This window comes from Lithobates pipiens, unplaced genomic scaffold (assembly GCF_037356315.1).
Source record: "Lithobates pipiens isolate NorthernLeopardFrog02 unplaced genomic scaffold, aLitPip1_a1.2 Scaffold_13, whole genome shotgun sequence".
Classification (NCBI taxonomy): Eukaryota; Metazoa; Chordata; class Amphibia; order Anura; family Ranidae; genus Lithobates; species Lithobates pipiens.
In genome coordinates this window covers 161,235,052-161,523,409 of record NW_027507718.1, presented here as the reverse complement: position 1 = coordinate 161,523,409, position 288,358 = coordinate 161,235,052, and the positions used below count along the sequence as shown (strand labels likewise).

Here is a 288,358-nt window from a genome sequence, read left to right as displayed (position 1 = left end):
GAGAGGGGAGTCAGAGAGAGAGAGGGGGGTCAGAGAGAGAGAGAGAGAGGGGGGAGTCAGAAAGAGAGAGAAAGAGAGGGGGAGTCAGAGAGAGGAGTCAGAGAGAGAGAGAGGGGAGTCAGAGAGAGAGAGGGGGAGTCAGAGAGAGGAGAGGGGGAGTCAGAGAGAGAGAGGGGGAGTCAGAGAGAGAGAGGGGGGAGTCAGAGAGAGAGAGGTTGGGTGTCAGAGAGAGAGAGGGGGTGAGTGTCAGAGAGAGAGGGGGAGTCATGGAGAGAGAGAGAGGGGGTCAGGGGAGAGAGAGAGGGGGCCAGGGAGAGATAGACAGTGGAAGAGAGATAGACAGGGGGTGACAGAGGTCAGAGAGAGAGGGGGCAGGGAGAGAGAGAGAGGGGGCAGGGAGAGAGAGAGAGGGGGGGTCAGGGAGAGAGAGAGGGGGGTCAGGGAGAGAGAGAGAGAGAGGCCAGAAGAGAGAGAGAGAGAGAAGGGTTCAGGAGAGAGAGAGACAGGGTTCAGGGAGAGAGAGGGGGGTCAGAGAGAGCGAGAGAGGGGGGTCAGAGAGAGAGAGGGGGTCAAGGAGAGAGAGGGGGTTCAGAGAGAGAGGGGGTCAGGGAGAGAGAGATAGGGGGGTCAGGGAGAGAGAGAGGGGGGTCAGGAGGGAGATTGAGAGAGGGAGAGAGAGGGGGGTCAGGGAGAGAGAGAGGGGAGAGAGAGGGGGGTAAGGGAGAAAGAGGGGGAGAGAGAGAGAGAAGGGAGCAGGGTCTGGTGAGTGAAAGTGCTCACTCACTTGGAATGGTCCAAGCACTGACATCAGCAGAGTGACATAAAGCACTAACACCAGCACTGTGAAATACAGCACTGACAGCAGCACCGTGATAGAGAACACTGACATCAGCAGCGTGACATACAGCAATGACACCTGCACCGTGATAGAGTCATCTGACAACAGCACCGTGATAGAGAGCACTGACATCAGCAGCGTGACATAAAGCACTAACACCAGCACCGTGATATACAGCACTGACAGCAGCACCGTGATAGAGAGTACTGACAGCAGCACCGTGATAGAGAGTACTGACATCAGCACCGTGATATACATCACTGACACCTGCACCGTAAGCAGCCCCAGGAGGAAGTCAGCATAGCACAGGGATGGTGGGAGCGCCTCATAATGAGCATAGCACAGGGATGGTGGGATCCCCTCTCAATGAGCATAGCACAGGGATGGTGTGAGCCCCTCATAATAAGCAGCCCCAGGAGGATGTCAGCATAGCACAGGGATGGTGGGAGCCCCTCATAATAAGCAGCCCCAGGAGGATGTCAGCATAGCACAGGGATGGTGGGAGCCCCTCATAATAAGCAGCCCCAGGAGGAAGTCAGCACAGCACAGGGATGGTGGGAGCCCCTCATAATAAGCAGCCCCAGGAGGAAGTCAGCACAGCACAGGGATGGTGGGAGCCCCTCATAATAAGCAGCCCCAGGAGGAAATCAGCACAGCACAGGGATGGTGGGAGTCCCTCATAATAGGCATAGCACAGGGATGGTGGGAGCCCCTCATAATATGCACAGCAGAGGTACAACCCCAGGAGGATGTCAGCACAGCACAGGGATGGTGGCAGCCCCTCATAATAAGCAGCCCCAGTAGAAATATGACACCGCTCAACCTCTTTAAAGAGGAGGGTACGGGCATATAGTACGGTGTGCTTTTTTTGGACAAGGAAGTGAGCCAAATGAAGAAAGAAGGTCTCTGTGCTCAATTAAAAAAATAGTTTATAGACATATACATGGTCTACTGGTCACATGTGTTGAATTCCTCCGAGATCCATGCCTCATTCATTTTTAGAAATGTGAGGTAGTTAACACTGTCGTGAGCTAGGCGAGTACACTTATCGGTCACGATCCCCCCTGCTGCACTGAACGTCCTTTCGGACAGGACACTGGATGAGGGGCAAGCCAACAGTTCGATTGCAAATTGGGCAAGCTCTGGCCAGAGGTCAAGCCTGCCCACCCAGTAGTCCAGGGTTCATCACCCCTCAGAGTGTCCACATCGGCCGTTAACCCGATGTAGTCGGACACCTGACGGTCTAGGCGTTCCCTGATGCTGGATCCGGATGACACCTGTCGATGGGTCGGCTGAAAGAATGACCTCATATCTGAAGTCACCAACACATCTTCAAACTGGCCTCTTCTTGCAGGCGCTGTTGGATTGGTACCCGCAACTCCTTCTCTGGGAGTGGGAATTGCTCCTCTGCCAGCGCACGCAAAAGCAGAATGCAGCATTTCTCGAAGCAAGGTCTGGAAGTGCTCCATTCTGCCAGCCCTCTGTGACGGCGGTAACATTTCTGCCATTTTGTGTTTGTACCGGGGGTCTAAGTACGTTGCCACCCAGTACTGGTCCTTGACCCTTATGCTTTTTATACGGGGGTCCCTATTAAAACACTGGAGCATGAAGGCCCCCATTTGCACTAAACTGGAAGCGGTGTGGTGGCCTGGCTCCTGCTCATCATCCAAGATAATGTCGTCCTCTTCATTCTCCTCTCCCCATCCATGCACAACAGGGATCCCAGAAAGGTTTAAAGCATGCTCTTCTTGCTTCTCCTCATCTGCCCTGGCACCATCCTCCTCTGACTCCTCTTCAGACTCCGGTTGTTCACTTGTCTCAGATAGAGTAGCCCCCCCTGGGAATTCATCCAGCATTGCGACTTCCTCATCTTCCCGCTCCTGCTCCTCCATAGCTTGATCAATGACACGATGCAATGCACGCTCCATAAAGAAGGCATAAGATACCATGTCACTGATGGCGCCATGGCTGCGACTGACCAGTTTGGTGATCTCCTCAAATGGGCGCAGAAGTCTGCATGCATCGCGCATGAGCAGCCACTGGTGCGGTGAAAAAAACCCCAGCTCCCCAGAACCTGTTCTGCCGCAGAGTTCATACAGGTAGACGTTAACTGCATGTTTCTGCTGGAGCAGCCTATCAAGCATATAGAAGGTTGAGTTCCATCGCGTCGGGAAATCGCAAATAAGACATCTGACCGGCAGATTGTGTCGCAGCTGAATGTCAGCAAGGCGAGCCATGGCAGTGTAAGATCTTCTGAAATGGGCCGAGATTTTCCTTGCCTGCCGCAAGATGTCCTGGACCCCAGGGTATTTGACAACGAATCGCTGCACGACCAAGTTTAACACGTGTGCCATGCATGGCACGTGCGTGATTTTGCCCTGTTTCAATGCACTAAGCAGATTGGCACCGTTGTCACACACCACTTTACCAACTGTCAAATTGAGCGGTGTTAGCCACTGATCTGCCTGTGAACGCAAAGCTGAAAGGAGTGCCGGGCCAGTGTGGCTCTTGGCTTCCAAGCACAACAGACGCAGCACGGCATGGCAACGTCTCACCTGCCATGTCGAATAGGTTCTGGGGAGCTTGGGCGATGCAGTGGAAAAGACGCTAGCAGCGGAAAAAGGAGGAGTCAACCGAGGAGGAGAGGGAGGAGGATGGAGTAGGAGGAGGAGGAGAAGAAGAGTCAGGCCTGCATGCAATCCGTGCCGGTAAAACCAAATCTACACGGGTGCCACGGGTTACATGCTTAACGGCCGTCAGAAGGTTCACCCAGTGGGCAGTAAAAGTGATATACCTTCCCTGCCCATGTTTGCTAGACCACGTGTCTGTGGTCAGATGTATCTTGGCACCGACACTGTGTGCCAGAGATACATTCACTTGCCGCTGAACATGGCCATATAGCTCTGGGATGCCCTTCTGTGAGAAATAATTCCTTCCTGGGACCTTCCATTGTGGTGTTCCAATGGCCACAAATTTGCGAAAGGCCTCTGAGTCCATCAGTTTATATGGCAGTAGTTGGCGGGCTATAAGATCTGACAAGCCAGCCGTCAACCGTTGGGCAAGAGGGTTATCCGGCGTCATCATTTTTTTATGCTCGAACATTAGGCCCACGGAAGCCTGCCTTTTTGCAGAAAAACGTGAGCTTGGCGTGATGGAAGGTGGAGTGGAGGACAATTGTAAGGAGAGAGGAGAAGGAGAAGTACAAGACGAGGCTGGACGGTGAGAGCCTGGAGTTTGGCTTTGTGTGTTCCGTTGCTCCCACTGGGCTCGGTGATGGCTGCTCATGTGCCTTCTTAAGGCGGTCGTCCCTAAGTGAGTGTTGGGCTTACCGCGACTAATGCATTGACTGCAAAGATTGCAGATGGCAATGCTATTGTCAGCAGCGGACACGTTAAAAAAAGCCCACACTGCGGAGCCATGTGCTGGTGTCCTGGGAGCGCCAGATGTGACCGTACATGGTCGATGACTCGCTCCTGATACATTTGCAGTCTGCTATGTCCCTCCTGTGCAATGTAAGTTATTCCTGCTTCTCCTCCCTATCTGCTGGTCCATATCTCCCTCTGAACTCCCCTCCTCTTCCTCTCTTGTGGGCACCCACGTGACATCACTAGACACGCCATCATCGACATCACCTTCCCACCACTATAAGTAGAGATCTCGGAGTAGGCAGCAACACCGGGGACCAACCTCCTCCTTGGGCTGATCTGGGTACTGTCGTCAGACTGCTGAGTAGCGGTTGTTGCTACCTCCTCTTCCTGATCCAATACCAAGAGTGGCTGCGCATCAGAAATGTCTTGATATGGATCGGAAAAAAATTCCTGTGACTCAAGCGGAAGGTATGTGGTGGTGTTGTTGGTGGTAGTGTCTTTGGGGGTGCACATAGCAGAGAGTGAAGAAGAGGGTGCAGATAGAGAGGATGAGGAGGGTGCAGAAGAGTAAGGCTGAGTGAGCCAACCAAGTCTGGTGCGTCCTTTAAAGTAATTGAACGCACCTTCTGCATCTTCCCACTTTGGCTCAAGCCTGTTGCTCCTGCCCTACCCCTACCACCCCTGTGGAAGGGCCTGCCTCTTCCTCCGCCTGTCATTTTTTAAATGACCCTGTGACAAAACTCTCAGTCCCTATACTGATGGACTGCTGCAGTATAGGGCAGCGGTCAGCAGTAGTGCACCTCAACCCTATGTATTGTGGACCTATACCAGTCCTTATAGAATGGCAGACTGTACCTCACTCAACCCTATGTACTGTAGTACCCTATACCTTACCAGTCCTTATAAGGATCTTTGTGGAACAAGTAGGTTTGACTGATTAGCAGACTGTACGTCAGTCCCTATCCCGATGAAGGACTGCTGCAGTATAGGGCAGCGGTCAGCAGTAGTGCACCTCAACCCTATGTATTGTGGACCTATACCAGTCCTTATAGAATGGCAGACTGTACCTCACTCAACCCTATGTACTGTAGTACCCTATACCTTACTAGTCCTTATAAGGACCTTTGTGGAACAAGTAGGTTGTGTGTGACTGATTAGCAGACTGTACGTCAGTCCCTATACCGATGAAGGACTGCTGCAGTATAGGGCAGTGGTCAGCAGTAGTGCACCTCAACCCTATGTATTGTGGACCTATACCAGTCCTTATAGAATGGCAGACTGTACCTCACTCAACCCTATGTACTATAGTACCCTATACCTTACCAGTCCTTATAAGGACCTTTGTGGAACAAGTAGGTTGTGACTGATTAGCAGACTGTACGTCAGTCCCTATCCCGATGAAGGACTGCTGCAGTATAGGGCAGCGGTCAGCAGTAGTGCACCTCAACCCTATGTATTGTGGACCTATACCAGTCCTTATAGAATGGCAGACTGTACCTCACTCAACCCTATGTACTGTAGTACCCTATACCTTACTAGTCCTTATAAGGACCTTTGTGGAACAAGTAGGTTGTGTGTGACTGATTAGCAGACTGTACGTCAGTCCCTATACCGATGAAGGACCTATACCAGTCCTTATAGAATGGCAGACTGTACCTCACTCAATGTGATATTAACGATAATAATTTCCAAGATTTTGTTCAGAAATTCCAGCAGCTCAGCGACTGTAAACGTGCACCACCACCATAAGTGAAAATTGGCTCCTTACCAGATGTTCTAAGATTGTATGCTCTAAAAGTCAGACCAGGCTGTATATACTCCTCAAACGTCCGTAGGCTCCACCCATAGGTCAAATCGTTAAACAGTCAGGTTCCAATATTTGACAATAACCGGTCAGCCATAAAGAGGAAAAAAAACTCCAAATAGTGTAAAAACGTTTTATTAAAATAATAAAAAACAGAAAATGCACTTACAAAAAGTCAAGCACAATGGGGCATGTCACAGTAGGTAGCGCCGGCCGGACACGAATCCTCCACTCCAATACCCTCACCAGTTAGTTCGTTCAGAGGCAATGAATAGCATGTCACACCGCCCGACGCGTTTCGTGAAATGTCACGTCTTCTCGGGGCTCGGGTGACACGCCATGTTGCCCCCTTTTTAAATGGTATCCCAAAGTCCGGGCCTCCCCCTCTCATGGGCGGTACAAACATCGTGGGCGGTTCAAAGGCGGTAATGGCGCCAAAAATGCGTCATAGCACATCAGCCAATCACTAACCCACTAGGTGAATCACTTGGCCTATCACCGTTGGTTCCCCGCTGGATATCAGCGGGAACCGAGCCTCGATGTCATACCTGTATCGGAGAACCCCTCTCAGCGTAAATCCGGAAGTGACGCACTGTCAGACGTCACGAACAATTGGCCATTCACCGTTGGTTCCCCGCTGAACTTCGGGCGGGGACCACGCCTCGATATCAGAACCGCGCCAGGACTCACATCTCCGCACAAATGCGGAAATGGCGTCCCGAGCGGCACAGCCTCCCCGCTGGCAGCGTGATTACGTCATACCGACGCATCGCTCCCTGCTGGTCATCATACGTGAACTCACACCCGGAAGGGAATAGAGGCGAGGCAAGGACCAGGCCTCGCTTTCAATCCCCACCCCGAATTCAAAATACACAGGGAGTGAACGGAACAAAAAGGGACAAAATCGCTATTGCCCCCCCACAGAAACGGGCAATAAGCAATCCCCCATATCCTTGTAGGTGTCCTAGTGGCAAAAACATCGGAAAAAATAATAGTAATAATAATATTTTTCACTCGCCACACAGGGAAAAATATGTATGTAGCCACTGAGGGGCAGGCCCGTATCCAAGGGGACCATGGTAAACAAAAAGCAAACATTATCAAAATAATAAACATGAATGATAAAATTACATTAAATGTATAGCGCTAGACATATGAACATCTGCCCAATCTAATTATTATAAAAATAATTACATAAAATCAAACATGTTATTAAAAATTATATTCTCTTTACAGTGGCACCATTAACATGTATATAAAATATATAAGGTGGAAGTGTAATGTTAGTGACGCAAATTATTCTCCAACAGATTTGAACAAAAATCATACAAAGACCACATCCGATATAGTCCTCCATTGTAACACTAATTATCCATAAATATTGTATAGAAGAAAGATATAATAGTCTGAGTGACATATGGCAAAGGGAAAAATTTAGGGGGGGGGGTCACCCCCTCTTACGTTAAGCGTTATTTATGAACGCATTTACGTCAATGTCGACGTTCATCCCAAAGGGGGCGTATGTTTTTAATCTATGTATCCATGACATCTCTAGACGGGAGATATCCCTTACCAGTGACCCTCCCCTCCAATGGGGTCTGTACTTATCTATTCCCATGTACAGGGTATTAGAGGGATTTCTGTCATGTACCTCATCATAGTGTCTGGAAACAGGGTGCTTGTCGAAGCCCCGCTTAATATTGCCAATATGTTCATTTAGCCTAACTTTAAGGGCTCTCTTGGTCCTCCCCACGTATTGGAGTCCGCACGGACACTGGATAAGATATACAACCGCCGTCGAGGAGCAAGTTATAAAATGCTCCACCTTGTATGATTTGAGTGTACTGGTAGAGGAGAATTCACAGATTTTGGAATTCCTATTCACATTTAATGTGCATACCTGACAGTTTTTACATTTATGAAACCCTGTTAAGTTTTGAAAAAAACACCTATTTACTTTCGGGGGGCTCTGTACACTAGGGGCAACCTTGCTGCCCAGTGTTGGTACCCCCCTGAAAATAACTCTAGGGTTTTCAGGTAAAATCGGACCCAAAACCGGATCATTGGTCAAAATATGCCAATGTTTGTATATTAATTGCTTAATTTGCCGATGTTGCATCGAATAAGTAGTCACGAAGGGTGATAATGCCTGGTTCTTGTCTCTCTCAGCGTCAGTAACTTCTGCCAGTAGGGATAACCTATCCCTATTACGTGCTGTATTCAGGGCCTCAGTCAGGGCCTCGGTCGCATACCCTTTCTCCCTAAACCTTTGGGATAATATTTCAGCTTGTTCGTCAAATGTGGTAACATTAGTACAGTTCCTCCTAAGGCGCATGTACTGTCCAAAGGGGACCGATTTTAACCATGAGGCATGGTGACAGCTACCTATAGGGATATAAGAATTTCTATCCGTTGGTTTAAAGTACGTCGATTTGACAAACATGTCGCCCGCCACTCTAACATTCAAATCCAAAAAGTTAACCGCCTCTCTACTGGACTCATAATTGAGTCTAATGCCTCTATTATTCTGGTTCAACGACTCCATATAATTGTGTAAATCCAAATCCTCCCCATCCCATAGGAGGAGGACGTCGTCGATATAACGTACCCATAACACAACTTCGGGGCGCCGTGGGGTATCGACCACGTCCTCCTCCCATTTGGCCATGAAAAGGTTGGCCAGGCTGGGGGCATATTTAGCCCCCATGGCCACACCCCTATCCTGGCGGAAATATTAGTTGTCGAACCAAAAATAATTGTGCCCTGCAGCAAATATTAACAATTCTAAAATAAAATCTATTTGGGTCTGGGCTAGACCTGAACCTCGTTCTAAAAATAATCTCACTGCCTCAAACCCCAGTTCATGGGGGATGATAGTGTACAGCGACGTGACATCAGCCGTCACGAGCCAAAGACCTTCTCTTGGTTTAATTTTACTGAGCATATTGATGATCTGCTTAGTGTCTTTTTATAACTTGCTCCTCGACGGCGGTTGTATATCTTATCCAGTGTCCGTGCGGACTCCAATACGTGGGGAGGACCAAGAGAGCCCATAAAGTTAGGCTAAATGAACATATTGGCAATATTAAGCGGGGCTTCGACAAGCACCCTGTTTCCAGACACTATGATGAGGTACATGACAGAAATCCCTCTAATACCCTGTACATGGGAATAGATAAGTACAGACCCCATTGGAGGGGAGGGTCACTGGTAAGGGATATCTCCCGTCTAGAGATGTCATGGATACATAGATTAAAAACATACGCCCCCTTTGGGATGAACGTCGACATTGACGTAAATGCGTTCATAAATAACGCTTAACGTAAGAGGGGGTGACCCCCCCCTAAATTTTTCCCTTTGCCATATGTCACTCAGACTATTATATCTTTCTTCTATACAATATTTATGGATAATTAGTGTTACAATGGAGGACTATATCGGATGTGGTCTTTGTATGATTTTTGTTCAAATCTGTTGGAGAATAATTTGCGTCACTAACATTACACTTCCACCTTATATATTTTATATACATGTTAATGGTGCCACTGTAAAGAGAATATAATTTTTAATAACATGATGTTTGATTTTATGTAATTATTTTTATAATAATTATATTGGGCAGATGTTCATATGTCTAGCGCTATACATTTAATGTAATTTTATCATTCATGTTTATTATTTTGATAATGTTTGCTTTTTGTTTACCATGGTCCCCTTGGATACGGGCCTGCCCCTCAGTGGCTACATACATATTTTTCCCTGTGTGGCGAGTGAAAAATATTATTATTACTATTATTTTTTCCGATGTTTTTGCCACTAGGACACCTACAAGGATATGGGGGATTGCTTATTGCCCGTTTCTGTGGGGGGGCAATAGCGATTTTGTCCCTTTTTGTTCCGTTCACTCCCTGTGTATTTTGAATGCGGGGTGGGGATTGAAAGCGAGGCCTGGTCCTTGCCTCGCCTCTATTCACTTCCGGGTGTGAGTTCACGTATGATGACCAGCAGGGAGCGATGCGTCGGTATGACGTAATCACGCTGCCAGCGGGGAGGCTGTGCCGCTCGGGACGCCATTTCCGCATTTGTGCGGAGATGTGAGTCCTGGCGCGGCTCTGATATCGAGGCGTGGTCCCCGCCGAAGTTCAGCGGGGAACCAACGGTGAATGGCCAATTGTTCGTGACGTCTGACAGTGCGTCACTTCCGGATTTACGCTGAGAGGGGTTCTCCGATACAGGTATGACATCGAGGCTCGGTTCCCGCTGATATCCAGCGGGGAACCAACGGTGATAGGCCAAGTGATTCACCTAGTGGGTTAGTGATTGGCTGATGTGCTATGACGCATTTTTGGCGCCATTACCGCCTTTGAACCGCCCACGATGTTTGTACCGCCCATGAGAGGGGGAGGCCCGGACTTTGGGATACCATTTAAAAAGGGGGCAACATGGCGTGTCACCCGAGCCCCGAGAAGACGTGACATTTCACGAAACGCGTCGGGCGGTGTGACACGCTATTCATTGCCTCTGAACGAACTAACTGGTGAGGGTATTGGGGTGGAGGATTCGCGTCCGGCCGGCGCTACCTACTGTGACATGCCCCATTGTGCTTGACTTTTTGTAAGTGCATTTTCTGTTTTTTATTATTTTAATAAAACGTTTTTACACTATTTGGAGTTTTTTTTCCTCTTTATGGCTGACCGGTTATTGTCAAATATTGGAACCTGACTGTTTAACGATTTGACTTATGGGTGGAGCCTACGGACGTTTGAGGAGTATATACAGCCTGGTCTGACTTTTAGAGCATACAATCTTAGAACATCTGGTAAGGAGCCAATTTTCACTTATGGTGGTGGTGCACGTTTACAGTCGCTGAGCTGCTGGAATTTCTGAACAAGATCTTGGAAATACGTTAATATCACATTTTGACACGTGGTGTTTTCATTTTTATGGACTGATTATAACTAATTGGACAATTTATGGGATTATTATTAATTTGTTAACAATTTAATATATTTTTTTCACTTAAATCAATATTTTGTTCATTACCATCTGTTAACTAAACTTATAGGGCATTCATTTATACCTATTGAGCTGTGGTTACAGACGTTACTATATACATATATTATTTCTTTTTCCTAGCACCATATTTTATTTTCTGTAGTAGTATTTACTGACACATTTTTTTCACGATTTGTGGTATTGTAATATTTGACTCTTTTATTGGGATTACATACGACCTAAGTTCACACTTAGGACAGCGCGGTTCTTTTAGTAATTTATGTGAGCAGATATATTTTTGGGTATATAGCAGGACTGCAGCAGTATTGATGTGTGCACAAAGACACATTCTTTTCGTTCTTTTCTGAATAGTAGGTAGTAGCGTGATTTTTTCACTATTTTTCTGTACCTCACTCAACCCTATGTACTATAGCACCATACACCAGGTTATTACCAGTCCTTATAAAGGACCTTTGTGGAACAAGTAGGTTGTGAATGATTAGCAGACTGCAGCAGAAGGGCAGCAGTCAAGTATAATATTCTTTCTATATTTGGAAGAAAGAATATTATACGTGTACAAGCCTATTACCATACCACTGATACCAGTCCTGAAAATAACCTTTGTGGACCTAATATAGTAACAGCTACTGATTAAACTGACCCTCACTGCCTCACACACTGCTTCCTGCCTGTCCCTATATAAACTGACAAAACAGAGGCTACTGGAACAATAACTGGAATAGCACTTTTGTGGACCTGATAGTAAAAGCTAATGACTAAATTGACTGTCCCTACAGCAGACACACCGTCCTGTCCCTTTCTCTAAACTGACAAAAGACGCTCAGGCTGCTGCAACAATCAGTAGCACAGCAAACCTATATACACCTAACACCTATACCAGTCCTGAAAATAACTTTTGTGTACCAAATAGCTAGCGATTTCTGTCACTGCAATCTCTCCCTGCTCCACACAGCAACCTCTCCCTATAGTGACAGAAGAAAGAATGTAAAATGGCCGCTGGATCGGGTGTATTTATAATTTAGGGGGAATGTCCAAGTGTCCATGTGCTGTAATGTCTCAGTTGGCTATCCTGTACCCCATGATGGATGTGTCATCATAGGTCAAAGTTCTTTTACACAGTAAATACGGAAGTCCGCCGGGCGAACGGCGGCAATAGTCCGCCGATCGGGGCGAATCGTGAACAGCCGAAATTCGCCGCGAAACGACCGCCGGGCGAACCGTTCGGCCATCACTAGTCAGAAGGACTAAGAGAACATGCTGCAACGGTTCGAATGGCTGTTTTTGTAACACTGACAAAACTAAATTTAAGTCCCAAGGGCTTAAGAGTAATTTAACTGGCGGATTAATCCGCAGCACTCCTTGCATGAAACCCTGGACTAAAGAATGCACAGCAAGCAGTCTTTGAAATAAAAATTGATAAGGCTGAGACTTGGCCCTTAATAGTACTCAGGGCCAACTTCATCTCTACGCCTAATTGTAGAAAGGTAAGAATTCTGCCTGTGATATATCTCCGAGGGTACCAACCCTTGGACTCACACCAGGAAACATAAGCTTTCCAGGCTCTATAATATATAGCTCTAGAAGCTGGCTTCCTAGCATTAATCAAAGTAGAGATAACTGCTGGAAAGCCCACATTTATTCAATAGCCAAGCCGTTAAATTTAGCGTTCGTAAAGTAGGATGGAATATTGGCCCCTGAGATAGCAGATCTGGCCTTAATGGGAAGAGCCACTGCCATCCTTAAGATCTCTGTGTACCGTGACCTTCTGGGCCATGCTGGTGCTACCAGTATTACCGATTTTTCTTTCCAGCTTGATCCTGCAAAGAACTTGAGATAGCAACTGAATCAGGGGAAAATTGCATAGATCAGTAAAAACTGATCCCACGGGGTCGCCAACACATCTGTTCCGTATGCGAGTGGGTCCCCTGTCCTGGATGCAAAGTTGACTAGCTTAGTGTTGAATCTGGACGCTAGAAGGTCTATGTCCGGAGTCCCCCATCTTTGGCAAACTGCCTGAAACACCTTGGGGTGAAGAGACGATTCTCCTGGGAATAACTGCCGGTGTCAGGAAAGGTTCCCTCCGCTGGTGATATCGATCATTTGGCGTGCAGTACTGAGATCCACCAGCAGGTGTCTCCTGGCAGTTTGGAGCTGTCAGAAGAGCTTTTCTCTGCTGGAAATATGTCATCTTTGGTCCGCAGTACTGGCGCCCACCAGTGGAGGGATCCTGGCAGTGTGGAGCAGGTATTACCTTCTGCAGCCAGGCATCACATGACTGATAGCAGCCATAGTATAAATACCCGTCAATTGCACACACACCTTGCCCTGGTATTGTCCTTGTGCCCTGACCTGCAGCCTGTTTACCTGATACCTGCATCCTAAACCTGTTGCAACCTGATCCCTTTCTCCTTGTCCCCCCATCTGCTGACCTCCTATTTATGACCCTGGTCTGGCTTGACTACGATTCTGGTACTCCCTTTTGCTGCATATGCCGGTTTATTTGTTTATCTTCACTGGTTGTTTGGTTTGTTCACTCAGTTTGTATTGGTGGTGTGTTCACATTTATATGCATTTACTTTAATAAATTTACTTTCACCCACTTACGTCTGCTTCACTCTGTCGCAGTCACACAGTTCTGGTCACATCTAGTTCATGACAGCCGGCGACTTAGATAGTCCACCTGCCAATTCTCTACTCCCAGAATGAACACTGCCGATGGGCATGGGACATTCTCTTCTGTCATTCATGACAGAATACCAGGGCCATTCCTGACCAGAAGTGGCTGCACAGGGGAACCATTTTGCTTCAGTTTGGTTGCAAACATGAATGCTGATGAGGTTATTTATTTTTCTCTGCTGGCATCTGAAAGTAGTGATTATTGCTGCCAGGCTTAGAAAGGACGGTCTAGTGACCAGTTGTTTGCAGCTATTCGTTTGGCTCACTCCCTGGTCGATCAGGGTTATATATTGTTTGGGGAGGTGCAGCCTTTGATCAAGATCTGTACTGAGCTGGCCCTGCCCTGTATCCCAGATGGCCGTGATGATTTCACTCCTCCTTTTAATATGTATCAGGTTTTATCTTTAGTATGGCTTTTTGGAGATGATCCTGCTGATTTTTGTGAACACTACTCAGCCTGTTCCCCACATGTGATTGCTGAGTGCATTGTGTCTGCTCAGTCTTTTGTTGGACAGGGAGACTTAAAACTACAGTTTATACAACCTATACTTTCAGCATGGTCTGACATGGTGCAATCAGCCCCGGCCAAACAATCCACCTCTGCCATCAGACATCAGCCTACCCAAATGTATGTTTCCCCATCAGCCATGTCAACCTCAGTTGCAGCCAAGTACACGCTGCTCCCAACCAAATACTCATATCCAGTCTCTGCTTCCTGTACTTATCCTGCATTCCACCCACCTGCCTCCTCTCCGCTGCCTACAAACTCACAAGTTCTTCCCCCAGCTACTGTTACCTCTTCTCTGCCATATCCCAGCCCTTCGTTTCAGTATGCCTCACCTCCTACCTACAGCCCTACAGCCACCTACAGATCTCCTTCAGTTAAGCCAAAGAAGAAATGAAAGTTCTTCCCCACTCACCCGATCCTACTATTAACCCAACCTGCCTCCACACCCACCAATCTGTCCCAGCCCGGAGAGCCAGAGCCAGAGTTCCAGCCCGGAGAGCCAGAGCCAGAGTTCCAGCCCGGAGAGCCAGAGCCAGAGTTCCAGCCCAGAGAGCCAGAGCCAGAGTTCCAGCCCGGAGAGCCAGAGCCAGAGTTCCAGCCCGGAGAGCCAGAGCCAGAGTTCCAGCCCGGAGAGCCAGAGCCAGAGTTCCAGCCCGGAGAGCCAGAGCCAGAGTTCCAGCCCAGAGAGCCAGAGCCAGAGTTCCAGCCCGGAGAGCCAGCTTTCCAATCTGATGTCCCGCTGCCGACCTTCCAGTCTGATGTTCCGGCCTTCCAGTCTGATGTCCCGGCCTTCCAGTCTGATGCCTTCCAGTCTGATGTCCCGGCCTTGCAGTCTGATGCCTTCCAGTCTGATGTCCCGGCCTTCCAGTCTGATGTGCCTGACGTGCCGCTGCCTGTCTTCCAGCCTGACGTGCCGCTGCCTGTCTTCCAGCCTGACGTGCCGCTGCCTGTCTTCCAGCCTGACGTGCCGCTGCCTGTCTTCCAGCCTGACGTGCCGCGGCCTGTCTTCCAGCCTGATGTGCCGCGGCCTCTCTTCCAGCCTGACGTTCCGCGGCCTGTCTTCCAGCCTGACGTGCCGCGACCTGTCTTCCAGCCTGATGTGCCGCTGCCTGCCTTCCAACCTGACGTGCCAGCTTCCCGGTCCGATGTGCTTCTGTCTGCTGTCCAGCCTGAGGTGTTCCTGTCTGCTGCCCAGCTTGATGTGCCCGCTGCCCAGCTTGATGTGCCAGCTTCCCAACCTGATGTGCCCATGCCTGCTGCCCAGCTTGATGTGCCCATGCCTGCTGCCCACCTTGAAGTGCCTGCTTTCCAACCTGATGTGCCCGTGCCTGCTGCCCAGCTTGAAGTGCCTGCTTCCCAACCTGATGTGCCCATGCTGGCCGCCCAGCTTAATGTGCCTGTTACCCAGTTCGATTTGCCTGCTACTCAGCTTGAGGTTCCTGTGCCTGCTTTCCAGCTTGACGTATGTATTACCCAACCTGATGTGACTTTGCTCATGGCCCAGCTTGACACAATGGACTTTCCCCAGCAGCCGCTAGTTGGAGCGTCCGGAGGTCACTCCTTAGAGGGGGGGTACTGTCAGGAAAGGTTCCCTCTGCTGGTGATATCGATCATTTGGCGTGCAGTACTGAGATCCACCAGCAGGTGTCTCCTGGCAGTTTGGAGCTGTCAGAAGAGCTTTTCCCTGCTGGAAAAATGTAATCTTTGGTCCGCAGTACTGGTGCCCACCAGCGGAGGGATCCTGGCAGTGTGGAGCAGGTATTACCTTCTGAAGCCAGGCATCCCATGACTGATAGCAGCCATAGTATAAATACCCGGCTAGTGCACACACACCTTGCCCTGGTATTGTCCTTGTGCCCTGACCTGCAGCCTGTTTACCTGATACCTGCATCCTAAACCTGTTGCAACCTGATCCCTTTCTCCTTGTCCCCCCATCTGCTGACCTCCTATTTATGACCCTGGTCTGGCTTGACTACGATTCTGGTACTCTCTTTTGCTACATATGCTGGTTTATTTGTTTATCTTCACTGTCTGGTTGTTTGGTTTGTTCACTTAGTTTGTATTGGTGGTGTGTTCACATTTATATGCATTTACTTTAATAAATTTACTTTCACCTATTTACGTCTGCTTCACTCTGTCACAGTCTCACAGTTCTGGTCACATCTAGTTCATGACAGCCGGCGACTTAGATAGTCCACCTGCCAATTCTCTACCCCCGGAATGAAAACTGCCGATAGGCATGGGACATTCTCTTCTGTCCAAGTTAGAATCTGGTTTACCTCTCTCTGAGCTGAGAGACTCTTGGTGACCCCTAGTGATTGATATATGCCACAGCCGTGGCATTGTCGGACTGGATCCTGGCAGGACAATTCTTTAACCTGGAGGTCCAGGTTTCTAGAGCCATATACACTTCCGGAATCTCTAGGATGTTGATGGGCAAGGCTCCTACTCCCCAGCCTGAAAGGCTGGCATCTGTCATTACTACCTTCCAGATAATTGATCTTAAGGACTTTCCCTTCAGCAGGTTCCAAGATAGTAACCTCCAACTGAGGCTTTGGGACACTCATGGGGACAGCCACATTGGCAAGTCCAAAGCTTGAATCATTTTGTTCCAAGCAGACCAAACCCCGCTTTCAGTTTCGAATGGAATTGAGCATAGGGAACTGCTTCGAATGGAGCTACCATCTTCCCTAACAACCTCATGCAAAGGCAAATTGAAGGATTTCTTTTCGACCTGATCATCCTCACCAGCTCCTGTATGGAGCTGATCCTTGCGGGAGGCAAGAACACCCCTTTTCTGGGCTGTGTCTATGATCAGGCCCAGATATTCCAGCCTTCTTAGTGGCTTTAAGGAGGATTTCTTTAGGTTGAGAATCCAACCCAAACCTTCCAGGTAACTGCTTGTGATGGCTACACCTTGCTTCAAGCAAGTCACTGACTGGTCTATTAACAATAGAACGTCTAAGTAAGCCAAGACAGTTATGCCCTTAATTTGACTAGAGGTGGGGCTAATACCTTAGTGAATACCGGAGGTGCTGTAGCAAGCCCGAAGGGCAAGGCTATTAACTGAAAATGCTTCTGTTCTACTTTGAACCGCAGAAACCTCTGGTGAGGAGGAAATATATGGACAAGCAGCTATGCATCTTTGATGTCGATGGACGCCAGAAGTTTTTCTCCTTGCATGATGGAAACGACTGACTTGATTGACTCCATGCAAATAGAACGGATTTTCAGGAACCGATTTAGATTACGTAGATCTAGACTTGGTCTGATATCCCCATTTGGCTTTGGCACTGTAATTAGGTTTGATTAAAACCTCAAACTTTGCTCTTGTTTGGTAATCTGCCTGATCATCCCTTGAGCCAATAATCGGTCTAATGCTTGCAACAGGGATTGCCTTTTCCCTGGATCCTTGGGAATGTTTGATCTCAGAAAATGAGATGGTGGAAACTCTCAAAGCTCTAGCTTGTACCTAGAGACACTGTGGAGAGAGTCCATTTGTCCTAAATCTCCCTTTGCCAGACTACTGAGTACATCAGAAGTCTTCCCCCCCACCTTGGTGAGGGGAGATGCCTCTTCATAAGGAGGTCTTGTTTTATGCTTTGCAGACTTTGTAGCCCCAGGTCTTCCTTTATGCCTGGTCAGAGGTCGAACAGTTTAAATTAAAGACGCTTCTATTTTCTTTTGACTGACAAAAGAGTACTATTTCCGCTGGAAATAGTTTGAATGTATTTATCCAAACTATCGTCAAATAATCGTTCTCCCTTAAAGGGGAAACTAATTAGAAGGTTCTTACAAGGCGTCTCAGCTGACCAACCCTTTAACCAAAGAGTCCTTCACATATACAAGTACAAATGCAAGGCGTGATGCCTGGTGAATAGAATCCTTCATAGCGTCTACAGCAAAGCAAAATGCTTTAGGTAGCTTGGCCAGTTCCTGTGCTTGTTGTGCAGGGAGCTCATCTGAGAGCATCTGTGAACTGGTCCTTTAAGGACTGACAGATGCCTATAGCTGCAATTGCAGGCTGAGCAACCGTACCTGCCAAGAAAAAAAGGATTTTAAAAGACCTTCCAACTTCTTATCTATTGGATCTTTAAGCATAAGTGCATTGTCCACTGTTTTTTTTTTTTCCACATTGGAAATCGCAGTGTCAACTGCTGGAACTTTCCATCTTTTAGCAAATCTTTCTTCCATAGGATAGAGCTTTGTGAGTCTCTTTGGAAGGGAAAAAATGCTTATCTGGATGATCCCATTCGGTATAAATAAGCTTTTTTAGTAATGTGTGGACGGGAAACGCATGCAAAGGCTGTAAAGGCTTCAAAGAACCCAAGGAAGATACCGACCCTTCAGCTAACTCTGTTAGGGGTAGCATGCAAGTAGAGCAAACCATCTTTGCAAGCCTCTGTACTTCAGATTGTGAAGTAGGGATCCTTGGGAACTTCAAGTATTGTTTCCTCCACAGAGAAATAATCGCATGTCTTTACTCCCGATCAACTGAGGGCAATACCCCATCCTGTCCCCATAATTCTCTTGGACCCTCCACTGACTGTAAAGAGTCTAAGGTGGGGGAGGGGGATCTAGGACGCTTCCTATACACTGGATGGAGGATGTGATTAAAGCCGCTAATTTCCTCTGCCGCAAGGCAGAGGAAAATGCATCTTCAGTCACCTCTACAGGGGCTGAAGTGTGTGAAGCAGTTGCACCACCGCTAGCTTCCAATGACTCACCCTGGCTTGCCATGTCTGATCTCTCCAAAGAGGAAGACCATATGGAGGCATAACTGGGATTCCCAGCGCCTGGGGGTGGGTGCTTTGGGGGAAGGGGGGGCGCCTTCCAGCCCCCCACCTCAAAGCACCTTGTCCCCATGTTGATGAGGACAAGGGCCTCTTCCCAACAACCCTGGCTGTTGGTTGTCGGGGTCTGCGGGCGGGGGGCTTATCGGAATCCGGGAGCCCCCTTTAATAAGGGGGTCCCCAGATAGCGCCCCCCCACCCTATGTGAATGAGTATGGGGTACAATGTACCCCTACCCATTCACCTGTGAAAAAAATAAATAAAAAAAACACACAACACACAAGGGTTAAAATAGTTTATTGCACCGCTCCGGGGGTCTTCTTCCGTCTTTGGGGTCTTCTCGCCGGACTCCTCCGCTATCTTCTGCTCTTTTGCTAGCTCTTTTGCTAGCGAAGGACCCCGGCTTTCTTCTTCGTAGCCGCCCTCTTCTTCCGACTTTGCGGGTCTTGTCCCCCTCTTCGGTTCTTCTTGCCGGGCCACCGCTTCTTCTTCCAGCTCTTTTATTAGCGGTGGCCCTGTCTTCTGTCGCTGCCGCCACCACCTTCCGTTCTTCTTCTTCTTCTGGAGATGTTGACTCGACACTTTGCGGCCGCAATGCCAGGGACGCGGTGTGCGGCGACTTATATAGGGACAAGGGGCGGGGTCACCGGTTGATGTCACATCAACCGGTGTGACAGCAACCAGCATCCTCCAGGACTATGACATCATAGGGGAGTCACCATGTGACATCAAGCGGTGACCCCACCCCTTGTCCCTATATAAGTCTCCGCACACCGCGTCCCTGGCATTGTGGCCGGAGAGAGCGTCGAGTCAACATCTCCAGAAGAAGAAGAACGGAAGGTGGTGGTGGCGGCGACAGAAGACCGGGCCACCGCTAGTAAAAGAGCTGGAAGAAGAAGCGGTGGCCCGGCAAGAAGAATCGAAGAGGGGGACAAGACCCCCGAAGTAAGAAGAAGAGGGCGGCGACGAAGAAGAAAGCCGCCCCCCTCCGCTAGCAAAAGAGTTATCAAAAGAGCAGAAGATAGTGGAGGAGTCCGGCAAGAAGACCCCCGAAGACAGAAGAAGACCCCCAGAGCTGTGCAATAAACTATTTTAACCCTTCTGTGTTTTTTTTTACATTTTTTTCACAGGTGAATGGGTAGGGGTACATTGTACCCCATACTCATTCACATAGGGTGGGGGGGCCACTATCTGGGGGCCCCCTTATTAAAGGGGGCTCCTGGATTCCGATAAGCCCCCCGCCCGCAGACCCCGACAACCAACGGCCAGGGATGTCGGGAAGAGGCCCTTGTCCTCATTAACATGGGGACAAGGTGCTTTGGGGTGGGGGGCCGCAGGGCGCCCCCCCTTCCCCCAAAGCACCCACCCCCCCATGTTGAGGGCACGCAGCCTGGTACGGCTCAGGAGGGGGGGCGCGCTTGCTCGTCCCCACCCCCTTTCCTGACCGGCCGGGCCGCGTGCTCGGATAGGGGTCTGGTATGGATTTTGGGGGGGGACCCCACGCCATTTTTTTTTGGCGTAGGGGATTCCCCTTAAAATCCCTACTGGACCTAAGGGCCTGGTATGCCCCCGAGAAGGCATGCAGGCTTCATTAGTATCGCCGCTCTCTCGCTCCTATAGGAAAATGACATTTTCCTATTGCAGCCAGTGCGAGAACCAGCGCAACGGGATCGCGCTGGTTAGAGAAGCCTGTCGCCGGGAACCAGCATGGCAGGATCGCGCTGGAAACACAATATCAGCGGCACCTACTGTACAGTTGTCAGATTGACACAGTTGTCAATGCAATGGCACCCTGTCTGAGGGCAGTAGCAGCAGCTGCTGAGATGCTGACTAAAACTGCAGACATCGTGCCAGGGAAACCATTAGAATTTTATGTACCCCACGTGGTCATGCAGAACCTGACCACAAAGCCCATTTTGTCAGCGTGATTGACCAGATATGAACTGGCACTTTTAACGCCCACAAATATTACCCTCAAAAGGTGTGCAAAAGTAAATCCAGCTGCATTGCTACCAGAGACATCACAAAATGAAATAGAAAGCCATGACTGCAAGTATCTGCAATCCACAATGCTGACCTCACTGTTTTTGTAGATGGATCCCACTTCCATACTGAAGAAGGGCACCCTGTTACTGGGTTTTCAGTAGGGTGAAATCCTTTTCCAAGGAAAACTACCTGGGCATCATTTCGCCCAGGTGGCAGAGCTTATGGCTCTCATGCAAGCTTGCATAGTAGGGAAAGGAAAAAAGCTCAATGTCTACACAGACTCAACATATGCTTTTGGCATATGTCACAATTTTGGCCAACTATGGAAACTAAGAGGCTTCCTGACCACCTGTGGAAATCCTATTAAACATGGTGAGCTCATTAAGAAAGTCAATGAAACACTTTGGTTCTCAGAGGAAATAGCAGTCTTAAAATGTGCAGCACACACCAAAGGCATGGATGAGGTTTCAGTTGGGAATGCTAAAGCAGATACCACTGCAAAGGCAGCTGCTGTAACTGGTACTGAGTCTGCGGAAATCTTCATGGCCACACCTTCCTCCGACAGGCCTGATCAGGTAGATTTGACTGTTTTGGAGAAATTGTAAGTGCAAACCGATTAAAAAGACAAAACAGAAGTGGCAAGACCAGGGATGTAAAGACACAGGTGCACTTTGGGCTCTTGAGGATAGAAGATACTTTAACCCTCCAGCACTGTATCCATATTTGGCTGAGGCATCACAACAATTTCAACATGTCCTAGTATGTGTAGACAGTATTTCAGGATGGGCAGAGGCTTGGCCTGTAGCCATTGTTAATGCATCAGTCACTGCAAAGAAACTATTGCAGGGAATTGTGTGCCGGTATGGCCTAATGGAGACTGTAGAATCTGATCAAGGGAGCCATTTCACAGGCCAAGTGATGGATGAGGTTATGGTAGGACTCCAAATTGGAAAAGAACAAGAACAAAAGTTCCATACTCTTCATTACCCGCAGGCATCAGGGAAGGTAACGGAATGATCAAGAATAGACTAGCCAAAATTTGTGAAAATATGCGCCTTACAAGCTCTCTCTGGTATTAAAATCCATGCAACATACTCCTACAGGTCCAGAAAAAAACTATCTCCATTCAAGATATTGTTTGGGAGACCCCCAATGACAGGATTGTTTTTCCCTCAAGAGATGACATTAATGCATTTTTCATTAAAGATTATGTGCGGGAATTACGCAAGCAGCTCACTAAGTTGCATGTCCAAGTGTTCTCTTCTATTCCAGATCCAAATTCTGACAGTAAATCTCACTCTACAGCCTGGAGATTGGGTGGTGATCAAGAAATTTCAACGAAGAGGACTGGAGCCCAGGTTTGAGGGTCTCTACTAGATATTGTTGACCACCCCCACCTCGGGTGAAGATAGAGGGGAAAATCCCATGCTTCTTATTGTAAACAAGTTCAGAAGGTGGTTTAGGGAGACGGGTGGAATGGGCACATCTCCCCTATTGTTAGGTTTACTCAGTTGATATGTTCTTGTTTCTGCTCAAGAACCACCAGTTTCTAGGAAGCAAATCCTAACAGAGCCTGTACCTCACCAGAGGAGTATAGTAAATGGGTAATAAAAACTGAGGGGTGGAGTCACATAAGGCCGAGTGCAAACAAGGACAACTACTCCCCAGATACCCAATGTACTTTCATGGGTATATACTCATTCATGCCATAGCAGGGATGGGTTTTGATGGGTCCTTCCTACAACATACCACTGGACTCGATCCCCACACTTACAGATTTCATACAGCCTTTGGGGACATTGATGCAGGCTATCTACTAGATAGGCTTTGCAGTCTTGCATACTGGAAGACCAGTCCTGATGAGCAGGGACAAATACAGCAGGTGGTGAAAGATAGCCCTGATACCATATTGTATGTAACATATCACTTAGATGAGGATGCTGCCTTGTGTGAATGAGATTGGGACCCCAAGGATATGGAATGTCTAATCCCAGGAATTTTTCCTGAAAGATCAAATGACAGTCAATCTACCAAGAGGATGTTTGTAGATCTTGAGACCTATGACATGTCCATAACAAACTTAACCAAGGGGTCAGCTTTATGGAGGATAAAATTCAAAAATAGCAAGTTATATCCCGTAGATCCCACAGGGGAGAACTATGAAGGGTGGTATATTTTTTACATCATCTTCAATCAGGGGCAAGAGGAAGAAGAACATAAGAGGTACTATTATGATTTTCCAGAACTTGTTCAAGGATCACTAGCAGACAAGTGTTTCCATCCCACTGAGGGAACCCTTGAGATTCTGATCACTAAACGTCCCACATATAATAGAAAGACACATCCACTAAACTGCCTGTCAAAGAAAAAGGTTACCTTGCAGCTGAATTGTAGTAACGCCCATCAGGCCATGTGGTATGAACGAGCAAATGTGACACACTCTGCCAAATATACACTGTAATCTTAAAAATTAGGACCAATGCTAAAAACAAACAGTATGAGGTCCTGGATTTACAACCAAGACTGTCCATACATGCCGTCATGTTGCAAGTAATGAGGGAGACTTGTGTCCCCGAAACAGAGGGTCACTATTTTATTGCCATCACTTATTGGCCCCCACATCAGTCCTTGGCTTTCAACAGTCCAAACCCATTGACGTGGGGTGTCTTATGCAATGGTGTGGATCTGTCTAGGTCCTATTACCCCAGAGAAAAGGCTTGATATCAAACCTGACACCCCCATACATCTACAAAAAAAACTTCCTCTGGGATTTGGGGCTGAGTTAAAAGCTTACAGTGGTGTGAAAAAGTGTTTGCCCCCTTCCTCATTTCCTGTTCCTTTGCATGTTTGTCACACTTAAGTGTTTCGGAACATCAAACCAATTTAAACAATAGTCAAGGACAACACAAGTAAACACAAAATGCAATTTGTAAATGAAGGTGTTTATTATTAAAGGTGAAAAAAAAATCCAAACCATCAGTCCTGGAAGGTGTTTGATGTTCCGAAACACTTAAGTGTGACAAACATGCAAAGGAACAGGAAATGAGGAAGGGGGCAAACACTTTTTCACACCACTGTAGCTATTCGATTTCAGGCAATAGGATGAAATAATGAATGTGTTAAGAGATGCTGAGAGACAAGCCACCATACAACTCACTCATGATCAAAATAGATTGATCCAAGTATCCCACACTTTAGTCACAGACACTAAGATTTCCTGGTGGGAACATTTATTTGGGCACAGTCCTAACGCTACAGCTTTCCTAAACATGTTACTCCACCCTGTTGTTGCCCTAATCTGTGCAGCCTTATTGCTTTTCCTGATGCAAGTAATAATGTACATTAGTATCAGGAGAATGAATGCCAAAGTTATGAGAATGTGTACCTCAACAAGGTATCTCCTCTTGAGGAAAAGACAGGTCACCAACTCAGGAACAAATCTCTGAAAAAGCCTTAACCATTCTAGGCCAGTACAAAGAATTTGCACATTTAAGAGAGGACCCTAGAACCATATTTTTATTTTTTGTTGTTTTAGGGATGGGCCTTTTCAATTTGTAATAATAAAGTGCAGTCAGGTTTACCTACGGTAAATTCTAAAAGTTTTAATCACTTTTTTTCGCTCTCTCTCATTTTTAATATTTGTGTACCTGACCTGCAAAATATGGCTAATTACTAGTATGGGAGAGGAGTTGTTTAAAAAAAAAATAATAATTATATATATACATATATATATATATATATATATATATATATATTTATATTATTATTTTTTTTTTTTTTTCTAGCAGTCAGCAAAAAATTTTCAGTGCAACTGATGTATTCATTTTGTTTAATACAGATTCAATGCTCTTTAACAGTCTAAAATAGAATCTAAATTAAAAATCTTGGTTGGAGCAGCATTTTTTTTTCATTATTATTTTTAATATTTTTCTTGTTCATTTTCATTACTCACCTCTCTTCCATTTCTTCTCCTTCTTTAATATTGTGCTCTAAGTTTTTCTTTTGGTTTCTATCATCTATTTCCTCAAGATAATGTAGCTAAGACATCAGTCATATACCGTAAATTTTGTTTTCACAAATTAGGAGGCGTGAGCATTCGTGGCCACCAGTACCACATTTTACACCCAGTGAAACCAAAGTATCCCTGGACATCCAGGTCTTATGTCTGAGCCCCGTGAGCAGGGACCTGGCAATAGCAGGCAGTGTTGAATATCCCTACCATCAAGGGCCATGGATGATACTGGCTGTTGCTCAGATTCTGTACCCTGTGGGGATCCCACTTTACTCATCCACATTACACCCCTTATAGGCATTTAGTCTTAATGGCCAACCTGCTGCTCCTGGCTGGCATTCCTCCATTAACTATACACTGACATTCTCCCTTTTTTTTTGTAATCGTGCACGATTGTCCGGAGGCCTGCCCAGCCACCAAGAAGCAACAACAACCAAGTCCTTTCTTAAGACAAATGTGCAATGAATAAGAGTTTCCTGAACTTTCCTTCACCATGCTCAAAAGTGCTGTCTTGCGGTCCGATCCAATCGGTGCAACCATTACACATTACGGGACTAGATAAGCCAGGATCCCAACTATCGATGTTGGAGTTCCACTCTTCCACAGCAGAGGAGCGTGGAGACATTGCAGCACAGACACTCATGGTCCGCATGTGGAGTCTCAAAGGCACCAGGATTGCTTTGCTGTCTCAAGTCTACCTTGATGGATTCCGGCGTGTTCAAGAAAGGAAGAGGAGGCCTCAGTGGTGGTGTGGAAGGGTTGGGTCTTCTGGACTGTTGTGGGTGAGTACAGGGTCATTGGGGGAGGGCATAAGTTCAAGAATGAACTTCAGGGGGAACTGATGTGGAAACTTTGAAATTAATATTTATATCAAGCAGCTTCAAAGGAACCATTGTGAAAACTTTCTAATTAAATTACCATGCCCCATTTCGTGTTTGTGTATATATATATATATATATATATATATATATATATATATATATATATATATATATATATAAAAATGAGTGTGTGTATGTATGTATATCTATATATCTATATATATATATATATATATATATATATATATATATAGATAGATATAGATATATATCTATATATATATATATATTTTATTTTATAGGGACATGTGTACTTAATATTTTTGCCTTTAATCATGAGAGGTGTGCCTAGTTACTGTTGTCTGCATAGTAAATACGTTACACTATTCTTGGGGACGAGGAGCAGACATTGTGACTCCACCTGATTATAAGTCCTTGAAATGCTAATTTAAAGATCAAAGAGATCTGACTGTTGTAAATCAAGATATAAAGCTTAACAAAGGCAATCAGGTTTTCAGACAGAGAGGCACCAAAGAGAGCCTACTGCTTATGTGGGAAGCATGATGATTAACTAATTTTCAATATAAAACAGGAGAATCTACTCAAATGTTAGCGTACATGCACCTGTCCCCAGCACTCATGAATGAGACTAAAAAATCCCAACGAGGGATAATACTTGGATCTTAAGCAGCTATTATATATATAAAGACAATAACATCACTCAATGTGGTTGACCTAATTACATCAAATCAAACACTAACAGCGCTTTTACTACTTATTTAGAGAAGTACCAATCCCCTGTTGTTCCCAACATGCAGTTAAACTTGGTTGGTTGCAATACTCCTATCTTAATGATTGCTAACAGCCAACAAGAAAATTTAAGAAAAATGAATGAATAAACCACAGTCCAGCATTAATAAGTCCAGCACAAATAAATGACAGAGTCCTTTCCAACTATCTGTGTGATAACATCATGCGACACAGAAGTGATCTTCCCGTATCTGTATCTGTGAGTGAAGACAATCCTACACCTTTACCATTTCGCACCGCTATGTGTGTCCACACAGATGGCAGCTTACCAGAAGCAGTCTGCTTAAGAGCCTATCTCCGCTGTATGAGCTCCTCCTGTCTGTTCCTGTCTCCTCTGTTAAAAATGGTGTTCGTTGTGCATAGGCATGTAAAAGATGCAAGGGGTCTGATATATAGTGTTATATCCTTTATTACTAATACTCCTCTCCCCCCTTACAGATGCACTTACTTAAAAACAATAGATTAAAAGCATGTATGCTATGTTGCTAAGCAACTAACACTAAAAGATCTAGAGGCTCTACAAGTACAGAAACAAGTGAACCCTAAGCACATTATAGAGGGCATCAAGGCATTGGAAAAGAGAAAAAACGTAGTAGTACAGCCAGCAGATAAAGGGGGAGGAGTGGTCATTTTAGACAAATTTTACTATCACTCTCAATTACAGTCCATGTTAGAAGATCAGGAAACATACATCCAACTCAAAGGTGATCCTACAAAGGAGTACCGAGATACGTTGTTTAACTTAGTGGATCATGGATACTATAAAAGAATAATCACAAAAAAAGAGAAACAATACCTTTGCCCCAGTTATAACAGGATTCCTACCATTTACACAGTGCCCAAAATACACAAAGATGCTTCTAAACCACCTGCCAGACCAATAGTAAATGGTATCGAATCCGTCACAGCAAGACTAGGTGAATACCTGGATGTCTTCCTACAAACTAGTGTTAAGACCACCAAAACATATTTGAAAGATACCACCGCCTTTATACAAAAAATTAGGCAAGACAATCTAACAACAGAGAAGGAAACATACCTAGTTACGGCGGATGTGTCGCCGTTGTACACTATAATACAACACGACGACGCTCTGCTAGCATTAAACTGGGCCCTGAGTAATAGGGATGATATTCCTTTTGAGCAGAAAATATTCCTGGGTATGATATTGGATTACTGTCTAACTCATAATTCTTTTTGGTTCAATGGCGACTTCTATAGTCAGAAGACAGGAGTCGCCATGGGAGCCAAATTCGCTCCCAGTATAGCGAATCTTTTCATGAGTCAATGGGAAGATAGGTGGATTTATCAAACTAGACGCAGGGAACTCACATTCTATAGTAGATATATAGACGATGTGTTCTTTATATGGGAGGGTACAGAGGCATCATTGGAGGAATTCATGGAATATCTAAATAGTAATCCGAACCACATTAAACTTGACTACAGCTGGAATCAGCAACAAATACATTACTTGGATGTAGAGGTAATAAAAGAAGGGAACCACCTGTATACAAAAACGTACTTTAACCACTTAAGGACCAGGCCTCTTTTTCAGACTTGGTGTTTTCATGTTTAAAACTGTTTTTTTTTGCTAGAAAATTACTTAGAACTCCCAAACATTTTATATTGTTTTTTTTCTAACACCCTAGAGAATAAAATGGCGGTCATTGAAATACTTTTTTTTACACCGTATTTGCGCAGCGGTCTTACAAGCGCACTTTTTTTTGAAAAAATGCACTTTTTTGAATAAAAAAATAAGACAACAGTAAAATTAGCCCAATTTTTTTATATTGTGAAAGATAATGGTATGCCAAGTAAATTGATACCCAACATGTCACGCTTCAAAATTGCGCCCGCTCGTGGAATGGCGTCAAACTTTTAGCCTCAAAAATCTCCATAAGCGACATTTAAAAAATTCTACAGGTTGCATTTTTTGCGTTACAGAGGAGGTCTAGGGCTAGAATTATTGCTCTCGCTCTACCGATCAAGGCGATACCTCACATGTGTGGTTTGACCACCGTTTTCATATGCGGGCGCTACTCACGTATGCGCCCGCTTCTGTGCGCAAGCTCGTCGTGACGGGGTGTTTTTAAAAAAAAAATGTTTTTTTCTTATTTATTTTAATTGATTTTATTTATTTTTACACTGTTTTAAAAAAAAAAAAATAATGGATCACTTTTATTCCTATTACAAGGAATGTAAACATCCCTTGTAATAGAAAAAAGCATGACAGGTCCTCTTAAATATGAGATCTGGGGTCAAAAAGTCCTCAGATCTCATATTTGGGCTAAAATGCAAAAAAAAAAGAAAAAAAAAAAAGAAAATCCTATGGTATAGAGACGAGTGGGGGCCATCTTAGCCTCACTTGTCTCTATGCCCAGCTAGGAAGAGGACCCGATCGCCTCCGCCGCTACCGACGGCTCCGGTAAGCGGCGGAAGGTGCGGGAGGGCGGCGGGAGGGGGGGTGGCACCTCTCCCGCCGCCGATAGCGGTGATCTCGCGGCGAATCCGCCGCGGAGACCACCGTTATCGTACAGCTGACCGCCGTCTGAAGAGATGGATATCTCGGTTGTGGCAGCAGCTGCTGCCGTTACCGAGATATCCCTCTTCAAAAAAAGGATGTACATCCCCGTGAGGCGGTCCACAAGTGGTTAAGAGCACAGACAGGAATAGTTTCATCCCTATACAGAGTGGACACCACCCAAAATGGCTGATGAACATTCCCAAAGGCCAACTCACTAGGATAAGACGTAACTGCACAACAAATGTGGATTATATCACACAAGCAAACTCTCTGAAATTACAGTTTGAAGAGAAGGGATATAAACCCATGATACTGGACAAGTTAATTACAGATGTAGGCAAAAGAACTCAGGATCAATACTTGCAACCAATGATTAAACAGAAAAATAGTTCCTTTGAATGGGGATTCATCTCCAATTATCACAAACAATATAAAGATGTAGAGGCCATTATTACAAAACATTGGCACATACTCCAGATGAACAAAGTAATGGGTAAGACCCTCCCACAAAACCACCTTTTATATATAGAAAAAATGCTACATTTGGTGACCAGGTAGTCAAAAAAGTTCTTGACCCACCCAAAAGACTTAAAATGTTCTGGGAACAAACTGGTTTCCATGCTTGCAGAAGATGCAAAGCATACAGACAAGTGACTACTCACTTTAGAGGGCTGACTAAATTTACATCTACGGCCAACAGTAAAGAATTTCTAATTAAGGAGTGTATCACATGGGGGGCGTGGCCGGATGTAGACCTAGGAGGACGTGTGGTGCTGGAGCTCCTGCCATCCTGATCATAATCCTGTGGCATCCTTCGCCTGTCTGACCTTGGGGACAGCCAAAGTATCTCTCCTGTGCTGCTGACATTCCGCTGGGCTGCGGGGAGGTGTTATTGGAGCGGAGAGCGGTGTCCCTGGAGGCCTCGAGGCTTGCGGCCTAGCTGATCTGCGGTGTCCGGCCGCCATCTTGCGGCCTGTAGAGCCTTCGGACCGGCCGCGGTGGAGTACCGAGTGCGGGAATCGGCCGCACAGGGGAGCGGAACGGAGGGGAGGAGAACCATCCTCGGGCCCCACCGCCAAAAACGGATTCCGTGACGGCCAAGATCCGTCCCGAATGGCCACGCAGCGGCGCCTGTACTGCGGGGAGGACTGTCTGCTCTGTGGAGGCCCTGTATTAACTTTGCTGGGCGGTGAGTCCTTAACTGGGGGGCATTGTTATCTGCACAGAAGCGGTGGAGAGAGGAGAGGGGGAGAGGGTAGCAGCCTTGGTGAAATTTTTTGCTGTTTTACCTGCTGAACTGATGACTTGCATGAACTGACTGTCTTAAAGGGCCATACTCCACCTTCCTAGTATATAGCAAGTCTGTCTGCATTCTGTACTGCTTTGCTTATGGCTGTGAGTGGCTAGCGGGCTACCAGAATTGTGCTGTTTGTCATCATCATCATTCTCTGCTACATCCCAGCGGTTACATATCCTTAAAGGGCCGCACCACCCTCTCTACTCACAAGTGTATTCACAGCCAGCTTGCCCGCTATCTTTTCCTCATGCCCTCCAAAGGCAAGTCTGCAGCTAAGAAAGCAGCGTTACAGCCTGCGCAGACCCCTAGTGACTTTCTAAATCAATTTAAGGCTCTCATGGCGGATATGGAGCAGGCGGCCCCACAGGAGGCTAACACATCTGCACCCACGGTACCTCCCACCAATGATACCACTGTTATTCTTGCAGCGATTGAGCAAAGCAGAACCTCTTTGTTGGTGCGTATAGATCACCTGGCGGAGGAATGCAACCTTATAAGAGCAGATTTTGATAAATTCCGGGGCAGGCTCTCGGAGACTGAATCGCGCATCTCTGCGACGGAGGACACTACTCACCGCCACGATGCGGCCATCCAAGCGCTGCAGCGCATGGTCCAGACTCTGGTGGCCAAGTCTGATGACGCTGAAAACCGTCTACGCAGAAACAATGTCAGGGTCTTGGGCCTACTGGAGGGGGCAGAGGGGGACCATCCGGCTGAATTTGCTGAAGGTTTCTTTAAATCGCTGCTTAATTTGACTGATGTCCCTCCAACGTATGTGGTCGAGAGAGCTCACAGGGTCCCGACAAGTCGGGGTCCTCCGGGGGCCCCCCCTAGACCGTTTTTGGTACGCTTTCTCAATTTTCGGGACCGGGATCGGATCCTACGTGAGGCCCGCAAACATCAGACTCTGCCTTTTGAAGACACGGTGGTGCACCTGTATCCTGATTTTTCTGCGGATCTTCAGAGACGACGCAAGACATTTACTGACGTCAGGAGGAAGCTCCGTGAGCATGAGCTGAAATATTCTATGCTTTATCCCAGCCGGCTGCGGGTGCAACATGGAGGATCGGTGAAATTCTTTGAGTCTCCCGCGGAAGCAGATCAATGGCTGCAATCACTGTAATTGGCCTGCTATGACACTCCTGCTCATCAAGTGGCGGATTGTTTGGTAGCTGCCTGCTCCTCTTTTTTCTTCTTCTTGGTTGCCATGTGTGGTTGGTGCCCCCAGTCGGGGGGGCCTGCCTCCTCTACACATATGTCCCCGGCTGGAATATCCTTGATACCTACCAAGAAGCTTGACGCACTTTGGCCAGGGTGGGGGGCGGATGGTGGCAGTCGAAGGCAGCTTCTCCCGTACATTTTTCTGCAGGTTCCCTGCCGCGGGTGGGGCGGCCTGCCATGATTGCCTGTATTATCTTTGTGTTTACCCCCACCTGGATGAACGAGTTGGTGGTGGGCACGGGGCGGCACAGGCTTTCCGGATGCTCATACCGAGGGACAGACGGGCTGTGAAGGGAGTGGGAGCTCCAGGCACATGAACACTATGTCCGTGTTATTTTGGACTTTTGACCCCCTTTTTTTCTTGGTTATAGGGGTTTTCTTACTTTTTGTCTTGTGGTCCTTTTTGACCCATCAAGACTATGCCTTCCGGGACTGTTTTTGGACTCAGTTTGGGGATAAGCTGCGTGTACATGTTTTTTTGTGTTGTTACACGGCAGCAGGGTGTTTTTGGGGTTCACGGGGTAATGGGTGTGATAGGTGCAGCCCTCCAAGGTAAATGGTTTATCTATATGTTTAATGTTATCTCTGAATTCAGTCTGCCGGTGTATGTATCACTGCTGTTGTTGGTACTGTATTCACCGTCTAACGAGTTATGTGGGGAATGATGGCGGGATCGGGGTTTAATGTAGTTTCATGGAATGTTAGAGGTCTTAATGTTAAATTCCGTAGAACTTTAATGTTTCAATATTTAAAAACGTTCAATCCTCATGTGGTGTTTTTGCAGGAGACGCATTTGGATGGGAGCAGGGTGCTGGCCTTGCGCAGAGCCTGGGTACAGAGGGCGTTACATGCTACATACTCTACCTACTCCAGGGGAGTATCAATTTTAATCAGAAAGGTGGTACCGTGCACCATCCATCATGTGATCTCGGACCCGGGTGGTAGGTTTTTGGTGCTTGTGGCGGATGTGGGTGCGTGCAAAATGGTATTGGTGAATGTGTATGTCCCACCCCCCTTTCCAGATTCAGATCCTGTATGACCTTTTGGGTAAATTGGCGCCTTACACGCATCTCCCTCTCCTTATAGCCGGGGACTTTAATGCTATCCTCTCTACTGCCTTGGACTCGTCCAATGCATCTAGGGTGGCGTCGGCCGATCTCTCTGCCTGGGTGGCGGTTGCTTCCCTGACGGAGCTCTGGCGTTGGAAAAACCCTGTCACCAGAGGTTACTCATACTTGTCAAAAACTCATAAATCCTCTTCGAGAATAGATTTAGCATTTGCAAATACTTCTATGCTGCAATTAGTGGGGGGGGGCACAATATCTAGCGGGGGGTATTTCAGACCATTCGCCCTTGTCAATCCATATTGGATCCACTGTTGGTCCTACGGGGAGGGGGTGGAGATTGAACCCGGGGTGGCTGGAGGTGGAAGGGGTGTCCTCTCATGTAGCGCCACACCTTGCACATTATTGGGAGGATAACGAGGGGTCTGCCGACGCCGCCATAGTTTGGGATGCTTTTAAGGCCTGCATGCGGGGGCACTATATTTCAGCTATTAAACAGGCCCGCAGGTCCCATAATCAGATAGATCAAGAATTGCAGGACAGGGAGAGGGTGTGTGCTATGGAGCACGCGAATAATCAGTCTGATGTTACCTATGGCGCACTGCTGGAGGCAAGGCGTGATCTGGCACTTCATTACTCTGATCTAACACACACATCTAGGACAAAAATGGCTGAAGCCATCTTTGAACAAGGGGATAAGAACGGTAAACTGTTAGGCCGCGTACACACGGGCGGACTGTTCGCCCAACCTTGTCCGCTGAACAGTGTTTGGGCGGACAGTCCGCCCGTGTGCGGGCTTTCAGCGGACAGTTTCAGCGGACAGTTGGACGGACAAAGTCTTTCGGAAATTCCGAAAAACTGTCCGCTGAAACTGTGTTTGAGCGAACAGTCCGCCCGTGTGTAGGCTACTTTCGAAATGAGCAAACTGTTCCCGCTCGGAAAGTCCGCCCATTTCGAGCGCGTGTACAGGTAGGCGGGGCCCGCGAAGGAGACGTTGCGGGCTCCGCCGCCTGGAATGGGCTTAAAGGGGAACCCCAACGCCGAAAAAAATCGGCGTGGGGGTTCCCCCAAAGTCCACACCAGACCCTTGTCCGAGCACGCTACCCGGCCGGCCAGGAAAGGGGGGCGAGCGAGCGCGCCCCCCTCCTGAGCCGTACCAGGCCGCGTGCCCTCAACATGGGGGGGTGCCTTGGGGAAGGGGGGGCCGCGCGGCCCCCCCACCCCAAAGCACCTTGTCCCCATGTTGATGAGGACAAGGGCCTCTTCCCGACAACCCTGGCCGTTGGTTGTCGGGGTCTGCGGGCGGGGGGCTTATCGGAATCCGGGAGCCCCCTTTAAGAAGGGGGCCCCCGGATACCGGCCCCCCACCCTATGTGAATGAGTATGGGGTACAATGTACCCCTACCCATTCACCTGTGAAATAAAGTACAAAAAAAAACAAAACACAGGGAAAAAATATTTTATTGCACAGCTCCGGGGGTCTTCCGTCTTCGGGGGTCTTCTCGCCGGACTCCTCCGCTATCTGTGTGTAGCTCTTTTACTAGCGGAGGAGTCCGGCTTTCTTCCTCCCCGCCGCCGGCCTCTTCTCCCGACTTCGGGGGTCTTGTCCCCCTCTTCGGTTCTTCTGCCGGGCCACCGCGCCTTCTTGTAGCTCTTTTGCAGGCGGTGGCCCGGTCTTCTGTCGCCGCTGCCTTCCGTTCTTCTGTCGCCGCCTTCGGTTCTTCTGCCGGGCCACCGCGCCTTCTTGTAGCTCTTTTACAGGCGGTGGCCCGGTCTTCTGTCGCCGCTGTCGTCGCCGCCGCCGCCGCCTTCCGTTCTTGTTCTTCTTCTTGTTCTTCTTCTTCTTCTCCTGGAGATGTTGACTCGACGAGCTCTCCGGCCGGAATGCCAGGGACACGCTCCGCTGCCACTTATATAGTGACAATGGGGCGGTGTCACATGGTATATGTCACATGGGTTGGTCACATGGTGACCCCGCCCCCTTATGATGTCATAGTCCCCATGTGACATCAACCCAATGGGTGGATTTGCCTCCTCCTTACGTGGGCGAGTCCGTTCATTTCAAAAGTTGAGCGAACTGTTTGGCAAACAGTTCGCTGAAACAGTCCGCTCGTGTGTGGGCAAGTCCGCTCATGCAAATTTTGAGCGGACTGTTTGCCGAAACTGTTTGACGGACAAGGTTGGGCAAACAGTCCGCGCGTGTGTACGCGGCCTTAGCCATGCTGGTGGCTGAGCAACGGGTACAGACTAATATCCCTTGTATCAAGAACACTCAGGGTGACCTGTTGACAACCCCGACGGACATACTGGACACATTTGTGGAGTACTACAAGACTCTATACGCACCCATTCCGACTTATGACATGGCGGAGTTGGACGGGGTGTTAGCATCGTTGCAGATCCCGAGGCTGTCTGAGGCGGATAGGGACTTTTTGGAGGCTGACATAACGACGGAAGAAATTGAAAAAGCTATTAGGTCCTTTCCTCCCCGTAAATCCCCAGGGCCCGACGGCTTCTGCATCGAGTGGTATAGACAGCATTTGGAAGAATTGGTTCCTAGACTTAAAAACCTATATGACTACTGTTTGGAACACAGGTGTCTCCCGGCTTCTTTGCTGGAGGCACAAGTGATCTTGCTGCCGAAGCCGGGCAAGGACCCCTTATTATGCTCGTCATACCGACCGATTGCACTGCTGAACCAGGACTTAAAAATTTTAACCAAGGTGCTGGCTACCCGACTCTCTCAGGTTATCACGACTCTGGTGGATATAGATCAGACGGGTTTCATACCGCAGAAATCTACTGATACTAATCTGCGCAGATTGTTTGCTCACCTACAGATTGAACACGCAGACAGGGGATCTAGAGTGGTGGTTTCCCTGGATATGGCCAAGGCCTTTGATTCAGTAGACTGGCAATACATGTTGACAGTTCTGCGGAAAATGGGCTTTGGGGAGATCTATGTGACCTGGATCTCTTTGCTTTACAGTTCTCCACAGGCGGGTATCAAGATAGCTAACTCAGTTTCACCCCAATTCGGCATTCACAGGGGCACGCGTCAGGGGTGTCCTTTGTCCCCGTTTTTATTTGCATTGGCAATAGAACCGCTGGCTATAGCCCTGAGGCTATCACCTGGGGTAGGAGCATTGGAGGTGGGGGGCATTAGGGAATGTGTGGCGCTGTATGCAGATGACATGCTTCTCTTCTTGAAGGATGCAGGGCCGTCTTTAGAGGCGGTGTTTGGGGTGCTTGACAAATTTGCTGAGTTCTCCGGGCTCCGGGTCAATTGGGAGAAATCCAACGTGCTGGCTATTGACGGGGAGGCGCGGGAGTTGGCGACCACTAGGGTCCCCATCGCCTGGGTGCAAGAATTTAAATACTTGGGAGTGAGAGTCTCACCAAGAGTGGGCGACTTTATGTCTCTGAATCTCCTTCCCTTGCTGGCCAGGTTGAAGGGGCAGCTGGAAGCTTGGAAGCATCTGCCGCTGTCCCTCATAGGTAGGGTTAATTTGCTCAAAATGAAGGTTCTGCCTGTGTTCCTTTACCTTTTACGTAATTCCCCTATTTGGGTTCCCTGCTCTTTTTTTCGGAGGGTTAATAGTCTCTTTGGATCCTTTTTATGGGCCGCTGCGCACCCCGCATAAGTCTCAGGGTTTTGCAAGAGCCATGGGGTCAAGGTGGCTTGGCATTGCCGGATCTTTTTAAATATTATTTAGCTGGGCAAATGGTGGTCGCCGGACGGTGGCTGACACGGGAGGACGGGGATGTACTGGAGGCGGCCCTTTTGGGCTCCTATGAGAGCCTGTCCTATCTGGTGTATAGGGGTTCGGGGGCTTCACTAGCTCTGACGGCCTCTATGCGGGCAACGATACGGGCCTGGGAAAAAGCGCAGACTTTGTTGAAACAGCCAGGGGGAATTGGTCTCCTGACACTCCTCTATGGTTCAATCCTAAATTGCCACATTTTGGGGACATACCAGATCCGGTGATATGGGCTAGGGTAGGCATTAAGCAACTGAAGCACGTGGTGAGAGTGGGGCAGCTCCTGACGTTTGATCAGCTTAAGGCAAATCATGATCTCCCAAATTGGTATTTTTTTAGATACTTACAGTTGCGGCACGCTTTTCTCTCTCAGTTCGGTCCTGGGGTTTTACAGGTGGAAGTCTCGCCTCGGGAGACTGTGCTGCGGACAGAGGACCTGAAAAAGCCTCTCTCCGTTGTATACAGCATGCTGTTCCCGGACAGGCCGAAGCCTGTCCAAAACTGTAGAGATGTTTGGAGTGCTCTAATACCTGACTTTGGAGGGGAGGATTGGGACGACATGTGGGGACACCCGTTTCAGACCCTAGTATCGGCCAGAGACAGACTTATCCAGTTTAAAATTCTGCATAGAGTATACTATACCCCAGCCAGACTGGCTAGGATTTACGGTACCGGCGCGGGGGGGGGTGCTGGCGCTGCACAGCTGACCGAGCTGACTTTGACCATGTGTTTTGGCAGTGCCCGCGGATTGAGGAGTTCTGGAAGGGAGTGACACAGGTTATACAATCTGTCCTTTCGGTGCCGATTCCAGTCACAGTTGCGGTATGTTTGCTCGGACTGGTGGAGGAGTTGGCACCTCGAAGGGCGCAGAGGACTCTGATTTCTCTGGCGCTGTTTTATGCACGTAAAGCTATCCTGTTGTGTTGGAAGAAACCCGAACCTCCTACGGTTTCTTATTGGAAAGGTTTAATTAATAATGCTTTGCCGTTATACAAAGCCACCTATCTTAGCAGAGGGTGCCCTAACAAATTTGAGAGGGTGTGGCGGTGCTGGCTTGATGCCGCAGATACTGTGAATTAATCGCTAGGCGAGGGGTTTTCTCCTTGAGGTTTGGGTGAGGGGCGGGGCAGGGAGGTGCTTTCCCTTGGATTGGTTATATCCTCATTCCAAGTAGTTCACTATTCAGTTACAGTACAGGCTATGTGTTTCTTATATGAGTGGTACTGTCGGTGTTTATAGACTGAACTAAGAGGAAGGATGGAGGGCTGCACAGGAGGGAGTTTGGTTGGGTGGGTTGGAAGGGAGGGGGGGGGGTTTGGGGAGGTTTTTGGGACCGTTTGGTATGTTTGTATGTTATTAATGTATTGAAAACTTTCAATAAAAATAAATTTATATAAAAAAAAAAGGAGTGTATCACATGCAGATCTACACATGTAGTATACGCATTAGAGTGTCCGTGTGGCCTTATGTATATAGGTCGCATGAAACGCATGCTTACCACATGAGTGGCGGAACATATTTATAATATCAGCATAGGATATAAAGAACACAGCGTATCACTGCACTTTAGGAATAAACATAAGAGAGACCCAAAGGGATTACAATTTTGGGGAATAGACAAACTGTACCCTAACTGGAGAGGAGCGAATATGGTAAGGGAGATTTCTCAACGCTAAACAGAATGGATTTTTTTGACGGACACACTTAGCCCTAAGGGCCTTAACATAGAATTAGATGTAAACTGCCATATTAGCAATTATTAGAAGGGGGGGGGGGGGGGGTAGGTATTTTGTGAATTGCTGAACAGGACGAGGCCTATTAGTTTAATTACTCGGATTAAGATGAAAGGGATAAGGAATTAGAGAGTAATATAAATATTAATAATACACTTAAAATATGAACACATTTCAACATAGTACTATTGTGAATACAATCATACATGACCACTGCAGTTTTTTTACATGTGATATAGAATAGTGGACTGGTGGGGATAATAATATATAATAGTATATATTTTAATAAAACACCAGTTGATAATGTTGATATTAATATTAATATTAACATTAACATCTGAGGGAAATTCAAACAGGATGGATCTACATGCCCATACTGAAATGCCACTAGAGATAACATTAGATATTGGATAATTACACTTAAACAGAGTAATTAGGAGTAAAGCGTAAACGGCATATTATGAACTATCAGTTGGTGTAGTAGAATTAATGACTGTCATGGTCGTCTCCGGAATCCAGTGGCTCATGGAAGGCCTACCCACGGAATCCCCTCGTTGAGAGTAAACAGGTATCCTTGGGCGCGCGTTGGCGCGAACGGACGCACGCGGGTGCGAGTAGGTACGAACGGGCGCACGCGGGTGCGCGATGTTGCGAACGAGTGCACGCGGGTGCGCGATCATACGAACGGGCGCACGCGGGTGCGCTGGGTCACGAACGGCTGCACGGTTTCACGCGGGCGCGCGCAGGCACGCCGTGCGACCGTTCTTGGCGCCCAAAGAGCTTCTTAAGGATTCCGTTTCAGTGCCTCGGTGCTGTCCAGTCTACAGCGTTCCAGTTACTCTGCCTCCTGCTTACCTGACTGTTCCTGTTCCTTGTTACCCGGCCTGTTCCCGACGACGCCTGTTTGCTGCCAGCCTTTGACCCTCGGACCGTTTGACCACGCTTCTGCCTTCTCCTGTGTACCGTTGTTGCCCGCCTGTTACCGACCCGGCTTGTACCTTGACCTCGCTTCTTCTGCCAGCTGTTCCAGTCTGACCATCTGTGCCTGCTGTTGTCTGCTGCCTGCCTGCCAGCTGTTCCAGTCTGACCACCTGTGCCTGCTGCTGTCTGCTGCCCGCCTGCCAGCTGTTCCAGTCTGACCACCTGTGCCTGCTGCTGTCTGCTGCCTGCCTGCCAGTTGCTCCAGTCTGACCATCCGTGCCCGCTGCCGGCTGTGCCTGCCGTTGTCTGCTGTCAGCTCCAGGGCTGGTTCTACTCTTCACCAGCTAGGCACTTGTGCCCTCTGAACTCTAGAATTCCTGTCCCCATTCCAGGGATTCTCGAGCCCGAGGCTTACGAGAGGCCGCTCCCTGCATTCCGGGCTCCCTCCACCAGGTACGTGACAGTACTGGACAGCCATGTCCGAGCCCACGCAGGGAGCCTCTCCTATGGATGAGCTTTGCCGCCATCTTGCAGGACTTACTCAAGCGGTGAAGAACCTGCAGGAGGGCTATAGCCAGTTGGAGGAACGGGTTCAGGCCTTGTCTACTTCCACACCGGCTGTTTCCGGGACTTCTGCTGCACCTTCCGTGGTGATGTTGCCCCCTGAACCTAGGGTACCCACACCCGAAAGATTCTCTGGCCACCGGGGAAGATTCCGGGCTTTTCGCAATTCCTGTGAGCTTTTCTTTGCTCTTCAACCTAGGACCTTCTCCCTTGAGTCCACCAAAGTGGGATATGTCATCTCCCTGTTGACAGGCGAACCCCAGTCCTGGGCTCATCGCCTATTGGAAAAGAAGGATCCTTCTCTCAAAACTCTGGAAATTTTCTTTCAGGCCATGTCACGGTTATATGAAGACCCACAATTAACTGCCACCGCTGCAGCGGCCTTGCACACACTACAGCAAGGCCGTCGACCCGTGGAAGACTATGTATCGGAGTTCCGACGCTGGAGTTCTGACACAGATTGGAATAATGCGGCACTACGTTATCAGTTCCGTATGGGTCTTTCGGAACCCCTGAAAGACAAGCTAGCCTGAGTGGGCACTCCTGAGACTTTAGAAGCCTTAGTGGATTTGTCTATCCAAATAGACAGACGCTTAAGAGAACGTCGTTTGGAACGGTCCACGACAACCCCTCGTCCAGTGTGGATGCTACCCCGGGTACCTAACTCCTCCCATCCAGCCTCTTCTACTTCCACCACGGTGAACCAGGACCCACCTGAACCCATGCAGCTGGGCCTACTTAGACCTTCCTTGACGCCTGAAGAACGCCAGCGCCGTCGGGCAGGAAACCTCTGTTTGTACTGCGGAGAACCAGGACATTTCGTGCGCACTTGCCCTGCCAAGCTCCGTAAGTGCCTCTCCACGTCTCCTGCCCTTACTTCTGACTTACCAAGTATTACTTCCCATCTGACTGTACCCATTCTTTTGCAGCTCCCAGGAGGGAACATCCGGGCCAACGCCATTATTGACTCAGGAGCTTGCAGTGGCTTTATAGACTTATCCTTTGTCTCAAAATATAACATTCCCCTTTGGCCCAGGGCAAAGGGACTTTCCGTACATCTGTCCGACGGTTCAACTCTCAAGTCTGGTCCAGTAACTCAGGAGACTCTGCCCTTGTTTACTACCATTGCCGGGATCCACCAGGAGTTTCTGTGTTTGGATGTCATCACATCCCCGCTATTCCCTATCATACTAGGCATGCCCTGGCTGAAGGCACACAATCCCCAGATTGACTGGTCCACTGGAAAGTTTAAATTCCTTTCACCCTACTGTCTCCAACACTGCTTGTCGGGAACCGACCAAGCTTCCTCCTCCTTGCTCTGCCTGGAGATTGACGCAGAAACCCGTCAGGCTGTACCTCCAGTCTACCACGACTTCCTGGATGTTTTTAGCAAGAAGGGTGCCGAGACTTTACCCCCTCACAGACCATACGATTGTCCAATAGAACTGCTCCCAGGTGCAGAAATTCCCTTTGGGAGAATCTTCCCACTATCAGAAACTGAGTTGGTAGCCCTGAAGGCCTATCTGGATGACAATCTAAGAAAGGGATTCATACGTCCCTCTACTTCCCCGGCAGGCGCGGGAATCTTCTTCGTGGAAAAGAAGGACCAAACCTTACGCCCCTGTGTTGACTATCGGGCACTCAACAAAATAACTATAAAGAACCGTTATCCTTTGCCGCTTGTGCCTGAACTATTTCAAAGACTGGGGTCCGCAGCAGTGTTTTCGAAACTGGATCTTCGGGGTGCCTATAATCTCGTCCACATCTGAAGTGGAGACGAGTGGAAGACCGCCTTCCGTACTCGCTTTGGGCATTTTGAGTACTTGGTCATGCCTTTTGGTTTATGTAATGCCCCTGCCATGTTTCAGCATTTCATAAACGACATTTTTAGAGACTATCTAGATCTATTTGTTATCACCTATTTAGACGACATCCTGATCTTTTCTTCTTCCCTGGCTGAACTTCGGGAACACGTCAGGAACGTGTTATCCCGACTCCGTCTTCATGGACTATACGCCAAGCCGGAAAAATTTACTTTCGAACAACGAAGTATTCAGTTTCTGGGGCTGATCATTTCCGTAGATGGCATCGAAATGGACCCTCAGAAGATTTCTGTCATTCGAGATTGGCCCGCTCCTACGGACAGGAAAGGGGTCCAACGGTTCATCGGATTCACAAACTTTTATAAAAAAATTTATTAGGGGATTTTCCACCATCATTTCTCCCATCACGAGACTAACTAAACAGGGCCTGAGGTTCCAATGGTCTCCCGAGGCTCAAAAGGCCTTCACCACTCTGAAGGACTTGTTCGTGTCGGCCTCTATTCTTAAGCACCCCGACCCAACCCTGCCATACATTCTGGAGGTCGATGCCTCCGAGATAGCGGTTGGGGCGGTACTTTCCCAAAGGCATGGACCAAGATCTCTTCTGCACCCAGTTGCGTTCTTTTCCCGCAAGCTATCCGAGGCAGAAGGCAATTATGATGTCGGAGACCGGGAACTATTAGCCATCAAGGTGGCTCTCGAAGAATGGCGTTATCTGCTGGAAGGAGCAGCGCATCCAATCCTCATTTACACGGACCATAAAAATCTGGAGTACTTGAAGTCTGCCAAGAGATTGAGACCACGTCAGGCCAGATGGGCACTTTTCTTCTCCAGATTCTCCTTCCACATAACTTATCGTCCTGGGTCAAAGAATACTAAGCCGGACTTTCTGTCTCGTATGTTTAATGAACCCGAAATCTCCTCGCATCCGGACACCATTCTGCCCTCAGGGAACTTCCTCCTGCTCCAAGGAAATCTGCTGTCCCAGATCAAGCAGGCTTCCGTTAGTGCTGTTCTTCCACCTGACGTCACTCTTCTGGCCAAGGACGAACTCTTCTGGTACAAAGACAAGATTTTCTTTCCTCAGGAAATTCGAGTTCCAGTCCTCAGTTCTTGTCATGACCCTCTGCTGGCTGGCCATTTTGGAGTCCATAAGACCTCCGAACTGGTTCAACGAACATTCTGGTGGCCGCAGTTAAAGTTGGACTGTAAGAAATATGTGGAGGCATGTGTCACCTGCATCCAGAACAAAGGCAGTAAGTCCAACAACAGGCTTCTGCAGGAGACCATGACAAGGACCCAGAAGTATAATAAAGAGGTGTTTGACAAGAAGAGAAGGGGAGAACTTAATCTCAAGGTCGGGGATCAAGTTTGGCTATCCACTCTGAACCTGAAAATGGCCTGTCAATCTAAGAAGTTGGGTCCAAGATTTGTGGGTCCCTTCCCAGTTGTGAAAAAGGTGAATGATGTGGCGTATGAACTAAAATTGCCAGAATCGTTCCGGATTCACCCTGTCTTCCACGTAGCTTTGCTCAAGCCAGCCGTTCCAGATCCCTTTGACAGCCGGAAGGTTGCTCCACCTGAACCCGTGATCATCGACGGTGAAGTCGAATATGAGGTGGAATCCATCCTGAACTGTAGGCGTAGACGCAATCAAATCCAATTTTTGGTGAAATGGAAGGGGTACGGGCCTGAAGAAAATTCTTGGGAGCCTGAGTCCAATATTCACGCCAGAAGACTGATACTTGCCTTTAAGAGGTCCCATCCGGGTAAGATGGCACAATTGGGCATCCGGAGGCTGCCCCTTGGGGGGGGGCAATGTCATGGTCGTCTCCGGAATCCAGTGGCTCATGGAAGGCCTACCCACAGAATCCCCTCGTTGAGAGTTAACAGGTATCCTTGGGCGCGCGTTGGCGCGAACGGACGCACGCGGGTGCGAGTAGGTACGAACGGGCGCACGCGGGTTGCGCGATGTTGCGAACGAGCGCACGCGGGTGCGCGATCATACGAACGGGCGCACGCGGGTGCGCGGGGTCACGAACGGCTGCACGGTTTCACGCGGGCGCGCGCAGGCATGCCGTGCGACCGTTCTTGGCGCCCAAAGGGCTTCTTAAGGAATCCGTTTCAGTGCCTCGGTGCTGTCCAGTCTACAGCGTTCCAGTTACTCTGCCTCCTGCTTACCTGACTGTTCCTGTTCCTTGTTACCCGGCCTGTTCCCGACGACGCCTGTTTGCTGCCAGCCTTTGACCCTCGGACCGTTTGACCACGCTTCTGCCTTCTCCTGTGTACCGTTGTTGCCCGCCTGTTACCGACCCGGCTTGTACCTTGACCTCGCTTCTTCTGCCGGCTGTTCCAGTCTGACCACCTGTGCCTGCTGTTGTCTGCTGCCTGCCTGCCAGCTGTTCCAGTCCGACCACCTGTGCCTGCTGCTGTCTGCTGCCCGCCTGCCAGCTGTTCCAGTCTGACCACCTGTGCCTGCTGCTGTCTGCTGCCCGCCTGCCAGCTGTTCCAGTCTGATCACCTGTGCCTGCTGCTGTCTGCTGCCTGCCTGCCAGTTGCTCCAGTCTGACCATCCGTGCCCGCTGCCGGCTGTGCCTGCCGTTGTCTGCTGTCAGCTCCAGGGCTGGTTCTACTCTTCACCAGCTCGGCACTTGTGCCCTCTGAACTCTAGAATTCCTGTCCCCACTTCCAGGGATTCTCGAGCCAGAGGCTTACGAGAGGCCGCTCCCTGCATTCCGGACTCCCTCCACCAGGTACGTGACAATGACTTTATAGTTTATACCTCTTTGTTTATTTTGTAAAAGACATTTTTAATATATTTTTATATAATGGTTTTATATTATAATTAAGTATGAGGAACGCAACAACCATGTAGGTTACATGCAATAAGAATAATAGTCATGTAAACCCCACCACATCCCCCCGCGGAGCTTACATAATCTGTACTGCGAGAGGAGTGGGTGAGACACTAGTATGCATGGCTGGGTGATTTTACACATCTGGGGACATTTGGTCCGGAAACTGGTGGTAGGAATGAGAACACCGGAAGGACATACATTGCAGACAGCCGTCCAGACTAGTGGGAGGAGGATGGGGACGAGCGGCGTCATAGAGGAAATGACGTGCCTCCCCCTGTATGAAACAGAGTATAAATAACTACAGCGTACATCGCGTGACCACGCCCTCTGAAGACGTAATCACGAAACGCGTCAGGGCGTGGTCACGCTGAGCAGTAGCAGGCGAGTACCCGGATCTCCAGAGACAGGCAGTGACGAACAAGGAAATCAGCCTGGCAGTGAGAAGCTTGATCTGTATAACTGACAGCCACTATACATGCTTTTAATCTATTGTTTTTAAGTAAGTGCATCTGTAAGGGGGGAGAGGAGTATTAGTAATAAAGGATATATCACTATATCAGACCCCTTGCATCTTTTACATGCCTATGCACAACGAGCATAATTTAAATGGAGGAGACAGGAACAGACAGGAGGAGCTCATACAGCGGAGATAGGCTCTTAAGCAGACTGCTTCTGGTAAGCTGCCATCTGTGTGGACACACATAGCGGTGTGAAATGGTGAAGGTGTAGGATTGTCTTCACTCACAGCTACAGATACGGGAAGATCACTTCTGTGTCGCATGATGTTATCACGCAGATAGTTGGAAAGGACTCTGTCATTTATTTGTGCTGGACTTATTAATGCTGGACTGTGGTTTATTCATTCATTTTTCTTAAATTTTCTTGTTGGCTGTTAGCAATCATTAAGATAGGAGTATTGCAACCAACCAAGTTTAACTGCATGTTGGGAACAACAGGGATTGGTACTTCTCTAAATAAGCAGTAAAAGCGCTGTTAGTGTTTGATTTGATGTAATTAGGTCAACCACATTGAGTGATGATGATGATTAACTAGACTTTTTTAAATTTAAAATTTTGTTTTAAATTTCAGTATTCAATTCCACTTCTGAACCAATGAGGTGAACCAGGGTTTTGATTGGTAGGAATGAGAAATTGAGGGAACATAAAAACCAAAGCCTAGGGATGCTAGCTCTCTTGGGCTCATGGTCTAGATGCAGTATGGTCACGTAAGAGCTGTCTATGTATCTATATTATCTTGTGTCTCTTTTCTTTTCTCTAACTTTTTTCTATCCTAGGATTTGCCTTAATACCTTGATAGCATGTGTATGTAAATTGCAACCTTATCTCCTTTTTGCATTGACTATCTTTGTTAACTGGCAGCAATGCATTTGTAACATCACTATACTATATATATATTTTTTTTTTTGAAAATCTGTTTATTGAGTTTTAAACCATTTAACAAAAAACAAACAACAAACATTGGTCACGACTAGAGTGGACTTTGGTATCACAGAGACATGAGAAGAGGCAAACAGTTGCGTGCATCATAACAGTGGGCCAGAGACCTCATAATGGTTTCCGCAGGTGGCATTTGTGGGCAGGATGACGTCAGTGGGCCCAGAGCATCCATCATCAAAATACAATTACATTCACAATTGCATATTCCTATTTTTTGGAGGAAAATATCTGGTTAAGAAGGGTGCAAGTCAGAGGCTGTGGAGGGATCTGCCAGCCATTTGGACCAAACCTTAACATATTTGCGGGGGCAACTCCTATTAGAGTAACAATCCTTGTACAGGGGCAGGCTATTGTTAACTAGTTGTTTCCACAAAGATAGAGGAGGAGGAGTGGGCTTACGCCAGCTAAGGGCTATGGCTTTGCGGGCATAAAAGAGGAGCAGTCCGACCAGAGTGCGGCTAGCCACAGTGGGAACTAGTTCCTCCATCAGGCCCAGTATACATATTGCCATGGAGGGTTGGAGCGATATGGTGGTGACCTGTGAGATGACCTTTAGTATCTCTTTCCAGTAGTCGACAATGGGTGGGCAGGTCCAAAAAACACTATACTATATTTGGTAATCTCAGATTATTCTAACATTTCTTTTTTTTATAGATACATTTGATTGTTATTCTTTTCACATAGTTATCATTCGTTTGTAATTCTATCTGTAATAGCTGCAACTGCATGAGTTGTTTTTTATATAGACAGAAGGTTTTAATCACTTATTTTATGTATCATTAATCATTTAAGTGAGGTAGAAACACTGCCAACACATGTGCCCGTGTGTGAGGAAGTTTAACGCTTGGGTGATTGTGATTTTGTGTGTGGAAGACAGAGCTGAAACAGGCAAGTCTAACTCCAAAAACGGTAAGCATTTTTATGTCCTTGTTCCTAGTCTGAATACCCAAACTAGCAAGCTTCTTCGAACATTGTATATATATATATATATATATATATATATATATATAAAACCTTACCTAATACATTGAGACTGATATAAACAGTATAAGTGAAATGAAATTGTACTGAGAGTGTATGAGAAGACATCCTGCACGGTTGTGCCTAAATTGCAGGAGGGTGTCAGCATGAATGATGGGTTCTGATTGGACTCTTGAAGGCAGTGAAAAGAATTAGGATCTGGACCTTTCTGCCAACAAGCGCTTCCAGTTGACCCTTGCATGAGACTAGGTCAAGACGCTTCCCAATCTTTGAGATTGAAACACATCTGTGGGCCTAGGTCACACTGATCTTGATGTGTACGATTCTGTCTTTCTTTGTAAACTACTAACTGGGGATTGTGAGCTTTGTAATTAAACCTGTAAACATGTGCTATATTGTAACTGCTACAAATCATATTGAAATTAGCTGTGTTCACTGCCTCCTGTACTACAAGCACTCATAGGGTTCTGATTATCCAAGTTTGTGCTAATCATTCTTGAGATAACAGAAAGAATAGCCTTTCTTTAAGGATTTCTTTTAAAATACTTCAGAATAGTCCACGGGGGGATTGAACCATTATTGAGTTTTGGAAGTCTCCAGACTAATGTATCATTCATTTTTAATTCTATCTGTAATGGCTGCAACTGCAGGGGTTGATTTTTATATAGACAAAAGGTTTTAATCACTTATTTTATGTATCATTAATCATTTAAGTGAGGTAGAAACATTGCCAACACAGCTCCACTAGGGTATTTCATTTGTGGTAAAAGGGCTTATACTTGAGATCCATTAAATTCAATGGGTGTTTGTTACTTTGGTACAGTTATACCTGCTACTTGGTATATGGAGGATAATACGTTTAATGAAACACAGGTACATAAGATAGGAGAGATCTGCCTATTCATCTTCCTCACTGGTCTCCTCTATGATGCCAGTGCCGGATTGAAGTGGCAGATGATGATGAGGCAGAGGTTGTTCAGTTACCCACTAACATACCAGAGAATTCCGAGACGAATGATGAATGAGAGAAGTGATGTTGCATTACACGATAGACTAATTAAACCTCTGTTCTCTATACCATGGGTAAACAGGTGTTGCATTAAGACATCCTTCAGTTTTATCATCAATTTGGCAGAAATGATGGATGCTATTACTACTTTATATGACAAAAACTATGTAGTTCTTACTACTGAACTAAAGATGATAAAAAAAGAACTTACTTCAACACCGATTGGTGTTGGACTATCTCACGGCCAGTCAGGGAGGAATGTGTGTCATAGTGGGAACAGCATGTTGCAATTACATCGGCAGTGATACAAAGGCTGAGGATGACATAATTTCCCATACAGAAAAAGTGCAACAGTTTAGGTTTTTTCGTAAAGAGCATACTGAAACCGCTTGGGTTGAAGGAACCTGAGAGAGCTGGCTCTAATGGCTCAATCCCCTCAACTGGTTTTCAGGACTTGGAGATTGGCTTTCTTTCATATTATACAGCATATTTTATATAGTTGGGTTTATTGTACGTCTAATCAAATGTGCACCAATAATGTGCAAATGTTGTTTAAAAATAATTGCAAATGCTTGTACTAATACTCATCACTCTGAGCCCTAAAGGTCACGCATGATGACTGCCTATGATGAGATGGTGACCCGTATACCTGAAGGACGATCTAAAGATACAGTGGTAGTTTAAAGACACAGAGGAAGGCTAATACCAAAGAAGAGGGACTGTTAAGATATAGAATATCTGGAGTCTGGAATTATGAAGCTTCTGGAAGACTCCTGCAGAGTTCCCCCTTATATATGCTTCTTAAGAAAAGTATAGTTTAATAATATGTTCCAACTAATAGGTATTAGGCAACTCTGTTGTTTTGAAGGAATTGCAATGTGCTACCAAGTGATGTGTGTACTAGTTGGCTGTACATTGTTCCTTTTCTGGGAAAGAGCTATTATCACAAAAAGTCCCTTTTGGGTGAACCCCTTGTGTAATCATGAGATTGATATAGTATGACAATTAAAATGACTCATAACCCAGAGGTCAAGATGACCATATGTAATGTAGAAACAATTAGTTAAGGGTGACTTGTGCTTTGAGACCAGGCCATGCATAGACAATAATTTTGTGATTTCATTATAAAAGCTGAAGTGATTTTTTATATGGGGACCACACCCCATTGAGCTGTGGACCAGTGTACGCTGTATAATCCATATGTATTATTCTTAAATAAACCTGTACTTGCAAAGAATGCTATTGGATCATTGGTGTCTTTCATTTCAAAGAACAAACCTAATGGTTAAACTTAACACTAGGTTGGGAGAACCACCACCGCACAGTGACCAAAACTTCTGCCCAATAATAGAGTAAAAATGTGGGAAGTGCCAACCCACCACCTGACATGGGGAGATAATGACTACATCTTACTACCTTTGGGAGTCGCCCAGGCAAAGGAGGTCACAACACTCTCCAGTCTTTTAAGGAAGGACCTAGGGATAGGAGTCGGGGTCTGTTTGAAAAAATGCAAAAGTTTGGGCAAGTAGATCATTTTAAGTAGATTCCCTCGCCAACCGGTGTGAGTGGGAGATTCTGTCACGTCGTACAAAGTTGAGTCAGCTGTTCCAATACTGGGTACCGCTCACACTCACTCCCAGATAAGTAAATTTGTCCACCCAGCATAACAGCATTTGTGTGTCCGTATGAGGCAACCACAGATGTAGTGGGAATAACACTGATTTGTGCAAATTTATTCTAATCCCAGAAACCAACTAAATTATTCAAAAAGGGCCAATGCAGCGTCTGCCAGGTACAATAAGGAGTCATCTGCATATAAGGATAGTTTTTATTTTAGTGGGCCCACCCGTATTCCCCAGACTTTGTGTGTGTGTGTGTGTGTGTGTGTGTGTGTGTGTGTGTGTGTGTGTGTGCAATTGCTATTTGCTTATTAGCCTTAACTTTACTCCAAGATATCTGCAATGCTTACCCCTCCCTTATCGTGAAACTGAACTGCAAAGAATTAAGAAGATTGCACCTCCTATCTGAGAGTACACCCAAGAGACAACATCAATATCTATATGGACATAAATCAGCAGAAAATGTATGCATTGTCACAAGGTCTCACTGATATTATATTGTATAAGCTATGAAAAGAGGAAACGATAAACAGAAAAGTAATTTTACACTGAACTGAGTGTCTGAGTGTGAGTTGCTTGAGTGTGCATGCTCTATATTCAATTTGACCAGGGACAGACATAGAAATTCGGACAAATTCGGTCCAGTCCAAAACAATTGGGGCCCAACGTGGGACATTGGGCTCTGTATCGAGGGATAGCCAATCCAGAGTAGACCGGGAAACCAACACAGGCAGGACAGAGACTGATCACCTCTAAGAAAATGTCAAGACACTTTTCAATATCTTGTCTACTGTTTATCCAGTACCCATGATTGGCTAGTCTCTGTGCCCATATCGGCTTCCTGCGGTCAGCAAAGGCAGGTATATATCTTGCCCAAAACCTATTGAACCTGTATTAACTATATCTGCCGCCAGTGCTTTGTATGTTCTGTTCTATTGATTGATCTTGTGTCTTGTAAAGGCTGTTGGGAATGAGAGATTGATTATATAGTCACGGATGAGCATAGTTGACGTGGTTAAACTCCTCCTGGGGGAATAAATAATTGTATTTTGTTAATAGGCACGGGTGACTAGGAGGAGACGTCAGGAATATGCCCAGCGGCATGGGGATCCCATGAGGATCTGAGCAATCCTGTATTTCACTGTGGTCACACATTTTGTTGGTAATGTCATGTCCTAAGTGTGTTTGCGGACTGTTATTTGGCATACATGAGGAAGGCTGGGGTCTGATCAAAGTAGTAGAGCCAGGATATAGAAGGGAATTTCTTGGTTACAAACCCCTACTGCCAGAGTTCACACATATATTGGTATTCAGATTAAATGTACATTACCCGGTCAAACTTGTTCCTGGCAAATCATTGAAGGTCATAGAAGCTGAAGCTAGAATAAGGGGACAAGGAGCCAAAAGGTGCCCATTGCAACCTAAACAACCAGAGGAGCTTGAAGAGGGGAAGAACAGAGTGAGAAATGTGGGCTTTGTGCTGGGACACAAAAATGACATTTAGAATTCTATCTTATTTGTTATGTTTCATAGTTAGTAAGGCTGAAAAAAGACACCAGTCCATCCAGTTCAACCTGAGTGAGTGTCTACAATTTTCCCTATCCCTGTACATTACACACTCACATTGGTCCCTACCTTCACAGAGCCCACAATCCAAGGTCCCCATTCATATACTAGGGCCAATTTTTGACAGAAGCCAATTAACCTACCTGCATGTCTTTTCTTATGTCTTGTTGAGAGTAATAAGTGGTCACATATTACTCGCCTCCCCTACTTGCAGCCACCTCAGGTGGGCAAGACCGAGACTGGTCTACGTTTTGGAAAGACACACACAAAAACTTGCATGGCAGTCGAGCATTGTAGACATTCCTTTCTCTCTCTCTCTCCATCCATTTTGTCTTTATTAAATTGAGATTGTGATATAGTCTGAACCGGTATCAGGTGACAAATAGAGGAATTGCCAGACCCTTTCAGAATCCAAGGCAACCTCATGACCTGTCTAAATCCTATCCTGAACAGACACATAAATATCCCAATCATCAAGACAGAAAAGTGATAAGGTAGCCTTATAGCCTTATATATTGGGGAGTGGTCCGAAAGAGGGGACAGGTGACAGTCAGAAGAATTGTCACACCCTTGAGTCCAATACGGCTTCATAAAACCGTAATACAAATCCTGGGGCCCGGACACATAAACCCCCCAATAGCTAACGATGTTGTTGTCGGACCATGGGCTGCTGCGAACAGCAGACGCTTGGTTCAACATTGCAAAAGCTATTCATGAAGAAGGGTGAATATGAACAGGAAAAAAATCAACATGTTTGCATTGTATATGTGTATAAAAAGCAAGAAGAGAGGTCAAAACCACCACTCTATGATGGCGCCTGGTCCTCTGGAATTGGGTACCACCCTTCATCTACTGCCCCCTCCCGAACCCCCCCACCATGCTTGACTGTAGACAAGGCACACTTGTCTTTGTACTCCTCACTTGGTTGCCGCCACACACACTTGACACAATCTGAACCACCCGCACCACCACCCCCGCTGGAACCTACACACGTATCCAGTGATAGACCAATCCTCCGGAGCATATTGCAAGGCCCAAACTGCCCCATTAATGATGGTAAATTCTCCTACTAACACCGTTTCTGGTGAGTCATCCCGGGATGAGGTGGGCCCACTAATGAGACACATGATGATCACACATTAATAGATCTTGCTGACACCCACCCTCCAACAGGCCAAGAGGTTCAGGTGACCGGCCCCTCCCCTCATAGCCCTGACCAGAGTCATGCCGCCCCAGCCATAGTACCCGGAGACAGGCCGGACCCTATCATAGAGTCCGAAGGCCCGCCTTACATCCCTACCAGAGCAACTATGATCCCACTGCGACAAAATGTTACATTCCAACCATATGACTCACAAGCTGGAGGAACAATAAAATTCCTTCTCACAAATGTTCAACAACCCATTTGCTCCATTACAATCACATTCCAATATACGGGCCCAAAAGCCACCACCCAGTAGCCCACACCACCAAGGATATGGCCCCTTCATTGATACACCCCAACTGAGAATCCACCAAGATCTTGGGCTCACACCACAAGGTGCGTGGGAACCAATACAGGCACCTGGGGTAATAGCTGTGGCACAAGGGGCTCCCCTGATGTATATAAAATTCAACCCCGGACAGGCCGCATCCCTTGTTACAAGCCTACTGGACCCTGAAAAACAGCCCATGACATTTTACAGAAGGATCACCCAAATGAAAAAGACATACGTGGCTGCATGGCACGATTTGCTGAGCCTAAGTGAAAAAAAAAGGCAGGCGATGCCTACTGGCCGGTGATGGAGAAATGCTTTGATGAATATATAGGTTAAAAGGATGATAGCTATAACTCAGGATGTGAATTTTTGGCCCAATTGAAAGCCTGGGCTCACACCGCTTGGCAGACCAGGCGACTAGTATACAAAACATTACACAAGACATGGGCGAATCTGTTGAGAGATTTCACACTAGAATCACGCAAGTATTTGCTGATTTAGGTTTCAGCATGCGGACCAAAGCACCCGTGCAAATGCTGACTGTCACATTAGTCTCAGGTCTCAAAAAAACAATCCGAAAGGGTCTACTCCTAGCACGTCCAGAATATAGAATAATGGACCTCGAGATGTTGTTATTAGTGGCAAAAGCCCTAGAATCTTCACAGAGTAACAAAAAGGTAGCCCCTCTCATGATGGCCTCTGACACACCGTATCTGCCCCCACCAATACCAACTCCGCATGTCTGCTACAACTATGGAAAACCCAGCCACTTCAAAAGGGAATGCCGAAGCCCTTGGACTTTTACCCACAATCAACCAGCCCCCAACTGTGGTCCACATGAAAATGTTCAGTATCAAATACATGACACCCCACCTCACACCTCGTCCCTCTCCAGCTTGTGTCACCTGGCCCTGCCATGATGTCTTCTGGAGACTCAGGAGGCCCTCTTGCAAAAATAACCCTCCTCATCGAGAGCCATCCTAGCACTTTCCTATGCGACACAGGCACTGCCAAATCTGTGATTAGGACAGAAGAACTACCCGATACCCTGTTCCTATCAGTCATTGATATAACATGCGTGGGGGTGGATGGAACACCCAGGAAAAAAAAAACCCTTACCCACCCTTTACAAGTTGGGAATTTTCTTGATATACTAACAAGATTTGTGGTCTCGTCCATGTGCCCATTAAATCTGTGACTGATGTCTTGTCAGACTCCAGTCTTCTATTTCTTTCTAACCCGATGGTGTTCTGTTCTCCTCACCACTAACCATCAATGATGCCTCAGCACTATGTTTTGTCCCCCTTGGATGCACAAAGTGAGGCTCAAATTAAGTTTTGGACCCAGTACTTACATGCTTGTGGTCTACAGGGCCTAAAGATCTAGGACACCCAAAAGTGCCACCAATCATGGTGCAACTGAAGCCCTTACCCAGAAAGCCACAATACCCCTTAAAGCCAGCTCAATCTGCATCCATTTCAAAGCAAGTCAAGGCCCTTTTGGCAAATGGAGCTCTGGTATCCTGCACATTCCTGTGCAACACATCACTGTTTCCGGTAAAGAAACAAACCACAAAAGGAGAGGCAGAAAAATACAGAATGGTGCAAGACCTCAGGGCCGTGAACGAAGCTACTGTACTGGAAATGCCCATCGTGCCCACACCACAAATCTTCCTGGCAGGGATACCACCCACAGTACAATACTTTACAGTGGTGGACCAAGCGAAAACGCTTTCTTCAGTGTGCCCCTCGACCCCTGTTGCCAGTCCCTTTTTTTCTTCACCCACGAGGGGCGGGGCTATACCTGGACTGTTATGCCACAAGGGGTCCAGAACTCCCCCTCCCAATTTGCCAAGGTGATGGCCCTCATTCTGGACACCTGGATGAAATTACACCCAGACATTGTACTCCTTCAGTATGTAGACGACCTCCTGCTTTGTGCAGAAAACCTTGGGGACGACTCAATCTTCTCCAAAAGTCTCCTCCACTACCTAACCAAGCAAGGAGGCAAGACCTCAAAGCAGTGTTGCAGTTCAGTGGTGCAGAGAAAAGGTGGTTTTCCTGGGGCACTGCATCTCCCAAGGCACTCAACATTTCACCGAAGAAAGAGTTGCTGCAATCAATGCAATCAAGGCCATCCCTTTGCCTCAAGGTCAAAAGCCCTTTCACACCTTTTCTAGGATTAATCTCCTACTGCCGTTCTTGGAACCCGGGAGCCTCTCTCTTGAGGCAACCTCTCTATGATGCCCTGAAATCTGATCCTTTTCTGCTTTCCCCAGAGGCTATGAACAACTTTGAAGTTCTGGCGGAGATCCTCTCTACAGCCCCTGCTTTGGGCCTCCCAGACTAGGAAAAGACTTCTAAACTGTTTATCTCAGAGAGACAAGGACATGCCACAGGAGTATTGGCTCAGACCCATTGGTTACTACTCTTGCCAACTGGACTCAGTGGCCAGGGGGAGACCCTCCTGTCCCAGAGCTGTCTTTGCAGCCCAAGCTCTTCTGACCTCATGTTGGGCCACTGTCAGGGCTGGCTTAGCCCTTCCTCCTCTGGGCTGGCCGCTCAGCTGTCGGCTAATTGCCAGCTCTCTTCTCTTTCCACAGTTACCAGCTGTTCCCGATGATGCTCGTCTGACCTGCCTATTTAAAGCCTTCCAGCTCACTCTTTCCTTTGCCTTTGCTTTGGTCACATCACTAGGAACCATCTTCTGCTGTTTGTTTCAAGACTGGCTTGCTGACATCCCTCCTGGCTTCTATCCTGCTTGCAGTTGCTCTCCTTGGATCCCTGACATTTGGACTGGCTGATTACACGATCTGGTTAATGAACTTTGGACTGGCTGACTACCTGATCTGGCTACTGGACTCTGGCTATGCTTGACTATGCTTTGTCCTAGTTACCTTTTTATTTTTATTAATAAACAAGTGTGATTTGATTGTACTTATGTCTCTGTCTGTTTCAAGGTTCCTGACAGTACGTGAAGGCCATGAATTCAGAAGATACCGTCAATCCACTTCTTGGTAATATTTTTTCCAGATTGGATGAGCAAGATCACTGCACGGATCAGTTTGCCTTGGCGTTACAAATGCTCCTGAATTGCACGGCTCACCTGGAATCCCCCATGGGGGCTGCTCCGGTACAACCTGAGTCGCAGGCCGTCCCTGCTGCTGCGCCAGTCTCTGTGCAGGCACCCGCCTCGAGTATTACCTCTATAAGAGGTATGTCTGGTTCTGCTCCGCTTCCCCAGCAATTTGGGGGTGATCCAGTTCAATGCGGAGGGTTTCTCAATCAGGTTGAGATATACTTCTAAATGCTGCCCCAGGCGTTTCCCACGGACAGAAGCAAAGTAGGTTTCGTGAAATCTTTGCTTTCTGAGAGAGCCTTGGCCTGAGCTAACCCTCTATGGGAGACGCAAAAACCTGTTTTCTTGAGCTACCCTCAGTTTGTGGCCTCCTTTAAAAGGGTTTTTGACGTTTCCGCATGCTCCGCTTCTGCTGCCAAGTGCCTCATGACCATCAGAGTACGAAAAATGTTGCCGACTACGCCATTGAATTCTGTACTCTGGCAGCAGAGGTTGCTTGGAACAATGAGGCCCTCATGGCTGCTTTTTCTCATGGCCTCTCGGATTCCATCAAGGATGAGATATCAGCACGAGATATACCCACTGAGTTGGAGAGCTTGATCTCGTTTGCCATCCTCATTGACTCCAGACTCAGAGAAAGACTTTCTCTTAACCACTTGCCGACCGCCGCACGACGATATACGTCGACAGAATGGCACGGGCAGGCATATGGGCGTACCTGTACGTCCCTGCCTTCCCGCAGGTGGGGGGCCTGATCGGGCCCCCCCAGTGCCTGCGGCAGTCGGTATTCGTTCGGGAGCGATCCGGGATGAGGGGGCGGCCATTCATTCATGGCCACCCCCTCGCGATCGCTCCCGACGAATGGAAATGCTCCGTGACATCACTTCCTCTCCTGTAATGTAAACACAGGCAGAGGAAGTGATGTAATCTCTCCTCCGTGTCGGTATTTTTCGTTCCGGCACCGAGGAGAGAGGATCGGTGAGTTGCACCAACACGACACTACACAGTAGAACATGCCAGGCACACTCACACCCCCCCTTCACCCCCCGATCACTCCCCCAATTACCCCTGCCCCCCCAGTCACAGTGAGACCAATTGCATTTATTTTTTTGCATTGGTGTCATTTGTGACTGTAATAACTGTTAGGGCAGTTAGGGTTAGCCCCCTTTAGTTCTAATGTACCCCCCTAACCCCCCCAATAAAGGTTTAACCCCGTGATCACCCCCCGTCGCCAGTGTCACTAAGGCTGGGTTCACATTGCAGCGGTTTATGAGAACGGATGTGATTCGCACCGCACTGCAGTGCAAATCACATCCGATCTCTGTGCGATTCGAGTTCAGCCATACAGATAGTATGGCTGAATTTGCGGCGCACCCGCCGCACCCGCCGCAAATTCGCACAGGACCCTTTTTTTGGTCCGCAGCAGAATCGGATCGCATGGGTGTTCACACCATGCGATCCGAGTTTGCAGATCGCACTGCGATATGCGAACTGATCTGGGGGTGTCATTAACATTTCACTGACACTCCCAGCAGTTCGCATAGGGCAGTGTGAACTGCCGCCGGGAGGCATGCGATGCGGGAACCCGCCGCGGATTCGTGGCGTTCCTGCATCGCTCCAGTGTGAACCCAGCCTAATAAGCGATCATTTTTCTGATCGCTGTATTAGTGTCACAGGTGACGCTAGTTAGGCAGGTAGGTATTTAGGTTCGCCGCAGCTTTTTATAGCGCCAGGGACCCCCATATACTACCGCATAAAGCCCCCTGATGGCCCCCTAGTTAACCCTTTCACCAGTGATCACCATATAACTGTTACAGGTGACGCTGGTTGGTTAGTTATTTTTTTATAGTTTCAGGGCACCCGCCATTTATTACCTAGTCTCACTAGTGTACCCCTAAATTTAGGGGTGTCTACTTTCCAAAATGGGGTCATTTGGGGGGGTTTGTGCCATCTTGGCATTTTATGGCCTTCAAAACTGTAACGCCCTTAGAAAGCCTGAAGGCGGTGCTTGGTTTTCGGGGCCCCGTACGCGGCTAGGCTCCCAAAAAGTCCCACATATGTGGTATCCCCGTACTCAGGAGAAGCAGCAGAACTTATTTTGGGGTGTCATTTCACATATGCCCATAGCATGTGTGAGCAATATATCATTTAGTGACAACTTTGTGAAAAAAAAATAAAAAAAAATAAAAGTTTGTAAATTTCCCGCAACTTGTGCCAAATATAAAATATTCCATGGACTCAACATGCCTCTCAGCAAATAGCTTGGGGTGTCTACTTTCTAAAATGGGGTCATTTGTGGGGGTTTTGTGCCATATTGGCATTTTATGGCCTTCAAAACTGTGATAGGTAGTGAGGAGTGAAATTACAAATGTATGCCCTTAGAAATCCTGAAGGCGGTGCTTGGCTTTCGGGGCCCCGTACGCGGCTAGGCTTCCAAAAAGTCGACCACATGTGGTATCCCCGTACTCAGGAGAAGCAGCAGAATGTATTTTGGGGTACAATTCCACATATAACCATGGCATGTGTGAGCAATATATCATTTAGTGACAACTTTGTGTAAAAAAAAAAAATATTTTTTTTTTTGTCATTATTCAATCGCTTGAGGCAAAAAAATAAAATATTCAATGGGCTCAACATGCCTCTTATCAATTTCCTTAGGGTATCTACTTTCCAAAATGGGGTCATTTGGGGGGGTTTTGTACTGCCCTGCCATTTTAGCACCTCAAGAAATGAGATAGGCAGTCATAAACTAAAAGCTGCGTAAATTCCAGAAAACGTACCTTAGTTTGTAGATGTGACAACTTTTGCGCAAACCAATAAATATACAGTTATTGACTTTTTTTTTACCAAAGACATGTGGCTGAATACATTTTGGCCTAAATGTATGACTAAAATTGAGTTTATTGGATTTTTCTAATAACAAAAAGTAGAAAATATAATTTTTTTTCAAAATTTGCGGTCTTTTTACGTTTATATCGCAAAAAATAAAAATCGCAGAGTCAGTCAAATACCTTTAAAAGAAAGCTCTATTTGTGGGAAAAAAAGGACGCAAATTTTGTTTGGGTACAACATTGCATGACCGCGCAATTACCAGTTAAAGCAGCGCAGTGCCAAATTGTAAAAAGACCTCTGGTCATTGACCAGCAAAATGGTCCGGTCTGAAAGTGGTTAAGGAGCGCTTGCGGAAGCCTCCTGTATGTTTGCCTCCAAGCTTTGTAGTCCCACCCATGCCTCCCTCACCTCCCATGCCTCCTGGTACCAAGTTGGTCAGTGAAGATGAACCCATGCACCTGGGCTTCACGCGTCTCTCTGCGGATGAGAGAGCCTTTAGGAGGAGGGAGAGACTGTGCCTTTATTGTGGCCAGGCAGGTCACTTTTTGAAGTCTTGTCCTACTCGTCCAGGGAACGCCTGAATCTTGAGGTCCTGTCATTGACAGACCTTAGGTGGCGTTGTTTCGTCCCCAGTTATCCAGAAGGATAAGCCCCTGGTTTTGGTCACCCTTTCTTGGGCTGAGTCGTCCATCGAGATACAGGCGCTAATTGACTCTGGGGCTGCAGGCCTGTTCATTAATGCTGCATTTGTTTTGCAGCACTCGATTCCGCTGCAGCTGCGTGATACTCCACTTGCCATTGAGGCTCTTGACAGGAGACCTTTACAGCCTGCCCATGTGACTCATGAGACGGTTCCATTGTCCATGGCCGTAGGGGCTCTTCACCAAGAGATAATCCAATTCCAAGTTATTTCCTCACCCAGATTTCCGCTGGTTATTGGTTATCCTTGGTTACAGAGGCACAACCCCTCTTTTGATTAGCTCCGTGCTGAGGTTCTCTCCTGGTCACCACAATGCAGTGAGACATGCTTCCTGAAGGTATCCAAGGTCCTGTGCACCGCTTCACTCCCCTCCCTGCCGGAGGAGTACCGTGATTTTGGCGATGTCTTTGATAAAGGTCAAGCCGGTAGTTTGCCTCCACACCGGCCTTATGATTGCGCAATTGACCTTCAACCTGGTGCCATACCTCCTCGTGACCGGGTTTACCCTTCGTCGGTCTTGGAGGATAAGGCCATGGAGGAGTATGTTGCTGACGCACTTTCTTGAGGTTTCATCTGCAAGTCCTCGTCTCCTGCTGGTGCTGGTTTCTTCTTTGTGAAAAAGAAGAGCGGTGAACTGAGACCTTGTATAGATTATAGGGGTCTCAATCGTGTCACGATTAAGAATGCCTACCCGGGGCGTGGCCAGGACAGGCATGTGAGAAGACGTGTGTCTCACAGCTCCTACACAGCACAGTCAATTGATCCTCTCCCAGCAGTAATCTACCGGCAAGAAACGGCTATCCAGCTGGCTACCAAGCAGGGCAACAATCCGGACCACCCACCAGCACTGTGCACCCATGGTAAAAGCAAAAAAACTGAGGTTTACATGAGCTCCAAAATCCAAGATGGCGCCAGCGCGGCTTTGGTACAGAGCACACCGCGTGGAGCAGAGAAATCCAGAGGGGATCCCAGCAAAAAGGCACCAAAGACTGCGGGTAAGGAGTACCCGAGGGACATTACTTTTTATGCACAAAAGCTGGGGGGACCCCTGGAACAGGCGGAGGCGGGGGGATCTGCGCACCCTCAGGTGGCACTACCGGGCCCAGCAGCACAGAGCTTACTGCGGCAGTCAGCGGGGGAGACAGAGGGACAGGGTGAGCAGGACTGTATGGCTGAGCTGCACCATCCCTCTCCCACAGACACTGCTGCACATGATGACACTGAGCAACCAACTCTGGCAGAGATACTTAGAGCAGTACATGTCTGCACTGCTTCAGTGAATACCCTTAAAGAGCAGTTTGGGGGTTTAAGAGAGGATGTCTCCCTACTGAGACAAGATCTGCAAAAAATTAGAGAACGTACAACTGCGGTGGAAAGCAGGGTGAGTGAAGTTGAAGACAGACTCCCCCCAATCGTTCGAGAGGCCCATGCTGCCCATCAGCTAGCCAGGGAAACTAACAGAGCAGATGACATCGAAAATCTTTAAGACGGAACAATGTGCGAATTGTAGGACTTCCTGAGAAGACTGAGGGGAGAGACTCTATCACATTTATAGAGGGATGGCTACAGGAGGTATTTGGCAAAGAAGCATTCTCTCCGTTTTTCACCGTGGAGAGGGCCCACCGCACACCGGACCACCCACCACGACCTGGTGCCCCTCCCAGGCCTATCCTTGCCAGAATTTTGCATTACAGAGACAGGGAAGCGGTACTGAGACAAGCAAGAGAGAAGGCCAATGTACAGGTGAATGGGGTCCGGGTATCTTCTACCCGGACTTTTCTGTGGAGGTGCAGGGGAGACGGGCCAAGTTGTGTGAAAAGGAGACTGAGGACATTGCAGCTACTCTATGCTATGTTGTACCCAGCTAAGCTGAGGGTTACCGCTAACCTCCAAACCCACTTTTTCGAATCAGGTCAAGATGCTGCACTGTGGCTGGATCGGAACTAACAGGCCGAGGTGAAGAGGAGGCTGGGGATTGATTTGTTGACAGTCACGGCTGGAAACCACACTGAAGAATCACCATGCTGGATGTACCGACAAGCTTTCTATGGAGTGCTCATATTTGGGTTTTTCATCTATCCCTAAGTTTCCCTTACAATTCCACCTGTCTTTGCCATGGATGGCTAGAAGACGTATTGGTCATTTTGACACCGAAGAAGTGTTTCGTCTAAGTGGGGATACTTAGACTGGCTCTGCTGGGAGACATACTACTACCATGTGAGTCTTGAGCTATCTTGTGAAGATGCAAAAAAAATGCGTTCTTTCTACGTGAGAAGTGGGAAAATAGAGCTCAAACAGTTTTGGTTTCTAGTTAGTTTAGTCTGGTCTGTCACGTTGACAGCCTGGACTGCTGTTTTTTGTTTTTTGTGTTTAACTTTTTCTACACACAGGCTTCACATGAAGGACACTAGGCTTTGGAACTGTTGCTATGCAAATATGGGTAAATTTGAGACCCCTGAACTGGGGCACATCCCCAATAATGCGGGCTGGGCACAGGCCTGGTCGCTACTGGCTTGGTCCGGCTTCTCCTTTCCCTGGACCTTGCCACACTTTACTACCAACTTGAATGTCTTTTATTTGATTAGATACACCCTGAAGTTACTTGTTTATATGAATGCAAATGGCTGAAATATATGTGGTGTCTTGGAAAGTTAGGGGGCTCAGCTACCCGCTTAAACGCATGATGATATCCACGTGCTTGAAAAAGTTTCACCCAGCCATTTTGTGTTTCCAAGAAACACATTTGACTCCGGAAACTCAGAGATGTTTGCAGTACTCTTGGGCAGGGAAGGTATACCATTCCACACACACCTCCTTTTCTAGGGGGGTGAGTGTGTTAGTGCACAATGCCATTGATTTTCAGGAGTTTGACACATGTATAGATTCTGAGGGAAGGTATATTTTCCTACACTGTCGTATTGGGTCGTTACACTGTATTTTGGCATGCATATATATTCCTCCCCCTGTTTACAGTAGGGGTGCTCTGGACTCTGCTGACCTATTTGGCGGGCCGGCCAGACCTCCCGTTGTTAATAGTTGGTGATTTTAATTGCTGGCAGAGTCCCTCGATGGACAGACACCCTAGCTTGGGGGGGCCTGCCTCGTTGAGGGAGTCGCCATTGCTAAGGTTGTTTAACGAGGTGGGGTGGATAGACATGTGGAGGCAGAGAAACCCTTTGTAGAGACAGTTTTCCTGTTTCTCCAAAACGCACGGCACACTGTCTAGGATTGACTTAGCAGTGGGTAATACTGCCATGCTCCCCTCCGTTTCAGAGATGATGTACAAACCACGCAGTGTATCTGACCACTCCCACTTGGTAATTAGCTTGATTGTGGCTCCACTGTCGGGGTTGCCCAGGGCACCCTGGAAATTGAATGCTTCTGGCTGAAACTATTTCTATCTCCTACTGAGCTGGAGTGGAACATGCAGGAATTCTTGGAGAGGGGGGAGTTTGCGGACTCCCTTTTGACTCAATGGGAGGTCTTTAAAGCTTACGTAAGGGGGCTATTAATCGCAGAAATCACAAAGGTTAAAAGACAGTCTGCGGGGCAGAGTGATGCTCTGGAGAGGCTGGTGCAGGACCTGGAGGAACGATATGTTCGGGACCCCAATGATGCTGCCAAGGAGGCATGGCAGTCGGCTCAGTCCACTTATGAACGTCTGCTGTCCTCTACGGCAGAGAGGAAAAGGTTCTTTTCAAAGGTAACATTCTTTGGGGAGGCGGAAATTATGGGTCGCCTGTTAGCTAAGATAGCAAACTCACAGCAAAGGTCCCCCGTTATCGGGGCAATTAGAACACCGGAGGGACGAATAGTGATCTCCCCTGACAAAATTTTGCAGGAACTGGCAAGGTTTTATGAGAGACTATACCTAGCAACCGGGGAGTATATCATGGAGGAACTTATGGGATACCTGCAGGGTATTAACTTCCTGCAACTTACCAAGGAGTACAGACAGGTACTGGATGCCCCACTTACAGTGGAGGAGTTGCAGGCAGCATTAGCAGAGTTCCCTAACTGTAAGGCCCCTGGATCGGATGGACTTCCTATAGAAATATACAAACAATACGCTGGAATCCTTCTTCCTAGGCTGCTAGAGGTATTTGTGGTGGCTAGGGAACAAGGAACCTTTCCCCCCCCTCGATGTCCACGGCGAATATTGTTCTTATTTTGAAACCAGGGAAGGATTCCCTCGATCCGGGATCGTACAGGCCCATCTCCTTGTTGCAGAGTGACGTTAAGCTGCTGGCTAAAGTCCTTGCACTTAGACTAAATAAGGTCATTGCAATTATGATACACCCGGACCAAGCTGGGTTTATGCCGAATAAATCCACGGCAGTAAACCTCAGGAGACTCTATCTGAATATTCAGTCTCAGGCAGATAACATGGGACAGAGGGCCTTGCTCTCATTGGATGCTATGAAGGCTTTCGATAGCATCGAATGGGAATATTTATGGGGGGTTCTTCAGAGGTTTGGGTTTGGGGAAACGTATGTTTCCTGGGTCCGTCTGCTCTACTGTCACCCACAGGCAGCAATTAGGGAGGTGGGGAGAGTATCCCATACCTTTGCGTTGGGCCGGGGCACGAGGCAGGGATGCCCGCTGTCTCCCCTGCTCTTCGCTCTAGCTATTGAGCCTTTGGCCATTGCAATTAGAGACCACCCAGGTATTACCGGCTTCCGATATGGGGACGTGCATGAGAAATTGATGCTCTATGCGGATGACACTATGATTCTGCTTGGAGACGTTGCAGGTTCCCTTCGAGTGGCCATGTCGACCATATCGGAATTCGGGGTGTATTCTGGGCTCCGGATTAACTGGACAAAATCCTCCCTGATGCTTCTGGAGGAAAATGGAGAGCCACCCGCTGATCGCTCCATACCCTTGGTTACATCCTTTAGGTATCTGGGAGTCCAGGTCTCACCCATGGTGCGGGATTATGGGGTGTTGAACATCTCCCCACTGCTGCACAAATTTAGAGACCAGATTAGGACATGGAACTCCCTCTGCCTAATGGTAGCGGGCAGGGTGAACTTGATTAAGATGATACTTATGCCCCAGCTATTATATGTACTCCACAACTCTCCAGTAGTGGTCCCACTGAAAATGTTTATAATTGTGAACTCCCTTTTCCGCTTGCTAATCTGGAAAAATCCCCCCCCCCCCCAGGATTAAACTCGAGCACTTACAGTGCCCTAAGGACGAGGGTGGGATCGCCCTGCCGAACCCATGGTTATATTATCTGGCTGCGCAACTCCAACACCTCATAGGGACTATGGAGGGGGAAGCAGATAGGCCAGGTCATGCCCGTAGTTCTTCAGAGGCTGTGATGCTGCACACAGTAAAACGAGACTCAGTGCCTGCGGCTCCAGCTTTTGGGAAACCAAATAAGAAATACCCGACCTACAATCTCATACAGAAAATTTGGAACAAAAGTAGATACCTGCAGGGAGTGACAGGGTACACAGAGTTTAGCCCAATATGGTCCAATGGAACGTACCCTGAGATAGCACAGATACAACATGGGGCACTGTGGAAGAGGTATGGAGTGGTATATATTCGGGAGATCTTCCAAAATGGGGTCCTACAGTCTTTTGAGGCTCTGCAGGACAGATTTGGCTTGCCGCCCAGTATGAGGTTTTACTATATGCAATTGAGGCACGCGGTGAAGGCGCAGAGTAGAGCCTCTGAGTGGGTTTCTTCGCCAACGCCGGTGTTTAATTTAATACTGAGGGCAGCCACTACTAAAGGCTTTATCTCTCAATGCTACAATATGCTCCTGCAGAGTCTCCTGAATAAACACCCCCTGAAAATGAAGAGTGGGTGGGACAGGGATGTAGGACCCATAGATGGAGAACAGTGGGAGGAAATATTGCAGGCAGTGCCCATGAGTTCCCTGAATGTGTCACAGAGGTTAACCCAGTTTTATCTTATTTTAAGGATCTACTATACCCCACATAAAATGCATAAAATGGGTCTTAGACCTACCCCGTTGTGTACCAGGTGCAAGAGGGATCACGGAGACCTGATCCACCTTCTGTGGAGGTGCCCGAAGCTTCACTCCTATTGGGGTAGTGTGGTGGACACCATAAATAGGGTGTTTCAGATCTCTATGCCCACCGACCCCAAACAATGCTTGTTAAATATTTTGGATTTTGGAAGTCTTTGAATGGGAGGAGGGTGTCAGAATAGCTGTTATTAGAATCTTACAGTTAGCACGAAAGATGACAATGCTCCATTGGATATCGGAGGATCTGCCCACGGTTAAGGAGTGGATTTCCGCAGTGGGGAATATGATTAGAATGGAGAAAATGGTATATCAACACAGGGGTTGCTCCCGGAGGTTTGAGAAGCTTTGGGGCCCGTGGCTGGTAGTACCGGGGCTGGTCCCGGTGGATCTGGTAATGGGCAGACTACTAGGAGGGAATGCTGGTTGAGTGAACTCATACGGAATATTGGCCACCTAGAAACATGGGGTCGGGAAATAAAACGTTAGAGAAGAGTGGGGAGTGTCTCATCTATGACGGTTTTGCAGTGATTATGTAATGCAAATGTACTGACCATGGAATGTAACTGTGAAATGTTGAAGCCTGGTTATGTTTGTTCATGTTGAACTAAATAAACTTTTCTTTGGATAAAAAAAAAAGAATGCCTACCCGATTCCATTGATTACAGAATTATTTGACCGCATCAAGGGAGCAACGGTTTTCACAAAGCTTGACCTGAGAGGGGCATACAATGTCGTGCACATTAAGGAGGGCGACGAGTGGAAAACTGCGTTTAATACCAGAACAGGCCATTATGAATACCTGGTAATGCCTTTTGGCCTTTGTAATGCCCCGGTAGTTTTCCAGGAATTTATTAACGATGTCCTCCGAGATTTGTTGCAGTTGTGTGTGGTGGTTTATCTCAATGATATCCTCATATTTTCCAAGTCCCTGGAGAGCCACCACACAGATGTCTGTCGTGTACTTCAGAAACGAAGGGAGAACAATCTCTATTGTAAACTGGAGAAGTGCCAGTTCCATCGTGAACAGGTTACATTCCTGGGCTATGTCATTTCCACTGCTGGTTTTTCGATGGACCCATAGAAACTGTCGGCAGTCCTACAGTGGCCTCGACCCGTGGGTTTATGTCCTCTTCAGCGTTTCCTGGGCTTTGCCAACTACTATCAGAAGTTTATTCGTAACTTCTCGTCTCTGGTCAAGCCTCTGATATGACCAGAAAGGACGGTAACCCACAGAGTTGGTCTCCAGAGTCCATTAAGGCCTTTGAGACTCTCAAAGCTGCCTTTGTTTCTGCTCCTATGTTGGCACATCCTGATCCTACGTTGCCTTTTATTCTAGAAGTTGATGCTTCTGAGACTGGAGTTGACGCCCTTCTGTCTCAACGTCCTAACTCTGAGAGCGCTATGCATCCGTGTGGTTACTTTTCCAAGAAATTGTCACCTGCTGAATGTAATTATGAGATTGGTGGCAGAGCTGCTGGCGATCATTTTAGCCCTGAAAGAATGGAGACAGCTCCTTGAAGGTACCACTGTGCCGGTTCTTATTCTTACTGACCATAAGAATCTTACATTCTTGTCTGAGGCTAACCGACTCTCTCCCAGAAAGGCGCAATGGGCTCTTTTCTTGTCAAGCTTTAATTACATTGTCTCATTCTTACCCGGTACTAAGAATGTAAGGGCTGATGCCTTGTCACGACAATTTTCCTCCACTTCCAAGTCGGAGTCGGTTCCGGTTATTATGATTCCTCCTGATCGTATCTTGGCTACGGTTCGCACCAGTCTTACTTCTGCTTTGGGTGACAGAATTCTTGCTGTTCAGGTCCATGCTCCTCCTGATAAACCTTGTGACCGCTGCTTTGTCCCAGAGAGTCTCCGTACTGCAGCTGGCCATCCTGGGAAGAATCAACTCATTTGGGCCATCTCCCAACAATTACGGTGGCCTAGTCTACGGGCTGATGTTACTGCCTTCGTAGCTGCCTGTCCCGTGTGTGTTTAGAGTAAGACTCCATGACACCTTCCAGTGGGCCTCCTACAACCCATACCCAATGGAGAGAGGCCCTGGACTCACCTGTCTATGGATTTCATTGTGGAATTGCCCAACTCCCAAGGCAACACTGTTATCCTTATGGTGGTTGACCGGTTCTCAAAAATGTGTCATTGTATTCCACTTAAGAAGTTGCCCACCTCTAAGGAACTGGATTCCATTTTTGCTCGGGAGATCTTTCGCTTACATGGGCTACCCAAGCTGATTGTCTCAGATAGGAGCAGTCAGTTTGTCTCCCGGTTCTGGCAAGCCTTTTGTGCACAGTTGGGAATCCAGCTTGCGTTCTCTTCTGCTTATCACCCGCAATCAGAGGCGGTTCTCTAATTAGGCAAAAAAGGCGGTCTCCTAAGGCCCCGTGCTCCCGGGGGCCTTGTGCCCGCATAATTTGCCTGATGTGCCTTTGGAAGAATGGGAAGGAATGTCCCCAGCCAGTGCCTCCAATCTGGCAGGGTGAGCGGGCCGGGATGGTAAAGCCTCACCGTCTTTAGTATACAGCGCTGCTGCATAGTGCAGAGGAATTGTAGCCGAGGCGGAGCTGCCAGGCCACTGCTAAAACCGCCAGGAGGTAGGGGCAGACTGGGCAGGGGGGCCTCGTAAAAAGGGTGCTTGCTCTGCCCGGCTGCCTGCAGACGGGCGTGACACCCGGGTGTCAGAACGGTGCGAGTATTCTATGGGTCCGTCCATCCGACGCATTTACTGCTCTGTCAGGCGAACTGATCTCCGCCCGACAGGAGCTTCCTAGTCCCGCCCCCGGCGTCATGTCCTTCATTCACAGGCCAGGAGGCGGGATGAAAAGGCAGAGGAGATTGCGGCTGCACAGACCTGCGAGGAGCCAGTGAAGCCCCATGCAAGAGTGAAAGTAAGTTTGCAGATGGTATTTGTAATATGCAGCATGGAGGGGGTTAATGCATTACTATACATTAACGACCAGGGTTAGTTAATTAACCCCTTTGTGCTGCATTAGTGGCAACAGTATCAGTGTTAATTAACCCCTATATGGTGCAGCATGAAAGGGTTCATAAACACTGATACTGTTGCCACTAATGCAGTACAAAGGGGTTAATTAACTGCCACTGGTCACTAATGCATCAGTGGTGTATTTGATACTACCCCCACCATACACTTCACACCCCTCTCATGTACATACTACCCCCACCATACACTCCGCACCCCTCTCATGTACATACTACCCCCACCATACACTCCGCACCCCTCTCATGTACACACTACCCACCATACACTCAGCACCCCTCTCATGTACATACTACCCCCACCATACACTCCGCACCCCTCTCATGTACATACTACCCCCACCATACACTCCGCACCCCTCTCATGTACATACTACCCACCATACACTCCGCACCCCTCTCATGTAGATACTACCCACCATACACTCCACACCCCCCTCATGTACATACTACCCACCATACACTCCGCACCCCTCTCATGTAGATACTACCCACCATACACTCCGCACCCCTCTCATGTACATACTACCCCCCCACCATGCACTTCGCACCCTTCTCATGTACATACTACCCACCATACACTGCACATTCCTCTCCTCTACATACTACCCACCATACACTCCACATTCCTCTCCTCTACATACTACTTGCCTCCATAGACTCCGCACCCCTCTCATGTACATATTGCCCACCGTCATACCCTCCACTTTCCTCTCCTACTCAAATTTACCGCCACTGTACAGTAGGGGCCCCTACTAGGGAGATGGTGACCCGTGGCATACAGAAAAAACTGTGAGTGTGGATAAATTATGCTACCTATTGGGCATGGCTTTTTAGTTTGATTAGAAATTTTAGTTTTTTCTTTTTTATATTCTTTACAGTTTTTTATACAATTTTTTTATTTATTTTTTTGCGTCTTTTGGTGAAAGTTTTTGGTTTCTTTGGTGAGATATCAGGGGTTTAAACAGAACCCTGAAGTCTCACTTTTGAGACAGAGAAAGGAAATGAGGAAACGCATTCCTCAGTTCCTTTCTCTATAGCGTCAGCTGCACTGCAGATGAATCCTGTTAATTCATAAACTAAAGCATAGTATGCTATGAATGAACACAGTGAGTGATCAGTTCCAATCACTCACTGTGTTCTTTTAGAAAAGGTAGGTTTACCAGCCCCTTTTCCTGGCCTCTATCCTAAAGATCCCCCCACAGCAGTCAGCTGGAGAGCAGAGGAGGGAAGTTGGCAGGGCTGGGGGGGGGGGGGGGGGCACACTGTTATTTTTTATCGCTTTAATTATTTTTTCCATTATGGTCGTGAGTGGGGCCTCATGTCTAAGTTTTGCCTAAGGCCTCACAAAGCCTAGAGCCACCTCTGCCCGCAGTCTAATGGGGCCGCAGAACGAGCCAATCAGCCCTTGGAGCAATTCCTACGTTGCTATATTTCTGACCATCTTAACAACTGGTCTGACCTATTACCTTGGGCAGAGTTTGCTCACAACAGTGCCTTGAATTCTGCCTCCCGATTGTCTCCATTTATGGCGAATTATGGTTTCCAACCTTCCATGTTGCCTGACTCATTTGTTCCGCAGAGTATTCCTGCGTTAGAGGAGCATCTCCGTGGTCTTTGTTCCACTTGGGTACAAGTCCAGGAGGCTTTGCGTCATGCTAATGATAGGTACAGACTCCATGCTGACCACTGACGCCTGCCTGCACCTTCCTACCAGGTTGGGGACAGGGTCTGGCTGTCATCTTGCAACCTCCGGCTTCGTGTTCCCTCACTGAAGTTTGCACCTCGGTTTATTGGGCCTTTCCGTATCCTTCGCAGGATAAACCCAGTAGCTTAAGCGTTGGACCTTCCTCCTAGTATGCGCATCTCAAATGCGTTTCATGTCTCCTTATTGAAACCGTTGGTCTGTAACCGATTTGCCACATCCTCACCCTATTCAGGTTGAGAACCATGAGGAGTATGAGGTACAATCCATTGTTGACTCCCGTAGGTTCCGTGGGCACATACAGTACCCGGTGCATTGGAAGGGGTACGGTCCGGAGAAACGCTCCTGGGTTTCATCCTCTGATGTACATGCCCCTGTCCTCCTCCACGAGTTCCATAGACGGTTTCCCCTCAAGCCCGGTGGCCCTCCGAGGGAGAGGGGTCATTGAGGGGGGGGTACTGTCAGGGCTGGCTTAGCCCTTCCTCCTCTAGGATGGCCGCTCAGCTGTCGGCTAATTGCCAGCTCTCTTATCTTTCTACAGTTACCAGCTGTTCCCGATGATGCTCGTCTGACCTGCCTATTTAAAGCCTTCCAGCTCACTCTTTCCTTTGCCTTCGCATTGGTCACATCACTAGGAACCATCTCCTGTTGTTTGTTTCAAGATTGGCTTGCTGACATCCCTCCTGGCTTCTATCCTGCTTGCAGTTGCTCTCCTTGAATCCCTGGTGTCTGGACTGGATGATTACCCGATCTGGTTTATGAACTTTGGACTGGCTGACTACCCGATCTGGCTACTGGACTCTGGCTATGCTTGAATACGCTTTTTCCTATTTACCTTTTTATTTTTATTAATAAACAAGTGTGATTTGATTATACTTCTGTCTCTGTCTGTTTCATGGTTCCTGACAGCCACCCTCTGATCCTCCTTGCCCCTCATGACACAACTGCCATACTGAACCAAATACAGCCTAAGCACCTGTCCTCACAAACACACATCAGACTCCAGTGTGCCTTGCTTCTCCCCGATAATATCACTCTCCTTCAATGTGATACCATTAACCCATCCACTCTGCTTCCTCTCCTCAAGGGGGGGACCTCTATGGAGAATGATCCTCATTTCGCCACTCGTGACTGCTTCAAAATGATGAAAATGGAAGCAAAACACTTACCGACAGTCAGTGAAACAGCCCTTGAGAATTGACAATTGACTTGACAATTTTTGTGGATGGTTCCAGGTATGCAGACAACACTGGACAGTACCACACACGATATGCTGTCACCAGTGGAGATACAGTTCTTCAGGCCTCAACATTACCCTCCTCCATGTCTGCCCAGGAAACAGAACTCCAGGCTCTAACTATGGCATGCAAATTGGCAGAAGGAAAAAGAGCCAACATCTATACAGATTCAAGATATGCCCTCGGTGTTGCCTGTGATTTTGGCATCATCTGGAAAACAAGAGGGTTCCTAACAGCAGCAGGTACACCTGTCAAAAACAGCTCAGCTATCAAGGACCTCATGGATGCCCTATTCTTCCCAGCATGGGTGGCTATACTTAACCCTTTCATGACTAAGCCTATTTTTGGCATTTGGTGTTTACAAGTTAAAATCCATATTTTTTGCTAGAAAATTACTTGGAACCCCCAAACATTATATATATTTTTTTAGCAGAGACTCTAGAGAATAAATTTTATGTCACACGGTATTTGCGCAGCGGTGTTTTAAATGCAACTGTTTGGGAAAAGGGACACTTTCATGAATTAAAAAAAACTAAACAGTAAAATCAGCCCATTTTTTTTGCATAATGTGAAAGATAATGTTATGCCGAGTAAATAGATACCAAACATGTCACACTTTATAATTGCACGCACTCGTAGAATGACGACAAAGTACGGTACCTAAAAATCTCAATAGGCGACGCTTTAAATTTTTTTTACGGTTACCAGGTTAGCGTTACAGAGGAGGTCTAGTGCTAGAATTATTGCTCTCGCTCTAACGATCGCGGCGATACCTCACGTGTGATTTGAACACCGTTTACATATGCGGGCGCAACTTCCGTATGCGTTTTCTTTGCTTCGCGAGCTCGCAGGGACGGCGGGCGCTTTAAAAAAAAATTTTTTATTTTATTTATTTTAAAATGACTAAATTGTTTTAAAAAAATAAAAATACATTTGATCACTTTTATTGCTGTCACAAGGAATGTAAACATCCCTTGTGACAGTAATAGGTGGTGACAGGTACGTTTTATGGAGGGATGGGGGGTCTAAAAGACCCCCCATCCCTCCTTTACACTTCAATGTATTCAGATCACTGAAAACGGCGATTCTGAATACCGTATATTTTTTTTAAACCGGCGCTATTGGCAGCCGAGTAAACGGGAAGTGACGTCATGACATCGCTTCTGTGATTACTATTTGGATACTGGAACGAAGCTGATTACGGCTTCATTCCAGTTCCTCCCCAGCAGCCGGAGGCATCGGATGTGGAATCGGTGCTCCCGATTGAGCGGGAGCAGCGGGAGCAGCGGTAACAGCGGCAGGAGGGGGGGGACGTCCCCTCCCGCTCCTCCGGCATAACAGCCGAGCGGCTTTTAGCTGCATCGGTTGTTATGGCTGGATAGCTAATCGCCCGCTGGAAAAAAACGGTCCGGGATGATGCCTGCAGGTGCGGGCATCATCCCGGTATACCCCCCGGAAGCCGAGTACACAGATCTGCGTACGCTCGGCGGGAAGGGGTTAAAGTGAAGGAACAGGGCAAACTGAATTCCCAAGAAGCACAAGGCAATCACCTGGCAGATACCACTGCAAAACATGCTGCAAATGGTATGCGGGAAGTGGTCAGCAGAGTGAATGCACCCATCCTAGGTGACCCAATGGATACCCCTGAACAAACTGTACAGACCACAAGGATTCTACAAAACCCTTCTGTGAGCAGGACCCATCTCAAAGAGCAACAAGAAGCAGCTGGCAAAGAAGAAAAAGAAGTGTGGATCAAGAAAGGAGCTACAAAAACTGAAAGGATCATGGAATTAAACAAGAGGCCGTGTCTACCACGGTCAATGTTTCCTGCAGTGGTATGCTCCATACACACGGTCGGACATTCAGACAACAAAATCCATCAGATTTTTCCGATGGAAGTTGGCTCAAACTTGTCTTGCATACACAGGGTCGTACAAAGTTGTCAGAATTTCCAATTGTCAAGAACTCAGTGACGTACAACATGTACGACAGGACTATAAAAGGGAAGTTCAGCACCACATGCGGCACTCTTTGGGCTCTTTCTGCTTATCTTGTGTTTATCGCATGTTAGTAGAAGTTTGGTTAGAGACGATTCAGGCTTTTCAGACTTGTGCTTCAGATCGTTACTGCTCTTCAGTTTGTGCTTGTGGGTTCATATCTGCTTTTCAGTGTGTGTAGTCAGTTCGCATTTGTTTGTCAGTGCATGCTATTTATAGCAGTACTGTATTTGATATCTAGTGCGTTCTTGTCCGTGCGTTGCTGATTTTCAGTTCGTTATTTCAGGCCTTGCTATTTTTCAGTGCTTTCTGTTAGTCCGTTCTAACCAGCCGACCGTTTTGAAGCCATGTTGTGTGTACATACTCTTCGTAGCATTCGTGCTGTGCAGCGGCTTGGTGTTGGGCTTTTAGCTTTGACACAAGTCCTTGAACAGGGCGAGGAGGAATTCATGGAGCAAGAATTGGTTGCTCCAGCGTGACCAATTATCGCACATGCCTTTGCTTTGTGAGATCCGGGAGAATAATCATGATGATTTCAGGAATTATCTCAAGATGATGGACCCCATTTTTCACTGTCTGTTGGCTTTGCTGACCCCTTATATCAGCAGACAGGATACCTGCATGCAGCAAGCCATCACTCCGGAGTAGAGGCTAGTTGCCAGCTTGCGGTACTTGGCAACTGGGAGAAGCCTGCAGGGCCTCAAGTTCTCAACAGGCATCTCCCCCCAGGCTCTGGGGATCATTATTCCAGAGACCTGTTCTGCCATTATTCAGGTCCTGCAGAAGGACTATATGAAGGTAAGTTTTCTCCTTTAACATTCTATGTATTTAATGTTTGCTAATGTATTGTATTTTCTTTCATCATTAAATAATTACCATGATTGTAATATGCTGTAATACGCTGTACCCCTTTGTCCTCATGCATATTGGAAGCTTTTAAAGTTCCATTTTTGTCCTTCATGCATATTTGCCTTCACTATCCTCCCCAGCATGCTCTCCTGGGCCCATATACACCTATAGCCTAGTCACTTAGCAATGTATTTTGTCAGCTCCATAGTAATGCTTTCCCCTAAACACCCCTTAAAATGTGTACAAATGTTATTTGTGTGCTTAAATTCATGCAGAGTGCCAGAGGCTTTATTTCTGGTGACCAAAACTCATTTGGAACCCCCCCCCCCAACTGCTAAGTCAGCTGATAGCAATCCTCTATCTACTGCCTTTGCCAACCCATACATGCTATACCTATCTCTTTTGTGGTCAGATTTATGGATGAATTCACCAAAGCATGTAGTGCAAGGGCCTGCCCGAATACTTTTAAATGGTAGTGTTTATTTATTTATTTATTTTCTCTCCCACTCAGTAAGATTTGTTATTGATGGATTCTAATCAGATTAACTGTCAGAATCTTTTCCTTTATTCTTAACATCATTGTGGCAAAATTTCTTTTTCATTTCCCAATCTCTTTTTTTTTTTCCCTTTTTAAGCTTATTTCAATTTAATATTTTTCCATTAAAAAGAGAAGACCATACAAATTTAGAGAAAAAGAAAAAACAAACAATAAAACTGACCTCTACTTGGTTATCATTGCCATCTTATTCTTACTACCTTATCTTATTATTTAACTCCTTATTTCATTAGATTTTACCACACCCACCCTTCCCTCTTCTCTCCCGTCTGTTGACCTTCCCCGTACCCACTACTCTTTATTCCATTAATGCTTGAGTATAATGCTTCGTCTTTTTAAATATTCTCCACTTTTCCCACGTTCTGCGGTATTTTTTCATTTTATTTTCCTCCATTTTTCTTAGGTATTCCATATTATTGATATATTCTATTCTTTGGATCCAATCTCTGATCGAGGGTTTTTTCACCTGTAACCAATTTTTTGGTATTATAGCTTTTGCGGCGTTAAGTAAAACGGGTATTAATGAGTTTTGTATTCTTCTTTTAAAATGCTTACTCGTTTTTACATCTACCCCTAAAAACAAACATTCCCCTGGGGTTAAAGGTATTTTTTGCCCTGTTATTTTCTCTATATATTCTGTTATTTTACTCCAATATTGGTTTATTACTGGGCATTCCCACCAGAAATGGAATATCGTTCCTGGTATCCTACATTCTCTCCAACATAGCTTGGAGTTGGATGGATCCATTCTATGTAATTTATCTGGTGTTAAGTGCCATCTCGTTAGGCATTTATAATTTACTTCCATTGATCTTATATCGAATACGGAATCATATACTGAGTTAATCATTTGGGTCTCATCGACTTTATAGCCCAAGTCCTTCTCCCATTTAGCTATAAATGGGATATTTCCTTGGCCTTCAATTTCCGATAAACAATCATATAGCTGTGAGACACAATGCTTAACTGCTGTTTTCTTTATACATAATTTTTCCATTGCTTTTAACCTTTTTTCATTTCTTATTGGTTTTGGGATGGAATTAACGAAGTGTTGAATCTGGAGGTATTCCCAGTCCTTTAATATTTGCCAATTATGCTTCGTCATTAAATCTTGTTTTGACATTAACTTCCCCTCCCTTATGATGTCTTTTAATTGTAAATCCCTCATTCGTTTCCCTAGTGGTGTGTCGTGACCTGGTGTAAAAAAACTCGTTCCCTCGAGAGGGATTAATGGTGAATTATATTGCCCTTTATTTTTGCCCTGTATTGTGTCCCATTTTTTCAGTGCCGTTAAAGTGATTTTGTGCGTCCTACTACTAATTGCTCTAAATTTTGGTGGAATCCATATGTTTTTTTTTAATTGTGAACCAGTCAATATCTCCTCCATTTTTACCCATTTCTTTTTCGTGTTTTGATTTGTCCATTCAACCAATCACGTAAAAATAATTGCTAAGTAATATCTGTGAATATCTGGTAGTGCCATTCCTCCCCTATTTTTTTTCCTAGTTAATAAATTAAATTTTATCCTGGGTTTTTTATTTTGCCATATGAATTTTAAAAATAATGTTCTTAATATATAAAAAAAACCTATTGGGATATTTATCGGAAGCATTTGCATTTTATATATAATTTTTGGTAATACCACCATCTTCAACACATTGATTCTTCCCATCCAAGATATTATTCCTTTATTCATCTTCATTAATAACGCTTTGACTTCGTTTATCAACGGGATATAATTAGCCTGATATAACCCCCGAATTGTCTTTGTTATTTTGATCCCTAGATATGTTATTTCTTTTTTTTCCCATGTGAAAGGGAATTTATGCCATATCTTTTCTTCTTCGTGCGGATCTAGTCCGGTATTTAGGATAACTGTTTTAATTGGGTTTATTTTAAAATTAGAAAGGGCCCCATAGTCTCTAATCTCCTTCATCATACCTGGTAAAGATGTTTGGGGGTTGATCAAATATAGGAGTATGTCGTCCGCGTATGCCGCCACTTTATGTTCTTCCCCCCCCATTCTTATTCCTTCTATGACTGGATTGTTACGAATTTTTGCTAATAAGGGTTCCAGAGCTAGCACGTATAGCAATGGCGAGAGGGGACACCCCTGTCTTGTACCATTTTGCATGTCAAAGGCGGACGACATACTCCCATTTACCCCCACTCTAGCTGATGGATACGTATATAGATTATTTACCCATTTCAGCATTTTTGGGCCAAGTCCCAATGTCTGTAATGTTTCCATTATAAAGCTCCAATCCACTCGGTCAAAAGCTTTTTCTGCATCGATCGAGACCAAAATCATTGGAGGATTGGTTTCCTTATCCTTCCCCAATAACAACAGCGTTCGCAGACTGTTATCTCGGCCCTCCCTCCCTGGTACAAATCCTGCTTGATCTCCGTTAATCAATTCTGGGAGTAGGTTTTTTATCCTCGTTGCCAACACTTTTGCATACAATTTAATATCTGTATTCAACAATGCAATTGGACGGTAATTAGAACAACTCGAACAATCTTTACCAGGTTTTGGGATTAGTATAATATTTGCTAGGAGTGATTCTTTCCTCAGGAGCTCATCCTCTGCCAGTTTATTCCAAAGTTTACATAACTGTGGGACCAACTGCTGTTTGAATTTTTTATAATACCTGATGGTGAAACCATCTGGTCCTGGGCTTTTCCCATTGGGCATGTCCTTTATTGCATGCTCAATTTCCTCTGGAGTGATCGGGTCCTCTAAGCTTTTAGACATTTCGGGGGTTATCTTTGGTAGGTCTGCCTCCCTCAGGTATTCTTGTGATTTAATTTTCCTAGTCTCCTTCTGACTTTCAGTCTCCTTGTTCCTAATTGAGTATAGGGCGCTATAATATGTTTTGAACGCGTTTGCTATTTCTGATGTTCTGTATTTTATTTCACCTTTCGCGTTTTTGATCTTTTCTATATAATTAATAGCTTTTTTATCCCTTACTACTCTGGCCAATTGTTTCCCCGGTTTATTACCCCACATGTATCTTTCTTTAGCTACGTGTTTATAGGTTTTTCTTGCTTCTTGTTCCAATCTATTGTTTAGTTGAGTACGTTTATGTATTATTTCTTTATATATGTTTTTATCGAGTTGACACTTGTGTTTTTGTTCTAATAAATAAAGTAATTTTTTTAAATCGTTTAGCTTCTTTTCACTCTCCTTTTTTACCCAGGATGCTATGGATATTAATTTCCCCCTAATTAGGGCTTTGTGGGCCTCCCAGAGTGTAGCCCTTGGGATCTCCTCTGAGTCATTGACTAAGAAATATTGTTCAATTTCGTATTTAATGGTATTTTCTGTTTCCACATTTTCCAGGAGGGACTCATTTAGTCTCCATGACCCTTTACTATATTCTCTTCCTAGATCTTTTAATTTTATTATTACAGGTGATCCGAGAGGGTTATAGATCCTATTTTAACTTCTAATATATTTTCTAATAGTTCATGATCCGAGAGGGTTATAGATCCTATTTTAACTTCTAATATATTTTCTAATAGTTCATGATCTACAAATATATAGTCCAATCTAACATACATGTCATGTACTATGGAATAGTATGTGTAATCCTTTTTCCTTAAATTGAATATTCGCCAAGTATCCATTAATTGATGCTGCAGCATCTTCTTTTTTAGGGTTCTATGTTGTTTGATTTCGTGTACCATACCCAGTGAAGTGCTATCTGTATACGGATCCATGGCAAAATTTAGATCCCCACCCAAGATTATATGGCCCTGTTTGCATGTTTCTAGTATGTTCAGAATTTTGTTTAGATATTTCTTTGGGCCTTTATTGGGACAATATATATTTACCAATGTATATCTAATTCTTTCTATTAGTCCTTTTACGAATAGAAACCTCCCCTGTGGATCCGTTTTTATTTCTTCCACTTTCCAATTTACTTTTTTAGAGATCCCAATTGCCACTCCCCTAGAGCCCCTGGTTGGGGTGTCTGCATAATCCCACGTTGGAAAATTCTGTGTATTTAACTAGTTGCTGACCGCCGGCCGTCAAATGACGGCCAGGCGGCGCACCTATTGTGGCGGGAGGCCGTCATATGACGGCCTCCCGTTTAAACAGGAAATGCGCGCGATCGAGCGCGCGCATCCCTGTTTCTTCGGTGGCGGCGTGTCACGGAGACACCGCTCGCCACCGAAGGGGGTGAACAGCCATTCGTTATGGCTGTTTACCACGTGATCGGCCGTGATGAAGTCACGGCCGATCACAGATGGTCACACCCCGAACGTGCACGGCGCATGCGCGCGATCGCGAGCGCGCTGCGTGTGCACGTCGGTGGCGGCGTGTTCCCTGGGAACACTGCTCGTCACCGACGCTGGTAAACAGCCATTGGCCGGCTGTTTACCCACGTGATCGGCTGTGATCCTTTCACAGCCGATCACAAAAATGTAAACAAACTGCGGTAACGGGATGTTACCGGGTTCTCCTCCTCACACACCGATCGTGTGTGAGGAGGAGATTGTGGTAACATCTCGTTACCGCATACAGTGTACACCAATCATACTGATTGCCCCCCCCCAATAAAGAGGACCTGTCACCACCCCTCATAGTACCTGTCAATCACAGTCCATCAGAGTACCTGTCACAGTCCATCAGAGTATTTGAGTACCTGTCACAGCACATCAGAGTACCAAAGTACCTGTCACATCCCATCAGAGTACCCGAGTACCTGTCACAGCCCATCAGAGTACCCGAGTACCTGTCACAGTTCATCTGAGTACCCGAGTACCTGTCACGGCCCATCAGAGTACCCGAGTACCTGTCACAGCCCATCAGAGTACCCGAGTACCTGTCACGGCACATCAGAGTACCCGAGTACCTGTCACGGCACATCAGAGTACCCGAGTACCTGTCACGGCACATCAGAGTACCCGAGTACCTGTCACGGCACATCAGAGTACCCGAGTACCTGTCACGGCACATCAGAGTACCCGAGTACCTGTCACGGCACATCAGGGTACCGGAGTACCTGTCACGGCACATCAGAGTACCCGAGTACCTGTCACGGCACATCAGAGTACCCGAGTACCTGTCACGGCACATCAGAGTACCCGAGTACCTGTCACGGCACATCAGAGTACCCGAGTACCTGTCACGGCCCATCAGGGTACCCGAGTACCTGTCACGGCCCATCAGGGTACCCGAGTACCTGTCACAGTCCATTAGAGTACCGAGTACCTGTCACAGTCAATCAGGGTACCCGAGTACCTGTCACAGTCCATCAGGGTACCCGAGTACCTGTCACAGTCCATTAGAGTACCGAGTACCTGTCCACAGTCCATTAGAGTACCCGAGTACCTGTCACAATCCATTAGAGTACCGAGTACCTGTCACAGTCCATTAGAGTACCGAGTACCTGTCACAGTCCCTCAGGGTACCCGAGTACCTGTCACAGCCCATCTGAGTACCCGAGTACCTGTCACAGTCCATATGAGTACCTGTCACCGCCCTTCAGAGTACCCAAATACCAGTCACCAAACCATCAGAGTACCTGTCACCAGGCAATCAGAGTACCCGAGTACCTGTCACCAGGCCATCAGAGTACCCGAGTACCTGCCACCAGGCCATCAGAGTACCCGAGTACCTGCCACCAGACCATCAGAGTACCCAAGTACCTGTCACCAGACCATCAGAGTACCCGAGTACCTGTCACCAGACCATCAGAGTACCCGAGTACCTGTCACCAGACCATCAGAGTACCCGAGTACCTGTCACCAGGCCATCAGAGTACCCGAGTACCTGTCACCAGGCCATCAGAGTACCCGAGTACCTATTTGCAGCCCATGTCTCATAGAATATACGTTGGGGTGTTTGCTTTCCAAAATGGGGTCATTTTGTGGGTAATTTCACTGTCCTGGTGGTCCAGGACCTTCAAAAGTGTGATGGGTAGGAATGAAATGAGATGTGTCATTTATGCTCCTAGAACGCCTGAACGTACTACTTCAATGTTCGGCCTCTCTATGTGGCCAGGCTGTGTAAAAGTCCTACACATGTGGTATCGCCATACTCGGGAGGAGTAGCAGAATGTATTTTGGGGTGTAATTTTTGCTATATACATGCTATGTGTTAGAAATATCTTATAAATTTACAATTTTGTGTAAAAAAAAAATGCGTTTTAATTTTTTTCCACATATTCCAAAAACTTCTGGAAAAAAATGAACCGTTCAAAAGACTCATTATGCCTCACAGATTATACGTTGGGGTGTTTGCTTTCCAAAATGGGGTCATTTTATGGGAAATTCCATTGTCCTGGTACTCCAGGGCCTTCAAAAGTGTAATAGGTGGTTGAGAAATGAGAGGCGTAATTTTTGCTCGTAGAACGTCTGAAGGTACTACATCAATGTTAGTGCTCGGTATGTGGCCAGGCTGTGTAAAAGTCCTACACATGTGGTATCGCCGTACTCGGGAAGAGTAGCAGAATGTATTTTGGGGTGTAATTTGTTGTATGCATATGCTGTGTGTGAGAAATAACCTGATAATATGACAATTTAGTAAAAAAAAAAAAAAAAAATCTTCATTTTGCAAAGAATTGTGGGAAAAAATGACAACTTAAAAAAACTCACCATGCTACTTACTTAATACCTTGGGATGTCTACTTTGTAAAAAGGGGTCATTTGGGGGGTATTTGTACTTTCCTGACTTGTTAGTGTCTCAAGAAATGAGGTACACCTGATGTACTGAAGGCCTGATCAGAAGTGATCAATTTTCAGTGATTGGCACCATAGTTTGTAGACTCTATAACTTTCACAAAGACCAAATAATATATACTAATGTGGGTTATTTTTACCAAAGATATGTAGCAGTATAAATTTTGGCCAAAATTTATGAAGAAAAATTACTAATTAGCAAAAATGTATGACAGAAACGAAGAAAAAGGCATTTTTTTCACAAAATTTACGTTTTATTTTATTTATAGCACAAAAAATAAAAAACCCACTAGTGATTAAATACCACTAAAAGAAAGCTCTATTTGTGTGGAAAAAAGGACGCAAGTTTCATATGGATACAGTGTAGGATGACTGAGTAATTGTCATTCAAACTGTAAGAGCGCTGAAAGCTGAAAATTGGTCTGGTCAGGAAGGGGGTGTAACTGCACTGTATTGAGGTGGTTAATCTAATACTTAAAGCGGGAGTCCACCGGGACTCCGCGTTTTTTTTTTTTTTTTAAAAGCCAGCAGCTACAAATACTGCAGCTGCTGACTTTTAAAATAGTGACACTTACCTGTCCAGCGCGCCCGCGATGTCGGCACCCGAAGCCGATCGCTAGGTCGTCTGTCGGGTCCTGCCGCCGCCATCTTGGGTATGGGAATCAGGAAATGGAGCCTTTCGGTTCCCTACTGCGCATGCGCGAGCCGCGCGGTGCAATCCGGACGGTCCCCGCTGCCTCTGGGAACTGTGTGTTTCCCAGCAGGCAGCGGGGCACTTGCGCAAAGGGGCGGGCAGTTGCGGAAAGGGGCGTAATCTGGATGATCCAGGTAACTGCACCCCCCTCCCCCCTGAAAGGTGCCAATTGTGGCGCCGGAGGGGGGGGGGATTCGGATGAGCGGAGGTCCATTTTAGGGTGGACCTCCGCTTTAAGTCTAGAGCCAAATGCGTTTCTTGTAATGCTGAATAACCCTCCAACTCCCTTAGTATATTGTACCTTTTTTTTGGAGAATTCATTCCTCTGACATTGTATGTTGCTATTTTGATTTCTGACATTATACATATTTAACATTTTTTCTATCATTTTTTACTAGGAGTAGTTGTTTCTTGTCAACAGATTTAACCCTCCCCCCCCTCCCTCTGCCCACCACCCTCTCCCCCTTTACTCTCCCATCCCGCCCCCCTCCCTGTCCCCCCATTAGATGTATATTTGACCAACTGGTCCGGGACCTTTTATCTGGAATGCCCTCGTTCCAGTTATCCCTTGGCCCTAGGGTGGAATTCTGCTCAATGGTGCCATCGCCCATCCCGTCTTTCTTTGGGGGGGTGGTTATTCCGCATACTAGGGGCTCCCCTACCCCCACCGCACCCTCCCTCCCCCTCTCCGACCAGAGAGGAAAACGTCCCACCCTGCTGGAAGTGGAACTCCCCCCTCTCTCTAATTTACGTCTCTATCTTTCTCGCCTCCCCCCTATCTCCACACAACAAGGGGCGGGACTAATTTTCGTCTCTACTCCCTCCCCTCCCCTCAACCCCTCCCCCCGGGACCGGGATCCCCAATTTTCCACAAAATTCTGCGGTTTCTTAGTCTTGCTGTGCGGCCATCTTTTCTCCCTATTAGACTTGCAGGAAAGCCCCAATTATATTGCACTTCGTTCTCAACCAGTACTGTCAATAACAGTTTTAGGGCTCTTCTCCTCTTCAAAGTTTCCTGTGAGATATCTTGAAATATCTGAATACCATTTCCTTCATATCTTAGTGGTGCTTTTGATCTTATGTTCTTCCATATTTGGTATTTTTCTTCTTCATTTTGGAATCGCACTATAATGTCTCGTGGCGTTTCGTGTGGGAGACCTTTAGGTTTCCTTACTCTGTGCGCCCTTTCTATTTTTATCTCATCAGTACTTTCTTTGTTCATTAAGGGATTGCAAATCTTCCTAATTATATCCGTCAGATCCTCTCGTTGTTGTGCGTCTGGGACACCACGTATTCTTAGATTTTTTCTTCTGTGTCTATTTTCTTGATTTTCGATCTTAAATGCTTGATCTTGTTGTGTCATTTTTAAACTTTGTATTTCTGCTTCCAAGTTCTTTATTGTATTCGTGTATTTTTCCACTTTTTTTTTCCACCTCTACCACCCTTTCAAATATATGTCCGAGGTTCTTATGTAGTCTTTCCATTTCAGCTTTCATGGTATTTTCCAGAGCTGCAAACATAGAGATTATCTCATTTTTAGTGGGCAATACTTGAAGGTTATCTTGTTGTGTCTGCTGGGATGTTAAAAATTCAACACTATGATCAGGTTCAGTTATTAAGCCTGTTCCTTCCTCTGATGGAACGTCAAGTAATACTTTCATATCTTGTGCGGAGATATTTTGCGTTTGAAGTTTTCTTTTCTCTTTTCTGCTCTTTTCTCTTTCCCTTTTTTCGGTGCTTTCTGTCTGTTGGGTTTTTATGTATTGGGATTGAGGTTTTTCTGCATGCTGCTTCTCTGTGACTACCGTCTGTGTAACATATTTATTCATAGCACCTGGGCTGGCCACTAAGCTCCGGCATGGGGATTTCGGGGTAGCCCCTGCTTTTGCTGTTTTTCCCTTCATCTAGCACAGCAATAGTTAAACGCCTCTATTGCTTTTGTTAAGTGTGCCTCTTCCCCCTTCTTACCCCTTTTTTTATATTTTATTTATTATCCACGGATATCAGCGATCTTCCTTAGCCACTGCGATATGGTTTTAAAGTTTCTTATTATCACTGTGTTTTTGCATTACCTTCGGTATGGCCCAAATAAACCCTTATTTCAGCCTCTACATACTCATTTTTCCACACAGTTGTTTTTTTTTTTTTTACTGATGATCTAGCGAAATCGCATGGCATCAAAAATTCCCTTTTATTAAGGTAGATCACTTAATTTTACTTTGCCGCTTTAATTGCTTGCCAATACATTTACGCCACAGAAAATGTATGTTCCTGGTTATTTGTTAACATTGGTCTAGCAGATTTTCCAAACAGACCCAATATTTGATAGAAAATATGATACGGAGTACTTTCAATACTTATATTTGTATATCCACTTACCCCGTGATTATTTGGAGTATGGCTTATCTTCCTATTTGGTTCTATCCAAGATTCAGCAGATTCAGGTTTTTTTTTTTTTTCCTTTTTCTAAGCACAATACACTCTTATATATTCAATGAGCAGTATCTTACTTTATCCAGTAGATGGCGTCCGGAGCACTAAGCAAACCTTCCGAGGTTTACCGAAGTTTACCAAGCGCAGCCCTGCACTGCCCGCAATACCAATAGACCGGCCACGCCGGTGTACGTGCGCTCCAACAATGGGATCTCCGAAGACTCTCAGGGGGGTCTAAGTCACCACCGAGGGAACCGCACAGCCCGTTGTCATGCGTCCCGGTCCGAGGGAGAGAGAGGAAGGGGGAAGGTAGGGGAGATGCTCCTAACGGAGGGGGACAGCCAGGGGGACGGGTCGGAGGGGGAAGATCAGAAGGTAACCGCAATCAGCGGCATTATCCGTGCGGTGGGGGCCATGGAACACACCAGGACGCTAGGTGCAGACACGCACCATTACAGACTCCTCCCCCGGAAGGGCTGCAAGGACTCTAAAAATGGTACTGTTTAAAGTTCGGTTCTCCTATTATTATTTTAGATAGGTAATAGCAGAATGTAAAAATGTGCTTCCATTTGTTCAGTGTGTATTTTTATTTTTTGTTATCATGACACTTCTTACCTGTCAAGTGGGCTGCCAATAGTGCAAGTAAGGATGGGGCTGGCCTAAGTTAACACACACTATTTATGCATTCAGCTCTCAATGAAGTGCACAGGGTTACCTGTCCAAAACATCTTCCCCCCCCCCCTTAAATTTTTGCAATGGGCGGAGATGGGGTGAGGAATCTGATAAGTGGACCTTATACCTTTGTCTTTAAATACTCATTTCAAAAAACGTTATACTTATGTTGGCCAAAAATGTTTGTGTCTAATCTGCTTGCAATGTTGATGTGCAAAATGAATATTTTTTTTTTTCTTGTTTGACGCCACAGTTTCCTTCAACGCCACAGGAATAGCAGACTGTGGCCTCCCACTTTGCCACCAGTTGGGACTTTCCCAATTGTGGAGGTGCAATTGATGGGAAACACGTCCGCATTGTCCCATCCCCCAACTCGGGGGATGTGATGTTAGCGGTGGTGTCAGCTACCTACGAGTTCCTGTATGTGGAGAATGTTTAAGGACTCACCTTTGTCTTTGTCGCGGGGGGGACACTGGGGGACCATCTTATGCGGCTATTCCCAATGAGGACCTTCACCCCGGACCAGAGGGTTTTTAATTACCAGCTGGCCAGAGCCAGGAGAGTAGTGGAGAACACTTTCGGGATAATGGCCAACCGGTTCCACCTATTTTTGACTCTAATCCACATGGCAGAATATAAACTGAATCATATAGTGCTTTCCTGCTGCATTTTGCACAGTTATCTAAAAAAGAACTCAACAAACTATGTGGTATCAGTTGGGCCTGAGGCAGACTTTCCTGAACTATCCAACCTGATGGCACTTGAAGCAGGCTGTCCTGGCTTGCGCCCGCAAGGTCCCATACAGATATACGAGTAATTTGCGTGTAGGAGGGCCATTGATATGCCAGACAATGTCTGAGAGGCATTTTTTTAATAAATCTATCTTTAAAACTTCAATAATATTTGTTTTCATTTACTGCTTGGGTTTCTTTTGGCTGTCTCCTAGGTTTATCTTTTGAATGTTTTTGGGCCCTTTTTTTCTTCAACAGTGCAAACCAATTTTCTTTGCGACATGAGGTGACAGTCTCTTCTTCAGATAATATTATTATTATGTTGTGGGTCTGCTACACACACCTTGTTTTTGTTGTTAATGTATGTAGTGCATTACTGACACAAATATTCCTCATTTTCAACACCATGATAGAAATGTGTGGAGTCGTGAAAATGGCGTGATTGGGGCAAATTAAAAAGCACTGTGGGTGTTATTTTACTAATGGCAAATCCACTATGCACTACAAGTGCACTGCAAAAGTGCACTTGAAACTGCACTTGGAGTGCAAAGTGGAATTTCCTTTAGTAAATAACCCCCATTGTAACAAAAAACACCAACTTTACTACAAAAAATGCTTTTGAGCATTGAAAGAAAAAGCCACACATTGTTGATTATAAGAATAATTTTTACTCAGAGCACATTCACATGTGCTTTTTATAAAAGGGTTTTACAACAAACCAACATTTTTGGTGTATATAACTATTTTTGGTAACATTAATATAACTAGCCATTTTTTATAAAACAGGCATGTTTCAAAGCATAATATACAGAACTCAGGAACTTACAAAGTTCAACTTTGAAAAAGTGAAGACAATATCAGACATTAGTATGTCCAAACTGTGTTGACATTGCCTTCAGCAGATGGAGTGTCACCCCTGTAAAAGCCAAATTTGGAAGATACACACAAATTGTGATTCAAACTGGGCACTTTCCTCCTGATCTCATGCCTAATGTCAACATGTGCTATCTCCCATCATGGGGGAATCAATGTACATGTTTTGGGGGTGCAACCCCTTCTTCTCAGCCACTTTAGTAGCGAGGAAGGGGTTGCACCCACAAAACACGCACATTGATCCCCTATGATGGGAGATAGCACGTTGACACACTGTGTGCATCTTCCAAATTTGTCTTTTTAAAAAATATAAAACAGTTTTTTTTTTTATTTCAAATCGATGCTAGCTAGTTTAGTGTGTTTCAGATTCTCCCTAAAACATCAATGATGATCTTCAATTTTGTTGAACATCATTGATGTTTTTCTTAAGAATTTCTAAATCGTGATTACACCCCATTATCTCCCCAATGAGGATCTGGGCACTTTCACTGGTAAAATGAGTTTCTTCTTCCACAACTTCCACATCACCTAAAAATAAACAAACACACCATGTATTATAAAAATGCTGGCATATCACCTGTTGTGGTGCCAATTTCAACAACCTCTCCTTCCTCCTCCTCATCTGCTTCTGGTTTCGGGATTTCCCCTTCTTTGGGAGGTGTGGTGTCCCTGGTGTCCTCAGACCTCCCGAGTCTTCTTACCCCTATGAGAATGTAAAAAAGGAATACTTAGCACACTGATATTTGAGGGAAAAAATAGGAATATAAAACATTGCTTGGAAGTGTCGTACAATTGTGTTTTTTGGCAGAGTTCAAAGCTGAAAACATTATTTTTGACACTTTCTAAAGCTGGAATACTTACCTGTTTTGTGCAAGTTTCACAGATGGAGACACCCCTATAGCATCCACTGGAGCACGTGTGTGGGACACCCTAATAAAAAGGGTGTTCTGGGGTCCCACACTAGTGCTCGTGAGTCCAGATGTGTAAACAGCTGCTGAGTGTCTTCTCCTTTACACTGAATTAAGTTTGCATTTCATTCTAGTTATAAACCCCTCTAGACAACAAACTTCCTTTGATTAGAAATAGGCCTGAACAAATGTAGTTAACTGCAACTTTCCAAAACATCATATTTTAAGTGGACGAACGAACGCTGTTTACTACAAATGATTGAACCCATGAACTTGAAAGTGCTCCCTCAGTTTCAGGTTGGACTAGCGTTTCCTCAGTTGATTCTTGGATCGTCGTACCCCAAAATTCTTTTGCAGACTCTTCACAACTTTAGCCATGATCTTGGCCTTTCTGATATTTGGGTTTCGGTAAGGTCCATACTTCCCATCATAGTTGCTTCTCTTCAATATGTCCACCATCTCCAACATGTCTACAAAAGTCATATTTGAGGTCTTAAATCTTCTCCTCCGGGATCGGGACGTTTCTGGCTCCGGGCTTTCCTCGTCCTCCTCGCTGCTGCAATTAGCACACACCTGCTGTGTCTGCACCATGGGCTCTCCCCACTGCGCCGAAAGACAAGGGGTGGGGAATAGACTAGAAAGAACATCAGGGGCGGGCGGAGTTTCACGCATGCTTTATGTATATAAAAAGTAACACATGTGCGTCATATTTACGATCTGTGAGCGGAGGAAGGATAGTGGAAGCGCCGATCGTTGAAATGAAGGTACAATTTTAACTTGGTACATCACTGGCCTATACTGCTTCTAGATTGAGGCCTATATTGGGACAAGATTTGAAGAGTTTAGCCTGACATTAGGGTTTGTCTTGTGTTGTGTCTAGCAGAGAATATGGATCCCTTCAAAGACCATGAATTTGTCCCCATCTTCATTGATTTGTTCAGGGAGCTGTCCTGCCTGTGGCAGGTGAACCACCACTTTTATAAGGACCTAAGAAAGAGGAAGGTACCGCTGGAGAAACTGCTTGCATTTGTGAAGCCGATGGTTCCCACGGTAGACATCACCTATTTGAAGGCCAAATTTGGTATCATGAGGAGTACATATCTGAGGGAGCACAATAAGGTCCAAATTTCCCTGAGATCAGGAGATGCAGATGATGTTTATGTACCCAGGCTGTGGTACTATGACAGGCTGCATTTTCTGGCAGACCAGAAGGAACCCAGGCCAGCACTCTACAGTCTTCCTTCAAGGCTTCCTTACCCCCCAGCTGAGGCTTCCGATGTCCAACCTGGGCCTTCCAGGCAGCAGCATGTGGAGGAGCCCAGCTTGATTCAGGTAGAGCATTGTTCAACCTATTTCTTATCGTAAATTTAATGATGTTAACTAGATTTTATTATTGATCAGTAAGTTCTGATTTAACAAAGTGTTTTACATATCAATAGACAGTAGTGACCAAAAATGATTGTGACAAGAATGAAAAATGCTTGCCTCAGATTCAGAATCAGAGTCTGTTCTATTTATTAACATTCAATTTGCAACAGTCATGGAAATATGGACAGCTTTAGGAGTCAGACTAGCTTTCCACACCCCCTACCATCCTCAGAGCAGTGGGAAGGTGGAAAGATTGAATGGCACAATAAAGTCTAGAATGCAAAAAATGGCTCTGGAAACAGGAATGAGTTGGCCAGATAGCCTACCCATTGCCTTATTCAGTGTTAGGTACATCCCAAGGGGAAACCATGGCCTGTCACCCTATGAAATATTATTTGGTTCAGCACCCAGATTGGGTTGTTACTTACCACAACAGTTACAGCTCCATTTTGATGTGTTGACTGATTATGTGACTGCTATAGCTCGAGAAATAACCCGTATCTATTCGCAGGTATTTTCTTCCATTCCAGATCCTGGGTTAGATACAGGAACACACAAGCTGGTCCCCGGTGGCTGGGTCCTGATAAAGAAGTTTGTGAGAAAACACACTCTTGAACCCAGATATTATGGTCCTTTCCAGGTTCTCCTAACAACCGCCACATCAGTCAAGGTGGCTGGGAAGAACTCGTGGATACACGCCTCCCACTGCAAGAAGGTCCCTGTAGCCAAGGAAGAGACCGAGGGGACCAAACCATGATTCTTTATATCTGTTTCATTGTAATTATTGCTCAAGGTCTACCTTGAACCAAGGGGGTCCCAGATGAGTTTAAGACAAGAGACCAGGTAGCCGTGGGATTTGAGTCTCTGATCCCCATCATCACTGTAAACAAGAATGTAGATTGAATAAATGACATCTACTATAACCAACAAAGGTTTGTAAACTATACCAGGAATGCTCTTCAAGGTTTAGCCGAGCAACTAGAAGCTTCTTCACAGAACCAAAACCACATGGCTTTAGATATGGTCTTGGCTGAGAAAGGGGTGAGTGTAAAATGATACCCGAGACAGGTACATGCTGTACCTATATCCCAGACAACACTGGCCCAAATGGCAAAGTGACTTTGGCCATCAGGAAACTTGAGGATTTTTCCAAGGAATTAAAAAGGATTTCAGGGCTCTCCAATCCCTGGGAACAGTACTTCACCTGGGTCAAGGGGGGATGGCAGGGAATTTTAACACAGATCAGAATAGCCATCCTAATAATTTTAGTGACCCTGGCTGTCATGGCCTGCTGTATTCTTCCCTGTCTTAAGAAGTGTGTAGGTTGAAGCTGTTGACCAATCTACTCCCACATTTGTGAACCAAGAAATACCAGATGATGATTATGTAAGACTTGATTAGAATTATGTAAGACTTTGCACTCCATTACAGGCACTCACTTACTGGGATCCAACACCATTGGGTTACAGGGATAGACAGCACCTGACTGCCCTTCCCAAGCTGTATCGAGGGAGGGGTAGTGAGTTAGTTGCTGCCCCTCTCTATATACAGTCCAAAAGAGTTGCTGCGAAGAATGGGCAAGGTGAGTAGGACTTTTCAGTATGAGGGACAGATTGAAATAGACATTTCAAGGGGGGATTGTAATGGATGTGATTAAGGTATAAAATGCCTATTTCAATATACCGTATATCTATGTGTGATTGCTATTTGCTTATAAGCCTTAACTTTACTCCAAGATATATGCAAAGCTTACCCCTCCCTTATCGTGAAACTGAACTGCAAGGAGTTAAGAAGATTTCACCTCTTATCCAAGAGTACACCCAAGAGCGAATATCAATATCTCATAAGGTAGTTACATTAATTAGCTATGGTTGATTGCTACTCCCTATATGGACATAAATCAGCAGAAAGATTATGTGTCGTCACAATATTATGTTTTACATATTCCTTGCCTTGTATGACGCAAAGTCCGGCCAAAGGTCTGAATGATTTCATATAAGCTGTGAAAAGAGGAAATAATAAAACAGAAAAGTAATTTTACACTGAACTGAGGGTCTCAACGTGAGTTGCTTGAGTGTGCACACTCTATATTAAATTTGACCAAGGGCAGACATATAAATTCAGACAAATTCGGTCTGGTCCAAAACAGTAGTGTCCATGGTAGGATTAGCAGCAGTGACACAGATTATGCACACGGTGCAGGGGAGGGCCCACCGCCAACATAGAGTACTGTAAAGTTTTTCGCTCACCTGAGCAGCAAAAGTAATGCGATGGGTAGGCAGCCGGACCCTTACATACAGGAATATGTTCTTAATGCCCCTGTATTGAATACATAGCCAGAGACTGCAAGGAAAGCACTTTCAGGCAGTTAATGTTGGCTTGTGTCATGCCATGCTGCTGCATCCCTGGGTGAGGTGAGAAGTGCACCCGTTCACCATCTTGTACTTGCAGCTTGGTGGGAAAAAGCAAGCTAAATTTTACCTCTTCTACCGAAGCATAGCCTGGACACAATCAAAGGATTTGAGCATTCTCTGTGTCTCAACAGAATAGTCAGGGAAGATGAACAATTTTGTATTGTCAAATTTCAGCTCACCTTGCCCCCCGGGCTGCTTGTAGCACCGCATCTCTGTAGTGTAGGAGCTTGTAACAGAATGTCCCATACTCCGCTTGAGTGCTTTTGTCATATACCACTTCCTCCCAGTCTGAATATAGATATCAGATATTCCAACCGCTCACAAGCACAAAACAAGACAATACTTGTTTGATTGCTGAACATGAACTCTTCTAATTAACATGAGCTAATTTAACTAATCCCTTAAAGCAGCGGATGTGACTCCATGCCCTCCTAAGCATTGTTATGATTAATCAGGATTTCACTACAGGTCAGAATTGTCACGAGCTTCACACATTAGTATAAACACATGACACCTTCTCACAATACCCCAGGACGACGTGATCTTTTCACGAAACGCGCGTGACACGCTTTCTGCCTCATTGGAAGTTGCAACTGAATAAGGATATCGTTTGGAGTTTGCGATCGGCCGACGCTTTTCCATTGACGATATGCTCTGTGTCCATTTACTTCTGTAAGTGCACTCCTTTTTATGTTCTTTTTTTAATAAATGGTGTTACACTATTTTGGATTGTTTGTTTCCTCCTTATGGTGAACATCTGCTTCTTGGTTGAAATTCGTTTGAGTCCGGCACCAGTGGTCTCTTATCCTTTGAAGATCTGAGTCTGATGCATACCTTGTCTTGACCTTTAAGATACGCACTCCTTACTGGGGCATCTGGTAAGGAGCCATTTGTTATCTACACGGTGGTGGTGCACTTTAATCTTTGCCTCACGACTACACCTGTTTTGGATTTTTGGACAAGTCACTGTGGACATTTGTTTGCTTTGAACTCACTTACCTGGACTTTTTAACGAGTTTTTATTTTTATTTATTTTTGATTTTTGATTTTTATTTAGCATTTTTTTGCACATATCTCTTTGAAGCACTAGTACCATTGAGATTTCAGTATTGATCTTAGTGCTTATTTATAACAATTGGTGTTATTTTATATGTGGTCTTACTTGTACTGCATGGGTATATGTTGCTAATGCATTTTCTATGTTGGGGTTTATGTTAATACTTTGCACAACATTGATCACACATGCACTTCATTGTTTATTCACACCTTAATTTAAATATTAAGGATTGCGCAGTTCTATTACTTCCTTTTTTCAAGTCTTTTATATAGCATTTTTGGTATATATTTTGAATTGCTGCATGACAAAAAAAAAAAAATGTTGTTTGTTTTTTCACTGTAGCGCAGATTTTCTCTTCTTTTTTAAACCTTCTCACAATAGCAGGGGCTAATTACAATTAACAATTCAAACAGTGATCTCCCCCCCTCCACAGCTTAGTAGGCAACAAACTATAGTAGGAGTAGACTGTCCAGCTTCTCCCCAGAAGCCAATGTGATCAGCTCTCTCAATTAACATCTTGAGTTCAGAATCAAACAAACCAAGAATAGTCTTTACATATATCCTGGAGATATTGTGGATAAATATCATTGTCCCATTTTAAGCAATCCAAGATATATTTTCTTAGTCCCTATTTCTATTATGGCATATACAGGGTTCCCAGAGTCTGTGTGTCTTGGGGGACCAGGGCCTGAATCTAAAGTAACACCACCTCAAGGGTCCCCAGGCTTACAGCTCACAAAGAGCACCGTTCCCCCAAATGTCAGGGCCCATAATCTGTATGCATTCAGTCCCCTCCAAAAGCCTCTGTCACAGAGCTTAAATATGAAGGTGTGTGGCGGGGCCCCTGGGGGACTCTCATGTCCGGCATGTGGTGTGCCCTTTCAATGGAGACATGCAGGGAGAATTTCCCTCAGGAAGACCCAGAACCCGCAGTTTATTACAGTAGTTATGGTTTTCTGCGTTCTCTGCCCTGGCCTCTAGGTATTTGACCTTAAGTGTCAGGGTCTTAAGTTTAAGTTTCAGGGTCTGTAGGCCTTCATGGTGATTTATCTGCACATCCTCGGTTCCAGAGACTTGTCTCTCCACTTCAGTCACCCGGTCTCGGGGTCTATCCATGTCCCTGCAGATGAGGGCTGTCCCGGGACATGCTCGATCTTGGCCGTCAGGGTGGATCAGCAGGTGGTGATTGCCAGCATTAACACGTCAAAGACAGAAGAGTCAGTTTGGGTTTCCATGTGGCAGGTAAGAAAGGAGGCAGGCCCAGACGTGGGCGGAATACTCAGTGTACGAGCTGCTCTTCTTCTGACCTAATCATTTGCCTTTGGTCATCGCCCTGTGCACCAGGGATTTGGCGGGATGAAAGTCAGCCAAAAAACAGCATTTTTACACCTAAATAATAGGAGGATAACGGTCTGGAATCGGGAGCACCTCTACTGCATGTCCACTCCCAGCACCATCTTGGACATGCCCGTCAAAACATTTCTTTAAAGAAGTAGACTGCAACAGCTACATATTCGTTAAGATCACGAGCCTTGGTTGATTAATATCTCTAAGGGGCAACTGATACGAAATTGCAAAAACAAAATGGATTATTTTAAACAAGCGAAAGAGGTAGGCCAGAGATTTTTTATATCAGATTTATTCAAGAAAAAAAACATAACTAAAGTGGGAAATTTGGAAATGAATGTCCTCATAGAAGAAAATATGGTGAATGTTTATAATATTTTAGATTAAAGTACAAAAAGGAAAGGATTTGTATAATTGACCTATAGGCTAGGGCTACATCCCAAAAATTCAGTGGAGAAGGAACTCCCCCTTATGGGACTTTAATGGCCCAAATAGTAGTACACAAAAGGTATATAAAAGGAAAATACAAAGTTTATTGAAATGCACTGTGTATGGACCGCCCTCTCAGATCTCCGTTCTCCCCTATGGGCGGGATCGGATGAACACGGACCGTATATCCGTGTTCCTCCGATCCGCTCTGCAGACTGATAGAAAAATAGGATTTTCCCCCGTCTGCAGAATTGGACCATAGCGGGGATGGATGATATCGGGTGTCAGCGGATGTTCATCCGCTGACACTCGCTATCCCATAGGGATGCATGTATGTCGGTATTTCATCCAAAAACGGGTGGATTAAATACGAACATACTGTCTGCAGGTGTGAAAGGGGCCTTAGTCTTCGGCCCAGAATTAGATACCGCCTTAGAAAAGATGGCGGATAAGAAAAAAGTTTTCCCACTTAAAAGAAAAACATTCAAAGGAGATGTTTTCGTCCTCCAAGATAACCCTCAAAAACAGAGAAGGACTTCAAACCCAAAAAGCACTGGACAGGGCAAAAAGGGAAAGGAAAAGGTGTTATACTTTTGAACCGCCCCAGTCAGAACCCTAAACCCCAGTGATCATCAGGGTCCCTGTGGGAGGAAGATTAAAGAATTTTCTCCCACAGTGGGAAAAGATGACCTCAAACGTGTTTGTTTTAAACATAATAAAACAAGGTTATGCGCTGGAATTTCACAGCAATCCATCCTCAAAATTTCTAGTGACAAAGCTTCCAAGACACTCAGAAAAGGCCAGGGCCTTACCATTACTCATAGGAAAGATGGTGGATCAAGAGGTTTTGACACCAGTCCCTATTCAGGAACAGGGGGACAGTTTTTACTCACACATCTTTGTGATCAGAAAACCATCAGGGAAGTTCAGACTAATCATGAACCTCCGACACCTGAACCTCTTCATCCGATATAAAAGATTTCAGATGGAGTCCATTTACTCAATACAGAATTGTCTCCAAAAAGAGGTGTTTATGGCTACCCTGGATTTAAGGGATGCCTATCTGCATATCCCAATAAGGAAGGAATGCCAGAAATTTCTTCGGATGGCGATTCAGATAGACACCAAAATTCATAATTTTCAGTACAGAGCACTTCCCTTCGGACTGTCGTTATCCCTGAAAATTTTTACCAAAGTTCTCAGGGAGGCACTAGTTCTGTTAACTAGTTAAGACTTCAGTCAGTCTCGACCATTCTGTATCTAGACAACTTGCTCCTCATGGCCCACTCGGAGAAACAACTTTGTCAGAATCCACAACTTAGAGTTAACACAGCACAGCCTGAATCAATTTGGGTGGATAATCAGTTTGGAAAAGTCCAAAATAACTTCAACATATATATATATATATAGAATATTCTGTATTTGGGTTACGAGATCCTGTTCGTAGATCAAAGGATAGTTTTGCCGGAAGAAAAGATATTGAAACTGAAGCAGAGAATGTCCTTTCTTCAAGCCAGCTCCAAATGTACAGTGAGAGGTGATGTCAGTGTTAGGACTTATGACAGCGGCAATTCCGCTGGGCCAGGTTCCACCAGAGAGACCTTTAGAGGTTTGTGTTGGAACAGTTAAAGGACAAGGATCTGGAAGAATATGTGTCAATCCCCACCAAAGTAAAACATTCCTTCTGGTGGTGGAAGGACACAGAAAATTTAAACAAAGGAGTACTCTGGTTCTTACCTAACACATCCACTCTGACCATGGATGCGAGCAGTTGGGGTTCGGGAGCCCATCTCAACTCATGCTGGGCCCAACGCAGGTGGACACCAGAGGAGAAACATTTCTCCTCCAATTGGAAAGAGCTAACAGCTATCCTCAGAGTCCTACTAGCCTTTCAGGACACAATACAAGTTCTGTCACGTACCTGGTCGGAGTCTGAAGTGACGAGGTCAGCCTCTCTTGTCTCTCCAACATGGGTCCTGCTGAGGATGGAGGCAGAAGGACCCAAGGGAAAGGAGAAACAAGCATGCCCTCAGATGGATCCCAAGATTCTTGAGGCAGATGATGCGACATAGGGAGTGCAGAAAGTCGCAGCAGGTCGCAGGAGCAGAGTCGCAGCAACACGGTAGACAGCTCGGAGCCAAACAGGAGACAGAAGCGGAGTCAGGGGGATAGCCGGGTTTGGAAGTCGGCAGGCAGCGAGGTACCAATTCATCAAACAGGAGCAGGGTCAGATAGGAGGCCGAGATCAGGAACCAGTAATCAGCAAAGTGGAATAATCCGAAAGCAAGGTCAAGGAAAGCCAAGGGTACGATAACGGGTTTCAATCAGGCAAAGACAAGAGTCACAGGTCACGAGTACAGGAGCAGCTGAAGATCGGTCAGCATCTGCCACAAGTCAGCATGCCCCTTAAAAAGGCCGTCTGGCGCCAAACGGTGCGTGGGTGCGCACACATCTGCGTGCACCTCGGTGCTCGCGTGTTGGCGCGGCTGTGATTGGTACAGTACCTAGTGCGCACATGCATGTGCAGCAGTAGTTCTCTTACATTGCCCCCTCCTTATGGGCAGCCTCTGGATGCCCCTCAGGGGCTTCTTCTCAGGATGGCGTTGAAAAAATGCTTGTACCTTTAGTGGAGAATTTACATTAGAAGCTGGTTCCCATGAATTGTCCTCAGGGCCATAGCCTTTCCATTTAATTAGAAACTGTGTCTGGCCATTCCTGGTTCTACAATCAAGGATAGTTTCTACTTCAAACTCCTCACTGCCCTCAATGAGCAACGGAGGAGGATTCTCCGGATCCCAGTTGGGAAAGGGATTGGGCACTGTTGTCTTCAATAACAAAATATGGAAAACAGGATGAATTTCTAGGTTCCTGGGTAAAGTTAGTTCATATGCCACAGGATTGACCCTTCTTTTTACAGGAAAGGGCCCCAGGTATTTCGGACCAAGCTTTTTGGAGGGATATTTAAGTTTCAAATTTGCAGTGGATAACCAGGCCTTGTCCCCTGGTTTCAGGTTCTTCTGTACCTACTGTTCAAGACAGATTGTGTTTATTCAACTCCAACAACAAATTTCTTCAGGACTCTATCTCTAGGGTCCAGGCAAATAACAAGAGATTCTTTCTGTCAAAGAATCTCTTGTTGTTTGCCTGGGCCCTAGAGATAGTGTCCTGAAGAAATTTGTTGTTGGAGTTGAATAAACACAATCTGTCTTGAACAGCAGGTACAGAAGATTCCACGGGTATTTCAGGCAAAAATGAAGGGTGGTACCCATAATTGGCAAAAAAGGGTGTTTGTTTGGTAGCGGAATGGATGGAATTATTGTATGCAAATTCTGCTAGCGGAAGGAGAGATGACCAGTCGTCCTGTGAGAAAGAGGAGAAACAACGCAAGTATTGTTCCATGGTCTGGTTGGTTTTCTCCGTCTGTCCATTTGTTTGAGGATGGTAAGCAGCAGTGGAGGCCCGTCCATAGGGGACGCCCGGGCACCATCGCCGATGGTACCCCCTCCACATCCACAGGGTTACTATGGTGGTCGGCAGCATACCCCAACCCCCCCACCCCCCTGCTAAACAATATTTCAAGAAAAAGTGTTATTATCGGTGGTCGGCAGCATACCCCCCAAAGAAGCTTTTAAAAAAAAGGGTTATTAATAATAACCCGTTTTTTTTAAATCTTGTCTAAGGGGGAGTATGCTGCCGACCACCGATAATAATCCTTATTTTAAAATCTTGTTTAGCGGGGGGGGGGGGGGGTTTAATGCTGCTGACCACCGATATTAACCTTTTTTTAAATCTTGGGGCAGGTATGGGGGTTAATGCTGTCAACCACCGATAATAACTCTTTTTTTTTTTTTTTTTTTTTTAACAGAAACGTTTTTATTGGTCTCAAAACGGATACATCAATACATCACAGCTTATTTTTTCAACATAAATTACAGCTTAACAAGTGTTAGCTAGAATACAAAAGGAAAACTCATAAATCAGCAGGGCAAAATCATTCAGCAGCTTGTATCGTAGAGATAAATTCAGCAGTCACATTCTGCAGAGCCCATCCTCCCCCCACCTGATCCAGTATCCAGAGGGGTCAACATTTAAGTGTGGCTGTTAGAAAGTTCCAGGCCGTGAAACCAGTCAGATATTCGGACTTCTACCCTCAAGCATAGCGAGGGGAAAGGGGGCCTCTAGAAACGGGGATCCAAAAAAAAAAAAAACTTAGGACTATTCCAGCAGGAGCGGACAGGCTGTTGCCTCACTCCTGCACCCAGCAACCCCAGATCTTAGTAAACTTCTTTGGGCATTTACGACTCATATAAGTAAGCTTATACAACGGAAGGGCAGAATCTATCAAGGCCTTCCAATGGGATATACTAGGTGGGTCCGACTTCTTCCACTGCATAAGGATAGCCTTTCAGGCGTAAAATGCTGCATAGAACACAAACAGCTGTCTATGTATGTTCGGTGCTACCCTGTCACACACACCCAATAGTAAGACCACCGGGTCCAGACCCACCGAGAGGTCCCCAACTTCGTTGATCTCCCGCACCACCCCCTCCCAAAATCGTTGTATAACCGGGCACTCCCACACCACGTGCAAAAAAGAGCCCACTGCAGTGGTACACTTCGGGCATCTATCCGAGTGTCCCGGGTATATTCTAGCCAGGCGTTGCGGGGTATAGTATGCCCTGTGAATAAATTTGAACTGTATGAACCTGTCCTTAGCTGAGATCATCAATGGCAAGTATTTTTGTATTCCCTCCTCCCAATCATCAGTCGCCAGGGTGGGGAGGTCCCCCAACCATTTCTGGAAGAGGCCAGCTCCCCCCCGGGCGACTCCGCTGAAATCCTAAGGTAAAGAGACGAGAGAACACGATCTGCATCCGGGGCCAAGAGAAATCTCTCAACATTGTTGGAGTGCAGGCTCACTCCTGCAGGAAATTGTGCTCTTAGGGCATGGCGTAATTGTATATAACGAAAAATCATTCTGGAGGGGAATTGACAGTCTTCTCTAAGCGAATCAAAGGGAATAAGTGAGCCCCCAGGCATCACCTGCTGCAGAGTAGTGACACCATATCTAGTCCATAAAGCAGGATCAGGGACCGACTGAAGATGCTTCAGTCGTGGATTCCCCCATAATGGGGTATGTGGCGACAGTGCGGCGGGCGGATTCAATCGAGCTGCAACCTGAGCCCAGACCCGAAGCGTGGTTCGCATAGGGGTAGTGACCTCAGGGCGAGCCTTCGGCCCTCTGTATACTAAGGTACTCAATTCATCATGGGAGCCCAAAACCGCCGCCTCCAAATTGACAGATGGGTTAGAGCGGATCTGCTTGAACCACCACCGCACTGTGACCAGCACCGCCGCCCAGTGGTATTCTTTTAAGCAGGGAAGGGCCAGGCCTCCAAGGGACAGGGGTAATTGGAGGGTAGCTTGCGCTATCCTTGGGGTCGCCCCAGCCCAAACGAAGGTAGACACCACCTGATCTATCTTTTTGAAAAAGGAATTTGGGATCGGAACTGGGGTATTACGAAAGACATATAGAAATTTCGGGAGAAACGTCATCTTAAGCAGATTGACCCTCCCCACCGGTGTGAGGGGCAAGGCTTTCCACACTTGGCACTTAGCCATCAGGCTCTGGAGGACTGGATAGACATTATCCGTTAGATACTCCTTGGATCCCCTCTGAACCTCTATGCCCAGGTAGCGAAATGTATCTACCGTCCGCAATGAGGTATGGGCGGATACAACCAGGGGAGCGGGGGACAGGGGGAATAGTATAGACTTGTCCCAATTGATACGCACCCCCGAAAGGGAGCCGAATTCGTCTATGAGCCTGAGGGCTGTGTCCAGCGTCGAGGAAGCATCCGGAAGATAAAGGAGAGTGTCGTCCGCATAAAGCGAAATCTTTTCACACACCGGTCCCACCCACAACTCTTTTTTTTTAAATCTTGTTTGGGGGGGTATGCTGCCGACCACCGATAATAACTTATTATTGGTGTTTGGCAGCATACCCCCAACAAGATTAAAAAAAAGGGTTATTTTCGGTGGTCGGCAGCATTAACCCCCATACCTGCCCCCCAACAAGATTTACAGGTTGTAGATATGTGCAATTTACAGGTTGTAGATCTGTGCGATTTGCAGGTTGTAGATATGTGCGATTTACAGGTTGTAGATATGTGCGATTTGCATGTTGTAGATATGTGCAATTTACAGGTTGTAGATATGTGCGATTTACAGAATGTGATTTACAGAATGTAGATATGTGCTATTTACAGGTTGTAGATATATGCGATTTGCAGGTTGTAGATATCTGCAATTTAAAGGTTGTAGATATATGCAAGTTGCAGGTTGTAGATATGTGCGATTTACAGAATGTGATTTACAGAATGCAGATATGTGCTATTTACAGGTTGTAGATATGTGAAATTTACAGGTTGTAGATATGTGCGATTTGCATGTTGTAGATATGTGCAATTTATAGGTTGTAGATATGTGCAATTTACAGGTTGTAGATATATGGGATTTGCAGGTTGTAGATATGTGCCATTTACAGAATGCGATTTACAGAATGCAGATATGTGCTATTTTCATGTTGTAGATATGTGCAATTTACAGGCTGTAGATATGTGCAATTTACAGAATGCAGATGTGTGATTTACAGAATGCAGGTATGTGCGATTTACAGAATGTGATTTACAGAATGTAGATATGTGCGATTTACATGTTGCAGAATGCCGATATGGGCAATTTACAGGTTGCAGAATGCAGATATGTGCGATTTACAGGTTGTAGATATGTGCTATTTAAAGGTTGCAGATATGTGCGATTTACAGAATGCAGATACGTGCGATTTACAGAATGCGATTTACAGAATGCAGATATGTGCTATTTACAGGTTGTAGATATGTGCAATTTACAGGTTGTAGATATGTGCGATTTGCATGTTGTAGATATGTGCGATTTGCATGTTGTAGATATGTGCAATTTACAGGTTGTAGAAATGTGCGATTTGCATGTTGTAGATATGTGCGATTTACAGAATGCAGATATGTGCTATTTACAGGTTGTAGATAAATGCGATTTGCAGGTTGTAGATATGTGCAATTTACAGAATGCGATTTACAGAATGCAGATATGTGCCATTTACAGGTTGTAGATATGTGAAATTTACAGGTTGTAGATATGTGCGATTTGCATGTTGTAGATATTTGTGATTTACAGAATGCGATTTACAGAATGCAGATATGTGCTATTTACAGGTTGTAGATGTGTGCGATTTGCATGTTTTAGATATGTGCAATTTACAGGTTGTAGATATGTGCAATTTACAGAATGCAGATGTGTGATTTACAGAATGCGGATATGTGCGATTTACAGAATGCGATTTACAGAATGTAGATATGTGCGATTTACATGTTGCAGAATGCAGATATGGGCAATTTACAGGTTGCAGAATGCAGATATGTGCGATTTGCAGGTTGCAGATATGTGCGATTTACAGAATGCAGATATGTGTGATTTACAGAATGCAATTTACAGAATGGAGATATGTGCGATTTACATGTTGCAGAATGCAGATATGGGCAATTTACAGGTTGCAGAATGCAGATAAGTGCAATTTCCAGGTTGCAGAATGCAGTTATGTGCGATTTACAGAATGCAGATATGTGCAATTTACAGAATGCAGATATGTGTGATTTACAGGTTGCGGAATGCAGATATGTGTGATTTACAGGTTGTAGAATGCAAATATGTGCTATTTACAGGTTGCAGAAAAGGTGCCAGATGTGGTTATACACAAGATAGGCATGATTCATCTGCTTTAATAGAGCCCTGTGTATAATGTGCAGCCTGGTATATGATGTGCAGAGCCCAGTGTATAATGTGCAGCCTGGTATATGATGTTGATTCGATAAGGGGTGTGGCTTGTGTGAAATGGGAGGGGCAACATATGAGGGAGCGTGGTCTTGCACCCCCCCATCCTAAAACTTCACCAGCCGCCACTGGTAAGCAGTGGACAGACGGAGCTCGATGTTCAAGGATTCACAGATGGACTTCCAAAATTTGGACGGGAACTGTACCCCGGATCAAAAGTGATATTATCGGGGATACCATGAAGCCTCACAATCTCTCGGATGAACGTGGAAGCAGTCTCTGTGGCCGAAGGGGTTCCTCGCAAGGGTACAAAGTGAGCCATCTTGGTCAGATCGACCATGACAAATATGGTGGTAAAGTTCTCAGACGGGGGGAGTTCCACAATGAAGTCCATGGATATCATGCTCCATGGCTTCTTAGGTACAGGAAGGCATTCCAATAGACCCCATGTCTTGGCTCGATCAGACTTGCAGCGTTGACAGGTTACACAAGATTTGACATATTTGTCAAGTCTGGCCACCAAAAAGAACGGGGAAATTAATTTGGTGCTCTTGAGGATCCCAAAATGGATTTTCATGGCAACGCTTCACGACGGAAGCTCTAAATTGCTCCGGAACAAAGACCTGTTCATTGTGGTAATAGAGCCTGTCCTTTAGCTGGAGGGATAAGTCTTGGGAAGGGGGATGCTCCAGCAAGTCAGCTCTTATTCGGTCATCGGGTCAGATTGGAGGAGGAGAACGTTTTTGGCCGGTAAGATGGTGTCAGATTTCGATGGACGAACAGGATCATGGAACATGCGCAACAGCGCGTCTGGTTTACCATTCTTTAAACCAGGGCGGAAGGTAATGTGAAACGTGAAGCAGGAGAAAAACAAGGCCCATCTTGCTTGCCGAGGTCTGAGTCTTTTAGCAGTTCTCAAGTACTCAAGGTTCTTGTGATCGGTAAAAATGTGATCGGTAAAAATGAGTGATTGGTAATAATGAGCACTTTCTAGCAAGTAGCGCCACTCCTCAAGGGCAGCTTTAATGGCCAGCAACTCCCGGTCCCCTACATCATAATTCTTCTCAGATGGATTAAAATTCTTGGAGAAGAACGCCACCCTGACGTTGTGATAGGATGGCTCCTACAGCGACCTCAGAGGGTCCACCTCCAGAACATAGGCCAAGGATGGATCAGGATTCTTAAGAATGGGAGCTGAGGTGAACAATAGTGATGGACGAACTTCCGACGGGACGCTTCGCGAACGCGGACCGCGAACGTGGCCGATAGTTCGCGAACCGTAACGTTCACGGCGGGCCCCATTGACTTCAATGGGAGGCAAACTTTGCAAACCTACAGGTCAAATTTACAGCCACAAAATAATTACTAGCTGTGCAAACATAGTCCCACCACATGGCCAATGACATAACACATGTATGAGGTGAATCTGGGATCGACAACTACAAGAATTCTTTTTTATATGTGAAATTGTTGTGACAATTCAGGACTGTGGAGCGCATGAAGGCAATGGAGGAGAGGGAAGGTCAGGGTAGGCAAAGAAGAGGGTGCAGGAGATGATTACCAGCAGCGTGACATACAGCAATGACACCGTGATAGAGTGATCTGACACCAGCACCGTGATAGAGAGCACTGACATCAGCAGCGTGACATAAAGCACTGACACCTGCACCATGATATACAGCACTGACACCTGCACTGTAAGCAGCCCCAGGAGGAAGTCAGCATAGCACAGGGATGGTGGGAGCCCCTCATAATGAGCATAGCACAGGGATGGTGGGAGCCCCTCATAATATGCACAGCAGAGGTACAGCCCCAGGAGGAAGTCAGCACAGCACAGGGATGGTGGGAGCCCCTCATAATGAGCATAGCACAGGGATGGTGGGAGCCCCTCATAATATGCACAGCAGAGGTACAGCCCAAGGAGTAAGTCAGCACAGCACAGGGATAGTGGGAGCCCCTCATAATAAGCAGCCCCAGGTGGAAGTCAGCACAGCACAGGGATGGTGGGAGCCCCTCATAATAAGCAGCCCCAGTAGAAATATAACACCGCACAACCTCTTCAAACAGGAGGGTACGGGCATATAGTACGGTTTGCTTTTTTTGTACAAGGAAGTGAGCCAAATGAAGAAAGAAGGTCTGTGTGCTCGATTAAAAAAATTGTTTATAGACATATACATGGTCTACTGGTCACATGTGTTGAATTCCTCCGAGATCCATGCCTCATTCATTTTTAGAAATGTGAGGTAGTTAACACTGTCGTGAGCTAGGCGAGTACGCTTATCGGTCACCATCCCCCCTGCTGCGCTGAACGTCCTTTCGGACAGGACACTGGACGAGGGGCAAGCCAACAGTTCGATTGCAAATTGGGCAAGCTCTGGCCAGAGGTCAAGCCTGCCCACCCAGTAGTCCAGGGGTTCATCACTCCTCAGAGCGCCCACATCGGCCGTTAACCCGATGTAGTCAGACACCTGACAGTCTAGGCGTTCCCTGATGCTGGATCCAGATGACACCTGTCGATGGGTCGGCTGAAAGAATGACCTCATATCCGAAGTCACCAACACATCTTCAAACCGGCCTCTTCTTGCAGGTGCTGTTGGATTGGTACCCGCAACTCCTTCTCTAGGAGTGGGAATTGCTCTTCTGCCAGCGCACGCAAAAGCAGAATGCAGCACTTCTCGAAGCAAGGCCTGGAAGTGCTCCATTCTGACAGCCCTCTGACAGCGGTAACATTTCTGCCATTTTGTGTTTGTACCGGGGATCTAAGTACGTTGCCACCCAGTACTGGTCCTTGACCCTTATGCTTTTTATACGGGGGTCCCTATTAAAATACTGGAGCATGAAGGCCCCCCATTTGCACTAAACTGGAAGCGGTGTGGTGGCCTGGCTCCTGCTTATCATCCAGGATAATGTCGTCCTCTTCATTCTCCTCTCCCCATCCACGCACAACAACAGGGATCCCAGAAAGGTTTAAAGCATGCTCTTCTTGCTCCTCCTCATCCGCCCCGACACCATCCTCCTCTGACTCCTCTTCAGACTCCTGTTGTTCACTTGTCTCAGAAAGAGTAGCCCCCCTCTGGGAATTCATCCAGCATTGTGACTTCCTCATCTTCCCGCTCCTGCTCCTCCACAGCTTGATCAATGACACGATGCAATGTACGCTCCATAAAGAAGGCATAAGGTACCATGTCACTGATGGCGTCATGGCTGCGACTGACCAGTTTGGTGATCTCCTCAAATGGGCGCAGAAGTCTGCATGCGTCGCGCATGAGCAGCCACTGGCGCGGTGAAAAAAAACCCCAGCTCCCCAGAACCTGTTCTGCCGCAGAGTTCATACAGGTAGACGTTAACTGCACGTTTCTGCTGGAGCAGCCTATCAAGCATATAGAAGGTTGAGTTCCATCGCGTCGGGCAATCGCAAATAAGACGTCTGACCGGCAGATTGTGTCGCCGCTGAATGTCAGCAAGGCGAGCCATGGCCGTGTAAGATCATCTGAAATGGGCCGAGATTTTCCTTGCCTGCCGCAAGATGTCCTGGACCCCAGGGTATTTGACAACGAATGCACGACCAAGTTTAAGACGTGTGCCATGCATGGCACGTGCGTAATTTTGCCCTGTTTCAATGCGCTAAGCAGATTGGCACCGTTGTCACACACCACTTTACCAACTGTCAATTTGAGCAGTGTTAGCCACTGATCTGCCTGTGAACGCAAAGCTGAAAGGAGTGCTGGGCCAGTGTGGCTCTTGGCTTCCAGGCACAACAGACGCAGCACGGCATGGCAACGTCTCACCTGGCATGTCGAATAGGTTCTGGGGAGCTTGGGCGGCACAGCGGAAGAGACCTAGCAGTGGAAAAGGAGGAGTCAGCCGAGGAGGAGAGGGAGGAGGATGGAGGAGGAGGAGGAGGAGGAGAAGAATTGCCTGCATGCAATCCGTGGCGGTAAAACCAAATCTACACGGGTGCCACAGGTTACATGCTTGACGGCCGTCAGGAGGTTCACCCAGTGGGCAGTAAAAGTGATATACCTTCCCTGCCCGTGTTTGCTAGACCACGTGTCTGTGGTCAGATGTATCTTGGCACCGACACTGTGTGCCAGAGATACATTCACTTGCCGCTGAACATGGCCATATAGCTCTGGGATGCCCTTCTCTGAGAAATAATTCCTTCCTGGGACCTTCCATTGTGGTGTTCCAATGGCCACAAATTTTCGAAAGACCTCCGAGTCCACCAGTTTATATGGCAGTAGTTAGCGGGCTATCAGTTCTGACAAGCCAGCCGTCAACCGTTGGGCAAGAGGGTTATCCGGCGTCATCATTTTTTTACGCTCGAACATTAGGCCCACGGAAGCCTGCCTTTTTGCAGAAAAACGTGAGCTTGGCGTGATGGAAGGTGGAGTGGAGGACAATTGTGAGGAGAGAGGAGAAGGAGAAGTAGAAGACGAGGCTAGACGGTGAGAGCCTGGAGTGTGGCTTTGTGTGTTCCGTTGCTCCCACTGGGCTCGGTGATGGCTGCTCATGTGCCTTCTTAAGGCGGTCGTCCCTAGGTGAGTGTTGGGCTTACCGCGACTAATGCGTTGACTGCAAAGATTGCAGATGGCAACGCTATTGTCAGCAGCGAACACGTTAAAAAAAGCCCACACTGCGGAGCCATGTGCCGGCATCCTGGGAGCGCCAGATGTGACCGTACATGGTCGATGACTCGCTCCTGATACATTAGCAGTCTGCTTTGTCCCTCCTGTGCAATGTAAGTTATTCCTGCTTCTCCTCCCTATCTGCTGGTCCATATCTCCCTCTGAACTCCCCTCCTCTTCCTCTCTTGTGGGCACCCACGTGACATCACTAGACACGTCATCGACGTCACCTTCCCCACCGCTATAAGTAGAGATCTCAGAGTAGGCAGCAACACTGGGGACCAACCTCCTCCTTGGGCTGATCTGGGTACTGTCGTCAGACTGCTGAGTGGCGGTTGTTGCTACCTCCTCTTCCTGATACAATGCCAAGAGTGGCTGCGCATCAGAAATGTCTTGATATGGATCGGAAAATAATTCCTGTGACTCAAGTGGAAGGTATGTGGTGGTGGTGGTGGTGGTGGTGATGGTGTTGTTGGTGGTAGTGTCTTTGGGGGTGCACATAGCAGAGAGTGAAGAAGAGGGTGCAGATCGAGAGGATGAGGAGGGTGCAGAAGAGTAAGGCTGAGTGAGCCACTCAACCAAGTCTGGTGCGTCCTTTAAAGTAATTGAACGCACCTTCTGCAACTTCCCACTTTGGCTCAAGCCTGTTGCACCTGCCCTACCCCTACCCCCCCCCCCCCCCCCCTGCGGAAGGGCCTGCCTCTTCCTCTGCCTGTCATTTTTTAAATGACCCTGTGACAAAACTCTCAGTCCCTATACTGATAAAGGACTGCTGCAGAATAGGGCAGCAGTCAGCAGTAGTGCACCTCAACCCTATATATTGTGGACCTATACCAGTCCTTAAGGAATAGCAGACTGTACCTCACTCAACCCTATGTACTGTAGTACCCTATACCTTACCAGTCCTTATAAGGACCTTTGTGGAACTAGTAGGTTGTGAATGATTAGCAGACTGTACCTCAGTCCCTATACTGATAAAGGACTGCTGCAGTATAGGGCAGCAGTCAGCAGTAGTGCACCTCAACCCTATATATTGTGGACCTATACCAGTCCTTAAGAAATAGCAGACTGTACCTCACTCAACCCTATGTACTGTAGTACCCTATACCTTACCAGTCCTTATAAGGACCTTTGTGGAACTAGTAGGTTGTGAATGATTAGCAGACTGTACCTCAGTCCCTATACTGATAAAGGACTGCTGCAGTATAGGGTAGCAGTAGTGCACCTCAACCCTATATATTGTGGACCTATACCAGTCCTTAAGGAATAGCAGACTGTACCTCACTCAACCTTATGTACTGTAGTACCCTATACCTTACCAGTCCTTATAAGGACCTTTGTGGAACTAGTAGGTTGTGAATGATTAGCAGACTGTACCTCAGTCCCTATACTGATAAAGGACTGCTGCAGTATAGGGCAGCAGTAGTGCACCTCAACCCTATATATTGTGGACCTATACCAGTCCTTAAGGAATAGCAGACTGTACCTCACTCAACCTTATGTACTGTAGTACCCTATACCTTACCAGTCCTTATAAGGACCTTTGTGGAACTAGTAGGTTGTGAATGATTAGCAGACTGTACCTCAGTCCCTATACTCATAAAGGACTACTGCAGCAGAAGGGCAGCAGTCAAGTATAATATTCTTTCTATATTTGGAAGAAAGAATATTATACGTGTACAAGCCTATTACCATACCAGTCCTGAAGAGAACCTTTGTGGACCTAATAGTAACAGCTACTGATTAAACTGACTGTCCCTCACTTCCACACACAGCTTCCTGCCTTTCCCTATTTAAACTGACAAAACACAGGCTGCTGGAACAATAACTTGAATAGCACTCAAAACTATATCCTGTACTACTTTACCATACCAGTCCTGAAAAGGACTTTTGTGGACCTAATAGTAACAGCTAACGATTAAACTGACTGTCCCTGCTGCACACAGCGTCCTGTCCCTTTCTCTACACTGACAAAAGACAGGCTGCTGCAACAATCACTAGCATAGCAGTGCCTCAAACATATATCCTGAACTACACCTAACACCTATACCATGATACCAGTCCTTAAAAGAACTTTTGTGGACCTAATAGCTAGCGATTTGGGTCACTGAAGTCTCTCCCTGCTCCACACAGCAACCTCTCCCTATAGTGACATACGAAAGAATGTAAAATTGCCGCCGGATCGGGTCTATTTATAAGTTAGGGGGAATGTCCAAGTGTCCATGTGCTGTAATGTCTCAATTGGCTGTCCTGTACCCCATGATGGATGTGTCATCAAATGTCAAAGTTCTTTTACACAGTAAACACGGAAGTCCGCTGGGCGAACGGCGGCAATAGTCCGCTGATTGGGCGGACGGCGAACAGCCGAAATTCGCCGCGAAACGACCGCCGGGCGAACCGTTCGGCCATCCCTAGTGAACAAGGCTTTCAACTGTTCGAAAAAGATTCAAGCTTCGGGACTCCAGCGGAAAGGAACATGCTGCTTGGTCAAGCATGTAATGTGAGAAATAATGCCAGAAAAGTTCTTAATAAATTTTCTATAAAAATTAGCAAACCCCACAAACCTTTGTATTGCCTTCCGGTCTGTAGGGGCTGGCCACTCCAGGACAGCGGCGACTTTTTGGGGATCCATGGAGACACCATCAGCGGAGATGACAAGTCCCAAAAACTGTATTGTTGGTTTTTCGTAGTCGCACTTTTCTGCCTTGGCATAGAGGTGGTGTTCCTGAAGTCTACTCAAAACCTTCATCACATGGGTACGGTGGGCTTCGATCGAATCAGAAAAGATGAGAATGTCATCGAGATAGACTATGATGAACAGATTAAGGAAGTTCCGAAAAACGATATTTACCAGGTGTTGAAAGGTGGCTGGGGCATTACAAAGCCCGAAGGGCATGACCAAGCATTCGTAATGACCAAAACGTGTCCTGAAGGCTGTTTTCCATTCATCTCCCTCTCTGATTCGAAACAAATTGTAGGCACCTCTCAGATCAAATATAAAAGAAAAAAGTGCAGCGCTTAACCAATAAATATTACTGTGACCAAAAAAAGTGCAAAAAAAGAATGCCAAAAAAAATTGCGAAAACGAATACACAAAAACTATTAAAGATGAATCAAAAAATAAATTCAAGTGTCCATATATAAATGAATACAAAAAATATGTAAAATATAAATTCAAGTGTCCATATATGAATTGATACAAAAAAATATATAAAATGCCCAGTGTAAGTATAGTAATAATTGAAACTTGATTGTTCAATCTGACGTCATCGGGGTACCTATGGCCGGGCTCCTTTCCTTACCAATAGGCTATAAAAAGTTTTGGCGCAATGGTACCCCTGATGACGTCAGACCTTTGATGAAACAATTGTCGGGTAGCCACGCTCACACCCATTGCGTATATGCGATCGCAATAGAAAGTGAGTGCAATGACCAGATGATGCCATTTTAGGAGAAACGCATCGGGAAGGGCTCGTTGATGCCACTGCGTTGCCAGATTTTATTTCCATGCTTGTATTTGCCTGTAATATGTGAGTACCCATTTACGCTTTTAATGTTAATAAAAGTTTTAAACGGTATTTCACTGTGAGGCTGTATTTTCTTCTTTTTGGCCTATAATATACGTGGAAGAATCTCTGTCCTCAGTCACCCCAAGAGGTAGATAGCCATTCCATCTATTTTTGGGTCATCTCTCTGTCTACTCTGGTACCCATGAGAAGTTACAAGTTTTGCCAGCTGTTTTTCCGTGTGGATTTACATCAATAAACTTGTGTGACTCACTAGGTATATACCTAACTGGGTCCATTACATCTGGTAAGCCTCCTCTCAAGTGGTGGTGGATTTCTGCAAAGTATTCACTGAAGTCACTACAACTTCTCAAGATATTGCACTTTGTCACCATATTGTTTCACTTATGGACTCTTAACACAATCACCTTGGTGGATATACGTATATCAATTTTTTTTGTATATTTGGATATAGTGTTGTCTAAAACATAGAATCATTAATAGTGTTCATTTATGCAGACTTTTTTTCACTATTAAAGTTGATTATATTATTTACACTGGTAAAAGATTATATAGATATTGTCATAATCTAAGCGCTGCACCTTTTTTATTATTTCACCATTTTGTTTGTTGCAGTAAGTCTGCGGTGCTGGCAGCTATTATTTATTTGTTGTTTGTGGATCACGCGTTTTTTTCTCACTTTATAAACATACAGGTCATTAACAACAATTATAAAAATAATAAGGACATCATTTAGATACAAGTATGTAAACACCTAGAAGGAGTATGGAGATCAACTCACCCGACAATCAATGAGAGACAGCCAAAAAGGAAAAACATATATTAACAGGTGGCAGGTACCCTATATTCCCTCTACGGTGGACATGGGGGATTGGTAAAACAGGTGCTGATAAAAAAAAGGAGATAAAGAATTTTTTTTTTTAATTTTTTGAATGGGGGGTTGGGAAACAACCCAACCTATACCCCCATTCATTGGTAGTCACTTACCAGATTTTTTAAGTTTATATATGTATTGTTTCATTGGATAATACTCTATGGTGCTTAAACGATTCCCATGGCGTACAGTTTGGGTACAACAATCATTTTTACCATAGGGAGTAAGGCATCATTACATCTAAGAGGAAAAAAAAACAAAAAAAAAACAAACACTTGTTTGAAGAAAAATTCCGCAACGTGGAATGGCCGCTGTTTTATGGGCTCTCCGACATGCGCCACGCCAGACACGTCTGCCGGCGGGAAGTCGGCGGCGTCTGACGTCACGCAGTCAGCGCCTCCACACTGCGCAGCTGCGGTGTTTCAAAGACTGCAGTGGAAGTGCGCAGGGCCAAAATGAGAAAGGAGACACCGGATTTCCGGTGTCCATCACGCTAGCCCTGCAAGCTGTAGAAGGGGGCAAATCGCCTCCCAAAGCCAGGAGGAGCACATGTCCGCCGGAGGGGGAAATTAATTTGACCGCTGTGTTTGGGCAGGTGAACGGACAGTTGCTGTAACTGGAGAACAACATTGTATCACATCAGGTAACGTGCTACCCCTAAGATTCCCCCCTGGAGATACTATTTTTATTGCCACTACGTTGCGGAATTTTTCTTTAAACAAGTGTTTGTTTGTTTTTTTGTTTTTTCCTCTTAGATGTAATGATGCCTTACTCCCTATGGTAAAAATGATTTTTGTACCCAAACTGTACACCATGGGAATCGTTTAAGCACCATAGAGTATTATCCAATGAAACAATACATATATAAACTTAAAAAATCTGGTAAGTGACTACCAATGAATGGGGTATAGGTTGGGTTGTTTCCCCCTCCCATTCAAAAAATTAAAAAAAAAAATTCTTTATCTCCTTTTTTTTATCAGCACCTGTTTCACACATCCCCTATGTCCGCCGTAGGGGGAATATAGGGTCCCTGCCACCTGTTTTCCTTTTTGGCTTTGTCTCTCATCGATTGTCGGGTGAGTTGATCTCCATACTTCTAGGTGTTTACATACTTGAATCTAAATGATGTCATTATTTTTATAATTGTTGTTAATGACCTGTATGTTAACTGTTACAATCCCTATCTAGATATCCTCCTGAAGAAGCGGTTGGTCTGCGAAACTAGTAGAGGAGACCCCCATACACCACCAGAATCAAATCCTTTTTTTCGAGTGTTTGTACATGCTATATATTCTGGGGTGTATTTTATTTTACTATTGATGTTTTTTGTCATTTTGTATTTCATTAAAAATTGATAAAAAAAAATTATTTTAAACTTATTTTTTCCTTTATTATAAAAAGTACCGGTATAGTCCAATCTATCTATTGGTCTGGGTTGGTTAATAGGAGATTAGCGTGGACAGCTGTCCCAATACCCCTACACCAAAGCCTTTTTGTATCAATTGGGGAATAGAGATTTTAGTAAGATGTGTCCCCTGCAAACAAAGGATAGCCACCTTGTATGTCTTTGCAATCAGAAGGACTGCTGCTTTTTTCTCTGTATCTCCCATTCCCCGGACATTCCATGAGCACAAAATACATTTTTTTTTTTTTTACATTTTTTATTTATAGCAGGAAATGGGTCCACATAGACCAACAGGTTACATACTTTCCACATGGTTTACAGGTAAAGAGGCATTATAGGTAATACAACATCAATTCCCTGCTAGCATTAACATCAGGAACAATAAACAGCAGCATGTGGCTTTAGAAAGTCTCATCGTCTCTTGGTCCCACTTCCCAGTTTTCTTTTTAACTAAGTAGGTATCTACGTCGATACCACTTCCAGTATGTGGAGGAGGAAGAGAAGCAAAGAAAGAGGAAAAACACAGGGGCAAAGAGAAGGAAAAGGGAATATCCAATATGGGGGGTAAGGGGGGAGGGATAGAGAGAGAAGAGAAAAAAAATGGGGGGGTGAAGGGGGGAGCCAGGTACGTTACCCAATCATGGATTGCGCGGGTGACCAATCGGAATTTCAGATATGGGGCCTCTGTCTATGGCCCCCAGACTCAACATATCATTATCACTGCATGCGGTACTACGTGGCTGTGTCAGACCCTCTCAGGGCTTGGCCTCAGGCGAGTATATGAACACATTCCAACCCTGCCAGGTTTTAGTAAAAGTCTCCTCTCTATTTTGCGCTGTGAGGATAAGATCCTCCATTTTCCTGATGTCCTCCACTTTACCAAGCCATAGGTCAACGGTCGGCGGTAGGGACGATTTCCAACGGAGTGGTATGCAGGCCTTAGCTGCATCAAGTTGGTGGCGGATCACTGATTTCTGGTACTTCCTGTCAGGGATATCGGAGGCATGTAAGAGAAAGAATGCTGGGTCGTCTGTGAGGGGCCGGGCCGTAAATTGTTGTATTGTCTCACGCACCACTTTCCAGAAGTGCGTGAGTTTCGGGCATGACCAAAAGCTATGCAGCATAGTCCCTTTATCTGCGAGACAACGCCAACATAGGTCTGATGTAGTCGGGTACAGCTGGTGGAGTTGCGAAGGGATCCTATACCACCGTGAAAGGAGATTGTAGGTCAGTGAAAGTGTGTGTGGGAGTGCACCCGTGTCCGTGCAAAGCACCTCCAGGGCTGTGAGCGTCTGGGCATCTTCCCTGGGGGGCGGGATCGTAGAGAGAAAATGTGTGAGTTGGAGTGTCCTCAGAAAGTCTAGACGGAACGGGCCTGTAGGATCTAGGAAATTCTCCATCGTTTTCCAGCGCCCCCCGGAGCTAAAGTGGGAGGCTTGGTGTAGGCCCGCCTCCCCCAGGTTCCGAAGGCTCCCATCATAAAGACCTTGAGTAAACAAGGGGTTGCCTATGGCAGGGTAAAGGGGCGAGTTCGGGGAGGAGAGGGACGTTTGCGAAATTATTCGAGCGCAGATCCTCGCCGAGTTAACAATCAGTGGGTGACGTTTTATTGCGGTTGGCAGTGCCGAGTAGCACCATGGCGCCCCCCGGAGCAGAATCACACTTTGGGATTGTTCCATCTGGGCCCACAGCTTGGTACCCTGATGGCGGCACCAATCTATGAGTCTTCCCAGATGAACAGCCTGATAGTATGCTCGGATATTCGGTAGGGCTAGCCCGCCGTTCGATTTGGGGAGCACCAGAAGTTTGTTGGCGAGTCTAGGTCTTTTTTTTCGCCCATACAAATTCTGTAAATGCAGATCTAACAATTTTAAAGAAGACGGATGGTATATGTATAGGTAGGGCCTGCATCAGGTAGAGGATTTTCGGGAGGACAGACATTTTTAAGATATTGCAGCATCCTATCCAGGAGTGCATGCCCGATTGCCATTGGGACAGAAGTGTTTTTATTTCCAATAGTAATGGGGGGCAGTTTAGCTCGTACAGTTTCGAGAGTGTATGAGGAATGTTTGTACCTAGGTACTTCAGAGCCCTGTTCGTCCACTTCAGGGTAAAGCTGGCTTGAAGGTGATTAAGCTGCACCGCCGGTGTCCCCACGCCCATAGTCTCTGACTTGGTACAGTTAATCTTTAAATTGGAGAGCGTCCCGTATATTTCAAATTCCCGCATCAAATTTGGGAGGGATACTACCGGGTTTGAGAGAGAGAACAACATCGTCCGCGTAGGCTGACACTTTGTGTTGGGTGTGTTTAACTGAAATACCCGTTATGTTTGGAGATAGTCTAATGGCATAGGAATGGTTTGAGGGATAACGTGAAAAGAAGGGGTGAAAGCGAGCAGCCCTGTCGTGTCCCGTTTGCGATCCGGAAGGGTTCGGACAGTACTCCATTGGCCCTAACCCTGGCCGACGGTGTAGTATATATTGCATGGATACATCCCAACATGTTGTTACCCAGTCCTATATGGCGTAGTGTGGCAGACATGAAATCCCAGCTCACTCTGTCAAAAGCTTTCTCCGCGTCTGTGCTGAGAAAGACACTCGGCCTGTTTTCCAAGGTGGCAGTATGCAGCAGGTTCAGGACTTTGGTGGTGTTGTCCCTAGCCTCCCTGGTTGGGACGAAGCCCATCTGATCAAGGTGTATCAGATCAGGGATGTATGACTGCAGCATTGTAGCTATGATTTTAGTAAATAGCTTAAAATCCACATTCAAAAGAGAAATTGGGCGATAGCTCCCGCACTGAGACGGGTCCTTGCCTTCTTTAGGGATCACTGCTATATGACCCTGTAACGTGGCCTCATGGAGCTTGCCCCCCTTAGTAAGACCATTGAAAAGGTGAAGGAGATGATGTCCAAGGGACAGGAGTAGGGTCTTATAATATTGTAATGTTAGGCCGTCAGGACCCGGGGCCTTCCCTTTTTTGGTATTACCTATTGCCTGTTGGATTTCGGACAGTGTTATAGGTTCCTCCAAAACGCCCCGTATTTCCGTCAGCAGAGTGGGCATATTGGAAGAGGCTATGTAGTCGGCTATGTGCATGGGGGAGGGTCGGGCAGTGTCCAGGTTGTAGAGAGTCTCGTAAAAGGATTTGAATGTATTGGTAATTTGTTGGGGCAGCGTCTCCCGTGTCCCCAAGGAGGAGAGAACATAAGGTATATAAAAAGCCGCCCGTTGGGATTTCAGCGATTGCGCAAGTAATCTACCACATTTATTACCCGATTCATAGATCCTTTTACGGGAGATCTGGAGCGCTGCCTTAGCTTTAAAGTGGAGAAGATCGTTTATCTGGGTACGTATCGTATCCAGCTCACAACATAAGGGAGTATTCGGTGTCTGTTTATGTTTAGCTTCCAAGATTTGAAGCTTACCAAATAACTCAGACAATTGGCCGGTTCGCTGTCTCTTAAGTCGTGCGCCGTGTTTTATCAGAACTCCGCGAATCACCGCCTTGTGTGCCTCCCAGACTAGGCCCGCCTCACAGTCCCCCGCGCCGTTATTATGGAAGTAATGGGATATTTCCATCGTCACGTCGGCCAGTACATCGTCGTCCTGGAGGAGACTCTCATTGAGCCTCCATGGCTTCTTCTGTCCCCTGTAAAAGTCTGTCAAAGCATAGTGTAATGTAACTGGGGCGTGGTCAGACCATGTGATAGATCCAATGGTGGATCCTTTAACTGCCTGAAGTTGGTTGTGTGGCATCAAGAAATAATCGATGCGTGAGTACCCGTGGTGCGGCCTAGAAAAAAAAGTGTAATCCTGTTCCCCGGGGTGGAAGAGGCGCCACACATCCACCAATTGTGCAGCGTGTAAGGCCGCGTGTGCAGCTCTCCTCATGCCCCGGGGGAAGGAGGATAGCCCTGTGGAGGTGTCCTCTGTGGGTATTAAGGGGATGTTTAGGTCTCCGCCTATAATCAGTTGGCCTTCTGTAAAGTTTTGAAGTAAGTTTAAGTGTCTTTTCACAAACTGATCTTGTCTGCTGTTGGGGGCGTATAAGTTAGCAATGGTAACCTTCACCCCCCCCAACCAGGCCTTTAAGGAATAAAAACCTTCCCTCTGGGTCCGTCTTTAAGTCCAGCAGAGTCCACGGTACTCTGGCTGCTATTTGAATGGAGACCCCTCTAGATTTGGCCTCCGTGTATGTGGAGTGATAGACCGTCGGGTAGTACCTATTTTTCAAGATAGGGAACTTGTTGTCCCTAAAATGTGTCTCCTGTATTAAGACAATGTCAGCGTTCTGTCGTTTCATGTCATTCAGCAGCATGCGTCTTTTCTCTGGGACGTTGAGTCCCTTCGCATTAATGGTAACAATATTAAGTACATCCATGATCGGGTCAGGGTAGAAGGAGTGGGAAGGGGGAGGAAAGAGGATAGAGGACGTGTGGGTGGGAGAAAGTGACAGTGGAGAGCAATAGTGATAGAGTAAAGGGGTCAGGAACGTATGGGGGCGTGGCTGAGAGGGAAAGGACTCCCAGTCAGCGCTGTCCAGCGGAGCTGGAGAACTAAAATGCAGCAATTGGCTGCTTCAACGCCCACCAGGTGTACCCGGGTAAAAGGCGTCAACCTAATTAAGGGAGTGTTCAGCGCGGGCCAACGGGGAGTTTCCCCAACCCCCCCGGAGCCCCAGGCCATAGATGCATGTGTAGATGTGTACATTTAAATAGGGAAGCAGGGATGAGGGGGAGCAGAGGAGGGATGGAAACAGAGGGACCCAGCCCCCACCCCACAGTCAAATACCATCCCCCCAGTCCCCAGCCGACTGCAGTACGGCACCTGCCACTTCGACCCACCCGATCCCCACACAAAAGTTCCAGGACGTCACCCCACTCCGGGCGACCTCAAAAGAAAGCCAGTCGAGAGGATCAGGTCCATGGGCCATGAGGGTCCCTGAAGTTGAAAGCTGCCCCGTTCGTCCAAGGAGCCAACAGCGCCTCTTCAAAGCACTGCAAGGGTGGCCTCATTACTCCCATAGGCGTGAGCATATATGGAGGAGCGGCCGGGGTCGCCCAGGTGCGGCGTCCCTCCGCTCATCTCGGGCATGTCGGCAGCAACCGCGGTGGCCATGGGGCGGGGGCTAAATCCAGAAGAGGGGAATGCCAAACAAGGGAGAGAAATGTTGATGAGGAATGCAAATTTCAGCCAGTGCAGTACAACATATGATGTGCGAGAGGGTACAGTCATGTATTACGCGATCCATTAACAGATGTGGACGTGCTACCGGACCGCCCTCGGGATCTCCTGGAGCGAGCTGGTAGGGCAGGTCTGCCTGACGGAGGGCCTAAGCGGCCTGCAGGGCGCTGGAGCCTTGCTAGCCAGTTCAGCATCGGGACCGGTTCTGCCCCCAGGAAAGCAAAGAGGGCCGGGAGATCTGCTGGTGTGCGTAATGTGAAGGAGCCGCTATCCGTGCGAAAGATGACTGTTAGGGGGTAGCCCCATCTGTATGTGCAGCCGTGACGTCTCGCAACTTCAAGGGCCGGTTTCAACAGGGCACGGCGCTGTAGTGTGGCCCTGGATAGGTCCGGGAGTATCTGGATCTGCGCTCCATCGAAGTCGATGACCCCATGATCCCATGCCTTCTTCAAGAGTACTTCCTTCTGTGCATATCAATGAAGGCGGCACAGAACATAGCGGGGTCTTGCCGGGTCGGTAGAACTGGGGCCCAGCGCACGGTGAACTCGATCGATTTCCAGAGAAGGGGGCGGGACTCCCAGGAGCCTGTGGAAGATAGCGGTAACAGTCTCTGCCAAATCCTCTGAGCCCGTAGCCTCCGGGAATCCCCACAGCCGCAGGTTATTACGGCGACTGCGGTCTTCCATCTCCTCCAGATGAAGCTGCATCTCCTGCGCTACCGCTGCATGGGAATCCTGCGCATGTTCCAGGGCTTGCACCCTAGTCTCCAGTGAGGTGATCTGGGTTTCCCCGGAGGAGACCCGGTCCTCTATTGCGTGCAGCTCCGTTCTCACCTCTTGTATGTCCCTGTTATGCGCTTCTTCTATCCGCAGGATTAAGGCTTCAATGTCCGCTCTCGTGGGTAAGTCATCAATGTCCGCCCTCGTAGGTAGGGCCCGCAGCATCCTGCGAAGGTCATCGTTCAGGTTTCCCTGGTCTGCGGTATTGCTGGCCATCGCAGTGCGTGACACGGTTGGAGCCCCTAAAAGGGGGTCCAAGGCGGATGCAGTGGGGAAGCTCTGTGTCTCAGTCGGGGCTGTTGCCGCGGGAGGTCTCCGAGGTGTGGCGGCGATGGCACCTGGGGAAGTGCAAGGGCTCCCTCTGAAGAAACGCTGGATACCGGGCTGTGAGGATCGGCTGTGTGTCCCGCGGGTCGCTGATCGTGTCCTGTATCGCTTGGGAGTGTTAATGCCGAGATCACATCTGATGAAGTTGTGTTGTGGCCTGTATGGTCCGGGTCAGGCAGGGGACCCCCCCAGGGCTTGTTTTCACCCCGCCATCAGCAAGTTGCAACCACCGGGGCAGGGTGTTAACATGCTAAGGGATGTAGAGACTTCTCTGTGGGCACCCTGGTCCAGAGATGTCGCCGAGGGGCAATTGGGTAAGTCTTCTGAGACCCCCAAGCCCGCCCTCCCCAGAGACAAAGCCCACCAGCAGTCTCTCACAGTGTAAGAACGTGTAGGTGAAGGTGAAGGGGGGCTCAGCTGTGTGGCTGGAGGACTGGGCCTATGGAGGCCCAGATAGAGTCCAGTGTGCGGTGTCACAGGCCTTAGCTGGTAGAGTCCTTAAGCCACAGGCTGTGGCGACACAACAGGCAGGGGCTAGGGCCCAGGAGGCTGAGTGAGCAAGCGTGGGGGGGGTGTACTAAGTCCCGAGGAGGGCCGGAGCGGCCGCAACACCATCCGGCGGGGACACCGCCCTAGGAAACAGCGGGGATGCGGAGGCTGGACTAGGCCGCGCTAGGCCTGAGCGGACCGCCGCGTCGCCGGGCCCCAGCAAGGCCTCCCGGACGGGCCCCGCCTGTCTCCGCTCAAAGATGGGGGTTTATCGAGGGTCCCCTACCTCTGTCCCAGCCGGGGCGGCTCCGGCAGGCTCCTGGGCCGCAAGATGGCGGCGGCCCAGGTGTAGTAAGATGGCGGCGGCCGCGGAGAGCCAAAAGATTCATTCCTCCGTGTGCCGCCCGTATTCTTCAGCAATATCAGCTTGGATTGCCTCAGGGGGATCCAGGGGACCGAGCAGGCCGGTTTTTGTGGTCCGATGCGGGCTTGTAGTGCCCCGATGGCATTGGATTAGCGGCGGTGGACCGGAGCTCCTCAAGGAAACGTTCGCCGTCGCCCACGTACGGACACGCCCCCCCAAAATAAATTTTTTAACCTGGGTGCGCATAACAATCAAAGTTTAATTTTTTAGTGAATCTAACCAGTGCCTTTTCAAATGTATATGGTTTTCTCATATCATTTTTTGTGACTCCATAGTGTCTCTTCTCATACCTGTGATTTAAATCAAACAAACTTTCGTGCCAGACCCACCACTCATTCCATTGCATACATCCGTACCTCCTCTCATGCCTATAATTGTGTTCACACAGTCTTTTGTACCAAGCAACCCACTTGTTCCATCTCATACACCCATGCACACCATTCACCTGCTCACTGGGCCTAGTTTGGGGCTTCCTAATGTGACCTTTACATTCATTTATCAATTTAAGTGTTATCAACTTTAAACTTGTGTTCTCACACTCTTCCCTCCCTAATAAAATAAACAAACAAGACAAGACAAACGTAACAAAACAGACAACACAAATAGAGAGAACTCTTCGCTCCACCCCTTAGAAACAGATGGAGGATCCGAACGAGATATTAGCATCAATGGGGGAGTTTCTCGATTTGAATAGAGGTACCGCCTCAGAAGGAATAGTGTGGGACACTCTGAAGGCTTTCCTAAGAGGCATAATGATCCAACAAATCTCAAAAATTCAAAAACAGACTAAGGACTGGGAGAGACTAATAGGGGAGAGGGTAACTACAGCAGAGGAACAGTATATCAATGACCCAACACCGGATAGACTTAGGAAATGGATAGAGGAACAACAAAATTATCGATTAATGACTCTTAAAAAAATAGAGAATAAACATCTCTTCCAGAAACAATTTGCCTTTGGAGTGGGGAAAAGTGCGGACGTATGCTGGCACAATTAGTCAGGGTGAACTCCCCCCCCATCCGTTATACCCACGTAACTATAGGAGATGGAAGGGTATCCTCATATACTCCAGAAATAGTGGGAAAGTTTAAAGAATATTATGAGGACTTGTATAGATCACAACAGGAGGAAATGGGGGATGAAATGGACAGCTTTTTCAGGGATCTGAATTTCCCCTGTCTTGATGAAACAGATAGAACTGAGTTAGATAGACCTATAACGAAGAAATCCCCGGGCCCAGACGGACTCCCGACCGAGATATATCGGCAGTATGGGAAGGTATTGCTTCCCGAGCTGTTGAGGGTATTGAATTGGTCATTAATGAGGGGATAGCTCCCCTCATCGATGATGGAATCCACCATAATCACCATACACAAGGAAGGTAAAGACCCACTTGATCCTGCCTCATATAGGCCTATCGCTTTATTAAACACTGACATAAAAATACTGGCAAAGGTCTTGGCGGCTAGGGTGAACAAGGTTATACTGAAACTTATCCACCCTGATCAGTCAGGTTTTATACCCGGAAGAACTACTAGCACAAATATAAGGAGGGTATACTTGAATCTTCAGGTCCCTACGGATGAGAGTGGAGAGAGGGCTATTTTGTCTTTAGATACCGCCAAGGCCTTTGATAGTCTTGAGTGGCAGTATCTCTGGAGAGTTATGGAGATGGCCCAATTTGGACCGGGTTTCATGAAATGGGTAAAAATGCTTTATAGGGCACCAGAAGCCAGAACCCAGAGTAAAGGTGAATAATGAAAAGTCCGATAAATTTAGACTGGGGAGGGGGACAAGACAAGGGTGTCCCTTGTCACCCCTCCTCTTTGCCATTGCAATTGAACCTTTGGCCATTGCCCTCCGGTCTTCTGCTCCAGTGAAGGGTCTTAGAAGGGGAGACTTGGAAGAAAAAGTGGCATTATACGCGGATGACCTACTGTTATTCCTTGGCGATACACAGGATTCCCTTCATAAAGCTATGGACATTATTAACAAATTTGGCCAAATTTACGGACTTAAGATAAATTGGGAAAAATCTAGCCTTCTGCCAGTAGATCCTCTGGGAAGCCCCTTGCCTGAGGAGGTGACCCAGATCCAAGTAGTAAGTAAATTTAAATACCTAGGAATAAACGTATCCAGAGACCCTCAACAGCACACTGCAGATAATATAATTCCGTTACTGAATAAATTTAGGAGGAAGACAAAAGTGTGGAAACGCCTGCCATTATCTGTGGCAGGTCGCTGTAATTTAATCAAAATGATATGGATGCCGCAGCTTCTCTATGTACTGCATAACTCCCCAATTTGGTTATATAAAATGTGGTTTCAAAAGATAGATATGGTGTTCAGGGAACTGATTTGGAAGGGTGGGTCGGCAAGAATTCGCTTGAGTACTCTGCAGTTACAAAAACAGGAAGGAGGAGTAGCACTCCCACACCCCATAAGCTACTTCCTCGCGTCACAACTCCAGTATATGGGGGGGGGGGTGTAATTTAGAAGGGGGAGAAGCAGGGAGAAAAATGCTCCTACAAAATACACCACATGACTCAATAGTGGAAGCTCTGGAGGCAGGATCCTTCCCATTAGGGCTCCCTACTTTGAGTTTAATGACGAGAGTGTGGGACACAGCGAAGGCCATATTAAAATACAGAGGATTTAATGAGTATACCCCCTTATGGAAGAATATTAAATTGGAAGAACTGCAGAAGATGGGGACAGTAAGAGAATGGGAGAGATGTGGAATAAAATTTATCGCTCAGCTATACTAAGATGGTGCCCTGAAAACCTTTCAGGAACTGAGAGATTATTTTGCTCTACCAAATAAATCCTTCTATAAGTATTTGCAGGTCAGGCACGCACTGGAGGAGCAGTTTAGAGGGAGGACCTTAGAATGGAGCGCAATCCCAGTTCTTCAAAAAATAATTAATGCAGAAACAGGAAAAGGTTTAATTTCGAAAATATACCCACATATAAACAAGGGAAGAATGGGAGGGATAGAGACCCCTATGTACAAGAGGAAGTGGGAAAAAGATGTGGGAGATATCTCCGAAATACAATGGAATTGAATTCTTGAACTGGCTCCGTTGGTATCACTCTCTCCCTCTCAGAGGATGTCACATCTGTTCTTATTATATAGAACCTATTATACTCCTCGTAAACTTTTTCTCAATTTGGCCGACAGACGGATGCCCGAAGTTGAGATGTCGAAGTTGATCCGCTACTGGACGGAGGTGACAGGAACCATTGATCGGATGTTTGAAACCTCCACCAGGATGGAGGCAAAGTATTGTCTCCTGGGATTAGTTGAAGGAGTTGGAAACCTGGGAAGCAGCCAGACGGCAAGGAAATTGATTGCCCTAAGATGGTGTCGCCTCCGTCCGGTAGAGAATGGATTAATAGCATGAATGTGGTAATTCTTAAAGAGAAAGCGTTATATATAAAACAAGAGACTTTAAAGAAATATGACAAGATGTGGAAACCTTGGGGAGAAGCCAGAGGGATTGATATGTGAATAATAATAGTGTGAAAAATAAATATTTTAACGATGAAAAGTGACCCAATAAGAATTAAAGTAAGAGGGCAAATGAAGAGGGTGGAAGTGTGCAAAAATGGGGATGGGAGGGAAGATTGATAGAGTGGGAATCTAGATTACATGGAACATCAGCTAGGATGGCCCTCATGATACCAATCCCCTCTTGGGTCACCCAAGATATGAATCCTTTTTTATATTTTTTATCTGAGAAGGTGATGGGAGGGGGGGGGGGACTGAGGGGATGTTAAATTTTGATGTATTTTGTAAACAAAATAAATATCTTAATAAAGAAATAAAGTTTAAAAAATAAATCCACGATATACTACAGGTACCAATTTCATGGTTTCAGGATCAGAATGGATGCTGAGGAGAGAAGCAGGAATAACAGACTTCTCCGGGTAGCAATGTCTCTGATAATAATTGGAGGGAAAAGAGATCGCAGCAACACGGCAGACAGCTCGGAGCCAAACAGGAGACAGAAGCGGAGTCACTGGGATAGCCAGGTTCGGAAGCAGGCGGGCAGCGAGATACCAATTCATCAGACAGGAGCAGGGTCAGTTAGGAGACCGAGATCAGGAACCAGTAATCAGTGGAGTAGTCCAGAAGCAAGGTCAAGGAAAGCCAAGGGTATGACAACGGGTTTCAATCAGGCAAAGACAAGAGTCACAGGTCACAGGTACAGGGGCAGCTGAAGATCGGTCAGCATCTGCCAGAAGTCAGCATGGTCCTTAAAAAGGCCATCTGTTGCCAAAGGGTGCACACTCACGAATGTGTGAGAGCACAGCGGGGCGCGTGTTAGCGCGCCTTTGATTAGTACAGTACCTAGTGTGCACATGCGTGCGCAGATGTAGTTCTCTTACAAGTTCACTATCTACAAGTCCATTGAGACAATATGATGGCAGTAGCCTATATGAACACCAGAACTCCTCGGTTAAAACACATATGGCCAAGCACATATTTCAGTGGGCAGAAGCCAATCTAGAATCTATCTCTGTAATACACCCGAAAGGGGAGCGGAATAGTACTGCAGACTTGAGTCCACAACTAGTTTGGAATCAAGAGTGGCCTCGTCACATGGAAGTTTTTGACCAGATAACAGCTTACTGGGGGAAACCAGAAGTGGACCTATTTGCAAACAAAAGGAATGCAAAATTCCCAGTTTTTGCTCGCTATGCCCAGGAGATCAACCCTTGGTGGTAGACGCCTTACAGACTCCCTGGACCTTCAACTTGGCTTACGAGTTTCCATCGCTTCACCTCATACCAAGGGTTCTAGCGAAGTTTCTAATGGAGGAAACAAGTTTAATCCTAGTAGCACCATTTTGGCCCAAAAGGCCATGGTTCACAACTTTACTACAGTTGACAGACCAACCTCCTCTGAGGCTTCCCTGCAGACAAGATCTCCTGTCACAGGGACATCGCTTACATCCGCAAGTAGCCATGCTGAACCTTTCAGCATGGTTACTGAGGAGGAAATTCTGAGTAAAGGCCTAACAGAGTGATTCAGACCTTACTACAGAGTCGAAAACCAGTCACCTGTGCTATTTGGAGTAAAGACTGGAGAAAGTTTAATAGCTGTCTGAATAGCCGATGTGAGGTAAACAAGGATACAACAAATATCCTATAGTTTGTCCAAGAAGGGATAAACAACCGACTAACTCCTAGTACCATTAAGGTTCAGATTGCGGCCTTAAGTGTATACTTAGAGAAACAGTTACAGGAAGACCCTTTCATCACTAGATTCTGTAAGGCAATTTCTAGACGCAAACCGGTCAGAGTAAACATAACTCCATCCTGGGACCTATCAATCATTCTCAGGGCCTTTTTGAGGCCACCTTTTGAACCTCAGAGGCCTCTCTAAGCCCTTGTACACACGGTCGGAGAATCCGTCAGAATGTGTCCTATCGGACCGTGTCGTCATATAATCCGACTGTGTGTGGTATGCATCGGACTGATTCCGTCTGAATATCCGTTGGACCCAATTTTCCAACATGTTGGAAATATTTCCCGACCAACTGGGCCGGTCGGACATACTCCGATCATGTGTAGAGAATTTTGATCGGACCAAGTGCCACGCATGCTCAGATCAAATTCCTACATCAAAGCTATTGGCTACTAGCCTGAATGTAGTCCCATCGTAACGAAATTACGTCATCACGTTCTGAAAGATCGGATTTTTCACCAACTTTGTCCGACCGTGTGTATGCAACAGTTTCGGACAAGATCCAACGGACAAAATCCGACGGGCAAAATCCGACGGATTTGGTTGTGGAAATCTCCGACCGTGTGTACAGGGGCTAAGACTGATAATATTCAAGACAATGCTCCTTGTGGCAATCTCTTCAGCCTGTAGGGTTAGTGAAATCCAAGCTCTCTCCATTAGAGAGCCATTCCTTAACCTCTTGAGATCTGCGCTATAGCCGAATGACGGCTACAGCACGGACCTCCTTTGCCGGGACTACGTCTATTGACGTCGTCCCGTGCACGAGTGGCCTGCGCGCCCTGTGATCGGCGAGTCAATGAGACTCGCCTGATCACCGATCCGAGCAAGGGGTCGATCCCGACCCCTTACCACGTGATCAGCTGTCAGCCAATGACAGCTGATCATGTGACAAAACAGAGCTGGTAATCGGCCATTTTTCCTCCTCGCACTGACAGCGCGAGGAGAGAAAAAGAAAGCCGATCACCGGCGGCCGCGATCGGGGCATCAGTCCCGATCACGGCCAGTGTATCAGTGCCCACCTGCCCCCTGCCAGTAACCCCCAGAGAATTAAAAAAGTGCCACCCAGCAGTGCCACCCATCAGTGCCATACATCAGTGCCCACAGTGCCATACATCAGTGCCCACAGTGCCATACATCAGTACCCACAGCCTTTCCGCACTTTATCACCCAAGTGCCTATATCATAGTTGACTATCCAGGTGTTGGTTCAACTAAGCACCCGCTGAACAGCTATTTGTGAACATTTCTTTTCCCTCTTCCCGCATTTACAGGATGGACCCTGTATTCTGTTCACTGGACCTCAGTACGGATGACCCTACCAAGTTATTTGATGACCGCTCATGGTCTTGTTCCCAGTTTCTTGTTCCCCCACCATCTTTATCAAACATGCTGTCATTTACTACTCACCTGGTCAACCATAATGACTTCCTGGACTCACTTCTAGCTCTTATCCTTGGATGGCAGCAGATAGCTCACCTACCTCGGAATGAACATTAAATTCATGTCTCACAATGTGAGAGGCCTAAATAGCCCCCACAAACGTATGGCGCTCTGGAAATCTGCTTCTGCCATGCACTGTGATATACTATGTGTGCAAGAGACTCACTTTGCCAGCGTAAATACACCAAGTTGCACACATAGGAAATTCCCACATATATTTAAGGTGAATGATCAGACGAAAAAGAATGGAGTAATGATGGCCATAAGGGACACTGTAACCTTCTCTTTATTGCAGGAACATATCGACCCTCGCGGTCGTTATATCATTCTGATTGCTGAAATTAATAATTCTGTGTATACACTGGTAAACCTCTATGCACCAAACGTGAAGTCTATACAATTTATCCGTAAAGTGGTGAATAAGGCTAAAGCTATGCAGAAAGGTTACTTAACCTCTAGAGATCCGCGCTATAGCCGAATGACGGCTACAGTGTGAACCTGCTTTGCCGGGACGACGTCTATTGACGTCGTCCCGTGCACGAGCGGCCTGCGCGGGGCGCTCTGTGATCGGCGAGTCTATGAGACTCGTCTGATCACGGATCCGAGCAAGGGGTCGATCCTGACCCCTTACCACGTGATCAGCTGTCAGCCAATGACAGCTGATTATGTGACAAAACAGAGCCGGTAATCGGCTATGTTTCCTCCTCGCGCTAACAGCGCGAGGAGAAAAAAAAAAGCCGATCACCGGCGGCCGTGATCGGGACATTAGTCCCGATCACGGCCAGATCATCAGTGCCCACCTGCCCCCTGCCAGTGCCAAGTAGGGGACAAAGTGAAACATTAGTGCAACCCATTAGTGCCCACAGTGCCACCTATCAGTGCCCACAATCTGCCTCAACAACATTGCTGCACCTCAGTGCCACATATCCGTGCCCATCAGTGTCATCTACCAGTGCTGCCCATCAGTGCCCAGCAGTGCCACCTATCAGAGCCACCTATCAGTGCCCATCAGTCCCATCTATCAGTGGTACCTATCAGTGCCCCTTAGTGCCACCCATCCATGCCACCCATCCGTGCCACCCATCCGTGCCACCTATCAGTGCCCATCAGTGCTGCCTTATCTGTGCCTATCGGTGCCACCTTATCGGTGCCTATTAGTGTCGCCTTAACTGTGCCTATCAGTGCCCACCAGTGCCACCTATCAGTGCCCACCAGTGCCGCCTATCAGTGCCCACCAGTGCCGCCCATCAGTGCCCACCAGTGCCGCCTCATCAGCGCATTTCAATGAAGGAGAAAAATGACCTGTTTGCAAAATTTTATAACAAACTATTAAACATGATTTTTATTTTTTTTTTGCATCTTTTTTTGTTTGTTTAACAAAAAATAAAACTCCCAACTGTAATTAAATACCACCAAAAGAAAGCTCTATTTGTGGGAAAAAAATGATAAAAATTTCATTTGGGTACAGTGTTGTATGTCCGCGCAATTGTCATTCAAAGTGCATCAGCGCTGAAAGCTGAAAATTGGTCTGGGCAGGAGGGGGGTTTAAGGCCGCGTACACACGGGTGGACTGTTCGCCCAACTTTGTCCGCTGAACAGTGTTTCAGCGGACAGTCCGCTCGTGTGTGGGCTTTCAGCGGACAGTTTCAGCGGACAGTCTGACGAACAAAGTTTTTCGGAATTTCCGTAAAACTGTCCGCTGAAACTTGGTTTGAGCGAACAGTCCGCCCGTGTGTAGGCTTGTTCGTCAAACTAAGTTCCGCGCATACTCAGAAAGAATTTACAGGGCGGAAGCGCTCGGTCTTGTAAAACTAGTGTTCGTATTGAAGCTAGCATATTCGTCATGCTGCTAATTTTGTGGTTTTTTTTTTAATATAGCCCGTTCTTTTCTTCTTCGTAATGCAAGAAAAGTGAAGTAGCTTTGCTGCTTATATTCACACAGAGTTATACTACATGTTTTTATTCATCCTCATCCTATGATTAATCTTCCAATTATAGCAAAAATATATTCCCAATTTATATAAAAAAAAAAAAAAAAAAAACCAACCCAAAAAAAAAAAAAAAAAAAAAAAAAATATATATATATATATATATATATATATATATATATTTATTTATTTATTTCAGAGAAAAAAAAAATCTATTACTATATATTTTTGGAACTACTATTGTTTTTTTTTGTTTTTTTTTGTTTTTTTTTGGGTGGGGGGTTTGAAACAAGATGGACTTGCATTTTTTTGGGCCAAGCAGGACTATGCAAGTAGAGATAGATAGATAGATAGATAGATAGATAGATAGATAGATACCCAAACCATCATTTTAGCCTACACATGATTGCATGTTCAAAATCAGCAGAGCTTCCCCTCATTTCAAATGTTAAGCCTCAAATTTACAGCGAATGCACTTCCAAGTGCACTTGCAGTGCTTTAAAAATTGCACTTGAAGTTAGCATATTTACATGAACATGTGTTTTGTAAATAACCCCCAGAGTCTTTTGACATGTATCTGCCTACTCACAAATAAACTTTGTTTTTTTAACCCAAAATTATACAAAAATATTGATAAAAAAAAAAAAAAAAAAACATACAAGATTTTTTTGAAATAATAAATTTTTATTTTTCCTCAGAACCAAAAACCAAAAACAAAAGGGAGGCAACACTGGAGACAATTTTGACGTTTGTGAAGCCTTTTGTCCCCCAGGTACACATCAAGTGAGTGGACACCAAAATTCCGAACCTGCGTAGCATGTACATAGGGAGCACAACCAGGTCCTAGAATCCCAAAGACCAGGAACAGCAGCAGATGAGATCTATGTCCCCAGACTGTGGTACTACAACAGCCTGCGTCTTCTTTCAGAGCAGACTGAAGCCAGGCAGTCACCTGCGACTCTTCTGTCTAGCCTTCCCTCCACGCTTCGCTGGAGGCTGTGCCTCTGGTGGTGGAGTTGTGGTAGGAGGAGGAGGAGGAGGAGGAGGAGGAGGAGCAGTAGGGTCTGTTTTGTAGAGCTTCGTGGTGGGTGTGAGCTCACCCTTCAGACCCAGTTGTATGGCATCAAAGAAGATTGCCTCACACATGTTTCTTTGGGGTTTGTCCATTTCTTGGAGCTTGCTAGCCAGATAAGTGGCATAGGCCTCCTGCGGATTGGGGGGTTTGGACAAAATCTGGGTGGCTCGCTGTATCAGCACCAAGGACTCCTCCTCTGTACGGCACATCCTCCTGGGCCTTTTGCTGGCTAGGCGGAGGGGAGGGACCTGGCTCTCAGTCCTACTCCTGCTGGGCCCAGCTAGCTCCTGCGTGTGGCTGGTCCCGGCCTCCTCCTCCATACCACTGGTCCCGGCCTCCTCCTGGGTGAGCTCATCCTGTGTAAAAAAACAAAGCAATCAATAACTAAAATATGTCTATATTTAGAAATCATCAATCACTAACAATTTTACAGTTCTCACTTGCAAATACATTTGTCTTGAAATACAAAAGGCTATCATTTTGACACCATCATTTTTCCATCAGTTCATTAAGATTTGAGCCACATTTGTGTAAACTACTGTATCCTTCTATCTAATTTAATTTGTGATGAAATCCTAGATTTGGAAGCAATTCAAACATTGAACTTAACATCATTAATATTTGAGCAATCCAAACGTTAGAAACTAAAATATACCTGGCTCCAGCTGGGCGCATCAACCTCGTCCAGCAAGGAAGGGTCTGGATCTTCCAGGGATGGCTCACCTGAGGCGGAGGGAAGGGTGGAGGGACGGGTAGACGGAAGAGTCGAAAGTGACGGCCTGGCTTCTGACGTGTCATCCAGAAAACGCAGCCTGTCATAATACCACAGCCTAGGTACATAGACCTGACCTGCTGCTGATCCTGATGTTTGGGACTCTAGGATCTTTCTTTGCTCCCGCCTATACGCGCTACGCAGGTTCTGAATTTTGGCGTTCACAAAGACAGTGTCTGCCTGGGGGACTCGGGTTTTCACAAACGCCAAAACTGTCTCCAGTGTCTTCTTCCGGGCAGCACGGATTGGGTATTGGGGGTGTTTTGTATCCCACAGATTGCTGTGGGACTCCACTAGATCTATAAAGGTGGAGAGGAAGGCCTCCTCTTTAAAGGGGTCTGCAGTATACTTTTTCATTTTCTGAAAAGAAAAAACAAAAAAAAAAAAGTCAGACCAAATGCACACTATTGTGAGAATGTAGGCGAGACACACACTACTACACACGCTACCCCCCCCCCCCCCACACACACACACACACACACACACACACACACACACACACTACCCCTCCCACACACACAAACACTCCCCCCCACACACACACACACACACACACACACACACACACACACACACACACACACACACACTCCCCCCCACACACACAAACACTCCCCCCCCCACACACACACACACACACACACACACACACACACACACACACACACACGTACACACACACACACACACACTACCCCTCCCACACACACAAACACTCCCCCCCCCCCACACACACACACACACACACACACACACACACACACACACTACCCCTCCCACACACACAAACACTCCCCCCCCCCCACACACACACACACACACACACACACACTACCCCTCCCACACACACAAACACTCCCCCCCCCCCACACACACACACACACACACACACACACACACACACTACCCCTCCCACACACACAAACACTCCCCCCCCCCACACACACACACACACACACTAGCCCCACCCCCTATACACCCATCCCCACATTACCACACAAAACACCAAGCCCACTCAACCACCAACCCACATAGAAATCAATTAAACATCAATAAGAATAAAATTCAATATGGATATCCCTAACGCAGGCTTTAAATTAACCGAAAATAAAATGATAACTATCTTACCGTCGCGTGTAGCACTCGCTGCTCCCGTTCGGACAAGCGTACGGCCTCGTGGTAACGCTTTATATACGGCGCATGCGCTCAGGCTCCGCCTGCGTCGCCCGCCCCTGACGTTCCTTGCGACCGTGTTTCCCCGCCCCTTTTACCCTCCTTCCGCTGTGGGTGTATGAGAGTGGAAAATGGCGGATGCAAGTTCAATTAGCAGCGTGAGCAGCGCGGAGGAAAGCCATGGGCCCCAAGCAAGGAGGAGATATAAGGCCACCAATATAGCGTTCGAAGAGATGGTGGAGATGGTAGCTATCCTTAAGAGGGATGATTATGATGGGGAACATGGCCCTTACCCAAAACCAAATGTAAGGAAAAGCGCCATCTTGGACGAGGTGGTCACAGCCTTGGAGTCAAAATTCGGGGTACGGAGAGGAAAGGACCAGCTGCGGAAAAGATGGTCGGACATCAAGTCCAGGGAGCCGGACCAATATGACCGCATCAAAAAGGTCCTGAAAAAAAGTGAGTAAACTCCACGTTTCTCGTGACTGTCGGACATAATCGTTTGATTTGATCGTAATCGTTCGTGTAGATAGTGTATGTAAAACTGGCGGATTTGATCGTAATCGTACGTGTAGATAGTGTATGTAAAACTGGCGGATTTGATCGTAATCGTACGTGTAGATAGTGTATGTAAAACTGGCGGATTTGATCGTAATCGTTCATGTAGATAGTGACTGGAAATCTGGCGGATTTATATTAATCGTTCGTGTAGGCGGTGTAAATCTGGCGGATTAGATCGTAATCGTTCGTGTAGGTAGTTTATGAAAATATGGCGCATATGGTTGATCGTATATGTGGGCGTAAATAGCATGAATTTGTGTATGGTGTAAATTTATCTGGTGTTGGATTAGATTTTAATTAGTTATTTTTTTTTTTTTTTCATGATAAACTGAATTGTCACGCTCAGTTTATAGGATATAAATTTTTAATAAAGTTTCATAAATTTATTCAGTGCAATGTAGACTCAATTAAAAAAATTAGATAGATAGATAGATAGATAAAATGCTGGTTCAACATCTGGACTAGGAAACATTTATAAGTGTAGTTTGGGCCTTCATAGAACATTTTTGACATAATCACACACAGGTACTCCAGGCGTTGATTCGAGTGTGTCCGTCTGTGAAACTTGGACAAAAGATATACAGTATCACAGTTTGGTTAAAGGCTAGGTTCACATTGCTGCAATGTACGAGATCAAATGTGATTTGCACCGCACTGCAGTGCAAATCACATGTGATCTCTGTGTGATGCGATTTCAGCCATGCATGTAGTATGGCTGAATTTACATCGCATCCGGACCAAACTTGTACATGGCCCTTTTTTTAGTCCACAGCCAAATCGGATCACATGGGTGTTCACACCATGTGGTCCGATTCCTGTCCGAGTTTAAAGATTGCACTGTGAAATGATAACTAATTTGGAGGTGTCAATAAAACTTTACACTGATACTCCCAGCAGGTCACATAGGGCAGTGCGAACTCCGCATGCGATGCGTGAAACCACAGTAGATTTGCAGCGTTCACACATCGCAGCAGTCTGAACACAGCCTAACTAAAAAAAAGTCATTTTAAGGATGTATTAAACTAGGATCTTGTAATAACCAGCTAATAATTTTACACCACTTCAAACCAATGTTTCATATTCAAATTTCTGAACTCAAATATCACTATGCTTAAAAGTATTATTATTTTTTTTTTCATTCTCATAGGGAAACAAAGACTCAGACAAGAGGCGGAGCAGCCCAGGACCCCCCGACCTCGCCAGCCTGATTGGGCAATTAGCCCCAGCCCCAGCCCCAGCCCCGTGTCGGTGATGGAGCCATCCAGCCCTGCGCCAGTATTGGAGCTGCCCAGCCCAGTGTCCTCGAGGGAGCAGCCAAGCTCGGTATCCTCCGCTGGACCAAGCTCCGTAGCTCCACTGGATGAGCCCAGCCCAGGGCTAGATGTGGAGGAGGAAGAGCAGGTGGCGTTACACACCCCACAAAGTGAAAGTGAGTGTCTGACAACCCAGCTTAAGGTAAACAATTAATGGCTGTATATTTTAACCAATTTTTTATCTACACATGTTTTTAGGTGATGATCTGGTGGTGGTAGGAGAAGCTGCGGAGCCCTTTTCAGCGGACAGTGCTCAGAGGCTGATAGGGCAGATCATGGCCTGGAATGCCAGGATCGACTTAATGGAGAGCAACATCCAGGCCATGCAACAAGAAATCCTGGCCACGCAACAACGAATCCTGGGCATTCAACAACAGCTGGTCCCTATGAGGCAGGAAATGAAGGACATGATCGATGTTTTAGGGAGAATATAAGCCCCTTTTCCCCTAAACCACAATCGATCATGTCCTTCATTTCCTTGCCCAAAAGTTTTTAAGGTTTTTACAAGATTTTTAGAGGCCAAATTTTGAAGATGCACACGGTGTGTCAACATGTGCTATGTGCCATCAGAGGATCGCAATGGACGCATTTGGTGTTTGCAAACCCTTCCTCCTTCTAGTATGAGAGAGGAAGGGATTGCACACACCAAACACGTCCATTGATCACTCATGATGGTACATAGCACATGTTGACATTACCAATTTTTGGTGTGCATCTTCAAAATTTGGCTTCACCCCTTTTTTTATGTAAATAGTTAAAAATCTGATTTTATTATTTTAAATTTTTGTGATAATTGTATTTTTGATATATTTATATGTTTACCAAAAAAAAAAAAAAAATAATAATAATTTTTAAAAACAAAAAAAATATATATAAAAAAAAATAATTTTTAAAAACCAATTTCACAAAAAAATAAAAAAAATAAAAAAAAAAAACACAAAAAAAAAGATCTAAATAAGAGGCACTGGTTGGAACGTGCACTATTAAAAAAAAAAAAAAAAAAAAAAATGTGTGTGTCTACTTCTTTCAATACTCAATACTAGTTTGTAAAGTCATTTTGTGTTTTCTGTCACAAAGGGCCTTATTTCCTATTGTCAAAAACCACTTTGCTATACAAATGCACTAGGACAGGAATATGCAATTAGTGGAAATCCAGCTGTTGCAGAACTACAAGTCCCATGAAGCATAGCAAGACTGACAGCCACAAGCATGAGACCCAGAGGCATGATTGACTTGTAGTTTTGCACCAGCCGGAGGTTGGCCAATTGCATATCCCTGAATTAGGTCAATGTAGGATACAAGCAACGTGAAAAGCAAACAAGAACCAAACTTAAAAATTTGAACAGACAAGACATATTTCAAGAAAAATATTTTTTTTATTGGTCAGCTGGCATTGGAATAGCCCCCCTACCATTAAAATAGCTGACATAGCGGTCACGCACCTCACGTGCTGTTTGGGGGGCTAAGCCAGGAAGGGCATGATCCAGCCCTGTCAGTTCTGGAAGCCTGAGTCCGGCCTCAGGCCCAATAGGCTGCAGGTACTGGTTACCAGAAAATTTCCTTAAAAAATTGTGAAGAATGCAGCAGCACATAATAACATAGTTGAGTTTATATTCTGCCAGGTTGATGGCTGTCAGCAACAGACGGAACCGGCTGGCCATAATGCCAAAGGCACTCTCCACAACCCTTCTTGCTCTGGCCAGCCGGTAATTAAAAATCCTCCTCTCCGGGGTGAGGGTCCTTTGGGGGAAGGGTCTCATGAGATGTTCACTCAGACCAAACGCTTCATCAGCCAGAAAAACAAACGGGAGCCCCTCCACATTTTCGGCATCTGGTGGCAAGTCCAGGCCACCAGTGGTAAGACGGTGGCAGAACTCGGTCTGCCTAAAGACTCCTCCGTCAGACATCCGGCCGTTCTTCCCCACATCCACATAAAGGAAGTCACATTGTGCCGACACCACCGCCATTAGCACCACACTATGGAACCCCTTATAATTCCAATAGTAGGACCCCGAATGGGGTGGGGGCACAATCCTCACATGTTTCCCGTCGATGGCCCCTCCGCAGTTGGGGAAGTCCCAACGGGGCAGCGAACTGGGAAGCCACAGTCTGCCATTCCTGTGGCGTTGAAGGAAGCTGAAACAAAAAAAAAAAAAAAAAAATTAGTCATTAAATAAAAACAATTCATAACAAAGAAAATTCAAAAACATTTTGGAACAACAGTTAAACAGAAATCTTGCTAATTTGTTTTCTGCCAAGAAAAAAAAAGTAGGCGGACCAATTCACAGATTAATCAGCCCTCTGATGGACCAGGGGACATAAATTAGGTGGGTAAGTGGGGTGGGGGGGGACTAATTACTAAGTATACAACACATGAACCTAATTTGAGTGGGGTGGGGACTAATTACTAAGTATACAACACATGAACCTAATTTGAGTGGGGTGGGGACTAATTACTAAGTATACAACACATGAACCTAATTTGAGTGGGGTGGGGACTAATTACTAAGTATACAACACATGAACCTAATTTGAGTGGGGGGAATAATTAATGAGTTGACAATCCTTATCTCTCTCTATATATATCTCTCTATATATCTCTCTCTATATATCTCTCTCTATATATCTCTCTCTATATATCTCTCTCTCCCTCCACACAGGGTGTATACACAAAAAAGGTAAAAAGCTAAAAAAAAAAAACACATTTAAAGAAAAAAAAGGGACACAAAACAAAAAAACATTTAAAGAAAAAATAAAGACACCAAAAAAAAAAAAAAAAATAGGCGGACCAATTCACAGATTAATCAGCCCTCTGATGGACCAGAGGACATAAATTAGGTGGGTAAGTGGGGTGGGGGGGGGGGGGGGGACTAATTACCAAGTATACAACACATGAACCAAATTTGAGTGGGGGGAATAATTAAATTAATGAGTTGACAATCCATATCTCTATCTATATATCTATATCTATCTATCTCTCTCTATATATCTATCTATCTCTCTCTCTATATATCTATCTATCTCTCTCTATATATCTATATCTATATATCTATCTATCTCTCTCTATATATCTATATATCTCTCTCTCTATATCTCTCTCTCTATATCTCTCTCTCTATCTCTCTCTCTCTCTCTCTCTCTCTCTCTCTCTCTCTCTCTCTCTCTCTCTCTCTCTCTCTCCACACACAGGATGTATACACAAAAAAAGGTAAAATGCTAAAAAAATGACACAAAAAAAAAAAAAAAATACATTTAAAGAAAAAAAAAATGACACCAAAAAAAAAATATAAAAAAAAAAGTGCATGCATTCATATAAAGGGGACATTCACATCATATTCCTGTCATGGATATTAAAAGTCATGATGAAATTAATACAAACATACAATGCAATATTAAAATAACAAACTTACCTTAATATAGTCCTTCTGCAGGACCCGAATAATGGCAGAACAGGTCTCTGGAATAATGATCCCCAGAGCCTGGGGGGAGATGCCTGTCGAGAACTTGAGGTCCTGAAGGCTTCTCCCTGTCGCCAAGTAGCGCAACGTGGCGACGAGCCTCTGCTCCGGAGTGATGGCTTGCCGCATGCAGGTATCCTGCCTGCTGATATAAGGGGTCAGCAAAGCCAGCAGACGGTGAAAAACGGGGTCCGTCATCCTGAGATAATTCCTGAAATCATCAGGATTATTCTCACGGATCTCACGGAGTAAAGACATATGAGAGAATTGGTCACGCTGGCGCAACCAATTCTTTGTCCATGAACTCCTCCTCACCCTGTTCACAGACTGGGCTCGGGTCAAAGTATTAACCCCAACACCAAGCCCCCATATAGCACGAACTCGTTCCCGAGTACGTCCACACTCCATGGCTTTGAAACGGTCGGCTGGACAGACAAGCTCAACTGAACGCACTGAAGAACAGCCAGACCTATGAAGAACGACCTGAAACCCAGAAACGAGCGGACCAGAAGCGCCTAATAACAGGTACAACTGATCCACGCGTACCGAAAGACAGATACAAACCTCACAGGTAGACTGCGCCGCAGTAAACGGACAAATTAAGCTGAAGTCTGAAAAGCGCGAATCGTCTCTAACCAAACTTCTACTAACGCAAAGTCAGCAGAAGGAGCCCAAAGGGTGCTTTGCTGTGTCTTGGACCTCCTATTTCTAGTCCCGTCGTACGTGACATACGTCATCGCGCACGGTTTCAGCAAACTGTTCGTTCGTCGTGTGTGGCCATGTCCGTCCATGCTAATTTTGAGCGGACTGTTTGCTGAAACTGTGTGTACGCGGCCTAAGTGCCCAGTAAGCAAGTGGTTAAAGCCCCATACACACTATCAGCTATTCTGCTGAGTTTTTCCTTCAGATTTACCAAAACCATGTAATATAAGGTCAAACCTTAGGAGTTTCAATTTGTTTGCAATCAGGCAGGCCCTTGCACTACATGGTTTTGGTAAATCTGAAGGAAAAAATCAGCAGAAAATATGATAGTGTGTATGGGGCTTAAGATTCTAGAGGACAGAGTCATACTAAAGACAGACCCTGGGTTCTTGCCAAAGGTGGCATCTAGGTTTTATAGGTTGCAATATATTGTCCTTCCTTTATTCTGTCAGAAGGCTTCCGAGAAAGAAAAACAATTTAATTTACTAGATGTGAGGTGGTGTATCCTACAGTACCTAAAGGTAACCAGATAATTTAGAAGCACAAATTCACTTTTTATCCTCTTTTCTGGACACCATAAAGGACAAAATGCTTCTAAGGTCACCGTAGTTAGGTGGATCAGGCTAGCTTTTGCAGAATGGTATAGAACAATAAATAGAGATCCTCCTGGGGGTGTTAAGGCCCACTCTACAAGGGCACTCTCGGCATCCTGGGCAGAAAGAGCTGGTGCCACTCCGGAGCAAATATGTAAAGCAGCCACATGGTCAAGCTTTTCCACCTTTACAAGGCATTATCGACTAGACTTAATGTCCAGTCAGGATCAGGCTCTTGGGAGGAAAGTCTTTCAAGCTGTGGTCCCCCACAATCTGGTGAGTACTTGGGGATCTTCTCAAGGGCTGTCTTGGAAGACAACTGGGGAAAACCGGAGTTATAAATACCGGTAACTCCTTTTCCAGTGGTCTTCCAGGACAGAACAACCCCACCCTTGAATTAAGTTTGATGTATTAATGTTATTACTTGTAATTGTTTATATTTTTCAGTTCCATCCTTCGGTTCTTGGTAAATGACTGGCCAGGGACCTGGGGGACTGCCTTTTGAACTGTGGCAATGTGTTTCCTATGGCGATGGCAGGGACTCAATCTCTCAAGGGCTGTCCTGGAAGACCACTGGAAAAGGAGTTACCTGTAAGTCTAACTCAGTTTTTTTCCCAACCACCTGAAACAAAACCCTCCAAGAAGGGCTTGCAGTCAACTGCTTCACTTAACCCCGAAGGGGACATGGCTTGTGTAATGAGAAAATCCAGGGCGATTCTTACTTGAGTAGTTTCTTATTCCAGTCTTCCCCTCTAAGGTGGGGGGAGGGGTGGATACAATCCAGAACAAGAAACTGTATATGGGGAAATTTGCTATTACGTGCAGATATAACATGGCGTCCTCATGGAAGATCAGGATTCTTCTATTTCATGCTCAAGATGTGCCAATATGCTCTTTTCTAAAAATTGGTTTTACCCACATAAAAAGAGCCACACTCACAGATCAGGAGATATATCATGCCGATCGTTTTGTAATTTGCATAATGTCTGTGCCTAAAAATGGCACCATTATGTAAACAAATTGTTTTGGTGGTGCACATATATTGGCAATAATTGTACCCATAATGAAAAGTGCCAGGATACTTACAAGGTACTGATACTTTACATAAATCCGCTGTGTACCAATTGATCACCAACCAATTTTGCACATTTGTAAGTGATGACTGGTTTATCTGGCACAAAGGGGCCAAGGGTGGAGTCAATGGCAGTATTTTGCCATGATCCTCCTGACCTGTGGGTGCTGGCTACAATATCTGGTTATTTTTAATCATGGAAAAAAGGCGTTCAATATTTAGGGCTATATAATCTTTCGGGACTCTGGATATATATAATCCTAGGTACTTAATTGTCGCATCTCTCTGTAAGGGGAGAGTGGTCTGAGATTCTGATGGAGGAAAACTATCTAGCGGCAGTATCTGGGACTTATTCCAGTTTATTTTTAGGCTGGAGAATGGCCCAAACCGCTCAATGATTAGCAGTGCTCTACTTAGGGAGGAGTCTGAGTCAGAGAGGTACAGTAACGTGTCATCCACATAAAGACTGATTTTCTCAACGACATGTCTCACTCTCAGACCCCTAATTTCGGGGTCAGTTCTAATGGCCACGGCCAAGGGTTCCGAAGACAGAGCATATAGGAGTGGGGACAATGGACAGCTCTGCCTCGTGCACCTACCAAGGCTGAAAACCGAGCAAGGCCATCCATTTGCCACCACCCTGGCCATCAGAGCATAGTATAAAAGCTGTACCCGTTTTAGAAAATTCAGTCCAAACCCATATCTCTGCAGACATCTCCACAAATAGGGCCACTTGACTGAGTCAAACGCTTTCGCCATGTCAAGAGACACAACTACTCGCGTACCTACGTCCTCATGCCTTGTCTGTAAATTAAGAAAGAGTTTTCTGAAATTAAAGGACGTGTCCCGGCATAGAGCCTGCCTGATTAGGGTGTACAAGTGAGAGTATGACCTGGTTTAAGCGTAAGGAAAAAAAACTTTGGCTAAAATTTTAATGTCTACTTGCAGTAGCGATATGGGACGATACGATTCCGGGAATAAGGGGTCCTTCCCCGGTTTGGGTATGAGGACTATAGTGGCCTTTCTCTTGGAGGCAGGTAATTCAAGTGTCTGGAGGTGTGATGACCTCAGTGAATTGGGCATAAAATTCTATCTGCAGCCCGTCGGAGCCCGGTGCCTTGGTGCGGGCAAAGCTTGCAATAGCAGTGGCTATCTCATCTAGGGTAAGGGGAGCCTCTAGTATGTCAATTTGTTTATCCCTGAGCTGAGGAAGGTCTATCGTCTCTAGGAAACCAGTCATGGAATCGCAATCCGGGGGCACTGTGGAGGAGTATAAGTCTGAAAATAAGTCTTTAAATTTAGATGTCACTGCTAGTGGATCAGTTATCTGAGAGTCACCTGGGCCCTGCAGGGTAATAACTGGGGGTCTGTCCTCGTTACGTGCCAGGTATGATAGAAGTTTGCCTGCTCTTTCCCCGTGTTCAACGAATTTTTGTTTGAGAAAAACTGTTTCTGTTTAGCCTTTGCATATTGTATGTGATCCACTACCCTGGTTTGAAGCCTGAGTAAGTCTGCGTTAGTGGCTGAGGGATCCTGTACTAAGTTTCTCCCCTGCTATTTCTGATTCTTCTATAGACTTCTCTTTGTTTTTATTAATGCGGGATATCAGAGTGGCACGGGCGTGGAGTTTGAAGGTCTCCCAAACTATCGCGGGATTTGTTGAATGGTCATTATCAGCAAAGAATTTCCTCCATTCATCACTCATTTCCTCTCCCTCTGGCAACATAGTAAGCCAAAAAGGATTCAAACGCCATGTCTATTTTGGTTTATTTATGGGGACATTAAGGGAGATCTGGTATGAGCTATGGTCCGACAGAGAGCGTGGACCAAAGGACGCAGCTAACAGGCGTGGGGTGAGGCTTTGTGAGATAAATATATAGTCTATCCTGGACAGCGCATTATGAGAGGGGGAGAAACACGAGAAAGCTTGCTTGGTAGGAAACCTGTGTCTCCATAAGTCCACCAGGTGGAAGGAAGCAATCAACTGTGGTAAGATATTGCAGCTGATGGAGCCTGTTGTGGGGTGGGTGGAATGCAAACGATCAAACATAGTATTCATGGTAGCATTAAAGTCGCCTAACCATATCGCTGGCGTCATAGCATACTTTGTCATAAAGGAGAAGCCAGACAATATAACAGAAGCACTGAATGGTGGGGGAATATAACAGGCCAAAATGAGCAAGGGTTCACCCTAAAGTTTCACATATATAAATACATAACGGCCCTGTGGGTCCGTGACTACCTCCCCCAGTTCAATGTGAACAGTTTTGGCGATTAACACTGACACCCCCCTCGAGTGGGACGTATGGGTCGAAATGATATGCCCATCCCACCCAGGGGCGACGCAGCGCCATCTGCAGTCTCCCCTCCACGTGCGTCTCCCCCAGTACCACCACACCCACCCTACATTTCTTAAGGATCATGAAAGCTGCCGCGCGCTTAATTTGGTCTCGCAGCCCTCTCACGTTCCATGTAAGAAATTTCATTGACGCCATATCATGTAGCAGGAAAATCTTAAAATGCAGCTAAGCAGATAATAGAGTTGGGCTCCTTGGCTTTCCACGAGTACGTTAATGTTAAGCTGCCATTGGAAATATGTCTTCCGTATCAGCCCCCATTGAATTATAAAGCATGACCGACTATACTGTAAGTGGTTACATTTGCTTCGTGTTCTACAGTAAGTATACACTGTTTTTAGGGCGTGGCCGGGATGTGAAAGGGAGAAGACGTGTGACCGCTGAGCTCCGCTCCAACGTTCATCCTGCATACTTCCAGCGCCGTTTCTTTCATCGCACAGCCTCCCCCCCGACACCCTGGGGCGGAAGAAAACCTCCGGTACTCCGCGGCCCTCTCCGCAGCCCCCGGGAAGGCTCCGTTCGTCCACAGCAGGGGAGGCCCGGTCCGTGGCAGCCATCTTCCCCACGAGGCCCCTTGTTGCCACGATGTCCGTAGGGCCGATGTCCCAGGCCGCCGCTGATCCTCCTCCATCCCAGGCTGATTCCCATGCCGAGCTCCTGGCAGCGATCAAGGAGGGCAGGGATTCAGTGATGGTGAAGATTGATCATCTAGTGGCCGATGTAAGCCTGATCAGGCATGACATAGACAAATTTAGAGCCCGGTTCACAGAGGCTGAAGGCCGCATATCACAGCTAGAGGACACCACCAGATCTGACTCCCGAAACCTCCGTGCAGTGCAGTTACAGGTTAAAGCCTTGCAGGAGAAGTCCATAGATACAGAAAATAGGGTCAGAAGGAACAATATCCGTGTCATAGGCCTCCCCGAGAAAGCAAAGGGAGCACAGCCTGCTGAATTTACTGAGGCCTTCCTAAAAACGCTCCTGGAACTACCTGACATGCCTCCCACATTTGTAGTTGAAAGAGCATATAGACTCCCTCCAACTCCCCCAGTCCCGGGGGCCCCATCGCGGCCTTTTCTGCTTCGGCTGCTAAACTACAGGGACCGGGACAGGGTTTTTATGGCAGCTAGAGAAAAGCGGGATCTACTTTTCAATGGAGCCAAGATTATGTTCTTTCCAGACTACTCCCCAGAGGTGCAACATCGTCGCTGCTCCTTTACTGAGGTCAGGAAGCGCCTGCAAGATGAGGGCCTCAAATTCAGCCTACTGTATCCCAGCAAACTCCGGGTGATTGCTGATGATCGTGCACACTTTTTCATGGACCCGGAAGCAGCATTGTCCTGGCTGGATGGTCGTAGATGAGCCACACCCGACTACGGATATCCCCTGCACTTTTACACTACTTGGCAACTTGCTCTTTACTTTGATTTATGCCCACTGGATCCTTTGCCAGATGTCTGCTGTGCCTGCTGACTCCCACCTCTTATCCTGCCTGGCCACTGGGGAACCAACTGACCACTGAGTGCTGCCGCAAAATAAGTGACCGTTCTGGCACTTACACCCCCATGTCTTCTTTTTCCTCATGTGTTCACGGCTGTGCAACCATAGATGGTCTGTTGGGCACTTTTGCAGGAGCGGGCCCACTCAGCAGGCTACGGGACACACACTACTACAAGCAAGCACTACCACCGCGGCCTGATTGACGCCCCCCCACTCCCTTGGTTTTTCTTACCTTCCCCTTCCCTGTTCACTTTTGTGTTTTTCTATTTCCCCCCCCTTTTTTCCCCCCCTTTCTGGTCAGTGGCCAACGCCACCTACCCTTGTCTTGCTCCCTGGCCATATGACTTTGACCAGTGGTGCGAAGGGCGAACACTGACGGTGTAGGGTCCCAGTCGGGGGCGCTTACACCTATTTGGTTTAACTTTATTGTTTGGGGACAAACTATTCCCGGACCCCCCCCCCCCCCCCGTTTTTCTTTAGGGGGAGCAATGGGACATAGTAGGAAAGGCACTCCGTGCCTGGGAAGTTTGGAACCTGTTTGGGTCTCCACAGTTTTTTATGCACATGTTTATGTCTGTTTATGTTTTGTATTATGTCTCAGTGCTGACGGTATTACTTGCAATGCTATAGTGATCTTGCTGCTTACAGGGTACTCCTGGGAATGCCCCCTTCAATACTCCTGCTCCCCCTTTCCCTCTATGGCTAACCAGGTCTCGGATTTGTTCACCATCCTCTCCTGGAATGTTAGAGGCCTGAACTCTAAATTTAAGAGAGCTCTGCTCATCCAATATTTGAAAACTCACTCCCCCCAGCTTATTCTCCTACAGGAAACTCGTCTTTTGGGCAGCAAGGTCCTAACTCTTAAGAAACCCTGGATACAACGGGGATTGCATGCCACCTACACCAGGGGGGTATCGATCCTTATTCATAGGAATTTCCCTTGTGTTATTGAAGAGGTCCGCACGGACCCCCTGGGGAAGTTTGTGATACTAGTGTTTACTCTATGGTCTCAAAGGTACATTATTATCAATCTTTACATTCCCCCTCCGTTTTCACCCGCATTACTGTATGATGTTCTAGACAAGATCTCACCCTTTTGTCCTGGGCGGGTACTGGTGATGGGAGACTTCAATGCCACCCTGTCTCCGGACCTGGACAGGCCCACACCGGCAAGGAAGCAGTGTATGGAACTCTCCGTGTGGGCTCAGGCGGTTGGTCTGGTGGAGGTCTGGAGGTGGAGACATCCTGAAAAAAGGGCTTACTCCTGTTTTTCCGTTTCTTATAAAACGGCATCCCGGATAGATTTGGCTTTCTCCAACCCCGCACTGTTAGCGGACGTGTTGGAGGCATCCTATCTCCCCAGTGGACTGTCTGATCGTAGCCCACTGTCAGTGGTGCTCCGCTCCCCGGCCTCCCGCAACGCGGCACTTTGGCGGTTGGGTACACAATGGATCTCTCATCCTGACCTTTCCAACAAACTGCCAGACCAGCTAGCTGCCAGACCAGCTAGATGTAGCTCAATGTATCATGCATACCTAACATTGATTCATAAGGCCCCTAAGGACCCCACCTCTTGTGCTTCCTATAGGCCCATATTCTTATTAACTTCCGACTTTAAAATATTGACCAAGCTCCTGGCCCGTAGACTTTATCCCATGCTTCCCTCGGTAATAGACTCTGATCAGACAGGTTTTATGCCCCGTAGATCTACAGATATTAACCTCAGGAGGCTTTTTACTAACATTCATGCCAAACATTTAAATGTGGGAACCCGGGTGGTGGCCTCCTTGGATGTAGAAAAGGCCTTTGATACGGTTGAATGGCCTTTTTTGTGGGAAACACTACGGAAAATGGGCTTCCCTTTACTGTTTATCAATTGGCCCCAGGTGATTTATAGAAGCCCTACCTCGTCGGCGCGACTGGGGGGGGGGCCCTTTCCGCCCCTTTCAGGCTCTTCAGGGGGACCAGGCAGGGCTGCCCTCTTTCTCCGGCCTTGTTTGCCCTTGCAATCGAACCTGTGGCGGAGGCCCTGCGTGTTTCACACCACATAGCAGGATTGCGTATTGGGCTGCTGGAGGAGAGGGTGGCCCTGTACGCAGACGACATGCTGCTCTTCCTGAATGATGCTGGTCCTGAGGGGGGTGTTGGATGTACTAGATACCTATGCTGGGGTCACCGGTCTCAGGGTGAATTGGTCCAAATCCCTTCTGTTCCTGATTGATCAGGAGGCAAGGGCCACATCGCTCTCGGACAACCCCCTTGTGTGGGTTGACTCCTTTAAGTATTTGGGGGTTCAGGTATCAAACTCGGCATCCGATTACCTCACACTAAATCTTACCCCGGTACTTTTAGATGTCCAGTCCAAGCTCAAATCATGGGGCAACCTGCCACTGTCGCTTTGAAGGCGTGTAAATCTCCTTAAAATGAAGATCATGCCCAGATTTACTTACCTTTTTCATCACTCCCCACAGTGGCTGCCCAAGTCTTTTTTCAAAAAACTGAACCAGAATTTTTCCTCCTTTATTTGGGGCCCCTCGCCACCCAGATACCGCCTGACAACTTTGATGAGACCACGGGCACAGGGAGGTATGGCTTTTCCAGATTGCTACAAATACTACCTCTCCGCGCAATTGGTTACAGGGGCCTGGTGGTTGCAACCGGACCAAACAAACTCCTCCACTGTGCTGGAGGCTACTGTGGTGGCATCGCTGGAGGCCCTCCAGCTTCTCATTTATCGAGGCCCTCGGGCCCCATATCCCTTGACGCCCTCCATGCTCGCTACACTGCGAGCATGGCGGGCCGGGCTGGCCCTGGAGGAGCGCAAGCGCACTGATATATCCCCAAATGCCCCACTGTGGCTGAACCCTTGCCTACTTCACCTCTACAAGATCCCTTACCCATACGCATGGACTAGGCATAGGATTAAGCTTATGTCGCATGTTGTGGAGCAGGGCTCTCTACTCCCTTTTACCAGCCTGACCTCTCTGTATAACGTGCCGGGATACTACCTATTCAGATACCTTCAATTGGTCCACGCGTTTGCAGCACAATTCCCGCATTCCTCCTGCAATATGACACAATCGAAACTGGAACGCACACTCAGGGTCGCTGCGACAAAAAACCTACTTCCATCTTATACTCACATCTCATTAATGTGTCACTGCCGACTCTTGATAAACTTTGGACCAGATGGCAGACCGATATTATTAGGGGGGGGGGGGTTATATGTGGCGCTATCTATAGTGAAACTACCTGTGTCTACTTATAAGTCATAGATAACGCAATACAGTGCAAACAAATGTGCAAATAACACAATACAGTGCAAACAAATGTGCAAATACTGCCGAATAATAAAGTGCATAAAATATCCGTAATAAGGTGCAAAGAAATGTATATCTGTAATAAGGTGCAAAAAAATGTATATCAATATACTGAATGACATCCAAAAATCAGTCCATGCAAATGGTGCAAAGCACAGCAAAAATGAGCATACCAAAATTGAAAACAAAAGTTCAAGGAAAAACAGTTTAAAAAATAGTATATATCCAGTGAATCGGGTAAAACAAAGTCCACTCCAGTAATGTGCAATCTGTCCAAATAGCTAGTGTTAAACCGTGCAGTGTGAATGGATAAAGTGCAATCTATATCCTTCTTCCAGGCTTCAGTGCTCAACATGCACCCCTCATTTCCCGCAGCCTCACCTGGACTTGATGAACTTGTGTCTTTTTTTTTTTTCAACCTTCCCAACGATGTAACTATGTAATGCAGGCCATACAGGGTCGAATTTCGAACTAATATTCTCTATTCAAAATCAGAAAGTTTTTTTTTTTTTTGTGATCCGATGGCGCCACCATTGATTTTCAAAATCCGGCCGACCAAGCCTTCAATTTCACCTCATGTTGCTACAGAAAAGAATTTTTGTGGCCGGGAATTTTCTTTTCTCTCCGTAAATGTTCTTTTCTTGTTTCAATAGATTTTTATTGTTATAAAAAACAACAGATTACAAAACATAGAAATAATGAATTGCAGCAGGGCGAGACGCCCCCGTAGAGTCAGATACATCACGCTGGGAAAAAAAAAAACAGACCATTGTTGCAATATAGAAGGCAAAAGAATAACCCCAACCAGTCTAAGGATGAGAGCGTGCGGTAACTTCAATACAATCAAGAAAAAGGGGGCAACGGGGTCCCCCCAATTTGTGGGGACCCGGAGACCCTTCCTTAACCTCCTCCGCCCGGGGCCATATGGGCCCAGAGAAGATCGCCCAGCCGCCCCAAATGGCAGCACACTGCGACTGGGCAACTCCCCCCAGCCCCCCAGCAAAAGGGTTGGGTCAGCCACCTACGCTGTTCATGCATTTGAAGTATAACAGGTGACAACTAGGAAGTATGTAACTGGGTGAAGCCCATGTGAAATGCACACACTATCTGGCAGGAAGAACATTAAAGAACACAGTAGAACAAATGAAGATTTCCTTTTAGCGTATAGACCAAAAAATCCAGTAGGTGAAACATGAACTAACCCCAAAGGGTTTAATCAGCAAAAGGGAGCGCCCCCTACAGGGAGGGGAAGAGGATAGACAAAGAGAAACAAAAGAAAAAGGAAAAGCAAAGAGGAGGAAAATGAAAATTCGTGTAAAGGAGTGTAAAAGAAGGTAGGAGGGAGGTAGAGAAGGTCGTCCGGAGAGGTGAGCGACAGCCAGGAGTACAAATGAGTTCAGTGCGGAAGGATGATTCCAACAAAAGATGCCCAAGGTTCCCAAGTATGATAGAATTTCTCGGAGCGATCCAAGATTACACCGGCCATTTTTTCCTGATTCATGATCCAATAAATTTTTTTCTTAGCTAATCTGGATGACACCGAAGCAGAGGCGTACTAAGTAAGGGGCGGGGGGTGTACTACACACTGGGGGGGTGTCAGGCCGGCACCCCCCTCCGCGATTATAGCGGTGGCAGCGCTGTGGGATAGCACAGTGACAGGCGCAGGGAGAGGAGAGCTTGCCAAGCTTATCTATCGAGTTGTGATGCAAGGGGGAGGGGGTGTGCGGGGGGTGCAGGGTGACAGCGGTGCTCCTTCCATCCCCTCCTCTCACGGCCGCGGGCTGTCTGTCTGTGCGATCACGGATGTCACACAGGCAGGCACAGCCGAGTAGCCGCCTCCCCCTCCTCTCTGTTTATGTGTAAACAGGGGGAGGGGATCTACTGACTCAGATCCCCACCCAGTGCTGAGCATGTGCCGCCGCGCTGATCTGAAGTACTGAAAGGGGGGGGGCTGCACTGAACGGGGGGGGCTGCAGTGAACGGGGGGGCTGCACTGAACGGGGGGGCTGCACTGAACGGGGGCTGCACTGAACGGGGGGGGCTGCACTGAATGCTGAATGCTGGGGCTACACTGAAGAGGGGGGCTGCACTGAATGGGGGCTGCACTGAACGGGGGGGCTTCACTGAACGGGGGGGGCTGCACTGAACGGGGGGCTGCACTGAACGGGGGGGGCTGCACTGAACGGGGGGGGGGCTGCACTGAACGGGGGGGCTGCACTGAACAGGGGGGGCTGCACTGAACGGGGGGGGCACTGAACGGGGGGGCTGCACTGAACGGGGGGCTGCACTGAATGGGGGCTACACTGAAGAGGGGGGCTGCACTGAATGGGGGCTACACTGAAGAGGGGGGCTACACTGAATGGGGGGTCTGCACTGAAGGGGGGGTCTGGGTAACATGCAGGGGGTCCAGAGCTGCAGGGTGCTGTGTAATGTAAAGGGGTCCAGAGGATCAGGGTGTTGTGTAATGTAAAGGGGCCAAGAGGCGCAGGGGGCTGTGTAATGTAAAGGGGTCAAGAGATGCAGGGTCTTGTGTAATGTAAAGGGGTCCAGAGGGGCAGGGTCTTGTGTAATGTAAAGGAGTCCAGAGGGACAGGGTGTTGTGTAATGTAAAGGGGTCCAGAGGTACAGGGTCTTGTGTAATGTAAAGGGGTCCAGAGGGGCAGGGTGTTGTGTAATGCAAAGGGGTCCAGAGGATCAGGGTGTTGTGTAATGCAAAGGGGCCAAGAGGCGCAGGGGGCTGTGTAATGTAAAGGGGTCAAGAGATGCAGGGTCTTGTGTAATGTAAAGGGGTCCAGAGGGGCAGGGTGTTGTGTAATGTAAAGGGGTCCAGAGGTACAGGGTCTTGTGTAATGTAAAGGGGTCCAGAGGGGCAGGATGATGTGTAATGTAAAGGGGTCCAGAGGGGCAGGATGATGTGTAATGTAAAGGGGTCCAGAGCTGCAGGGTGTTGTGTAATGTAAAGGGGTCCAGAGGGGCAGGATGATGTGTAATGTAAAGGGGTCCAGAGGTTCAGGGTGCTATGTAATGTAAAGAGGTCCAGGAGGGCAGGGTGCTATGTAATGTAAAGGGGTCCCAACGTGCAGGCTGCTGTGTAATGTAAAGGGGTCCAGAGGTTCAGGGTGCTATGTAATGTAAAGGGGTCCAGAAGGGCAGGGTGCTATGTAATCTAAAGGGTCCCAGAGCTGCAGGGTGTTGTGTAATGTAAAGGGGCCCAGAGGTGCAGGGTGCTGTGTAATGTAAAGGGATCCAGAGGTGCAGTTGTGGAGAGAGGGTACGCAGTAGTGACAAAGAGAAATTGAAGGATGCAGGGGGCACAGTGGGGCATTTTTTAAATTTTAATGGGGGGGGGGGGGTGCCAGATATAGGATCCGCCCCGGGTGCCAAATGCTCCAGGTACGCCCCTGCACCGAAGGTGTCTTCCAGGCTTTTGCCAGGGTAAGTTTGGCACCCAGTAAAATAAAGTGGATGAGGCGTTGTGTAATCTTGGGTGCTCCCGTGACTGGGAAGTTGAGGAGTGCAATGAGGGGGGATGGTAAAATAGGCCGTGAGGTGATTATGCTGATCCAGGAGAAAATTTTACGCCAAAAATGACGGATCCTGGGACAGGACCACCAAACATGAAACATGTCACGCCTAAGGTTACAGCCCCTAAAACAGAGAGGAGATGCTGATGGGAAGATGTGAGCTAGTTTTGTGGGTACTAAGTACCACCTGGTAAACACTTTTATGCTCGCTTCTATGAGACCGGTATTCATGATGCCCTTGTATGAGCAGGAAAAATTCCGTTGCCAAGTCTCCAGGTTCCAAGATTGGGCTAAATCATCTTCCCAAGCCAGCATATATGAGGTTTTGGACTGTTTGCCTGAAAGTGCCCTGTAAATCAGTGAGATCCCATCCCTCTGCTCGAAGCCCTGCCCACACCATTGTTCATAAGGGGTAATTTGCGGGCCATCCGGGAAAGGTCTGCATTTTTTGTGAAGAAACGCGGAAATCTGTGAGAATCTGAAGAATTCAGATCTGGGCATATCCAGTTTACTCACGCAAAAGGCTTTCGTTAGAGGGCCTAAAGGTCTAAGAAAGTGTCCAATTCTGTAGAGCCCTTTGTCTAGCCACCACTGGAATGCTCTGATGTCTAGGCCTGGGTAGAAGTCTGGGTTGTGAAATAAGTGTTTCAAGGGTTCTAAGGGGGAGATTAGGTGAGTGTTGCCCCTGAGGGAGTCCCACAAAGTAAATGAGTGGGACAGCGTCGGCGACATAATTGGGGGTCTGGATCTTCTAGGAGGAAGTCAAGGGTATGAAGTGGGACTGTCAGTCTTTCAATGTGTATCCAGTCAGGGTGTTCCGAGCGTGAGTAGATCCTGGAGAGCTGTGAAAGTTGTGCTTCTTGGAAATACCAGAGCAGATTTGGCAGACCCAGTCCCCCCTCTGTCCTAGATCTATATACGACCGACTTGGCTAATCTACGACCGCCCTTCCCCCAAATAAATTTGATGACCCTGGCTTGGAAGTGCCCAAGGTGACTTTTGTTTATTGGTATCGGAAGGGTTCTAAAATAGTAAAGTATATGCGGGAGTAGTGTCATTTTTGATCTTTCCTAGCCAGGTCATAGGAAGCCCCGACCACTTCAGCTCCGGACCAATAAACACCTTAAGGACCAGAGGTCTTTTTCCAATTTCGCACTGCGCTGCTTTAACTGGTAATTGCGCGGTCATGCAATATTGCACCCAAACGAAATTTGCGTCCTTTTCTTCCCACAAATAGAGCTTTCTTTTGATGGTATTTGATTGCCTCTGCGATTTTTTTTTTTTGCGATATAAATGGAAAAAGAGCGAAAATTTTGAAAAAAAAAGATATTTTCTTCTTTTTGTTATAAGAAAAATCGAATAAACTAAATTTTAGTCATACATTGAGGGCAAAATGTATTCAGCCACATGTCTTTAGTAAAAAAAATGTCAATAAGCGTATATTTTTTGGTTTGAGCAAAAGTTATAGCGTCTACAAACTAGAGTACATTTTCTGGAATTTACACAACTTTTAATTTATGACTGCCTATCTCATTTATTGAGGTGCTAAAATGGCAGGGCAGTACAAACCCCCCCCCAAATGACCCCATTTTGGAAAGTAGACACCCCAAGGAAATTGCTGATGGGTATGTTGAGCCCATTGAATATTTATTTTTTTTGTCCTAAGGGATTGAATAATGACAAAAAAAAAAAATACATTTTTTTTACAAAAAGTTGTCCCTAAATGATATATTGCTCACACATGCCATGGTTATATGTGGAATTGCACCCCAAAATATATTCCGCTACTTCTGCCGAGTATGGGGATACCACATGTGTGGGACTTTTTGGGAGTCTAGTCACGCACGGCACCCCGAAAACCAATCACCACCTTCAGGATTTCTAAGGGTGCAAATTTTTGATTTAACTCCTCACTACCTATCACAGTTTCGAAGGCCATAAAATGCCAAAATAGCACAAAACCCCCCAAAATGACCCCATTTTGGAAAGAAGACACCCCAAGCTATTTACTGAGAGGCATGTTGAGTCCATGGAATATTTTATATTTTGCCACAAGTTGCGGGAATATTACAAACTTTTTTTTTTTTGCACAAAGTTGTCACTAAATGATGTATTGCTCACACATGCTATGGGCATATGTGAAATGACACCCCAAAATACATTCTGCTGCTTCTCCTGAGTACGGGGATACCACATGTGTGGGACTTTTTGGGAGCCTAGCCGCGTACGGGACCCCGAAATCCAAGCACCGCCTTCAGGATTTCTAAGGGCATACATTTTTTATTTTACTCCTCACTACCTATCACTACCTATCACAGTTTTGAAGGCCATAAAATGCCAAGATGACACAAACCCCCCCCAAATGACCCCATTTTGGAAAGTAGACACCCCAAGCTATTTGCTGAGGGCCATGTTGAGACCATTGAATATTTTTTTTTGTCCCAAGGGATTGAATAATGACAAAAAATAAAAAGACACCCCAAGCTATTTACTGAGAGGCATGTTGAGTCCATGGAATATTTTATATTTTGCCAAAAGTTGCGGGAATATTACAAACTTTTTTTTTTTTGCACAAAGTTGTCACTAAATGATATATTGCTCACACATGCTATGGGCAGAAGTCAAATTACACCCCAAAATAAATTCTGCTGCTTCTCCCGAGTACGGGGATACCACATGTGGGGGACTTTTTGGGAGCCTAGCCACGTACGGGACCCCGAAAACCAAGCACTGCCTTCCGGATTTAAATATAAAATGCTACCAAAAAAACTGTTAGCGATCGCAGGGATCAGGCCTGACTCTGCGATCGCTGCAGTTATGTGTTTAGTGTTTTGTAAGTGACAGTGATTGATCGATACTGCACTTGGGTGGGCTGGGCAGAGGGGCAAAACGCAGGTGCTAGCAGGTATCTGGGCTGATCCCGCTAACAATGCGTTTTTTTGGAACCCTGAACTGCTGGGGACGCTAGTATAGATCTGATCAGATCAGATATTGATCTGTTCAGATTCTATACCACTACGGGAGGTGTATGCTTTGCGCGTGGGTGTTAGCGGTACTGGCACTAACCTAGCGCTGCCTGGGGCGACGCAGACCCTGACCCTAAAACCTAATTGATATCACCCGCCGGGTGATCAGGGGGTTAAACCTTTATTGGGTAATAAATGGTGGGTGCCCTGATGCTATAAAAAGCAAACTAACCAGAGTCACCCGTAACACTTATACGGTGATCAGTGGTGAAAGGGTTAACTAGGGGCAATCAGGGGGTTCAAATTTTTATTAGGTAGTATATGGGGGTCCCTGGCGCTATATAAAAACCTGACGGGGAACCTAAATAACTAACTGGCTAACCAGCGTCACCAGTGACACTTATACTGTGATCGCTGGTGAAAGGGTTAACTAGGGGCAATCAGGGGGTTAAAACCATTATTGGGTAGTATATCGGGGTACCTAGCGCTATAAAAACCTGGCGGTGAACCTAAAAAAATAACTAGCTACCTAGCGACAGTAGCGACACTGATGCAGCGATCAGAAAAATTATCGCTTAGTGACACTGGCAAAAGGGGGTGAAAGGGTTAACTAGGGGCAATCAGGATGTTAAAACCATTATTGGGTAGTATATCGGGGTACCTAGCGATATAAAAACCTGGCGGTGAACCTAAAAAAATAACTAGCTACCTAACAACAGTAGCGACACTGATACAGCGATCAGAAAAATGATCGCTTAGTGACACTGGCAAAAGGGGGTGAAAGGGTTAACTAGGGGCAATCAGGATGTTAAAACCATTATTGGGTAGTATATCGGGGTACCTAGCGCTATAAAAACCTGGCGGTGAACCTAAAAAAATAACTAGCTACCTAGCGAAAGTAGCGACACTGATGCAGCGATCAGAAAAATGATCGCTTAGTGACAGTAGCAAAAGGGGGTGAAAGGGTTAACTAGGGGCAATCAGGATGTTAAAACCATTATTGGGTAGTATATCGGGGTACCTAGCGATATAAAAACCTGGCGGTGAACCTAAAAAAATAACTAGCTACCTAGCGACAGTAGCGACACTAATGCAGCGATCAGAAAAATGATCGCTTAGTGACAGTGGCAAAAGGGGGTGAAAGGGTTAACTAGGGGCAATCAGGATGTTAAAACCATTATTGGGTAGTATATCGGGGTACCTAGCGCTATAAAAACCTGGCGGTGAACCTAAAAAAATAACTAGCTACCTAGCAACACTAGCGACACTGATGCAGCGATCAGAAAAATGATCGCTTAGTGACACTGGCAAAAGGGGGTGAAAGGGTTAACTCTAGGGGCAATCAGGGGGTTAAATCTTTATTGGGGGGTGATAGGGGGCTACCCTGGACCTAACACTAACTGCCCTGACAGTTTTTACTTTTACAACTGACACTGAATGCATTGATCAGTAAAGAAATGATCAATGCAATCAGTGACACTGTGACTGGGGGGGGGGGGGCGCGGGGGGGGATCGGGGGGCGATCGGGGGGGGGTCGGGGGGGTTTGTGTACCTGTGTGTACCTACATGTCAGTGTAGTGTTGGTGCACACTTACTATTAGTCTTCGCCTCGTAGTCCGGTCAAAAAGACCGCCCCGAGGAGAATGACATCACTTCCTCCTTCCTGTGTAAACAATACACAGTGGGAGGAAGTTCGTCATTGGCCAGGAGCGATCCAGAGGGGGTGGCCAGAAACCAACGGCCATCCCCTCATCACGGATCGCTGCTGGAGGGAAACGGACCGCCGTATCTAGCGGGAGGGGGTCCGATCGGACCCCCCACCCGCTGGAAGGCAGGCACGTACATCTACGTGCTTGTGCCTGCCTGTGCCATTCTGATGACGTATAATGGCAATACGGCGGTCCCTAAGTGGTTAAGAGGTCTCTCTCTAGTTTTTTGTATAGCGGTGGATAATTCGCTTGGTAGAGGAGATCCACCCTTGGAGTCAGATTTATCCCCAGGTATGTGATAAACGAGTCGTTCCAGGAGATTTTGAAGCTCTCTCGGAGCCTAGAGATGAGCGAGCCCGTAAGATCAATGTTAAGTGCTTGAGATTTAGTGTAGTTGACCTTGAGGCCAGATACCAAGCCAAAGTCATCTAGGAGGCTACAAATGTTAGGGAGAGATGTGAGGGGAGAGGAGACAAAAAGTAAGATGTCATCCGCAAATAATGCGCATTTGTGAGTTTGGGAGCCACAAGATATGCCCTGGATATTAGGATCGTTCCTAATAGAAATTGCTAAAGATTCAATCGCTATGGCGAAAATAAGAGGGGATAAAGGACATCCTTGTCTTGTCCCCCTCAAAATGGGGAAAGATTCAGAGTAAAATCCCTGCAGGCGCACCTGGGCTGAAGGAGTTGAGTAGAGAGCCCGCAGAACATTGAGAAAAGGTTCTCCAAATCCCCAACGCTGTAAAGTCGAAAAAATGAACGGCCAGTGAATAGAGTCAAACGCCTTTTGCAGGTCCAGAGAAAGAAGGCAGCCTTGTCTAGGAGCTCCTTTATCCCAGTTGGAGTTTAGGATAGAAATCAGGTCAATGGCTCTACGCGTCTGGTCAGAACCTTGTTGACCTGGTATAAAGCCAACCTGATCTTTATGGATATATAAACTAATGAAAGAGGCCAGGTGGTCTGCAAGGATTTTAGTCAGAATCTTTAGGTCATTATTGATGAGGGAAATTGGTCTATAGTTGGAAACTGCGCTAGGGTCCTTATCTGGTTTAGGGATAACCGTTACATAGGTCATATTAGAAGAAGCTTCTAAGGGGCCCCCTCTCCTGAGCTCATTGAAAAAACGAGCAAGGTATGGGGCTAGAGTGGTGGAGAAGGATTTGTAATAGGGTATAGAGAAACCATCCGGGCCAGGAGCAGAGTGGGGCTTTAATTTTTTGATCACTGCACAGACTTCTTCCTGCGAGATAGGAGCATCTAAAATCTGGCGATGTGAAGTTTTCAAGATTGGGTTTTGTACCGTGTTGAGGAACCGATCGACCTGCGCTTGCAACGGGCAGTCCTTATTACTATATAGGGATTGGAAGAAGGAATGAAATTGTTCCATTATGCGTTGGGGGTTTTGGGAGAGGGTACTACCATTTATTTTAATTTTGGGAAGAGCAGTGTGTTTGCTTTTCGGGGAAAGTCTACGTGCTAAAAAAGTGCCTATCTGATCACCCTGGCAATAAAATCGGGATTGATTCCAGCGGGCCCATTTTTCAGCTCTAGTAGTGAGTGCCAGGTTTAGGAAAGTGCGAGCTGCATCCAGGTCCGAGATGGGAACCTCAGAGGGGTGAGCCTTATGCCTTTTGGATAGAGCTGCGAATTCCCGCTCCAATCTGACAATTTCGGATTTTTGTGCTTTGTTAATTTGAGAAGCAATTTGGATAAGGTGTCCTCTGAGAACCGCCTTATGAGCAGCCCAAAGGCATGAGGGTCCAACCTCCGGAGTGTTGTTAATTTGAAAATAAGTTTTAAGTTTGAGGTCAATCTCTGCTTTTCTGCCCGGATCGCTCAAAATAGATTCATTAAGACGCCATCTCCTACTGGGTCGAACCACTCCAGGGCGTCGGAAGGTCACTACCACCATAGAGTGGTCTGACCATACTACGTCTTTAATGAAAGCTCTGTTTGTTAACGGAATGGTATGGGAAGTGACCAATATGTTATCTATTCTCGAGAAAGATTGGTGGGGACTGGAGAAATGGGTGAAGTCCCTCAGGGATGGATTCATTTCTCTCCAGATATCAATCAGCCCATGTTGAGACATTAGTTTGGCTATACGCAGACTTTGTTTAGTGGGTCGAACAAGGCGTTTACCCGGGGGGCGTGCCTTGTCCATACCCATGTCAAAGGCCGTATTCGAATCACCCCCAAAAACTACAGTCCCCTCCAATAAAGGTGAAACGGTGTCCAGCAGAAGCTTAAAGAAGGCATATTGTCCTCTGTTGGGGGCATAATATGAAATGAATGAATAAAGATGTCCATCCAGCTCTCCAATCACTAGAATAAATCTACCTTCTGGGTCTTTAAGTTCTGACTTGAGAGAGAATTTACATCTATTGGAAAAAAATATTCCCACCCCCTTTGTTTTATCATCTGCACTAGCCAGTGAGAAATAAGGGAATTTAGAATGAATAAAGGAAGGATGGAAGCGTTTAGGGAAATGGGTTTCTTGCAGAAGTGCTACATCAACTTTTTGGGAGTGAAAATGTTGAAATATTTTCCGTCATTTAGCCGGGGAGTTTAGACCTTGGGCATTATGAGAGATTAGCTTAAGGGGTGTTTTGTCTGGGTCAGTTACCGCCATCGAGCAGAGGAGTGAGAATACCCCGATAAACAAAGGCACTTACCCTTCGTAGACTCATAGTCCAGGACAACATCAGACCGGCTTGTGACTTCAGCGTGTATGTGTGAGGACCGTACGCTCATCCTCCGGACGACTTCTAGAGGTAAGAAAGAGTAGAGAGTGAGCAAGAGAAGGGAATAGAGAGGTACAGAGAAGAGAAGAAGGGGGACAATCATGACCCCCGATGCGGGCGGAGCAAAAAACCACCCGCAAAAAATAATACAAAATCCCCCCTAATCTCAATCCCAAAGGGGGAAAGAGACAGAGAGTAATCCTGACCAGTGAAGGGTCAAAACCAAGTTCACTAGGCAGGATGGGGTGCATGAGCACCACCCTAGCAGATAGGACCATCTAAGAAATTCTAAACAAAATTAAGCTTTCAAATAAGGCCCCAGGACCTATTACATAAGTAATCGCCCAAACCTCCCCAATTTCCAGGAGAAGAGAGAGAAAAAAAAAAAAACAGGAGAGGAAAATCTCTTGAGTAGGGCAACGTAAAGAGGGAAGAAAAGGGGTGACCAGCTCCCCTCATCACAGAGGGAGACCTTGTTGACCGCCTCCACCTATAAGGTGAGATAGTTCCTAGGCGTATCACCCGCTCAAGGCCCCCGAGAGGGGACTAGTACCCCCCCTAAAGTCCCAATACTTATACACAAAACAGTTCATATTGAATCAAGGAGGGACGTTGTCCTTCGACTTCTTGTGTCTTGCAGATTTCCACATCGTGTTCAGTGGACTGGAGGGGCTGGAAGGAAGTTGCCTTTTAGCCGAGTGAGGAGAGGGCTCCTGTTGCATAGAGATTGGATCATGAGAGATGAGGCCGAGTCGCAGGAAAAGCTGTTCCCCTTCCGGAAGTGAGCTGAAGGTGTAGGGCTTGCCTTTGAAGAGCATCTTCAATTGGAACGGAAAGAGCCACCAATATTTAATTTCCTTGTTCATTAAAATTTGAAGCAGCGGCTTCAAGGTGCGTCTCTTTTGAATGGTGGAGGGAGAGATATCAGCAAAGATTTGTAATTGGTGTTCTTGAAAGGTGATCTTGGGCATGGATCTGGATTTCTTCATGATTGCTTCTTTCACTGTGAAGTGGTGAGGCTTCACTACAATATCTCGGGGCAGGCCATCTTCCCGGGGGGGCCTAAGGGCCCTGTGGGCCCTATCAAGCTCTAGATGGTGTTGTGGGATGTCAGGAAGCAGTTCTTTAATGAAGGCCTGTATTGTCTCAGGAACATCCTTGTAAGATTCAGGGAGTCCCCTGACTCTAAAGTTGCACCTTCTATTTCTATTTTCAAGGTCATCTATTTTGGCGTTGGCAGTTTCCAGCTGCTCTTGTAAAACTTGTAAGCAAGCAGAGTTTTGATTTGTTCTGGAAATCGTTGCATCCAGATTGGATTCAATAGTTTCAATGCGAGATCCGATGTTCTGGAGGTCTGCCTTAATGTCATTTGTGATTTTGGTAGCCGTATTATGTAAGCCCCTGTCCAAGAGGTCTGCAAATTTAGCAAAGAGTTCAGTCATGTTGATCGGCTGCACCAGGCCCAAATCCCCAGGCTGTGTTAGGTGTTGGGGCTGGGGGAGATTAGCCCCTAAGGGCGGAAAATCCATGTCTGGGAAGGATTGCTCCAGAAAGGACACTGTGGAGGCTGGGGATGCCATGTCAGAGCGATCGGTACCTGTCTGTCGTTGCAGGGCAGGAGAGGGAGAGACTGCCAGCTGTGTCCCGGCCGAGTAGGCCGCGTCCGAGCGGTGAGGCGCGGCCGCCATTTTCGCTTCTGCCTGAGAAGAGCGGGTTGCCTCGAAGGTGGGTTCGAGGTTTCTCCTGACAGCCCCGGAGTACATTGGGGTGATCCCTGAGGATTCCGCCACTCTGCGGAAGTGTCGCTGAGTGAATGCTGGCTCTCTGGGCGCCGTTATCAGTCCCGGTCTGCCAGGGCGGGACGGAGCTCCGGGTCTATGCGGCCATCTTCGGAGCTGCCGCGCATGCGCCTACGGTTTGTATTTTTCTATCGCACAGATCTTTAATGAGGATGGATCTTTTTTATGATATTTAGCATAGTGTCTTGAAAGACTGTGCTTATCAAAGCCATTTTTTATATTCTGAACATGCTCCCTTAACCGTTTCCACAATTCCCTTTTGGTCCTTCCCACATATTGAATACGGCATGGGCATTCCAGGAGGTATACCACACCCTCACTACGACATGTGATACAGTCATTAATAGTATATTCTTTTCCAGTGACAACTGATGAGAAATGCGATTTTTTCTTTTTATTTTCCATAGTATGTCTACATGCGTAGCATTTTTTACAGGGAAAATATCCTTTACCTTCAAAAAAGGAAAGGAACTTCTTGGGAGGATCCAATACATTCTTTGCTAAACAGTCTCTTAAAGTTGGAGGTCGCCTATAAATGAACTTGTTTTTTTTTGGCAGAATCTTACAAAGATGGCGGTCAGTTATAATGATCTCCCAATATTTGATAATAATTCTTTCAATTTGTCTGAATTGAATGTTATAATCCAGAATTAGAGGGATAAACTAATTTTCTTCTTCCTTTCTGACATTGTCCTGTATTAATTTATTCCTATCAAGTTGTAATACAGTATCAATTTTCTCTTTGATAAATTCGGTTTGATATCCCTTTTGGATAAACCGCTCACCAATCTGTTTTGCCTGTTGGAGGAATACCGAATTGTCAGAGCAATTACGCCTCAATCTTATTAGTTGCCCCCTTGGAATATTTTCTAGCCATCTAAAGTGATGACAACTGTCCAAGGGGAGATAACTGTTCCTATCAACAGATTTAAAATATGTGTGCGTTTTGAGTCCCTCTTCAGTTTTTTCAATAACTAGATCCAGAAAATTAATTTTTTCAGTGCTTAATTCCCACGTCAATTTGATATTTTTGTTATTCATATTTAGTTTAAAACAAAATTCCTCTAGGCTTTCTTTATCTCCTGCCCAAATCATAATCAAATCATCAATGAAGCGTCTGTAGAGTATTAATTGATGAGGCATATCATTATATAGGTTTTCTTCTTCCCATTTGGCCATGTATATATTGGCTACACTTGGTGCAAATTTTGCGCCCATAGCGATCCCACAAATTTGCTTATAGTAGGTATTGTTGAACCAAAAATAATTTGACTCTAATCCAAAACGCAAACACTCTATTAAAAATCTTCTTTGTTTGCGTTTCAAACTACTGAGGTTTCTCAAACCCCATTTAGTCGCTTGTATTGCTTCTTCATGGTTGATAATTGTGTACAATGAAGCAACATCTGCTGTTATCAGATATACAGGTCCTTCATTCAAGTTAATATCTTTCAATAATTGTATGAGGTGTTTTGTATCCCTCAGGTAAGCTTTTGTTTTTCTCACGACAGGCTGCAGGAAGAAATCTACATATTCGCCAAGTCTGGCACAGACTGAGTTGATCCCATTTACTATGGGTCTGCCAGGAGGTTTTTTCTCATCTTTGTGTATTTTCGGGATCGTGTATATTACTGGTATTCTGCATACATTAGGCAGCAAATATTTCGCCTCCTTCTTATTCAAAAATCCCTTTTCAGATCCCTTATGTATAATTTTAGCTAATTCTTTTTTATATCGCATCGTTGGATTGCTTAATAATTTTTGATAGGTATTCTCATCACTCAGTTGATTATTTAGTTCTTCATTGTAATCTTTCTTTGATTGTATGACAATAGCTCCTCCCTTGTCCGCCTGTCTTATCACAATATCTTTTCTAGATTCTAATTTCTTGATACCATTCTTGATGAATATGGGATCCGGCATCCTTTTTATTTATTTTTTATTTTTTTACAGTTAATTTTTTATTGCCTAAATTATTTTTCTTTTACAAAGGTTTTTATTAGTATTAATTAACAAGTTTACATTCCAATACAATAGGCTGTCATACAAATAACAGTTCAGGTGTTTCACAGTATAGTAGTAATTGAAGCAGGCTGTTGCCCAAGCGATTCCAACATTTCCTGTGTCCGGGTGAACCCGGGTTTTCACATGACTGCAACAGAAGCATGTCATACAATACATTAACAGCCCATAGTAATCATCTACTGTTAATTGGTGAGACAAAAGAAAGAAGGAGAGAAGAAGATGTATAATGAGTCAAGAGAAGATTAAAAGAGGTTGTTGAATGAGAAGCAGGGGAGGAGTAGTGAGGGTCAAAAGAGAGAAGGAAGGGGGGTCGAGGAAGCGAGAGGGGAGGGAGGGAAGAGAATGGGTTCACAGGGTGCGCACCACAATATAGCAACATCAAATCTAGGAGAATAATGATATGCAATCCAGGGCTGCCAGACACGTAGGAACTTGGCATGAGTGTCAGAAAGAACAGAAGACAATTTTTCATTGACCATAACATCATTCAGTCGGTTCTTGACTGCCTCGAAACTCAGAGCCGGGGTTCTCCATGCTCTGGCTATTGTCAACTTAGTTGCAGTAAAGAGATGTTGCGTCAATTGGCGCTCTGGGCGTAACAGCGCAGTGATTGGTTTGCCAAGGAGTGCCTCAAACGGATCCTTTTTAAGATTTACACGAAGTAGACTACGGAGCAATGCATACATCTGACCCATAGTCTGCACACCCGCGGACATGTCCACCAAATATGAGCCATAGTGCCCTCTTGGGCACATTCCCTAAAACAAAGAGGGGAACAGGTTGGGACAAAGCGAGCCAGGTGCGTCGGGGTATAATACCACCGGTATAACACCTTATATGCATTTTCCAGAATTACTACATTGCGTGAGCAGTTGGATATGGCTAGGGTCATTGCCTGCCAATCCTCCGGATCCAGCTTCTTCCCCAACTCTCTCTCCCACTGCAAATGGTAAGACCGCACTGGAGGTCTCCTCTTAGAAACCAGAGCTGAGTATATCATATATGTCAGACCAGGAGAGTGGGGCCTGGATCTGCAGATGCTCTCAAACGGTGTCAACCTGTATGGGGCGTCCTGAGATTTAATGAGACTCTGGAGGAAATGACGGATCTGTAGATACCTGAAATATTCTCGTAGAGGTATGTCATGTGACGAGTGTAAAACGTCATATGTTAAAATTTTTGTGGGAGTAAGCAAGGAGTGTACATCGCCGAAGCCATTCATGATCCACCACTTGAATTGCACTGAGTCATTAAGGCCTGGAGGGAAAAGTGGGCAACGTAAAAGTCGCAACAGCGGGAGATGGGGAGAAGCCAGCCCCGCCGAGTACTTCACCGAGTCCCAAAAAGGCCCTGTAATCTTAGGGCGATGTATAGGTGGGAGCCATGGTAATGCAGAGATTGGGACGGGGTCAGTCTCAAGCAGATCAATAGTCGCCCATAGCGGGAGTTGATACGTCTCGTGGAGGTGAGAGAGTGGAGCAATGGTAGCAGCCACATAGTAGTCTCTTATATTCGGGACCGAGAGGCCCCCATTACTTTTGTTGGCAAAAAGGATTTGTTTATTAATACGGGGGCGAGACGATCCCCAGATAAATTGCAGGATCCTACGCTGATGGGTATTGAGGACGTGGGAGGGAATTGGGATGGGGAGAACCCTAAAATAGAAAAGTAATTTTGGGAGATATGCCATCCTGATGGCCGTTATTCTCCCTAACCATGAAAGAGGTAAGGAGGACCACGCTGACAACATATCCGTTAATTTTTTGAATAATGGTGGATAATTCGCCTGATATAAAGCCTGATATGTCGATGTGAGACGGATTCCCAAATAAGGCAAAGAGGAAACCCATTGGTAAGGAAAGGCCGACTGCAAGTCCCCCAGTAACTCCACAGAGAGGTTAGTCGACAATGCCTTCGATTTAGATGAGTTAATCTGGAGTCCTGAGAGAGATGCAAAGGAGTGCAACAGCGTGTGTAAGTTTGGCAGGGAAGTTCTAGGAGAGGTGACAGAAAGGAGAATGTCATCAGCGAATAAGGAAATCTTATGGGGGCAACCTGCTATTTTTATGCCCCGGATATCTGGATGAGCTCTTATTGCCTCCGCCAGAGGTTCCAGTGCCAACAAAAAAAGAAGGGGTGACAGTGGACATCCCTGGCGGGTTCCCCTGCGGATATTAAAAATGGGGGATTCAAATCCGTAATATTTAATTTTTGCTCGGGGGGAATCATATAGGGCCGACATCCAAGTCATAAATGAAGTCCCGAATCCATAGTGCCGTAGGACAGACATGAGATAGGGCCAAGATAAGGAGTCAAAGGCCTTATTTATATTGAGGGAGAGAAGCATGGATTCCTGAGAGCGAGCTTGGGCTATATGTTGGAGTTGAACTATACGTCGAATTGCATCTCCCGCCTGTCTCTGTGGTACGAAGCCAACCTGGTCTTTTTTTATTAAACGGGGGAGAAAAGAGTTTAGTCGAGTCGCCAAAATTTTTGTCAAGAGTTTCATATCTACATTGATGAGCGAGATCGGCCTGAAATTGGCCCAAGATGAGTGGTCACGGTCCGGTTTAGGAATCATCACCACATTTGCTGTCAGAAGATCTGGGGAGAGAGGGTAGCAGTTTTTCACCGAATTGTACATTGCCACCAGGTGGGGGGCTACTACCGATGCCAACTTCCTATAATAAAGTGCGGTGTACCCATCAGGCCCAGGACGTTTTCCCACCTTAAGTTCTTTTATTGCTTGTAGAACTTCGGTGAGCTGAATATCCCTATCCATGAGGGCAACGTGAGCCCCCGTTAAGGATGGGAGCGAAAGGCTTTCCAGGAAGTCTGCCGTGCTTTGAGCCGCATTGCCCTCTGGTGCCGCGTATAGCTTCGCAAGGCGAAACCCAAATTCCTCCAGAACATGCTTCGGGTTCCCTGATAGGACATTGTTTCGATCTCGTAAGGTTATCGGGTTCAATTTAGGGGCAAAGGTTCGGAGTCTGTTAGCTAACATACGGTTTGGCTTATTTGCTCTCACATACCACCGCTGGCGGGACCGGCGTAGTATACACTCAGCACCCTCAGTGAGGCACAGGTCAAGCTCCAATCTGGCTAAGTCCAACAACTTACGGTTGCTCGGGGTGGGAAATTGTTTAAACTTCTCGGATAGTGACTCCAATCGGGACTCAAGCTCTTTTTGTTTTATCTCTCTTGCCCTCTTACGGGCCGAAGCCAGACCAATTATCCAACCCCGTAACACCGCTTTATAAGCCTCCCAAAGGACCACCGGAGACTGCACTGAGCCCAAATTTTCACTAAAAGTAGTCCTCCGAAGCCTTAACAATATCCGCTGTCACCCCTGCATGTGAAAGAAGGGAATCATTCATCACCCAGGGAGAAAATCTAGGTCTATCTAGAATAGAGTGACAGACAACTAGCACCGGGTCGTGATCCGACCAAGGAACAGCCAAGATTGAGGCCGATACCACTAACGGAAGGTGACGTCTGAGCATAAACATATGGTCTATTCTTGAGTGAACCTGATGGGGGTGAGAGTAATGGGTGTAGTCCTTGCCCTGAGGATGACACTCCCTCCACAGGTCAACTAAGTCAAGTGTTTGCAAGGAGGACATTCATTTATTAGCCCCTGCCGACTGTCCGTTTCTCTCGGGCGGCTGCTTATCTAGTTTGGGATTTAATATAAGGTTAGAGTCACCCGCAAGAAGGAGGGTGCCCTTGCAGTGGGACATAAGTAGGGCGCAGACATGGGTCAAGAAGGGCCCCGGATTTACATTCGGGGCATAGTACGTTAGTACGGTAACCTCCATGTCATGAATAGTGCCTTGGAGCAATAGGTACCACCCATCAGGGTCTGCGATCTGTTTAGTGCAACTAAATGGAACAGATTTGTGAAAAGCCACGAGAACCCCCCTTTGTTTAGTTGAAGCATTTGCAAAAAATACCTGAGGGAACTGAGCATCGAAGTACCTAGGATGGGAGGTCTCAGAAAAATGCATCTCCTGTAAACAAGCAATGTCAACTTGTCGTTTGCGCAGATATTTAAAAACCTTCACCCTCTTATGGGGAGAGTTCATGCCCTGAACATTCAGGGACAACCAGTTAATTGTCATTGGGACAGCATTGGGCGGCCATCAACCTTGAACCAGAGTACACACCCTGCAAACCCAGAGGGGTAAAAAGGGATAGAAGCAGTGAAGAGGGAGAAGGAAGAGAGAAGTATTGTATCACATCAGAAAAGGTAGTAGAATCATGCAATGCTGCGAACATATAACTCTGTAACAGTAAGATTGCCATGAGTCGTGGGTTAAACATCCCACTACCTGGTCAGATGTTGACTCGAACGTTAGTTCGGATCAAGTACCACAGCAGGAGGGTGCAGTGGTCCGTCGGAGACCACTCGGTTTAACTGAAACAATAACCATGAATATAAAAGAACATGTCAACAATTGCATATCGATATAAACCCCAAGAACAAGTGAAAAACTGAAGGAAAAAAAAAGACAAAGAGAAAAAATTTCACCATCCATATCCCCTCCCCCCCCCCAGAAAACAGGGTAGTGTATGTGGTGACCCCCTGCCCATGAATAAACAGCATGAACACAGCAACATCTAATGCCGCGTACACACAAGCGGACTGTATGGCGTACTTAGTCTGCCGAAACACATTTCAGCGGACAGTCCGCTCGTGTGTGGGCTTCAGCGGACTTTTTCAGCGTGCAGTCCGGCATACTAAGAATTTCGTTTTTTTTTTTATTCTGTCCGTCGTACTCGCATTTCGGCAGACAATCCGGCCGTGTGTATGCCAGTCCGCCGCACTTTTGAAATGAGCGGACTTTTCCCGCCCGGAGAAAAGTCCGCTCATATCGAGCGGGTCTCCAGGTAGGCGGGGCCCGCGAAGGGACTTAAAGGGGAACCCCAACGCCAAAAAAAATCGGCGTGGGGGTCCCCCCCAAAAGTCCACAACAGACCCTTGTCCGAGCACGCTACCTGGCCGGCCAGGAAAGGGGGGCGAGCGAGCGCCCCCCCTCCTGAGCCGTACCAGGCCGCGTGCCCTCAACATGGGGGGGTGCCTTGGGGAAGGGGGGGGCCGCACGGCCCCCCCACCCCAAAGCACCTTGTCCCCATGTTGATGAGGACAAGGGCCTCTTCCCGACAACCCTGGCCGTTGGTTGTCGGGGTCTGCGGGCGGGGGGCTTATCGGAATCCGGGAGCCCCCTTTAATAAGGGGGCCCCCGGATACCGGCCCCCCACCCTATGTGAATGAGTATGGGGTACAATGTACCCCTACCCATTCACCTGTAAAATAAAAGTACAAAAAAAACACAACACACGAGATAAAATACTTTATTGCACAGCTCCGGGGGTCTTCCGTCTTCGGGGGTCTTCTCGCCGGACTCCTCCACTATATTCTTGTAGCTCTTTTGCTAGTGGAGGAGTCCGGCTTTCTTCCTCGCCGCCGGCCTCTTCTCCCGACTTCGGGGGTCTTGTCCCCCTCTTCAGTTCTTCTGCCGGGCCACCGCGCCTTCTTATAGCTCTTTTACAGGCGGTGGCCCAGTGTTGGAATCAGACAGGAATTATTATTATACATCTACACCGCTGTGTGTACAGCCGAACTCAGCCATGTTGATGTTTGCATGACACATGTTTAGAATGTGTAGAGGAATGTGGCAGAACCTGCATATCAAAGGAGTTACCTTCAGCCCAAATGGTGTACACAAGCTTCAAAGAGATTGATGACAAAGACGGCCCAGGGCACGTCAGATGGGACTGGCCACAAAGCCAAATATGGCAATATTAGGGGGGCTGTCATGTGAACACTGAAAAATAAATTAAGCTTTGGCGCTAAAACCTAAATGGTGTACTAAAAATGCTAATATTCTGCAAATTACATAAAATGAAGCCCAATGTGGGAATTTCACCAATACACTGTATATGTGATATTAAAAATATATGTGAATGGGAATGTGTATCCGTTATCTTACATAACAACTATGCACAAGTGTGGTAAAAAATAATAATAACTATGCACAAGTGTGATAAATAATATGATGAAAAATACAACTAATCTATCACAACTAAAAATGTAAGTGCTTTGGTAAAAAGTGCTTTTGCTCACATAAATGAGCCAATACTTATACTCTAAAAAGTGATAATCAAAAAGGCATTGTGAAACTACCAAGTGAAAACATCAAAAAGATCATATAATGTCCAATCCAAAATATATTATAATGTCCAACTGAAAATATTTATTCAAAGTCGCATCATCTAGTTGCTGAAAAAACGCATAAGACTTTTATCAGATAGGAAGGTGAAGCAAGGTGACTGGTGAAAACAAGGGTTAAATTCCTCTCCGGTGCGCCACTCTGTGTTAGAGAAGAAATGTATATATGCGCTCACCAGACATTAAACCCCCAATGGGTTAGCCAAGCAGTCACAGTATGAGCCACTGTGCAGCTCTCTCAAGGCTCTGCCACCGCTGTGCTGTGGGGATATTTTACACTCTTCCTTCCGTGAATGGTCCGTTTAGCGTTTGTACATGAAGGGAAACAGAAGTACAGCCATGGTGCAATATTGTTGTGTAAACGTACAATGTTTATTAAAATCAGTTTTACTCACAAATTCCAAAAAAGATAGATCGCTGTGAAATATGTTCCGCCGGCGTTACTGCTTGAATAGCAGTGTAAGGTGCACGTTCTAGGCCACGCCCTACGCGTTTCGTCAGAGCGACGTCATCTGGAGCTGGATGTGAACACTGATTGGTCCAAATCAAATGGGACTGGCAGTAGGGTGTGGTATGGCTGAAGTATGTTTGACAAAAGGGGTTGTGACCTGAGCTCCCTCTCTGTCCCTCTGTATTCCATCAGGAGACCCAGTCATGAGGTGTGGCTGCGAAGGTCGGATAAGTATGGCTTAGATTGCACTGTGATTGTATGCGATGTATATTATTGTAACTTTTATTGATACTTGATGCACATTTTCCTTATTTCCTTGGGAAATAAATGAGATTTAATTGACCTTAAACGTGTGTTGATTTCATAGCCAAGGGTGATAGCATTGTGATAGTAACAATAACATGTGCTTGGCATGTTGATTGATAGCTAAACTATAGGGACTAAACAAAGGAATACATAACTGATAATAATAAGAATAGAGTGGATTGATCAGTTACTTCATTTGGCACCCCAGAAGGCGTGTAAAACGTATTTTTACACAGAATCCACAAAAATCTAAGGTATTTTTGTTTGAGTCCCTGTAAGCACAGATGCTCAAAGCCACCCAGAACTGGAAGTCATCATTAGTGTGGACAAGATTAGCGCTGGCTCGCGAATTCTGAAACCACGCTTGGATGAGCAGGAGGATTCTGGGAGATATTCCACTGGTAGAACGGACGCGTAAAACCTGGTGAGAATTGTGACTGATATATATATATATATATATATATGTACATTATTGTTGTGTTTGCTGCAGAAACTGTAACCAGAGGGCAAATTGGCGCACTGGCGAGATAAGGGACTGATCATCCCTGGTTATGTGATATAACCGCAGATTGACAGGATAAATCATACAATTTTGAGGGAAAAGTGGAAGTATTCACGTGATTGTGAAAAAAAAAAACTTTCTGCCCCAATAGAAATTCCCTATGACCTGCTATCGGGTAGAAGGACATTGAATAAGAGTGTGTTCTCCTACAGAAATTCGTGGGTAAACGGATTTGTATTTGTATTTGTTGTTGTTGTTTTTTTTTTTGGAGTGGGACTACAGGTCAAAGCTAGCTTCTAAACAGCTTCCTCTATGTCGTTGTGTGCTTGGTATCTGATTGTTTAGTGTATTGCTAATGCACAGTGTTGGTTAGAGAGTGGCAGGAATTACCATACATCTTTGAGGAAAAAGTGGAGGAAGTATAGGTTTTTATTTCTACACACGTGAGAGTGAAATAGCTCTGGTCCAATAGAAGACCAAGGCATTGATTAAGAGTGTGCCTTGTGTCTTGTATGCTGTAGAACCACAAGTCACTGGAAATTTAAACGGTTCGTATTTTTTTTTTTTTTTTTTTTTTTGTTGTCCACTTGTTATCTGATTTCTTTTGTCTAAGCAAGATTGCTCAACCAGTTGGTGTGGCTAGGCTAATTAGCATATCAATGGAAGCCATTGAAGGTTTCGTTAGCAAGCATGGTGGGATTAGATTTCAAGTTACTCACAAAGGTAAATTAACATATCAGTTTAATGAACTTTTAAAACAATGTGATACACATAACAGTCGCATATTTAATAAGTCAAAAAAAGGCAGGAAACAGAGAATGGCCAATGCCTTATGCATGTTAATGAGAATGAAAGAGATTGCGGAACAAAAAGAATTAGAATGGTTTGCTGATAGAGAAGAAGTGATGGAACAGGTAAGGGATATATCAATCAGGATTGAAAAGGCTGATGCGGATGCTAGTAGTCGGATTAAACAATTAGTGACTGAGAAATGTGTATTGCAACAGAGATTAGATGAATTAGAACAAACGTGCAAATTAAGAGAAAGTTGCATTGCCTCTTTGAATCAAAGGGAGGCTGAGAATTTGCAGGTTATCACAAGGCTTAAGGCACAAGCAGCCATAATGGAATTATCCTCCAAGTGTGCAATAGTGGAGGTACCCTCCGCACATGCTCAGTGTATAGAAAAGCCAGAAGTGAAATATGAAGAAAACCCGTATGCTATTATCACTGCAAATGATAGTAATGTGATGGGAATCGATGTGGAAGAAGCAAATAAAGGTGGGATAACTGCACTTGAAATTGACTCAGGAGTTGACACTTCGGATGACTCCTCAGACAACGAAAGTATAAAGTCTGTGCAGTCCAATCGCAGTAATATTATCCAGCAATGTGGGTTTCCAGCGCCATATGCTAAAAAAATGGCCTATGCAGGGAAACCAGAACTAAAATGTTTTTTGTGTAAAAGGGGGGGTCACATTTCAAAATATTGTCGGGCGGCGAATAATGATATCGAAAGGAAATTATACCCGAAAACGACCCCAAGGCTTCGTGTGTGTTATTCAGCCAGGTGGGGTAGCCATCCACAGCACGGAACCAATGGTAATCAAACCCATTTCCCGTGTAAAACGCAAATGCGGGGTCTAGAAACTAAAAAACAATATGTAGGACAGTTGTGTAGAGTCAAAATGGAGATAGACGCATGGTTACTCAAATATAGCACTGGGGGAAACAATGTTAGCAGAACTTAGTGAGCTGCAAGCATGGTAAGAATATTCTGGTCAATGTTTCCCGGCTATGAAAAAGGTTTGATGTAAGTTTCAAGTTCAGAATATGATAGAGGACCTGGATATAGATATACATTTTTTTTTTTTTTTTTGGTTTGTACTTTTAGGGATAAACCCCTGAATTGGTATCGTGGTTTTTCTTTTGTGTGGTTAAAAGATGTTTCTGTTATGAGTTTTTTTAATCTTGTGTTTATTTACTCTTCTCTTATTGTCAGTCTTTGTAAACTTTTCCTGAATATCCAATACTGCTGATTAACATAAGAATTGTGTGTAATCACTTGTGTGTTCCTTTTTCCAGAGACCAGGAAGGAGTTAAACTGGTTCGTATACAGACATTTGCATTTGTTTGCAGGTCTCTCAAAGTAACAACAGTGGTAAAATATAGCAGAACAGGGGTTAGGTTATTGTAAATGCATAATCGATTATCACATGGTACCATGAGCTCATTAGTTAGTAATTGTTTGCAAACAATGAAAAATAATAGTACTAAAAAGAGTTACAAATGAAGCTAAAATGTTGTGATGATACATATGCTTTGTTTTGTTTTTGTTTTCCCCATTAACTAATTGTATTTCAGATTGGAATAAGCACTCTTTGCAGGAGAAAAATCCATGGATGTTGTCAACTAAAAGTTGAGTGTTGGTCATTGTTGTATGATGGTTGTCTTGTCGTATGATGGTTGTCTTGTCATGTTGTTTGTGTGATCATGGCCGGATTTTTTAAGTTTTTTACATTTTTTTTTTAATTTATTTTTTTTGATTTTATTTTTATTTTTTTTATTTTTTTTTTTTCTTCTAAATTTTTTTTTGTTGATATTGGTTTAGTCCTCTATGGTAATTATATTTTTATTCAGGTGGAAAAGTAGTAGGTCTAATCCACCTGAAAGGGGGGGAATTGACAATGCCCTCAGTTAGAACCAGTCACCTGAAAAGGGGCAGTGCATACATCGTAAAGATACAGATAGATGCATTGTTTTTTAGTTTGTAAAATTTGAAGTTTTTGAGAAGCAACACTGACGTTCAGTTTTAAACGTTTTTTTGATCATACCATGGGGATACATTTTACAGTGGGTGTAGCCTAAAGAGGTCATGGTTGGTTGGATAGTTTGGTCAGAGTTGCAGAAGCCAGGAATACTGAGGTCCTGGGCTCCAAGGAGGGAACTATAAGTAAACATGGTAAGCGATCAGATATTGTGGATAAGAATTTGATACTGCTCTTGTTTTCACTTCCAGAATCCAAGTGGAGCGAGAATTGGAGAGGCTTCTGGAAGATGGATGACAGATGATCATCTGGTTGGCAGTTTGTCTGTGCCACACCATACCACAAATTTGTTCTGATAAACATCAGGAGAGGGAAAAAGGAAAAACTTGAAAGATTCAGAATATACTTGTTTTTTTTGGTATGGACAATTTGGTGCTAATGCTGAATCTGAAAGACTGTGCCTAGCAAGAGAACTTGTGAAATATTTTTGCTGAAGTCTCTCCTGATGAATGCAAACATGTTATTTATACATGTGCAATGGGTTGGAGGTTGGGGAAGAGTTATGACACATCCAATCCGTCAAAACATGAAAATGTAAAATATGTGGTTTTTTGTTGGAAGGAGGAATTGAAAGAAGAAAGGTTTTAATGTATTACATGTATTGGTGTAACGGAGTGAATATGGTGCAGGTACCCAGGAGGCATACTGGCGCTTATGCATAATAAGGTAGCTGTGGATCAGACTAAAGGGTGCCAGGTGACACATCAATGGGGGAAAACTTCCTCGTAGGGGTGGTGTCTCAATCCTAGCGGTCCTAGAGAGAAGCTTTCGTGTACAGGACATGCGGGACACCAGAACTAGACACGAGGAAGATACGCCCGGTTGGTGTCTCACCTGAGAGGTTGAAACCCTGCACAGATAATGCCAGTGAATACACACAGGAGCATGCTCTGTTAAAATAAAGGGAACAAACGCTGGCTACCAGGGTACCGTAGGACTTCACCACATGGTGCTGCAACATCTCATGGTGGTTGACAAAAACCTATCACCCTATATGTGCTGAGTATACACTGAATCAGGTGCGGTTATTGTACCAGTGACTTACTCCCAGAGATGAGAATGAGGTCCATGCAGGATGCTTATTTCTGAGGAGTAACCCGAAAGAGAAGGGATGTATTCAGCACTATATTGGGGGGGAACAATAGCTGGGATGGGTGTTAATGGAGGGGACATCAGCCTCCTGAGGAACAAACTCACAGCCATAGCTTCAGAGAAGGAGCGTGACTTTGTTACCCCGGGAGATTGGTGGTATCCTTGATAACATTCAATGTAATCACAGAAACACTCAGGTTAGAGTGGCTCCGGATTTTGTCAACCATGTTGAGAGGTTGGTAGGGAAGACAGAAACCTGTCATTGTCTCTGGCGCGCACTCTGTGGCAGGTGGAAATATCAGCCAACATCAAGCTGATTATACCGTCTCTGTATGAGGGGCAGTGGCCTGATGAGTTAGCGTCACCGCTCAGTAAGATTTTGCCAAAACACGTTGCTTACACTAATCCAAAATAGTGGTCGAATGCCTGTATGGGTGGTACTAAGTTGGATTGTGAAAGGAGTTATGCTGTATGTTCTCATATACAGAAGTGCAGACTTGGTCTGTATATTTGGTGGCATCAATGGGCTTACTGACTGGGGACTCTATCTTGTTGCATTTGAGGCTATATCACACATGTGATCAGAGAAGATGAACGCTGGAGGCAGGTTGATATTTCCCTTTGTCGGAAGCATGACCATGATGTCCTTTGTAGGCGAGGTCAATACATGGGGATGAACGAATAATGTTGGGAAGTTATTTCTCTCTGTATTCTGGATGGAGAGGTCATTGCTGGGAAGAAGGCACCCAGGTATTATTTAGGACATAGGCGAGTTTTTGTTTCTTTGTCCTAAAGAATACCGGTGTAGTGTTAGTCATGGGACTCGAGGGTTCCTTGAACCTAACCGTAGGTAGAGGTGCATGGTACACAATGGGCGTGATCTCTGAAATCCAGGTACAGGGGTGGAATTGTGTGGGTTTGGTAATTGTTGTAAACTTATATGTGTAGTTAAGCGATATTTATCTAGAAGGGTCTCCCAGTTGTCTATGCAAGTTGAGGGACGATTTGACAGTGAGCTCTCTGTGTACAAATTGGAGACGTTGCTGCCAAGTCAGAGCCCTGCAATGCCGCTGCGAGCAAGCCTGCCTAATCCCGACCCGTATTTACAGTAAAAGGTTATAGGAGGTTGGGAGCGGGGTGCGTAATACATATATAAGTATATATTATGGTAATAAGTTGATTTATGTTTGTGGTAGAGTATGACCTATGGGTATTGTAGGCTAGTAATATGGGCAAGAAGGCCCTCCTCAAGACTCTGGGTCTGAAAGCTGGGTGATATGTTGCTCTGAATGGGTGCTGGTGAATGGTGAATGAATGGGCACCCCTTGCCTGTACTGCCGTCTTGAAGATACCCAAGATACAGAATGGTGACATGGAAGCTGTCGCTGAAGAATGGTGGAAATGTGTCACTCAGTGGCAAAGCGGCACGTGTTGGGAAACATCACGTGGTAAAACAATTATGGACTGCTCCATAGGACCTGTTTCTGCACACGTTGAAAACACAGCGTGGTAAGACACTTGTGTACTGTTCCATAAGAGATGTCTCTGGAGCGCTCGTTGGAAACAACCACGCGTTACACAAGCTAAGGACTGTGCCACAGGTGCTGGTTCGGAAGCACATGTTGGGGAACCACACACGTTAAGACAGTTTGGACTGTTCAAAAGGAGCCGTGTCTGAAGAAGGGTGGTATGCGCCTTTTAGGCGCAAAGCGGCATATGTTGGAATCAGACAGGAATTATTATTATACATCTACACCGCTGTGTGTACAGCCGAACTCAGCCATGTTGATGTTTGCATGACACATGTTTAGAATGTGTAGAGGAATGTGGCAGAACCTGCATATCAAAGGAGTTACCTTCAGCCCAAATGGTGTACACAAGCTTCAAAGAGATTGATGACAAAGACGGCCCAGGGCACGTCAGATGGGACTGGCCACAAAGCCAAATATGGCAATATTAGGGGGGCTGTCATGTGAACACTGATTGGTCCAAATCAAATGGGACTGGCAGTAGGGTGTGGTATGGCTGAAGTATGTTTGACAAAAGGGGTTGTGACCTGAGCTCCCTCTCTGTCCCTCTGTATTCCATCAGGAGACCCAGTCATGAGGTGTGGCTGCGAAGGTCGGATAAGTATGGCTTAGATTGCACTGTGATTGTATGCGATGTATATTATTGTAACTTTTATTGATACTTGATGCACATTTTCCTTATTTCCTTGGGAAATAAATGAGATTTAATTGACCTTAAACGTGTGTTGATTTCATAGCCAAGGGTGATAGCATTGTGATAGTAACAATAACATGTGCTTGGCATGTTGATTGATAGCTAAACTATAGGGACTAAACAAAGGAATACATAACTGATAATAATAAGAATAGAGTGGATTGATCAGTTACTTCACCCAGTCTTCTGTCGCTGCCGCCGCCCCCGCCTTCCGTTCTTCTTCTTCTTCTTCTCCTTCTTCTCCAGGAGATGTTGACTCGACGATCTCTCCGGCCACAATGCCAGGGCCGCGCTGCGCGGCCACTTATATAGGGACAAGGGGCGGTGTCACATGGCTTTATGTCACATGGGTTGGTCACATGGGTTGATGTCACATGGGGACTATGACATCGTAAGGGGGCGGGATCACCATGCCAACCCATGTGACATAAAGCCATGTGACACCGCCCCTTGTCCCTATATAAGTGGCCGCACAGCGCGGCCCTGGCATTGTGGCCAGAGAGATCGTCGAGTCAACATCTCCTGGAGAAGAAGGAGAAGAAGAAGAAGAACGGAAGGCGGCGGCGGCGACAGAAGACCGGGCCACCGCCTGTAAAAGAGCTATAAGAAGGCGCGGTGGCCCGGCAGAAGAACCGAAGAGGGGGACAAGACCCCCGAAGTCGGGAGAAGAGGCCGGCGGCGAGGAAGAAAGCCGGACTCCTCCGCTAGCAAAAGAGCTACAAGAAGATAGCGGAGGAGTCCGGCGAGAAGACCCCCGAAGACCCCCGGAGCTGTGCAATAAAGTATTTTATCTCGTGTGTTGTGTTTTTTTTTGTACTTTTATTTTACAGGTGAATGGGTAGGGGTACATTGTACCCCATACTCATTCACATAGGGTGGGGGGCCGGTATCCGGGGGCCCCCTTATTAAAGGGGGCTCCCAGATTCCGATAAGCCCCCCGCCCGCAGACCCCGACAACCAACGGCCAGGGTTGTCGGGAAGAGGCCCTTGTCCTCATCAACATGGGGACAAGGTGCTTTGGGGTGGGGGGGCCGCGCGCCCCCCCTTCCCCAAGGCACCCCCCCATGTTGAGGGCACGCGGCCTGGTATGGCTCAGGAGGGGGGGCGCTCGCTCGCCCCCCTTTCCTGGCCGGCCGGGTAGCGTGCTCGGACAAGGGTCTGTTGTGGACTTGGGGGGACCCCCACGCCGATTTTTTTCGGCGTTGGGGTTCCCCTTTAAGTCCATACCAGGCGGCGGGGCCAGCGACGTCTCCTTCGCGGGCCCCGCCTACCTGGAGACCCGCTCGAAATGAGCGGACTTTCCTCCGCGTGTGTGGGCGAGTCCGTTCATTTCAAAAGTAGGGCGGATAGTACGGCGGATAGTACGGCGGACTTAGTACGCCGTATTAGTCCGCTCAAAAAGTGGTGTGTGTGGGCAAGTAGCCCGTTCGGAAAGTCCGACGGACAATCTGGCGTACTTTTCCGCCAGACTAAGTACGTCATACAGTTTGACCGTGTGTACGCGGCATAAGTGGAACCCAAAAAAACAGGTGTGCCTATTAACCGCGGGATGGGCGCAAGGCCTCACCCCATCCGGCCAATAGTAGGCAGGGGTCAAGTCCACAGTGCATATACCCACTCTTAACTCACACTATGAGAGGGGAAAAAAAATAATTGAAAAGGGTAAAAAGGAGGTGGGGAATCGAAAAAGCTTATGCAATTGGGGGGGGGGAGACGGCAGTCATTACCTGAGTGCATTAATTGTCCAAAAAAAAAAAGGTCAAGATAATTCCCCCGCCAGTCATCTGCAACCAGCAAGGTGGGCCACCACAGTCCAGGGTTGAAGACCAGCACAGTCTGACTGTAATCAAATGATGACTAGCTTACCACTCCTCAGAGTTGCGGTTCGGAGGTGTCCCGTTCTAGTCTCCTGGTGGCATTAGTTGCTGCTTGTTCAAGAGCCTGAGGCGTGCCTGCTGTGCGAAGGCAGGGAGAAAAACCCCAAAAACAAAGCACAAACAAATTAGCAAAAGGCAGAAGCAGCACTTTTCTAATGATGCCCGTCTGTAGAAACTTCTTGAAACCTCTGAGCCTTAAAGGAGAGCGGAGGGATTGGGATCCGTGCTGTGAGGATTGTGAGGATCTCGGTGGGGCCCGGGAGGGACCCGGGCGGGCCAATGCTGTTTCGGGTTGAGAAGGAGGGAGGTCAAACTGCAGCTCCTGGAATTGTTGCCTCAGATCCGGCAAAGATGAGGCATGAAACTGACGTCCCAAATGATAAAAAGAGAGTTTAAAGGGGAACCCCCACCGATAGCGGATGTTTCTGGCTTGCAAGATTTGCAGATAGGGCTTCATATTCCGCCTTTTAGCGATAGTGACCGGGGAAAGATCTGCAATCAATTGGAGGGAGTTTCCCTGGAATGTAATGTCCGGCAACTCTCTGGCCGCTTGGAGAAGCCGTTCCTTGGTTCTGTAGAAGTGAAATTTTATGATCACATCTCTAGGGGGGCCCTCAGTTGGCTTGGGAGCGAGGGACCTATGGATACGGTCGAATTCCAGGTGTTCCGTAGAAAAATCGGGTGCAAGCTCCTGGAAGAACGCTGTAGCTGTACCCTGAAGGTCTGTGATGGTTTCCGGGAGGCCGCGTATACGCAAATTACCTCTGCGAGCGCTATTTTCTGAGTCCTCAAGTTTGTCCTGGAGAGTTATAAGTTCTGCATTCAGTTTCTCCACCTCTTCCTCATGACCCTCCAGTACCGTGGTTGTTAGGTCCATCCGTTCCTCCAACTGATTAGTGCGGTGGCCTAGTTCTTTAAGACCCTTCACTAGTTCAGCAGACAGTTTGCGAGAGGCCGCGGTGATCTCGTCCCTTACTATGGTATGGAATTTTTGTAGGAAAGCTTCAGAGTTAGTGTCCACAGGGCTTGCTAGGTTAGAGGGAAACTGTGACAGGCTATCATCAGAATGCTGTGTGGTGTCATCAGGTTCCGGCGGTTCGGGCGCCATCTTGTCCTTCCCTTTTGCCTTCCCCCGGAACGGAGAGGATTTCTGTTGTGATCTGTTGTGGGGACGGTTCCGGGGCGTATTATACATACCCGCCGGTTGCCCAATAGCGCATGCAGTGGTTGGGGTAGATGAGACAAGAATCGTTAGCTGAATATGCCTTATCTGCCAAGGGAAATGGTCCGACGGCACAGTGCTAGGGAATTATGCTGTCATTTTCCCTGCGACCGCGTATGCACCTCCAGTCAAGTTATATATAATTACATGTCCATCTGTAGGCCCTCCAGGGCCACTATAGTCTGTGTGGATGGCGTGTAGTACAGGGGGGGAGCAGAATCTGTCTGCGGGAGTGTGTGAGGGGCCTGTAATGGAGGACTGGGTGTACCAAGATGGCCACCGCCTACCTCAGCCTTCCGTATGTCCTCCACAGTAACGTGTGGCCTGTTAATTCCGGTCCTCTCTGCTGAATTTCTGTCCCAGGCCTTAGGGGGGCTCCTCCGACACACTATAGATGCGTGTGCGTCGACGCTATCCGCGCGGCCCGCGGTACGCGAGCGCAGAGGCTTCAGCGGCCTTGTAGGTCGCAAGATGGCGGCCGGCGCTCGCTAGATGTAGTGGCCTCGGGCCTGATCGCGGGACACACAGCCGGAGCCGCAATACGGCAGTGGTTATGCTCCTGGGACTCGTGGTGAGCGAGTTGAGGTGCCAAAATCCTGCCTGGTAGCGGCGGATGGGTGAGGATTGTTTCTCGGCCGGCGGAGCTCAGCAGGGATGCATCCTCTCCCCAGCACATCCGGTCACGCCCCCTCCTTTTTATTTTTAATTCATGTAGATCTTTCAGGACCATTTTTTTGAAAACTTCAATATGACCATCATTTGATACGGGAGGATTAAATACTGATTTATTCTTTCAATTCCTAAATTGTATCCCCTTTGTTTCTGGGAGTTTCATTCCTCTACCCACTCCTGACTCACTTAACATATATTTCTTAATATTCATGCTTCTCACAAATTTGTTAATGTCCACATACGTGTTAAATTTATTAAAGTTTCTCTTAGGGGAAAATTTTAATCCTTTATCCAGTACCTTGATTTCATCTTGTGTGAGTGTTACTTCACTAATATTAATGATACCCTCACCTATTTTTCTCTTTTCCTTTTGCTTTTTGATTCCGGCTCTACAGCCTCTTCTCGTCTTTTGTTTCTTCTTTTTTCTGGGGATTTCTTGGGTGTTTTTTTCCTCAAATGTTCTTCTCTGTCTCTGGTCTCCTGATGTTCCTGCTTCTTTTCTCCTTCTCTCCTGGGATATCTGTTCCCTTTGGTTTCTGGGGATCTTCTGTCTACTCTCTGTGGGGAATCTCCTTGATTTCGATAATTTGGGGGATCCCAATGGCGTTGGTCTAAAAAATGTTGGTATCCTGGGCTTCTTGGATCCACCCCTCTTCTTTCCTCATCATATCTTCTTAGTTGTTCGAACCTGTTATGCACAGTTTGAGGGGCCTGGTCTAAAAAAATTTGTTATCCTGGGCTTCTTGGATCCACCCCTCTTCTTTCCTCATCATATCTTCTTAGTTGTTCGAACCTGTTATGCACAGTTTGAGGGGTACTGCATAATACTCCCTTTGTGGGGTTCTTTCTCTCCTTCCACCTGGGTGATACTGATGTGTGTACGGGGATCTATCCCTTCGATCTCTCTGGGGGTATCCATAGGGGGATCTATCTCTTCTATCTCTCTGAGAATGATCTCTGATGTATTCTACTTCTCTTCTTCCATAATCTCTTTGTGGATATCCTCTAACTCTTTCCTCAGATCTTTGGCTCTGTGGAGAGGGGGATCTTCTTCCATATTGTGTTTGTTTATATGATCTCCCTTTTAGATTATTATTGTGCCAATTCTTTCTCCAAAAGGGTTTTTTCCAATGGTTATTACCATTTCTCCTATATTTTGGATAGGGCGTATCTTGTACATTTCTCCCTGACTGAGTGAAAGGTACATCCCTTATCCTCTCTTCCTTAGGAGGATTACTGATTTCCTCTTTAGCAGGAGTGCTATTGTTTGAATTAATGGCAGGTTCCTCAGGTTTTTTCTGCCACTTAAAAACCACATCATCTTCAAAATCTTTTATATCTCGTTGATATTTTCTTCTCTTCCTTGCTGCAGTCTCATTATCTTTATGTTCCATATCTTTATATAATTGTTTGGATAATGCAATATATTCAGGTAGATCTTTTGATGGTTCTATGGATACTCTAATTTCATCCACCATTCTATCCAGCATTCTGATCTTTTTCTGTTTACGTTTTATCAGGAAATCTAATAATTCCAAACCTTTATCATTAAAGAAATGGAACCATTCATCAGTGGATTCTTTATCAAATAATCCATCATTGATAGGAATATCCCACCGTAATCTTCTCGGTACTAATTTGTCTTTTATATATTTTTCATGGGTCACCATATCCCACCATGCATTTACCTTTTTCTCCATTAGGCGACCAATTTTTCTAAACGCATTTTCTAATGTTCCTATACTATTAACTTCATGTTTTTCAAATAATTCATCTAAGTCAATAGTTCTATTTGTTAAAAAGTTAAAGGCATCCATGGTGTGCCGCACCAGAATGAGCGAGAAACAGGGCTATGTAAAAGTAAATAAATACTGTTGCGCACAACCTAGCCAAAAGGGACTAACTAAAAATTTTCTAGAAAGCTGCTCACATAACAAAGTGTTCTCTACATTCAAACGTAAAATAAGGGGGGGGGGGGGGGGGGTTATATGTGGCTCTATCTATAGTGAAACTACCTGTGTCTACTTATAAGTCATAGATAACACAATACAGTACAAACAAATGTGCAAATAACACAATACAGTGCAAATAAATGTGCAAATACTGCCGAATAATAAAGTGCATAAAATATCCGTAATAAGGTGCAAAGAAATGTATATCCGTAATAGAGGTGCAAAAAAATGTATATCAATATACTGAATGACATCCAAAAATCAGTCCATGCAAATGGTGCAAAGCACAGCAAAAATGAACATACCAAAATTGAAAACAAAAGTTCAAGGAAAAACTGTTTAAAAAATAGTATATATATCCAGTGAATCGTGTAAAACAAAGTCCACTCCAGTAATGTGCAATCCGTCCAAACAGCTAGTGTTAAACCGTGCAGTGTGAATGGATAAAGTGCAATCTATATCCTTCTTCTTTAAATAATCAACTGAGCGATGAGAATACCTATCAAAAAAAAATAAAAAATTAAGTAATCCAACGATGCGATATAAAAAAGAATTAGCTAAAATTATACATAAGGGATCTGAAAAGGGATTTTTGAATAAGAAGGAGGCGAAATATTTGCTGCCTAATGTATGCAGAATACCAGTAATATACACGATCCCGAAAATACACAAAGATGAGAAGAAACCTCCTGGCAGACCCATAGTAAATGGGATCAACTCAGTCTGTGCCAGACTTGGCGATTATGTAGATTTCTTCCTGCAGCCTGTCGTGAGAAAAACAAAAGCTTACCTGAGGGATACAAAACACCTCATACAATTATTGAAAGATATTAACTTGAATGAAGGACCTGTATATCTGATAACAGCAGATGTTGCTTCATTGTACACAATTATCAACCATAAAGAAGCAATACAAGCGACTAAATTGGGTTTGAGAAACCTCAGTAGTTTGAAATGCAAACAAAGAAGATTTTTAATAGAGTGTTTGCGTTTTGGATTAGAGTCAAATTATTTTTGGTTCAACAATACCTACTATAAGCAAATTTGTGTGATCGCTATGGGCGCAAAATTTGCACCAAGTGTAGCCAATATATACATGGCCAAATGGGAAGAAGAAACCCTATATAATGATATGCCTCATCAATTAATACTCTACAGACGCTTCATTGATGATTTGATTATGATTTGGGCAGGAGATAAAGAAAGCCTAGAGGAATTTTGTTTTAAACTAAATATGAATAACAAAAATATCAAATTGACATGGGAATTAAGCACTGAAAAAATTAATTTTCTGGATCTAGTTATTGAAAAAACTGAAGAGGGACTCAAAACGCACACATATTTTAAATCTGTTGATAGGAACAGTTATCTCCCCTTGGACAGTTGTCATCACTTTAGATGGCTAGAAAATATTCCAAGGGGGCAACTAATAAGATTGAGGCGTAATTGCTCTGACAATTCGGTATTCCTGCAACAGGCAAAACAGATTGGTGAGCGGTTTATCCAAAAGGGATATCAAACCGAATTTATCAAAGAGAAAATTGATACTGTATTACAACTTGATAGGAATAAATTAATACAGGACAATGTCAGAAAGGAAGAAGAAAATTAGTTTATCCCTCTAATTCTGGATTATAACATTCAATTCAGACAAATTGAAAGAATTATTATCAAATATTGGGAGATCATTAGAACTGACCGCCATCTTTGTAAGATTCTGCCAAAAAAACCCAAGTTCATTTATAGGCGACCTCCAACTTTAAGAGACTGTTTAGCAAAGAATGTATTGGATCCTCCCAAGAAGTTCCTTTCCTTTTTTGAAGGTAAAGGATATTTTCCCTGTAAAAAATGCTACGCATGTAGACATACTATGGAAAAGAAAAAGAAAAAATCGCATTTCTCATCAGTTGTCACTGGAAAAGAATATACTATTAATGACTGTATCACATGTTGTAGTGAGGGTGTGGTATACCTCCTGGAATGCCCATGCCGTATTCAATATGTGGGAAGGACCAAAAGGGAATTGTGGAAACGGTTAAGGGAGCATGTTCAGAATATAAAAAAGGGCTTTGATAAGCACAGTCTTTCAAGACACTATGCTAAATATCATAAAAAAGATCCATCCTCATTAAAGATCTGTGCGATAGAAAAATACAAACCCCATTGGAGGGGGGACAATAAAATTATTAAGATCAGTCAGGCAGAATCTCGGTGGATCCATGAACTATGCACCTTAACGCCATTAGGCCACAATGTTGATTTTGATTTAAATTGTTTTATCTCTCCTTTTTTAATTATTCTAATTATTTTAGTATTAGATGTTCCATAATATCTTGCTTCCTTATACTCCTTCTGGTTAAATTTAATATAGGATTATTTACTTTTTGACTATCACCATTCAGGAATCCTATATCTATCAGTGGGAATTTTGAATATTTATTGAATCAAATTGAGAATTTTAATAATAGTTTTTAATGAATATAATATTTTTTTATGTCATTTTTTATATATTTATTTTTAGTATATTTTTCCTATCCTTGATATTTAAATCGATTTTCTATATATTAATTGATTGATGAATTCATCAATTGGCCATTAGAAGGCCTTCTTAGTATGTTTTTGGCCATATGCATATTGAAGTTCATTATTACCCACAAGATGGTTATATGAATTTATCTCTTAGATGGTGAAATGCTATTCTATGCATTGATGTTGTATTCTTGATTCCATCCACAAGATGGCCACAGTGGGTTTTCTTTCTCTTTTACGATAAGGATTGGATCGTTAAAGTTTTGTTTTTGCGGATATAATGTAGCAATGAGACTATATATAAGATGTATATGTGCTATTTTTTGGAAAAAAGTCAAATTCTGAATGTAATTTGAAGGCAGAGTAATAGACCCGTCTATATGTGAGAGATGGGTCCGCGCCGCTGCCGTGTAATTAATGCGACAGCCGCGCTGACCATATATAAAGAATAGAGACACCTGACTCGCATACCCTTTGAGAAAGTCACGTGATACGTGACGCAATGCGTCAGGGAGGAGTCTAGGTGTAGATCGTCACTTCCGGTCGCGGCCGAGACCGGAAGCATCGTTGTTTACATCTGTATTTAGGTATTTTAATGTAAGTGTGGATATTTTATTAAATAAAGTGTTTTATGGTACTACACATTGGCGGCCCCTTCCCTTGCTCTTTTGTATATGAATCCGGAGTGCTGATAGTGGAAGAACGTAGTCTGGGTCCCGGAGGTATACTGATAAGAGGTGGAAGATTACCCTACCCACTACTCCTTAAGCGGCATCCGGTCCTTTAGGACCTTTTTTGAGGTGAGAGGCTGGGGGAAATGAGGGGTGCATGTTGAGCACTGAAGCCTGGAAGAAGGATATAGATTGCACTTTATCCATTCACACTGCACGGTTTAACACTAGCTGTTTGGACGGATTGCACATTACTGGAGTGGACTTTGTTTTACACGATTCACTGGATATATACTATTCTTTAAACTGTTTTTCCTTGAACTTTTGTTTTCAATTTTGGTATGCTCATTTTTGCTGTGCTTTGCACCATTTGCATGGACTGATTTTTGGATGTCATTCAGTATATTATTCTGCAGTATTTGCACATTTGTTTGCACTGTATTGTGTTATTTGCACATTTGTTTGCACTGTATTGTGTTATCTATGACTTATAAGTAGACACAGGTAGTTTCACTATAGATAGCGCCACATATAACCCCCCCCCCCCCCTTATTTTATGTTTGAGTGTAGAGAACACTTTGTTATGTGAGCAGCTTTCTAGAAAATTTTTAGTTAGTCCCTTTTGGCTAGGTTGTGCGCAACAGTATTTATTTACTTTATTATTATACAGGTTTTATATAGCGCCAACAGTTTGCTCAGCGCTTTACAACGAGGGCAGACATTACATTTACATTACAATTTGGTACAAGAGGAATCAGATGGCCCTGCTCGTTAGAGCTTACAATCTAAAAAGTAAGGGGCAATTGATATAAAAGGCAATAGCTGTGGGGGATGAGCTGATGGAGGAAGTAAAACAGTGTTAGTTAGAAGCAGGATAGGCTTCTTTGAAGAGAAGGGTTTTCAGGGATCGTCTAAAGATGGATAGATTAGGGGACAGTCGGAACAGATTGGGGTAGGGAGTTCCAAAGGATGGGAGAAGCTCTGGAGAAGAGCATGGGAGGAGGTGACAAGGGAGCTAGAGAGCAGGAGGTCTTGAGATGACCGAAGAGGGTGGTTTGGTTGGTATTTTGGGACTAGGTCAGTGATGTAGCTGGGGGCAGAGTTATGGATGGCTTTGTAAATTATTGTTAGTACTTTGAATTTTATTTGTTGGGTGAGTGGAAGCCAGTGCAGGGATTGGCAGAGAGGGGTGGAGGACACTGAATGACTGGTAAGGTGGATGAGTCTGGCAGAGGCATTCATTATGGACTGGAGGGGGGATAGTCTGTGGAAAGGTAATCCAACGAGGAGGGAGTTGCAGTAGTCGAGGTGAGAGAGGACCAGGGAGTGAATTAGAGGCTTGGTGGTGTCAGTTAAAAAGGGGCGTATTCTGGAAATGTTGCGGAGGCTAAGGCGGCATGATTCGGACAGGGCTTGTATGTGGGCCTGAAAGGACAGTTCGGAGTCTAAGGTTACCCCTAGCACCCTGGCATGTGGGGATGGACTGATAGATGTGCCATTGATCTTGACAGAGAAGTCAGGAGAAGGGGTACGTGGGGGAGGAAATATTAAGAGCTTGGTTTTAGATTAAGTTTGAGGAAGTGGTGTGACATCCAGGCTGATATGTCTGTTAGTAGATCAGCGATGCGTGAGGAGATTGATGTGGTGAGCTGAGGGGTAGAGAGATAGATTTGGGTGTCATCAGCATATAAATGGTAGTGAAAGCCATGGGAGGCTATCAGCTGACCCAGGGAGGACGTGTAGATCGAGAATAGTAGAGGTCCAAGGACAGAACCTTGGGGGACCCCAACGGAAAGGGGAGTTGGAGAAGCGGAAGTGGAGTTGTAAGTGACACTGAAGGTGCGATGAGATAGGTAAGATTCAAACCAACGGAGAGTGCAGCCATGGAGACCAAGCAAATTGAGTTTTTTGAGGAGGAGGGGGTGGTCAACTGTATCAAAGGCAGCAGAAAGGTCCAAGAGTAAGAGTATGGAATAATGACCGTTGGTTTTGGCTGTTAGTAAGTCGTTAGTGAGTTTTAGTAGGGCAGTTTCTGTGGAGTGCTGTGGGTGAAATCCAGACTGAAAAGGATCGAGAAGGTTATTTTCAATGAGGTGGTTGCTCAGTCGGTTGTAGACTAAACGTTCAAGGAGTTTGAAGGCAAAAGGGAGTAAAGAGATGGGTCTTAAGTTGTTAAGATTGGTGGGGTCTGAGGCCTTTTTTGGTATGGGAGTAACTAGTGCATGTCTTAGAGGGTTGGGGAAGATGCCAGTAGAGAGTGAGAGGTTGAAGATACGAGTTAAGGAGTGTAGGATTGAGTCAGATGGTGACCGTAGTATTTGAGAAGGAACAGGGTCCAGGAGGTTAAGTGGGCATTAGAAAAAAAAATTAGTGACTTCCTCTATAGTAGCTGGGTCAAAAGAGGAAAGTATTGATTGCGCAGGAGGACAGGGAGTGTAAGGTGAGGGAGATGTCTGTAGAGCGGAGATCTCGAGACAAATCGTCTCAATCTTATTTTTGAAGTGATAAGCAATCTCCTGGGCAGTGAGTAAGTTAGTAGGTGGGGGTAATGGAGGACTAAGTAGAGTGGTAAAGGTAGAAAAGAGTTGACGGGACTGAGTGAGAGGGTGTTAATGAGAGTGATAAAGTAGGTCTGTTTGGCAGTGTGCAGGCAGGAATGGTATTTTTGGAGGGCAGATTTATATTGGCTGAAGTCTTGCTGTGACTTAGTTTTACGCCACAGACGCTCAAGAGCACGGCTACGTTTTTTGAGGCTTCTGGTATTGTCTGTCTGCCAGGGTTGTAGTGGTCGGGGCCTGATTCTGTGCGTAGTAAGGGGGGCCAAGGTATCCAGGGTGGATGACAGTGAACTGTTGTAGACAGAAGTAGCCAAGTTGGGGCAGGACAAGGATGAGATTTTGTCGCAGAGACAATCTGTAGCAGAGAAAAGAAGAGAAGGGTTAAGATGGCAAAGGTTTCTACGGGTAATAGATTGGTAGTTGGAGGGTAAGGAGGAGGCAGACAAGGAGAGATTGAAACTAATGAGGTGGTGATCAGATAGAGGCAAAGGAATATTGGAGAGGGTGTGCGGAGTGGATAGGTAGGAGAAGATGAGGTCAAGGCAGTTGCCAACAGAGTGAGTGGAAGCACTTGTCCATTGTTTTAGATCAAAAGAGGAGCAAAGACTGACACGACCGCTCTATTTACCGGGTTAATCTGAGACCATTAGGCTCACGCTATACCCAGGACAACTCACCCTGTTCCAAGGAAAGGACCAATCGGACCCCGAATACGTCAAGCGCCAAGATGCCTTTTTCTCTTCCCTGACTTCGGATAGAACTCTTTCCGGCGCTAAGGCTGACAGCTAGGAATCACCTTCTCCCCTCTCTCCCCTCCGAAGCTTACACTCACTTTTTTTAGCCATAGCTCTGGGGGTTAGGAGACCTTTTTACATTTTTACATTTTCACCTTTTCAATTGAAATGTTTTGCGGGTTCATTAGACCACATACCCAGTAACAAGTTTGCCTTATTGTTCTTTTATGTATGGGATGGTTACTTATATGTTATCTGCCTGATTGTACCTCTGGCATAATATGTAACACATTCTGTAATTTTTTCCTATATGAAAAATAAAACTTTTATGGAAAAAAAACAAAAAACAAAAGAGGAGCTTAGGCTCAGCAGCTTAGAAGAAGCAGGAGTGTTAAGATTAACAGGGATGTTGAAGTCACCAAGAATGAGTGTTGGAATTTCAGAGGAGAGAAAGTAGGGTAGTTTGATACCGGTCCAGGGGGCCGATAGATCACAGCAATTTTCAATGAAACCGGAGAAAATAGGCGAATACAGTGAGCTTCAAATGGAGAGGGACAGAGAGGGGGGTGGATGAAGAACCTGAAAAGTGCTTTGAGGGGATAGGAGGATTCCAACACCACCTCCTTTCCATCCACTAGGCCTGGGAGAGTGAGTCCACAGGAGGCCACCATAGGAGAGAGACGCAGGAGAAGGAAGGTCAGATTCTTGAATCCAGGTCTCAGTAATATCCCCACACTAGACACGGATGATTGGGATGATGTATGGGATCTTCCTTTTAACTGCTTGGTCTCTATTCGAGACCGCCTAGTGCAATTTAAAATCGTGCACCGGGCCTACTACACCCCGTACAGACTCCATAGGATGAACCCCTCTCACTCTCCGAGCTGTTGGCAGTGTGGTGCCTCACCTGGGGACGTCTCGCACATTTTCTGGCAATGTCCGAGGGTCCAACAGTACTGGGAGTTAGTGCTGAATCTAATCGGAAAGGTCACCATGACTGCTGTGCCTTTGGCCATGGAGGTTTGCATGCTAGGACTCATTGAGCCCACGGTGCAGTCCACTGCTAAACGCACAATGATTAGTCTATTGCTTTTCTATGCTCGCAAGAATATTGCTATGCACTGGAAAAAGGCAGAACCCCCTTCCATGGTGCAATGGAAACGCCTGGTGAACAACAGTCTTCCCCTATACAAAGATACTTACCTACACCGGGGCTGACCAAAGAAATACGATAAGGTCTGGCACTCTTGGTTGGCTGACCCTGAAACAGCCTAGATGGTGGAGGGGAGCTGGGCTGCTGATAGGGATCTGTTCTCTCTCCCCCCTCCCCCCCAGGGTTTTGGGGTGTGTTCTGTTCTCTTGTGAGTCCAAACGGGGGATTGAACATAAAATGCTGGTTGAGTTGGGGCTACCAGTGCAGTACCCTTACAATTGTGGAATGTTGAAATGCTGTGTTGCAATGCATACTTCTATGTCAATCAATGACTCTTGTATACTGTAAGCACTGTTGTTATAAGTGTTGTCTGTTATGAAACTCCTATTATAAATATAAAAAAAAAAAAGTATACATCGTTTTAACAACTAAGACTGCCGTAGGTGGTAATCAGCAGTTGCTCCAGAAATGCAGCTGGATCCTTCCCCTCTGCTCCCTCCGGTAGCCCGATCAGCCGCAGGTTACAGTGTCTGAGTCTGTTCTCCATCTCATCATTCTTGGAGAACAGTTGGTGTATTTGCTGTTATAGGCCTTCAATTCCAATGTGTAATGGTGGGAGCGCGTCCTCCACAGCACTCAGGCGGTTTTCTGCTGTTTTCAGCCGGTCGTGCAACTTGTGGAAGTCCTGGCGGAGGTGGGAGATATCCACATTAACCTCCTCTATTTGTGAGGTCAACGAGGTGCGGCAGAGAGTGATGGCCTTCAGCAGTAGGGCTGTATCTCCGGCCGGTCTCCCCACCGCCATCTTCACCATGAGCTGCCAAATCTCTATGACAGAATTGAGCCAGCTTCGCCGCAGCGGATTTCTGAGATTTGGACGGCGACATAATGCCTGATGTGTGCGGTTGCCCAGAGGGTAGTTGGTAGAGGTAAATATGAGCCACAGAAAGCAGGATGCGTTGGATAGCAGGATTAATGAGCGGAGCTCTGTGGAATGCGTCCTACTCCATGCACCGTCAGGCCATGCCCCCCTCACAATATCGGGTTATTAACCCAGGTGGGGATGTCTGTCTTGCGTTTTTTGGGGGCACACAGAAGAGAATGTCTGGTAGGTATGACAGCTCTTCTATATGACTTTTTTAGGCATGTTTTAGAGTAACCTCTGACCAGCAGTCTATCTCACAGTGCATATGTCTCAATTTTAAATGCATCATCATCGGTGCAGTTTCTGCAAATGCGCAGATACTGCCCATATCGGATTGAATTCACTGGAGGTCTCGGGTGAAAGCTAGAAATATGAAGAATGCTGTTGCCTGCTGTAGGTTTATAGCAGAGGTTGCTAGAGAGTGTCCCATCAGGATCTTTAGAGATGGCGATGTCCAAAAAAGCAATTGAGCTCACATCATGGTTCATATATTTAGATTGTAAGCTCTAACGAGCAGGGCCCTCTGATTCATCTTGAACCAAATTGTAATGTAAATGTAATGTCTGCCCTCATGTTGTAAAGCGCTGAGCAAACTGTTGGCGCTATATAAAACCTGTATAATAATAATAATAATAAAAGTTAAATTGAACTCATTAGAGTTCATAATCTGCAAACAGATGGAGAGTCTCATCTCTTATCAAAAAAAATAATACGGCTTGCAAATTCAAGTAGATCATCGTGTGATAAAAAGTACTGCTCTCACTCCCCCCGGGTACAGGTTGGCATTTGAGGGTGTACACCACGTCCCCATAGCCACACCCTGCACCTGGAGGTAGTCGGAGCCCTGAAAAAGAAAGACATTGTGAGTAAAGTATAAACTCCAAAGCCTGCACTATGAACTCATTGAGTCTCCATTCTGTATGATGAGTCTGTTGAAAAAGATGTTTAATAACTGCAATGCCACTATTATACGGAATGGAGCAATATAGGGCTTCCACATCAATAGAGACTAGAAGGACATGCTCAGGAATTTAAATACCATCAATGATTTGAAGCAGATGTAGGGTATCTCTAATGTAGCTGGGAAGTGCCAAGACAAAAGGTTTTAACCACATGCCAACCAGCTGCCGCAGTTGTACTGCAGCAGCATGGCTCGGCTGCGTGTATCGCCGTTATGTTACGTCAGTAATATTAACGGCCACTAGGGGGCGCGCTGATACAGAGTATGGACAGCATTCTGTTAGTTTCCCTGCACAGTCCCATCCCCCTTCAGTTAGAACACAAAATAGGATACACATGAACCCCTCCCCTGCCCCCTAGTGTTAACCCTTTCACTGCCAGTGACATTTTTACAGTAATCAATGCAATTTTAATTGCACTGATTACTTTATTAATGCCAATGGTCCCAAAACATGTGTCAAAATTGTCTGAAGTGTCCTCCATATTGTCGCAGTCACAATAAAAATTGCTGATCGCCACCATTACTAGTAAAAAATAAAATAAAAAAATTAATAAAAATTCCATAAATCTATCCCCTATTTTGTAGGGGCTTTAACTTTTGCGCAAACCAAAAGTTTGAGATTTTTTTTTGTACTAAAAATATGTAGAAGAATGCGTATTGGCCTAAACTGAGGAAAAAATGTTTCTTTTTTGGGGATATTTATTATAGCAAAAAGTTAAAAATAATGCGTTTTTTTCAAAATTGGGCTTTTTTTGTTTATAGCGCAATTTTGTTTGGGAGCCACGACCGCACAATTGTAAGTTAAAGCGACGCAGTGCCGAATCACAAAAAGTGGTCTGGTCTTTGGCCTGCAAAATGGCCCGGGGCTTAAGTGGTTAAATATTCAACGTATAGACTGATGTTTTCCGTTAGGCAACCATTGCTCGAAATAATCATTCTGCAGGGTTGCTTTTATGGACATTGGGAAGAGCATAAAAGGTGGGGGTGACAGGGAATGTAGTTTGAATGAATTCCCAGATGTACATGGGCATTACATCGTTCAAATAGACTAGATCTACCATCTCGTAAAAGCTATCATTGCATTTTTTGATATATGTAGCAGGGATGAGGCAATACCAGTTTCAATTGCGAAGGATATTCATGCACATTCTGATATCATTGGTCATTGTCCATTATTACAAAGGGATGCCCCAGGGATTATACGGGCATGGGAGGTAAACCAGATCATACAAAAAGTATAATAAGGTAAAGCACACCATTTATTTAAATACACATAATCATAAACTTGGTACACAAAGGTAAGAATACCTATAAAAACAATGATATATGACACAGTCAATAAATGCAAAAATTTCCTGATATGCACACATGGTCTAAACATTAAGTTGACCGGAGTGTGTTTACAATATACCCGACATGTTTCGGAAAATTAGGTATGGTATTTAACCACTTAACAACCGGCCCATAGCTGATTAACGGCTACAGGGCGGTTGTTTAACTCTGAGAGGCCGTTAATTAACGGCCTCCCAGAATTCTGCTCTCACAAGCATCACGGGTCATGGTAAATGGCCGCTCATCGTGGCCGTTTACCACGTGATCGCTCCGTCAAATGACGGAGCGATCACTTGTAAACAAACCGGCGTCATGTTACGACGCCGGTTCCTCCCTCCCCTCTCTGTACCAATCGGTACAGTGGAGGGGGAAGAGATCGGTGTCAGCAGCGATGTGGGCTGCATCTGCAGTGCCCACATCGCTTCTCACCGAAATTTAACCCCTCAATTCCTTGCCAATGCTCTGCAATAACCAATACCCTGCCAATACTCTGCAATACTCTGCAATACCCGCCAATACTCTGCAATACCCAATACCCTGCCAATACTCTGCAATACTCTGCAATACCCGCCAATACTCTGCAATACCCAATACCCTGCCAATACTCTGCAATACTCTGCAATACCCTGACAATACTCTGCAATACCCAATACCCTGACAATACTCTGCAATACCCTGCCAATACTCTGCAATACCCAATACCCTGCTAATAATCTGCCATACCCAATACCCTGCCAATACTCTGCCATACCCTGCAATACCCTGCCAATACTCTGCAATACCCTGCCAATACTCTGCAATACCCAATACCCTGATAATAATCTGCCATACCCAATACCCTGCCAATACTCTGCCATACCCTGCCAATACTCTGCAATACCCTGCCAATACTCTGCAATACCCTGCCATTTTTTATTGTATTATTTTTTTATTTCAGGCTTCCCAGCCTAGAGGTGAGATGTCGGGTCTTATTGACCCCATATCTCACTGTAAAGAGGACCTGTCATGCCTATTCCTATTACAAGGGATGTTTACATTCCTTGTAATAGGAATAAAAGTGATCAAAAAATTTATTTTTGGGGAAAAAAATTTCAAACTAAAATAAATAAAAGTAAAATGAACAATAAAAAATAATTATTTTTTTTAAAGCGCCCCTGTCCCCATGTGCTCGCATGCAGAAGCGAACGCATACGTAAGTCCCGCCCACATATGAAAACGGTGTTCAAACCACACATGTGAGGTATCGCTGCAGACAGTAGAGCGAGCACAATAATTCTGGCCCTAGACCTCCTCTGTAACTCAAAACATGTAACCAGTAAAACATTTTAAAGTGTCGCCTATGGGGATTTTTAAGTAGCAACGTTTGGCGCCATTCCACGAGCATGTGCAACTTTGAAGGGTGACATGTTAGGTATCTATTTACTCAGCATAACCATCTTTCACATTATGCAAAAACATTGGGCTAACTCCACTGCTTTGTTTTTTTTGAAGCACAAAACTGTTTTTTTTTTTTTTTTAAACGCGTCTGAAAAATTGCTGTGCAAATACCGTGCGTGATAAAAAGTTGCAACGACCACCATTGTATTCTCTAGGGTCTTTGCTAAAAAAACATATAGAATGTTTTGGGGTTCTATGTAATTTTCTAGCAAATAAATGATGATTTTTACATGTAGGAGAGAAATGTCAGAATTGGCCTGGGTGCTCCAGAAAGCCTGATGGTGCTCCCTGCATGTTGGGCCTCTGTATGTGGCCACGCTGTGTAAAAGTCTCACACATGTGGTAGCGCCATACTCGGGAGTAATAGCAGAATGTGTTTTGGGGTGTAATTTGTGGTATGCATATGCTGTGTGTGAGAAATAACCCGATAATATGACAATTTTGTGAAAAAAAAAAAAAGGAAAAAAAGAAAAAAAAAATCTTGATTTTGCAAAGAATTGTAGGAAAAAATGACAACTTCAAAAAACTCATCATGCCTCTTACTAAATACCTTGCAATGTCTTCTTGCCAAAAATGGGTCATTTGGGGGGTATTTGTACTTTTATGGCATGTTAGGGTCTCAAGAAATGAGATAGGACATCAGTCCATCAGTGTTTACTTCCTCTTTAATAACCAGACCAATTTTCAGCTTTCGGTGCTTGAATGACAATTACTCAGTCATGCAACACTGTACCCATATGAAATTTTTGGCCTTTTTTTCACACAAATAGAGCTTTCTTTTGGTGGTATTTAATCACTGCTGTTTTATTTTTTATTTTTTGTGCTATAAAAGAAAAAAGACCAAAAATTCTGTAAAAAAAAAAAAAAAATAATAATAATTTTTCTTCGTTTCCGTTATAAAATTTAGCAGATTAGTAATTTTTCTTCATAAATTTTGGCCAAAATTTATACTACTACATATCTTTGGTAATAATAAGTACAAATTGGTGGATATTATTTGGTTTTTGTGAAAGTTATAGAGTCCACAAGCTATGGTGCCAATATCTGAAAATTGATCACACATGATGGGTTTACTTCCTCTTTGATTCCCTGCAAAGGTAAAGCATAATGGACTACTATGCATTGCATAGTAGTCCATTATGTGTCACTTACCTAACACAGGAGCCAGAAATGTCACCGCTGTCCCCTGTAGTCCGGAGCATCCATCTTCTCGGTGGGTCTCCTTGGGTCTCGTTGCTCCGCCGCTGTCATTCGACGAAGCCGCGATGACGTCACTCCCACGCGAGCCGCCACTTGCGGCATATCGCCGTTGACAGCGGTGCCTGTTTTTTTGGCAAATATCTCCTAAACCGTGTAGGTTTAGGAGATATTTCTTGGACCCACAGGTAAGCCTTAATCTAGGCTTACCTGTAGGTCAAAGTGGTTTGTAAGGGTTTACAACCACTTTAAGGGTGTTTAAGTGCCCAGTGGTCAAGTGGTTAATTCCTTCTTCAAGGGCTGAGTTGAAATATGTTGTTTTTTTCCTATTAACAAAAAACAAGAAAAACAGAATAATACATAATTCACAGTATATAAAGTGTGAGGGGTTAGCTCGGCAGCGGGTGTGTGTGACCCCCTGGATGGGTTCACAACACAAAGTCAGGCACAGCAGACAGCGGTGTAGGTTAAAAAAACAAAAGATCCGGTTTATTTATGCTACATGCAGTGATACATATAACAGCCAAACAAAATAAAACAAGAAAATAAATCCTGGTCAGCTTGACCTCTAACTACACACGTAGACTCCCTGTCTAACAACTGGGTGCAGCCTTGTGCTGTACCAGTCCCTGCCTTTGTTGTAAAGGTTTTGCCACACAGGCGTTAACTCACCGCACAGTACAGGTGACACACTCCCCAGTCTATACAACACAAAACTGGTTCCAGGATGGAGCATCTCCCTATGCATGCTGGGGTTTTTTGTAGAGGTCTTAATGAGCCCACTTACTACAGCTGGGCTCATTAACTCTTCCCCTCTAATTGTAAAAGTCTGCATAAAGCCTGAATCTAGGACACACAAATTTCCCATCCTGGATACAACCAGGTGATTTTACCTGCGTGCTGCCACATACCCCCCCCTCTTGTTTCAACCTTGGGGTTGTAACACAAGCAGCCAGACACGCATGTATCCGAGACAAAGCATCCACATTCCCCATTTTAACACCAGGGCGATGCTTAAAGCGGAGGTCCACCCTAAAATGGACCTCCGCTCATCGGAATCCCCCCCCCCCTCCGGCGCCACAATCGGCACCTTTCAGGGGGGAGGGGGGTGCAGTTACCTGGATAATCCAGGTAACTGCACCCACTTCCGGGCTAGCTCTCAGCGGAACGGGCGTACGTTACGCCCCCGTTCCGCAAGCGCCCGCCCCCTTCAGCAAGTGCCCCGCTGCCTGCTGGGAAACACACAGCTCCCAGAGGCAGCGGGGACCGTCCGGATTGCGCCGCGCAGCTCGCGCATGCGCAGTAGGGAACCGGGAAATGAAGCCGGAAGGCTCCATTTCCTGATTCCCATACCCAAGATGGCGGCGGGACCCGGCAGCCGAGCGAGCGATCGGCTTCGGGTGCCGACATCGCGGGCGCGCTGGACAGGTAAGTGTCACTATTTAAAAGTCAGCAGCTGCAGTATTTGTAGCTGCTGGCTTTTAAAAAAAAAAAAAAAACGCGGAGTCCCGGTGGACTCCCGCTTTAACTGTAAAGTTAAATTCCTGTAGGGCCAGGAACCACCTATTTACCCTTCTATTGGTCTCCTTGTTTTGAGCCATCCACTTTAAAGGAGCGTGATCAGTCACCAGGTCAAAGTGCCTACCTAGCAGATAGTACCGAAGGGAATCTAGAGCCCACTTCACTGCTAAACATTCCTTCTCAATCGTGGAGTAATTTACCTCATGGGACTTCAACTTCCTGCTGAGGTAAATGACTGGGTGCTCTTCCCCGTTCCAGACCTGGGATAACACTGCTCCTAACCCAACGTCTGATGCATCAGTTTGTACCACGAAGTCCTTAGAGAAGTCTGGTGAGTACAACACTGGCTGGCTACATAAGGCTGTTTTTAACCAGTTGCCGACCGCTGCACGCCGATGTACGTCGGCAGAATGGCACGGGCAGGCATAAGGGCTTACATGTACGTCCCTTGCCTCCCGCGGGTCGGGGGCCCGATCGGGCCCCCGCCGGTGCCTGCGGCGGTCGGTTTTCGTCCGGAAGCGATCCGGGACGAGGGGGCGGCCATTCATTCATGGCCACCCCCTCGCGATCGCTCCCGACGAATAGAAATCCCCCGTGACATCACTTCCTCTCCTGTAATGTAAACACAGGAGAGGAAGTGATGTATTCTCTCCTCCGTGTCGGTATTTTTCGTTCCGACACGGAGGAGAGCGGATCGGTGAGTTGCACCAACACTCTACACACACAGTAGAACATGCCAGGCACACTCACACCCCCCCCGATCAACCTTGGGGTTGTAACACAAGCAGCCAGACACGCATGTATCCGAGACAAAGCATCCACATTCCCCATTTTAACACCAGGGCGATGCTTAAAGCGGAGGTCCACCCTAAAATGGACCTCCGCTCATCGGAATCCCCCCCCCTCCGGCGCCACAATCGGCACCTTTCAGGGGGGAGGGGGGTGCAGTTACCTGGATAATCCAGGTAACTGCACCCACTTCCGGGCTAGCTCTCTGCGGAACGGGCGTACGTTACGCCCCCGTTCCGCAAGCGCCCGCCCCCTTCAGCAAGTGCCCCGCTGCCTGCTGGGAAACACACAGCTCCCAGAGGCAGCGGGGACCGTCCGGATTGCGCCGCGCGGCTCGCGCATGCGCAGTAGGGAACCGGGAAATGAAGCCGAAAGGCTCCATTTCCTGATTCCCATACCCAAGATGGCGGCGGGACCCGGCAGCCGAGCGAGCGATCGGCTTCGGGTGCCGACATCGCGGGCGCGCTGGACAGGTAAGTGTCACTATTTAAAAGTCAGCAGCTGCAGTATTTGTAGCTGCTGGCTTTTAAAAAAAAAAAAAAAAACGCGGAGTCCCGGTGGACTCCCGCTTTAACTGTAAAGTTAAATTCCTGTAGGGCCAGGAACCACCTATTTACCCTTCTATTGGTCTCCTTGTTTTGAGCCATCCACTTTAAAGGAGCGTGATCAGTCACCAGGTCAAAGTGCCTACCTAGCAGATAGTACCGAAGGGAATCTAGAGCCCACTTCACTGCTAAACATTCCTTCTCAATCGTGGAGTAATTTACCTCATGGGACTTCAACTTCCTGCTGAGGTAAATGACTGGGTGCTCTTCCCCGTTCCAGACCTGGGATAACACTGCTCCTAACCCAACGTCTGATGCATCAGTTTGTACCACGAAGTCCTTAGAGAAGTCTGGTGAGTACAACACTGGCTGGCTACATAAGGCTGTTTTTAACCAGTTGCCGACCGCCGCACGCCGATGTACGTCGGCAGAATGGCACGGGCAGGCATAAGGGCTTACATGTACGTCCCTTGCCTCCCGCGGGTCGGGGGCCCGATCGGGCCCCCGCCCGGTGCCTGCGGCGGTCGGTTTTCGTCCGGGAGCGATCCGGGACGAGGGGGCGGCCATTCATTCATGGCCACCCCCTCGCGATCGCTCCCGACGAATAGAAATCCCCCGTGACATCACTTCCTCTCCTGTAATGTAAACACAGGAGAGGAAGTGATGTATTCTCTCCTCCGTGTCGGTATTTTTCGTTCCGACACGGAGGAGAGCGGATCGGTGAGTTGCACCAACACTCTACACACACAGTAGAACATGCCAGGCACACTCACACCCCCCCGATCACCCCCCCAATTACCCCTGCCCCCCAGTCACAGTGACACCAATGTCATTTTTTTTTTTTTTTTTTGTGACTGTAATAACTGTTAGGGCAGTTAGAGTTAGCCCCCTTTAGTTCTAATGTACCCCCCTAACCCCCCCAATAAAGGTTTAACCCCGTGATCACCCCCCGTCGCCAGTGTCACTAAGGCTGGGTTCACATTGCAGCGGTTTATGAGAACGAATGTGATTCGCACCGCACTGCAGTGCAAATCACATCCGATCTCTGTGCGATTCGAGTTCAGCCATTCGCCGCACCCGCCGCACCCGCCACACCCGCCGCACCCGCCGCAAATTGGCACGGGACCCTTTTTTTGGCCCGCAGCAGAATCGGATCGCATGGGTGTTCACACCATGCTATCCGAGTTTGCAGATCGCACTGCGATATGCGAACTGATCTGGGGGTGTCAGTAACATTTCACTGACACTCCCAGCAGTTCGCATAGGGCAGTGTGAACTGCCGCCGGGAGGCATGCGATGCGGGAACCCGCCGCGGATTCGCGGCATTTCCGCATCGCTCCAGTGTGAACCCAGCCTAATAAGCGATCATTTTTCTGATCGCCGTATTAGTGTCACAGGTGACGCTAGTTAGGCAGGTAGGTATTTAGGTTCGCCGCAGCTTTTTATAGCGCCAGGGACCCCCATATACTACCGCATAAAGCCCCCTGATTGCCCCCTAGTTAACCCTTTCACCAGTGATCACCATATAACTGTTACAGGTGACGCTGGTTGGTTAGTTATTTTTTTATAGTTTCAGGGCACCCGCCATTTATTACCTAATAAAGGTTTAACCCCCTGATCACCCGGCGGGTGTCATTTGTGACTAATAACTGTTAGGGCAGTTAGGGTTAGCCCCCTTTAGTTCTAAGGTACCCCCCTAACCCCCCCAATAAAGGTTTAACCCCGTGATCACCCCCCGTCGCCAGTGTCACTAAGGCTGGGTTCACATTGCAGCGGTTTATGAGAACGGATGTGATTCGCACCGCACTGCAGTGCAAATCACATCCGATCTCTGTGCGATTCGAGTTCAGCCATTCGCCGCACCCGCCGCAAATTCGCACGGGACCCTTTTTTTGGCCCGCAGCAGAATCGGATCGCATGGGTGTTCACACCATGCGATCCGAGTTTGCAGATCGCACTGCGATATGCGAACTGATCTGGGGGTGTCAGTAACATTTCACTGACACTCCCAGCAGTTCGCATAGGGCAGTGTGAACTGCCGCCGGGAGGCATGCGATGCGGGAACCCGCCGCGCATTCGTGGCGTTCCCGCATCGCTCCAGTGTGAACCCAGCCTAATAAGCGATCGTTTTTCTGATCGCTGTATTAGTGTCACAGGTGACGCTAGTTAGGCAGGTAGGTATTTAGGTTCGCCGCAGCTTTTTATAGCGCCAGGGACCCCCATATACTACCGCATAAAGCCCCCTGATTGCCCCCTAGTTAACCCTTTCACCAGTGATCACCATATAACTGTTACAGGTGACGCTGGTTGGTTAGTTATTTTTTTATAGTTTCAGGGCACCCGCCATTTATTACCTAGTCTCACTAGTGTACCCCTAAATTTAGGGGTGTCTACTTTCCAAAATGGGGTCATTTGGGGGGGTTTGTGCCATCTTGGCATTTTATGGCCTTCAAAACTGTAACGCCCTTAGAAAGCCTGAAGGCGGTGCTTGGTTTTCGGGGCCCCGTACGCGGCTAGGCTCCCAAAAAGTCCCACATATGTGGTATCCCCGTACTCAGGAGAAGCAGCAGAATTTATTTTGGGGTGTCATTTCACATATGCCCATGGCATGCATGAGCAATATATCATTTAGTGACAACTTTGTGAAAAAAAAAAAAAAAAAAAAAAGTTTGTAATTTTCCGGCAACTTGTGGCAAAATATAAAATATTCCATGAACTCAACATGCCTCTCAGCAAATAGCTTGGGGTGTCTACTTTCTAAAATGGGGTCATTTGTGGGGATTTTGTGCCATCTTGGCATTTTATGGCCTTCAAAACTGTAATAGGTAGTGAGAAGTGAACTCAAAAATTTACGCCCTTAGAAAGCCTGAAGGCGGTGCTTGGTTTTCGGGGCCCCGTACGCGGCTAGGCTCCCAAAAAGTCCCACATATGTGGTATCCCCATACTCAGGAGAAGCAGCAGAATTTATTTTGGGGTGTCATTTCACATACGCCCATAGCATGTGGGAGCAATATATCATTTAGTGACAACTTTGTGTAAAAAAAAAAAAAAATTTTTTTTTTGTCATTATTCAATCGCTTGAGGCAAAAAAATAAAATATTCAATGGGCTCAACATGCCTCTTATCAATTTCCTTAGGGGGTCTACTTTCCAAAATGGGGTCATTTGGGGGGGTTTTGTACTGCCCTGCCATTTTAGCACCTCAAGAAATGAGATAGGCAGTCGTAAACTAAAAGCTGCGTAAATTCCAGAAAACGTACCTTAGTTTGTAGATGTGACAACTTTTGCGCAAACCAATAAATATACAATTATTGACTTTTTTTTTACCAAAGACATGTGGCTGAATACATTTTGGCCTAAATGTATGACTAAAATTGAGTTTATTGGATTTTTCTAATAACAAAAAGTAGAAAATATCATTTTTTTTCAAAATTTGCGGTCTTTTTACGTTTATATCGCAAAAAATAAAAATCGCAGAGGCAATCAAATACCATCAAAAGAAAGCTCTATTTGTGGGAAGAAAAGGACGCAAATTTTGTTTGGGTACAACATTGCATGACCGCGCAATTACCAGTTAAAGCAGCGCAGTGCCAAAGTGTAAAAAGACCTCTGGTCATTTACCAGCAAAATGGTCCGGTCTGAAAGTGGTTAAGGACTGAAATGCTTCTTCAGCCTCTGGGGACCATTTAACCATGACCGACTCTTTCCCTTTCGTCAGGTTGGTGAGGGGCACAGCCTGAGAAGCAAAATGGGGAATGAATCGTCGATAATAGCCAGCGATTCCCAGAAAGGCTCGTACCTGTTTCTTGCTGTTGGGACGTGGCCAACTCTGTATGGCCTCAACTTTATTGACTTGGGGTTTTATCACCCCCCTCCCAATAGTGTACCCAAGATATTTGGCCTCCTCCTGTCCAATGGTACACTTCTTTGGATTGGCCGTAAACCCAGCTTCCCGGATAGAGTCTAGGACTGCTTGTACTTTTGGTAAATGTGAGACCCAGTCTGTGCTATGAATAATCACATCATCCAGGTAAGCTGCAGTATATTTCTGATGGGGCCTCAGAATCTTATCCATTTTCCACTGGAATGTTGCCGGTGCATTCTGTAACCCAAACGGCATTCTCTTATATTGGAATGCCCCATCTGGGGTTACAAACGCAGTTTTCTCCTTGGCCGACTCGGCCAGGGGAATTTGCCAATACCCTTTGGTGAGATCAAGAGTTGTCATATATCGGGCTGTTCCCAGCCGGTCAATCAACTCATCTATACGCGGCATGGGGTAGGTGTCAAATTTTGTAACTTTATTTAATTGTCGAAAATCGTTACAAAACCGCCAGCTCCCATCAGGTTTGGGCACTAGTATGATAGGACTGGACCAGTCACTCTGGGACTCCTCTATCACACCCAATTCCAGCATCCTTTGAACCTCCCCACGTATTGCCTCCCGTCGGGCCTCTGGTATTCTATAAGGTTTTAGTTTTACCCTTTCTCCTGGCGGGGTGATAATGTCATGCTCTACGCCAGATGTTTGTCCCGGCAGCTCAGAGAACATCTCTTTGTTACGAAGTACAAACTCTTTAACCTCCTGTTGTTGGGGTTTCGATAAGGTGTCTGCTATTCCAACCTCAGGAACTAAGCAATCAGGCTGTACTTGTGACAAAGTCTCTGCGACTAGGGATTCCCTATCCCTGCAGGCTTTCAGCAGATTGACGTGATAGATCTGCTCCGGCTTTCGCCTTCCTGGCTGTCTAACCCTGTAGTTCACCTCACTAATTTTTTCAATTACTTCATATGGACCTTGCCATTTGGCCAGAAATTTGCTTTCAACCGTAGGGACTAGCACCAAGACCCTATCCCCCGGGGAAAAAGTACGTGTCTTGGCCCCACGGTTGTACACTCTCTGCTGTGCTAACTTCGCTTGGGTTAAATGTTCCTTTACAATTGGCATTACCTGTGCAATTCTATCTTGCATCAGGGCGACATGCTCAATCACACTCCTGTGAGGAGAACTCTAATTTTCCCAAGTTTCCTTGGCGATATCCAGCAGCCCTCTTGGGTGTCTCCCATAGAGTAACTCGAAGGGTGAGAAACCCGTAGAGGATTGGGGTACCTCCCTAATGGCAAACATCAGATAGGGTATTAGACAATCCCAATTCTTTCCATCTCTATCCACCACCTTCTTTAACATTTGTTTTAGGGTTTTGTTGAATCTTTCAACCAACCCATCTGTTTGGGGGTGATACAAAGATGTACGCAATTGCTTCACTTTGTACAACTTGCATAATTCTTTCATAACCCGGGACATAAAGGGTGTACCTTGGTCCGTAAGCAGTTCCTTACAAATACCCACGCGGCTAAAAACAAGAGATAGCTCTTTGGCTATGGTTTTGGCCGAGGTATTTCGAAGAGGAATTGCTTCCGGATATCGGGTGGCATAGTCCAATATAACCAAAATGTACTGATGCCCCCTAGCGGACTTCATTATCGGACCTACCAAATCCATTGCGATCCTTTCAAAGGGGACCTCAATGATAGGAAGAGGTACCAGCGGGTTACGAAAATGTGGCATAGGTGCCGACTTCTGACACACAGGGCAGGAGGAACAATAATTTTCTGTTTCCTTCATGACCCCAGGCCAATAGAATCTCTGCAATACCCTCTCTCTGGTTTTTTCGGTCCCCAGATGACCTCCCAGAATGTGCCCATGGGCCAATTCTAACACCAACTTCCTGTAAGGTTTGGGCACCACAAGTTGCTCAATGGTTTCTTCTGCCCTTTGAGCCACTCGATACAGCATGTCCCTTTCCACAGTGAAGTACGGGTAAGTGCAAGTCTTATCTGGGTTCACTAACTCGCCATCTATTTTCACCACATTTTCCCGTGCCTTTATTAGGGTGGGGTCTTTTAACTGTTCTGTGGCAAAAATTTTCCCTGTGAACCTCAAGATCCGAAAACTCCACAGACGGCATGTTTTCAACTGAGGATGTTGGCTCCTCCCCAGTTTCTCGAGTTTCCCCCGCCAATACCGACAAGGGAAATTCAGGAGAGTCCTTACCACCCCCAGAGGAATTCTGGTCATCTTCCTGGTTTATAGGGGCACCAGTGGGGGGCTCAGGACAATCCCAGAGTTCCCAGAATTTTGGAAAATCCCTTCCCACAATAGCATCATGTGGTAAGTGAGACACTAACCCCACCTGATGAGAGAGGTTACCTTTGGGGGTCTCAGAAAAACACTGAAATTACAGGATACTCTCGGGTGTCCCCATGCACACAAATAACAGCCACCCTGTTCTTCCCAGAGACCTCTGTAGTAACTAATTCAGCTTTTATCAATGTTACCAGGCTACCTGAATCTAGCAACACATCAACATTTCTACCATTAATACACATTTTACATAAATGTCTCTCAGGTCCCCGAATGGCAGTGCATGCAACTGTCGCAAACAGCGACTGACGTCTCTCCCTTATAAAGTCACATTGCATAGGCTCATCCACAACTGGGCAATTGGCTGCAATATGTCCCTCTTGCCGGCAGCGGTAGCAAATAATCTTTTTCGCTGCCTCTTGCAGCATGGGCTTCCTGGGCTGCTCCCGCCAGACCTTAGGTAGAACTCCCACCCTCTCACTCTCTCCACCCTCACCCCTTGGAGTCATCTTGCCCGCCACTGGGGATGATCTGGTCTTAGGGGGGAAAGTCCGTGAGTCCCTGGAAGATGTGGTCAGGTTCTCTGTAGCCAAGTACCTCTCAACCAGATCCACAAGTTTATCTGCATTTTCTGGGTCTCCATGGCTTACCCATTTTTGGATGGCAGTAGGAAGAGCTCTCAGGAAACGATCCATAACAACACGTTCCACAATGTTTGGTGCAGTCAAAGTCTCTGGCTGCAGCCACTTCCTGCTCAGGTGAATGAGATCATACATTTGAGATCTGGGGGGTTTTCCAACCTGAAAAGTCCAGTTATGCACACGCTGAGCCCGGACGGCCAGGGTGACACCCAGCCGTGCCAATATTTCTGCTTTTAGCACCACATAGTCTTTTGCTTGGTCAGGCTCTAGGTCATAATAAGCTTTCTGCGATTCCCCAGTTAACAGAGGGGCCACCAGTCCAGCCCATTGCTCCTTAGGCCACTTTTCCCTTTCAGCAGTCCTTTCAAATGTGGTCAAAAACACCTCCGGATCATCCTCTCCAGTCATTTTGTCAGTAAACGGCTCACACCAAAGGATGCGGTATTATTGTAACCACTTGCTTCATTGGTCTGCGGACGTTGCTGTATTAATGTCTCTATTTTCTGTTGAAAATTCTGCTCTTGCTTCTGCAACAGGTCTATGAAGCGGGCTTCAGATCGCTGCTGGGCTTGTTGCTGAGCTTCCAAACTCTGCTGGTGAGCCTTCTGCTGATTTTCCAAACTCTGCTGCAAAGTTGCATTTATCTGCTGCTGGGCTGCAAGGCTCTTTTGTAAACCTGCATTTGTTTGCTGCTGATTTGCATTTGCTTGTTGCTGGTTTGCATTTGCTAGAGCCAGCTGTCTCAGTATCTCCTCCATGCTGGCCTTAACAAAAAAAAAAGTCCCAAAATTCTCCACCAACTGTGAGGGGTTAGCTCGGCAGCGGGTGTGTGTGACCCCCTGGATGGGTTCACAACACAAAGTCAGGCACAGCAGACAGCGGTGTAGGTTAAAAAACAAAAGATCCGGTTTATTTATGCTACATGCAGTGATACATATAACAGCCAAACAAAATAAAACAAGAAAATAAATCCTGGTCAGCTTGACCTCTAACTACACACGTAGACTCCCTGTCTAACAACTGGGTGCAGCCTTGTGCTGTACCAGTCCCTGCCTTTGTTGTAAAGGTTTTGCCACACAGGCGTTAACTCACCGCACAGTACAGGTGACACACTCCCCAGTCTATACAACACAAAACTGGTTCCAGGATGGAGCATCTCCCTATGCATGCTGGGGTTTTTTGTAGAGGTCTTAATGAGCCCACTTACTACAGCTGGGCTCATTAACTCTTCCCCTCTAATTGTAAAAGTCTGCATAAAGCCTGAATCTAGGACACACATATTTCCCATCCTGGATACAGCCAGGTGATTTTACCTGCGTGCTGCCACAAAAGATATAAGTATATATAGCACAATGGCTGTTTTATAGCATGGCGAAACATCTGCATTTATAAGAGATGAGTAATACTCACATAGTTTGTGTCTTTTTACACAACGGAATGGATTAGCAAAGTGAGGCTGAAAACTTCCTGTTCTGCTCCACCACACATTTTCTGGACTAAGGGGGTACATAAATATGGGCCACAAAAGCCTCACAAGATTTAATAATGCATGAATCCACATACAAGAACAATAGAAGTGGAATGGCTGTATGTTGGAGAGCAGGGCCGGACTGGCCTACCAGGATACCAGGACATTTCCCTGTAGTCTGCCTGCCCTGGGGCCGCTTTGGGCTAAGCTGTGGCTGCAGTGCTCCTCTCCCTATTCGTCCTCCCCCCTCCCCCCTCCCCCCTCTACATGTCACACACAGTAGGCATCTCACATTGTGTGTCTCGGAGCTGAGCTGAGAGTGAAAAGTCCCGCCCTCCTCCTAGTCCAGCTCGTGTGATAGACAGAACACTGTGTCTATCACATGAGCTGGTCTAGGAGGAGGGCGGGACTTTTCACACAGCACGGCCCGAAAGTTTCACACTGAGCTCAGCCATGGACTGTGACGTCACCTGCTGCTATCCTGATGAGACGATATGAGATCGGCATTGTGTACGCTGTTTATGCTTGCTACCGAAAATATTGTCTGTAAGTTTTCTACCAACATTAAAGTCTGTGTGTCAGGGAAATAGGCGTTACCTCAGAACATACGATCGTGTTAACGCGCGTCAGCGCTCACGAAGACGCAATGTGATTCCCAGACGAACGCCTGATGTAGCTTCTGTTCAAGTGCGAGTACGCGGGGTAGGACGAACGCATAGCGTTACACGTCGTAGGCGTACGAACGCGATGGCGCGCTCACGACGTAATCCCAGCGCCGTGCCTATTTAAACGTTCACCTGACAGTGCCGCATTGCTGGTTTATCGTCAGCTTTTCCTGAGTACCTGTGCCTGTTATCCCTGCTGTCTGATCTCCTGTTTACCGACCCGGCTTGTTTGACCTGCTTCTGCTACTCTCCTGGCTCCGACTTCTGGCTTGTCCCTGATACTCCTCGTCTGCTCCTGGCACCCGACCTCGGCTTGGCTTGGCTCCCGTTTCCTGGTCTCCAGCTCAGGATCCATCGCTCTCACCTCCGGATTGATCTCCCGTGTTTGACCTTCGGCTTGACCCTGACCCTGCCTTGGACTTCCTAGCACAGTTGCCTCCAGAGACTGCCTACTCAGCTTTCCACCTGCTGCTACCCGGCAACCTGTGCTACTGTGGGCACTGCATCCCTGTGTCACCTTCAGGGTTGTACTGCACTCGGCCGCAAGGGGAGCCCTCTCAGCATCTCGGCCTCCTTACCTCGATATTGACAGTATAAACCAGCCATATGTCAGAGGCCGACAGAGGTAACTCCCCGATAGAGGCCATCCTACGGGAAGTCATGGCCCTTATCCCAGCGGTTCAGGGACTCCAAGAGAAATATCTCCGGCTGGAGGAACGTCTGCAGCACCCTCCTGAGTCACCTATCCTCTCTGGCCAAGGTTCTACCACTATAATCTCAACCTCTCCAGAGCCACGAGTCCCTGCACCAGAGTATTTTCATGGGAACCGACGAAAATGTAGGTCCTTCAGGAACTCATGCTATTTGTACTTCTCCCTGCAGCCTCAGACTTTTTCTTCTGAAGTGACCAAGGTGGGTTTTACCATCTCACTACTAAGGGACGATCCCCAGACATGGGCTCACGGCCTACTGGAGCAACGCAGCTCCTTCATTAGTACTCTGGATCAGTTTTTTCAAGCCATGGCTCGCTTATATGATGATCCCTTTCGGACAGCTACAGCCGAAGCAACCTTGTACTCCCTTCGCCAGGGTGAGCGGCCTGCAGAGGACTATACAGTGGAGTTCCGTACTTGGTCTACAGATGCTGGCTGGAATGAGGCAGCTCTAAAATATCAATACCGGATGGGGCTGTCCGAAGCCCTCAAGGATGAACTAGCCAGATTGGAGGTTCCCTCAACACTTGAGGAACTTATCCAACTTACCATTCAGCTTGATAGGCGCCTACGTGAACGCCAGTCTGAACGCACTTGGACTCTTAATCCTATCCAGGCTCCACCCCCGGTCTGCCCGGTGGCAACCTCTGTTCCGAATGGCCTGTTCCGCTCCCCCTTGACCATTGAGGAAAAGCTTCACCGCCGTCAGGCACACCTCTGCTTCTATTGTGGGGAGTCAGGACATCGTATTAACAACTGTCCCACAAGACCAAGCAAATCGACCTACTGTGCTCCATTTCACCTCCAAGTAACGAAGCCCGCTTCAGCCCACATCACCCTTCCTGTCACACTGATGGTGGCAGGTCAGGAGGTCCACTTACAGGCAATACTTGACTCTGGGGCCTGCAGCTGCTTTTTGGATTTATCCTTGGCTGAAAGTCTTGCTCTCCCGCTTCTCTTAAAGAAACAAAGACTGACTGTCCGTCTGGCCGATGGCTCCCTACCTAGCTCTGGCCATGTCACCAGGGAAACAAGACCCATTCTAACGACCACAGGTTCAGGGCATCGGGAGTTTCTTAAATTTGACGTCCTGTGTTCTCCCATGTTTCCTGTCATCCTAGGAATCCCGTGGCTTCAGGCACACAACCCTCGGATTGATTGGTTCAAGAAAGAAATAACCTTCACTTCTGCCTACTGCCAACAATACTGCCTGGATCCCGAGTCAAGAAACTTGTCCAGCTGTTTGACCGTTCAACCCGTACCCAGTCCTGCTCCCAACATACCAGCAGCTTACCAAGAATTCAGAGATGTGTTCGACAAGAAAAAGGCAGACATCTTACCCCCGCATCGTCCCTATGATTGCCCCATCGAATTATTGCCAGGAGCTCCCATTCCCTTCGGCCGGATTTTCCCTCTTTCTGAGACTGAACTTGGGGCCTTGAGACAGTATATAGACGAGAATCTGGCAAAGGGATTCATCCGTCCTTCCTCATCCCCTGCTGGTGCCGGCATCTTTTTCGTAGAAAAAAAAGACAAGACTTTAAGACCATGTGTGGACTACAGGGAATTAAATAATATCACCCTCAAGAACCGCTACCCACTTCCGCTCATCCCAGAACTTTTCCAAAGGTTCCACACTTCCCGCGTTTTTACCAAACTTGATCTACGTGGAGCCTACAACCTTGTCCGTATTCGGGAGGGGGACGAGTGGAAGACGGCATTCAGAACAAGATTTGGGCATTTCGAATATTTAGTCATGCCCTTCGGATTGTGCAATGCCCCAGCAACTTTCCAGCACTTTATTAATGACATTTTCCGGGAGTACTTGGACCACTTCGTCGTCGCCTACTTGGACGACATTCTTATCTTCTCGACCACTCTGGAACTCCATAGAATACATGTTAGGAAAGTGCTAGGTATTCTCAGAACCCATGGACTATTCGTTAAAGCCGAGAAGTGTGACTTTGAAAAAGAATCCATTCAATTCCTGGGACTCATCATCACAACAGGTGGAATCGCCATGGACCCCCAGAAAGTGAAATCCATCCTAGACTGGCCCGCTTCTTCCGACAAGAAGGGCGTTCAGAGGTTTATCGGGTTTGCAAACTTCTACCGAAGATTCATAAGGAACTTCTCCACCATCGTAGCACCCATCACGCAAACCACTCGTCAGCATACCAAGTTCCTCTGGTCCCCAGCAGCACAGTCCGCCTTTGACCAGCTCAAAACCCTCTTCACTACCGCACCTATCCTGCAGCATCCAGACCCTGCCTTACCCTACGTACTGGAGGTTGACGCCTCAGAGGTGGCCACAGGGGCAATTCTATCCCAGCGTCAAGGTCCCAAGGCATTATTACACCCCGTAGCTTTCTTTTCACGGAAGATGAGCTCCCCAGAAAGGAACTACGATGTAGGTGACCGGGAGCTTCTGGCGATCAAGACCGCCCTTGAAGAGTGGAGATACCTCTTGGAAGGTGCCGCTCACCCCATTCTGGTTTTCACTGATCATAAAAACTTAGAATATCTCCGCACGGCAAGACCCCGACAAGCCCGATGGGCCTTATTCTTCTCGAGGTTCAATTTCCATGTGACCTATCGTCCAGGATCGAAAAATGGCAAGGCAGATGCCTTGTCCCGGATGTTCCCAGATTCCTCAGAAAAAATTACACCCAGTACTATCCTGTCTCCTCAGAATTTCCTATTAATCCAACCGGATCTAAGAGCCTCGTTAGTCCAGGCCTCTAGCCAGTGTACAGAAATAGAAGCTTCTTCCCTGAGAAGCCAAGAAGGGCTTCTATGGCATCAGGATAAAATCTTTGTTCCTCAGCAAGCCAGGTTACCCGTATTAAGGACCTTCCACGACCATCAGCTAGCCGGCCACTTCGGAGTTCGGAAGACGATTGACCTTGTGCAGCGGTCCTTATGGTGGCCTACCCTAAGATCTGACTGTAAAAAGTACGTTGATTCCTGTACAACCTGCCAACGAAACAAGGGGTCTAATGCTAGATCCTGGGGCCTGCTAAGGCCGCTACCAGTCCCAGAACAACCTTGGAAGGAAATCTCTTTGGACTTCATCGTGGAGTTGCCCCCTTCTGAAGAGTACACTACCATCTTGGTGGTGGTGGATCGTTTATCTAAGATGGCGCACTTTTTGCCGATGAAAGGGACCCCCTACGCCTTGGATACTGCAAAAATCTTCATTAGGGAAATTGTCCGACTACATGGTGTACCCGACAGCATTGTATCAGATAGAGGGGTACAATTTACCTCCAGGTTCTGGAAGGAGCTCTGTAGGTCGTTGTCAATTAGAATATGTCTATCCTCGGCCTACCATCCACAGAGTAATGGACAAACGGAAAGGACCAATCAGACGCTTGAACAATACCTACGATGCTTCTGTTCCTTTTCCCAGGATGATTGGGTTTCCTTGCTTCCCTGTGCGGAATTCGCGTACAACAACTCAGTACACGCCTCTACCAACCAATCACCCTTTTGGGCAAATTACGGGTTCCACCCTTCATTTTTACCCAATACCATCCCTGAATCCACGGTCCCAGCAGTTCAGGACAGAGTAAACCTCATCCAAGCTAACTATCAAATGCTCCAGGATACTATGAAGAAGGCTCAGGAAGAATACAAGAAACATTATGATAAGAAGAAGAGAATTAACCCTGCCTTTAGGATAGGGGACAAAGTGTGGCTCTCTGCAGTGAATCTAAAATTGTCATGTCCATCTCGGAAGTTGGGACCCAAGTTTCTGGGCCCTTTTGAGATCAGACGTGAAATTAACCCTGTAGCATTTGAACTTGCTTTACCTAACTCTTTCAGAATTCATCCCGTTTTCCATGTCTCTCTTCTCAAACGTGTCATCTCCAGTCCTTTTTCAGGAAGAGAAGAAGTGCCCCCGCCTCCGGTTCAGGTTGGTGACGAAACCGAATTTGAAGTCGAATCTATCCTTGACTGTCGTCGGAGAGGTAGGACAATCCAATTTCTAATTAAATGGAAGGGGTATTCTGCCGAAGAGAATTCTTGGGAACCTGCAAGTTTTGTACATGCACCTAGGCTCATACACAGGTTTCGTAGTCTTCATCCCGAAAAATGGGCTCGTTTAGGCATCCGGAGGCTGCCCCTTGGGGGGGGGCACTGTCAGGGAAATAGGCGTTACCTCAGAACATACGATCGTGTTAACGCGCGTCAGCGCTCACGAAGACGCAATGTGATTCCCAGACGAACGCCTGATGTAGCTTCTGTTCAAGTGCGAGTACGCGGGGTAGGACGAACGCATAGCGTTACACGTCGTAGGCGTACGAACGCGATGGCGCGCTCACGACGTAATCCCAGCGCCGTGCCTATTTAAACGTTCACCTGACAGTGCCGCATTGCTGGTTTATCGTCAGCTTTTCCTGAGTACCTGTGCCTGTTATCCCTGCTGTCTGATCTCCTGTTTACCGACCCGGCTTGTTTGACCTGCTTCTGCTACTCTCCTGGCTCCGACTTCTGGCTTGTCCCTGATACTCCTCGTCTGCTCCTGGCACCCGACCTCGGCTTGGCTTGGCTCCCGTTTCCTGGTCTCCAGCTCAGGATCCATCGCTCTCACCTCCGGATTGATCTCCCGTGTTTGACCTTCGGCTTGACCCTGACCCTGCCTTGGACTTCCTAGCACAGTTGCCTCCAGAGACTGCCTACTCAGCTTTCCACCTGCTGCTACCCGGCAACCTGTGCTACTGTGGGCACTGCATCCCTGTGTCACCTTCAGGGTTGTACTGCACTCGGCCGCAAGGGGAGCCCTCTCAGCATCTCGGCCTCCTTACCTCGATATTGACACTGTGCTTTTACAATAATGAAGAGCACATAGATTTGTTTTATTTTATTAATCATGACCGGGATACATGTGAGATTGGGATCTCTCGCACTCCAAAGTGTTTCCCTCTGAAGTGGGAACAAGTGTTTACTGATCTTCCTTTTGGTTCAGGGGTCGCTCCTATGAAGCGAGGGAGCATTTTGCCTGTTAGTTGGTGGTACAAGTGGATCTGATAAAACTTGTGGATTCTTCTCTCTTTTATGGATGTTTTTGAGCTATCTTCTATTGGGCTCTGGACTGCTCTTAATGATTAATTCCATATTGGACTTTTTATAATTTCATCATATTGATTGCTCTGCACTGTGTTTTTACAAATTTGCATTTGGGGCTATGTGAAATTAACCCTTAGTGTTCGGCTTGCAATAGTTTTTATTTCAGTTATTTGTTTGCACTGATTAGTATTATTTTCTATTTATCCAGAGGCTGCAATTATGGGCACGGTAAAGCTGCAGTTATGGGCACGCTGAGGCTGCAATTATGGGCATGATAAGGCTGCAATGATGGGCACGATAAGCCTGCAATTATGGGCACGGTAAGGCTGAAATGATGGGCATGGTAAGGCTGCATGGACTGGCACAGAGGCTGAATTGATGGGCACAGTGAGGCTGCATGGACTGGCACAGAGGCTGAATTGATGGGCACTGTGAGGCTGCATTTGATGGGCACTGGTGAGGCTGCATTGATCTCTTGTATCATGTCTGCAGTCTCTGATCACCTCCTGTATCATGTCTACAAATCTTACCATCTTTAGTATCATGTCCTCAGTCTTCAACCATCTCCTGTACCATGCCCGCAGCCTCTGACATCTCCTGTACCATGCCCACAGCCTCTGACCATCTCCTGTACTATGCCTGCAGCCTCCCCATGAGGGCTTTCACACTGGAGCGGTGCGCTTGCAGGAAGTTAAAAAAACTCCTGCAAGCAGCATCTTCAGAGAGGTGAAGGAGCGGTGTATTCACCGCTCCTGTCCATTGAAATCAATGGGGCAGCGCGGCTATAACACCGGCATAGCGCTGCTGTAGCAGTGTTTTGCGGTGGTTTTAACCCTTTAGCGGCTGGGTTTTAACCCTTTTTCGGCCACTAGCGGGGGTAAAAGCGCACAATTTGCAGCCGAATAGCAGCGCTAAAACGATGGTAAAGCAGCGCTAAAAAAAATGCAGTTTTACCTCTGGCGCCAGCACCGCCCCAGTGTGAAACCGGTCTTAGTGTATTCTTTCTGTGGAAAGCCATCTCTGATCATCAGTTCCCAGAGTCCCAGGTGTCCCCCTTGATTGCTCCACTTTTAACTGGAATTTGCTGAAAATAATGACGTTGTGATGTTGGGCTGGTATAATAATGCTATGGGGCTGGTATGGCATTTTTTCCAGGGCTGGTTTTTATTCCCAGTCCGGCCCTGTTGGAGAGTAGCATTGTTTACATCACCGCACAACACATCAATGCTCACAAGGATCAACCGAGAGCTGGGAGACACAAAATGAGAGAAGTACAATATAATCAATATGCTGGCAGAATAATGCAGAGGCTTGGCTCAATATTCATAGGACAGATTATAGCACCCCTTAGGGACAAACCTCCACATTGGTAAGGAGATGTCTGCCACAAGGTAGTGCTCAGAACAAAGAAAAGGAAGATAAGGGATGTATGGTACAGGTGGTGCTCATCTGTCCTGATTCTGGTGACTTGTATTGCAGAGATGTGAAACACATAAATGGTCCTGGCTGTGCAGCAAAGTGACTATGAACCTACCTGTCTAATAAAGGAAATACGGGGGAGGAACCATCCTCCAATGTGGGCAGACACCCAATGGGTAGAGATGGTACCTGACAGGTGATCGGCAGGATCATCAAGTTGATTAAACCCAGAGGATACACCTGTGCATCCAATGTATGGGCCGGGGCATCCCATTTTTATTTTCAAAAAGAGTTTTATTGAGGTATATCACATTAACAAGCATATGACATAAACATATTGTACACAACGTGCTGTGAGGCATTGAGTGTTAGAACAAATTGCACATTAACACACTGAATATTCAATGGAGAACGCAGGCTGCTAGTACAAGAGATTACAGGCTTGGTGCCCTTCTGTTGTATTCTGCGGTCTCTGCGTGGTAAGGTCCGGTAATTCCGGTAGTGTCCCATCCCCCCCAGACACCCCAATGGGCTGTGTCCTGGGGGGGTGCGACACCAAAGAACAATGGAGAGACAAATCTGACCATGGGTAAAACTTAGTCCCATAATGTGAAAGAGGTAACTGAGTTAAATATCCAGGAGCTTCAAGTGAAATACAGCTAACTTATTTATGATAGACAAGAGAGAGTACATTAAACAGGTGACTTTCACTGCTGGCTCCGTCTGGTCTGGGTAAGATGCTTAAAAAGATCATGTAAGTTTTATACAGCTTGGATGAATTAACCAGGAAGACCAGTGTTTGTTGAATCTAGGTTCTGTCATGTTTACTTTTGAAAAAAGATATTCCATGCGACAGTGTTCATTAAGGGTAATTATGAGCTCATTAAGGGTTGGGGAAGGGGGTTTTTCCACACACGGGCTATGAGCAGGCGTGCTGAGATTAGTATATGATGTACCAGAGGTAAACTGGTGGTGGGCCAGTGTTGGGAGTCCAGACCAAAGAGAGCCATTCGTGAAGTCAGCTGTTGGGGAGAGTTGGTCAAGGACTGTACAAGAGAGGAGACTTGGTGCCAAAAGGTAGCGATAATAGGGCAGCTCCACCAGATGTGGAACATATCCCCTGTTGAGTCACAATTCCTCCAACACTTTGGAGAGTGGGTGGAAAAGATGGTTGCTAACTTGTCGGGTGTGTAATACCACTTATGGAATATTTTCATGAGCGTTTCCCAATGTATGACATTTTTGGAGATGACTAGTGGGGTACGTAGAACTCGATGCCAATCTTGGCATCCCATTTTTGATTCCCTGGCTTGTGCGGCATCCGGGCTCAGCCACGTCAATAAGATGCAATGGCATCAGGCGTCGACAGGGCCGCCGACACAGCAAATGGGCTGCAACAGGAGGTCAGATGGAAAAGCCAAGTGCGCAAGCGTGGGTGCGCAATGAAGAGGGCCCGCAATAACACAAAAGTGCTGCAGCTAAAAGGAAAGAGAAGGCCCCACGGTGCACCAAACACCACGAGGCCCCCCCAGTGCCGGGGAGCCTCGATGCGTCAAGGGACTAGCACCACACTGCTACAGTACCATATAAATAAAATGTATATACAATGTAGTAAAGCCTGGAGCATGGAAGCATCAAGCATTGCGGTACATCTGAAAAATTGCAAATATTTAAAAATTAGATTAGAATTTATTAGACAGACAAGAGCAAATAAGACAATTCAGTGACAGCTGAAAAATCTACTATTTATCCAAGACAAAGAACAGAATGGTTACAATAATCAAAAATAAATCAGAAAATCAAAAAAATGAGGGCATATAACCTACAACCTACAAATGGGACATGACATGGATTTACAGATCCCTGCCAAAATCCCCAGAGGAGAAACCTTGTAAAAAGGGTTTGAGATTAAAGGCCTCATTTAGGCCTGGTGGAAAGGTAGAATTGAGATTCAATATTCATCTCAGCTCTCGTTGTAGGAGAGATTTATTAAAGTCTACTCCCCTGTGGCTGGGATGTACACGGTCAATGACAAGAATGGAGTCGGGGTCACTGATTTTCATGGCCCTAATGTGGCGATAAATCCTTTGCTACAATTTCTGTTTCATTTTTCCTATATAGTAGCAACATGTAAACATATGAGATCATCTCTCATTGCCGGCTCTCCCTCATCACACAGAGACAGAGTGTGAGGAGGGAGAGTGAACGGCTGCAGCGGGAGTGTAAGAGAAAAAAAGTGAAAATAAAGTGCCCACAGTACCTGCCCCCAGTGCCACATCAGTGTCACGTGTCATCAGTGCTCCAGGGCCTTCAAAAGTGTAATAGGTAGTCAACAAGTTAGATGTGTAATTTAGGCTCCTAGAACACATGATGGTGCTCCCTGCATGTTGGGCCTCTCTAAGTGCTAGGCTGTGAAAAAGTCCCACACATGTGGTATCATAATACTCAGGAGGAGTAGCAGAATGAATTTTGGGGTGTCATTTATGCTCTACACATGCCATGTGAGAAATAACCTATTACAATGACAATTTTGTGCAAAGAATTGTGGGAAACGATGACAGCATCAAAAACCTCACTATGCATCTAACAAAATACCTTGGAATGTCCACTTTCAAAAAAGGGGTCATGGGGGCGGTGTATTCATATTTTCCCGGCTTGTTCAGGTCGCAAGAAATGAGATAGGCCATCAGTACATCAGGTGTGATCAATTTTTTATTTGACCAAATAATATCCAGTAATTTGGGTTATTTTTACCAAAGTTGTTTTGTTGTAAAAGTTTTTATTGAATATGCAAACATTGTGCACAGAAATACCAATAATCATATTGAAACTCGTAGAAGTGGACGCAGCCGCCATCAAAATACCATTAATCATCATGTTCGTACATGTAAGTCATAAAAGTCAGACACTCAATATTATCGGCTTAATGCTGAATATTCCTTGTCAAACTTGGAAGAGGAAGAGTTGGATTAAAGGTGGTTATTAGAAAGTCATAACAAAGGAACATTAACAAAGTAGCAGTATATCGTATTCATGCAATAACTTTAAGGTATGGTGGTAGGGTCATGTATGGTGAGAGCTGGGTCGGAGTACCATTCTGTAAGAAAGTGGACGGGGATAGATGGTAGTGAGAGAAAAGGAAAGAGATGGACTTCCTGTTTATTAGTGAGAAGGGTCACTCGGTGGATTGTTGCCCTGTGGAGGGATGTGTAGTGCAGCTCTGGATATGGGGGGGAAACGGCAGGGGAAAGTGGGGATGGGAGGCGTAGAGGGACATATTCCCTCTTTTTGGTCCCGTCACGGCTCTTGTGATCCCATCAGGTCAGATATCTCTTGTATTGGTCCGTGGTGATGAAGTGCATCCAGCATGACCAAGTTTTGATGAACTTGGCAGGTGTGTCTATTGCTTGGTGTATCAGGTCTTCCATTGCCATCGTTATTTGATCATCGATACGGCTATGGAGGGTGGGTCAGAAGAGCGCCATTTGAGTGGAATACACATCTTAACCGCGTTAAAGAGGAAGTAAACCCTGATGGGTTTACTTCCTCTTTTTTTCCCTGCAAAGGTAAAGCATAATGGACTACTATGCATCGCATAGTAGCTCATTATGTGTCACTTACCTGACACAGGAGCCAGCGAAGTCGCCGCTGATCCCTGTAGTCCGCCGCGTCCATCTTGCTGGTGGCGTCTCGCAGCTCCGACCAATGACAGCGGCGAAGACGCGATGACGTCACTCCCGCGCATGCGCACGGGAGTCGCGCCTCGCCGCTCCGCCGCTGTCATACGGCGAGGCCGCGATGACGTCACTCCCGCGCATGCGCACGGGAGTCGACAAATTTGGCAAATCCATTCTTGGATTTGCCGCATTTAGTGCGCATGCGCGCCGCTGTCTACGGCGCATGCGCCGTAGACAGCGGTGCCCATTTTCGGGCAAATATCTCCTAAACCATATAGGTTTAGGAGATATTGCTTGGACCTACAGGTAAGCCTTAATCTAGGCTTACCTATAGGTCCAAGTTGTTTGGAAGGGTTTACTTCCTCTTTAACCATATGCATTGTTAGAGAGCGATAATATGCATGTGTTGGAACTGTAGGGTGATGGAGCAGGAATGGTGTAAAGTCTAGCGAGTAGGTGGCGATTTGTGTAGTAACTCTATGTATTTTTTCCAAAAGGTTTGGATTTTTGGACACGACCACCAAATATGGAGGAGCAAGCCTGTCTCTTTGTTACATCTCCAACATGTCTGGGAGAGGGAGGGATTTATGTTGTGTAGTTTAAGGGGTGTTCTGTACCACCTGGAGAGTATTTTGTAAGCGTTCTCCTGTATCTGCACATTTACTGTTCCCTTATGGACATGCTTGTAAATGTTTTCCCATTCAGGATCTGTAAATCAATCGAGAGTTCCTGTTCCCATTTTTGATTGGCCCAATGTAGTTTGGGCGTTTGGTCAGAGAATAGTAAGGTATAAGTACGCAATATCAGATGGCCTTGGGGCTCTGCACTTAAACATAACTCTTCGAATGTGGTGGTGCGTCTACACCAGTGATGGCGAACCTTGGCACCCCAGATGTTTTGGAACTACATTTCCCATGATGCTCTTGCACTCTGAAGTGTAGTTGAGCATCATGGGAAATGTAGTTTCAAAACATCTGGAGTGCCAAGGTTCACCATCACTGGTCTAGACCAATCAGGTCTGGGAGTAGGATTGTTGAAAAAGTGCCGTAGTTGTACATACGTCCAGAAGGGGAAAGATTGTGTGGTCGTTTTGGTGGCCAGGTTAGAGTGGGAGAGAAGGTGCCCTTCTGAATAGAAATGTGCTGCTCGGACTGTAGTGTGAGGTATACAGTCTGCCAGGAATTAATTTTTACCAAAGTTATGTAGCAGTATAAATTGTGGCCAAAATTTATGAAGACAAATTAATAATTCTCAAAATTGTATCACAAAAACGTATTTTTTCATATTTAGAGCAAAAAATAAAACTTAGAGGTGATCAAATACCACCAAAAGAAAGCTCTGAAAAAAAGGACAAAATCTAATTTGGGTACAGTATTACATGACTGAGTAATTTTCATTCAAAGTATGAGAGCACTGAAAGCTGAACATTGGTCTGGTCACAGGGGGCTTTAAGTGCCCAGATGTCAAGTGGTTAAAGTGAAAAGATAAAAGTGAAATTTTTATATACTATATATAGTATATTTACTTTAAATATCGTACCTGGGGGTGCCTATAGTATGCCTGTAAAGTGGCTTGTGTTTCCCATGTTTAGAACAGTCCCTGTACAAAATGACAATTCTAAAGGGAAAAAAAAGTAATTTAAAGCTGCTTGCGGCTATAATGTAATGTTGCCCCCCCCCCCCCCAGCCCATTGATGGGCCCTTGGGGTCTGGTATGGATATTAAGGGGAGCCCCACACCCACGTAAAATAAAAAGGTTTGGGGCACCCAGGCTCTATATATTCACAGCACTATACAGGCAGTCCCCAGGTTACAAACAAGATAGGGACTGTAGGTTTCTTGTTAAGTTGAATCTGTTTGTAATTTGGAACAGGTACATTTTTTAATTTGTAGCTCCAGCCTCAAAATCTATGTATATGCCCTTGTTCAGAAGATTTTACCTCACTTTCTGTCCCAATGCCAATTGGATTTTGAAAATTTGGGGTTATTAGGGAAAGAAGGATTGGTGATAAACCATCAGTGGAGATATCTTTTTCCCATATTAACTCTTACAGGAGAGAATTTTCCTTCCTAGGGGTAGATTTTCTCTCACTTCCTGTTGTCTCAATCCGTTTGCAAGTAGGAGTCGTTTGTAAGTCGGATGTTTGAAAATAGAGGACCGCCTGTATATACTATACAGCCTGCCCTATACACTCTGAATAAAATTGGGTCTTAGGTGTTGGTGGTAGCAGAACACTGTAAGCCCTCACAGTTACTCTTGGTGGGGACTGGAACGGGCCCTGCTGCGAAATATTATATCAAGAATTGTAATTACATGCCCCTGTTAAACAGGGGCAGAAAAATTGGGTCTTGGGCAGTGGTGGTGGCATAACACTGCAACCCCTCACAGATACACTTGTTCGGCGCAGGAACGGGCCTTGCTGTGAAATATTAGATCAAAAATTGTAATTTAACTCCCCTGTTAAACAGGGACAGAAAAATTGTGCTTTCGGCACTAGTGGTGGTGCCGCAACACTGCAACCCCTCACAGAAACTCTAGTTGAGTGAAAGAACGAGCAAAATATTACAGCAAAAATTATATGCCCCTGTTAAACATGGGGCAGAAAAAATGTGCCTTAGGCACTGGTGGTGGTGCCCTGAAACAAAAATGTACTTAGAAGCTATCAACATGAACATTGAGGAGGAATAGGCTAGTCACTCAGCATAACAAGATAGTCACTCAGCATAGGCAGTCTTCAAGGCATCTCGCGTTCATAGAAAAATTAATCGGTTACATCAGCATCAGGTGCTTGGTAGACTGATTCATTTTTATGAAGGTGAGTCAATCAACTGAGGACAGGCACACTCTGTGATCAGTTACAAAGCCTCCAGCAGCACTGAATGTGCAAACAGAATGCTGGATGCAGGACAGGCCAGTAGCTCAATTGCATATTGTGCAAGCTCTGGCCAGTGATCCATCCTCAACACCCATTAACCCAGTGGATTTTCTGTTGGAAAGGTCCCCAAGTCTGATCTTACCCCTAGGTATTCCTGCACCATGTAAATCAGACACTGGCGATGGTTGCTGGAACCGATCAGACTTTGGGCCTGCGGACTAAAGAATTGTCTGAATGCATGGGTCAGCCAGCCACCTTTTCCACCACTCCTTCTGTGACTGACCGAAGCCTCAGCAACACATTGTCCAGGAGAACCAGGAGATTGTAACCTCCCAGGCTCTGGAAACACATTGCACAAACCTTTCTGCAAGGCCTCCCGAAGATGTTTCATCCTCTGCTACCTCTGCGAAGGCTGAATAAGTTCCACAACCTTACCCTTGTAACGTGTATCAAGAAGGGTTGCCAGCCATTAATGATCCCTCTCCTTGATACTCTCCTTGATACCACAAATCTGAGGGTCCTTTCACAGGCTTTGCAGGATCAGGGAGCGAAGGTTTGCTGAGGCATTAGATTCAGAGTGCTTTGGGTCACTAAGGATGACATGATCCACAGCCACGAACAAGTCCATGGGTTTCAGACTGAAACCGATCCCTGATGCCGAGTGCCAGGCTCCACCTCCATGCTGACACAATCCTAATCCTCCTCCTCTTCCTGTGGGATTGGCAGGCCCGCAGGAATACTGTCAGGATAAACGGGGCCTTGAGGTAAGGAAGTCCTCCTCTTCCTTCCTCTGTTCTGCCTCAAGTGCCCTGTCCATTATTCCATGAAGTGTGTGCGCCAACAGGAAGACTAGAGGGACAGTATCACTGATGAATGCACTGTCACTGCTCACCATCCTTGTGGCCTCCTCAAATGGTGACAGGACAGTGCATACATCCTTGATCAGTAGCCAGTGGAGTGGCAAAAAAAAGCAGAGCTCCCCTGACCCTGTCCTGGTGCCATACTCACACAGGTACTCATTAATGGCCCTCTGCTGCATGTGCATCTGCTGCAGCATTGCCAACACTGAGTTCCACCTGGTGGGCATGTCACAAATGAGCCGGTTCTTGGGCAGGTTGCATTCCTTTTGAAGGTCAGCCAGCTGAGCACTGGCATTATATGACTGCCAGAAATGCCCACAGACTTTCCTGGCCTGCCTCAGGAGATCCTGTAAGCCCGGGTACCTGCATAAGAACTGCTGCACCACCAAATTAAGGACGTGAGCCAAACAGGGAACATGGGTCAAGTGTCCCTGTCGGAGGGCAGAGAGGAGGTTGGTGCCATTTCTGTCTGAAGCTGGCGTGGCGTCAACCACCTCTGAGTCTGCCCCTGCAAAGCTGACACAATCTCTGGACCTGTGTGGCTCCTGTTCCCTAAGTAGACCAACTCAAGCACCATATGGCATCTTTTTGCCTGAGTGCTTGCATAGTCCTTTGAATGCCTATGGAGCACTGCTTGTTCAGAGGAGAAATCTGCAGAGGAAGAGGCCATAGAGGAAGAAGAAGAGGAGGGGTGGAGGAGAGAGGTGTGGCAAAATCACCACTACTAGCATTTTGGAGGCGTGGTGGTGGAACAAGCTCCAGTAATATTCACCCTGTCCTGCATCCTTCCCAGCTGCCAGCAGACTTACCCAGTGCGCTGTGAAAGAAAGGTAACATCCCTGTCCATGCCTGCTGGACCATGAGTCAGCGGTAATATGCACCTTACCACTGATCGCCCTTGTCCAACGAAGCCAAGACATTGCCTTCCACATGCCAGTAGAGAGCCGGAATGGCCTTTCATGAAAAGAAATGCAGTTTCTGCCACTGAGGTACTGCACATTCCACAAATTCACGAAAAGGGGCAGAGTCTACCAGCTGAAAAGGCAGCAGTTGGAGTGCCAGCAATTTAGCCAAGCTAGCATTCAGCCACTGAGCAATACGGATGGCTGGGACCAAATTTCTTTTGACGCTTTAGCAACTGGGGTAGAGAAATTTGCCTGCTACAATCGGATGTTGGTGACAGCAGATTGCCCACAAGTACTTGGCACACCTAATTCTACACCTTCATTCCTCTCAGTGCAGGTTTCTGAGAGGACTGAAGGTATAGTGGGGTTTGAGGTCCCAGCTGATGAGGAGCAAGGAGAGGTCCGCCTTGTTCTTTGGTGTCGGTCTTTTAAGTACTGTTGCCAATGGACTGCATAGGAGGTCGTGATATGTCTGGTCAAGCATGTGGTGCCCAAGTGGCTGCTGTTTTGGCCACGCTTGATACGCTTCAGACTAGAGGTCGACCGATATATCGGCCGATATTTGCCGTTTTCTAATTAATCGGCATCGGCCGATTGTGCTGATAAAAAGCCCGATTATAACTACAGCACTACTTGCAAATGACTTCTGTAATAGAAGTCAATGCAAGTTGCCTGAATCTTCAGTGAAGCGACTTGTCCCCTCTCTGGGCAGTCTGCCAAGAAAAGAGCAAAGAGATACAATGTTTACACTTCTGAATGAATTGAACTCTGTGTGTAGGAGTTCTCAGTTTGACCATTTAAAGACTAAATCTTTTCTGACTCTTGTTGCTTACAAGTAAAAATCCTGTATTTTCTGCCAGAAAATCACTTAGAACCCCCAAAAATTATATATATTTTTTTAGCAGAGATCCTAGGGAATAAAATAGCGATTGTTGCAATATTTTATGTCACACGGCATTTGCGCAGAGGTCGTTCAAAAGCAATTTTTGGGGAAAAAAATACACTAATGATTAAAAAAAAAAAAAAAAACGAAAACAGTAAAGTTAGCCCATTTTTTTTTCGTCCAAAAGTTTTGACTACCTGTTTTTATTTAATATATAGTTTTTTTATCTAAATTATACATACAAGTAAACTGGAGGTTTGTTTTGTTTTATAAATGTTTAACCACCTCGCGCCCGCCCTATAGCCGAATGATGGCCGTAGGGCAGGCGCGTTCGTCCGGGAGGCCGTCCCTGGACGTCCTAATGTTTACTTCCACAATGCGCGCCGCCGCGGGCGCGCATCGCGGAAGTTCTGTGTTCGCCGTGTCACCCGGGGACAGGCAAACACAGATCGCTGTAAACGGCCAATAACAGCGGCCGTTTACAGCGCGATCGGTGTGTCCAATGGGAGATGATCTCATATGTAAACATATGAGATCATCTCTCAGCGCCGCTCTCCCTCCTCACACAGACCGAGTGTGAGAGGGGAGAGATGAACGGCTGCAGCGGCAGCCGTTCTGCTTTCCTTCGTTTTGATAAAAAAAAAAAAGTAAAAAATAAAAGTGCCATCCTCCCCCAGCAGTGCCATCCATCCTCCCCCAGCAGTGCCATCCATCCTCCCCCAGCAGTGCCATCCTGCCCCAGTGCCATCCACCCCAGTTCTACCTGCCCCCAGTGCTACCTGCCCCCAGTGCTACCTGCCCCCAGTGCCACCTGCCCCCAGTGCCACCTGTTGTCAGTGCCATATGTCCCCAGTGCCATCTGTCATCAGTGCCACGTATAAGTGCCATCTGTCATCAGTGCCACGTGTCATCAGTGCCACGTATTAGTGCCATCTGTCATCAGTGCCACGTATTAGTGCCATCTGTCATCAGTGCCACGTATCAGTGCCATTTGTCATCAGTGCCACCTGTCAGTGTCACGTGCCATCTGTTGTCAGTGTCACGTGTCATCAATGCCACTTATCAGTGCCATCTGTCATCAGTGTCACGCGTCATCGGTGCCATGTATTAGTGCCATCTGTCATCGGTGGCACGTATTAGTGCCACGTATTAGTGCCATCTGTCATCAGTGCCACGTATTAGTGCCACGTGTCTTCAGTGCCACGTATTAGTGCCACGTGTCATCAGTGCCACGTATAAGTGCCACCTGTCATCAGTGCCACGTATAAGTGCCATCTGTCATCAGTGCCACGTATTAGTGCCATCTGTCATCAGTGCCACGTGTCATCAGTGCCACGTATAGGTGTCATCATTGCCACGTATCAGTGCCATCTGTCATCAGTGTCACGTGTCATTGTCCTGGTGCTTCAAAAGTGTAATAAATAGTCAACAAGTTAGATGTGTAATTTATGTTCCTAGAACACATGATGGCACTACCTGCATGTTGGGCCTCTCTATGTGGCCAGGCTGTGAAAAAGTCCCACACATGTGGTATTGTAATACTCAGGAGGAGTAGCAGAATTTTTTGGGGGGTGTCATTTGTGGTATACACATGCCATGTGAGAGAAATAACCTATTACAATGACAATTTTGTGGAGAAAAAAAAAATGAAAAATCTTAATTTTGCAAAGAATTGTGGGAAAAAAATGACAACATCAAAAAGCTCACTATGCCTCTTACTAAATACCTTGGAATGTCCACTTTCCAAAAAGGGGTCATTTGGGGGGTATTTGTACTTTCCTGACTTGTTCGGGTCACAAGAAGCGAGATAGTCCACCAGTACATCAAATGTGATCAATTTTGTGCGATTCGCACCACAGCTTGTAGACTCTCTAACTTTCACAAAGACCAAATAATATCCACTAATTTGGGTTATTTTTACCAAACACATGTAGCAGTATAAATTGTGGCCAAAATTTATGAAGAAAAATTAATAATTTGCATAATTCTGTCACAGAAACAAAGAAATATACGTTTTTTTCAAAATTTTCGGTCTTTTTTCATTTATAGCGCAAAAAATAAAAACCCCAGAGGTGATCAAATATCACCAAAAGAAAGCTCTATTTGTGGGAAAAAAAGGACAAAAAATTCATTTGGGTACAGTGTTGCATGACTGAGTAATTGTCATTCAAAGTGTGAGAGCACCGAAAGCTGAAAATTGGTCTGGGCAGGAAGGGTGTTTAAGTGCCCAGTAAGCAAGTGGTTAAATGTAAGAAATTTTCTGTATCACTTATTAAGACTGCTTTCACACTGGAGCAGGCAGGCGTTAATGATAAAACGCTGCTAGTTTTAGCGGCGCTTTACCGCCATTTTAGCGGTGCTGTTCGGCTGCTATTCGCATATAACCCAGCTAGCGGCTGAGGAAGAGGTTAAATGTGCCTGTGAAGCGTCACTGCCAAATCGCATTGCATGCGCTTCGGCAGTGGTGCCCATTCATATCAATGGGCAGGAGTGGTGGAAGAGCGGTATACATCAACTCCAAAGGTGCTGCTTGCAGGACTTTTTTTTAACATCCTGCCAGCGCATTGCCTCAGTGTGAAAGCACTCTGTCTTTCACACAGCCTCCTCCTCCTCTATTCTATAAGGCACCCACGTAGAGTCAGTGACCTCATCATCCCCTCCCTCATCACTGGAGCAAACCTGGCAGTATGCTGCAGCTGGGGGAACATGACTGCCAGTTTACTGTCCTTCTTCGGCACACTTTACTGCATTCCTCATCCTGGGTACCATCATCAGAGCCTTCAAAACGCTGCACATCCTCCTGCAGCATGTACCCGACACTGTGGTCAAACATGATGGTTGGGCTAGGGAAGGAGTGGCTGATGACATTGAGCCAATTGAATAGGCCACTTTCGCAGCTGCATTGGCAGGCAAACTGCTCTGAGTCTGGGTGACAGGATGAGGACGGCTTAGTTATCCACTCTACCAACTCTTCTGAATGTTGTGCATCAACATGTCCAGCTGCCAAAAAAAAGGACACACTTGCCCCGTGGCCACATGCTGAGGATGCACCGTGTCCAGGACCAGCACTGTTGGCTGTAGACACAGAGCCTGCTTGCCCTCTTTTAGTGGCCTGTGAGCGTCTGCCTCTCCTTGGTGACCTTCCATCACACATGCTGTAAAATTTTATTAGCAAAACACTGCCTGAAGTTTACTAGAAAAAGTACACCAGGAACGGCCTGCAGTCAGATATAGGTTTGGCTAGACTAAAATGCAGTGGATATATATGTAGGAGACTGTATATATATTTTATGCACTGCAGATCGCTGAATCGCCTGCCTGAAAGTATATTTGAAAATGTACACCAGCAATGGCCTGCAGTCAGATATAGGCTTTGCTAGACTCTAGTTTAGTCAAAGTGGGAATGAGTCACACAGTGAGAATGTGTCGGTGCAGCCCCATGACCCTAAGTGTAACCCAGTTTGCAAGTGGTTAATTCAGCCTGCAAAAGCTGAAGTGTCAGTAGATCCACCAGAGTAGGTTGGTCAAAATAGGGTATTGCAGCCTGCCTTGAGGGATGTGTCAACCCAACGTGAGATGTATAGAGGTGACACATGTGAGGTTTTGACTATTGAATCCCAGGTTCCTGTGCATCCTTCTAGAGCAGGTAATGCAGCGCTGTGGAGTGCCGGTGATGGAACTACAATTGACTTAGGTAGTTGGTATGAGAATGCAATCACAATACTAAACAATGTGACCATCCGCTACAAGACAATGGTGTGCAATAATGTGGTGGACATAACACCTGCTATGCCCAATGGAGGGATTACAGAACAGCTGTTGCTCAAGGACATGTTTGCCCCTGCGAAGGTTGATGCCCTCCAGTCTGAAGGACTGCAGGCATGGCAGATGTGTTGTCCACAGCCCAAGTGTCAAGGTGACAATGTGACTAATGCTGACTTGCAGAGGCTCATTGTTGTAAAGTTAGAGGTGAAAGGGAGACCTGTGTCTGACAGCACTCCAGGGGAGCAACAGGCTGTGATCATGGGTACCTGCAAGGAGGTGGAGGTATCTTCAAAGGTCTCAACCTCTCAAACTGCAGTGGATGAGCCTCTCCACATTTCTCGGACAAGGGAAAGGTCCCTAAAGTGGTCACACATATTTAGACTTGGGAGGTATAGAGATGACAGAAACTTTACTTAAATTGCTGTTAGAGTTGGTAAAAACGCACTCGCTGTACACTTGGGTGTCTCCACTGCAGCAAGACCAGGTGGTGCTGCGTAGTACCAATGGGTGGAGCCAGGTGGTATAAGAAATTATAGGACCCTGTTAAGATCCCAGCAGGGATTTACCTGAAAGCACACCCGAAAAAAGAGTTGGGCCTACGTGCCTGAGGGCCAGCATAGAGGTGTTCTAACTGCAATGGTTGGTGCAAGTTTTCCTCCCTCCGGATCGAAACAAGGGGGGGGAGGGTGTGGTAGAGTGAGGCTCTATCCCCATGGAAGGGGATTGAAAATGGACACAAAGTTTGCATGTCTGCTGACTGCAAAACTACAGAGAATAGACTCTAAATGGAGAAAACTGCTCTGGCAGTTTTCTCCAGATTTTGCTTTTGCCGGATAGGATTCTGTAGTTTGGAAATTCCTAAGAGTCTTGGATGGGGTGGGATTTTCAACCCTGTGTTCGTATCTTGTGGATAGCCAGCAGGGTGTGTACCCAGGTGCACACAGCCCATATAATGAGGGGCTGGTGAGAGCAGTAGAAGGAAGGTGGAGCAGTGGCTACTATTTAGAGAATCTCTGTGTGAGGATAGACGCTGTGTGCATTGAAGGGCCTGATGCTGTGCGCATTGAAGGGCTTGCTTGAAGCTGTGTGCATTTAAGGAGTCCGAAGCTGTGTGCATCCAAGACTGTGGGCCTGGAAGAGATGATGGTTTGAGGGACCAGTATCTATAACCTCGGACGTACATGCTCCTTTCCTCTGTGCTTTCCATAGATGTTTTCCCCTCAAACCCATTGGTCCTCCGAGGTGAAGGGATCATGGAGGAGAGGGTACTGTCAGGGCTGGGCTCTCAGCTCTCCCTTCTTGGTGCTCAGGTTGCTCAGCTGTCGGTTAATTTCCAGTACTCATCGTTCCAAAGTGGCTTACCTGGTGATCGTTTCCTGCTCGTCAGTCCAACCTACAGCCAACCCCTTCTGGCTATTTAAACTGCTTGGTTCATTCCTTTCATGTCTTTGCCTTGGTCTGGAGACTCTCTGCTGTGTTCCTGTTGAAGACTTGCCTGGCTGATGTCTCTTCTGGCTCCTGATCCTGTCTGCTGCCTCCGACTGCGATTATCTCTGGCTTCCCGATTTACTGGCTTGTTCTGATTACCATTATTTGCAATGCAGAGGAGACTCAGACAACCTTTGAGGCCCAAGCAACTGGGTCACCCGTGGGAGTCAGTTGGCAGCAGTAAGTGCTCCCTCCCAAGCACCACACCGCTTTCAAGATCCCCTTGCTCCGATCCAGGATGGATAATGGAACCAGTGAGCCTGCTTGCTACTTCTCTTCTGTGAAATTGAGATTTGCTCCCTTTCCTGAAGTTGAATACCCTTGATGGGTGAAAGGTTCATGTGTTTTTTTTCGAATGAATAGTTTTTTGGGGTTTTTTTTACTGTTGGCCGCTGCAGCACATTTTTTTTTTCTTCTGCATCCCTCTGTTGGCCTGCTGCCTTACTAGATGACTTGCACTTAAATTTTTGCTCAGGATCTTATTAGCATGAGACTGGGGCCCCTTGGGCCTTATTGCTACCTTTACTCCTTGGCCCAGTTGTCTGGGCTGTTGTATGGGAGTTGGAAGCCTGTGTGTACCTGAGATGGGATCTCACTTTGATGCTCTTTGAGACCTGAACCCTGAGCTACTATGTGCTTTATTTCAGTTTGCTGTTAATTTTGCTATCTGGGAGACCTATTTATTTCCCCATCCCCTCCCCCCACTTTCCCTTTCATAGTTAGTAAGGTTGAATAAAGACACCAGTTAATCCAGTTCAACCTGAGTGAGGTGTCCACAATTGTCCCTATCCCTGTACATTCACATTCATATTTATATTGGTCCCTACCCTCAAGGAGCCCACACAATGCAAGGTCCCCATACATATACCAGGGCCAATATTGGACAGAAGCCAATTAACCTACCTGCATGTCTTTGGATTGTGAGAGGAAACTGGAGTGCCCGAAGGAAACACGCAGGCACAGGGAGAACATGCAAACTCCAGGCAGGTAGTGTCGTGGTTGGGATTTGAACCAGCGACCCTTCTTATTGCTAGGCGAGAGTGCTAACCACTACACCACTGTGCCGCCTGAACGTTCCCTTCCTTTTTTTCCGCCCTAAAAAGTATTGAGCCAAAATCTATGGTTTTTACTGGTCTACTTGATGGATTCCCTCCCCAGAGTTTTGCCTCATGCCCCAGTCTGGCCCTTTCACCCCATCTGGGGTCGCTTTGGGCCACCGGATGTGTCACAACGTACTAGAACTCCAACAAGGACTTTTATCGCTGACCTCCCTCCAGCATCCCCCAATTGACACTTGACTAGGGTTGTTACATTATTTTTCACTGTGTACTGAGCTTTGAGGTGTTATTTTGGCCCCATCTCTAGGGGTGGTTATATCTTGTACAGTTTAAAGCCATGTGGTAGGCGGTAGAGCCACCCCCCTCGAGTATCCTCCAGTTAGAATGAGATTCCCACTTCAAGTAGTAAAGATTTACAGATGTGGTGATCCACATTCAGATAGAGCTGCATTAGCGGTAAATAGGACCTAGCAGGATTAACCAAGATTCATTCACACAAGGGTGGCAGAAGATCTCTCACCATTAGATGCACTTGATATATCTTTCTTCCAGCATTTGGTAGATTGATCGCTGTCTCAGCCGACTGGATGGCGATAAGAGCAACATAGGCTACAGAATCCTCCAAACAGGATGATGATGGATTGCTGCAGTACAAAAGTTCGTCTCTAGATGTCACTGCACTGTTAGCACTGTGACGGGAGTCCCTTTTGGGCACAGGGTGACCAAGAAAAAAAATTATATAAATCAAAATAAAAAAGAATTGCGCTAGGTGTGTGATAAAAAAATTATAAAAAATTGCTTCTTAAAAGAAAAAAACGTGAAGGGTATTTTGTAGCTAGGCACTATAACCCTGATATAGGGCACAAAACATATAAGTAAAAATATGAGTGCAGCGCTGGATAAAAATCAATCTCATAGGTGTATATAACAAATGTGATAACATATATAATAAAGCTACAATATACTGTGACATTAGTGCACATAAATGTAAAAACTATCTAATAAAAAATAAATAAAAAATAGGCAATACATATTCAAATTTCCTTGCAGAAAGTGAAAGGTTTGTAAGGTGAATACATTACGTGATAGGAGAATAACCAAATTTAATTCGGAGGGCACTGGTGCTACATATCCCATTAAATCAATAATTAAAACTAGTAGCGCTAGTGCAATAGATCACCAAATAAATGTGATAAAAAAGCATAAAACACCCAGTGACAAGTGACAAAATGCAAAAAATCAAAACAGTCCTAAATTGATAGCATGATCCAAAAAACGATCTTCATAAATTCTTGAATCTTCCACCACACCACGTGCTTGTGACATCTCTCCCTCTGAAGAGCACATTCACCGACTTGTAATGCCTCCCACTCTCGCGTTCGGCTTCTACGCTATTAAACCCACACCTGGGGTAAAAGGCGACCATCCACTTACTCTACGTGTTAACTCAACAAAGTGACTCCATATGTAAAGAAAATAAATAAGTGCTCCACATAGCGTGATAACGTTACAACCAGTATATTAAATCACACCAACACTCCAATGATTGCACTCACATTTCACATAGTAGAAAAAAGCCTTAAGTGTAACACACAGCAAACAAAAGCCAATGGTTCAGTGGTGTACTGTGGCCTCGGCGGACCAGAAGTGTGCGCTCAAGTGTAATCTCTCACCCACTCCTAGGTCGCTGCTTTCGGCAGCAGTGTAGCTTCTCAGTCGAGCGGCGTTTCACGTCAGTACAATTGATTGTCCTGTAGCCACGCCCCCAATATGTTTCATCATTAAGACTTCCTCATGGGATTGGCTACACCAGCGTATGCATATTAGGTAGAGATCAATCTGCACACGTGTCTAGTTGTTAAGCCACCGCTGTACAACATACCATTTGCGCAAGCATATTGTTCATAGATCCCTACGCGTGCACATATGTTGATATAAATTAGCAAATGTGCAGCAAAGCCTATGCACACAAATTTGCATCAACCCGTCATCTACGGCATTAATTAAAACACGTGTAGCACACCATATGCGCATAAATGTGCGCCAAAATGTCAACTGCGCACGTGTGTGCGCATTAAACTACGTCAAAGCGCACACTCCGTGTCCCCATGGCCACACTACTAAAAGCGGAAATTGTATTGGTCACAGTATTAAGTTAAGTGATCACAACATGATTTCAGCTCAAATGAAAAATAATTAAGCCATAATACCTATACTCTAAAGTGTGTGCAATGACAATATCATAGAAATAAATAAAACATTAGAAAATTAAAAGAATTGTGCACTATGAAGGAGAAAAATCTATACCTCATTTGTTACAAACTTGACGTTATTGTATGGGAATTCACCATATCACAACACAAAGTCAAAACGTTGTACGAAAAATATATAAAAATAAGACACATTTCTATTAAAATAAGTACTAAAAACTAGCAGCAAATATAGCACTACGATATATATGTTGAACTTCTATAGGATCACACAAGTTAATATATTGGTGTTAAAAATTCATTCAAATTACTCTCTCTTAATCTCGCGACACAGGACCACTGGTAGGTTCCCCTCGTGTGAGAAAAATACATTTTACCCCCTACCTACACCAATGTCTAACCTCTCTCATTAAAAAATGTGTGCCCTCCAGTACTGAAATAATGACAGTACTATGGTACTAAGTATAGTGGTCGAAGATTCTAGCATTTTGAAGGAACTTATAAAAGTTTATATATAACAAAATCGCATAAAAAAAACGCATGAAATCGCAAATCTTACTTTGTGGTAAAATTCATATAACACTCATGAACCCGCACTCGAGAAGAGATGAGGTAACCTCTTAGACAAAGAAAGACTAGAACCGTCAATCACAATAAATGCCCCATATTACATTAGAGGTGTTAAATATAAAACCCAGCCGGGAACTATCATATGATATCGAATCACCTCACTCTAACAGATCAGAAATTATTAATGTAACAATTTAAATCTAGTTCTATGTTTAACCCCCTAGGCACCAAACTTTTCCACAGAATTGTAGCAATGAGGGATCCCTACTGTTTCTCTTTAACTGCTTCCCGACCGCCGGCCATCAACTGACGGCCAGGCGGCTCACCTATTGTGGCTGGAGGCTGTCATATGACGGCCTCCCATTTAAACAGGGAATGCACGCGATCGTGCGTGCGCATTCCTGTTTCTTCAGTGGCGGCGTGTCACGGAGACACTGCTCGCCACCGAAGGGGGTGAACAGCCATTGGTGATTTCATCACGGCCGATCACAGATGGTCACACCCCCACTGTGCACAGAGTATGCGCGCGAGCACGCCGGTGGCGGCGTGTTCCCCGGGAACACTGCTCGTCACCGACGCTGGTAAACAGCCATTGGCCGGCTGTGTACCCACGTGATTGGCTATGATCCTTTCACAGCCGATCACTAAAATATAAACAAACCGCGGTAACGAGATGTTACCGGGTTCTCCTCCTCACACACCGATCGTGTGTGAGGAGGAGATTGCAGTTACATCTCGTTACCGCTTACAGTGTACACTAACACACACTGATCGCCCCCCCCCCCCCAATAAAGAGGACCTGTCACCATCCCTCATAGTACTTGTCACTCACAGTCCATCAGAATACCCGAGTACCCGTCACAGTCCATCAGAGTACCCGAGTACCTGTCACAGGCCATCCGAGTACCCGAGTACCTGTCACAGGCCATTCGAGTACCCGAGTACCTGTCACAGGCCATCCGAGTACCCGAGTACCTGTCACAGCCCATCAGAGTACCCGAGTACCTGTCACAGCCCTTCAAAGTACCTGAGTACCTGTCACGGTCCATCAGAGTACCCGAGTACCTGTCACGGTTCACCTGAGTACCTGTCACAGCCCATCAGAGTACCCGAGTACCTGTCACAGCCCATCAGAGTACCCGAGTACCTGTCCCAGTCCATCAGATGAACTGTGACAGGCACTCAGATGAACTGTGACAGGTACTCAGATGAACTGTGACAGGTACTCAGAGTACCTGTGACAGGTACTCAGAGTACCTGTGATAGTTCATCTGAGTACCTGAGTTACTGTCCCAGTCCATCTGAGTACCCGAGTGCCTGTTACAGTTCATCTGAGTACCTGTCACAGTTCATCTGAGTACCTGAGTACCTGTCACAGTCCATATGAGTACCTATCACCGCCCTTCAGGAGTACCCAAATACCAGTCACCAGGCCATCAGAGAACCTGTCACCAGGCCATCAGAGTACCCGAGTACTTGTTACCAGGCCATCAGAGTACCAGAGTACCTATCTGCAGCCCATCAGAGTACCAGAGTACCTATCTGCAGCCCATCAGAGTACCCGAGTACCTATTTGCAGCCCATCAGAGTACCTGAGTACCTATTTGCAGCCCATGCCTCACAGAATATATGTTGGGGTGTTTGCTTTCCAAAATGGGGTCATTTTGTGGGTAATTGCACGTCCCTGGTGCTCCAGGACCTTCAAAAGTGTGATGGGTAGGAATGAAATGAGAAGTGTCATTTATGCTCCCAGAACGCCTGAACGTACTACTTCAATGTTCGGCCTCTCTATGTGACCAGGCTGTGTAAAAGTCCTACACATGTGGTATCGCCATACTCGGGAGGAGTAGCAGAATGTGTTTTGGGGTATAATTTTTGCTATATACATGCTATGTCTTATAAATATCTTATAAATTGACAACTTTGTGTAAAAAAAAAAAAAAACACGTTTTCATTTTTTCCACATATTCCAAAAACTTCTGGAAAAAAATGAACCGTTCAAAAGACTCACCATGCCTCACAGATTATACGTTGGGGTGTTTGCTTTCCAAAATGGGGTCATTTTATGGGAAATTCCATTGTTCTGGTACTCCAGGGCCTTCAAAAGTGTAATAGGTGGTTGAGAAATGAGATGCGTCTTTTTTGCTCGTAGAACGTCTGAAGGTACTACTTCAATGTTGGTGTTCTGTATGTGGCCAGGCTGTGTAAAAGTCTCACACATGTGGTATCGCCATAATCGGGAAGAGTAGCAGAATGCATTTTGGGGTGTAATTTGTTGTATGCATATGCTGTGTGTGATAAATAACCTGATAATATGACAATTTAGTAAAAAAAAAAAAAATTCATTTTGAAAAGAATTGTTGAAAAAATGACAACTTAAAAAAACTCACCATGCTACTTACTTAATACCTTGGAATGTCTACTTTGTAAAAAGGGGTAATTTGGGGGGTATTTGTACTTTCCTGACTTGTTAGTGTCTCAAGAAATTAGATACACCTGATGTACTGAAGGCCTGATCAGATGTGATCAATTTTCATTGATTGGCACCATAGTTTGTAGACTCTATAACTTTCACAAAGACCAAATAATATACACTAATGTGGGTTATTTTTACCAAAGATATGTAGCAGTATAAATTTTGGCCAAAATGTATAAAAAAAAATTACTAATTAGCAAAAATTTATGACAGAAACAAAGAAAAAGGCATTTTTTCACAAAATTTACGTTTTATTTCATTTGTAGCACAAAAAAATAAAAAATCCACTAGTGATTAAATACCACTAAAAGAAAGCTCTATTTGTGTGGAAAAAAGGACGCAAGTTTCATATGGGTACAGTGTTGCATGACTGAGTAATTGTCATTCAAACTGTGAGAGCGCTGAAAGCTGAAAATTGGTCTGGTCAGGAAGGGGGTGTAAGTGCACTGTATTGAGGTGGATAAAGTGTAGTGATACACTATGGTACTGGAATCCTTTCCTTATATTGGCCAAATGCTCTGGTATCCGGACTTTTAGTAGTCTCTTGGTCCTTCCCACATAAAGTAATCCACATGGGCACCACATCAGATATACAACATGTGAAGAGTTACAGGTGATGGATTATTTGATCTGAAAAGATTCACCATCCCTGTTGGGCACTTCCGTCCTCCTCCTATTTGTACTGTCCTACAGCAGATACACTTTCTGCAGGCGAAGAACCCCTTCAAATCGATTTCAAAGTCGATATTATAAGATAGTTCCCGGCTGGGTTGTATATTTAACCACTTCCCACCCGGCCAATGCACATATACGGCCGGGTGGGAGCCGTCTACTTCTGATAGGACGTTCAGGAACGTCCTTCAGAAGGAGCGGGATTGCGCGCACGCGTGTCCAATCACGGCCGTCATGTGATGTAAACAAACAGCCGGTTGCTAGGCAATCGGCTCCTCCTCTCCTCACACAGAAGTCATCGCTGAGGAGAGGAGAGCAGATCGCTGCAGCCGGCTGATGATCAGTAAGTATGAGCTGTTTTTTACAGCTTTTTACTCACTGATCACCAGTCTAGTGTAAATACACATCACCACACAGTATAAACACAGTCCCCACATATGTCCCCAAAACACACATGTCCCCAAAACATACATGTCCCCAAATAATAAAAACACATGTGCCTAATAATAAAAACATTTCCCCCACATATGTCCCACTAAAATCACATGTCCTAATGATTATCTGCACACATATGTACGTGATCACCTGCACACATATTTACATGATCATTTGCGTACATATGTCCGTGATCACACAAACCAATTATTATACAGTTAACGGAATTTTTTTTACCAAAAACATGTAGCAGAATACATTTTGGCTTAAATTTATGACAAAATTAGTTTTTATTGGATTTCTTTTAATATAGAAAAAAGAAAATATTGTTTTTTTTCCAAATTTCGGATTTTTTTGCGCTTACATCGCAAAAAATAAAAAACGGAGTCGTGAATAAATACCACCAAAATAAAGCTCTATTTGTGCGAACAAAATGATAAAAATTTCATTTGGGTACAGTGTAGCATGACCGCACAATTGTCATTGAAAGTGCGAGAGCGATGAAAGCTGAAAATTCGGCTGGGAAGGAAGGGGGCGAAAGTGCCCTGTATTGAAGTGGTTAACACCAGTGTTCCCGGGGAACACGCCGCAACCGACGTGCTCGCGCCCATGCGCCGTGCACAGTGGGGGTGTGACTATCTGTGATTGGCTGTGATGAAATCACCAATGGCTGTTGACCCCCTTCGGTGGCGAGCAGTGACTCCGCCACCGAAGAAACAGGAATGCGCACGCACGATTGCGTGCATTCCCTGTTTAAACGGGAGGCCGTCATAGAACAGCCTCCAGCCACAATAGGTGAGCCGCCTGGCCGTCAGTTGATGGCCGGCGGTCGGGAAGCAGTTAAAGAGAAACAGTAGGGATCCCTCATTGCTACAATTCTGTGGAAAAGTTTGGTGCCTAGGGGGTTAAACATAGAACTAGATTTCAATTGTTTCATTAATAATTTCTGATCTGTTATAGAGTGAGGTGATTCGATATCATATGATAGTTCCCGGCTGGGTTGTATATTTAACACCTCTAATGTAATATGGTGCATTTATTGTGATTGACGGTTCTAGTCTTTCTTTGTCTAAGAGGTTACCTCATCTCTTGAGTGTTATATGAATTTTGTCGCAAAGTAAGATTTGCAATTTCATGCCTTTTCTTCATCCGATTTTGTTATATATAAACTTTTATAAGTTCCTTCAAAATGCTAGAAGCTTAGACCACTATACTTAGTACCATAGTACTGTCAGTACTTCAGTACTGTAGGGCACACATTTTTTAATGTGAGAGGTTAGACATTGGTGTAGGTAGGGGGTAAAATTTATTTTCTTAAGCGAGGGGAACCTACCAGTGGTCCTGTGTCGTGAGATTAAGAGAGAGAAATTTTAATGAAATTTTAACACCAATATATTAACTTGTGTGATCCTATAGAAGTTTAACATATATATCATAGTGCTATATTTGCTGCTAGTTTTTAGTATTTATTTTAATAGAAATGTGACTCATCCTTTTAGTCTTATTTTTATATATGTTTCATACAACGTTTTGACTCTGTGTTGTGATATGGTGAATTACCATACAATAACGTCAAGTTTGTAACAAATGAGGTATAGATTTTTCTCCTTCATAGTGCACAATTCTTTTAATTTTCTAATGTTTTATTTATTTCTATGATATTGTCATTGCACACACTTTAGAGTATAGGTATTATGGCTTAATTATTTTTCATTTGAGCTGAAATCATGTTGTGATCACTTAACTTAATACTGTGACCAATACAATTTCCGCTTTGAGTAAATGTGACCATGGGGACACGGAGTGTGCGCTTTGACGTAGTTTAATGCGCACACGTGCTCAGTTGACATTTTGGCGCAGATTTGTGCGCATACGGTGTGCTTCACGTGTTTTAATTAATGCCGTAGATGACGGGTTGGCGCAAATTTGTGTGCATAGGCTTTACTGCGCATGTGCTAATTTATGTCAACATATGTGCACGCGTAGGGATCTATGAACAATATGCGTGCGCAAATTAGATGTTGTACAGCGGTGGCTTAACAACTAGACACGTGTGCAGATTGATCTCTACCTAATATGCATACGCTGGTGTAGCCAATCCCATGAGGAAGTCTTAATGATGAAACATGTCGGGGCGTGGCTACAGGACAATCAATTGTACTGACGTGAAACGCCGCTCAACTGAGAAGCTACACTGCCGCCGAAAGCAGCGACCTAGGAGTGGGTGAGAGATTACACTTGAGCGCACACTTCTGGTCCGCCGAGGCCGCAGTACACCGCTGAACCATTGGCTTTTGTTTGCTGTGTGTTACACTTAAGGCTTTTTTCTACTATGTGAAATGTGAGAGCAATCATTGGAGTGTTGGTGTGATTTTTTTTTTAACCAAAGTAAAGTTTATTGAGCATATAAGTAAATACAATAGTACACACTTTCAACAACCGGTGCAACAAGCACCAACTAGCATGAGAGGAAATATACACACTTCGTCTGACATGGTTAGCATAATTGTACATTCTGCTCAATACAGTCTCACTATACAAGAGTGCGGGTAAGTAAGTAGTCCCGGAAAACCCAAGTCCTAGATGTCAGCTTTGATGGGAACCAGGCCCCACACCCTCCTCCAGACAAAACAATCACCCTAGCCCGTACAGCTATGGGAGCTCTCCAGCCATCTATCCCAGATTCTACGGAATTTTTCCGGGCACCCACGGTTAGAGTAGATGATCATTTTATATGGTAGAACAGTGTTCACAGCTCTCTTCCACTGCTGGATTGTGGGGGAGGCAGGTCTAAGCCATAGTTGAGCTATCTGCATCCTAGCAGTGAACAGAGTCTCCTGCAGGAAAATCTTAAGGTATTTTTCTTCCTCAGGAAGAGGGAAAAGACAGAGGATGCACTGACGCAGGCACAGTGTAAGGGGGGAGCCCATGTGGTCGTGTAAAAACTTAATAACCTGTGCCCAGTATCGCTGGACAGGTGGGCTGGACCAAATAAGATGGTAGAAGGTACTGTTAGTGTCCCCACATCTGGGGCATGGGGGATCATATGAGCGGTGGAGGTGGGTTAGTCTGTCCGATAACTTAGGAGATACTTTCGTAGACACTGCCAGTATGTCTCCCCACCGATCATCCTCCATATCCCCGAGATCTGCCTCCCACCTTGTTTTCAGTTGATAAGCATGAGCTGTGGCTCCGGGGTAAGGAGATGCGTTTATAGAAAAGAGATCAGTTTCCTGGAATCGTCCCTGAGCACCAGGTCCACTAGGGCCGTAGCTTCTAGAGCTGGGGGTGAACTCACAAACTGGGTCTGGACTGCGTGTCGGACCTGCAAGTAGCGGAATAGTGCGTGATTGGGAAGACCATATTCCTCCTTGAGTGTCTGGAATGTCCTAAGATTACGGTTGGAGTAGAGTTGGGACAGGTATATGATCCCCTTGAATATCCACACCTTATGATCCGGCACGCTCAGCAACTCCGGAAGACAAGGGTTTTCCCATAGGGGTGTATGGGCGTGCAGGGAGGGGGCCCCAGTCTTCAACTGCGCCATCTGCCAAATCCTACTGTGATGTATGAGCATGTGTTGCTTGTCCCCTAGACATGAGAACACTCGATGATTGCAAAATATAATCTGATAGGGATGTGCCACGACATCCGTGGCCTCTGTGCACACTAAAGTTTGTCGTGAGTATTGATGTAGTAAAAATGGGACAGTTGGGAAGCCAGGTAGTATGTTACCAGGTCAGGTAGAGCTGTGCCTCCCAGGTGGACAGGGCATTTGAGTGTCTGCCAAGCTAGCTTATGCCTAGAGGAGCCCCAGACAAACGAGTTGAGGATCGATTCCATATTCCGAAATACGTGGGCTGGGATGCAGAGCAGGGCGTGCCAGAAAAGGTAGAGTAGTTTGGGGAGAAGAATCATTTTTACGAGCCCCAGGCGACCCATGACCCCGAGGGGGAGCCTGGACCAGACCTGGGTCTTCCGTTTCAAAAGGGGAAAAAGTGGTTCTAAATTTAGGAGGATGTAGTCCGCGAGGGAGCACTGTATGCCTAAATACTTGATCTGATCAGTGCGCACGAGGAGTAATGTCGCCTGCGTCTTCGTGGGGGCGGTGATATCAATAGGAAGAATTTGGGATTTAGACCAATTAATTTGGAGACCTGAAAAGGTACCGAAGCGTTGGATCAATTCCGCTGTCAGCGAAGGGCCAGCATCCTCTAAGTAGAGCAGCATGTTGTCTGTGTATAAGCTGATAAGTATTAAGATAGTTGTCCCATGTGGAGGCCCCAGGTGCGCCCTGATAGCAATAGCCAGGGGCTCTACAGCCAACGCATACGACAGGGGCGAAATAGGGCAACCCTGACGCGTACCACGTGATAGAGGGAAGGGACTAGATATCTGGCCGTTCACCTGGATTCGAGCAGTGGGGGCCTGACAGAGGAGTTGAATGCAGCGCACAAACCTAGGGCCGAAGCTGAATCTGCGCAGGCACTCCCAAAGGGAGCCCCATTCCACTGAATCGAACGCCTTAGCGGCGTCTAAACTGACCACCACCCTCGCGCCGGTGTTGTCATGGGGGGCCTGTAGGTTCATAAACAGCCTCCTAAGATTGAAAGCCGCGTTTTTTTTTTGGCATAAAGCCAGTCTGATCTGCGAGGATAAGATGGAGGATTACTTTATTAAGTCTAAGGGCGAGAATCTTGGCCAATATTTTAACGTCCAGTTGCAATAGGGAGATAGGGTGGTAGGACCCGGGGCGCAGGGGATCTTTGCCCGGCTTTGGGATGAGGACGATTAGGGCCTCATTCATGGTGCGGGGGAGTACGCCAGTGTCAAATATATGAGAGTAGAGTGTGTGGAGTTTGGAGAGCAGGACTTCCTGGAACTTGGAATAAAACTTCAGGGGGAGGCCGTCAGAGCCTGGGGCCTTGGATGGCGGCAGACATGCTATGGCTTCTGCTATGCATTCCTCCGTTTATAGGAGCCTCGAGGATCTCAATCTGGCGGTCTGTGAGAGTGGGGAAGTCCACAGTCTGCAGCAGGGCCCGTAATTCCTCCAAGGAGCCACTGGCCCCTGAGATGTAGAGATTGGTGTTGGTGTGATTTAATATACTGGTTATAACGTTATCACGCTATATGGAGCACTTATTTATTTTCTTTAAATATGGAGTCACTTTGTTGAGTTAACACGTAGAGCAAGTGGATGGTCGCCTTTTACCCCAGGTGTGGGTTTAATAGCGTAGAAGCCGGACGCAAGAGTGGGAGGCATTACAAGTCGGTGAATGTGCTCTTCAGAGGGAGAGGTTTCACAAGCACGTGGTGTGGTGGAAGATTCAAGAATTTATGAAGATCGTTTTTTGGATCATGCTATCAATTTAGGACTGTTTTGATTTTTTGCATTTTGTCACTGGTACCTTTTGAGGTGTCCATGCGGTTTGGAATATGTGAGACGGGCTATCCAGACGATGCACTTCAGGTTAGGGGAACACATTACAAATATTAAGAAGGGGTTTTGATAAGCAAAATGTCTCTAAGCACTATGACCTCAAACACAACAGGAACCCTAAAGGTACCGTCTTTATAGCTTTAGAAAAATATGTCCCTCACTGGCGTGGAGGTAATGGTAAAATAACTATATCTAGATCCAAAACCAATTGGATTTAGAAGCTCGAAACTCATGTTCCTAGTGGGTTGAACGTTGATTGCTGATGCCCCCTCTAGTCATGCCTTGTGGTTAGACCCTTTTTTTTCCTTTTTGCTTTTACCATTTATTTCAGTCTGAGGTTAATCTAATGTGAAAAAACTCCTCCTTTGCTTTTCATCCCCTTTTCTGTATATGTGATTTTTGTTTTATAATCTTTCTTGTTTATGAAATAGTACTTTTTGTGTAATGGGTCTATATGGGTGATTTTTGATCATTTAGAAGACTTGATTATGATACCTCTATCTTGGCAATGAGGAGGAGCACATCTTACATATTTTTCTCAGAAAGAGGTTTTAAATCATGGGTTAACGCCTAGGTGGTTAAGAATTAAAATCTGTTCTGCACTTGGATTTATCCTATTAGTAATTCTTTGTTTTCCTCTAGTATTTACTTCTTCAATGTATTTACTTCTTTACTAGTATTTACTTATTTACTAGTATTTACTTCTACAATGGTCCACAAGATGACACTGTGTTTTACAAATTTTTATTTTTTTAAAGTATTATTTGGGGGCAGTATTAAAGTTGTACTATGGGTGTCAGTAATGAGTTAATTTCCCTGTTGATTACGCTGGTTGCAACTAGCGGGAATAGCTCTCTATAATCTGACCAATAAGCCAATAAGTATCTTATTTAGGGAACATATGGCTGCGCTTCTCTGCTCTGCCGTGTGGTTATTTAAGGCACATGCACGTGCGTGTACACGTACCCCTGATGACGTCAGTTGTGATGAAACGGTCGTAGGGTTGTCACATTTTCATGCATTGCACATGCACAATTTGGTTTTATTGATACCAGCAGAGCTTTTCATTTTTATCTTTCCAAGGAGCATTTTTTTTTTATGTATTGCAACTTTTTGATAGGTAGAAAAAAAATATCAAAGGAATCTCTGCACTATTGGATTTCCTCTTTTCCAGCGAATTCATTGAGCGCTGTGGAAGTATTTATTTTTTGGTGCGCAGCATTTGCTTTCCTGCAAGTGTTCTATGGAAGGTGCTTTTCACTGATGTCTGCCGGCCATCTGGGAGGGAAGTTCCTTAAATCCTAACAGTGTTCCTGGTGTTTTTCTCTACTAAGCCTGTTTTGACACCCCTGAATAAGGGCAGTTGCAGACTATCCGGTAAGCCTCCATTGTATATTGAAAGGTGATGGGCAGCACTAGTGGTGGAAAATACAGACCTATGGTCTTGCACTGGAAATACTTTTTCGTTTGGACACTTTCACCTATGAATTTTTCACGGTCGCATTTTGTTAATATAGCAATTATTTGGACTATTTTTCAATGGATGGTCTTTGCACTTGAATATATATGGACTATTTTTTATTAGATAGTCTTTACATTGATTATGTGCACTAATGTTATATTGTAGACTTATTGTATATGTTATCACATTTGTTATATACACCTATGAGATTGATTTTTATCCAGCGCTGCATATATATATATATATATATATATATATATATATATATATATATAAATATATAATAATAGTGGCTGATTCATAATGCTGGGAGAAATACTGTTAGGAGATGCTGATGTCAATTCCAGCCACCTGTCTGTCTGTCTCTGCTATATTGTAAATTAGTCTAGTATGACTTTTCACAGCTTCTAAGAGTAGCTGCCTTTGTGTTCGGGTATGGAATCTCCTAAACGGCATTAACCCCTTTAATACTCGGGGTGTCGTTACTGGTGGCAAGCAAGGGGATGATTCCCACAGCCCAGAAGGACAGCTACAAGATGACAAAGACCAATGGAAGCACAGTATGAACGGCTAAAGCACTCTTCCCTCAAGGACTTACTGGAGAACCAGGGCCGACCGGCCAACAACCGTAAGAAGAGGGACATTATCACAGAACTAGTCTAAATGGATAGAACTGAAAGACCCAACATAAACGAAAGGCCCAGCTTAACAGACAGGACACCCAAAGAGACAAGTTTTGATCAGGCTGTTAACATGAGACTGGCATATTATGGCCCTAACCCTACAGCGGAGATCATAGACTGAGTTATAGCAGCTGTGGAGGCAAATTGGCTACAGCAAAGAGGTGCTGCAGCAGCAAGAGTCACAGCAGCACCACTGAAAGGAGAAAGGTACATTTTCCTGCTTTTAAAAATGTCATCGAAACCGAAGGGGAGATTGATGGATACCTTGCCAATTTTGAACTGCAATGTGCCCTACACCAGGTGCCCACAGAAGAATGGGTTACCATTTTGTCTGAGAAATTGTCCAGCCGGGCCAGTGAAGCGTTCAGCACCATCCCAGACGAGGATATTATGATCTATGGGCTGGTAAAAGAAGCACTTTTGGCCAGGTATGCTGTAACACCAGAGGTGGTTCTGAGAGACGAGCAAGCAGACTGGAGACTCATACCGAGTGGGCATGCCGCCTACACCACGCGGCATCCCACTGGATGCCAAGCAGTATCCGGGGAAGAGGTGCTGCAGCTGTTCCTGCTGGAGCACTTCTTTGAGAATCTGTCCACAGAGAGTCAGAGAATGGGTCCGGGAACAAAAACCTTGCACTTTGCCTGAAGCAGCTCACCTGGCGGACAAATACACAGACACTCGCAAACTGAATAACCCCATTGAATGCGTCCCAAGATGCGATCAGAGACACTGATTGATCCAGTTCCTGCCAATACTGCATCGCCTCAGACCTATATGGTTCAGATATTCTGGAATCAGACAGCCAGAACCTGGACAGTCTCCACAGACTCTCCCCCGGTGTACAGGACACGCTCAGCTTCAAGGCAAGCGAGGCGTGATCGGATATGCCACGGGGGAGAATCGTGATATCCCTGACCCTGGGCAAGACAGACCCCCCCCCCGCGTAGGCAAGGTCTATACGTGAGAGGGTTTTGTGTGAGGCTGAGTGGCATGTGTAGGCCCTTCAAGAGGGGTTACGCCATCTCCGGACATCAGTGAGATTAGAGGCTTCCGCCCAAGCGAGCAGCTCTGAATGTGAGCCCAGTCCAGGTGAGAGTCTGTCCATCCCAGGATCCGGGGCCAGGTTAAAATCTCCCAGCATCACCACATTATCTGTAGCATAGGCGGCAATTTTAGAGATAAGCTGATTAAGTAATCTCGTGGAGACCGGAGGAGGCAGGTATAGTCCCATGACAACTAGCTCCAAATTGTCTACCATGGCATGGAGTATAACAAAGCGACCCTCTGGGTCTAGTTCCAGCGCCAGCAGTCTGAACGGTAGAGATTTATGAACAAGAATGCTGACCGCTCTAGAGTAGTTGGTGTACGTGGTGTGTTACTGATGTCCTATCCAGGGCCGTCTAAGGCTCAAAAGTTTACTGCCTGTTAAGTGGGTTTCCTGCAGTATACATATTTGGGAATGATAGGTTTTGAGAAACTGGAACACCAACAACCTCTTCACAGAGGAGTTCAAACCCCTGTGTTCCATGAAACAATAGTACAGTCAGCCATAGTCGTCTAATGGTACATTTTCAAACTGTGAACCTCCACTCAAATTTAGATGCAATGTCTGGACCACTGTATGAGTCAGGACGTGGCATCCCAATTATCTAGTCACATACATGTTTACATCGCTTGTGAAAAAACAGTAAAAGATCCAAACATAACAAAACATTCCCAACCCACCTCCCCACCCCGCCAACCGAAGCCCCAACTTTGGGGAGGCTCAGGATCCCAACTTAGAACCAAGGTGAACTCGCCTGTTATGGGGGAACACGTGCAAAATGGCATCCGCAGTTCAGCAGTTAGATGTTACATCTAGTCTCTTGCTGGAAACCGGATCAAAATGAAGTGGGTACAGGCTCCCGGCAGCTGCCAGGGGTACAAACTTAAATGTTAATGGTGCAGAGTTAATCAAATTATTCCAGTCAGTGCCAAAGAAGAAATAAAAAAATAAAACCCAGGGTGGTAATAAAAAAGGAGGGGGGGATGTGGCAGGAGTGAACCTTGTTTGGGCTAGTGTATAAGAGAGGCACGTCATTAAGGCCACAGGTGGCTATGGCAGTCGTGAGTTTATTTCCCTGTCATCGGGATAGTAGTAGCTGAGTAAATGCTGTCGCATTTGGGGTGGAGGCCTGGGTCCAGGATGGGGAAAGGGGGAGGAAAGGAAGAAGCAGGATACGGATCTGGAACCATCTGCCCATCAACAAGGCCTCAAGGGGCATTCCGAGGCCCAGCTTTCGGCCCTTGGGGCTTGTGATCGGGAAACCGCAGCCTGCGAAGGGCAGCTAAACCTAGTGTGAAGACTCAGGCCATTGTGTAGAAAAAGGCGCATGAAAGGAAACAGCAGCCCGTGCAATCGGGTGTTCAAATTACTTATCTGGGCGGGAGTGTGTTGAGCCATCTGAAGGCCTCCTCTGGGGACATAAAGCACCAAACGGATTCTCCATCTTCCACCCTCAGCCTGGCCGGGAAGACTATCCTGTACTTAATATGGTGGGAGTGGAGCCTCGCTCTGACAGCATCAAAGGATTTCCGCTGCTTCTGGGTTTCCAGCGAATAATCTGGGCCCTAACCTCCTTCATCACAATATCTGTCCCGGAAGTGAAGGAGTTTAAAAATAAAGGTACGAGATGGTGCTCCATGGGGCCCCCTGGTGGTGGGTATGCAGTGAGCCCTTTCAACTGTGAAAAATTTAGAAAAACGTGCTGAAGGAAGTACCTGTTGTAATAAGCGTTCAGCGAAGGACGTAAGGGTTCGTGCCCTCTTCCCCCTCAGGGAGACCCAGAGTGTTGTGGGTGGGACTCAAGCGTCTTTACCCTGGCTTTAAGTGTATGAATGTCGGCCCCATGATCACGTACCGTATCCTCCGCCTAGGAGACCCTTTGCTCCACCTCAGTCAGTCATTCTACCATGAAAGGTATCAAAGTCCTTCCCAATAAACTCCACATTTGCTTGAATGTGGTCCACTTTACCAGTCAGGGTGGTTATGGCCTGCAATACTGCCTTGAAATCGGCCGCCATAGCAGGCAGCTTGTAGGGGTCTTCGGCCTAGTTCTCCATTCGGGCAGGAGTTCTAGGCAAGGCTGTGGCTGAGGCCATGTCTATGTTGTCGGGCTTTGCTGCCTTTTTTGGGGATCGGGGCTGGTTCTTTCTTTTTTGCATAACCCTGGGGAGGGTACTATGACTGGAGGGGGACAGGAAGAGCCCATTGAAATTACCCCTCCCAGCGCCCGGACAGCACCGCGCTGGCCCCTTAAGGCTGCGGGCAGGAATTTTTTGCCTCTTCCCGGGGTCCCAGGCGGCCGATTTCTCTCCCAGGTGGTCCGGAATGGCCCCCCCCCCCATCAGGAGAGATGTACAGGGGTCTTTTTAGGGGTCTGCAACCGATAAAAAATTGATTTTAAAGTCCGGTTCTGGGGAGCTCAGACTAACAGGTCCCTAATATATCCCTACCACACACAACCCTTACCAGAGTACGGGCTAACTTCCCTTGCCAATGGGGCTCCAGGGGCATCTCCAATCTGGGGATAACAATTCACTCTAACCTATCAGATCTCTACATTCTCAATTATCTCCCCCTATTAAACCAACTTCAGAAGGAACTAGACGCCTGGAACTCCTCTCTGTTTTCCTGGTTTGGGCACATTAATACTTGGAAAAATGGACACCCTACATAAACGACTATTTATTCCAAACTGTACCTATCACAGTCCCTAAAAGCTTTTTTACCTCCTTGCGATCTATGTCCATATGATTCATATGGCACCAAGGCATGTCTTGCATCCGTCACACTCTACTCACATACCCCAAAATCCAGGGTGGGGTAGGCCTCCCCAACTCTGAACTATACCATAGATGGGCACTACTGTCTAGGGTCCTAGATTGGTTCCTCTGCCCCTTCCCCAAAGTGTCCACCATGGTGGAACAAGACCTATCCTCCCTCGACCTTCAGGCCTACTTTGTGGGTATGAGCAACACCTACATTTACTCTCCTCTACCTCCCCATTAACAACCACAGCCCTGCACCTATGGTAAAAAAAAAAAAGGCATGCAATCATTATTGTCCTCAGATCCCTCACCCCTCACTGTCTCTATTTGACCACCCCGCACTGCCTCAAGGAAGGGACTCCAACACAGTAGGCCCCTACTCCCACCCCACCTGGCCTGGGGTGAGCTAATTTGTGGACCCCACCTCAGGCACCCCTGTGATTCCAAATGACCAGGGCAACTGTCTCACAGCCCTTCGCATGTCCTTTTGTTCTGACCTTTTTTCCTCTTCCCAAATTCACAAGCCCTAATATGATACAGACAGTTGTGCTCTCTTTCAGAAACACCCAGACACCTGTTCTCTACCATGTACACATTACAACACACACTGCTACGCAATCAACCCCCCTCTTACATCAGGAGATGGTCCACGGATCTGGGAAAGGAACTTCACTTGGTAGATTGGCAAAAGTCATACTACTTTACTCAAAAATCTTCAATATCTTGCTACACCCAGAAGAAAAACTTCAAACTTCTCTCCCGATGGTACAGGGACCCTCAACCTCTCCATAAAATATTCCCATCCGTACCTCCCTTGTGTTGGAGATGCGGGTCAGCGGATGGAAGCTATTTACACATATGGTGGGATTGTCAGTCCATTCAGCCCCTCTGATCACAGCTCTTTGCCATATACAGCAGTCTATATGATCGGCCCCTGCAACCTACCCCAGATATAGCTCTACTGTCCATGCTCCCTGGCTCCATAGCCTCCCAGAAACGCACCTTACTCCGCTTCTTTCTATCAGCCGCTAGATGGCTTATCCCTCTATTCTGGAAAACTACCACTAGCCCACCCCCCTGGCTTTATGGGTCTCCACAGTCAATAACATCATGCGCATAGAGGAGACGTTAGCCCTTGATAATGACACTTTTGAAAAATGTAAGATCCTATGGCTCATCTGCCTCAGACTCCCTGAAAACATTGTTGACACCCCAGGGTCAACCCGGACACACATCTTGATTAAACCATATAGGTTTGTCGCAGCGAGGTCTGTTCAAGCCCCCTCTACCTTTACCCTTGTCTTTCTCCCCCCCCCCCCCTCTTCTCTCCTCTACTTTTTTTCTCCCTCTTCTCTTTTTACATCTACAACCTCTCACCCCACAGTCACATGTTATACCCTTCAACTATATTAGCCCTCTCTGTTCCTTGAATAGGTTATTACGATCTGCTCTTGGTAGGAGATGGGGTGTTGGTGCTCTGGTTAGCACTGGTTCATATTATGTACCAGAAATATGACATACTTCATACTTCAAAATGCAACTTTTGCCCCAATTACTGTACATATACCGAACAGTTCCTATACCTATCCCCCGGAAAAAAAAAAATCACGCCTTACAAACTATACTATCTAGATTTCTATGGGAAGGTAAAATAGCTAGAAGTGCTTTCTCCAAGCTTAGCAGGACAAAAAGAGCAGGGGGAGTAGGCTTACCAGTCCTCGCTGACTATCACATAGCAGCAATAGCTTATCACAGCTTATCCTCATCTTACATCCAAACCCACAGACTTCCCTCTCCCAGTCTTAGCAACTTTGAACTCTTGGAAAACCTTCGTCTCATCCAACTCTCTATCAACCCCAACTATCCCCCTAGCTATACCCACATCCACAATAGCATTGATAATTCCAGAATTAAACCTGAATAGTTAGGAAACTTGGGGAATAAAATGGGTTTCAGATCTATATGCGGCACAATTATAAAGTCATTCGCAACTTTACAACTAGAGTACGGCCTACCGACTTCAGAAAAATGTTATTATGTTTGCGTAGCATCCCATCTTAAAAGCAATAAAACTATCAAATACAAATCTATTCTGGCAGGTCTCACTGCTAGGGAAAGTCGTAGAGGAGGCATTTCACTATTCTACAATTTCCTCAATGACAAGTCTATTCTTGTGAAAACAAACTCTATGCTAGCCTGGGAGAGGGACCTCAATGACTCCTTCACAGAAGAACAATGGCACAAAGCTCTACAACATACTTAGCTACTAAATGCACCAATCTTTAGGAACTCTCTCATAAGTTCACACAAAGATGGTACCCGACACCATATAGGATTGCCAAATTTGAACCCTCCACACACTCCCTTTGTGTTGGAGGAATTGTAAACAGCCAGGCATACTTCCCTTCTCTAGCCCCCCTAAATGTGTGCATTGAAGAAATACCACTGCCCCATAGGAAATTAGTGGCTAAACTACTGATACTCAGACTATGGAGATCCCCAAACCCCCTAGAGGCAATAAAGGGCATCCGTACACTATCAATTCACTACACTTATGAGAGTATGCTAGCGACAACAGAGGAAAATACACAAATTTCCTCCCCCACTGGCAATCATGAATAGAACACCATGGTATAACACCTACAAGGCATAGCAAGGCTAAAACAAACCCCATAAGCAATAAATCTGAGCTCATTAAACATCTATCTTGATAATTTCTAGTGGAGTCCTGAGCAATGGTACCCTACTTAGGGTCCAAGTTCCTTTTTTTTTCTCAGTTTCTAATTTTCCAAACTTCCCTTTTTTTGTGCGTATCAATTACCGGGATGGAGGTACTTAATTGTGCTTCATTTAAAGTCCCAAAATTCCCCCCTTGTTGTTTATATACATATATCGGGATGGAAGCACTTGGATAAATGGGTTTGGTAGTGTTCCCCTACCTTCCCTGTGGTAAAATTTGTCATTATAATGTTATCTTCAGTGCTGAACTGCGTGTATCCACATACATTTATTATTTTTTCCATCTATGCATACATTGTACAATGACAGCATTTACCGACACCGCATTATATGCCTCATATGGATACTTAGTCATCATGGTTTAATATACGCCCACTGGCCGGCCGATTTTTGCTCAGTGTGAGGCGATTGGGTGGGGCTTGGTCCTTTCCTTTCTCGCGGATACTGCGATGCGCCAGCGGGTCCTCCCCTCCTCCCCTTTCATTTTGATTGTGAGGTTCGGGCATACTCCACTCTGCGCATCGGCGCCATGTTACCCACGCCGAGCGTGTGACGTTGGTCTTGACGTCACCGCGCCGGCGTTCGGGGATTTTACTCTCCGTGTCTCTGGGAGGGGGGGTGGCGCACCTGTCGCTGGTTGATGACCAGGGTTGGGCGCGGCCCCTCCCCCTTTGTCTCACGCACATGGCGTTGGCGGCATATTTAAACCCCATTCGGAGCTAGCTGCTTGCTAGGCTAGTCTCCGCATGGGGTCTGTACACACCAGCTGTTTGGTCTGCTGGTTGTTGTTCCAGGAGCGATATCCAGGTGCTTAACTTTTTTACTTCTCTTATTTTCCATTTTTCTCATTTTTATTTACATATTCCTTGCTCATGGTTAAATTGGTCATTCCTTCTTGTCCTTTACCAACAACACATGCCCTACCTCTTATTCCCACACTCAAATACATTCACGCACTCATACTTTCATACACATATCCAATTCACTCCCCTACACTCATTCTTTATTCAATGATGTCAGTTATTCCCACATACTCACCACACAGCATCACACTGTTTTGTGTTCATCACCCTTTTAGGTTACTGTTGTATATTATTTTCACATTCATTTTTTTAGCATCTACACTACCTTTGTGCATACTTATAATTATTAATCTGTTTTTAGATATTTTGGTTTCCATTTTCACCATATCTTTCACCATCTGGTACACCTTTTTATGCTGGTGCATTCTTTCTGTGCCGGATATCGCGTCCATCCATCTGCCGCCTCAGTTCCCGTGGAGGGAGTGTGTCCCTGGCCCGCCCAGCGCCCACCGCTGTGCGCTGCACTTGTCGCCCGGACTGGTGAGTCCGTCTTGGCCAAACTACCCATTCATAACATACTCTCATGAATTTATTTTTATCCATTGGTCAGTACATTATTCATATAATTTTTATTTCTCTATAGGAACTTTGTGGTAGCATCAGCTCCTGATGAGTGGGGAGATACCCACGAAACGCGTCAAGCTTTTTATTGTGATGTCCTAGCTATACTGTATATGAAACCACACTTATAAGTCCTTGACCATTAACTTAGTAGTCCTTGACTATTTATTACAAATTTAATTTTGTTTCTATATTTATGGGATGCATATTCACCTTGTGCATATATTTATCGATGTCGGATATGCTATCATGGGCCCTATTCTGCCACATTACTCAATCAATTTATTTATTACTGTCATGTGTAGTTATATGTGGATACTATATATTATGTTATAAATCATGTTTTTATTGTCTTAATGTCTATACATATTATGAATTGGATTCATCTATAATGAGTAGTTCTTTATTGAACATTGAATTAAACTAATAAACATGGCTTTAAAAAATATTTTTTTCTTTCACTATCCAAGTGCTTCATTTAAAGTCCCAAACTTCCCTTTTTTTGTGCGTATCTATCTTGATCATTTCTAGTGGAGTCCTGAGCAATGGTACCCTACTTAGGGTCCAAGTTCCTTTTTTTTTCTCAGTTTCTAATTTTATGCCTTACTTTACTTTGAGTAATGCCCCGTACACACGGTCGGACATTCCGACAACAAAATCCGTCTGATTTCTTCCGATGGATTTTGGCCCAAACTTGTCTTGCATACACATGGTTGTACAAAGTTGTCGGAAAATCCGATCGTTCAGAACGCGGTGACGTAGAACACGTACGACGGGACTATAAACAGGCCAGTAGCCAATAGCTTTAGTCTCATAATTTATTCTGAGTATGCATGGCACTTTGTCCGTCGGAATTGTCTACACACGATTGGAATTGAAATGATCGGATTTTGTTGTCGGAAAATTTTAGATCCTGCTCTCAAACTTTGTGTATCGTAAATCCCGATGGAAAAAGTCAGATGGAGCCCACACACGATCGGATTTTCCTACAAGATTCAATCGCACATTTTCCATCGGAAAGTCAGATCGTGCATACAGAACATTAGAGCTACAAGCTTTTGGTGAATGTTTGTTAATATAATCAGAACATGTTGAACCTATTTTAAAAGCAGAGAGAAGGATTGATCATATCATCTCCCATCTTTGATAGATATAATGATGAAAGGGGCCTGGCCTGTAGGTGCTGTCCCTCCACCAGAGCACAGAAAGTTTCAAAATGGTCTGAGTGGGGGAGTGTGATGACACCTCTTGCACTACAAATATCACTTGTTATGTATACCAATGTTAAAATAGATCTAAGACTATTATCTTTGGTCATCTATGTCAACGTCTGTAACGTTTATTAATGTATGGCAAATATTGTTCACCTTTTGTATATTGACAAAATTGAATAAAACTTATTTGAAAAAATAAATAAATAAGATGTGTGAAGGGGGTGGCATAGCATCGACCCACACCAAACTAGCCCACTGAGCCTGGAATATCTTCAATATGCATGCGTGTCAATAGACCGTTTTTATGGAGACAGACAGTAAAATATGCAGCCCATCTCCATGCTTGGGGACCTAATATACTCTTGTACTCTTTGTAAGGAGTAGAAGGCGTCCAAGTATAACCCAATTACCAACCAGTTGATGAGGGCCTTGTCAACCCTAAAAAGAAAAAAGAGAAAAAGAAAAGAGTGGAGCAGAATCAATAAGCCTCTAGGTGGAAATAGAGAAATACTCAAGTGTCCTGGTGCGTCTGTGAAGGAGAGTTCATACCTTCTGTTCATTCTTCTTACTTGCAGCTCTAGGAAGCAATAGAGGTTATTGTCCACAATCTGTAGTAGTCTGCAGGCACGGAGATACAGGGGCGACACTCCACATATGGACACTACGTTCACAGGGCATATGAAGTCAGAGAATATTGGTTGTTACCCGCTAACCTAGCAGCTCCATTTAAGGCTCTGGCTAGCCCCTGTCCACACTGCCCTTTAAAGCACTTATTGTTCACAGCCAAAATCCAGTCACTGTCATTATTAAACCTACGTGGGAATTGATTTCCTCTAAAGCATACAGTGCACTTTGGGCTGGCATCCATTCCCCTTCCTGACAGTTGATTCTTCATGCTCTTGATATGGAGTCACTCCAATTACGCTAAAATATATCTGACTATTCTCCACTCTCCGATGAAGGTGTAAAAAAAAACTGGAAATGCTTCGGATATCAGGGTACAATAACCATTGGAGAGTATCTGTGTCATTTTTATCCCATGTTACATCTTGGGTTTTTGTGTTTCGTTATGTTTGTTGTATGTATAGTTCATAGACATGACATGTCTTATTATACTTGATTTTTGGTTATATTTGTAATCATTGAATAACATTTTCTCAAATCGCCTTTCAGGACAACCCTGGAGAGAGCGCAGCTCCACCCATTTTAACAGGACACACTTGCAAACCTTTAAATCCCTCCTCTTCCACCATGGCTTCAGTTATTGTGTTTCCTCTGTCATGGTGGAAGCACTTGCGGGAACCATGGGGCTGTGTCTCTCCAGGGTGGAGTTGAAAGGCCTTACCTCGGTGAGGTGTTGCTTCGTATGCCCATCCTAGCTCCCTCCCGCTACGATCGGAGGGCACTCCTACCTTTTCCAGCTCAGGGGAGCAATGGCTGACAGGAGGTTGAGGCATCCGGACGTCCGGAGCTCTGTTTGGTTTTTGCGCGTTCGCGCTGGTAGGCTTCCGGACATTTCTTTCTTTCGGGCAGATGACGCGGCGGCTAGTGACACAGCTTCCTATTCGGGCGGAACGTCAAGTGGTTCTGGTCGTTTGGAACGCAGGGGTTCGGGGGCAGGTCTTTACAACCGGTGTTTCCGCTTCCGGGCAGCGTAGTGACGTCAGACCCAGGAAGCTTAAAAGTTTGGCTGTTGGTTTTAGTCCCCGCTGGGCTCTCTGCATGATGGAGGGATTGCCAGCGTCGGTGGAGGCAGGCACCACAGGCTCCAGTCAAGCCCAGGTAAGAGGGGCACAGCGGTGCTCTTTATTCTTTTCCTTATGTGCTGTATCTTTTTTGTCTTATGTTACCTCCTTTTTGGGAGCCCGCCACTACAGTTCTGTAAGGCATTTTTTCTTGGATCTGTAGTCTATTGGTGATAGCACTGGTGGCTTTGAGGGCTTTTTTCTTCTATGTGCTGGTGATTGGGGAGCACCATGGATGGCGTTATTTGGTTGTTACAGTGGTTGTAAGACTTCGTCCATCTGTCTTTTAGGAAATTGTCTAGGGGAAACGGAAATGTTCAAACCCGCCAAGCCAGAAGAAATACCCCTCATGCAAGAATCCACTGCGTGAATCTTGGCAAAGCGCCTTATGCAGATCATGTATCAAGAAGCTGGTTGAGGAGGAATCCTCCCAACAGTACAAGGACCTGTTTTCCTCTGTTCGGGAGCTTGCAAGTTCCCTGAGCTCCGTTAAGACACTGCTGGTCCAGAATCCATCAGGTGCAGGCAGTAGTCAGCAACCACCACTAAGCCCCAGGGCATCTACCTCCAAATATGGGGAGGATTTAGACTCAGGGGACGAGGGGACAAGCACTCTTCCTTCCCTCAGGGAGTCAGAGGATGAGGTGGAAGAGGAGGATGACAGCCGTAGTTCCAAGTATAAATTGTCCTTGGAGGAAGTGGACGATCTTCTGAAAGCAATTTACACAAAATTGGATATCCAAGAAGAGAAGGTCAAGTTGTCAATTCATGACTAGATGTACCAGGGCTTGGACGACACCAAGTCTAAGGTGTTTCCAGTCCATAGGGTACTGTCTGATACAGTCAAAAGGTAGTGGAAGGATCCGGAAAGAGCTCCTTTCCTTTCCAAAACCTTGAAAAGGCAGTTTCCTTTTGACGGTAATGATTCAGAAGTTTGGAACATAAAGCCACGGGTTGATGCCGCTTTTTCGCAGGTGGCTAGCTGTACAGGTTTAGCCTTTGAGGACATGGGGGTTCTCAAGAATGCATTGGACACAAGGGCGGAATCCCTCTTGAAAAAGGCATGGGATTCCACGTCAGCTAGCATATAAAAAAAGTTTTTTTTCCACCCTAGGGTACGCCTAAGAGAAGGGGCAGCCCAAGGTGGCAAAGGTGGCTACTTTAGTGTTAATGGACAAATAAAGATTTGGAGATTAAATATATTCAAAAAGTTTATTATGTTAATAAAATGTATACATACAAGATTGACTCTGCCCTATGGCTTACTAAAAGTACTCAGTCTGTTCTACCTATACTTTTCATAAATACCCCACAATTTTTCCACGTCAGCTAGCCTCAAACCAGCTATGGCGTCCACAGTGGTGGCAAGAAATCTTGAATGCTGGGTGGAGAAACGAAAAAGTCACGCTGAGGCAGGAACATCCCGGAAGGATCTTCTGGATTCTTTTACGTTCATCTTGAAGCCTGTAAAGTACATGGCCGACGATTCAGCTGAGTCTGTCAAGATGGCAGCCAGATCTTCGGCCCTAGTAAATTCCGCTAGGCGGGCGTTCTGGCTTAAAACTTGGTCAGGCAATACAGCCTCCAAGATTAGACTGTGAGGCTTACCCTTCTCGGGGGATCTTCTTTTCGGTCCAGACCTAGAAACCATTCTAGATAGAACAGCAGACAAAAAGAAGGCTTTCCCTGCCAAAAAGAAGCAGGCAGCTAGGAAAAATGTTTATGCTGTTCAGCAGCCCTGAAAGGGTAGGGAGGACAGTAAAAGCCGTTGGGGCCCCCAAAAGCATAAGGGTAGAGAAGGGGTTCTTTTTAGATCCCCCTCTGAGCCACCTCCAAAAAGCAAATGACAGTCCAGTTCCAGGAGGAGGGAGGTTGTCTGCTTTCCTCCTGCATTGGAACAAAACATCTTCGAGACAGTTTGTGAGGAACATTATTGCCCAGGGTTACAGTTTGGAGTTCCTGGAGCCCCCTCCAAACAGGTTTTATGTTACGGCCCTTCCTAAAGACCCAGACACAGCCTCTGCAATGATGAACCTGTTACAGGATCTGATCCAGCAGGAGGTAGTTGTCCTGGTCCCGAGACATCAGGAAGGGCAAGGTTTTACTCCCACATCTTCCTGGTGAAAAAAACCCTCAGGAAAACATCAGCTGATTCTGAATCTAAAGGTCTTGAACAGGTCAATCCGCTACAAACACTTTCGTATAGACACCATTGATTCGATAAAGTTTCTAACCCCAAACTGCTTCATGGCATTCCTAGACCTGAGGGATGCCTATCTACATGTCCCGATTGCCCAGGCCTCCCAACGTTTCCTCTGTTTGGCAGTCAACTTGGAGATGTTGATCTGGCACCTTCAGTTCAGGGCCCTGCTTTTCGGGCTCTCGTAGTCCCCCAGGATCTTTACAAAGATCATGGCGGAAGCTTTGGAGCCTCTAAGGTTGAGAGGGATTCCTGTGATTCCGTATTTAGATGACCTTTTGTTTTTTGCGGACTCCAGGAAGCAGCTGTTAACAAACCTTCAAGTAGCTCAGGTACACCTCAGAGATTTAGGTTGGCTCCTCAACTTTGAGAAGTCGAACCTAGAACAGAGTCAGGAAGTGATATAATCAATTCTGTCCTGCAGAAGGTCTTCTTACCGCAGGCAAAGTTGGAAAAAGTCCAGATGTCGGTAAAACAGATTCAAACGAACTATGCAGTTTCAGTCCGCTCAGCTGTGGCAGTGTTAGGACTTCTCACGGCCTCGATCCCAGCGTTACAGTGGGCCAGGTTCCACTCCAGTCCACTTCAGTTGTGTATCCTACAAGCTTGGTCTCACCAGGTTTCCTTGGAGAAAAAGATCAAGCTTACCTCAAAGGTGAGACGAGCTCTGTGGTGGTGGAGGGATTCAGCCAATCTAATGTGAGGCCTCCCTTGGATGTTTCCGGTAGACAAACGTCTAACAAGGGACGCAAGCGCCTGGGGTTGGGGATCCCATCTGGATGGACTAACGGCCCAGGGGACTTGGTCCAAGGCAGAGTCCCGGAGATTGTCAAACTGGCGGGAGTTTGAGGCCATTTTCCTAGCCCTTCTAGTGTTCCAATCATCTGGTGAAAGGACGTCATGTCCAGATCCTCTCGGACAATATGACTGCAATGGTATATGTCCTAAAGCAGGGGGGAACCAGGAGCAGGGGTCTCATGGATCTAGCCAATCAGCTTTTCTGTTGGGCAGAACAGAATGTAGCCTCCTTATCGGCAATTCACCTGAAGGGCTTCCAAAATCTGTTAGCCGATCTGCTCAGCAGAAAAAGACTGATAGAAGCAGAGTGGTGCTTGAATCAGGAGGTTTTTCTGATGATTACCAGAAGTTGGGGGCTCCCTCAAGTAGACCTGATAAGTACAGCCTTGAAATAAGGGACATCCACGAAGTTTGCATTCGGGCAAACCTATCCGCCTTAGGACCACAAACGTTTCTCAAAAAATCACACAAAAAATTCAACATTCACCACCTTCTATTCACTCATAGAAATTGTGGTACCTGCATTTTACACATCCCTTAATAACACAACTATATACATTGTCATTTCTGAGAGTAAGAAGTACGTACTTTTGCATGCATCAGCTATAATTGGTACCATTATTTTTCTCAGTAATCATACATAGACAGAATGCATTGAAATCAAAAAGGAACGTGTTACCTTCTGTATTCCACAAGCCCCACCCGGCTCCTCAAAACCGCACAGAAAGACAGTACTTTATAATAATGAGAAATAAAAATTTTCTCACCTGAGGCCTCTTTGTTGTCCCTCCTGTTGCGGGTTGAGAGCCGGTGGTGGGGATGCAGATAAGAAGAACGTCCGAGGGTCACCAAATGATAAGTACAGCCTTGAAATAAGGGACATCCACGAAGTTTGCATTCGGTCTAAATGTATATTTACTCAGAAAATCTCCATACAGAGGACCACTCCTGGCAAATGGGGAGTGATCACGAATACAGACTGAACAGCGTTTTTATAACAGCATGGTAACATTACAGTTTATGACTGGCAAACAACCAGAATAGAAACTACGCAATACATTCCAGGATAATCTGTTTCATATTTCAAATGGTCATTTTGACGCTAACACAATAACACAATAACAAATTTAAAGGTCATTCTGACAATTTAGATATTAATTAATTAGGGAAAAGTACTGGGCTTTCCATGATAACATCTGGAACATCATTTCTGGGAATAATATGCTTTATCATGTCACTTGGCAGGACATAAGCAAAACAAAAGTGAATAACAAGATATGTGTTGCAATACTTAGAAATACCCAAGAATTAAGAAACATTTTATAAAGAAATACAATCTTATATTGAGGGGCAACTCTGGATTATATACTGATATGTGTTACATATGTCTTCATATCTTGACAGACCTATTCGCCAGTCAGCAGAATGCCAAGGTCCGCAGGTTCTTTTCTCTTTACCGAGAAGACCAGGCCTTAGGCATAGATGCTCTAGCGCATCCATTGCATTATCACCTGTGTTATGCCTTTCCCCCTTCCCTCTAATCCCGATGGTCTTAAGAAAGTTCAGGGAGGAGACCAGTTTGATCCTAATCACGCCGTTCTGGCCAAAAAGGCCTTGGTTTGCAATGCTACTAAACCTGGCCACAGAGCCTCCATGGAAACTACTGTTCTGGGAGGACCTTCTAATACAAGGATCAGTGGTTCATCCAGAGGCAGACTGTCTACACCTATCTGCTTGGCTTCTGAGGAAGATCTTCTAAAAGCTAAAGGTTTATCCGACAAGTTAGTAAAAACCCTACTCTCAAGCAGGAAAGAGGTGACTAGGGCCATATACCAGAAGGTGTGGAAGAAGTTTAATTCCTATTAAGACCTGTTTTGTGGTTTTTCTGTGCTCTGTTTTCCAGTATGCCAGAGGCCACAATAACTGAAGCCATGGTGGAAGAGGAGGGATTTAAAGGTCTGCAAGTGTTTCCTGTTAAAATGGGGGGGGGGGGGGGAGCTGGGCTCTCTCCAGGGTTGTCCTGAAAGGCTCTTAGAAATACCGTCACTGGTAAGTCTAACTAAGTCTTTTTTCTACATACATATGTCGGTGGCCTTTCAAAGTTCTTTGGGGTTCTTTTTCTATGTTCTATCTAACTAGGGATGGGACCACCACACTTATTTTCTGACATGGTGGAAGCCTCTCCTTTTTAGATCAGAGTCCCTAGATCAACTCTATATTCACAGACTGCAAGGGAGTCTAGGGGTCCCTAACGTCTTTAAAGTGTTACTAAACACACAACAGTAACATCTGTCTGTATATGCAGAATATCATGCTTGTTATACTCACTGTGGAACCTAAGGTGTTAATCCTATGCATTGTATAAAAACTCTGTTTTATCCTGTATGCATAGATCCTCCCCCTCCTGCAATGTCTATCTGGGGAAGGCCAGCTAACACACAGGCAATAGCCAACCTGCACATGCTCAATTGTGTCTTTTATGCTGAAAAGAACATTTCATTGTTGAGCTGAGTTTTTCAGGTCACATGGTATTGACATGTGGGTATGTAGAGATTCTAAATGACAGCCCAGTCCCCCCTCCTACTCCTATTGGAGCTGTGTGAACAGAGTGAAACACAATGTCACTCAAATGTAACTCTGCCCACACAATTTTATTACATGCTAATAATCAATTGTGCGTTGTATATATCTAATTTTGAAACATTATATCATGCTGTGTTGCGTGTACTTTGTTTTTTTTGTGAACTGAGCATGTCATTGGTACAGCGCCAATCGGTGCTGGCCGGATCGCGGGTGAGGGTTTACAGATACAGAGGAAGTTTTGTCAGAGAATCCCCTCCTACATTAACACTCTGTAATCGCTGGGACCCTGCAGTTTACCACGTAACTGCGATATACAGAAGAAAAAAAAAGTATATAGCGGCAGTATTTAGATATAAAAAGATTTAGAGGCTGTGTACACTGTGCGGGGTGGTGATGTGTTTTTATATTGCTGGGTTTAGTAACACTAAGTAATATTTAGCGGTGCAGATCTCCCCATTAGCTAAACTTTGTGCGTTTCACTGCCCAACTGTGATCTATCCTCATTACAAGCCTTCCTCATAAATTACATCCCTCTTCCCTGAGCCCTGTGCTGTTGCATGGCCTGTGGATATGAGATTCAGTTCGCTATTCTAGCAAGTTGATGTCCTCCTTTTTGCCACTATTTCCTATCACTCACAACCCTCTCTTTCTCCTGGGCCTTGAGGAGCCTCAGGCATTCTCCTGGTGGCTCTCATGGTTTTAAGTCTTTTTTTTTTCCTCTTGCAATTTTCTCTTCTGGGAGGCCATCCGTGAAATGCACTGCACCCCTGCCAGAGAGTGTTATCAATTTCTTCAGCTGAAACACTGGATCATTGCCCTAATGGTGTACATCCATCTACCCATATTAAAATACTTTCTTTGAACATGCATGCCAGCATGCCCCTGGTCTCATTTCAGCCATTTATGAATCCTTGAATGGATGCCCCACCTCAGCAACCCTCTCTTACATGACCCAATGGGAACATGACTTCCAGTCTCCCATGGATTTGGAAGACTTGGAAAATAGTGACCAAATGCTCCTGTAATACAAATGCACTTGAAGCAGCATATTAGGTCCTATTCCAATGGTATTGGGTTCCTGCCCACATAGTCCATGCTTTCCCCGGGAGATGGTTTCCACAATTGTGGACAGCAGAGGGGTGTTATACATACCTGGTGGTCCTGTTCAAGACTAGTGGGGTTCTGGTCTAGAGTTTTTTGGCTTGCGTCAGACGCTTTTCCATCCAACAGTCTGTCGGGATGCTAAGCTAGCAGTGCTACATTGCCTTGTACGCATCACAGCGGAAGCTGGCCACATATCTTTTTATCATGGCTAAACAGACCATAGCTAAAGTCAAGTCTGGAAGACCCAGCGATTTCCAACGGGTGAAGACACGCATGACCACCATGATGTTTCATGAGCGAATGTGCAGTATTATGAATGATTCCCATGGCAAATTTCTAAAGGTTTGGGGACCATAGATTTCTTACGAGTTCCCCTCACTCAAATGGACCTGTTTGGGCCTTGTACGATTGCTCCCTTTGGGGCTTCCGAGTCCAAGTTACCCTCTCCCCCCTCTCTCTTGTCATAAATTAATCACATGATGAATACCGGCTCCTTCCTTTTCTTTTCACTCAAAAAAAAACATTTTTATTGAGCACAGGTATAAATATTTACAACAATATGTGTATACGGGTTATCTTTACAAAATAGGGCAAGTATATAGTGGGTACGAGAATGGTTGGTATTTATACATTCGTACGCAAACTTTGTATTCGTTAAATGCTTAAATTAACACATGTCACGCTCAAAGGGTAGAGACCTTTCTTTCCTGAGTGTTCGGATTAGTTAGGTTTCATATTCTTTTTTTTTTTTTTTAACCAAGCTGAAGTTTATTGAGCATGTAAAAAGGAATACATAATAATACACAATCAGAAACCTGTGCAACAGGCACCAAACATCATGAAGGAGAGTACAGTCCATGTCTGACATAGCATATTGAAATTTACAGTGCACACAGTATAATATCTTCATGCAGTATAGATGTAAATGCTACAGATCTCCCAGAGGGTCACATCAAAGAGGCACCAGCCCACACTCTTCTCATAATCCCAGCACCCTAACTCACACAGCTGTGGGGATTTTCCAGCCACCTAGCCCATATTTAGTGGAATTTCAACGGGCATCCTCGGTTAGAGTAAATAGTTTTTTTGTATGGTACAGTTTGGTTGACGGCTCTCTTCCACTGCTGGATCGTTGGGGGTTCAGGTCTAAGCCACAGTTGAGCTATTTGCATCCTAGCAGCGAAGAGAGTCTCCTGTAGAAAGATCCTAAGATATTTGTTTTCCTCCCGGAGGGGGAGGAGACCAAGGATACACTGGCGTGGGCAGAGTGTAAGGGGAGATCCCATATGGTCATGTAGAAATTGAATAATCTGTGCCCAGTACCGTTGTATGGGGGGGGGGGCAGGTCCAAATAAGATGATAAAAAGTGCTGGCAGTATCACCACATCTAGGACATTCAGGGCCAAAGTCAGGTTTGTATTTAGATAACCTACTAGGGGTGACGTAGAAGCGATGGAGTATATAAAGGTGGGTCAGTCTATCCGACAGTTTGGGAGATACCTCAGTTGACACCGCCAATATCTCCCCCCAGTGCTCGTCTTCCACCCGCCCAATGTCAGCCTCCCACCTAGTTTTAAGATTATAAGCATGGGTTGTGGCCCCAGGGGTGAGGAGGTGCATGTACATAGAGGAGATTCGTTTACGGGGATCATCACCGAGAACCAAATTTGCTAAGGGAGTGCACGCCAAGGCCGGGGGCGCATTCCCAAACTGGGTCTGCAATGCATGGCGGACCTGTAAATAGTGAAAAAACGCATGGTTGGGAAGGCCAAATTCATCCTTGAGTGTCTGGAATGTCTTGACACCATGAGTTGTATAAAGTTGAGACAAGTAGATAACCCCCCTGCATATCCACACCTTGTAGTCCGGTATCCTCAGCATCTCAGGTAGATCAAGGTTGTCCCAGAGAGGCGTGTGTGCATGCAGAGAGGGGGCCCAAGACCTAAGCTGCGCCACTCGCCAAACCCGGCCAAGGTGCGCGAGCATATTATGTTTAGACCCCAAGCGTGAGAGACCTCTGTGTTTACAAAAGATAATTTGGTAGGGGTGTGCTATCACGTCTGTTACCGAGGTGCACACCAGGTGTGTGTTAAGGTAGTATAAGTGGGAGAGCTGGGAGGCCAAATAGTATGTCTCTAGATCAGGTAGTGCAGTGCCTCCAAGGTGGACAGGACATTTGAGGGTCTGCCAGGCTAATTTATGCCCGGAAGAGCCCCAAATGAATGAATTAAGGATCGATTCCATATCGCGGAACAAATGGCATGGTACATAGAGTGGGGCATGCCAAAATAGGTATAGCAGTTTGGGGAGAAGAATCATTTTTACAAGCCCCAGGTGGCCCATGACCCCAAGAGGGAGTCTGGACCAGACCTGGGTCTTCCGTTTCAAAAGGGGGAAGATGGGTTCAAAGTTAAGGCTAACATAGTCTGCAGGGGAACGAGAGCAGTGTATGCCGAGGTATTTGATCTGGTCCTTGCGCTCAAGAGGTAACAGGGCCTGCATCCTCGGGGGGGGGGGGGGGCAGAGACATCAATGGGGAGAATTTGGGACTTGGACCAATTAATACGGAGACCCGGAAAAGTACCAAAGCGTCAAATCACTTCTAAAACCGCCGTCAGGGAGGGACCAGCATCCTCCAAGTATAGCAACATGTCATTTGCGTAAAGGCTTATAACCTCCGATAACTGTCCCATATGAAGGCCACGAATGTCCGAGTGCACTCTAATGGCAATAGCCAGGGGCTCCACAGCCAGCGCATACAGCATAGGCGATATGGGACACCCCTGGCGCGTATCTCTTGATAGGGAGAAGGGGCTGGAGATCTGGCCATTTACAAGGATTCGGGCAGTTGGGGCCTGATAGAGGAGCTGAATCCAGCGCACAAACCTAGGGCCGAAGCCAAACCTGTGCAGGCACTCCCACAGGTAACCCCACTCCACTGAATCAAATGCCTTTGCGGCATCCAGACTAACCACCACCCTAGAGCCGGTGTTGTCATGAGGGGCCTGCAAGTTCATAAACGTCTCCTAAGATTAAAAGCCTTGTTTTTTCTGGGCATAAAACCGGTCTGGTCTGCATGTATAAGATGAAGTATTACCTTATTGAGTCTGAGGGCGAGGATCTTGGCCAAGATTTTGATGTCCAGCTGCAGGAGCGATATAGGGCGGTATGATTCAGGGTAGAGGGGGTCTTTACCTGGCTTTAGGATAAGGACTAACAGTGCCTCATTCATGGTGCGGGGGAGCATGCCGGTGTCAAATATGTGGTTATAGAGCAGGTGAAGTTTGGGGAGCAGAACCTCCTGAAACTGGGTGTAGAACTCCCGGGGAAGGCCATCTGAACCTGGGGCTTTAGATGGTGGCAAGCATGCTATAGCCTCTGCTATACACTCCTAAGTTATGGGGGCCTCAAGGAGCTCTACCTGGGAGTCCGTGAGGACTGGGAAGTGCACTGTCTGCAGCAAGGCGCGCAGTCCATCCAAGGAGCCAGTAGCCTCAGAGGTATATAGGTCGGCATAAAATCGCCAAAATTCTTGGGCTACCTCCACCGGATCCGACAGCGTGGTACCCGCCGCAGTCATGAGTTGGACCACCACCGGAGGACTGTGGTCCAGGTGAGACATATAGGCCAACAGCCTCCCAGTCCTCTCACCATATTCATAAACTTTTTGTTTGCTATAAAATATTTTCCTCCCCGCTCTATCAAGGTGTATGTGGTTGGTGAGTCTAGATTGCATTCTCAATTTGGCGGAGTTGGAGGGTGTAGGGTGCGCAAGGAATTCGCTCTCCATCTCCTCCAGCGCCTTTTCAGCCTGCTGTATAGCCAGCCTCGAAGAGTCTCTATAGCGACTAATGCGAGTTGTCATTAGCATGCGGGCGTGCAATTTAAAAGCTTCCCACACCAGACCAAACGGAGCAGCGCCCGTATTGGCTCGAAAGTAGTGTTCCCATTCACGCTGGACGGCCTCCAAATCAGGGAGGACTGTTAGCCAAAAGGGGTTTAACCTCCACAGTCGGGATACCGGGGTGGAGGGCAGGCGAAGCCTGGCCCAATAGGGCGAGTGGTCAGACAATACCCTTGTCCCAAACCCCACATCCTGTAGGTATGGAAGTAGGGCAGGGGAGAACAGGATCAGATCAATCCGGGACATAGCATTGTGTGCCGGCGTGAAGCAGGAATACTCCCTCTGGGTAGGGTGTCCATATCTCCAGGTATCCGTCAGAGAAAATTCAGCAAGGAACTTGCCAAATCTGGTCTGCGATGGGGGAAGAGAGGGCACTGGGGACCGGGTGAGCCTATCCAGAGCGGGGGATATCACTGAGTTAAAATCCCCTAGCCACATGGCTGGCAGCGTGGGGTGCTGTAACATAAAATCAATCCCCTCCTGGAGGGCCTCAAACTGAAAGGGCGGGGGTATATAGAAGGCTAATAATAGAAATTCCAGGCCTCCAACCGTAACATGTAAGAATAAATAACGTTTGCAGAGTATGGAGGTGAAATTGGGTGGTTTTAGCCACCAGGACAGCAACTCCGCTAGAATTGTTAGTATAAGGGACATGATACATCCACCCAACCCACGTTTTTTTAAGGGACAATTGTAGCTGACCCGTAATATGAGTCTCAACCAGTAGCATAATATCCGCTCGCATTTGCTTGAGATGAGATAGCACCGCCACCCTCTTAGATCTATCTCGTATTCCAAGTAACCACCTTAAGGGACGCCATTGCAAACAGATATCACATTACAGGGCAGTTGTAACAGGTGGTGAGCGCTCAGGCCCACAGTCTCACAAAGTGGGACCCTCACAGGGGGCAGTGCACAGGGTGGCGGCAAAAAACCCACCCGCCGCAGGCCCACCCCGCACCCACACCCATCAACCTCTCCCGCATCAAAAATAGAAACCAAGGGCAGTGCAATTAATTCCTGGTACACATAATCAAACAGTAGAGCATTTGTCAGACATAGCTTGGTAAGTACAAACAAAAAAAACGTAGAACTTAAACTTGAAACAAAACCTGAATGTGGTAAAGTGCAGCTTAACAGTGCCTACGCTGGACCGGCAAGGCAGGGAAAGTACACAGCAGCACAAGAAATACATGAGAGTTGAGGCCGGCCAGGGAAACACGACTTGGAGTGACAGGGAGGAGCGCACTCGGCCACAAGGGACAATGAGGGGAACGTCCAGGTGCAAAGAACGTGCGTGGCCAGGCGCACTCCCCGCCAGGAACGGGGACGAACAAAAGTCAACTGTGCTGTGCGGCTGGGTAGGTAGTCTCAGCATAGGGAGGTCTCGGCCGAGAACAGTGTCCAGATTCCCGGCTGCAAGTTTGTCTGTGGAAAGGGGGGACCCATATGGAATAGGACATAAGTGGTATAGGGCATAAACAGGGGCTCAAACAAGGCATCAAGGGGCTTACATAGACATGTGTATGGCACACCAGTCAGTGAAGGGCCAATTAAACAGGAGAGGGCAACAGGGGCCTAAGGCTACTCACGGCTCATAACATTGCTGTCCCTCATCCGCGGAGGCCAAGATCGGGGCCGCTGAAGTACATCCTAATGGCCATCAGAGTTAGGCAGGGGCATCATCCGGGCGTTGTTCCAGCCAGGAGAGTACAGCAGCAGGGTCCTCAAAAAAGTGGGTCTTGCCATCACGTACACGGAGCCGAGCAGGGATGCGGATGCGGAGCTGTTGCTTGGCCTCAGTAAACTGAGCCCTCTTCTTCTGAACCTCGGCGGAGAAGTCTGGGAACACCGCGATACGCTTGTCCTTGTAGGGGATGTTGCCCTTCTCGCGGGTGAGACGCAGAACCGCGTCCCAATCACGATAATTGAGCATCTTTGTGATAAAAGTGCGCGGTGGGGCACCTGGAGGCGGGGGTCTTGAGTCCAGGCAGTGGGCGCGCTCGACTGCGAAAGTAGAGGAGAAGGCCTCTCGGCCAAAATCTGCAATCAGCAGGCGTTGGAGAAATGCAGGGGGGTCAGAGCCCTTCACTTTCTCAGGTAGTCCCACGAAGCGGAGATTACAGCGGCGCATTCTGTTCTCAAGTTCATCCTGTTTGCACAGGACGGCGGTTAGTTGGTGCTTTAGCCTTTCTGTGGAAATCTGGGGGGGGGGATATCATCCTCCACCTGCCCCAGCCTGCGCTCCGCCGACCCTCTCTCTCAGTTTGTGGAGATCCTGGCGAATGAGGGAGATGTCCCCCTTGACCTCCTCGATCCTAGAGGTAAGGGAGGTGCGGCAGAGAGTGACAGCCTCGAGAATGCGAGCTGTATCGCCAGAGGGGGGATTCTCCTCAGTCGGGCCCGGAGCGGCGCCATCTTCCTCCATGAGGTCCGGAACATCCGCTCGGAACTTTCCGAGCCTAGCGATCGCGCCCTGAGATTTCTTCGGCGGCGACATAGGTGCTGGGTGTTCTCCCGGTGGAGGTAGGATAATGCGCTGTGAAAAAAGTCAAATTAGTCCACAAGGATGATAGAAAGGATGTAGTGCAGCCGGAGCTCATACAAAATGCGTCCTACGCCATGCAGCTGCAGGCCACGCCCCCCTAGGTTTCAGATTATTGAAGCCAACGTTCCCATATCTTATAGTATTTATCTTAATATAGAGATTTTTTTTGTATTTTTTTTGTATGGAAGGCTGGCGTTTATGTCCGCAGGGGGCAATGTTCTCATCCACTTTCTAGCCATGACCTTCCTGCCTGATAAGAGGGTCTCCTGGAGGAATATTTTAGGACATCCGGGTATATCCCCAGTAGACATTGCTTTGGGTCAAGTGCCAGGGGGGAACCCATATCGTCATGCAGGAATGTCACAACTTGTTCCCAGAATCCTTATGATTTTGAGCAGGCCCAGATAAGGTGGAAGAAAGTGCCCATTTCTAGGTTACACACAGGGCAGGAATTAGGTTAATCTCTTTTGTACTTGGCCACTCTGAGTGGGGTGAGATATGCATGATGCAATATATATATATTTGTGTCAACCTATCTGAAAGTTTAGGGGACACTTGTTTACAGGTTTCCATAGCTTCTTCCCACTCTTCATCCTCCAGTGGGCCCAGGTCTCCCTCCCATCGGGCTTCAAGCCATGTGCTATCTTGGATGAGAGTGGCGTGCCAAACATGTTATAGAAACACAAGATCAGCTTTTTGGGATCTGTGCCTTTGATAATTGCAATGATGGGGTTAGGGGTAGGCTGTGGAGGGGTGAGAGCGTAGGAACTGAGTCTGAGTTACTTGTCTCAGTTGGATGTACCTAAAGAACATTCGGTTGTGTAGTGCAAACTCCGCCTTGAATGTGTCATGTTTTAATCGTTCCATTAGTAATTAGATGATGTATATAGAAGATACCCTGTTTGAGCCAAAGTTGTGCATCCTGGAAACTGAAGTTCTGTAGTACCCTATTGTACCATAGTGGGGTGTAATCATTGAGGGGGGGTATTTCAAGCATAGAGACTGCTAAGTCCCATATGCGTTTATAGTGATGTATCAACGAATGTCTGTCAGGTCTTGTCTCAACAGTCTCAGCCTCTGTAGTTATGGCATAGATAGGGTCATCTGTCAATTGTGTCCATTTGGGACACAGTAGAGTAAGAAATCTCTTTTTGTCTACCTTGTCTTTGTGAGAGAGTTGGGACGCTATATAGTAACGGTTAAAGTCTGGGAGTGCTGTGCCGCCCATCTCGGTAGGGTTTTTGAGCACTTGCCATTTGAGTTTATGCCTGTTGTTCCCCCAGACAAAGGGTTTGAGGAGTGCTTCGATTGACTTAAAATATCTAAGGGGTAAATAGATCGGGGAGTGCCACAGGACATAAAGAATCTTTGGCAGCAGTACCATTTGTATCAAGTTAATGCGGCCCCAAATCCCAAGAGGTAGGTGAGACCAAACTTGTATCTTGGTTTTTACTAGGGAAAATAAAGGTTCAATATTGAGCTTGATATAATCAGCTGGATTTTTGGAGATATGAACCCCAAAATATTTAATTGAAGCCAACATTCTTGCGGGTCTTTCGCTCCCATCCTTGACCGGGGCCCATGTCACCCTTATGGATAGGGACATTCAACCCTCAGAAGTTCTACAAGCTATAAAAGAACTTAGGGTGGGCAAGCGACCCGTGCCTGACGGATATACCGCGCTATATTACAGGAAACTGGCACCAGTTGTGACACCCCATCTGGTGGCTATGTACAACTCGATAAAGAGAGGCTGTCCTCTTACCCCGGATCTTCTGACGGCAAACGTAGTAATGATTCCGAAACCTGACCGTGATCACTCATCTTGGGCCAATTTCAGGCCTATCTCACTTATCACTATCGATATGAAGCTCCTGACAAAAATCTTGGCGACATGCCTAAACTCGTTTCTCCCTCGTCTGATTAAAAAAAGATCAGGTCGGTTTTGTGCCCCAGAGACAGACTGGCGACGCAATCCGCCGTATAGTGCAACTACAACACCTAGCTCACACTTGCTCTCTTGAATCTATGCTTCTCTCCCTCGACATGACTAAGGCCTTTGATACCTTGTCATGGCCCTATCTTACATCGGTTCTGCGGCATTTCGGCTTCGGGTCCCCGTTTATGTCCTGGATGTCGGCGCTTCCCCCAGGGCAAAAATAAAATATTATGGATTTGAATCCACATTTTTGACATTCAAAGAGGGACCCGCTAGGGATGCCCGTTATCACCCCTGCTGTTTGTGCTAGCGCTGGAACCCCTGGCGGAAGCGATAAGAACGCACCCTGATATCAAGGGCATTGAAATAGCCAGTACACCCCTATCTTGGATCGGGAGAATATCAGTCATCAGAATGGCATATCTCCCAAAGCTACTATATTACTTTAGGGTCCTCCATATCCCGGTTCCTTCTCGTATCCTCAATATTCATCAGCGTAGGGTCCTAAAATTTATCTGGGGGTCATCACGCCCTCGTATTAACAGACAAATCATGTTTGCTAAAAGAGCGAATGGAGGCCTTGCGGTCCCAAATCTAAGAGACTACTATATAGCAGCCGCCATAGCACCCCTCTCTCATCTCCGTGAGACATATCAGCTCCCATTGTGGGCGGCCATCGACCTACTCGAAGTGGACCCCATCCCCATTTCCTCCTTACCCTGGCTCCCGCCAAAACACCGCCCCACGATTACGGGGCCCTGCATGCTCCACACTCTGAGAGTTTGGGACTCAGTGAAGTATTCTGCAGGGTTGGCTTCTCCCCATCTCCCGCTGCTGCGACTCCTTCATTGCCCTCTTTTCCCCCCGGGTCTTGATAACTCTGCACAATTCAATTGGTGGACCCGGAATGGCTTCGTAGACGTTCATTCACTACTTACTCCTACTAGAATACTACCATTTGCAGCCTTGCGCTCGTCTCACGATATACCCTTAAGGGAGTATTTTAGATATCTTCAGATTCAGCACTTCCTCCAAAGCCTTACCAAATCCCAGGACACCCCTTACGGGTTGTCTCCGTTCGAAAGCATCTGCAGATCCAGGCCTCACTCTCCTGGTCTGATATCTTTAATATACTCAGCCTTGATCGCCAAGAAGAAACCCCGGTGCGATCCTATCACCTGCAGTGGGAGAAGGATCTGGGGAAGAAGCTGGATCCAGAAGATTGGCAGGCAATGACCCTAACCCTATCCAAATGCTCATGCAACGTCGCGATCCTAGAGAACGCCTATAAGGTCCTATACCGGTGGTATTACACCCCGACACGTTTAGCCCGCTTCGTTCCCACCTGCTCCTCTCTCTGTTTCAGGGGGTGCGACCAGGAGGGCACAATGGCCCATATTTGGTGGACGTGCCCGAAGGTGTGCAGACTATGGGTCAGGGTTTACGCGCTGTTTCGCAGTCTACTCCGGGTGAACCTAAAAAAGGATCCATTCGAGGCTCTGCTCGGCAAAGCAATACCGGAACTACTACGCCCAGAACGACAGTTGGCGCAGCATCTTTTTACCGCAACTAAGCTGACAATAGCGCGAGCATGGAGAACCCCGGCCCTTAGCTTTGAGGCAGTCAAAAACCGTCTGAACGATGTCATGGTCAATGAAAAACTGTCTTCTGTTCTCTCTGACATTCATACCAAATTCCTTAGAGTCTGGCAACCCTGGATAGAGTACCACCACTCTCCCAGATTTGATGTCACCTTGTTGTCGCTGTAGGAGCCCAGTGGGGCACACCCCGTGAGCCCAACCTTAAAAAACCAAATAATATGAAAATATAAAAATGAATAATACTAGCAAAAAACGAATATATGTGCAACAGTGATTATAAGCTAAAACAGTGCCAAGTGCTTATAAGTTATATTGAAAGTGCATACGTGCATTTATGCATAAATCAAATATTTAAAAGTGTCTCTGTGCATCATTCAAGTGTCAAAATCCAGGATACATATGCTAAATGCAATAGAACGCATATAACCACTAGAAAAAAAATCTGTGTAAAATTACAATGTGAAAAAAATTATTGAAAACACACAAAGCATAAAATAAACTAATTCCAACAGGAATCGAATGATACACAGAGACACTTTTAAATAGTTGATTTATGCATAAATGCACGTATGCACTTTCAATATAACTTATAAGCACTTAGCACTGTTTTAGCTTATAATCACTGTTGCACATATATTCGTTTTTTGCTAGTATTAATTATTCATTTTTATATTTTCATATTATTTGGTTTTTTAAGGAAGCGCAACACAACCCCCCCTGTTTCAATTGTATATAGCATTGAGAGCCAACTCATACAGTGATTGCTGCTCCCGTTGAAATATAATTTTACCTTCTGACCATATTGGCCATAGAGCGCGGGAGCTTCTTGATATACATACCCCGTGGGCCCATCCTCCTCCTCTTCAATCCCCCCACTCCTCTTTCTGACCTCCCTCTCTCCTCTCCAGACCCCTCTATTCCCCCTACTCTTGTCTCTTCCCCTTTCCCCTCCCTCTTTTTTTTTTTTTCATCTTTCCACTTCATCAGATATGATTACTATAGGCTTCGGACATACTCCAGGCCATGTCTGTGTTACATCTATGCGAAACCTATAGTCTGTCCTGATCCAGGGAATGTGTACATGGTTAGAAGGAAATCTGCTTGAATTATACTTAACTGAAACTACCTGTACCGAAATCCAACTGTAAGCCTATTGTATTGACTCATAAACTTGTTACTTCACAATAAAAATCTTTGTAAAAGAAAATAAAGTCAATGCATGACATTGGGTTGTGAGTGGAGGAGAAACAGGAATAGCGGCGTGTTTGTGGGTATTTGTATCTCCAGGTGTCTGTAAGGTGGAATGAGGAGATAAGTTTGGAGAGTCTGGATTCCCCTGCTGTTCTTGGGTTAGTCGGAGTGGTCCTTAGCCTGTCTAGATCCTTGTTCAATGTATTAGTATTGAAGTCTCCCATCTGCACTACCTGAGCTGATAGGTATTGGGCCATAAATTTGAGGCCTTCCGCAATTGTCGTGATGGAGAATGGGGGGGGGGGGGACATGAGAGGCTAGAATGAGAAAGAGTTCTCCATACAGTTTAGCAGACAAGAATTCATATCGGCCTAGTGGATCTGTGCAAACCTCATCTAGCTCGAAGTGTACTGACTTAGCAATGAGTACGGATACCCCACTGGAATGTGAGTTTGAGTGGTACGTTCACCCCACCAATGACCGGCGTAGTGCCCTTTGAAATGGTCCCTCTATGTGAGTCTCGACCAGTGCTATAACATCCGCTCTGTTTCAGGAATGTGAGGGTTGCTGAGCGCTTAATTTTGTATCGGAGATCCCTCACATTCCAAATAAGGAATTTCAGAGACACCATTTACATTTTATCTTAAATGGGTGTGACTTTCTAACATCGATGCTTCCTATGCTTTGTACTCGATTCACATGAAACACCAATACCATAGAAGTAGCACATTTGTACCAGTAAAACAGTAAGCAACATTGCAATACCTGTGAAAAAATTTTAACCTGTGTTTTTGAGTGTATTAAACCCCTCCCTGCCCTACACCCACCCCAACATTTCCCCATAACATTTCCCCATAACAAAACTTGACCTGCAGTCCAGAAAAATATGATCCATGTAGCTGTAGAATATTCAGCATGTACAGAGAACCAGGGTGATTTCTCGCTGTACATGGGTTGTCCCTCAGACTGTGGAAGATCCTTCTTCCTTGTGTTGCCTTCGGTTCTTAAAAGTGTAAGAGTTAACTTAGTCCTATGGTGTCCCTTAGAAGGTGAACTGCATGTCACAACTGTGTGTGGGGGTATCTTTCCTGCACTTTACATGTGGGTGGTAGGACTAACACAACACTGAGGCTCCTGCTATCAGTGTAGCTGTATGTATGGTGCGTTTGCCCCCAGGGGGAAGCAGTGTGAGTTAGTTTAGTCAAGCATAAAAGGGTGATGTCCCACGGTTCTAAGATTGCATATGTATGGGTGAGAACAAGAGAGTATGGCTTAGTAGTCTCATAAGGGTGGTCTAGTTTAATGTATTCCACAATAAGAACAGGTGGAATAAACTGGGCTTTAAGGCACATTGTGTAGGGTAAGTCATGTATTTCTGTGTGGTTTACTCTAGAGTAGCTGATGTAAAAACAGGGTCACAAAACCACTTACTTACAGGGGTTTCAATTGGCCCTCTCAGGAGCTGATCGGCGTTCAATCCAGCTGATTAACTCTTCAGGGTCCTCGAAGAAGGATACTCTGCCATCATGCTCCACTCTGAGCCTTGCTGGAAACAACATAGCATATTTGATGTGAATTGATCACAGTCTGCGTTTGGCTTCCATGAAGTTCTGTCGGCGACGCTGGACTTCTGCCGAAAAGTCCGGGAAGATGGTAACCTTAACGTTCCCAAAGGGAATATTACCTCTCTCTCTGGCAAGTCTGAGTGCCGCATCCCTGTCTTTATAATTCAACAATTTGGCAATAAAAGTGGAGAGAGGCTCCCTGTGGTGGTGGCCTTGCCGGCATGCGATGCGCTCTTTCCACGGCCAGCATATTCCTTGCCATATGATGTAACGAGCAACTGCTCTAGAAACATGGTCAGGTCTTTCCCCTCTGCCCCCTCCGGGAGACCGATCAGGTGGAGATTGCATTTTCGAATCCTGTTCTTCATATCATCCTGTTTTGAGAACAGCTGCTGTATCTGTCTCTGCAGGCGGTCTGTACCTGCCTGCAATGGCGGGAGAGCGTCCTCCATGAGGCCTACATGGGTCTCCGTTTCGTTGACTCGATCGCAGAGCTTTTGAAAGTCCTGTATAATTAAAGATACGTCTACCTTCACCTCCAGTATTTGTGCAGTGATCGAGGTGCGGCATAGCGTTATCACCTCCAGCAGCCTGTCCATGTCTCCCGCCATCCGCTCCTCACTGACCTTATCGGCACCGCCATCTTCCTCCATCTCCCCTCTCTCTTGTCGGCGGTATTGGTCAAGTTTCGCGGCTTGAAGACTGTGACATGATGCCCAGAGTTTGGGGTTTCACCTGTGGTATATTGGCGGCTAGGATGATGGATGCCGAGGATTGCAGGATCAATGTCCGGAGCTGTTTGAAATGCGTCCTACGCCATGTATTGCCAGGCCACACCCCCCGGCTCCTTCCTTTTGTAAATGAACACTGCCTCTGTCCATTCATAACTGAGCACCGTAAACTGTGTTTATGATGCTTCAGTTTAAGAATGAACAGGAGCCTCTGTCTCCTCCTGTCTATTCATCTTCGGTGCAACTGTGGTTGCAGGGAAAGGGACTGGAAAATCTGTGTCCTCAGTCCCTTTCCCTGTCTCAAAGGGGAGATGTTGGGTCTGTTTAGAACCCTGATATCGCACCAAAACCCCCCAACAGGGCTGATAAAAAAATAAAAAGTTGTAAAAGGTTAAATAAAAAAATAAAAATAAAAAACACACGGACACCGTGCACACCCCCCTCCAAAAAAAAGGCATTGTAAAAAAAAAAAAAAATGTATTTATAGAATATGTAAATACTGCAGCATACATAGTGTTGGCACAGGTTCACATTATCATTGTCATTGAAAAGATTGAAGTATAATCTATATGACTATTTTGAAGGACAGAATATCTTTATTGAATTCTTGTGCAAAAATATCACATGGTACACAGCTTAGAACATTTCCATGTAAAATGCATGCCTGTTTTATTCACGATTGCTATTGTTATATAGATCTCTGCTTATTGAGTATGTTTGTATCCTCTTTGGCAACCTCCATAAATAAAGAATATAATACAAAATATTCCGTGGACATTGACAAGGTGGTTTAAATCAATTAGGGCTTATTTTCTAAAGACTTTTAGGTCACTTTTGTTTAGCACAACCTGTTTGAAGGTAAGATGACTTAAAGGGAAGGTCCACCCTAAAATGGATCTTCCGCTCATTGGAATCCCCCCCCCCGCCGGTGCCACAATTGGCACCTTTCAGGGGGGAGGGGGGTCAGGTACCTGTACAGTACAGGTATCTGCACCCACTTCCGGCATAGATTCTGAAGAAGGTACGCCCTTTTCCGCAGAATCTACGCCCCTTTCTGAAAGTCCCCCGCTGCCTGCTGGGAAACACACGGATCCCAGAGACAGCGGGGACCATCCTTATTGCTCAGGAAATTACCGGGAAATTAAGCCAAAAGGCTCCACTTCCTGATTCCCATACCCAAGATGGCGGTGGAAGCACACGAGAGACGATCGAGAGATCGACTTCGGGTGACGACATCGCGGGCGCGCTGGGCGGGTAAGTGTCACTATTTTAAAAGTCAGCAGCTGCAGTATTTGTAGCTGCTGGCTTAAAAAAAAAAAAAAAAACGGCGGACTCCCACTTTAATGGCACTCACTGTGCACTTTTTTTTTCCCCCCTCACACTGGAGCCTTTCAAACCCACAGTGGGGTATAATGGAATGCCCAACAGAATTTGAAACTGATTTGGGAACCATTGTCCTAGAATGCTGCGATTGCTCATAACCTGGACTTTATTGTTTCCAGTTTTGTGCTGGACCATTTAGGTGATGTAGTGAATTGGCGCTTGAAAAATAAAGTATTAAATGTATGTTTGCTTTAAACACTAGATTTACACCCATGCCTATAAAACATTTTGCGGGTTAGAACTTTTTCTCCATTATGCTAGGTGTGTTGCTTTCAATTGAGTTCAGATTGCAGCGTTTTTCCTCTTTGTTTAGGCTTTTATTCTTCAGTACTCATTTGTTGAGACTCTATAAAATATAAATATTTTATGCCTGCAATTCTGCTAGATTATTTCAGGAAATGTTTGCAGAGATTTCAGGCATTATAAGATTTATCTACATTTGTTTTGTTTTTTTCCTTTCTTCAGAGTTGTGAATGCCATAAGTTGCCATCATGGTTTGGTATTTAAGTTTTTCCGCTAGTTGACTAAGCTGCAAAAAGAACACCCCATTGTGTGTTAAAGCACATTACAGGAAAAGCACCCTTTTATGTCCTCCCTGAGTCGTGCGCTGTATCTGCCTGAGATTGCAGATCTTCACAATACTGCAGTGCGAGGACTAGTATCTTATGTTAATGGGGCATACAGTGGGGATGGAAAGTATTCAGATCCCCTTACATTTTTCACTCTTAGTTATATTGCAGCCATTTGCTAAAATCAAGTAATTGTTTTCCTCAATGTACACACAGCACCCCATATTGACAGAAAAACACAGAATTGTTGACATTTTTGCAGATTTATAAAAAAAAGAAAAAACTGAAATATCACATGGTCCTAAGTATTCAGACCCTTTGATCAGTATTAAGTAAAAGCACCCTTTTGATCTAATACAGCCATGAGTCTTTTTGGGAAAGATGCAACAAGTTTTTCACACCTGGACTTGGGGATCCTCTCCAGTTCTGTCAGTTTGGATGGTAAATGTTGGTGGGGCAGCCATTTTTAGGTCTCTCCAGAGATGCTCAATTGGGTTTAAGTCATGGCTCTGGCTGGGCCATTCAAGAACAGTCACTGAGCTCTTGTGAAGTCACTCCTTCCTTATTTTAGCTGTGTGCTTAGGGTCATTGTCTTGTTAAAGGTAAACCTTCAGCCCAGTCTGAGGTCCTGAGCAATCTGGAGAAGGTTTTCATCCAGAATATCCCTGTACTTGGCCGCATTCATCTTTCCCTCGATTGAAACCAGTCGTCCTGTCCCTGCAGCTAAAAAACACCCCCACAGCATGATGCTGCCACCACCATGCTTCACTGTTGGGACTGTATTGGACAGGTGATGAGCAGTGCCTGGTTTTCTCCACACATACCGCTTAGAATTAAGGCCACAAAGTTCTATCTTGGGCTCATCAGGCCAAAGAATCTTATTTCTCACCATCTTGGAGTCCTTCAGGTGTTTTTTTTCTCAGGAGAGGCTTCCGCCGGGCCACTCTGCCATAAAGCAGGTGGAGAGCTGCAGTGATGGCTGACTTTCTACAACTTTCTCCCATCTCCCGATTGCATCTCTGGAGCTCAGCCACAGTGATCTTTGGGTTCTTCTTTACCTCTCTCACCAAGGCTCTTCTCCCCCGATAGCTCAGTTTGGCAGGACGGCTAGCTCTAGGAAGGGTTCTGGTCATCCCAAACATCTTCCATTTAAGGATTATGGAGGCCACTGTGCTCTTAGGAATCTTAAGTGCAGCAGAATTAGTTTTTTTTATAACCTTGGCCAGATCTGTGCCTTGCCACAATTCTGTCTCTGAGCTCTTTAGGCAGTTCCTTTGACCTCATGATTCTCATTTGCTCTGGCATGCACCGTGAGCTGTAAGATCTTATATAGACAGGTGTGTAGCTTTCCTAATCAAGTCCAATCAGTATAATCAAACACAGCTGGACTCAAATGAAGGTGTAGAACCATCTCAAAGATGATCAGAAGAAATGGACAGCACCTGAGTTAAATATTACCATGTGATATTTCAGTTTTTCTTTTTTAATAAATCTGCACAAATGTCAACAATTCTGTGTTTTTCTGTCAATATGGGGTGCTGTGTGTACATTGAGGAAAAAAAATGAACTTAAATGATTTTAGCAAATGGCTGCAATATAACAAAGATTTCTTTCCATCCCCACTGTATGTTACTTTGGGAATATACTAAGGGGTTTATTTAGGAAAGGAAAATCCACTTTGCACCGCAAGTGCACTTGAAAGTGCACTTGGAAGTAAAGTAACTGTAGATCCGAGGGGGATATGCAAGGAAAATAAAAAACAGCATTTTAGCTTGCACATGATTGGGTGATAAAATCAGCAGAGCTTCCACTCATTTCAGAGATACCCCTTAGATTTAGAGCAACTGCACTTCCAAGTGCACCGAAAGTGCAAAGTGGATTTACCTTTGGTAAATAACCCCTTAAGTGTCTAGGCTCCACCAACGGTAAAAATCAAAAGCAATGTATAGTAAATGGAGACGGTCACAATCCCATATGCATACATAAACTTATATGCAAGGGAAAAATAAACTAGTATCCAATGCATGCATTCCCCATGCCCTGAGCAAGAACATTTGAGTTAACATCCCCTTTAAAATGTACATGCTATGTCTCCAGTGCTATTTTTTGTAGTCTTAAATTTAGAAGGTCGGAAATTATTTAGCTACCACGGTTACCCAAATTGGGGGGGTTGTGCCATATCCAGTATTGAAGAAAAAGACAAAAGATCCCCTATATGAAGGACTTTTAAGGTGCAAATTTTTACAAAAAAAGATTTAAGTGGCGTATATAGATAATATATAATTATTTTTTTTTAGAAAAATAGAGACACAAAAATGTATGCATTTAAAAGAAACATGAAGTGTTTGAACATCTCATGCCTTGGCATCTCTTCCACTTGATGGTTAGATGACGAGACGAGCGGCCACACAAAAAATATCTACAGCCCAAGAGTTGTGACTTTGTACAATCTCAGGCCCTCGGTGCAGGCAGTAAGCCAGCAATCACAGGGCTCTCCCCTGTGTTTCCAAGCCCAGTGTGCCCCCGGGCTCTCCCTGCTTTTTACTGTTTATGTGCAACCCTCTCCACTAGTGGAGGAGGGGGATCTGTCATCTGGACACTTGGCAGGCCCTCTGCTGGATGACGGGTGCAGACATCTATGTATGCTCTCTGTCACTGGGGATCCCTGGGGTAAAGATTCGGGAGCTACCTGTGTCCAAGCACTTGTTTTTAAAGTTTCAAATCATTGAAGTGTTTTTGTACACACCGTTTGAACATCTGGTTTCTCCTTACTCTCACCCATGACGGAGAGAATTATAGACTCCAAAATGTGTCAGCTGTGAGAAACTGTATAATTGCACTATATATGTACATGTTGTACTAAGTTTGAGTGATGTTCAAACACTTCACGTTTCTTTTAAATGCATTCATTTGTATTCATGTGTAAATGCATTTTTTCTAAATAAATAATTTCTAATTATCTATATGCATCACTTAAATATTTTTTGCAAAAATTTGTGCCTTAAAAGTCCATCATATAGGGGATCTTTTGTCTTTTTCAAAATTAAGAAGGTCACTCATTTCTGTGGAAGTATACAAAGTTTTCAGACACTTTAATTCTATTATGATCATGATGATTACCTGCAAATACCAGGTAAAATGTAAACCGTGATTGATTCAATAATTGAAGAAGCCACAGAGCAAAAGTTGGGTACAAACATTTATTTATTACTTTGTTTTAAACTTGAGATAACTATTTACTTTTTTCTTAATAATTTTAAGATAAAAGTGTATCTTAATTTCATATCCAATGGTTTAACTATGGCTTTTATTTTTGCTACAAAATTACTGCTTTGCCTTGCATCACAAGAGAGTGATGTTGACAACAGGTTGTTATTGTTCTTTGATTGCATAGAAAACCAATGACAAGTATAGCAGCATGCAGATCTAATGAAGAGTCTCTGCACTGGAAACTAGCTCTTGTTTTAGAAAACTCTCAGCTTTATGTCCCTCTGCAGCCTCCACATCAGCCAAAACTTCTGGATCACATCTAAAGGTTAGCAATGCAGATGGAACCTGCAAGTAAAAAAGTTAAAGTGTAAAAGCACACTCCAATGTCACTTGTCCAGGGTGGAGGTTGGAAGAAAATATACATTACATTTCAAGGAAAATAGGATTATAAATTTTCAGCACTGGCAACCTTATTACTCCTGCTTATCAGTAAAAAATATGATCTAAGAAACATAACTAAAACATAACTAAATTAATAAATCTATGCACACATTGGAGCAGCCTCTCTAAAATTTTTTACCCCGATTGAACCCTTGAATTCCTGTTTTAATCCCAGGAAAATCCTACAAAAAAAAAACCCCTACAAGTGCAAGTTGCAGAAAGGTAAAAAAAAAAAAAAAAAAAAAAAAAAGTATTTGACTGGAGTCAGTTATTTGAATAGCAGCTAATTTTTAACACCTAGTTGCTCCGTACAACAAAAGTATCTTTTTTTTGTTTTTTGTTTATAATCCTGAGCTGGAAATTAATGTTGACAATGACACATAAATTAAAATTGTATTGTTACCTCATAGTAATGGTCAGTAGAGAAATGACCTTGTTCGTCAGTAATTGGTGGTCAGTAAAGAAATGTCATCTTGAATTGGTAATCACCAATTGCATTGGTAGTCAGTGTACAAGTGACCCCTTACATTGAATAAGTGGAAAAATCTAACCCTAACAATGAAGTAGGTGTAGGGTGGAAATCAGTCTGCCACTGCTTAACCACTTCAGCCCCAGAAGAATTTACCCTCTTCCTGAGCAGGCCATTTTTTGTGATACAGCATTGAGTTATTTTAACTGACAATTGCACGGTCGTGTGCCGTTGTACCCAAACAAAATGCATCCCTGATTTCCCCCCACAAATAGAGATGTATTTTGGTGGTATTTGATCAGCTCTGCAGTTTTCATTTTTTGCGCTATAAACCGAACAAGAGCGTCAATTTTGAAAATAAAAATAACATTTTTTACTTTTTGCTATAATAAATATCCCAAATGAAAAAAGTAAATAATCATTTTCCCCACCATGCAGCGTGCGTGAGCTAAAGGAGCCGCCATACATATACAGTGATTCACACAGGAGAGCCATCCTGCTGCCATATATGTACCGGAGCTGGATGGAAAGTGGTTAAAGTGTTACTATACCCAGTAATATGAAAATAGTTCATCTGCCCCCCCCCCCCCCCCCCCCGCACTGCCCATAGCTTATACATCTTCTTTTTACATTAAAATACTGCCACTATCTACCTTTTTGGCTGAGCTGTATACCATGGTCATGTGATAAACTGCAGAGTTTGCAGAGAGTGCTCAGGTAGGAGGAGATTTCCACTACAGCCTTCATTCTGTTATGGGATGCGGATCATCCATGAATCAAAATGTGACATCCCACCCACTGTGTTCTTTTTTTTAGTTAATGTGCATGGAGGGAGGGAGGGAGGAGGGACTGGGCTGGTCATTTAGGATCTGTATACATGCCCAAATTCGTGATGTCAATACCATGTGCCCTGAAATGCTCAGCTCAACAAGGCGATGTTCTCTCCAGCAATAGAGACCAAACTGAGCATGTGCAGCCTTGCTACTCTGACTGTCTTATCTGGTCTTGTCAAGAGAGACCCTGCAAGAGGGGGGATCTGTCCATACAGGATCAAAGAGCCTTTTTACACAATACAGAGGATTAACCCCTTAAGTTCCACAGTGTGTGTAACAAACATGATATTCTGCATATGCAGACAGATTTTACTGTTGTGGGTTTAGTAACAATTTAACACCTTCAGCCCCGGCCTATAGACATCGCTCGGGATCCAATGCATGTGCACCCGCAATTCCTCGGAAACACAGCAGGACCGAGGATCTGTGCAGGTAAACATACAGATCCACGTCCTGTCAGTGGAGAGGAGACCGATGGTGTGTTCCCAGTACAGAGGAGCACCTCTGTACTGGAAACACACGGTCTCCTCCCCTTCTGAGTCCCCCCCCCCCCACAGTTAGAATCACTCCCATAGGTAACATATTAACCCCTGCAGCACCCTCTGGTGTTAACCCCTTCCCTGACAGTCACATTTACACAGTAATCAGTGCAATTGTGTAGCACTGATCACTGTGTGAATGTGAAAGGTCCCAAAAACGTGTCAAAAGTGTCCAATGTGTCCGCCATAATGCTGCAGTCACGAAAAAAATTTGCAGATCGCCGCCATTACTAGTATAAAAAAAATGCCATAAAGCTATCCCCTATTTTGTAGATGCCTTTGCACAAACCAATCAATAATCTCTAATTGCGATTTTTTTTTTTTACCAAAAATATGTAGAAAATTACATATCGGCCTAAACTGAGGAAAAAATTCGTTTTTTAAAAATTGGATATTTATTATAGCAAAAAGTGAAAAATATTGTGTTTTTTTTTTCAAAATTGTCGCTCTTTTTTTGTTTATAGTGTAAAAAATAAAAACGCAGAGGTGATCAAATACCACTAAAATAAAGCTCTATTTGTGGGAAAAAAAGAACGTCAATTTTGTTTGGGTGCAACATTGCATGACCGCGCAATTGTCAGTTAAAGCCACGCAGTGCCGGACTTCCGGCCGGATGTGATTGAGGCAGCAGCGTGTCTCCACAGCTCCGCACCTCCGGACCATTATCCGTTAGTTTTTGGAGCTGCCATCCGCTCCTGAGCACCACCATCGGTTAGGGGAAGGTGAGCTGAAGCCGGGGATGCCCTCTTCTGCCGCCCAGAAAGGGGCTAGAGCGCGCAGGGACTAGCGCCATTCGCACTCCGCGGGAGTCACGGAGCTTAGCCCCGCCCCCGCCATCTTGTCTTCTCCACCATCCTCGCAGCGCGCCGGACATACAGGAGAGGGGATGGAGCAGCCTAGGGAGAAGGAGGGAGGTGAGCCCCTGCCTGATATGGCCTCAGCGGTGGATACTGCAGCAATTACCAGGCCAATATTGGAGGCAAGTAAGGCTGAACTGGTGAGTCGCATAGATCATCTCTCATCAGAATGCAATCTGATCAGGCACGACCTGGACAAGATTAGGGGCCGCCTTACGACTGTGGAAACGAGAGTCTCAGAGGTGGAGGACACTTCACACAGTTATGGTGCTCAGTTAGCAGAACTCAGGGAGCAGGTCAGAGCACTGCAACACAAATCTATTGATGCTGAGGACAGACAGAGGCGTAATAATATTCGTGTGGTGGGGCTACCGGAGGGAACTGAAGGTGACCATCCTGCGCAATTTGCAGAGCAATTCTTTAAGCAACTGTTGTCTCTTACTGATGTGCCGCCCACATATGTGGTGGAACGGGCGCACAGAGTCCCTACGGGTCACCGGCCTCCAGGAGCCTTCCCTCGGCCGTTCCTGGTCCGGTTTCTGAATTTCCGTGACCGGGACTTGATCCTGACACGCGCCAGAAAAGTCCCAGAACTGCGCCATGGTAATGAACGGATCATGCTCTTTCCAGGTTTCTCTGCGGCCACGCAACAGAAAAGGAGATCTTTCACTGAGATGCGCCGTCGTCTGCGGGACAAGGAGATAAAGTACAGTATGCTCTATCCCAGTAAGCTCCGGGTACAACACAAGGGCGCTGTTAAGTTCTTCGACCATCCTGAGGAGGCCAGCGACTGGATGGACAAGGAATTGTGAGTGGATCTCTCTTCGGCTGGTGAGGCAGTTTTTTCCCTCGGTACTGTTATGTCCTGGTGGTGATTTCCTATCCGAGTGCACGGTAGCACGCAATCATGGTGCCCTAAGCTACTACAAATCCTTTTACCTTGTTTTTACTCCTTTTTCGTTTCCTTTTTTATTTCCCCCCTTTTTTTATTTTTGTAACATGCCACAGGCCCCTTGACTTGCTTATTTGTGGTTATGGGGCGGAATCCGGTTGGAGGACTTTTTTTTTTTTTTTTTTTTTGGGGGGAATTTTTTTGGGGCCTGGCCCTGGGGACACTAACTTTGCGGCTGCACGTGTTTTTCTCCTGCTGTTTTGTAGCTGGGCCAGCTTTGATCGACTTACTTATCCTGCCCAGGAGAAGCTCAAGGGTATGAGGGCCCGCCTGACATTGGGGGAGGGAGTAGCTCACGTGCCCTGCATCTGACAGAGGTTTTCTTTGTGAGGGTGGCAACTGTTTGCGGGCCGGGGTGGTGGCTCACTATACCCTGATGCATGGCTCCTATCTGTGAGGGAGCGTCAACGTGGAGTGGAGGACGACTGACTTTAGTGCTGCAGGACTATCGATCACTGCGGCGTGGCGGTGCCATGGCCACACAGGTTTTTTTGGTGGTGTTTTTGGGGTTTGGGATGAAGCTGAATACCGGACTAGTTGGGGTGGTTGCAGGTATGCAGGCAGGGGTGGGTTCTCAAGGAGTCACAGCTCGTCTGGGTAAATTTTCTATGAGGTATCATTGTAAGCTTTGTATGTTTCATGTCTGGATTCCGTTTATCCTAATTCTTGGCAGGTGCCCTGATATATGTATGAACTACGTGTTTAATGGCGGATGATGTAAAAATTGTCTCCTGGAATGTACGTGGGTTGGGTCATCAGATAAAAAGGGCTGCTGTGTTTAAATTTCTCAGACTGTCCAAGCCACACATCATCCTCCTGCAGGAGACTCATCTTGATGGTAGTAGGGTCTTAGCTTTACGCAAACCATGGATTCAAAGAGCATTGCACTCAACGTACTCCACGTTCGCCAGGGGCGTCTCGATTTTGATTAATAGGAATGTTCCTTATAAAATCCATCAGGTTATCTCTGACCCAGGAGGCAGATTTGTGGCTGTGGTTCTAGATGTCTTTTACAAACGTATGGTATTGATTAATGTGTATGTCCCACCACCTTTTCAGGTCAAGGTGTTGTATGATCTCTTGGCCAGGCTTGCACCATATGCTCACCTCCCTGTGCTATGGTTGGGGGATTTCAATGCCGTTCTTGATGCGGCTTTGGATACCACCAACCCGCGCAGGGGGGTATCGCCTGATTTGCTCGGCTGGTGCTCGGTGGCAGAACTTGTGGAATTATGGAGGTGGAAACATCCACTGGAGAGAGGGTATTCGCATGTGTCGTCGACCCACAAGTCGGCGGCGAGAATTGATTTAGCATTTGGGAACCAGTTAATGCTGCAATATGTAACTGGGGTGACTTATCAAGCGGGGGGATTGACGGACCACAACCCTCTTGAGGTTATCTTGACACTTCCATCTGGGGGGGGAGGAGGGGGGGCTGGAGACTTTCCCCGGGTTGCGTTCAAAACGACTTGGTCCGGGACCAGGTGACAGGAGAGATGCAAGTATACTGGTCTGTAAACGCTGACACAGCTGACCCTAGGGTGGTATGGGATGCGTTTAAAGTGGTGACGAGAGGGCACTTTATTTCGGCCATAAAAATGGCCAGGGTGACTGATGGGAAAGAGATGGACGACTTACTGCAACATGTCAACCAGGAAACCAGGGCGCACTCGGACTCTCCATCGGGTGCAACATATGAGGCCCTGCTGGAGGCGAGGCGCACGCTTGCGCTGCATTTTACGAACCAATCCCGCGCGGACACAATTAAACAAGCCCAGACGGTCTTTGCAGAGGGTGACAAAAATGGGAAACTCTTGGCAATGCTGGTGGCTGATCATGGCTCTCTCACCTGTGTTCCGGTTCTTCGGGAGCAGGGTGGGGGTCTGATTAGGGATCCGGGGGCTATAATGCGGGAGTTTGTCAACTACTATTCTGCATTGTACTCCCCCATACCTCCATATGACCAGTTAGCAATGAATTCACTACTGGGTGGCTTACCTATTCCTAGACTTTCTGATGGGGACCGGGACCTGCTGGAAGCCAAGATAACACTTGCGGAGGTGCAGACTGCGATTTTCGCATTCCCCCCGGGTAAAGCCCCTGGCCCGGACGGGTTCCCAGCAGACTTCTACAAGGCTAATGTGGACCTGGTGGCCCCCCGTCTTCATGCCCTTCTGGGACACTGTCTCGAGCAGGGCTCCCTCCCGAATTCCATGATGGAGGCATACATGGTCCTCTTATTGAAGCTGGGAAAGGACCCCCTGGAGTGTGCGTCCTACCGGCCAATTGCCTTGCTTAATATGGACTTAAAAATTCTCACTAAGATACTGGCCAGACGTTTAGCTGAGGTGCTTGCCTCGATAGTTAATATTGACCAAACTGGCTTTATGCCGGGTAAGTCGACAGACACGAATTTACGACGACTTTTCACTCATCTACAGATTAGACAGGAGGGGGCCGCGTCCAGGGTGGTGGTCTCCATAGACTTTGAAAAGGCCTTCGACTCTGTTGATTGGATGTACATGAACAAAGTGTTGGAGGTCATGGGGTTCGGTCCACAGTTTCGACGATGGATTGCGATGTTATATACCCAGCCGAGGGCAGCGATTAAACTGGGTTCGGCCACGTCTGATTTCTTTGCGGTGGGCAGGGGGACGAGACAGGGTTGTCCTCTCTCGCCCTTCCTGTTCTCCTTGGCTCTGGAGCCGCTTGCTATAGCGTTACGGTCCTCTGGTGACATTGGCCATATTAGAGTGGGAACAATTGACGAGACTCTTGCATTATACGCGGACGACATGTTATTATTCTTAAATGACCCTGGGGAATCCTTGACAGTGGCCTTGGGGATTATAGATCATTTTGCTCAGTTTTACGGGCTAAGGGTGAACTGGGGGAAGTCCTCTATTTTGCCCATCGATGCGGCGGCAAAGGATGGTGCGGTCCCCGGGATGGCTTTACAGTGGGTTGAGTCCCTCAAATACTTGGGGGTACAGGTTACGGCGAAGGTGGAAGACTATATGGCCCTTAATCTGCTACCTCTGCTACAGCTCCTTAAGAAGAAAACACAGGCATGGATTAAACTACCGTTGTCTTTGATGGGAAGGATTAGCTTGCTGAAGATGAAATTTCTCCCAGTAGTGTTATATTTTCTTAGGCATGCCCCGGTTTGGGTACCAAGGTCCTATTTCTGTAAACTGGACAGCATAATTTCATTGTTTCTTTGGGCCCCAGGGTCACCCAGAGTGGGGATTAAAGTACTGCAGGAACCCAGGGAAAGGGGTGGTCTAGCTCTACCCGATTGGTATAAATACTATCTCGCCGGCCAGCTGGTGTTTGCACGCAGGTGGTTGACGGTTGACGATGGGGATTCGGCTACAGTGTTGGAGGCGGCTCTTCTGGGGGCGTATGACAGTTTGCGTTTCGCCCTGTTTAGAGGTACAAAATCGGAGCTACCATTGACGCTGTCCATGAAGGCTACTATAAGGGCGTGGGGGGTAGCGGTCAAATTAACATGTCCTAGTTTTAGAGGGGTGTCCCCTTCCACGCCTTTGTGGATGAACCCGACATTGCCGCACTTCTACAATCTCCCGGATCCCATGGTGTGGGCGGTGCAGGGTATCAAGACTGTGGGGGATATCACTAGTTTCGGGGAATTGCAGACCTTTCCTCAATTGCAAACCAGACATGACCTGCCAAATGGTTATTTATTCCGGTTTCTACAAATTAGGCATGCCTTTCAGACACAGTTCTGCGACCTGAGGGTGGAGTCTATGCCTTCGGCCTTGGAAAGATTGTTGGTGAGGGAGGACCTGGGTAAACCCCTTTCGGTGGCCTACAAGGAAATGTTCCAACTCACACCTCAGGCCATTGCAAAGTGTAGAGAGAGGTGGGCAACGGAGGTCCCTGCTGCCCAGGGGGAGGACTGGGATGCTCTGTGGATCAAGCCATTCCAACATCTGGTGTCCGCTAGGGATAGATTGATCCAGTTCAAATTTTTGCACAGGAGCTATTATACTCCGGCCCGGTTGGGCAAGATTTTCCCTGGCATCTCAACGGAATGCTGGAGGTGCTCTCATACCCCGGCGGATGCCAATCACATTTTTTGGGACTGCGCACTTGTGCAGGATTTTTGGGAAGACATAACTTTGTGCATCTTTGAACTGATTCAAGTACCTATTCCGAAAACTATTAGTGTATGCCTGTTTGGCCTTGTTGACGAGGTGGTGCCTTTTGGTTGGATTAGCCAGTTGTTGATGTTAGTTAGTAATGGCCTAAGGCCTGTGGATGCGTCCTCATGATGCGTCCACTGTTTGTATGTTTTGCATAAAATCAATAAACAGAATTTAAAAAAAAAAAAAGCGACGCAGTGCCAAATTGCAAAAAGTGCTCTGGTAAGGAAGGGGGTAAAATCCTCCGGGACTGAAGTGGTTAAAGAACCTCTGTAAGGATCTCTGCTTAGGAGCCACAGAACCCCGATTGAGAATGGATGCTTAGGAGCCTGATAAGATTTGCTTTCTACCCAGCGCATAACCTGTCCCTGCAGCATTTATACATACTTCAAATAAACATTTGTGCAGTTTGTTTTGTTATTAATTTAGGTTCAGATGAATTTTTCCTTATTTGGAAATTCGGATGTATCAGCAGAATATAAACCAACATTGTACCACTTTCTGTTATCTCACATCTATATTATTATTACAGCCAAATTTACCACCCTAATTCCTCCCACAGCTTTTACACTACACAGACAGTAATATACCGAAAGCTGCGGATTGTTCCCGATTGGTGTGCTATTACTTTGTGGAACGTTTCGCCGAATGGTTCACAAAATATCGCTGAGGGGGAGGTGACAAAAGCGGACAATCCCATGATCAGCCAAAACATTATGTCCACCCCATGATCAGCCAAATAATTTATGACCACAACATTATCAGGCAAAACATTATGCCCCCACCCATGATCAGCCAAAACATTATGACCCCCCCCATGATCAGCCAAAACATTATGACCCCCCCATGATCAGCCAAAATATTATGACCCCCCCATGATCAGCCAAAACATTATGACCCCCCCATGATCAGCCAAAAAACATTATGACCCCCCATGATCAGCCAAAACATTATGACCCCCCATTATCAGCCAAAACTAAAATTATGGAAAAAAAAAAACATTTTTGAAAAAAAAATCATGTTTGAAAAAAAAAATGTTTTGAAAAAATGTTTTTTTTTTTTAAAAAGTGAAAAAAATCTTTATTTAAAAAAAATCATTTCTGAAATTATTATTTTTTTTTTTTAAAAAGTAAAAAAAAAAGGATTTTTCTACTGACCGTAAAGTCCTTTTCTCTGTAATTCACTGACCGACACAGCTCTTCTCTGTAACTAAATGGGTTTGTTAGGCTGCCACTAGGAGAACTAGACAAAATTGTAACAATACACAGAATTGTCAGTACCGCCCAGGGGGCGGACCCTGTGCTAATAACCCTCCCTGCTGCCCCAGCAGACTCAGTACGTCAACAAGCAGTATAACGCAGAGAAAAGGAGGGGCGGGTGCTGTGTCGATCGGTGAATTACAGAGAAAAGGATTTTACGGTGAGTACAAAAATCCTATTTTCTCTTATATTCACCGACCGACACAGCTCCTCTCTATAACTAAATGGGATGTCCCCAAGCAGTGCCAAACAATGGGTGGGAAAAATAGGATTAAAACTTCATCCATCATGACAAGTGGGAACTAGTGAATCTAAACCCACAAAAAAAATGCAGTGTGTGGAAAAAACACCACCACATAACCGGGTATCCCCAACAGGAGGGATC

At 46.0% G+C, this 288,358-nt stretch overlaps 1 protein-coding gene across 2 annotated transcripts in view; it reads right to left on the bottom strand.

The window, feature by feature from the left end:
* Positions 1 to 278,430: 278,430 nt before the first annotated feature.
* UBXN6 (UBX domain protein 6) overlaps positions 278,431 to 288,358 on the bottom strand; it is a 347,069-nt gene continuing 337,141 nt past the window's right edge. For both annotated transcript variants that reach the window (XM_077475772.1, XM_077475773.1), the window contains one exon: positions 278,431 to 278,799. In XM_077475772.1, coding sequence (XP_077331898.1) covers positions 278,671 to 278,799 — 129 coding nt within the window. In that variant the 3' untranslated portion in view covers positions 278,431 to 278,670. The remainder of the gene's footprint in view (positions 278,800 to 288,358) is intronic.